Source organism: Ips typographus, linkage group LG6 (assembly GCF_016097725.1).
Source record: "Ips typographus isolate SLU linkage group LG6, UJ_Ityp_2.0, whole genome shotgun sequence".
NCBI classification, from domain to species: domain Eukaryota; kingdom Metazoa; phylum Arthropoda; class Insecta; order Coleoptera; family Curculionidae; genus Ips; species Ips typographus.
The window spans coordinates 4,001,144-4,244,729 of record NC_138427.1 but is presented as its reverse complement, the minus strand read 5'-3'; the positions used below and the strand labels follow the sequence as shown (position 1 = coordinate 4,244,729).

Genomic DNA, 243,586 nt, shown 5'->3' with positions numbered 1-243,586 from the left:
GCTCTAATAAGGAAGACACAGACCTTCGAAGTTCAGTTTTAAAAATCGTTTTTTTTGCTTCAACTGTCAGTCCGTTGGACCAATTTTGATCAAATTTGGAACAAGTACACTGAAAATAGTCAAAAAACAGGATTTTTTGACTGTTTACTGGCCTTCAATTTTTTAGACTATAGGAAGCGTCTAGAAGTCAATTCTGATGATGAGCATATACCAGATCGAATGCTAGAGTTTAGGAGGAATGAAACAGATATCCACAGTCACTTCGAACGGTAAGCAAAATAAGAATCAAAACATACAACTTAGCAGCTGTCTCTGTGTTGACACTAATTTAATGTAATAATCCTTGACTACCAGAACAAACCATCCTCCATGACAGGTTAAGCTTGACCGTAAGTCCGTCCAGAACATGTCTGTGGTTAAGTTAACCTGTTTGATCGAGGAAATTCGCCTAATAAACACTTTTCACGTTACCGCTGTCAACGATAACTACAAACTGCTGCTTTGTTTCTGTAAAAGCGCCTTCTTTAAGATGACAACATTGCCATTGCTAGCTATTGCTATATATTAATTGACAATATAAAAAGCTGTTAAACTTTTCAATTTATAATTGTATTTGTTCCACGACAACCTCGGTTAAGGAATTCTTCCTGGCATTGCCCCGTGTCAGTGTTACTTACTAAAATGCATGTAAAACAATGCAATAAAAATAATTTAATCACTTTTGCTTCAAAAACGGATCTTCAGGGTAAAACAAAAGTTTATTCACATCGTTTTCCACCTCCATCAACTCAAAAATGACCTGCTGTTGGCACTTACTTTAGGCATTTTAAAATTACAATCACAACTACATAAAATAAAAACTAAAACAATAAATTCAAATTACAGCTGGATAAAGTTCAATAAAACAGTCAAAAAATCAGAATGGCACATTGTGAATTTACGAACGTGGAGTTATTTCTAAACGAGGCCCTACTCCAGTTCCGAACCAGCAAGAACATTGACGAATTTAAAAATTCGTAACTAACGTACGTCAAATTTCGTCAAGTTTCGTCTCGCTGAATTCACATGTAATAGAAAAGGAACGACAATTATCACTGCCACTAGCTCTAAGACTGACTTTACTTACCTTGCTACCTATTATTATAAAATTTCTTGAAGCGATTTAGTTTATTTAAATGCAGTGTCCTAAAAAAACTATCAATTTATTTAGAATAAACCGCTAAGTACAAACTAACACAAAACAACTGTATTTAAAATCACAGATTAAAAAAGTAAAATACATTGTTGCTGAAACGTTCAAAAATGATAAACATATTCAGTACCATCGATCTAAAAATGAGAATAATAATATTCTGCTCACCAGACTGATTTTGTTAGGTAAAATTAGTATTTGTGTCATTGACGACAGTTACAAAATGGCGGCTATACAATAAAAATGACTTTTCCGGTTCATTTTATCTCGAACAGTATAAGCAATAAAAAAAAACATTACAAACTAGTGTTAAATAGAAGTAAATCGTATTGAATGGTACAGTTTACAGGAGAAAACAAATAATTCTTCATTATAAATTATTTACTCTAAAGATTTGCTAAAGGCCTACAATCCAGTCATATACGTTTATAATTGCTAGAGGCATTCATTGATTGGTCTCACTTTAAAGAGTTTCAAGCTTGGGAAATCAATAAAAGTCGCATTGAATGTATAAAAAGTAGTTTATTACATTTAACTGCAACGTTTCTGAAATTCTAGTAATTATTACTACTAGAAAAACTAAAAGGAAAATGATACACGAATATTAAGATACGAACTTACTTATAAATTATGAGACCAAACAAGTATGCGAGAAAATGGCACCACTGGAACCGGGACACTAATAATCATAACCATAATGATTAATTTCTGGTAAAAAAATACTCCTGACACGTTACGCCTTAAATGTCAAGTGTCTTACAGAGTTAAATAAAATGTTCTATAAAATTTCTACTTTTATTTCTCAAGAAGACTAACTTAAATTGTGGTGGAAGATTGAAGGATTAAAATTAAAGATATGCTGAGTAAAAAAAATATATAAGTGCACACGTGCGACATTTGAGTAAATCTCAGCACTGTGAGTAGTTTGTGGTTGGTCAAAAAAAGGAACTTCAGCTTGCGTTTTTTTTTTGACCAATCACAAATTACCAACAGTGCTGCGACTTACTCTCAAATAATGTAAAAGTCTTTTTGAACCAATGCCACAATATCCATTTTTTTATTGAAGTTACTATATTTATGTTTTAAGGCAATAAGTTTTAAAATTAATTTCGGACTGTCTAGAAATTAAATCCTAAGTTCTGATTGTCAATAAACACAACCACTAAAACTTGTTGGTTAGTCTGAAAGAACTATTAGGGAAGAAATCCAGTACTGCCACTTTCCACAATGAAAACAACTAATCGAAAGATGCTTGTACATTTTCCGATGATATTTTCCATCAATCACATTTCTCTAATAGTCGGTAGGATTCGTTTGTGGTGTTACGCAACAATGGTTGGCACTAAGGCAATAAACTGGAAGCTGAAGCTTCAAAACGTTTCTGGTATTGTGATCGATGAGTTAAACCTTCAGTTTCTAGTGACAATCAAATTTCAGACGGAAAAAACCAAAATTAACTGCCGATTACCTACAACATAAACACATAGCACAAAACACTCGTGTGAAAATTTATCATCTAAACCACCGGATACCGCTGTTAAATTTTTTTTGGAGTGACAACAAAGATTTGCCTTATAAAGTTGTAAAAAATAAGCTACTTTAAAACACTTGACAGGCAAATCTCCACCAGCACCATGTCATTTTTGTTTTTGTATATGAAACGGGACGAGTTTTACAAAATACTAAAAGAAGCGAATCCATAATATTCCGAAATTCGACGACGATACGAGCGATGAAAAAGGACTAAATACTTCAACTTAACGACGATTGATAGTCATTGAATATGGGCGCGATCGCGGCACACTTGACACTATAGGGAACGAACGAGTGCAGTCAGTTAAAACACGGGGGGAAAACTGAGAAACTGGAGGCTGTAGCTGCCTAGCGACGGTTGTAGTTGTTTGGTCCTCCGCGGTTGACTGGACCTCCTCCACCTCCGCTTCTAAAAGAAAAACTTGAATTTTTTAATACCATGGCGATCACTTGATTAAAAAGTTAATAATAATCCGTGTGAGGGTGAAAATTACCCCAAAATTTAAAATCGTAGTTTTTTATTTTGACCAAGTTTTAAGTGGAATTCAATTTTGATTTACACACAACGAACTATTCGTCTACGTCTTACGTTTCAATATTACATCGCTAGTAATTTTATAAAAAGGAAGTCAAAATGAGCAAGGCACCTCTTATCTGATGTAGTAAGAGACAATTCAATTTTATAACGTACGTGGAAGTGTAAACTCAGAACTTATTCCACAAATATCGGTCTTTCTCATAAAAAATATCTTATTGTAACAACACAACAGAAGATAACTTCCCAAAACACGAATCACATAAAACATAACCTACAATTACAATTCCGTTTTCCTCAACGGTTAACATTTGGTTAAAATTGATGTTAGACCTACGTTCATCCGTTAGTTCATCCACTCCGTCTCACACAACAGAAGAGAGAGAGAGAACACATGTCTTTTTCTGTTACACATAGGGTGTACCAAATAAGTTTAGTTTTCACTGACGTTTTTATGAGCAATAACATCATACTATTAGCTATTGTCAGTGTGACGGTTCAACTAAAGTCAGATTATTTTGATGTTTTTATCAGTGGATCAGTTTTTATCAGAAAAGGAAGAATAGACTATTATCAGAAGTAAAAAGGGACTTAAAAAGAACTTATTTAAATTAACAGAAATCTCTAGGGCCAGTGTCTTAAACTTTCCCAGAATTGTTTTAAATTGCCAGAGGGCTCTAGGATCATTATGAAAATTTCATAGACCTCTAAATGCTATTGACAACCTTATAAAAACTGCCAGAGGTCTAAAAAATACTGCAAATCTTCTAGAAATTGCCAGAGGCTTCTACAAGTATCTTAAACGTTCAAAGAATTACTTGAAACAACTGTATGAATTTGCAGAATAAAAGCCAGGAGACTGTGACCATTGTTAAGCCTCTGAAGATGAGTGTCTGATACACTCGAAACATGTTCGGCAGATAACAGCTATTTAATAAATTTTGAGGAGATCAAATTTGTGTTTTTGCTTTCACTTACACTCACTACTCTACTGTAGGAATATGCTTCTGTGTGTGACTACTTCTTTTCGTTTTAAATTGTCAAAAGCTTCTAGATCCATTAAGAAGTGTCAGTGATCTCTAAATGTTACTGACAACCTTCAAAAAAGTTCCAAGGGCGGTTCGCACTGACATATTTAAAAGCACCCTATGCTAAGCTCTCATTTGACTGTAACTTTTTGCACAGGACCTGTCACAGTCAAAGAAAGCACATTTATTTTGTTTACGACTGTTGTATTAAAACCGCATTCTAAAAGCGATCAGATAGTTCTTGATGATAAAACCTAAGTGTCACAATTTTTATTAGGTAATTACGTGACTCCAGTATTGCCTAACAAAGCTATCATCAGACGTCTAAAAATGGTTAGAACACACACACACACAACAACATATTAAAATGAACTGTCTACTTTAATATTATAACGTTATAGTATTAGATTTTGGTGGCGTTTAATTAAATTTGATAACATAATGTAAAAAAAATAATTTAAATGAAATCTGCCACTCACCTGTTGTATCTGTCTCTGTCTCCTGTTCTGTTTCTATCTCCAGGACCTTGAGGACCTCCGGATCCACCATGAGGGCCTCCAGGTCCCATACGTCTTGGAGCGTCTCCCCTTCCACCAGATCTAAGCCAATAAAATAAATAAGTATCGAGTCACAATTTTATTATCTCAATATTAAAAACAAAAAAAAAAATTCAGGAAACTTAAACTATTAACTTAGTAACTGCTTCTTCTAGGATTTAATTTTTCCATGAAATGCCTTTGAAAAATAAACAGAAAGGCTTACCTATTATTGTCAAGTCCAGGACGTCCACCACTACCACCGTAAGACGGCCGGCCGTCTCTTTCCTTATTTTTCTTCTCCTCCACATTCAGTTGCGTGCCATTATTATCGTTTTTAGGATAGAAGATAGGCTGCAAAAACAAATACACTTTTATGCCAATTCGAGTACAAAGAAATGTATTCTTGGAGCACAAAATGTTACACTAATCTTCAGCTTTTACTTACTTTGGCAGCCAAACACGCCACAACCGATTGCTGGCTCTCAAAGGTAATGAAACCGTAGTTAGGCGGAACCTTGTTGTTTTGGTTGGGCTTGAAACCGACTTGGGGCGGTTTGCTATGCACTCTCAAGTCCATAACCGTGCCGAACTCGGCAAATATTTCCCGCAGTTCGTCTTCGGTAGCTGTGCGTGGCAGATTGCCGAGGAACAACTGGTTGGCATCCAGTTGACCGAAGTTGGACGACTGAGAACGTCTCCTGTCTTCTGAGTTTCGGTTGTAACTGTGTTCTTTTATATAAAAATGATAATAAAATATGAAGAAAAAAGAATAAAACCACACTTCGTAGTATAACTAAACATACGATTCAATAGACTGATTTTATAATATAAAATTACTCACCCTCATCTCCAGGTCGGCCTCTGTTATGTGATGGACCTCCGCCAACTCTAGATGGAGGAGTTCCACCAGGCTGCCTTTGTCCTCCTCCCACCCGATTTCCAATTCCATTCGTTTGAGCGGGTGCCCTGTTGTTCAAATTGGGAGGAGACGACGACCGATAGGAGGAAGGTGGCTGTGATTGGTAAACTGACTGTCCTTGACTCGAGTTGTTTTTCAACAGGTTGGCGTAAGTTTTAGGTTCATTAGAGGCTGTAAAATTAAAAATTAACGGTTAGTAAAACACTTAATGAGTACAATAGAGGTCTTACGTGATTCTTGAGAAATTTCTTGATCAATTTCAGTTTCCGCGACATCCCCATAGCCTCCATTGTCTGGTAAAGGTTCCTCAATAGGTTCTTCAACTTCCTGGGGTTCTTCAATGGGAGAGACTACAGGTGGTGGGGCAACAAGTCCTTTAACAACAAAAAATGTTTGTTAAATACAATTATTACATAGCAACACAAAAAACTAACATTAATAATTTCAAAATCCAAATACAGGGTCCAAATTCATTTCAGAGAAAAATGTTTTCGATCAAAAGTTCATTATTTAGAATGGGGCTTTCAATGACAATTTACTTATATATACAGAGTGAAGCAAAAACGTACTTTTTGTCATAAACTTTTTTTTTAAATGGAATGGTATTTTCATTATACTTCATTAAATACCCAATCAATGATGTAAAGGACTTATAGGAAACTGGGATTATTTTTGGACGTAGAATACGTGGTTAAAATTTGTGTATTAAAACCTGAATCACCCTGTATAAGCAAATGTCATTTAGAGTGATTTAAACATTTTTTGAACCTGTAGTGAATAAAAAATTGTTTAAATCGTTGCTAAGCGTTGAATAATTGACTAATAATAGGACGAAATTTAATGAAAAAAGTTATAATCTCAACCGTTCAAATTAGACGACAAGTTATCCATTTAAATTTGTTGTATAAAAACATTTTTTTTATTTAAAAGTTTAGTCACAAATGGCTCAATAACCCTGTAGAAAGAAAGTCAACTTACCTTGAGTTGGAAGAGCCGATAAAGGAGCGCCAAGTGGTTGAGGAACTGTCTGTGACAAATGGCCTGCAAAGTATCAAACATTACAAAAAATGCCCACAATTAAACTGTAACATTAGTTTTAAAAACCAAAATAAAATCTAAACTGTGTTTGTCGTTTCTCTTCCCACATTTCGGTGGAAAAATGTTAAAATCTTGGTTCCAATTTTCAGTTTTAAACCTCAATCACTTACCAGGCAAAATACCCAAATCATCAGGATGTCCGTTCAAAGTAGCGGTAGGCGGCGGTGGTTGAGTAATTGGAACTTGAGCCGGTAAAATGTGAGGAGCAGGAACCGGAGGTTGAGCACCCAATGCTGGCAAAGGATTAGCCGCGGGAGGCACAGCGTTTCCGTAAAACGGTAAACCCGGAGCTGGAGTAATCTGCTGACCCAAACCTTGCTGAGGATCGGCCAACGTGGGACGCTCAAGGCACTCTTCCTCAACTTCAGGACGAATTTCACCGTCGCAGTCCTCGTCGGTTATAATTTCATCCTAGATTAGCCAACCAATTATAGATTGCCGAACTTTAAACCTTGAATAAAATATACCTGATAACGGAAAATGTCGTTATGCACGTAGTACTTCTTGGGACTTTGCGAAGCCAGAACGAAAGTTTGCGTAAAACGTCTCATGGGTTGACCAGCATTGGACAGTTCCCCAGTGACCTGGACGACTACCCCGCCGCCTAAAGTCGACTGGGAATCCACCTAAAGTATGACAAATAAAAGCAGGATTACATAATCCTTGAACAATTTAAAAAATAATACCTGAGTAATCTTTGCATGACAATCTCTGAAGTCTAGTTGTTGAATTTTTTGATGAATTTGCTTTTGTCCGATCACTGGAATGGTTTCACGGTTGGGGTCAAGCCCGCCGTGAATAAAAGAGGATTGATGGTTGTAAAATCTGCATCAAATGACGATTATTAAACGGAGTGTACTTTAAATATCATTGTATTATATTGAGAACAATAAATTGAGTAGTTGTGTACATAAATTGTGGAGCATTTATGCAAAAGTTATTAAGTCCAAATTAAAGATTTTTAGAGACATTGTTTCACTATCTTGACTCAAGTACAAATAGAGTTTGTTGAGAGTGAGTTTGTTCTTTTCAAGTTTAAGAGCTTTGAACTTAACATACTTTATAAAAAACAAGTAGGAATGCTGAGTAAATAAAACAACAGTTGATATTTCAGTACCAAAACTCAATAAATTCCATAAATACCTTAAAGAGTTTTAATAAAATGTATTCAAAGTACTGATGTCATCTGAATGAAGTAAAATAACTAGAACCTTCAATAAAAAAGGTCCTATTATAATGTGATACTATTTATTCTACTATAGTATTTGACTTGGTATTTGATTTGAAATGTAAACAGCGCGCTCACTGTATATTGTAAAATAATGCTTTTTAAAATTCACCAGAACATTATCCTAGAAGAAAATATTCTACAGATAGGCGGTTTTAACAAACTTAGTGCTTCTTGTCAAAAAAAAAAAAACAAAGATTTCTCACTAAAACTGGAATATGAAAAAGAATGATCTTCAGATCCAAATTTAAACTGGTATAAAGACCTTTAAAAAAAAAACTCAAAATGAATATTATGTTGAGGATTGTATATGTATTTAGCTTAGTTACCTTATTTTACATTTTTATGCATTTTTTTATAAAAATAAAGTCTATCAAAAATGAATATGTTCACTTACGTATTCAGTCAAAACTTGATAAATCCATAGCAACCAAGCAAAACTTGATAATTATTGCAAACATATTTTTTGAGAACATGTTTTAAGGTATACTTGTTTCTGATATTTTATCAAAATGGATTTATCGACTTTTGCGTGAATGCTCTTCAATTGTAAAAATGCACTATTAAAAAAAGGTTTAATTAGAGAAAATGGTACCTATGCAAGTGAGTTGGCGCCTTGTTAAGCAGAGTATAGTATTGCCTGACGAACTCCCGTCCGACGCTCTGGGGAGAAGGTGGTGCCTCCATTACCATTCCTAATGATTTTGGTTAGTTGAAGTGGAGAAATGCTGGTAGAGTCAGAACCGAAAACTGCAAAAAAAAAAAAAAAACAATTATTTATAAATTCTTATCTTTTTAAAATTCTAAACATTTTATTAATAGTTTTGGTTTGTGGATTAACTTACAAGGAGTACAACAAACAAGAAGTAACAAAGAGTATTTATCAAATATAATTTCTCTGTGTATTAAAAAAATATTTATAAGCAAATAATCAAACATCAGACTAATTAAAAACATTTTGAGTCTGATGCAATTCCCACTTTACAAATGATGATCTAATTTTGACTCTTAGTCAAATTTATGAAGTATATGACAGAAATTCAGATAATCATTTAAAATATCATATAATACCAACAAAGTTTTTTATACAATATATTCTATAAAAGTAGTGGAAGTAAGTCAACACTGACTGTTATCAAAACTCCCCAGTCACACATGCCTAAATAATCTTATATTTTACAGATTTTCATACCAGTCACAAAGAAACGAATTTTAGTGCAAAATAATCAAATTGACTCATACATAAAGATAAGCCATAAATGAGAAGCATTATCGATTATCTATAACCTATAATCAATAAACAAGCATAATAATATAACTAGTTCAGTACAACTTATTTTTATTTTACTCTAATATTCAAAAATTATTGAAAAAACCTTTCTCAGAAGACACAGCTTATCAGTACATATTTGCTTTTTTGATAGCCAAATTTCAATTTCAAAAAAAGTACCTACTTAAAAAAGCATTGCATGTACCACCAAGGAATACAACATTTTTGCAGTTACTCACTGTGTTCTTACACAAAAAGACTGTCTAACTCTCATGTATTTTTAGTACAATATGAAGGGTGCACGGGAAAAACAAGCTAAGTCAATTTTTGGCCAAATTGAGAAAACAGCTTCACCTGATAGACATTAGCGATGCTATACAGGGTCCAAACTTAGTCAGAAGAAAATCGAGCTACGTCGTCTAATAGAACATATTTTAGGATAGGCGTACACGGGAATGACCTACTTACCTTTCAATCTTTTTAGTAACTAATTAGTTTAATAATTTTTTATCAATAAAAAACAAACAAGTTTTCAACTAATTATTTTTTGACATACATTTTAATTTATGAATTACCTTGTTTGCTACTTAAGCTTGATGAATTTAATATTTATAATATAAATCTGGTGAAAAACAGGCTAAGTCAAGACCTATTTTTGTATCTTCTTCAACAAAAACCTTGTAATTATTATATTAAATAAAAAAGCATGCTGCTTTATATATAAAAAAATATTTATGTTTCTAATGCCTATAGATGACCAGTTAACAACGATTTTAGAGATAAAACTGCTGTACTCAAAAACTTCAAAATTTGACTTAGCTTGTTTTTCCCGTGCACCCTTCATATAGTTTCATACTTTGCAGAACAGCCTTAAGTCATGCTAAAAAAAGTATTTCCTAAACTACACTACCCATTTTATTTTCTAAAAATGCACAAACTTAATCTACCACTTTTTTATCTTGATATTTTGTAGTAATTTATCAATGTGTTATTAATAGTCAAATAAAATCATGATGGGTAGAAACAATACAAAGTTCAAGCACATATTGTTAATGATCATAGATAATTTTTGGTTCTCTAGAACTTTCTTCAAATAAAAAGCCATCTTGGTTTGATTTTTCTTTCTTATGTAGAATGCTTATTACATTTTTTAGAAAACCAACCTAAAAGCTATTTTCCTGCTAATCCTCTAAAACAACTTATTAGATAAAGATGGGTTTTTACAGCCTGGCTAAAATGTCAATGCAAATTGTGAAATAAAATATTTAGAAACACTGTGCATGGATTCCAAAAACATGCTCTTGTGTTATAGATCAGGAAGTAACATGTGAAGTTGTGGGATAAAACAATAATAGAATCAGTGAGTGGAAAAGGAGAAACAGCATACCTCCAAAATCATGTTCTTAATGCTTCATAACATTATCTTTGACAACTCCTCTGTACATCTATTTATGATAACATGTACACTCTTTCCATAAAACATATTATTTTATAGTTTTTCTCAAAAGTGTGACTTTTAAGATATGCTGTTTTTCCACTCACAGATTCAATAGTTTTATCCCACAAATATTCACAGTTTTTATACCTGTTATTACAAAATATAAGAGGCTCACTGGAGACTCATAAACAGAGGGTAAAACAAAACTAAATTTACCTCAAAAATTAAAGCCCTAAGAGAAATATTATTACGTTTATTATAAGTCATGCTATTAGATACTTGCAGAGCAGCTAAGAAACCCAAAAAACTACATAAACATGGCAAAAATTAAGTTATAATTTTACCTGAAAACTGTAGCTTCAAAAAGAAACAGCTACTAACTATAAACTACACACATTAAGTAGGATTTTCAATTGATAAATATCAGGACAAAAAGCATGATAATGGTGTAGTTAAAGACCCCTAGATAAGACCTAAAAATTAATCATTCACATAGATAAAATTGTGTTATTTCATCACACAAACAAAGGAGATTCCATGAAACTACACGTGCATTTTTGAGACTCAAAAAGTCCAAACCCTAACCAAAAAAAGGCACTCGACCCCAAGTTCACTGCCCTCAACAAGGGGGCGGAGGTTTCCTGAGAAAAATCGGAGCCCCGAAAAGCCAAAGTTTACTTTTCCCGAAAACGTTTTTCGTGCTGCCTATCAAACTGAATTGCGAACACCCGGCATGCAAAGATTGAAGTTTACCTAAAATAACAAAAACAACCTTACCTATTTATGCTGAAATGGCTGTGGTGGACCTTAAAACTTTTACTGAGCGATTGAAATTGTGAGTTTTTGAAAAATATGAAGCAAATTTGGTGTATTTTTGAGGAAAACGCAGACGGTTCCTTGTTGGGGTGTTGGTGTATACTTCAGAAAATTGGCATGATGGCATGTAGGGACGAGGAACAACGTTGCCATGTTGACATGTATCGCAGTTTTTCAAAGATCAAATATGTTTGTTAAGTTTGTTTTATGGATGTTTGGTACAAAATTGGCAACCTATTAAATGCTGCGGCATATGTGGTTACCATTTTGTGCTATAAAGTAAAACAACGTATTGATTACAAATCATTGACACAAGTTTCGAGAATATTTTGTCTGAACTTCATCGATGGTAAACCTGGCAACAGTGCAAGCTAATTCGCAAATTCTCCGCACGGCGCTGTTGTCCAAGCCAAGGCCGTTCAAATTCTCCATGCGCTTTTGGGAAACCAAACAAATACGCTTGCGCAACCGGAAATGACGACACAAACATTTCTACCTGGTGTTATTAAACTAATTGAAAATGAAAATAAATATTAAATTTGTCTTTTTGTTAACTGTATTGTCACTGTAAAATACCTCAATAAAGACATTAAATTAATAGTGAAGAACTTTTACTCGGATTTTGGCTATGCAGCATTATTTGCAAATCAATACTAAACTGGATTAAACAAAGTAACACTCCTTTGAAAGAGTTTGTTTAGCAGTAATTTAGAATTAAAAAGCAAAGTCAAATAATATAGATAGGTTGTTATATTTTGCTGCTTATTTGAGCCCTATTTCATACCCTTAAAATTCAAATCGCCCTCCGTTTGCGGCCACGCCGTCAAACAAGCGTCCTTTTCCGACCAATCAATAAGCAGCTTCAAGACACTTCGATTCGGTGACGCGATTTGTCGATAGTGATCACGTGACTGAGTACGGCGTGCTCATTGGCCAATATTTCTGTTTGGCGGGCTGCAGGCTTGCAACCGTCCATTCATTCCGGTCTCGTCGATAGTAGGTTTTGTCTGGTGTTGTGTGATTTTGTCAACATTATGGTGAGTTTTTGTGCGGAAAAAATCTTTATTTCTTCCTAAATTTTATCTAAAAACAAGCCTAGTACTCTTCCCAATCCACTGACGTGGTCAGGATGTTCTATTAGGTCGGATAATCAACAAAATTCGTGATTTTCAGGCTGGTGGTAAAGCAGGAAAAGACAGCGGCAAAGCCAAAGCGAAGGCAGTTTCCCGCTCGGCCCGTGCTGGATTACAAGTAAGCAAGCTGCCATTTTAAATATAAACCGTCTACCTAGTCGGTAAATAATTAAAACATGCATGTTTCGGCATTATTTTTTTAGGTTAATTAGTGTTATAAATTAAGGTTATGTTTTTTATAGTTTCCAGTGGGAAGAATCCACAGACACTTGAAAAACCGTACCACAAGCCATGGAAGGGTCGGCGCCACCGCTGCTGTATATTCGGCAGCTATTTTGGAATACCTCACTGCTGAAGTAAGGCTTTGTTAATATTTGATAACATTTACATTGTCTGGCTTTTTGTTCTTTTTTCTTTTGTTCAACATGTTTGCAATTATGACCTATACTGGCGGGAAAACAAGTTCCCGCCACTTTTGTTTACAGTACATCAGCTGTTGATTTTTAAACACTTTTCAGTGATTAATCTAAATAATATCATTAGGTGAATTTTCTTGACTAAACCCCTCAAACCAGGTAAAGATTAAACTTAACCACTGAATTTTCCTTGACTTATGGTAAAAAACCATGACGTCAAACTTAACCAGACGACCTAACCTGGTTTTTAGGATAGTTAGGTTAAATTCCTGTCAACAGGAGCTGTAAGAAGAAAAACTGAACCATTTACCAGTTTTGCTTACCTAGTTTCAAGGATTTACAGATTTTCTTACATTGAACTGATTGAACAGTGTTTGCTGTGTGTTGTACTTTCCAGGACAAATGTTCTAATGCAATCAACTAAACAAAATAATTAAAAAAAAAAACATATTTCTAGGCGGTGCCTATTATATTATCATGAAAACGAATGCGGCATTTGATTGTGTTGGTTGACAGTGTTGGACATTTTTAGGAGACAAGAGCATTTAAGTTTTTGTTAACCTTATTTGTTACTTTAAGTAGCCAGAATGAATGAGTAATTGTAATAAAGTTAATTAATAGAATACATGTCTTATTTCAGGTACTTGAATTGGCGGGAAATGCTAGTAAGGATTTGAAAGTGAAGAGAATCACACCCCGCCACTTGCAATTGGCCATCCGAGGTGACGAAGAACTGGACAGTTTGATTAAGGCAACCATTGCGGGTGGTGGTGTCATTCCACATATCCACAAATCTCTGATTGGAAAGAAAGGAGCCGGACACTCGCAGCCAGCATAATTATAAGTAACTTACATCCCAAGTAGTTCGTAAACACCTAGATTTAATAAATGTAACTTTAAGGTACATGACGTATGAATGTTTAAGTGAGTTATCACTCCTGACTGTTAGTGACTATTACAGTAAATTGTTTATAAAATACAGACACATTATGTGGAAACTTTATACTGATTTTAGTGGTATTTTGCTTATAAAAAGAATGTTCAAATTTTCATTTTTTTAAATGTGCCTTGTATCATTTTTTGTTTCAGTTGGTAGATTTAGTATTTTGTTTTTGTCAATGTAAAAATCTGTGTTCATAATTTTTAAATGAATAAAGAGATTTTCTAAATGTCTTTTGTTTTCATACCTACCTTTACAACCACCAGAAAATCTTAGGGAAAAAAAAACTAAAGTCATGAAATAAACCACTTATTTTATAAATTTATTAAAAGTTTCTTGACACTCGGTTCATTTTCACAGCATAATAGGTCAGGTTTTGATCAACTTCTGGTAAACCTGCAAAATTCAAACATTGGTCAATTTACAAGAATTAGCATTATTAAATTTTTACCGTAATTGTAGATGAGAGGAGGGATTATTGGTGCATCAGATAAATCGAGTATTGTCACTTTTGGTCCGCTCTTCAACTGCATAGTCCATCTCGAAGGTTGTCTACAAATGAAGTGTTATTTCAAACAGAGTTGCCCACAATCATTTAAAAAAAATTGCGATTTTAAAACATCTAAAATAACCCAACAAATTTTGTAAAAATAAGACACAAAATTAATCAAAGTCAAAAATGCTGAGAAAAAAGAAATACATATTTTTTTTTTAATTAAGTAATACCTGTGGTAATACCAATAAGTGTTATCCAATAATATATTCACAAGTGACACATCCGGTATAAATGAATATTCAAGTAACTAAATTTATTTCACTAAGGGCCAGTACTTTCACTTCAGAATAATTTTATTCCAATGACAAGTTATACAGAAACCGTAAAATCAAACGTTGCTATTGCTGAATTCTGTCATTTCTATAGAAAAATTATCCTAAGAATAAATTTAACTGAAGGTGAAAGTACTGATCCCAATAATAATACACATTATCAGGTGTATTAATAACCAGGTAAAATAGATAAAAAATTAGACAAAACAAAAAATACAAACAACTGAATAAAAATAGACTCATCACTTACTTTGTGACAAAAGAACAGTCAGTCAGATCCAATTTGACACTGATTTCTTGTAGCCGGCAATCACATAAGTTTTGGAAATGTCCAATTGTTCTCTTATTTTTAACATATTTCTCGACCAGCGCTGTTTCGAGTCTTCTTAAATTCCCTTCATTTAAATTTATCTACAAATTAAAAAGCTATATTAAACATGGTGATTATTAACTGAGAAATGCTCCAAACTAATAAGATAAGGAAATCTTATGAAAATTTGTTTACCTAAGTTAGAATGATATAAAATTAGTAAATCTTTCCGCAAACATGAAATTAATGAAAATATTATTTTTTCATATAAAACCATACAGTTTATGTTTTGTCAAATATATTAAAAGACATGTTCCTTTACCTAAATACAATAATAAACAGGTGTCTCATTTAAAATAACAAAGTTGAAGCCACTTTTTTTTATAAGCGGAAACGTCCCATTACTGAAAATATTTTAGATCACTAGATAATCAGGAGTGTAACCAAATTTTCAAAAAATGTCTAGTTAAATATAATCGTCTACGTCAACAATATACCATCAAACACCCTGTATTATTAAAACTAATTAAATAAAATAACTAGAATAAAAGGTTGACATACCTGATTTTTCACCAACTCGAATAATTCTGCAGCGACATACAACTGAGACACATAAGATAGAATTTCAGGTTTTGCCTTCAAATTCACGTTACCCATCAAATTGGTAATACTTGTAGTTCTCATAGTGCTTCTTTTAGTAACATTATCCTTCATGTAAAATGAGCTGAAGTTGACCAAAATGACAGTTTGGATACATCACTAAATAATTAAAAAAATCGATAACCTACTTCCAAACTGATTCAATGTCATTATCACACTTCAAAAAGTTCATAAAGTCACACTTCAATTTGCGTACACCCATTTCATAAAGCAATTCAATGCTCTCTAGAAAATTGATATTTTTCACTGATATTGTTCCAGTTGATACATCTTTAAACAGTTTACAAATGTTTGAACAGTCATCTTCAATCTAAAATTATAACATTACCAGTAACAAAAAAACTTTACCAAAATACTTACATAATGAACAGGCAAATGAGCATTTGATAAATTTTCAAATAAGAAATTAAAACTATCTCTTAGGGTTGATGTGTCTTCGCAGCCTAAAAAGTTTTTGATTAATACTATGAAATTTATAAAAGCACAAAAATACCTACAAATTAGAATCTCCCACAGTTTATCTATAGTATCCAAATGTCGAATATCCCTTGATTCCTCTTGCATTTCATTGTTAAATAATTCATAAGAACTGAGATCATTAATTTGGTTTAATATTTCATCTGAATTCATGGAAATATCACTTAACTTATATTCAACATTTGTTGGTCTAAAAATAGTACAAGTTACATACATTTATTAGCTAAATTCAAACAAAACACACTTTAAAGATAGATCCAAGATTTTTTGCAGCATTGATAGTTCATTCCAATGAGTATTTAATTTTAATAAGGGATGTCCAGATACTATAATTGCATGCTGAAAAGTAAAAAAAAATTTATAATTTCATAAAATGCTTTTAACGTGAACCATACCAATTCTATATCAGAAACATCAAATGGCTTAATAATAAAATCAGTTTTTGGGGAAGTAATATCAACGTAAATATGTCCATCTATGCTCAATTTCATTAACGATTCCTCTCGAAGTGAACTATTTTTAACGTTTGCACCATACAAACTGTAGGCTGCTTTAACAGAAGAATTCACCTATTAAAAATTTCCAGACCATTAAAGTGTTAGACAACAATTAACCAATTTCTTATTACCGATTGGTTTTCACATCCTCTCTTATGATCAAGGATAACATTTTGTATATATTGATCTACATTTTCGAGTAAAACTGTTCCCAAAACATTAATAGTGGTTGATGTATATCCTTGATTAGTTCTGTGGCTACCCATTAATACTGTTTTTTTGCAGTCATCTCCATTAGAGACCACATAAATTGGATGTTGCTTATTTAATTGTATATCTGTGAATATTTTATTGAGAACCCTCCTGAAATTTACAGATTACAGAGCAAAGAGCAATTAGAATCTTTTTCAATAATCGTCGTGTCGAAATAAAGTAGCAAAATGATTACAACTACTTTTCTATAAATTCACTTAATGTGTGATGTTTTTTTTTTTGAAAGCGCATCCAAATTTTAAAAATATTGTATCTCCGCCATTTTTAAAAGCTCAGAATATTTCTCTTTAACTGCTCTTTTGGAGGGGTAGACCGCCGGTAATTTTTTGTACACCAAAATGTCTTTTTGCATACAAAATACCTTGAAATGCCTTTAAAATACCTCACAATGCTTCTATTATTGCTCCAAATGCCTCATAGTGATAATGCCTTAAAACTGCCTTGAAATACATCAAAATGCCTTTAAATTATTTAAACTGCCTCAGGATACCTTCAAATGTTTACACATTTGTGGCATTCTTAAATTAAGTCCCCTGGTATTGACATAATGATAAATATTGATGTAATACACCCTTGAAATTAATTTTTATTTTCAACCAGGTATGTAATAACGTTATTTCTTATGTGTAAACCAGGTGGAAAGATGAAAATTACCTGCTTTTACTTTCCACCCGGGTAAATGTCACTTTCCACCCGGGTGAATGTCAATATGCGTTTAGTCATATCTGGGCTTACTTTTTATAGTGAAGAGACTGTGCCGCCACCTCTGCAACAGCTCGCAGCTCAGGTGATTATAAGTAACATCTGCCTCTTCAGAAATCTCCATGTTAAAAGAACTTCGATGAGATTTTGATGGTGAATGGTTGAAAATAAAATAGTATACAAACCACGGTAGAAAGTTTAATTTCTGTCTCGATATAAAGTTCGTTGAGACGATGTCGAGATACAGAGGCCATTTTTAACCTATTTTGTAGTATATTTTATGCTTTTTTGAATGGCGTAGGAACGAATTTCCTGCGAATTTAAATAAAAGAGCTATGATTTTTCCAAAAGTCAAAAAATTCAATTTTTGTCAAAAGTGCAATTTTCATCATTAATTAAACAGATAAGGCATATAACAAAAATGCCTTTAAATTTAGAAAAGGCATTTCCACTTCAAGAAATGTAGAATATTTGATAAAACACATTACAATTACAATTGTTTAAACTCTGACAGTTAAACTACAAGTTAATGCTAAACTAACCCATTTACCTTGCTTCCCTGACTGGAAGGGGATAATGTTTTACTTCATCCGGATACCACTTTTGATCAAATTTCTCAACCACAACAAACTGAACAGTATCATTAGCATTGGAACCTAAATCTATTTCGAGAGGGTTGCCAGTTAAATCAGCATTAGTTTCATCCAGACTGTATGTTGGTTCTTCAGCAGTTTTTGGAATGCAGATATCATCTTCAACAGAGTTTTTGCTGACAGGACGCTAAAGAATGTAAATCAAATTGAAATAATGTTATAGCACAAGGAATTATTTGTTGAGAACTTAGATATTAAATCAAACTTAAAACAACAGTTCTCAGAACATTTTTTAATCTATTTGGCTCAGGGAAAGCCCTATAAAAGCATGCACATTACTGACAACTAAAAACTACATAGTTTTGAACAGGTTTTAACTTACTTTTCCGAAAATTAACTGCACACTGCTATCTTCAAAAGGTTTCAAATAAGAAGGACGAATTGGTGGTTGACTTAGTAACTTTGCAAGAAATTCTTGATTCATTTTAAGTGGTTCTTTTATATAGGTATACTATTTAGATACTTGGAAGAAAAATTCCTGCTGCTTGCAGTAGGAAAACTTAACAGAAAAATAAAAAACTGAACAATTCAAAGTTGTTAACAAGATTTTTAAACAAAACGGTCGAATTTGTCATTGGGGACTTAAACAAACTGTCATCATCAGCTGTTTGCTGTTACTTGTTGTTTAAGTAGGACAACGCGTTTTTTCTACTGCATTTTGCTACTAAAATAACCGACTACGACACAGAAAAAGAGTCTTGTCAATTAAACTCTTATATAATCCCGAAATTAACACCTAATAACAATTTTTTTAATCACAAAGCTCTGAAATTAAGTTAAATAATTCTGATTCTAACCTAATTTTGTCCTATATTCTAACTTGCCCTACCTGATAGGCAACCACAGTTACACAGTTTCAATAAAGCGTTGTCTATTAATTATACTGCTAATCTCACCTTTTAAGTACATTTTAGTAACCTACAAAATCTTTGCATATTTGCCTGATAGTTTGATAGCAAAAAAGTTTGAGTAACAAAATTTCCGTCGGTTCCAGTATTATCTATAAGACCCTTATCTTTATGTATGGAAAACGTACATAGCGCATTCACCATTTGTCAAGTTTTGTGGTTGGAAAATTCTTTCAACAGAAAAAAAAACTGAAACCCGGTGTATTTAAAATGAATTTTGAAATAATAATAATAATAATAATACCAACTTTATATTTTTTTATTTTATGGCTCTTAAATTTAACTTTTTTAAAATGCCTTTTAACTGCTTAGAATCATAAATTGGTTATTGGTTCATTAGCTACTGCAGAACCGAGTTTCAGCTTTGTAGGATATTCAGAATAAGGAGGAGGAAAATATTTTGCAAAAATATTAAGAAAGTAGCAGAGAGCACTGTAATTTGAAATGGCTTTTCCAGGTACTCGCTTGGCTGCCACTTACGTACCGGAAAAGTATATTTGTGTTTGATGCTTTTTGTTTTTGAAAAAATTATAAAAAAGACAGTTGTGATATGTACGTATGTGATTTTTTTATTTAAATTATTAATATAGAGCAATTATTTAGGTAGAACTTGACACACTACTGTTTATTGGAAAAACATTTAAATCTACTCATTTCTCTATCATATAAATATCTAATTTTGTTAAATATCTTATAAACGCCTTGTTGAATTTTCCTTGAGAAATTTCTAAAACTTCCTATAATAATGTCTAAATGTAATGTTGCAAGTATTGATATTTTTTTGGACTATGGAAAAAAATACAATTATTAGGAAGCCAGGTATGACAAAACTTTCTAAATAAAAAGCGATTATTAAAAACTAAGCCAGCGTTACGAGTTTTTTCCTTTAGATAAAATTTAAATTAAAGTTTGCATAATAAAAAAACCTTATTACATGCAACGTTGGCTTATCCTAGTGAGTAGAACAAATAAGCCGTTGTATATTCCCGAATAAAAGGTATGTTTATCTTTAATATAAAACTTGAACGCCGTAGTGCACTAACGGGTAAACACATTTATGAAAGTTGACGTATATCCGAACAAACAACTTATAATGGATAGCGTCGTTTCGCAGATGGACAAATCGCTGTCTATATGCTGTAAAGCTGTTTATGAATGTGAAAAACAGAATAAAGAATCAAAAAGCGTTTTGTTTCAGTAACATGAAGCTCAATTGAATTGACTGCTGTAAAAATGCTAAGGGCCGTTTTAATCCTCCGGTTATTGCAATTTTCAGTAATAATGTTACTCTGGTATATAGCACGAACAAACTTTATCAATATTCATTTGAATGCAGGCGAGTAACTGAATTTCAGGCTTTAACTCTTATTAATGAATTCTAAATTTGACCAAAATCCGGTTCAGTCAGCAACTTATATCTATTCTATTGGCCGTAATTGCTTCGTGGCCTATAATTCAGTGCAAAGGGCGGAAATACATTAACCATTAGCTCTTTGTGTTAATTGTTAATGTATTAAACCCGCAATAATTCAATGCTGTACAGGTATACAGCACATAATAAGAACGTTGTAAGGGTAAGTACACTTTATTCGTACGAAGTTAACTAGGGCAAGAGCCTTTTCGTTATTCAAAACATTTGATGTAAGGTTTATCGTCAATGGCACTGCAACGATAATCGAGCTTGTCTTGCTACGTGCTGTTTTAAGATTCCCCTGTCGCAAATTTTCCTCATGGATTCCTCAAGCATAAAAACGTGATGCCATGTAAATTCACGTACTTCTACTTGTTAGGAACTATGTGAATACATCATTTAATAAAGGATTTATGTTACTGGTACTGGAAACATTTTTGTCAACAAACAAATAAAGTTACATTATTTCATAATTGTAAATTTGTTAATTAAAAAGTAGATAATTGGGATTAACAATTTAAACTTTTGTCAAGTTTTAACCATCAAATAATACTCCAAACCTCAGAATAGAAAGTTGCAATGAAAATCGGTCGCATTTGCTTGCTTTTATCTGATTTACCAAAGTTTGTTTCAATAATGCTTTGAAAGTTCTGTAAGCAATTACGACTCTTCGCAAACTGCCTACTCTTAGAAACTGCATGCTGTTCTCGGATATTTGGAGAAAAGTTTAAACAATTAACAGCAAAATAACAAGTTTTGCCCAAAAAGCAATTCTAAACTCTTGCAGGATTGACAAGTTACAAAAACAAAATATTGTCAGTTATCAATGTAAATTCCAAAAAGTCTTTGATAAATATTGAAGATAAAATATACAATATTACACGACTTAACCTTAGTTAAACCTTGATATAAAATATAACCAGACACTTGGTAGAGCAAAACAAGAAACGAGAGCAATAGTTTGTGGTTAGTTTAATGGTCGAGTAAGACAAGACACTTGGCAACACGTTCTTACTAAAGTTTGGTAAGACTGGTACACAAACGCTTATTGAATTTGCGAGAAATTCAACTCTGACAAAGTAACTAAATAGTTGTATTTGACATAAATATATACTCGTATATAATAACATAACAATGTTCCTTAGCAAAGTTTTTTTCATATTCAACGAGAATTCTTCACTAGATAAACAAGTAAATGTGCACCTTCACCTAACTGAAAACAAATTATAATATTTAATATAGTCTGATTATAATTTATTAGAGAGCATCTTATTGATTATTCTGAGGTTTTCTATGATGATCTGAATACAGTTGTGGTAAAAGTTTTTCCTGCAGCAGTTTTGGTATACTTGGACATAGAGTTCATATTTAATGTATAGCATTTTTAAGGGATATTATCTGCACATTTTTATTAGAAGTCACTAATCAGTATTCTGTCTGATGCGATATTTGTTTCCCTCTTGCCTCTTGTTCATTAATTTACATTTCAAAAATGTGCTGTTGTACTTCAATTTGACCGTTGGAAAATATTGAACTTTGCAGTTTACAGCTTCAAGCTAGTTCCAATAAGCATAAGTGAACTTTTTTTATAGTTGATCCGAATTATCTTCATCGCATTTCTGGATTATTTTAATTAAGTCTGTTTTAGATAAAGTTATTGAACTTAATTTCCTCTTTTCTGGACAACTCTAAAGCTGTTTTCTTTGTGTATCTCTTGCTATTTTCGCAACTTTGCAAGTGGAACTGAACACTTACTGACAGAGCCTTAGTTAGAAATTTAAGTGACTTTTTTTATGTTTTAAACACCTTGTATACCAGGTGTCCAATTCAAAAACTTTTGGACACCTTGCACAATTGTTATAGAATTATATTTTTCCTCATTAAGGTTGAAGTCAACATCGTCCACTCACTAATTAGTTAATAATTTAAAAAATAATAACCAGGTAATTCTTAAATCATCACCTAAATCTAGTTAACTATATTATATAACCGGAAAGGTTAGAATCCAGTCCTCATCAAATAACTACTATTTTTGGTACAATCCACAAAAAGTTTCAGTTCTATAGACAAGAGTTTTCTATTTAACGTCCAACTAAGAAGCGCAAACTTTCCTTATTATAAATACTAAGCCTCTTGGCGAAGTTTGAAAAGTTTAAGATCAAATAGAGGATTAATCCTAGAAGGTTTTATTTGCTTTAAGAATGCAATATACATTTAAATTAAATCTCTAAAGTTTTGTTGCTTCAGAACATTGTTTTGGTTGTAAATCATCCCGTTGGCAAAATATTTGAAAGTTTCGGGTAGATTTTTGGAAAGTTGACACCCGTTGCGTATTAAGCGCGCGCCTAAACTTCGGTCATGGAAATGGAAGTTCGGCTTTCACATGGTGCGTTCTTCCTTCTCAGTTTGCCGGCAAACCTGGACGAATTCGGTACTCGCGTTTCTTGGCGGTATCAAAATTTACGATCCGTCTACGAGTTAAAGTAAAAACATTCCAAAATTTCGGTGCAAAGTTCTAGTTTGTAAACAGGAACATTTTTTTACTGTGGTTTCTGGAAAGTTTTATTTCACTCAGGCATGCATTGGACAAGTAGTTAAGAACAGGTAAGTAAATTTTATTAAGTTGGACAACTCCTCACCTTCATCAGTTTGAATTTTACTAGCTGCTGCTTACGGTTGTGCTGTTGTAGTGTAATTGACAGTAGAACCAAGGGGATTGTGAGGAAGAAAGAAATTAATTAAACTTTGGGTACAACTCGTTAGTCTTAATTAACTTCGAAGACCTGCCGAAAATGAAAAAGTAATTGTTTTCGGAAACCCAGTCAGACGCTTTTATTTCTACCAACCTGAAATCGTCATCTTATCCTTCCTAATAGATATTAACATTTATATTTTGATTGGAATTAGCAGTTTTTTTTTTCCGAAATAATCTGTAGTGTGTCCTAATTATATGTTGAGGGCAAATCAATTCTCTATATATCGATAAAAATTTTACAACCATAAACAAATTGGCTTATAAAGATTGTTTTACTTAGTTTAGCAATTTCTAACAATGTAATTCTCAGTTAATACATTGACTGAATTGCAGCTTTTAAATAAATAGGAATGCTGATTGCTCACAAATTACGACTTGTCAAATAATTTTTTAAGATTTGAGAGTTTTTAGTTGATTAGTATTTCTTTGTTAGTACCACACTTTTAAAGAACAGAATTTTTCAAACCCCCCATTGCTGTAAAATTAAGTAGTTCCTTCCTAACTACTAAACCTGACATCAATAATGTAATTATTATACTGTAAATAGTATATGGACAGGATTTTACAATACCATTTTAAAGGTTTTACTTTATTTAAGTTTTACTTGATCTTGTATTATCCATTCTTCAGACTAGGGTCTGAAACAACTTTCCTTCAAATATCTGGGTTTATGTACCAACTTATCAATATAACACGGACTCCATGATTTGGTGACCGATACATTAGTTTGTTTTATTTAAGACCAAATCTCAAACATCATATTGAAGTTTCACTCACAAAATGGTGAAATATGGTGTTGGAACTGAACTGTTCATAAAAGTTCACATTTGTGATGCATTGTATTAAATAAAATAATAGTTTTTGTCAGTTTTTAATTTTTCTTACGTTTAATAAGCAAGAGGTGAAAGAAAGGTTGAGGGAGGGGGAACACTGAACTAGTAAATACTTATATTGTTATAAATTCATACAGACAATTAAAAGCAGTAATAGTTATTTTGAACAAGGTCTATCATACTAATGTAAAACGTTATTAATTTCAAATCTCCGTAAAATAGAATTATTAAATCAATATCCAAGTACACTGAACAATGTTAATTAAGGAGCAAAACACTTTGTTCCCTTAATGCACCTACTCATTCATTAGACCAGTATTAATTACATTTTTAATGGTTTATTTATTAAATTTTTTAATAACATTAGGTTTTTAAATTTTTGCAAATTGTAACGTTGCGTTGGTCTAACTTTTTAAATGAGTGTTATTTTTGCTTAAAAGTCCTTTTCACGCAGAAGATACAAAGGATACCCTTTAGAAAATACAAAAGTTTTAGTTTGAATTGTCATTCACAAGAATCGGATGTTACATTTGTCTAGCAAAATGTTGCATTCATCAATATTTCTTTGTTTGCTTTAATGATTCCTCTAATGATTCTTCAAAGTTCAAGGGTGCAAAAAGCAGTTTACTTCAGAGTGGCGCATTTAATTTTTTCTACGATCAATGTAAATCATGTATGAAAAAAAGCAGCATAAATACATGGCTGAAAAAGAAGGTGTTGTTTCTAAAAATATGTTTGTCAGTTTGTCAAGAAAGTGACAAACTGTCTTTAGCAAGTGTGACTTTTACTGGTGGCACTTCTCCTCCCATGGGAGGAAAATACTTTCAGTCTCTCTGGGTGCATATTCTTCAAACGAGGGAAGGGAATTATCAAGAAAACACACTTGTAGAATGTGACAGAAACACGTTAATGTCAGCTTCTTCTGTCACATTCTATAAACACTTCTCTTGAGATTTCCGTTCCCTGCTTTCAAGAAATAAGCTCCTGGGTCTTAATTCTTGAAATCAGGGAACGGAATTCTTAAGAGAAGTGTTGATAGAATGTGACAGAAGAAACTGACAATGGCGGTTTTCTGTCACATTATTTAGACCTTTCTCTTGGTAACTCACTTCCCTCATTTCAAGAATACGCACTCTGGTGGCACTTTCACTCCCTAGGTAGTGAAAGTGATACTTTCATCTCTCAAATTAGGGAGAAAAATTTAATTTTCTATAGGGGTCGTAGAAAAAGTTGTTTTTTGCTTTTGTATTTATTTGGGAGGTAATAACAACATTGACACGACTTAAAAGAGTTTAAGATCACAATTATGATTTCAACACTCAAGATTAGCAATTTCCGCTCTTGTTTTCCCGTAGTACCGTATTATGGGAAAGGTAACATTCACCAATTTAACATGAAAAAAATGTAACTGTTAGGCAACATGACCTAAATTGTTTCGTAATGGTAAATATTCATACACGTCTATTAACCTCACCAATAACAAACTGGTTCTAAAGTCCATCTGTGCAAAAAGTCTGTCATTGCTTAAACTAAAATCATACTTATATTGAGAATTGTCACATTGTTACAGCCTCCATTTTTCTGGTACCATGATGGAGGTGTCATCCGCATATATAACACACGGTATCCTCAAGCAAAGTTGCGAAATTAGCATTATTCAAAAATAAAAAGAGAAGATGGTTCAGGATTGACCACTGTTTACATCTGCCATTTAATAGAAAACTTATCACCTTATTATTCGATGAACTCATTATAAAACCATTATAATATAAGCGCCCATAAAACTGAAAATTTCCACCTAACTTATTAATTATAAAATCGAGAATTTATGTAATAAGCATATTATTATTAAACAGTCGTACGTTAACTACTGTGGTTTCTAATTTTCCTATTTTCAGCAAACACAAGCTAAACCTATTGCAAAGCAACATACATATAAAATTGAATTAACTAACGTTCACTGTACCCAAACTGTTTTATCCCGGAATTAATGGCATGTTAATATTACTGGATGAATGACGATAAATCTCTTAAAGCTGTTTTGGGGTTTTATTATGTTGTCACGTCAACTGGTTTGTAAAATGCACTGCAAACTAAATAAAGCATTGTTTCTGGTTTGTATTTGTAATAATTGCCAACAATTACAAATTTTATTCAGCTCAATTAAAATGATCATTTAATGAATATTATTCATTTAATCACTTCTGTCGACTTGGTCCCACCCGGATTAGCATTATTCTTAGGCTTATTACGGCATAATAATTAATTATACCGCGGTTGACTGCCATTAAGGAAATTCAGAATTTTCGAAAACAAATGTGCGGCTTAATCAACAGCGTTCGTGTTTTGCCAGCAAGCAATATTCATCTTATTATAAGGCAATATCCCTAAAAGTTAAATTTAACTTTTTTTTCCTTGAATGAAAACGCTGATTTAACTCAAATCCGCTTTAAAGCATTTTTCCTATTCGCCCGTAAAGTATCATTTTTCACCCCCAAAGTCCTTTAGCTGGTAAACATATGAGCGAAATTACTCACGACATATTTTACAATTTATCGTGAATCCATCTCCCCGAATGATGCACGTTGAATGGCCTACGTTTGACACTGTTTTGATTTATATTTACGGCAACTAAGCCGGAAAATATGGGTCGTAAATGTGATCACGCAATATATTTAATAATTTTTTTCTAGCATACGTCGCAATAAATAACTGCAACGTAATAAAGGATTGCTGCCAGACTGCACGACTTTTATGGTCTATCCGCATGCATTGCGGAAAGTTTAGTATGCGAATTTAATTGTCTAATAAAGTCCTGCTTTAATTTACATGGCGTTAGAACTTTTAAAGGCTTTTAGTGCATAAAGACACCCAACTGGATTTAAAGTTGTACGCCCGTCTTTACTACCTAATTCCAATCAAACTGTTGCTCTTTTATTCTTCCATTGTTTTTTACATTATTATCGCAAATAACTATATGTCAAACTATCTAGCTACAAATTGAAAGTAAATATGTACCAAATAATTCAGAAGGTATTTGAAATTGAAAAAGTTTTGCAATTTGCGGATTCCATTTTATCGCTCCTTTACTACTATGGCTATATTGCGATTCAAGAAACTTTTAAGTATGTATTTGATGTGATTTTAAATAGATGGTGTAAATGTAAATGATCTAAAAAGGATCTGGTTGCTCTAATAAAGTTTTTAATAAACGAAATGATGCTTTTCAATGGGGTGTCAGATGTGTTTAGAGATCTCAGACAGTTCTCAAATCTAAAGTGAATCCCCCATGTTTTGAATTTGCTGATTTTCTATAAAGTAATTTGAATTTTTCCAAGAGATTTATTTAACTAGTAATCAGATGACAGTCACAGTCACAAAACAGAAAATAATAGAGTCATGTGAGCATTCAACCAATGAAACCCAACATTTACCTGACTTGGAAACTGTGTTGGATTTTGTTACCAGTAGAACGTGTCTTTTCAAAAATCATCATTCAAAAAATTAATTGACTTTAATCAACTACTTAAAAGAACTATCAACTAATAGAAAGAATTACCAACTACTCTAAAATTTATTATTGTAATTTACTTATTATCAATAGACAAGTTGAATTACCAATTAGGTACTGTTGCAAAGTAGTTGAATTATTAGAAATTATTTGTATATTTATTACAACAATTATCAAGAACATGATTTTCTTTCAGAGTAATTTGTTTGAGATCAATAATACTGTTCGTGATTTACACTATTTTGGTATGACTCCATGTAAATCATCTCAATTATTTACTAAAATAAAAGTATTTTAAAAAATTCTATCAATTCTGTATTTTACTTCCTGTTCAGCGGAACGGTAGGTATATTAGGTACTAACTTCCTGGTTTGTTAACCTTACTAACAAGGAACTCGTCAGGAACTAGTATTTTCTGCTGTAATCACTCCAAACTAGCCAAGTCGTACAAAAACTCAAAATTTTTCAAAATAGCAATTAGTAGGAAATTTGTTTCAAAATGAGTAGGTTTTGGTCGCTATATTCATTTATAGATCTGTTGACATATGCCGTTAGTCACAAGTCAGAAAATGTAAGGCACATGCGGATTGAGAAAGCGAGGAACTTAATAATCTGTACGGGAAACCGGTGTAATATAACCTTTATCAGCAATACACAACTTAGATTATAAGATATACATTTTTATAGGTATAAATAAAGCATTTGAGGAGCAGAACATAAGCATTAAAATTAATGGTGAGAGAGTAAATAACCTTAGATTCGCAGACGACACAGTTATTTTAGCTGTAACACATGAAGATCTAAAGACACTAATTAATAGAATAGTCACAGTTAGTGATGCTGTGGGATATATACTTTGGGATAAAGGGAATTGTCATCAGGAGACTGGAAGCGATTGACATATCGACGAATGCTAGGGATTTCATGGGTGGAATAACTAGGGATTTCCTCTTAGTAGATTTAATGACATATATTTCAAAGTATGAAAACCAAACAGCAATTTAACAGTGGAACCCTCTGAGGAGGTTTAACCTATTTTTAATTTTTACATTATGAACTTACACGAGTTGCACAAATAACATGGCCACCGCAGTGTATTTCCCAGTACGACAATATAAACTTTCTTTATCCGAGTGGAAATTTAATGTTTACTCAAACATTAAAATCCGCACTAGCCAGTGTACGTTGCCAAGCTCAAAATATTTACCAACCCCCCTGTCCAATTTGATAGCAGGTATTATAAATGATTTATATTTATTAAATTAACCTTTTTCGCTTTTTTCCTGAATTGTTTTTTATTATTCTTCCCGACGTCAACGATGATTTTCTGATTTAAGCCCGAAAAAACCAAAATGAGGACCGGAAGACAAAACACAATTAAGCATTTTCCATTTGGCAGTTAATTAAAGATAAAAAGAGGAAAGTGAACTTCTTAAGGCGAGGTGTTTCCGCAGCTATTTTCATTTTGTCAACTCGCAAATTAACGTGTAATTCTAACCACATCGTTTCCAGTCGCGAAAGCAATTATTATTCCGATAATGGAAGCGCTCCTCAGTTCGGGCCTCCATTATTCACCTGCTGCAAAGAAGATTACTCGCTTTCTGTCTGGAATAAGGAACGTAAACGTTGATGCATAGCTATGTACAGTGTTTTAATTTAGTAAGAAGGTTTAAACTTAAATTCATGAATTGCCAGCAATTACGTGTAGTGTACCAAGCTTAAACGTAAACTGAAGCGCACTCTAAATTGCTTCAATGAGTTACACACCACCTAAAATGGTGTCATATTAACATTACCCACGCTGAAAGGTTTCATAATTTCTATTCCTAGACTTGTAATTACTACATCCTGTATAAAGGACTCTGGAATGTGTTTAATTACAGGTTTCTTGTAAAACAACTTAACCGCATCATTAAGCCTTCCTTCATTTTCTGAGTCTAAGAGGAAGCTGGAACGAATTCATATTTAAGCTGTTTAAATAATGCAAACTGTATTATTCTCTAGTTTTTCAGAAGCATTGTTTTGCATCCGTCAAGAAAGACTGGGAATTATTTGCTTTGGTAATGGAATCAGGATCATGTTTCGCCGAGTAGCCTAAGTAAATGAGTGTCTTCTGTCATTTTATTTGATTGATTATCTTTGAGGAAAGCTTCCTCCCATACTACACATAGATCAATACCTATTCATCTTTGGCATTTATGATAAATAAGGGAAAACGAAAAGAGGAAAGACGCGTGTTGTTGTTTAGGGCGGAATAAAAAGGTAGTAAAAGAGAAGCAGCAGGGTTTATTCGGTTTGGAGAAGAGCAAGTTTAAGTCAATAATGTGAATAGTTTATTGATTTTATCCACACTTGTTGTGGATAAATATTCGGAACACACCGGAACCGTGGTTAAAGTCCTGCTTTCAAAACCCAATGTACTTAAATGTACCAACAAACAAATCACCTATCAAGTTTTTATTTCTAGAAATTACAGCATTTACATAGAGTGGCGCCAAAGTCGCCTTCAGGAATTCCTAAAAGATGATTAAACAATAAATCAAAGTGTTTGTTTTGTTAGAAAAAGGTGGCAATTTTCTTTTCTCGACAATAGAAAGGAGAATTCGGAAACTAAATTGAATCATTATTCAAAATCCACCTTCTGAAAAAGGATAAAGCCCCGTACGGTAATTTGCCATTTCCCAATACCCACCTGGTTGACTTCTCTCCTGTACAATATTGCATGTCAATCGCACCAGGCCTTTGAAATTCTCTGCCGATTTTTCACCTCCAGTTCTAGGTTCAAGAGTGGCAGGCAATCTGCATGGTTTGGAATAATAATGCCCTTACCTATCTAATAAGAAACACATCTCGAATAAATTTGACTTCCTTGGAAACTTGAAGATGATTTATGAAAGTATAGTCATTATTTTTGATCATTTCTATAGAAGATCTTTGATCACTCATAAGCCTAGTTGATTACCTGGGAAAACTTTACATCATTTTGCACTACTCTCTTAAATATTTTTTTGCCTTAAATAATAAAAAATTTAAACACGAAACGACTTAAAAAGATTTAGATACATGTGTGACCTGTTAGCTTTCCAATTTCCAGCACACAAACTGGATTCAACTTAATTGAAAGGAATGTAAACTTTATCCAACCGAAATTCCAGTATCGATGACTTCCACCTTGGAAGCCAAGAAAGTGAATCCCTTCTGTCCGGCTATCAAAATATTCCCTCTAGATTGGATTTAAGGAACCGGGCTTTTCAGGAAATAGCCTAAAAGATCCGTTGGGATTTCCTTTCTTCGACTCAATCTTAATTGATGTATTTAAGACAGATTTGTGAAAGCTAAATCAAAACAGGCCTTTAAAATGGCATTAATGCGAGAGCTTTACATTTTTATATGAAATGGAAGTATAATAATATATGGGCAAATAATATGGATCATTTTCTACTAAGTGGATTTCCAAAGCCTCGTTTCAAAGCTATAAATTTTTACATTTATGCTGTAAGACTGCGAGTGACGAGTCTCTCGTAATAAATTACAAGAATTTCAAAGGGATTTGCACCCCGGAGCGAGCGTATAAACAGTGATTTATTATATTTATTTTATTCGGTTGACAGCTGCAATTTATATTACAAAATACATGCTAGTTTTAGTATTATTATACTGAATTATTCAATAACGTGATTCATGTTCTGAAGGAAAAAGTTTCAAAGATATTTATGTTGTACAGTATTTACATCAACGATTTGCATCTTACCACTCTAGTGGAAAAGCTTTTCGGTTAAATTCAGAAAAGTAGAATATTTCATGGCTGACTGCAAAGTAGATTTAAAAATTGAATGTAATTAACTAGAAATAAAATATAGTATATTAGTGGCAAGACTAGAACTTTTAAGAACCGAAGCAAAATTTTTCCACTTTATCCTTTTCCCACTAATGTTTATGTAAAACTACATTAATAGTATATTACATACTTATGTGGAAAGTGTTTGATTTCTGTCGAGAAATTAGGTATTTCCCTATTAGGGAAATTAAATTAAAATTCATTTGTGCTAAATATTTTTGGATCTTTTTATTCGACCGTGAAAAACCAGCTAAATAATCACCCTGTCAACTAGCTTTGATAGCATCCTGCTAACTTTAATCGTCTGTCCCCTTCTTCTTAGTTAACTCTCCGTTTCGAAGATTGGCTATCATCAGGACAATCTTTACTTTTGGAACCGCGGGCTCTAAATAATTCGTTGTTACTGCAACCAAACCACTTTCTATAAGATTCTTCAGCCATAAGTTTCATCTTCCTTGGATTGTTTCCTGCATAATGGTTTGTAATTTTCAATATTTCTTTCCCCTCATGACGTGTCCTATTATTACTCTAGTAGAGAAAGGAGTTCTTCCATGAAGTTTTGCTTTCTACAAAGTACATTATGAAATATCACTTAAAACTATGATGATTTGAATCTTGAAGAGGAAGAAAACAAGGTTGTTGCCACACAGTTATTAAATGCCATAAAGGGTTAAAAACATCATCAGACTTGGAAAGCTAGAGATGTGAGAGAGAGACTAGCATGATTTAGAGAACACAAAAATAGATTCGTTGGACAAAGACCAGAACAACGAAGGAAATGAAATTGCAGATCTTCTGCAATTTCAAGCAGACAACCAAGAGAGTCTGAGAATAATGGATTAAGAAAATAACAGGACTCATACTGGAACTTACACCCTGCCATGGGACAAACCGAATGTTTGTGGGAAGCAGAACCAAAGGAAAAGCACGAGAAATTTTGAATTTGAGTAATAATAAACTGAGGAGGGCAATATGTCTATTCACAGTAGACTGCCAACTCAGAAAACCAAACTAGGGAAGAGACCAATATTTTTTGGTAGAGAAGATAAATTGCCTTTTCATTTTGTTAATGTAGGGAGCCGGATATTTGGAACATAGCACGAATACTCATCAAGAAAATTCTTGAATTCTTCGGGAAAACAGAATTTATGAGTCAAGAAAGTAAAATGAGTGAAAACTTTAGTGCTACAAGCATTGATGTAAAAATTATCTCCTGGACAATTTTCTCAAAAAAAAAAATCAAAATTAACTAGTGACATTTTCAATTAACCTAGATTCTTCAAAGTAAATTTTAACTTTTGAACCGTGAAAGTAAAATGTTTTACTTTTCTCCAAGTTTCCACGGTAAGGATTCATTTTCTGGAAAGCCGTTTCCACGAACAATAGCGGTCTGGCGTTAATTGTTACGAATTTTCGGATGGTCCGGTCTTCATTCACACACTAGTGGCAAAGTCATGTATTTACCATTTACAGTCCTAAACTGACGAGACAAATTACTGTTATATATTTCGCAATTCACGATTATACGGGATTTATGTAGTGTCGGTTGTCCATTCGATTGTCCACAGCAAATTGGATAATTTATCGCTTTAGCGCGGCTTCGAAATATTGACAATGCGTCAGATTTTTTTTTGCCGTTTTCAGTGCGGATTTTATAAACTGAAAACCACAAACCCTATAAAGCTGTTTATAATCCGGTAATGGTTTGATAATGAATTATTTAGTTTTAACATGTACCATCACCATGATGGACCTATATAAGAGGTAAAGAATCCAATTATTTGACAGGAAAATATGACAGTATACCTTAATAGTAGTAATATTACACTTTACATAATGTTTTTTCTACGACTGTAGTATTACTGCTGTTTGCTTGAATTGAGAAAGATTTTAAGCTTATTTAAGAAGTTTTAGGCTATTTTTCAGGGTTTTAGAGTGACTCGATTAACTTTAGGGTAATCCAATTTGTTTCAGTGTGGTTGGTGTGGAGATAAGTTTGACGTTGCACTTTATAGAATTGAAAATCTCACTGCTTATCTGAAACATATTTTGAAACAGAGTTCAGAGCCGTCTTTGCGAGTTTGGATTTATTGACAATAGGATTTACGGTAATTTTGGAGCGATTTAACTTTCGCCCAAGTTCTGTCTTGGAATTCCGCAAAGCGTTAACTCTCTCCATTCTCTACTAGACGGTTTTATGCTCTATTGTATTGAAGATGAGACTATAGTTAAGTACGAGGGTGCGAGAACAGAATAGGTTGTCGTATTTGTGATGGGGTAGGTTAACGTGAGATTAAGCAAATGTTTGTGCTAAAACCCCAAAACATTATTCATTGCGTATATCAGAATTTAACTTCAAAAAGAAACCGACACGATACATGGTAAGATACACATCGAAAGGAAATAATGAGTAAATATAAAATTCAAACATAAAACGAAAATGTTTCTGAACTGGTCCCCTGGAAACGATTATATGCAAATGATCCCCCATAGAGAAGTCCAGATCCGCTTCTTTGCTCGATATCTATTCGTGCAAAGTACTTCCTCGAAACCAAAATTTTTGTTTGGGAAAGCCACCCCGAAGGGTTAAAAAAGGGTTACTCGAGGAAATGAACTTTTCGTCCCTCACAAACTTCAGACAATCGGCAAAGAAGGGAAGGAAAACATTTTTATTCCTTTTATTGGGGGTGTTTTTTTGGTCGATATATTATTCTCGCTTTGGCTAAAATTTGTACTGTCACCATAGTGTTTGCTTTTAAAACATGTCAGATGTTATTAATTATATTCACCTAAAATCATCATGTAAGAAATTGTAGTTCTATAAGTTTATAACGTGGGTAACTAGACACATAACATTGAAGGAATATTCTCAGGAATATGAATATAACCTGATAATACTTCTTGGAATGTTTTTTATTTATGTTTTACTGTTTTTTATGTTTTTATAAAGCTGTGAAATGTATTAATGTAATGAAGAACGATCCTCAGTTGTCTAATAAGATTTATGGGTTTACAGCTTTATGGAGGATAAAAAACAGTTATACATTTACTACTGTCAAAATAGTGCAAACAGAGCTTTAAAAGTGAATGAATGTATTGTACACTGATTAGTTGTCTAGTAACTTATCGCTTTAAGCTCCATAGAGGTGCTTGTAAAAATTACAATGAAAATAAAAAAGTCTATATCCAAAAGAGTTAGTTAGACAGATTCTGTCACTAAACATATCGTAACGAAAGAACGTAGTTATTTCTTGTTACCTCTTAAAAGGAATAGCGATAGAAGGTATCTGATCTTAAACTTCCTAAGCTCTTTTAAAATCGTTAACGAGAAATTGCTAATTTGAAAGTACAACAAAGAATTTGCAAGAAAAACATAGTTTAATAGCACTTTACTTTTAGAGCTTTTTCACCTGGTTTCATTATAATTTGCAAGTAACGAATTAATTATGAAATCCTTCAGAAGAAGACGACAGCGCCACTCGATTAAAAATGTACACTGTCTGGTGGTTGGAAGCACTGAATAACGTTCTACTTGTTAGAGACAAGATAAATTGTGAAGCTTTAACACATGCATATTTCATTCGTCTGCCAGTTCAAAATTTAGACTGTACCATCCGACAAGAAAGTTTCAGAATTGTTCAAAACATAAACAGCTAGGACCGACTGCATTTCTCAAAGTTATACAACTTTAAAAATAATTATGAATATATTAAGCAACTTATAATTACCAGTCAGTTTTGCGTGTGGTTGGGATTACTGAAGTTTGCTGTTTGTTATCTACTAATTAAGATAGTTAGGTGTTGGAATTAAGGGTACCAGACAGCAATTTCCGGAAGAAGTTATGTGCTACTTGGAGTGCAATAAAGAAACACATTCAATATTAAAAACTTGAAACAGATATCTGCAAAGTAAAGAGAAGGACGTTATTATTTTAACATTATGCGGACCTCAAAGGAATGAAACGGGCTCTTCACATAAAGTGGAATAGAGTTTGCAAATATTGTTTCGAAATTTGCATCTACGCTGCAGTGGAATTAACTTAAGGAACACTAATTCTCTGGAGGTCTGTAATTAAATATGAATCATTAATTACTCAAGTTGCAGTCCCCTACTATCTGCTACAAAGAGAATTAAGTTTGTAAGTTGCCGTTCTGCATTTTGTTTACATTGCGGTGGTTATATTTATAAAGGAGACTGAAATTATGAATATTCATCAGCCAGAGATGTACAGCTTTATTAGGTTTTTGAGGAAAATTTAGTTTCTTAATTGACATTTCTGAAGTTGGTAGTTGCTATACTGGGTGGATCCAGGAAAGGAGTAAGGTTTTGAAACTTACTGAAGCAGATCAATAGAGATTTTAATAAAATATAGAAAATAAGGAAAATTAATGTCATGAAAATATTGAATTTAAAATATCAATATAAGTACGTACAGTGTTTCCGCTTTCAACTAGAATAAACACTTTTTATTGGAGATAAAGGCTGGATTCTAAACACAAAATTTTAAAAGAAATTAATGATTTTTTTGTTTATCCTAAACTAGCTATTTGGGTAGTAAGTTAGGAAAAGTACGATTTTGTATACCGAGCAGAATTCACAGAAAGTAATGACTTTCGTAATTATAAAAAAATATAACTAATAAATAAAATTAGAAAATTCCTTGCCCCGGTCTGTCTAAACTATACTATAAAAAATTAATAGAAACACTTTTAGAGGGTTGCTACGTTTAGGATCTATTTATTTTGTTTATAGTTTTAAATTAATTTTTGTAATTAATAGTGAAATTAAGGCACATGACAAGTTATATGACATGGAGAGCAATTTGTCACTGATTATTCACAAACAATTAATAAATTTACTTTAATTGATGCTTATCCGATTCGAAATATACGGTACCACTGACTTAAAGTTAGCATATCATTTTTATAAGATCCTTAAGTGTTTGCAATTAGCGTTATCATGCTAACTGAAGTATAATATTGTTTAGGACGATAAATCTAATGTAATAGAATTTTCGAATCTTCCGTTGGGATTACATTGGACGCTGAATTTGGCTCGTTGGTGATCAATCTGTGCCAAATTGTATTGCTACGTGTCAAAATTGGCAAAAATCGACTCCGGTGTTGTTCTAGCCTACATAAATGACACTTTTCAGCTCAATCCATTCTTTCATCCACATCAACCTATACCTACTATAATTCGACTAATTCAGACATACATATTTCATCTCTAGAGGCCTCTGATATTATTTAGATCTTAGATTATTATTATTTTAGAATAATTCAAGATGTCTTTAATAATTTAAAAAACTCTTGAAACCTTAAGAGAATTTGTAGAGGCTTCTAGCAAATTTTTCTAATGTTTTTACGAGAAAGTTTCTTGGAAAGTTGGCATTGGAAACAAACAAGTGGAACGTAACAAAAACAACCAGTGAAACGTAATAACGGTATCATATGAAAAGCAGTAAATTAGCTAGTAAAAACATTTAAAATACAGAATTAGAAAATTATCACTTAGAAAACTCAAAGTCAAATATGTCAGAAGCAGATAAAGAAGAAATTTGTCTGAATTCTACTCAAGTTAATGATACTGAAATCAATTCTGATCGAGAAAATCATCTCACTTTAAAGTATTGGAGAGAATCATATAAGATATGGTTACCATTTGGATTATACCTTTTTTATTATTAACTAAAATTTGTCAGGCAATTGTTTTGCGAATTAACACCCAAGTACAGAAAAGGCTTAATACTGCCGAGGGAAAACCATCATGGGTTACATTATAACTAACCCATTCCAGCTCTAACTTTATAAGTTTTTAAGCCTATAATTTATAATTTTAAAGATCTTAACTTGATACCGTGTTATACTGTACGTTCCTCCTCATCCTCTTAAAATAAAATCTGGGCTATTAATTTTTAATTCTATCGCGTACATGTGAGATCGTAACTCCTAACTCCAATTTACTCTCCGTATCATTGATGCAGTTGAAATAAAATGTCGTTGATATAGAAGTGGAGAGTTACGGAATAAGGATATATTTTGCTGAAGGTCGTTTGCTTTGAGAATAACAAATAGCCCTTTACAGCTCAATATGGGCGAAGGTCAAGTGTTCATTAAATTATGGAGGGAGCCGACCTTTTCGGTAGGTATTTTTACGATATGAATTTGAAAAGGTTCATATACATAATAATAATACTTTGTAAAATAAAATTCAGGTAGGAATAATCATAAAATAGCTCCTACTAGTATGTATGTAGCTACTATAAATAATAAAGTGAAGTGGAATAACTTTGGCGTGCCACATTCTACAATCAAAGTTGGATTGTTGAAGTCGTGGAAATTGAACCTAGTTTCAGATAGTAACATGAAAGTTATTTTATGCCCGCTAGAGTTGGCAAAAAATAAAAATTGAAATAGATTACTTAAATGCGACACATTTTTAAAAAAATTATTTAAAGTAGTTGTATTTCAATTATCAATTGTTTATGTTTTTAAATTATGATTGAACTACTTAAAATATTGCCAAAATATCTAAATACGTAGAACAAAATACCTAAATATGTGTAACACTTGTTGACAAATACAAGCATATTCAACCTAAATATCTAATGTTTTTTAAACAAGAATCAAAATTCCATCATTCACCCTGTACATAAAAATCCATATTTCTTGGTGAACAGTAGCATGTCAAATCAGTTTTGTATATCTGGTTTCATAATTAATGTGAACAGAAAGTTGTGTCAAACAGTTTGCATCTAGATTCAAAAATTCTTTTAAAGTGATTTTGTGAATCTAACCCTTTGCATTCTACCTGTTTGAGTCCTAAAAGGGACACTTTATAATGCAATTGGACATAAAATGATTTCTAATTAAGTTTGAAATTATCTGATTATCTAATTTAGTCTCAAATTGTAGCAGAACATTTTCACTCCCCGTTGATTTAAACTTTATTAAAGCCCATCTGAAATTAGAATTATAATAGCCATTATTTCCTACAGTAGCGAATGCTAATAATTATAAAATAATAAACTGTTCCGAATAATTACCTTTTAATGTGCCCATGACAAAACTTCAATCTGCAAAACTCAATAAAAGCTAATGAAAAATACTATAAGCTTTCGTTCGAATAATTCCAACTGTAAAACTGAACTGCAAATGCTTGTTTAACTTATTGTTCAGGTGATTAACTTTAGAATCTACTTAGGAGTAAGTGAGAAGAACGCTTTCAAATACAAAACATGTTCACTTTGGTTAAGTTAGCAGATGAAATGATGATGATATGCAACATACTGAACTTTCTTCAAATTGTCCACTAATTGATTTCATGTTACCAAATCTATTTTAGTTCAGCTGCATTTGAATTGCCCACTGCAATCTTAAAGTATTTGAATTTTGCTAAAACTATACATCAGCTTTAGCAGATATTAGTATTTTTGTTATATTCAAGTTTCAATTAGATACGTAATCAACTGTAAATTATTGTCCAGAGTAATAAATAGAACGGGATGTAGTCGGGACAATTGACTGTGGTTAATTTTGTATGTGTCCAGTTAAGCGTATTATATTGCTATTCAAATTGGTGGTTCTTTCTGTGTAAAAAGCTAAATGGTTATTTTAGTAAAGTTATTAATTTTCCTATTGAAAATAATAACTTTCATTTACTAATTTCATTGTATTTTATTTATTTATAATTACATAATAGCCCGAAAAGAGCCCCCATTTGTCCTCTGAATGTTTTGTAAAATAATTACATTATTTTACTGTTTTCAGTGTCAAAATAGCATCTTTACACTCTTTACACGTGATTGACAGAGACATTCAGAAATTCTTTTTTGTTTTCAATTATCAAATTTACCTACAAAGGTCACGTGATCATTTTTACTATTGAAAGCTATTTCTTAAGTGCAAAAAGTATCTTTAAAGCTACCATGAACTGTTACGTGACTGTTTTCAATGTCAAAACAACATTTTTGTCACGTTACCAATTTTACGAGCCTCAAAACGGTCACGTGTTTTCAATTCTCAACCAAATTCAAATCTACAAAGATCAGGTGACGACGATTTCTACTAACTATTGCTTTTTAAGTATGCAAACTTTTAACTAATTAATATTGGTACTGGACAATTATAATCAAATTTAAACGTAAGATTAGATTGCCAATTTAAACTAACACTTGGATAACTGGTAATAACTGTAAGTAAAAGTAAGTCAATCTCACAAAATTAATAAAATTTAAAAAAAAATAAATAAAAAATTTGGAGATCGACTTGGTGTATTTACTTTTACTTACATTCACTACTCCACTGTGGGAATATGGACTACTTCTTTTCAATAAAATTAATTAACGATTTAACAATAAATTGACAATTTAATATTGAAACGAACATTTATGCACATAAATCACAGTAATTTATGTATATTCCATATCGAATTTATCAATTTTGATTATTATATGTTGACGTTGTATCTACGTTGTTTCAATACAATTTAATAAACTGACAAACTGAGTTAAAACTGCAACACTTTCACTGAAATTGAACAGGGTGAATTTTAGTCATATTCTCAGCAACGATATTTGTGGCACAGACTGGAATTCCCATTAAGCATTATTTTTTTGCCATGGCGAAAAAGAACCCTCTTTATAAGATCGTAAGTTACAAAACGTCTAATTAAAATGCCGGTTAAAGTTGAAAACGTTTCTTACAAGGCCACGTTCAAGCAGAAAGCTTTGCTCATTCAAGAACTTTTATTAAAAATTAATGCTCCGCCGTGGGTCGACGATAACTTAATTCAAATTTCAAATACTTGTCAAAAGACTGAAGAAGCCAACTTATTTCCCCCTGTAATGTGCAATTAAGCAAATTCATAACCCAAAGGGCATTTAATTTGAAATTTGTAAGCAAAAGGCCCAGGAAATTGGTGGAAGCTGATGGGACGATTTTCAGTAAACTGGACAGGATAATATTTTCCCAAGGGATCAGGCAATAAATATAAGCTCGACAGTAAAGAGGTAAAAATGCATTATTGAGTAAGCATTAAGGACCTATTAGGATATTGGATAGAATCGGATATAAGGCAGTAATAAGCAGGTTGTCTTTATGTGAAATAAGGGGTAGATGTAGGTTATCCCTTCAGGGTTATTCGTGTCAAATATATAGTGAAACAACATCAAAAATTCAACTGATTTTCAGGGGGATGGATATTGGCTTCCTGAGGTTATAGGAAAAAATAAACTAAAAATTTTTGTAAAAAAAATAAATAATGTAATCCTATTGATTAATGAACATTTAAGGCTCGTGGTGCGCTCTTTTTAAATTGTTGATTAGCTTGAATATTTCACTCCTGTCGATTTTCTCGGACGCTCTATCGTACACTATATCTTCTTTGTTGAAATTTAATGATTCTTGGGCCAAAGCTCCAGCAATGTATGGATTACCATAGAAAGCATCTGATTTTTTTAGTCCTCTTGGCACTGAAGCTTCTTCAGCCGATGTGGTCAATGCAGCTGGATGGGCTGGAAGTTGCCTAAAATCCAAAAATTTCAAAACCTTTCTTTAAATTTTTATCTTAACTTACTCTTGTTGATAAGAATTTGATATTAGACTATTGCTAATAAGTCCATAACCGGTTGGATATGCTTGTGGTTGATGGTAAATTTGTGGACTACTAATTAAGTTGTAAGATGATAGTAGTTGACCAGCTTTTACCCACGAAGCACAGCAAATGATAATCGCCACGTTGATGTATTGCTTCATGTTGGTAAATCTGCAAAAGAACTCACTTAAGAAAAAACTATGTAAATTTACTCTTTAGTATCAGATTGGGTATTCTTTCACTAAATGCCAAGGTAAGGTAATTAATACTTCCTCAATTAAAAATCGCATGAATTATGAATATCAAGCAAATGTTACTTATGATTTTGTTTTTCATTGACATGAATAGGTAGAAGATTTAATCAACCTTCGATCAATTTATTAGCATATTGAAATGGAATGGTAGGATCTGACATTATTGTTGAACTACCTTATTTTTCATATTTCTGTGATTGAATTTTATTATTACTATATTACATTTTCGAAAGGTGAATAAGTAACGGAAAATTCATATAAAATATGTTTTGTTAAACATAAAAAAACCAAAGTTTAAAAGTATAATAAGCACACTTCATAAGTAGTAGAATTGTTTATTTAAAAATAAAATTTTCATAGAAAGACTTTAAATTTTAATTTAATAATAAATCATTATAATGTGCTAATAACTGTCATTAGTATCAAGAAGTGTAGTCTGGAAAACTTAAGGCTTCATCTTATTAGAATTATTATTACGTGAGTTTCAGAATGCAATATTAAGGTTGAAAAATGCTTGTTATCCCGAAGTGAAAGTTTCAAACTTACTAACAAAGTTTGTGAGGACTTGTATAACACTGTACTGAACTCAACAAACTTAAGACATTGATATCTCCAGGGATTTTTCGATACCTGCTACCCTTTTTCCAGTTATTGACCAAAGTATTAAACAAACAACTTAATTTTATCATGTTTGGAAAAATTTAACAATGCTGAAAGCCCCAAAATTTCTTTAGATTATTATTTAATTTAATTAGTCTCATGTAAAACAGTACTCTTTTATTTAGGTAAATTTATTTGGAAGAACATTAAGCTTATGGTAACCGACATGAAATACAATATTTCAGTAAACAACAGGCAATGAAACATCGCTATTCAGTTTCTTGAATGACTTCACATTGTTCACGGGGAAACAACATTCATACTTTATCATTACACAATCTAAAATCCAGTTTTGCCCACAATAAGTGTACCTTGGTTTGTGCACGATCGTGGGAAATGGAAAGGAAAATTATATGCTTTAATGATTTTCATGCAGCTGGGCAATTTGGTTTTTTATGAAAATTTTCCTGAACTTTACAGATAATTACCATCTAAGCGTAATTAATTTCAATGCAGCTAAGCGGTTAGTTCACCCAGTTATTTGTATTTTGTAAAAAAAATTTTTTTAAAGCAGTCAAATTATTCCCTCAGAACGTTTTAATTTTGCCATTTAATCGTTTATACAAGTTAACAACAATTTCTTAATACTTAATTAGTAAAAAAGAGGAATTTTCCAAAACATCTGAATTTAATTAAGATGTTTGAAACCGCAAGCATTAGATCGTTGGCAACTGATTCCGACCCAACCTTTGGGGTTAATCAGTTCGTGGTGCTCCTAATAATTATTTCCAGGCACAAATTGACTTATAACACAGGTCAATGAATCGGTTTAATCCTCGTCAAGACCCAACGAGGTTGAGCTAATTGAAAACGGGGTGTGTGACAATGTCATATCGTTGTTCCCATTCCGGGAAATTAGGATTGTATTATCTGAAACGGAAATCCAACGTCAGGGCATGCTGGATCAAGCTGTTATATCTGCTATTGTTTAAAATAAATAGTTTTGGGTCAATGAAACAGATGATGATATGCAGTTTTAAGTAGATAATCCACTCAGATAAACCCTCTCTTTATGAACGGATATTTAATACTGATGCATGTAAGCAATGCAAGCATTACACTAGAATGCAAAGTAAATAAATATTACAATAATTCGCTCTTTTCTATTCATATACAGATATAGGATTTATGAATAAAATAATTGATTACACGCCATTTGAAAGCTGACGAGTTGTATATAAATTGTATTAATAATTTAACTGTCTGTTCAATATGTATGGGTTGTTTCTAGTTCCCTGAATATGCTGTTAATTTGGGCATTTGCTACAAATGAGGCTATATTCGATTCGACGAGAAGTCTACGTAATATGCAATATTTTCCATTTGGCTCCTGAATTTTCAAACAAGTTTGGTTAGTAAAATTTACATTCAATTTCATTTATAGGACCGCTTAATTGAAACTACAGTGAAATAACTATGAAAAAAATGTTGAAATAGAAATTCTGTATCAACGTAATGGACTAATATCATAACCCTGAAAATGCACTTAGACTCCCTAATTTTATTAAATCAACAAAAGAGCATACAAAAGAAATTCTACCAAGTTGGAAAATTTTAAAAGGCACAGGCAACTCCTTTTATTGTTTTGACTTGAGTTAGATTAATGTTGATTTTTGCAAGAGCGGGTAAGTACAATTTTAATTAAAATATTTAATCCAGAATGGGAATCACAATGAAACATTACAACTGCACTTTTATTAGGAATGAGAATATGGACTAATAATTGTAATCAGCATTACTGAACTTTGTTAATTAAACAATCTAGTGTCAGGGGTGTAATTTTCAACCTAATAAAAGTAGTTTAGAACGAGTAAAATATATAAAACAGTAAGTTAAGTCATTCTAGATTTGCATTGCAAATGCAACTAGATATGTGTAATGCTATCTACGCGGCGTAATAGAATTATATGGTAACATCATCATAACTGAATTTGACGCAATGTCTCGTATATGCAAAATGGCGCAACCAACATTCAGGGTAACAATATACAGTAAAACGAAAGCAATAATTGTCACTGAACCAGATTATAATCAAAATCGTTCTGGCACCAATAGTTGTCAGGATTGTAATTTTGTTTAAATTAGAGAACGAGAAGAAAAGGGTAAAAATTCTGGAAAATTTAGGTAATTAAATTTATTGTATAATTAACTTAATAAAAGAAGACCAAATAATTAACAATGGAAAATTACCCCAAACACAAACTTTGTTGATATGCACTAAATGAATAGTTTTGTATGTTTTAAATATGTTTGTGAAAATAATAAATTGTTTTGAAAGTTAAGAACTATTTCTCTTACCAGACAAAAAAAATCAGACAAATGCAAAAAACCTCTCAATCAACTTGAAGTGTTTTTGAGAAATATTAAGCAGTCAATGCAAGATATTTTTTGATAGGCAGTTTGCGCATATTTTTAAATAAATTTCAGTAAAAAATATGCTCTGATTGATACCATTTCAATTGGCATTTTACCTGTAAAGATATGGTTAAAAAAATATGTATATTGTATGGCGGGTTCGCAACTTTTTATAGTTAAATAGCATTTAATATGCCGAATTCAATGACATAGCTGAGTGTATGTTTCAATTCAGTGGTTTACATAAAAATTCAAAAATGTAACCAGTTTCTAAACAAAGATTTGACAGCAATAGATACTAGTTGGTATTAAATAAGAATTTAAAACCTGGAGAATGAAATATGTAAACAATCCGAAAATTACTTATATCACAATTTTCTGTTGATACTAAATTTAGGACAGTTAGTAACACAAACGATTGTTTTCTTTGTAAAACCACAAAAAACTTGAAAAAATCTTTTCTTTTTTTCAATCATAATGACATTTTAATTGGCAAATATGTTATCATCACTAGTGGTAAACATTGCTTCAAATTTGAGCATGATAAAAGGTGAAGTATGGTTTAATACGTTGTTTTATTACCATCACTTTATATTTACGGAACTTTAAAGCAAGAATTATAGAAAAAAGAGAAAAAAGGAATTTAAAGAAAAAAAAAATTACATTAAATTTAAACGTAAGCTTTTTACTTACGATGTCCTACACCCCTGAAAGTCCCATTTATTAGGATCTGTCACTCCTTTTTGCATGTTTGATGCTTTTTCCGTTTCTCTGTTCTTTATATCTGAGGTATTTCCATTCGCTTTTCTATAGAAATACTGGAAAGAATCGTTAGAGAATTTTAAGCACATTGTATTTTTGTACTTAGAAATACACATACAAATAAACAGGCTTCGTAAAAATTGTGAACGTAATAAAAATACATTTGAAAGTTGCATAATATAACCTTTTTCGACGACTGACTTTGAAAGTACCTCATGTACGCTTCCATTTCAAAGCAGAAAGTGGTCATTCAAAGTGAATCATTTTCTGCTCTAGAGCGTTTTCGCTTTCTACTAACAATCTAGTCACCAACTTTTTTCGGCGTTTCCATAACAACGCTTGACATACCTGTTTGAAATAACCACATTCCGTCAAAGTGATTTATCGGTGACAATGAGTTCGAGCGACGAAAATGATGTGAGTTGTCCTTCTAATCCACCCCACAGCAGTCGTCGAAAAAATATCGTCTATATTTCGAGCCAAAAGTACTTTTGCCGCTTTTACATGATTGCAGCGTTCGGCTTCGCCTCAAGCTGCAAATTTCATGTGCAAGCGGCAAATGTATACTTTCCGCTCTTAATATAGAATATACTATTATCAATTCACTAGGCAAACTACTCGAAATGTCATTAAATTACGTCTTTTGGCTACGCATAACTGTTTAATATAACAAAACTAGCTTATAATTTTGTTAGAACTGAAAAACTACTTTGGCATTTTTCTATTTCCTCAATTAACTTCCTTTTTTCTGTCTGAAATGCCTTTAGCGTCTAACAACAAGCTTAATATTAATGGTTTTATTGAGTGGTCCTAGGGAAATTTTTTTATGTACTGCATTGTACTGTCAAATTGTAAACAGAAAAAAGTGAAAAGAAGATTACCATTTCTAAGATTTAGATATTATATTAGAATCACAAATCAATTCGTGTTTTCCGGAAATCATTAAAGGAGCAAAATTCTCTTTTTTTAATTGAAATGAACGTTATAAGGCTTTAAATCTCAGGATTTTATTGCTGAAAACTTTTAAGAGAAGTACTCATTTATACTGTTTTGTATACTGAAATGTTCCTTTTAAGTGATACGTTTGATTAAATGTGATTAAATTTTATCTATGATGCAGGAATGTTAGTACCTTTTAGTTTTATTTGTACGGTGGGTCTGAAAGGCCATGTACATGTTTCTGGAAATTGTCAGATGGTTTCTGACAATGCCAAATAGCTTCAGACTATTTGGATATATTTGAACCAAAAAAGACTCAAAATTTGGACGTTTTTGAAAGACTTCAGAACAACTAACTTTGTTGATATTATATTATATCCAGATAAAAAAAAATGTACCTGACTTCTCAGAGCCATCCATTATTTGAATGTGTTGAAATATTTTCGAATTTCATTCAAAATTACTTGTTAAGTGAGCAGTTTTGGAAACTGTTAGTTAAAATTGCTGTACAAATTTAATAAGTTTTGAGCAAAACCCCATTTAAACTAATCAGAGATTCAGTCGGGGCAGTGCACTTTGCTGCAAATAACACTCATTAAAGCGTAACAATCTCGGAACTAATTGTTTCATCTCTGCAACATCAAGCACTTACACGTTTAGAGTGATAATCCAAATTCTAATGACGTTAATCCAGTAAGTCACGTAACGATAATATTTGTACCGAACCGCACTTCCTCGTCAGTCGCAACTGAAACCAAACACAATGTGCTAATCGTTTTATATACATGAAGAAGTGATATAATGTATAAAACGTTGAAAAAGCAAGACGGTTTTTAGTCCAGGAGCTACCGCTATTCGCTTTTAATATTTATAAAGACCGCACAATCAAGCAGCTTATCTCCATATTCTACGCATGCATCAGGGGAATTTAAAGAGGAGCAAGGTTGCTTAATTAAGTATTCAATTGACATGTCAACGTAAACTGAATTCAAAGTGGAGTTTTTTACCTTTTTCAGTATGCAGTACCATAAAAAACGTGGTTATTTTCGTTTTAATGGGCTTTTAACATTATTAAAAGCTGACATTGCTGATAATTGCTAAACATTTGTTTTGGGTCGCCTGAACGAACCAAAGGGCGCTAAACCGTTAAGGCGCCATCTGGCATTAATAACGTTCCAGCCCTACTAAGTGCTTTAATTATGGGAAATTGCCTTAAATTAAAAATGAAATTTTGAAACTGGTGAAGTGTGATCCACTTTATTGTTTTAAATGCGCAAATAACTCAGCACAATCTCTCGGACTAAAACAACAACATTCTCTCAGCCAGCATTCTAACCTTGCCTTGGTTTAAGGCTGCTGTATGTAAGCCAAGGTCGCGGATCAGGGATAAGACAGCCCGGAATCATCCTGAATGCGATACCGACATTCATATGCCGGAACTTTACGGAGTATCGATATGGAATGGAAGGCTTATACGATATCGATCTTGTTATTACCCTGACTTTGTTAGAAACTAGTTTTAAAAGGTACGGTTTAGCTTTTTGCCTTGTGTTCTAAGCGATATTGATGTTAGATTATAGTGACTAAAGATCGTGGCTTGAAAGTAAATTATTGACTGAACTAACTTCTAGGGTTTGGGTAGTGGTTAGAAAGAGATATAGTATATTATTTATATGCAATGTTACTTAAAGCATACAGAACATTCAGTCACGCAATCCTATACACAATCTAGTTATTCTGATATTATCATTATTACTGAAATTTAAATTTTTCTTTGGGATCATATAATTATGAAGATAAAGAACAGGGGATGACACAGTTTATTGTTAGCTGTGCATAAAGCAACGCTGTCCAGACATAGCATTTGACCAACCTAATTCTCAAGCCAAGATCGAAATCAGTAATGGTGAGCACCTTTTTGAATTTCATGAACGCACTGCCGGCATTTTCAATCTGGCATCTGATTTCTGTGTCTGTCCAGTTTATTTACTCGCTCTATTGGTTGATTCTCATATGTTAGGCTTGAGTTTTGAAATTCTTGTGGCTTTCGAGTAATTATCATGAATTTAGTCTTCTTGGTGTTGATATTGAGGTCCATGTTCTTACTGCATGTCCCGACAGACCCAAGCATATCCCGCAAATCCTCCATGTTTTCTGCAATTAGAACTGTGTCGTCCGCATAACGAATATTTTTGACCCATACACCTTAACGCCCACGTTGCGTTCTTTTAGGGCATTCTCAAAGATGGCTTCAGAAATAAATTAAAGAGAAGTGGGGAGCACAAAAACACACCCTTGTCCAACCCCTCTACAAATTGGTCTTGCTTCTGTGAGATCGTTACCAACTCTCACTTGAGCCATTTGGTTCCAGCATAGGCTTTGAATGCAGCGGATGTCTTTTTGGTCTATGTCCAATCTATTTAGGATTTGGATCAGTTTATGATGTTGGACTCTGTCGAACGCCTTTTTATAATCGATGAAACACAGCATTATGTCTTTTCTCTGATCGTTGCAGTTCTGAATTAGTAATTGAGACTTTCCCTAATTATCTGTTTGTTAAGTTTCATACGAACACAAAATTGTTCTTGTAAGATGACCAGCATAAGAAAAAATCTTTTGATATTTCATTTCCATTTAATAAAATCTACTTATAACAAGGAAAAAACAAAACTTCTGCTATAAACTATTTGTCATATTGTTACAAGTTTGCGTCTAATATCAACATTTTTATAAAGCTTATGCTGTACCCTTCAGCCAAACCTAAGTAGCTGAAGATGAGAGACATGTAATTTATAAGCATTATCAAGGGTGGGCTGTCACTGAAAGTATCCTAATTTACAAGTATTAGGCTAGGCAGACGGCGAAAAATTGGGCTGTTATTTTGCCTTTAAGGCCGTGTGCATTCTATCCTGATAAAATATTCCATTATTCATGTTAAACTAACGCGGCACGAAGGTATTTTCTACATTCTTACCTTCTCCGAGATTTGCATAACTTTATTTATAGCATATCGTGTATTCGTTTTTCCGACAAAAACCAAATAAAATTGAGCCGCTCTAGGGCTCTAAGTCAGTGGAGCCGTATCACTTTACTTCTAGACGAAGGAAGATGGAAATATGGAGTTGCTACAGCTAGGTGGAAATTTAGACAATATCGTTTGTCTAAGAAAGCGAGCAATACACAAAGCATATTATGTTGCTAAAGTTATTTCTAATTTATCGCCTACGGGTGACAACGTTATTCCCTAAACTTCAAACTTCGCTCCACAAGTTTTGCCGAGGTAAGAAAACAATTCAGAAGTTACCGGTACAAATTCATTATTAAGACCTGTTTACCGGTTTGACAGAATCGTTGTTACTTTCCTCGGATCAAATACTAATAATAATGTACTCGTCACTTCGAGTAAGTGTAGACAATTTCGGGACTAGTTAATTTTCACCCTGGAAACTGAAATTATCCTAGGAATGTCTTTAAAAGCTTTGTAAGACCTTATCTAAGGAATACTGGAAGCCAAATGGGCTTACGCTAAAGGCATTTATTACACTCTTAACAAGATTTTATAGCAGTCTTTGTTAAAACTAATAATATCACTACCTAAACTAAATTTTTGTTTCAAAAAGTGCTCTTATAAAGTTCATCAGTATAATTGTACTCTAGTTACTCTCTGTAGTGTTTTTATATTCTTCAACTAGCGTATAATAATGGCTATTATTCGTGAAGATGAATTGTGAAGTGATATCAACACTTTTGATTATCCTGTTTTTGAGAAAGTGTTTCTAAATATGTAGGTGCAATCGAATCAATCCTCATAGATTGTATTGTTTTATTGTCGTAGAAAAAATAATACATCCCAACTAAGTTTAACAGAAATCAATGTTCTGGAATAAATTTCTCCCCTTTTATAGAAAACTTTATACTTTTATAGTAACAAAATTGAAATCCTACTCTTGTTCTTTCTTCACTTTGTTCGTCGGTAGCTAAAAGAGAACTTTGTAAAAATATTCTTTAATATTTGAACGTTTTCTTTGTGTATTTTGTCCTTTTGGGAAGGATGCTTATTTTAGCATACTTATTGGTTATCCACTAGAGGAAATTTTGCATTTTTGACACCGTAAAAAAACTTTAAACGTTTGTTATTCACCACAAATGAGAGGTTTAACATTCCCTAAATCTAACGTAGCCAGTGTACCTTCAGGCTAACTTCAAGTAGACATAACCGTGCTGGCTACACCCCCAAACTACCCCATAATATTGTAAATGACGCAATTGAATTGCAAAATGTAAAGTAATTACCATTTAACTATAGTTAGCAACTCCCAACTTTGCCATCACATCTAAAATTGCCTCAGGGTGTGTCAAGAACGTCAACCATTGTAGTTTTGGTTTTTTAGCTTTTACCCTGGAAATTCAACAACTTGTCACGGGGTTATTTTTTGGATTTTAGTAATTTTAAACCCCTCAAAACAACCCGTTTGAACCTTCCTTTTACGTGTTTTTTTTAGTTACTAATTTGTAGCTCTGGAAATGGAAACCGGCGGGTGTGTCAAGAATATATACAACGTAGTTTTTGTGAGTAATCTATATACTAGTAGGTAAAGCAAACTGTCAAACTTACATTTCCTGATTTAGATTTTCATTACGAACATTTTTGATTTCATGCAATTTTTTCGTAACTTTTACCGTTTTTGAGATATTTGTCTAAAAACTGACTTGAATTAAATTTGTTTAGTTTTTACCAAAAACACCCTATATCTCAGTAATTTTTTGGAGTTTACAGATTCTAAACCCCTAAAAATAACCCTTGTGAACTCCCCTTTTACCGGGAATGAATTATTAATTTGTAGCCCTGGAAATGAAAACCTCTAAGGTAAACCAACGTAGTTTTGATGAGTACCCTGTAAACTAGCAGCCAAAACAGACTGTCATACTTATTTACCTTTGTTGAGGTTTTATTTGTGAAAACTTTCACCGTTCTCAAGATATTTGCCCAAAAACTCAGTTGGATTTTCTTAAATCTAAAAACTCGAATATTTCGTTTTATTCTCTGGAATATCAACACAATATTTTTGGCCAGTTTAGGCGACTTTAAAAATGAGTTGTTTAGATTGTGTATAAACACAATCACATTATTCAAAGTTTTGATTTTACACCTGCTAATAAACCTCTTAAAGCAAATTTAACATATTTGTTAACATTCACAACATTAGATTTATTAATATGTAATTTTCTGTTACGTTTTATTACGATATAAATAGTCTGAATAATTGATCATAACTTTCAATCATCCAAACACTATAATATTTAGTTTTTCAAGAAACGTAGTGTAATATTTTACACGTAATGACAACCTATTCAAGCAATATAACCGCTTCAAATATGAACGTGGTAAGACGGGTTTAGTTCAAAAGTTAAATCGACAGAATTTATCAAAATTATTTTGAAACGAGAATTTATATTTAAGTGGTCCATTAGTCTTGGCTTTTCAGGGATCTGTTTGTCCATAAATCCTGGATTTCATCTTTTAACTTTTTTACATTTTTGCAGATCCAATACAAACGTAAATTTAGCAATGGGATGTCCCGAAAAAAGCTATTAAGGAATCAAATTTCATCTTCTACAAGACTGTATTAAGGTATTTTTGCATGTAAGAACCTCCTTAACAAGTGACAAGGCAAAAACTGCCAGAGTGCAAACAGGATTTTTTTAAACTTTGACTCCGTTATTGGAGAAGCTACAAAAAATACAAATAATAATATACACAGAAAGAGAGTCCGTGAAAAGTTTTAGCTAAAATTGAAGAGTTATTACAGCACTTTTTCGGTCGGTTTTGATTTTTCGAAAATAACTTAATAACGAAACAACGTTTTAACAATATTGTTGTTCAAAAGGTGTTGGATTTTCTTTATTTTAAAACATTCTCCATTTAACCATTGTAATACGTCGTACAGAAAGCAAAATTACTGTATAGAAAATCAAATCATGGACATACTGTACATAGGAAGAAGTATACAATTTATGGGTTACTAAAAGCATTGTTTCTAGAAACCTTTTACTCATCGATTGAGGAATTTATGGAAAAACTTGTGGATACGTCTCATAATTTCGACCTGTATCAGAAAACCGTTGAAGAAGGTAAAAAATGTGATAACATCGAATACGTATTATACAATTTGTATTGTGAGTGTTGTTTGAACCAAATTGGATAATGTTATCTGTAAAAGAAGGTTTTTGGTAGATTTTAAACTCAACTTTATTGTGTTCTAATCAGAAGTAAGTCTAAGAAAGGAAGACTAGTTGTTTTCTTTTTCAAGTGCAAAGAAAATGCAACGATGTAATGAATTTACATAAGTCTACAGGACACATTATCTTTTTCTATAGTTTTCTACTAAATTTTTATCTTTCATTTTAAATAACGGTACCTACTGCTCTGTGAATTTTCAGGTTTAATAAAACTGAAAACAAAATGAAGAATTATGTTTAAGAGTTTTGTTGAACAAGCAATGTTTAAGAATTGATACAACCAATTTACTCAACACTAGATTTTTAATTCAGTTGCTACTCGTAAATAGCGTTTAGCACCAATAAGTCTAGCCCAAGTAGTAAAAGATGATAATAAATGGAAAGAGTTCTTTTTCTGGATTGCTTATGATCATAAACACTTTGACGACGCTATAATGCGAAACTAAATGGCAAGTTAAGAGTCCTAAATCATACATTTAGATACAACTTCATAGGTCAATAGTGTTCTAAAGTTGATTTTTTTTACATCCTAACGCAAGAAAAATGATTTCTAGCTACCCAACACTTATCACGACTATAACAATCTACAAATTAGAACCCTTCTTAGATTTAAATCTCACTCCAGCATAATTTGTGAGGCAATAATTTTGCATTTGCAATTTTGAGTTAAGTACATGAATGATGAGGAAAATGTCAGTTGTCATTCACAAGAACTACGAGATGGACATAAATGGGAGGGTAGAAAATTAATGCCGCACTAATTGGGATGACTAGAGGCATGAATCAATGATACAACCAAAGTAAATTTAGATCTATTGCCAATTTACGGATGGGTGATTTACAATTTCGTCTTTCTCAACAAAACCCCACAATACACTTTTTACTTCACAAACCTCTAGAAGGTTCTATTGACATGAAGTAAACTAACCCGAGCATGATGAAGACATTAAAAATGAAAAGAAAAAAGAAAAACCCGCTCCAACTTAGTAACGTAGGTTTTTCCATTCATATTTTATGTCGGCGTCCCGCTAACTTTCCCCTCGAAATACCTCGTGGGAAATAATTCTCTTTCGCACATTCCAACATGACAAAGTAAGTGCTTTTGCGAATGTCCCGAACTGATGTCCCCGTTAGGCTTACGTAACGGCGACGTACGCCTCCAGAGGTCGCAGGCGTCGCGTACAGTAATTCGTTTGTTACAGATAAGATTTATATTCGCACACCCGGATAACTGAAAAATTATTAATGGTCTCACGTTTAGGTTTAGGGGAAGAAAGTCTGATCCTATTTGCTTTAATGTTCGTCCCTGTTTCGTTTAGCGGTCTGTAATTTCATTCAGATTTTAATCGTGCTCAATGAACGGTTTTTCCCATTTGGAAGTCAACTGAGATCATTTTAGAATGAAAACCATTCTTCTTGTTAGTCTTTTTGGTTTGCTCGGTTTCGAGCATCGTAAATTAATGTATTGTTTCCTGTGATGGCCATCCATTCCTGTTTATCCTCTGCTATCCTGAATGTTTGAGTGAGGTTTTTGCTGGTTAGACCGGTTATAAGTTCCACGTATCTTGTAGACTACCTTCCTCTTGATATTTTGCCAGGGACTGTCCCCTCCAAAGTGAGTCTTTCAAGACTATATTTCTTCCAACGACATGACCAAAGAATTTAGCTATCTTCTCCGCTTCCACAATTCTCATTCTTTCGTTAATTCTGAGTTGGTCCAGAACGAATTTATTGGTCCAGGACACTCTCAGCATTCTGCGCCAGCAAATCATTTCGAAGGCATATTCCGCTTGCCAGTCATTTTTAAAGTTCAGCGTTCTATCCCATATAGGAAGAGTAAACTCACTTTGGTGTCAAGGGATATGTGATGGCTTATCCAATATTTTCCATACTTTGGTTAGTCTGGTCATGGCCGAAATATCGCAATAGCGAAAGAACTATTGCGCTTCTCCTTTTTATCTCCTTGCTGGATCCGCCCTTGCTCGAGATTCTGGCACCAAGATGTATGTAAGTGTCAACTGGCTCGATGTTGTTTATCTTTTTTACTTTAGGTCTGTTATTATTTTGCAGATCAATTATAGATATTTTGTTCTTTTTTCTTTGACTCTTCAACTCTTCATCGACCGCTTTCCTCATGATCCTATACTCACCATAGATGTTATAGAGCCATATAGCACATGTTAGATCACCATAGATGATGAAGAGTAGCGGACGTACGAGTAATTTGATTGACTTTGTTAAACAGGTTATTTGACTGATTCTTGGGTGCCTACACGCCTTTCTACATAAATTAAAAATTAAATAAAGCAAATTATAACAAAAATACTCAAACAACACTTTTTAACAATAATTATGATCACTAAGACCAAATTTTATTTAATAACCAGCTGTATTAATTTCCCAATAAGACCATAATTAATTCAACCTGGCTCATGACGCAAAATTAATTTGTTTCGGTCGGCTTCCAATCCACTGGTAATTAAAAACAATAAACTAGTTGGGACATTTATAAGGAGCTTGATTGGAGTTTATGTGGTTTCATAAAAGAGCGACTCCGTAATAAACGAGCTTAAATTACGGAGTATCCTTGGTGGTTCGAGTGCAATTTTCTGTTTTATTTCCTAATAATATAACCATTTCGTTCAATTTATATATTTGTTTAGCGCGGTTTATGAGACCACCGAGCTATGGTTATAGGAAGTCGAGAGACGTGTAGGGGTAGGTCGTAAAAGTGACGGTTATGAGAGATTTTCCAGATAGCCTAAGAAGCCATTTTATTTTTACTACAATTAAATAGAAAATTGTTAACTTTTCTACGTTTGTATAAGTTAAAAAGGCAATTTTCTAGCCATCATTATTGATAATAACCTTTACTTCATGGTTGTAAACCACTATTTAATGTGTAACGTGATCTCGTTCCAAAGAAGGTGAATTCTTCGCTTCAAGGCACCATCAAGCAAACACATTGTTTCTTTTCAATGCGGTTCTTACAGTAAACTTCCTGTTTATTGCACAGAAATTCAATGTCAGGAGATTGGCCTGTTACAAATATTGACGAATAGTTGCCCCTAAACATGTTTAACCTTCGTGGTAAAAAAACATAATCGAGTTTTTATTTTACATATACACATGGCATAGTTTAAATAAAAAATGTAACAGAAATGATTTAAAAATATAGACACAAAAAACATTGTGCAGCAGAAAATTAGTAATTACAAAATGAGTTCCGATGAAATTCAGATTCACGAGACGATACTGAAAAGTCTCGTCGAGTATAGTATTATAGTATTTTATTTCCACATATTTTCTATAATATGCAGGAAAGTGCTGACATTACTAGTAGGACAAAACAAGAGACTACAATAAGGCACGTTTTTACCTAGACATGAATTTGTATGAGATAATATGTTCTTGGTTCGTAATTTGTGGTTAAAAACCAAATACTATAATTTTTATGAAGATACTGTATTTTACTCTTCATACAGTCGAAAAATATCTAAAAACTCAAATATCACTTCAGTAATAAATCCAATTACTACTACAAAAAAACCTTTGTAACTGTTCAATTTAGTTTGAAATTTTATATTTACACACTTCCTTGTTGGACGAGAAATTTCCGATTCCAATGCCAATATTAAATCATGGAGATGCAATTAGAAATGATTGATGAAGTTTTATGTTTGTCGATATTTGTACATGTTTAGAGCTGTGAAACAGCGATATCAGAAAATCCTGATTGATTGTTTTTGTCTCAATATTCGTTTTCCGTTATACGTACATGGACAAAGTAGGTTATGAGAGTTTTATGTTTAAACGACGTATTATTAGTACAAAAAAGTGTTAATAATAAAATAGCAGGCTTTACTGACAAAAGTATTTTTATTGTGAGTAATAATACCTAATAATACCTATTGAGTGCTAATAATACCTAATTGATTTTTAGGCACTAGTGTGGTAAAACACCACAAATTTTCAAAACAACAAAATTTCAGTCCTAGTTATCATGACTTTCTGGTTTATGGTAAATTATTAAAAATTAACCACTCTCAAATAAGCAGTGCATTTTCTTCATATCTCTTAGAAATTTCTATTTCTATACACACAATAATTACACAGAGAGGGACCAAAAAAAAGTGCTTCAAGTAGATATAACTCTGTTTTATCCAATAAAACTAAAACATTTTGGCAACAATAACAAATTTTTATCAAATCATATATTCTGAGATTATCAATTGTTGATTGCCGAATTTAATTTTCATTTCAGCTCATTCACGTTTAAAAGCATGACTGTATTCATCACAATCAGAATCTGGGGGATTCTAATTACGATTAATTTATGTCCCTCACAACTCCCGATGTTATCTCATTTCCGTACACCACGTCCTACGCACGTTGGGGCTGCTACGAAATTAGCCCCAGGACTAAGGTTTGTTTGCAGATTAGGGTCCGAAAACCTGTGCAAATTAGCATTGGATTGAAAGTTTACTATTTTGCAGCAAAGGGGCCAGTATGTAACATCACAAAACTGGAAAATGCAATTATTTCACTTGCAACTGGTGCGGTACATCAGTTTATAATGGTAGTCCATCGTCCGGCACAACTACGCTATCTGGGGCAATAAATCGTCAGATGCATTCATTACTTTTGTACGCCGGTTTTCATTGTAAACACAACTTAAACCATTACAGTTTCAAATTCACGTAAAATACTAGCCAAAATTAAATTCTCCACCGCAACAATTTTATAATTTATGCCAGGGCTGTACATCGCGGTTGCGAAGCTAAACGGTAGAAATATTTGGTATAAGGCAAAAGTTTCGAAATTAAACTTTACGTTTAACCAGTTTTTGTTTGTATGTACAGAGTGCTTCAGGTGATTGTCCGAGAAAATTCGTATGAACAACTTTGTAAACAATAATCCATTAAAATTGTCTATATTGAATTTAGGATGATTTCTTTAAGGTCAACAGGACCATTTGGTTGTTGGATGAGAAAAGAAATTCAAGAATTCCTTAATTAAATCAATCTTCTTTACTTTAACTTGAAGTCATACGACTATAGAAGTTTATCACAAAATTTTCATAAAGTACATGAAACATCTAAGTAATACAACCAATCCATGTAAAAGCAGGATAGCCAAACCCATAAATCCGCAAACAACTGGACTTCATCTACCATTGCTATTCATTCGTAATTTAACGAAAATATCACTGAATAAAAGTAAATTAAATGAAAACAAACAAAATGATACGTAGAAAACTGGTTTTGTACGTAACATAATATAGCATTGAAAATATTTTTTTTTAGAATTGTTTTAAAACGACGGTTTTCGTTTACGTTTTAGTTGAATAATTTATTTCGGGAAAATAAAGCAGATATCAAATTAGAGTAAAATAATTTAAAAAGCCGTATTCCAGGCATGCAAAATTCAATTCAAGCCAGAACTCATTACGGATTTGAATTAAAAAGATTATTTCATTTTAACGTTAAATAATAGATAAAAGCTGGAACGGACAATTATTAATGGTGGTGAAAGAAAATGTTTTAAAATTATTATGACAACAGATATTTAATTATAGTTTGTCTGAAAAGTGTCCGGAATTTCGACTTCATTCAACGTTCCTCACTATTTTTTTAGTTCTGTAATCTTCTAGGATACATTGTAATGTATAAGCAAATTGTGTGAATAGTAACCTTTGGTCAAAATTACAACTGTAACTGTCAATTACTGTGTTGATTTGATATTTTTGGAATACTAGTTATTTGATAATAAATAATACAGTGTTTAGGAAATGAAACAAATTAGTTTATAAACTTTTTCAAAAAATTTTAATTAGCTTTTTTTATTTCCAAATAATTCCTTGACAAACTTACTACAAAGATGCACAATACTAAGAGTGTAGAAGAATGATGTCTTTACGCAACAACTATAAGTTTCAATCAGTGTTAACCTGTGCAAAAACTTAGCACTAAACAACATATTTTTGAATTTAAAGCCATTCCTGCATAGGAGAGGTCTTATTTGTGTGTATCACAATTTAAAGAACAACTAACTACTTTCACATGATATTATAAGAATTATTGATTGACACTTTGTAAAAATATCGTAATATAATCGAAATAACGAAAGTAAACCTGCGAAAGTTTTGCCTAATAACTTTCATATTATTGGTCAATGTTCGACAGATGGCAGACGGTTGTTTTTGGTACAAATGAAACCAATAATTGCAGATTACATCGGAGATGAGTCAAAATATTCGAAAGTTACGTAAATTGTATATTTCAGGTTAATAGCTTTACAACGGAGTCAATTACTTGAAGTGTGGTATTAAAAATCTTATAAGGAATATTTATCAGTTATAGTATATTACATACTCAGGTGGAAACTGTTCTGTGGAGAAATTAGGTAGTTGTAACTTTATCTCGAGACAGAAATTAAACTTTTCACAGTAATATGAGAAAAAACATTTTGGGTTTGACTTGAATAATCAATCAGTCACTAAGTTTCTGGGTTCTTCTTTCCATTTTTTAAAAGATTTGTTATGGTGGTTGACCATATAGTTAATTCAGTTTATTAGTTGTCCTTTACAAGTTAATATTATGTTACACTTGAATATAATTTTCTGAGTTTCCCAGTGTAATGCAAGATGACAAAGGACATATTTTAGAAATAACTCGTTTAACAATGCCTCCGTGATATTCATAGTAAATATTGATGATCCGTCTGATTTTCCACTGAAGTGGTGCAGGTTGTCTTTCTTCATTATCACTCAGTCTTCAATATTGCTATAGTACCTCGTTCAAATGTGTTAAAATGTTGATAAACAGTCTTTGAGATTTAGGTAAGGTACTGATTTGAGCTCCAGCTTAGACATCCCGCCAAAAAAGATGCCAAATTGCTCTTCCTTTACTTCAAGTGCCGTGTCTTCTTAGAACATTGGCGATGAGAGTCGCATTATCTTCACTTTGTCCACCGCCGACCTAAAGAGTGTCGCGGTAACTACACTCCATATCATTTGCAAAGATTCCTGAGCCAAGATGTTCTTCGGCAACCAGGACCACGCATTTCCTTTATTTTCCTTCTTCTTCTTACATACCAAAGTACTCTCTTTCTTTAAACATGCAGTGCAGAACCACTTCATTCGTCACATTGTCCATCCATGATATATTTCGAAATCCTCAATCTTCTTGCACATCGTTTCAGTGAGGGTGCACTTCCATCCCATAGAGCAATATGCTAAAACACGTAGCAATGTAATAGGCGTATTCTTAAGGGAATTCTTATAGCTCAGATGGTAAGCACTTATTGAATGTTCTAGTGTTTGTTCTATTCTGCCCTTTTCCCAATTTTCAATCATCCAGCAGTCCAGATATTTGTAATTTGTATTCTCTACAGTATATATGTATTCCATTTATGCTAATATCTGTTAAGTTGTCAGCTATATTTTGATTTATTTGTCAATTATCCTTCGTAGATCGATTTGTTGGCTATGGTCTGTAACCGTTGCTAAGAGTGCCTGTACTTTCTCTTTATCTGTTGCTAGAAAGACGGTTTCGTCCGCGTATCTTAGATTGTTGTTAATTGTTAAACTTTTTGTTCTGTTTTCGACGACTTTTCTGCAAAATTCTTCTGCATCAGAAAAGAAGAGAGCACAGTCTTGTCGGACATCTCTCTTAATAGTAACTTCTTCAGATTTCAGACTTCTTTTTTGTGAATACTCGACTCCTTCAGATGTCTGATCGTTAATTCTTATGTCAGCTGTCTGATTGCAATATACAATCCAATTAGATGGCGATTTTTTTTTATAAGTTAGGTATGTTTTATCAATCTTAAAAGTAAATCAGAGATCGGCGTAAACTCTTAAACTAATATCGACGGCACAGATGCAAACCTGATGGTCTTCCTTCTATTACTCATGTCAGAAACTTGCCAAACGACCTTATAGAAAAGCAAAGTTTTTTTGCAAGATGGAATCCAAAGACGGCGATATATCAAGCACCCAATCCATCAATCCCACATCGAAGCTTAAACTTTTATGCTGTGTTGTGGCCTTATTCAAACACGTTAAGGGCGGTCTAAAATTCCGAATACACCTTTTAAACTGCGGCAGGCTATTTTTAGGGTCAAACATATTTTATCTCGGTTGTTGGATATACAGGGTGTCCCGCGAGGTAAGGGACAAAATTTCACTACGTATTCTTTAGGTAAATTCGAGTCGAAAATGTTCTATGAACATGGGTCCGCAAATGCTTCCTTACCAAGATACGATTTTTTTAAGTTTAATAGTTTTATTGTGTTGAAAAGTACAATAACCTCACAAAAATATTTTTTTACAAAAAAAGTTAATACCTCTTGGAAAATAACTGTTTATAATAATTGTTCAAAGTGTCCATTTTCCCATTGTAAGCATAGTCTAGCCCTTTTAATGATGTGGATGAGAGCCATTGTAGTTTCCGGCACAAAATCACTATTAAATTTAAAAAATCATATCTCGGTAAGGAAGTATTTGCGGACCCATGTTCATAGAACATTTTTGACTCGAATTCACCTAAAGAACACGTAGTGAAGTTTTGTCCCTTACCTCGCGGGACACCCTGTATAAGAAACTTTGTTTGAATCTAATATGATTATAATTAACCACCGTACAAGCAAGCTTTGCTTTTATCCCTTCTTTAAGAAATTCGAGCGGTGATAAACACTCTGTCCGATAGAAACTTTGGCAAAAATTAGCGCAGTTTACTAATCATCCATTTACGTAAAAAATGGCTCCTGTCTGACGACAAAAATGCCACGAGTATCTAAAAGAAAATACTTTTGATAAATCGCGTTTACTCAGAGATTTCCTTCGTCTTGTATGCCTAAAAGCGAAACGCTGCTCTCTCGAGATAATCAAAATTGCTCTCGACGACAACAATGACGTCGCGACGCCTAGCTTCAACGTAAGAAGTTTATTTTGCCACGTCACGACGACAGTCAGTTACCAGATATTTTCGCATTTAGTGTTGTTTTCTTTTCTTTTCTTAATGACCGGCTGCGAAAAACACACCGACTTTCCCATGAAAACGCATTAAAATGTGCGGTTTTACTGCATCGAAATCGATTCCAGTAAATGTAGTTTTGAATGCCCTCAATGAATACTTTAGCAGGAAGAAGAGTGGATTCATGTCAGGTATCGGCTGAATAAATTTTGCTAATGGAAAACAGTTAAAATGCTATTATCGAGAAAAGTTTTCCTGGTGCCTCGAATTTTAATTCTCTAGCAATTTCAAAAGCATAATTTTTCAATTTAGTTACAGACCTTTTTATTTCACTAGGGTTGTAAAAGTTTTCGTTTGGTTGTGTTTTTATTTTCTGGAATAAATAGAGCTCGAGGACGTGTCTCACATAAAACAAGATTCATATTTAATATTAGTTTTTACAACATTCCATTTGCAAAAATATTTTGTCTTTTGTATTACTGGTAATTTTGCCCATAATTAATTTTTTGGAAAATTGATATCCGCAAATAAACTTTATAGTTGTTATACACGTAAATCGTGCATTACAAATAGTATGTAGTAAAACATCTTTATTTTTTTTAATGAAAGGACAACTTACACTGCAAAACAACTTTAACAAATACTGCTAGCACTTGTACATTACGTTATACAACATTTATGCCATTGTTTGATATCTGTACTTACCAAGGAGATACGATTAATGGAAGTTAACTATATTTGCAGTCTTTTCATGAAAATTTGTGTGAACAAATCAAATATGTTCACTGAGCTGGACACATAAATAATGAAATAAGTAGTTGGAGAAATATAAAAATTATCTATTGACCTTTTGTTGAAGCATTGTTGAATGTTATCTGACACAGCACACTTTCTGTCTTTGTTGAGATAAGTTAGAACATTTCTCTGTTCATATTATTAATAAACAATGGATAATATTGAAACTTTCAAACGCATATTTTTTGTTTATTGTAACCATGAATGATAGTTTTTAATAATGGCAGATAATATCGACAAAGGCATAAGAGACACCAACTAGTTTGGTCGCAAAAGGTCCAAAATGTCTTAATAACTCAATTTCACATAAAAATAACAATTTATTTATGCACAAATTTCATATATTTATCCAAGTTTGTCTTTGAGTGAAAGGTCAGCCTAAGTAAGTGATAATGATTTAAGATTCGGCAAGTACACGTAACATTTTTGTTCATGATCAGTTATCGATATATTGACTAGTAAACATTGTAAATTTTCACACAACAAATTTTCATTTACTGGAAGACTAATAGCACCTAATTTTAAATGCAATCGACGTCTTAGCTGATCACCCGGTAATTAGTAATGTTATTGGTGTATGAAATATTTCTAGCAATGCCTGAATTTATTTGGCATTGCCCTTTGCAACTGGCGTTTCAAGAAAATATCCGGCATTGTCAGAAACTATCTGGCATTGCAAAAACTATCTGGCAATGCCCGAAGCTATCTGAAAGTTGGCAAAAACTATCTGGTATAGTTAGAAACTGACTGGTAATGTCATAAACTATCTGACAAATACCAGGAACTAACTGACATTCCAGAAAACTACTTGGCATTACTAAACCAAACATGCCACAATCCATCTGACTATCTGACTGCCCGAATCGTACTACTGCCAGAAACTATCTGGCATTGTTAGAGACTATATGACAATGTCAGAAAATTATCTGGCATCGGTGGAAACTGTCTGGTATTGGTAGAAACTATTTGGCATTTTTAGAACGGTCTGGTATTGCTAAAAACTGTTTGGTAACATTATTAACAACTGACATTGTTAGAAACTATTTGACAATGCTAGATACATTTACATGGCCAATCACAGCCAACGTACATTTTAATTTCATTTAAAAAATCATGTTATTGAAACATATTTGGTAATTAAAAAAGTATCCCAAAAAAGCCCAGTGATATAAACTCCAGGTGGAAAGCGTACTTTCATAAATTGCATACAGGAAACACAATATTTATTTGAGCTTTAAATCCGTTAGGAGTCCCTGACTGGAAACTCGGTGCCCGTATTTTACCCTACTGAATTAAAAAAAACACTTTTAAATGTTTCACTGTAATTCCATTGTCCAGTTCATTCTGCTAAATGAATTATACAATTACGTATTCCGTAAACGAAATGTTATGGGTCCTAAGCAATTGCGTTATAAAGCGCTGTATACGCAGAATGCCAATCCATAAATGTTTGTTTAATTTATGAATTAGTTTTATACGTAAAGCTAAATTTACTGTTAAAATGAATGTGTTGAATTTTTTTTAAATATTTTGATGCAATAAAATGGTACTGAAATAGCTTGCTATTTATTCATCCAGTTACGAAAAGTGAAACCTTTTGTAACTGGTTACACATTCGTTTTTTAACTATATTTAGTTAAAAAAATATAAAAAAACTAGTTAACATTTATATAAATTTTGCATTACAATTTTAAATATTACAGCAAACAGGAAATTGTGTGTTTTACTTTGAAATGTATAACAATCATAAACTCACGGTTAGAAAATTAAGTGAAATTCTTTGCATAACAAACTTTTGTACACGCAGAAAGTTTTCCGCTAACAAACGATCCGTTGTGACAGCTCTATCTAGATACGTTTCGCATTAATCTTCTTGGGGAAAGACGTGGGTAAAACAAGCACTAATATTCCTTTAAGCAACCTGTACAAATTAACACAATATTGCTACGTAAATTGCACAGGATTGTTGTCAAAATTCACCCACTCGTTTCGATTAAAGTCGCTCCACTTTGTCGGGAAAGTAACATGAACGTTTAGATTTTTTGCCCTTAAAGCCACTAACAAAATTAATTTGAAATTCAACAGGGGATCCCAATAAAATCTTTTATTCAACATTATGACCGTATGCCATAAAGTATGGGGGTACTAGCCAAAACCATTTTCACTAACGCGGCCTTTTGTTTCAGCGATGTCGACGCGCCATTTGTCCCCGACATGACCGGACATTTCAGGCATAATGACAGGAAATAATGCGAAGAGATAATGTAATGGAGGTAAGGAAATTGTAAGCCCGGGGCCTTTGTTTTAAAAATCTTGTTATTTCCGGTCGTGGAAGCAGAACAGTTTTAGACCGAATTAAAAGGTAAATCAAGACAATATATTTTAATAAGGTTGGCAGAGAACGTTGGCTCGTTAAGGACAAAGTGGCAGACTCTCAAATTGAAAAACCACCGAAACACCCAAGCGGAACAAAAAAATCTCGACATTCGAAGCAGTCTAGAAATTGCAGTATTATTCTTAAATGAGCTTAATTCTCTCATGCAATTATACGGTATCTTAATACATATACGTACTTGAATATCCGATTTGTCGCGTCAATTTGGAATTATTCAATTCTCAACACTCACTAAATTTGTAAGTTGTACTCGCTTGCTCAAATTCCTAGAATACCTAACCTGCGTAAAGTGTAATATTCGGCGACGTGGAATAAGTTAGTGAAACACGTTGATAGAAAGAAAAACAAGAGGAAGAAGAACGACGACGGCTGAAAAAAGAAGAACAAGAGTGAAGCTACCAACAAGATGATGAGGAATGACGACACAGAAATCAAACTCTGAAAATTATTCGAAACAAGTACCTTGCAACTTGATCATCAAAAAGCAAAGGTGGACCATAAAGTCGAGGAGGTGCAAACTGAATTTGGTAACAAATTTGAACCAGTGGACTAAAAAATTGGAAAGATGTCCAGATCTCAATTCTTCGAAAAAGATTATGAGCCAAAATTTGATGGGGAAACTTCGTGGGAGTTGTATAGAAAACAGTTTTTGGTTGATGGATGGACAACCTCAAAAGGCCACCGAGTTGGTATTGGCATTAAGAGGCAAAACATTAGAAATGCTCCAGAGCATCTCTGATGATACACCAGAAGACAGGACAGGGTAACAAATATCCGGCACAAGTGTACCAGAGCCAACTGAAGAGTAGAACTCAGAAGCAGTCAGAAACACTACGAGAGTTTGGGCTGAAATTGAACATAAGAAGAAAACTGCAAGTGAAATGTAGAAACAAAACAAAACAACATTAAATAGTAACATTTATTTTATTACTACCAATTTTGCTGTTATTTTCGCATAAAACATAAGCATACTCCAACATACCAGGACTATTTGCTACTCTAAACTAGTTTAGGGGTAGTTAGCCTTAATAACTTATATGAACATCACTCCTAGACTGGCTCGAAAAACTAGAAGAGCGAGTTTCATGGTAGTCACCTCCCCGTGATCTGGAGCGGCCGTTGTGGCCTCTGGACTCTCTGGAACGTTCATTGTAGGGATCGCGCTCTCTGGAACGGTCGTCGTTGCGACTGCGCTCTCTGGAGCGGTCGCCGTAGCGACTGCGCTCTCTGAAGCGGTCCTCGTAGCGACGCTCTCTGGAGTAGTCGTTGTAGTCGTAACAACAATAAGAGGGACTAGCAGCTCTAAGTTGTCGTGGTAGTGCTTGTAAAAGTGGCGTTGTTACATTTGCAGGTATTAGAGTTTTCATAAGTTCTGAAGGATTTCCAGGTTTATAATTTTCTAAAGTATCAGCGTCGTGTGCTACAAATAGTTAATATGTTGGGTGAAACAAAAAGTTAATTAAAAATCTAAAACTCACTTGGTTTACACTCTAAATCACTAAGTAAAAGTAAGTGAAATACAAATACTAAATTCATTCTAGTTATTAGTACCATTTTCTCCAAATCTCTAGATAGAACTGGGTTGAACGACGACTGAAAGTAATCTGTGGTAAAGTCCATGAAAAATTGTGTATTATTGATGCAAATTATTAAACGAAACCAAAGACGTCATTAAACGACCACATCGTCAAGCGCTGATAACGTATTAAGTTTTAGGTACCATTTTCTATACAGGTTGTAACATAAGTATTCTATGATAAGAAGAGAGAACTATTGCACATTAAAGTTCTAGACAAAGATGAAGATGAGCTTTGTAAGCGACATATAAAGTGCCAAAACGGCTGTAACGTATTTTGATAGTTGGTCATAAGTTTTTAATCAAACATCCAGTTGAAGTGGTCACGTTACTGTTGAATGACGCTTGATAACATTTTTTGATTAAATTGAAATGACTAATTCCACATTATTTTTAAACACATTTTGAGTCGATTATTTAATCTGATTCAGAAATTCTCTTCATCCTAAAGTAGATTAAAGATGAATAGCAGTTGATTTAGAAGATGAGGAAAGATGCTTTGTAAGGAGAGCAAAAGGTTAACTGGAAATTGTGGGATAGGAAGTGAGTTAAGAGGAGAGTGAAATAATGGGTGATGACACAGTGGCAGAGAGAATGAGAGAACACAGTACAGACTGGTTTAAGTGGATGACAAGTGCGAGTGTGGGCAAAGAATTGAATCGAATGCACATGTTATAGATGGGTATAAGAAGGATGACAGACAGAGTAAGAATGAGGGAATTTATAAATAAATGGTAAAATAGACGGATCTTGAGTTGAGAAGATGAGTGAGAATTGCCAATAAATAGAAGTGAAAAGGAAATAGACATAGTCTTACTCTACTTTGTAAACAAATTAGGTATAAGTATTACGTATAGAATAACCTAAGATAAAATGTTTTAGTTTAAGTATTGTTATATTGTATTATTGTAACTATTAATTTTTCAACCAGATCATATGTGCGTAATATACCATGGGTGGAAAAAAATGACCCTTAACCAAATAAACTCAAACTTGGTGGCGACTATTCTTTTTTTAGCCCTTAATACGTAAACAACTATTGCTACTCTACTATACTACTAACTGATTGTTTGACTAAAAAGCTTGCCTTACTATTAACTATTTTTCTCTATTTGAAATGGGTTACTCTGTATAGCGGCTATATAATCAAATTTAGTTAAATCAAATTTTGATATAGAGGTTATTATTAGATTAATAGTCTTTCGATGCTACGCTAATTAGTCACTTTTGCCATCATATAAAAATTTGCATTATGTACTCAGGTCAGCATCACTATCTAAGATCAATGTGCGTAACGTATGTGTTGTAATTTAAAGTTTAATTCTAAAGTACTATAAAATTCTTTTATAGGCATTATAGACAGCTTAGGAATTTTACTTGGTCTTTGAGAAGGGATAAAAAAGCTTATTTAAATCATAAATTTCAGACTTGTGTTGTGTGAGGTTTTGTTGCAAGTACCATTTTGCAAACTAAATCAAAATCGTTTGGACCATATGGCTTAAAGATCACCTTTACAAACTTCTGTTGTCCCTTCTTAACACACATTGTAAATTATTGTTAAAAGAAAAAAGGCTAAGGCTATTCCTTTGTCAAAGAAAATTAATCCAACAGAAATGAGTGACGTGAGGTCGATATCAATACTACCAGTATTTTCAGTTCAAGTTCTTGAGCTGATATTGTGACAAATTATGGTATAATCTCTTCTAATCAATCTGATTTTCGTAAAGGTTACAGCTGTACTACTGCGTTATCTAACATAGTGGACGACATTACTCAAGATCGGGATACAAATTTAGCTACTGTTCTCATACTGCTTGATTATACTAGGGCATTCGACATGATAGATCACAAAACTATGATTGCAATTTTAAAGCTTATAGGGTTTGAGGAGGGAGCATTATCTCTTCTCGCATCTTTTCTTGCTGATAGACATCAAACAGTTCAAATAGCTGATAAGGCCTCTGAGATTCTTTCAGTTTTGACTGGATTACTACAGAACAGCATTTTGAGACCCCTTTTGTACAGCATTTATACTTTTAATTTTACAAATACCCTTTCTTTCTGTTAATATCATTTGTATGCTAATGATACCCAAATATCTTTTGCCTATGACCAGACTAGGACAGACAGAATCACGATCTTGACGCCTTGTATTAGATAGCTCATAAACACTTGTATAGCACTGTAATAATCAAAATGACGAGTTCTTTCTTTTCCCATAAATATCATATAAACAATAAACATGAACAAACAAAACAAGTTTGCATTATGTTAGGAACACGTTAAGAAGAAGTTAGGTTGAGGAATGACGCAATATACATCAATACAAGTGTTCTTATTCGGTTATCTGAAATCGTCGAATAAAATTATGAGAAGAAATTGATTTGAAATTACACAAGGAGACTAACAACTATTGTTTGTGCCGTCTGTCATAAAAACATTGAACGTTGTTGTTTTTTTAATTGATCTTCCTGTAAATAATTTATGAAACCTAACCTAAATCTTAGGGATTTCATAGTACACACAAATTTGTAAACTACTATTGTATTTGCTGCAAAACTACAAAATTGAAACAATTATAAAAATTTCAGTACAATACCTAACCTATTGTTGGCTCTCACAATGTCCATGAAATCAATCTCCTCAAAACTCTGAATAACTCATTGACTTAGTTTTTCTTTCCTGTTTACATGTGGCAAATTAACTATATCTAAGTTTCTCCTAAATAAAAATCTAATGATATACTACTAAGAACCGGTACTTTCACCTCCGGATACATTTCCAATTCTATTCAAGCCGTTTCTGAAGAAGCATTTATATCGAGCAAATTTGTCTTTAGTGGAAGTATGCACGGACTTTAAGCTATTATATTTAGCAGCAGCAGCACATTAACAGCTAATATGAAGCAAAACATAAAAAAATTACTGCAATTCATAAATCTTCAATAAATCATGATCCAAACAACCTGACTGTATAATATGCTAGGAATGAATCATTTACAATAAATATTTTGGAAATTTCTTAATAATTTTAATCTTTTCTAAGCAGGGTTTGCAATGAAAATCGTTTTCTTTTAACCAAGATACTAGTAGTGGAATCATAAGACAGCAAAGAACGACTATTTAGAGTATGGTGGTGCAGGGTTGGCGGTTTTTGGTGGATCGTTAATTGATACATGAATTTCATTCGATAAATTACTATTCACATTACTTATGTTAACTGATATGCCTCGTCGTGGTGGTGGTCTTGGACGTCGACGCTTTTTTGCTTCTCTAGGTTGACGCAAAAGTGTTTGAGGAGGTTGTTTGTCTATAGTTGAAAATTGTTTCTTCATTAGTTCTGAAGAGTTTAAAACATTCCAAGAAATTTCCAATCTTGCTCTAGAACTGGAATTTTCTAAAGTACTCTCATCGTCTTCTAGAAGTGTGTATCTATAGAGGTTAGTTAAAATAGTACAAATAAAACTTACTTGAACTACACTTTACATCACTAAGTAAAAGTATAAGAAATGTCAAAAATACTAAACAAAAGGCCCATCTACTGGAAAATAGCAGATTACTAAATCTCATCATGTTAACCGAGTTACCAACAAAACACAAGTGAAATATATACAATTGTATTAATTTTTATTAACGTTGACTAGCATTAATTAAAGTCAGTAATGATGTTTTAACATTGATAAGTAAGTTATTTCTGTTGCGATTACGAACTAAATAATTACATACAGGGTGAGGCCAAAAGACTATAAAAATTCTACAGAAAACGATTTAATTAATTCACATTTTTCACGTTTTTGAATATGAACTTGTCACAAAATCACAAACTTTGAAGAACATTTCTAACAATTTATCATCAGTTTATTGCACTTTCATTATCTTAACCACGTATAAACTTAAGGTCAAGTTTGTAACTTTCATAAATAAATTCGCAAAAACTCGTAGAGTGATTTTATACAGGGTGTTCAAGATCTGGTGATTGAGAATCTACAAAACCGGTTAAAAATAGGAATAAGTTGCGTTGCTGGTAACGTTGCTAAAATTTAGCAAGTATTTGGAAACGTATCATTTTGGCAACACAAAGTTTGGTAGGAATAAAAAAATTTCCATTTGGCAACATTGCAAAAGTCGGGTATAAATTAGGGAAAATGTCAGTTTAGCAAATTTGAATTTTTTTTTTTAAAGTGTTAGGAAGTGACAATTTGATAAATCAGTAATAAATTAATAAAAATTTTAGTTTGGCAGCATTGCAAAAATGCAGTAATAAAAAATGTTAAAACACTATTAAATAACAACATTGCTAATTATAATCCAGTTTTGATTTTGTAATGTTGGTTTGATTACCAAGTGCATAAACTTAAATTTTATCTTTCACTCAAAAATGGTGCGTTTTTTTAAAAGACTGCACTTTTGTGCTAAAATGAGGAGAAAGTTCAAAACTGATATTTTAAAAGTTATTTTAAATCATATCAAAAAACTAAAAATGCTGCCTTGAACTTTCTTTTTCTTTTAGTTGAAACACTTTCAAAAGTTTTTGTAAACGTCGTTATATTGTACTACATCCTGTATATCGTTGACAAACAAAATGTATGCACAATCGTTTTTTTGTTATCGTGAAATGTTATTAAATTATCGCTCTAATTACTTTAGTAAAGATATCTCTGTTACATATGATCATTATTATTTTAATGCGTCTCTTGTGCTATTTTAAAGTAAGTATTGTTTTATATATATAAATAATCTTTATTTTCGCAAGGAAAAAAGGCTATCGACTACTTGGTCTTTCTGCCTATTACTTACAGATAATATTTACATTTTTCTTATCTAAATATATACAGGTTACAGAGAAAAAAAAACAAAAAGTCATTCTAATTGAAATGTTCACATCGGGATTGTCTAGTTGGTTTTGTTAAGCAGAGTGAAGTAATAATATTCCAGTTGTATGGATTGTTTTTCCAAGTATTTTTTTTAGTATAATAATGGAAAAAACGTCATAAACCTTTTATTTTAAATCCATTTCTATTAGCTCGTCCAGTTTTTGATTAAGAAGCCCGTTATGTTCCTAATAGCCAATTGCACTAATAGGTTTAAGTTGAAGTTAAGTTATAAATAAGATCTTAAAAATCATTTATTATCGACCATATTAAGGCTCTCAAGACTTTTGTTAACGCAACTTATTAGCTTCACTTATTACTTAACCAAAATACATTTCTTGACCCTTTTAAGGTGGAAAGTTAATCCAGTTCACAAAAATGGGAACATGGGTGGATTCATGCCAGCTACAATAAGCAGATTTACATGCACCAAACCAAAGAAAACATGATGTAATGTACACTGACTGTGCAAAGGCCTTTGATAGGTTTAAGCACTGCTTGCTGCTTAAAAAACTGGACTATTTGAAGTTTTTCAAAAATGCTAATACTTTTGATTCGCTGAGCAATATGGGGTTACTGTGGTTGGGGTCACCATTGCTTTGCTGGAGTCAAATTTGGGATTTTGAGGATTAATTCCTTCTTCTTTACTTCATTTAAGATCTGCTTTTGTCAGTTTATTTAATTCCGTCAATGTTACTGAATTGTGGCTTTCAGCTGTTTTTGTTTTGAGTTTGATTTTAAAAATAACAGTTTTGATGAAGGTATTGCCACTTACTTACTAGTTGGAATTCTGGAAAATTTCATTTTTTCTTATCACGACATTTTGGGCTATTTAATATCCGGAAGCCACTTGGAATTCTCATTTTGGCTAGTGAACTCTGAACAAGTGTTTTAAATTTGTATGCCCCAAAAATAGTATATTATGTTACAAAGAGTAAAACTCTATCTGATCGAAGGAAACCTGAAAAACCATATTTTCAACTTTGAATTCCCCAAAAAACTCGATCAGTAAAAAGTAATCACAACACAAAAGTTACTGCAAGTTATCCACACAAACTGAAATGTGAAAAGAACCTGAATTTCACATACTATACACGAAATTGAGGTCAAGTAGAAAATTTAAACTATAACTATTTTAATAAAGTGTATCCCCCTATAATAAAATTTCACTTCTATGGTTGGTATTTCGGAATTTAAATCGACTTGATATTACAATAATTGAATAAATCCAGCAGTTTTGTCGGTCCAAGTTTCCACAGCTGAATATCAGCGAGTCGAAAACTTATTCAGACGAATACGAAAGTTTACTTCACCGATTCTCCGAAACTTTATAACCTATTGAGTTGGGTTAATTATTATTTATGGAATTTACTTTGTTGCCTTTTAGAATTTTGCCGTATAATATATTATTGAGTTCTGTTATTTTTTGTTGCTTTCCTTGAGAATAATATTAACTGTGTTTGAGAATATAATTAAACTGTATTTTTTATGTTTATATTCGATGAAAAGTAAAAAGGTATGGAAAGTGTTAACAGATAAAATGCAAATTAAATTTAAAGTAAAAAATTATTCAGCTAAAACGAAACTCTTTGGAAATATCGATTGGATACATAACCAAAAACTAAACAACGTTCGTAGAATAAAGAACAACCTGAAACCAGTTTGGCAAATTTTTTAAAACACCTTCGAAAAAATTACATATCATTTAAGGGTTGGCAACACTGTTTACTTAACGCAAATTTTTGCAACAAAGTTGAAGTACAAACGTCACTGAATATAAATTTTGATAAGATCGTAAAACAAACATTATATGAGAAAACTACATAATAGGCTTAACACCTAATATTATGAGCCATCTCTTCCACTTATATGCATGAACGACACGAAAATTCTCCCAACCTTTAATGGAACTACCACGCTAAGGATCTATTAGATGTGTTTGATATCCACTTTTCACTTGATAGCAAAAAGGTATAACCTAAGTATAGTTCCTCCTACATTTGACCCAGATTTTTGCTGAAATCGCGTCAAATGCTTTTCATGCAGCTACGATTAACTTGGCAACTGGTATATGGACGTTGAGCTTAATTTCCTGTTAAAGTGGAACTGCCATATATGTTTTCTTAATATAGATATTATCAACATGCTCCAACCCAGTTTTTTTAGGGTTTGCGTGCCTTTTACGGTTTTGCCTATTAATATTGACAGATTGCTTTGCTTAGATATAACGTGCGATAACCGAAAGCAAAAGAAAGTGTGTTAAAATTGTTTAACCTAATCTAGCAGTGTTACACGTTGTGACAAGTCGCTAGAAAAACCTAGAAAATATCTAACAAATTTTATTGTATACTTTTTATACGGCTATAATATTTTATTTGCTCGTTATGTAGATCAAAAGAGATTCGTTCATACATATTCAGTTACTTTACACCCTTAGTGTCACAAATTCACGACTTTTTCGAGGAAACTTTATAGCATCAAAAATTGGTTGTTTATAGCAAAATAACTATAAAAACAAAGCAAACCATCGTCTTTTGATCTTTGAGAAATTTGATGAGCAGGCGTGGGCAAGTAATGATATCGATGTTAAATTAGAAATTTGATACGTTACAAGTGTAAATTTAGAAAAGATTTTGCTTCTAAATCTCTTATAGGTTAGTGTATAAAACGTATATAGTATATAAACGATGTTAAAATTAAGTTTTTCCTTTATGTAGTCGAAGTGATTTAATAAATGGAGAATCACAATGAGCAATCAAACAAAGTGTAACAAAAGAAAGGAAATGATAAACACTATAAAAAGAAGACAAATACCAGCACCCGAGCCAGCTCTTTAAGGAAATTCTTCAGACAAAGTTTTATGGCACGATAGGACCCGGAAAACGTAGGATATAGTGAAAAACTTAAGAACATGGCTTTCTAAAACAACCACTGAATTCATTCAGAGCAACCGAAAAAAGGTCATCATAGCAGCATGATCAGCAAGAAGAACAGTCAACAAAATTAAATAGGATAACTGTTATCTCTCTGTTATAAATCTTTCTTAAAAAATAATTGTGTATAGCAAACGGCCTTTATCATAGCAAGACTAATAATGTGCAGAAATCCATATCTTAACTTCTCAATCTTCTAAGATTTTTAGAAAGCCTAACAAAAAAAAGTCCAATTAATGGGTTCTCTGGTCGAAAAACTTTATTTCCTGTGACTACCCTAAAATTGTGGGTAGATCAACCATCTTGCTACCATGATAACGATGCTATATGCCAAAAAAAATGTTGCAATGGCAAGTCATTTGCTACAAAGTTCAACTAACTTTCTCGTGTTATGACTGTTATGACCCAATAAAAAAAAAACAAAATGATGTAAAGTCACAATATTCCGCATCATGATTTAATTTAGATTCTAATTAAGTTTTTCTATGAAACTGTTAAAGTGCTTAAATGCAGAATTGTCATTTCAGAGAAGACATTTATGCAACTATCTCGCAAACTATTTGGACAAAGTTAATGCTTAAGTTAAACTGTAAGTAAGCAAATTTTCTAGCTTAATTAGGACAAATTTCTTATTCTACGTTTAACTTTCTCATATGTGAGTTTTGCGGCAGTATGCTCGGCTAGATAACAAAGCAAATTTGAAACGCAGAATGGAAAGGTATTTTAATTACTTGTACCAAACCAGCACAGAAAATAATGTTTCAATATTATTTTTGAGATGTTTAATTACTGAGTACTATTTTGCTCATTACTACAAAAAGTAAAATTACTCAACAACGAAGCAAAAATTTAAAAACATTTCCCTTTTGACACACTGTATAACATTTTTATCTTCTCTTAGCCCTTGATATAGGTATACCTCTAACAAAATTTAATGATCTCGTGATTTTTAAATATCAGTAGTTACTAGAAGTACAGAAATGGAGTACAGAAATAGAAGTGATAGTGAATTAAATTAACTGGAAAATTATAATTTGTGATGATGATAAGAATTGCGTGTGATGGGTGAACACATTTTGTTTATTTTTGTCATCCCTGTTTCATCAAGTAGTAGTTTTTAATCAAGGCATATAAAAAAATACAAAAATCATTTAGCTAAATATTTTACTTTACGTTCAAAATGTTCGCACTTTTCATTGATGCATAATTTAATTATTTTCAAACAATGCACTTTGATCGTCGTGTCAGGTTTGTTTTTAAATGCATATGCAACATTAGAAATTATTATATTATATTTAGATAAAGCAGCAAATTATTTTCACATATTAACACTACATTGTAAAAAAGCGACATCTTTGAAAGCGCACTAGGCCCTAAAGTTGCAAGAGGAAAAGAAAACAAAGAAGTGGAAAAAAAGCAGTAAGACGAAGAAGAAAAAGAAATAATCACTTTCCACACTTATGAAGAAAATAACCATATTATTACATTTTTATTTACCTACATCATTCAAATCTGAAATAATAAACTAATGATTAAAAATGTCTACATCAAAATGCTTTAATATTAAACTCCTTACCGACATTAGCACAACTGAACTATTGCATGTTACCGAGTAATTTAGAGAAATTTTTATACTATACTACAGATAAACATTAAATTAATTAGTTTTTGTATAAAACAAACTGTAATCATTTCCACTGCACGCTATTTGGCTTTAATTACCTGCGTTTGTGATCGCTAGTTTAATTTTGCTGTTTCGTTTATATAGCAAATCAGTAATATTTTGCATACAATATTGGAGCTTATGCAGCAGATTTCTGTCGAATAAACATTTTTTCTTCTAATCGTTGCCAAAGTCAGTTTGTAATTGGTTTAATTGACTCTCCCTCGGTCCACTTTTTTACTTTTGACACGTATCTGTAATTCCGCCAACAAATTTTCGTTCTCGTACACTGCTCATCTCCCCAACAGATCAAAGCGAATGAGTTAAAAACACCGCTAAACATTTACAAACCGCATTAGGGTCGCGTTTGAACTTTTCCTATCTCTTTCACTCATACTTTTAATTTCGCCTTTTGCGGGTTTATTTAGGCCCTAGAGAATTCCAATTTTCACTTTGTTCCACTCTCAAACTAGAGTTAATCTCGTTACCTTAGAAATACAATTAGACGACCAGCGCAGGCAAACTTTGTGTAATTAACTAGTACAGTAGTTGCTGGAAAAGATCTCCAGACTGTGGGTATCGTTTATTCGTTTAGCGGACTTTTTGGTTTGATCGTCTAGATAGATAGAGTTTTCCTAATTTTCTTTGAAATCTTTTATTATATTATTAGACTAGAGAACGTGGAATAATAATGAAAGGTATACTTTAAATTGAATCAGCTGACATTTTACTCAACTACCATCTCAGAATGGAACCAATATGTTTTAAGCAAAGTTGTCTTACCAATGAGCTTTTTCAAGTCACGTCACTTTTACTGATAATTCGGATAGATGTTAATTGACACACCACGTGACTTTCTGCAAAATGCAATCAAAAAACAAAACGACTTACGATCACAGTTTTCACGTCAAAATTTGAAATTAAACTGTATTATCACGCTCTTTTAAACGACACCATTAAATAAATTTGGGGAATTAATTTTGTGAACCCATCATAGCCCATTTCGCACGTTCCCCTCCGCTTACCGCGTCTTACGTTATCCGAATTACCAATACGCTCCCGCCTGTTTGCATACGATGCGGCAAACTTTCCAGATTTATTAATTTTCCGCCGTCTCTCAAAATTCAACACCGAAGCTCAGGTATGTAAATGGCGGCCCTCAAAACCGCGTTGTCGAAATTGTCAAAAGGATTACCGGCTCATTTTCGTCGAACGAGTCGCGAATCTGTTTGCTTAAATGTAGATTTCGTTTTTCCGGTTCTCGGTTTTGGTTGGCTTTTCGTGTAATTGCCCCCGAATCTACATATCACGTAATTTATAATAGAGTTTTCTTAAGCCACCTCTATCATTATGATAACAGGATTCTTATGAGAGTAATTTGTTTCACGTGGATTAAAGTAAAATGATCATGAAAGTAACAAAATAAACTTCTTGTATGACAGCCTTTCCAAGTTATCCTGTCCTGTGTAGTTTGTATCCAATGTCGTTGCCACTTGCCACTCTCTTGATATCTTTTTTCCTCTCTTGGTCTGCATATTGTGATCTTCATTATCCATCTTTCTTTGTCGTCTTCCTATGTGACCCACCCACTGCTATTGCCTATACGTGCGTCTTCTGATATCCGCGTTACGCATTTTATCTCTGAACAAAATTTATAACATGGCACTCTCCTTTGCTCTTTTTAAGTTAACGAGGATGCTTTTATCCTTTAGAATATAATGGAGCTTTCAAATGGCGCCCATGTCCAATGACCATTCTTTCTATGTATTTCTGCAGACTCGTTGACATTTTGCATAATTTGACGTTCTGTAATAATATCTGTTGTTGTGTTGCTTATTTTCTTAAGTTAATCTTTAGTCTCACCTTCTTTGCTGCATTGTTAATCTGTTCCAACATTTCTCCAAGTTCATTTTTAACATCACTCGGAATTAACACTATATCGTCTGCAAAGCGCAGGTTGTTTAGGTAGGATTCGTCAATTTGTGTCATCTTTTTCTTCCATGATAGTTCCTTAAAGTCGTCTTCCAATGATAGGGTAATTTTGATGATATTGGATCTCTTGGATTTTAGAAGCTTCCGACATTTCCAAGATGATCCTAAAAGCAGTTGAGCAAATTTTTGTTCCGTTAATGGTTTTGGGAAATTTTTAGAGATATTTGGCGATTCTAGAAAGGTTTTCAGTAGAATTTTGCAGCCTCTGGCAGTGTCAAGATGATTTTAGAATACTTTTGCAGTTTTTAAAAATGTTTGCCTTAAGACACTTGTCTTGCCTCTGACAATTATTCGGATATATTTAGAGTAGTTAGAATGAATTCTAGAGGTCTCTGGTAAGTAAAAAAAAAGTGTGAAGGCTTTTGGAAATTACTGGGAAGTATGCAGTAGTATTTAGAGGTCTCTGGCATTTCCAAATTAACTTTAGGGGCTCTGGGCTCTAGTTTTAAAATATTCTTCTAATGTTTAGGACACTTGTAGAGGCTTCTGACACTTTTTGAAAGGGGTTCAGTAGGATTTAGAAGGATCACTAGCATTTTTTGCAAGTTTTTCAGTAGGTACTTTGACATTTTTTTTGTGTAGGACACTTATAGATACTTTTGGCTGTCTCAAAAAGTGTTTCGACTCTAAAGGTCTCTAACATTCCCAAATAGATTCTACTCCATTTTCAAAGAACCATAACAATATTTTTTGATTAAAGTTTTTCATTCAGTTCGAGCCAATTCAAAGAACCAATTCCTTTTTTTAAACAAAACAACACAAATGGTGACCAATTTTAAGTAAATTAATGAAAATGAACCAAAAAAAAAAAACTAAATTTTTATTGTTTACTTTATAACTGATGGTAATCTATTACAGTTATTGCCTTTTTAAGAATTGGATTGTAGCCTCTACGGAATAGTAACTTTCTGCGACCTGAAAAAATAATTTCCCGAAAAGTTTAGTTTGCTATGAAACTGGAATCAAGGTGAAGAGCGAATAAGTTTATCGAATAAACGGTATAGGGGATTTTCAATCCGAATTTCTAAAGCTTGCTGAGCTTTATAAGCACTTTAAGGAAACTTTCGGTTGCGTTATCGAATTTACGAATTTGGCAATATTACAGTTTGAGTTATTGTTTATGTATGAGAAGGTAATATGATGGTTTTTTGGTATAGAAAGAGACACATTTTGATTCCTGAGCCACAAAAAACTTGTTTCTGTTATAGAATTTGACTGTATGTATCTTAAGCACCATGGGTCAAAAGTTGCATGATTTTTTAATTTTTTAGTAAATTTTTTTAACATTTTTGTTTTTGGCACTATTGAACTCAAAAAATAAACATAAAACACCAAATACTTTCCACGTTAAAGAATAAGTTATATTCCATCGGGCTGCGTTTTGTGTCTATCCGGCCTGAATTGGATTTAACAGGAAGTTCGTAAAAACCCATACAAAGCATCCATCTATATTCTATACCTATTATTTATATAGCGTTCATCGTTTCTTTCTTATTTCCGTTTAAATCGATATATTTTCTTCTCTTATTTTTTTGTACAAAAAAAATTGTGCTACGCTTGAACAAAGCAGTATTTTCTTTCAAACAAAAATAGGCATTATTTCTGTCCCACTAATATTTATTAGGTGGTTTTTCTGTTTGTAGAAAGTAGATGTATGTAATTGAATGGTTTTCCCTCAGGTTCTCTCGGTTTCTTTGAGATCACCTCAGTAAAAACATTTACAAGTCAATTCTTCAATTAGTTGCTATACATATCACAGAGTACCAGAAGATACGCAAAATATCAAATGGTTATCTAACAAATGACCAATTTTTAATCTGCAAGATTATAATATCCTTGGAAGACCTTAATTCTATTATAATAACATGTAATAAATAACTCAAGCATTCTGTCAAAATTATATTTACTTCTCATGTGTTATAAATTAATTACCTATAATTAAACTATGTTTCACGAATATTTCATCGGAATACAGTGATTGATGAGGTAATTACCAATCCTTCGGCATGTCGCTTGATTTACATCCTACCAACTTAACAAACAGCTCCTGACAACCAACTTTATTAAACAAGTTTATACCAAATGTTGCCCCTAGATTTGAGTAGTTACAGTCTAAATCAAAAAATTCAATTTTAAAATTGGTTTCATTAACTTGAAAACCTTCCGAAACTTGTTCTTTCTATATGCTAAACGACAAACTCACTCTTACGAAGCGATGAATAAGCTAACAAAATGGATTTAAAAGTCGGATTGGATTTTTTATATTAGAATGTTCCAAGACACGGGATTAAATTTGTACTTTTGCATTGTAAAGTTCCCGCTCGCTAGAAGATTTTAATCGAATCCCCGGAAGTGCCTTACTGAAGCTAGCTTTCTTGCAATGTATGTCCTCCAGTAAACTGAAAATGGTGAAATTAGTTTTGCTATTTTCCTTTTGATTTCCTTAATTTGATCACGTGGTTTGACCGAAGGCTGTAATTTAACCCAGACATTATTTAAGGTTGTTGGAAACATCATTTGTTTCACTTCAACTCCAAAAACCGCAAACTTCCAAATTATAGTATGAAAACCAGGAACATCAAAATACAAACTTTTTGGCGCTGACAATGCAAGTTTGTTCCATACGAAGGAACAAAAACCTAATTATTGCGACGTCATATTTCCCATTACGAAAATAAAAGGGTTAAGCCCAGACCTCGCTAGAAAGGATATTACACAAAATTCAGTATTTTAGGCTCATTCAAAGCGTACATATACAAACCGTCATGTTACTGGATAGAATCACAAATGGGACAGTTTAACCCTCCGTAACAGTTTGGGCTTCGAAAAGTAACAGTCAACCGAAAATTAGAAACACGTCATTCCGTGACATGGTGCATTTAGATAAAAAAAGACACTTTATAGAGTGATTTCAGGATGCTAATATAAAGCTCAGTAGTTAGTCAGATAAAAAACTAAACTAGCATAGTTTAATTAAATCAAATTACAATTTCAGAAAATTTGGTAAAGAAAATAAGGGTATTGACCGACAAAAGAATGCCTGAAATACAGCTAGTCCAAGGAAGATTGTTAGAAACATAGTTTTCTAGTAGATGGCTGGCTAAAACACAATTAACTTCAGAAAGAAGAAAGAGATAAATCTTTTCTGCAATTAGACTGAACAAGATTTCTACTAAATGTTACGTCATTCCATATACAGGGTGTCTAAAAAGTCTGGAATATTGCAAATATCTCGAAAACTGCTGATTTTATTTTTCTCAAAATTTGCGTCTTGTTAAAGTAAATAACAGCGCATGACGTGAGGGTGAAATGAGGTTCGCAAGTATACAGGGTCAGTCACAAAGTATACCAACTTTCTTAATTCAAACCTAACACACTGTATATTACTTCAGATTTTAAGAGTACTTATAAAGGGCAATTCAACGATATACGATTTTTTTTTTTTTTGTTTTTTTTTTTTTGTACCTACCTATAACAATGATAGGTGTAACAATGACAGCTAACGTCAATATAATGTTAAATTAATTGGCAAATTTTCCTATTACTTAAAATGGTGTTTTTGAGTGAGAAGGAAAAGACTGACATCTTAAGTATGGTGGGATATGGCGACCGTAAGAGAACGAAAATTTGCCAATTAATTTAACATTATATTGACGTTAGCTGTCATTGTTACACCTATCATTGTTATAGGTAGGTACAAAAAAAAAAAATCGTATATCGTTGAATTGGCCTTTATGAGTACTCTTAAAATCTGAAGTAATATACAGTGTGTTAGGTTTGAATTAAGAAAGTTGGTATACTTTGTGACTGACCCTGTATACTTGCGAACCTCATTTCACCCTCACGTCATGCGCTGTTATTTACTTTAACAAGACGCAAATTTTGAGAAAAATAAAATCAGCAGTTTTCGAGATATTTGCAATATTCCAGACTTTTTAGACACCCTGTATATATATATATAAACAATCTTTATTTTCGATAGAAAAAAGGCTATCGACCACTTGGTCTTTCTGCCTATGTTTACAGTGGGATTTTTTTATGGTTTTAGTATACATGTTAACTTATTTCTAATTATTTACAATTTATTTACAAAAAAAAAAAAAAAAATCTTAGTTAAAGTGTTCTAGTAGGGTGGCAGTGGGAAAGAGGTAACGGGATTGTCTGGTTTGTCTTGTTATGCACAGTGGGTTTATTATTGTCCAGTTGTTTGGATTATTTTTCCATTTGTTCTGTAGTTGTACGTCATTCCATTTTAGTTTGATTTACGCTTTATTTCTGATGGTCTGAGACGTACCCTGGACACGTAGCTCGATGTTTGTAGACACCATCAGCTTTCTTAACTTTTCGATGAACATTAAAGTTATGGTATTTTTGTTAGAGAGTTTCTATCTCTTGACATTCTTTGATAAGCCATACTTTCTTACAGCTTCTCTAATTTTTCTTCCATTTTCTTTTAAAAATCTCTGTATTTGATCTGGTTGACTGTTTTTTGTACTTGTCTTTTCTTCATCATCTGAAGGATCTCCTCTGTCATCCATGATCTCCCTTTTAGTGTTTTTTGCTTTTAGGTATTTTTCACTGATTGTATCACCATGTAGCTCTTTTCATCTGTTAAGCTTTTCTTCTATTGTGTTTGTTATACTTGTGCCTCCGGTTTCAAGAACCGTCTTGGCCAAATCGTGCTCCACTTGTTGTCTCATTGGAGGATCTTTCAATTTTTCATATTTTCATTCCTTTCTTTGTACTGTCTTCCATCTGATTCTATGTCTGCTCCTGGGTAAGTTTTAACAGACGTAAATCAATATGATTTCCGTTTTCCAGGTGTAAATTATTCTTGCAGGGAGATTATAAAAGATGTTGAGGATAACTAGCTGTTCTTCGGTCATTTCTTTCTCCAAGACCATAAAGACCTATAAATTCGTCTGACCGCGTCCTATTTCCGCATTAAAAATACTATGATCCCCTATGCCAAATCGCGTTATAAGGAAAGTCCCAAAAACAACAAATCGTTCCATGTCAAGTTTTGTGGATAAAACCTTTGCGGGATGTTTGTAAGCGTGTACACGCTACTTGACTATGCATTCGTCGAGGTTTTGTCTGTATAATTACATCTGGGATATCTAAGAGCTAATCTCTTCCTATTCTAACGAGGGAAATTTTCAAATAAATTACATGTAAGCATTATAAAGGGATTATGTGCCGGAAACAAATTTATTACCAACTGGAGACACAGTTTCACCGAATGGGTATATGCCCGCTTTGATGATGCTGAGCCTCGGTTAAAATATTTTATATAATCTAATTATATGTACCTTTTGTGGATTTAATGGCTGTTTGGATGAAATTATTTTAACCTTTAATTAGGTTATGTTATTTCAATTGCATCATATATTGATATAATAAATTTGTTTATTTCAGGCACCATTATTTCTTCTGGTTCTGGAAATAACATTCATTGTTGTGGGCAACGCAGTTCATCCTGGTAAGTACACACTTTGTTTAATCAACTTGACTGTTTTTGGAACAATTCCAGAAGGCACGCGTTTAAAAAGAATTAATTTTTGTTGAGACCCTTCGATGAGTGAAAATTATCGCTTTTTCCATTTCAATTCCTTTCAAGCGCGCACTTCCGTTGGCTGTGGCCTTTTCATGTTTGCGTTTTCCATCGCGAAATTGAATTTACACAAATTGCAAAGCAAAGCTTCGATGCCATTTTATTTTTCATTCCGAATCGTAATTTTAAATGTCTGAGTGAAATGTTGACTTTTGGAACGCAAAGTCTCCGCTCGAAACCCCGAAAGCGGGGGGCTCTTTTTGATTTTCCGCATCAAACGTGCTTTCATAAATAATAAGGCCGTTTTCAATTTAATAAACGTTATTGCTCTTGCATTATTTATGCTTAGTTGAGAGTCTCGAAAAGTCAGATAATTAACCCTATTGTTTGTTAACTTAATATTCGATAGTCTTTAGTGATGAAAAAATAAAGATTCAGGACGAATTATGAAAAAAATGTGTCAAGACTATTGCATTTTCTTTTATATTAAGTAATGGGTAGGTTGCCTGTGGTAAATACTGTGTAGATTTTTATTACTTTGATATTTACCTACTTGGAATTATTTAAATGAATGACTACTATACATGAAAGTAATTTATATTTTGACATTTCCCACCTAGTTTATAAGCTATGCCGTATGTTTCTTTATAATATGATTGAAATTAATAGTAGGAAATAGACGGTCTGTGCCTGAAAGGTAATTTAACCGACTAATTTTGCACTTCTGCTTTGTCATGGTTTAGCAGGATATTGATTACATTCCACAAATTTGAGATCAAACCAGAAACTTTTATTATATTTTTTACTAATTATTTATTTCAAGTGTTATGTAGGATGATACATTTTGAGATTTTATCCACAAGCACTGTTAAAATAAACGAGTACTAACATGTTGAATTTAACAACTCCTACTCTCGATCAATGTGTATTTAAAAACACAATGGGGATTATGTTAAATTCTGAACGCGATTTCAGATTAAACCAAATCGCATAACTGGCAGATTTTAAAAAAATTGCCTTCGATTTTCAAAGCTGTCGAATAATTGGCAAAGGACTCATTTAAATCCGCAGTCGACCAGTCATATTCAGGCGAGTCGAACCATTCAAACGCAAGCTGAGCTAATCACTACAAAAATCCAATGCAAAAGAGTCGCTTGTGATTTTCAAATAACGAAATTGTTGAATATTTCAGTTTCAGGGGTTTTCTTTCACCCTGTTTTAAACAAGAGTTTGGTTTTAAGTTGGGGCAAATTCAGTTTATGGCAACGTAACACCAAAATTGTGTATACCTATTCCTATTAGCGTCCACACTCAGGTGCTGAGGTGAATTATAATTCAAACTACTCTAAACATGTTTAGCAGTCGTCATGACATGTTTAGTAGAACAATTAATTTTACTCCAATTTGCGACAACCATTAAATAGGCTCTTTCATATTATAGAAATGTCCGATTTAAATGCTCATTGTCGTTAAATATAAATCATATTAGCATTTCATATAAACTGATAAACGTTAATTTAAACTGAGTATATTTGCCAGGAACTTTACACTATAAAATTAAAATATCAATAAAGTAATAATAATATTTTGAATTAAATGACTCTATATTGCAAAAAATTTGCAAATAAACTGTCAAGTAATAAAGAATTGTCAAATTCTGCTTAAAAGTTTAAAAGATATAATAATAAATATCCTCTTTCTGCTATTTAGTCACTTCTCCCAAGTTGGTTTTATGACTATAAGAAGTTGGTATTATTTAGAATTTTTTTAAGGTAATAGAATAATTTAAATAAATACACTTAAACAAGCGATATAAACACTAATCAGATATTTCACTATGCTCTTTTAAGTAGCAGACACTTTGAATACAGCTTTTCTGGAAGTCTTTTTGATTTTATTTTGTTAGTGCGTTTCTTTCCAAAATTTGACAAAAGAACAGACATCTCAGTAATTTAAAAGATATGTTTTCATAAAACTGTGTTAGTGGATATTTTTTGCAACTTTTTACGATTTTTTCTGAAACTGATTATAAAAATAAATTGACAATTCAAAAGAACACTATACAGAGTGTCCCACGCCAAAAGATATTGATAATAGTAATAAAAAATATGGGTTGCTATTTAAATAATTGAAATTAATCCTCTTTGTAAATGACAATTTTTTTTTGACCACCCTGTATGCAAATGGATTTTTTACAATACTACAAAATTCAGTGCAAAGTAAGTTGCCCTTAAAACCTTAATCAGAAAAATGTTGAGTAATGCCACAGATGGCATTTTATCTTAAAAACTTTAAATATTTCTATACAGAATGGGCCAAATTGGGGATTTTTGACCATAAATCTAAAATTCTACAGGGTGATATTTTATTTATAGTCAGACTCCATGTGACCATGGAAAAGTGTTTTTCACGACCTACTGACTGCTTATTTGCAAACAATCAATTCCATAATTCCGTCTTTTTTTCTAGTTTCCTAGAAATTTTGGTTTTTTCCGTTGAAAGAACATAAGGGTTATCTCACTCACCATGTAGAAAGTCAGTGTATAGCAAAAATCTGGCATTTAACAGTTAATCATTTCAATGTCAGTCATTTTGTAACAAAATTGAAATTTTTTTCATTATCTTTATCAAGTAGATAAACTGACTCACTCTGTATATTGTTGCTCTTAGAATTTATAGTATTTTCTAATGGAACCGTGTATTCAAATTTAATTAAGAAAATTAATTAGTAATATTTTTGTATATTGGCAAACCAAATATTTCAAAATATGAGGTGATGCTTGAGGCACAGTTATTTAATGAACCAAATATATTATAACCTAATATTTTCAATTTTATAAATATTTAGTACTTCTATTCCACAGTTTACATGCCACGCAATTTTTGTCAACTTATGAATATTTACTGAATTTATCCCATTTATTGGTTGGTAAAATGCTGTAATAAAATCACCAACCGAGCTGAAAAAATAAAGTTTAGTGCCAAAACACACAGGCTTTAAAGAAAATTAATAAATTTATTATTACAGCATTATGTTATGGTAAAATCAAAACTTAAAGTAGAAATCTGCAAAACAATAACAGAGATCTAAATTTTGTTACCACAAATCCCAGATAAACTCTCTGCAAAGGGTTGGCTGGTTGTTTGCCGGGCTTTGGGAACTCGCTGCAAATTTGATAAATATTTGTGTTAGTGAGTCCTTTGATAGTTAGTTAGGATGGGAGGCTTAATTGTGTTATTATTGTCTGCTAAATCAGAATTGATGAATGATGTTTTGATGGAACAGTTTTAATGGCTTCAGTGTTGGGTTTGATTACTTCGAACAACAAGATAGTATCCATTTCAGATCGGTTTGTCAGATAACTACAGAGAGTTACATTTTATGTCTATAAGTCTATTAAAGTTTCAGGCTTTAACTGTGTGTTTGTTTTTGCTGGATAGAATTGAAATTGTCTGTCCAAATCGGATTCATCAACAAAACGACAAAAAATTAATTTGTCCCGACAGTGTTACCTCAGCAGTATATTTCCCGTAGGGTTCAAAGTCAATTTGAAATTCCAGTTTTGCATTTTAGCAGATACATTGTGCGAGCTAAAAGACCCGACCATGTATATTAAATAAACTCGGAATTTTTCATTATGTGATGTGTTGCTATAGGATCGAAGAATTCCTTTCACATATTATTTTCAATTCTAAAGACATTGAAATAGAACCAAATTGTGTTGGAAACTTGTGACCGACTTGAAGGAATTTCTTTCATTTTGTTATAAATATTTGATACAAGTAGTTCTGGTGGAGTAGTGATCAATTACTAACTAAGGATTTCTCAATTTACTATTCTCTGTCATTCAATCAATCTAGTAAATTGTGCAGCCGCTGGCTTTGCTCAAGTTCTATTGAACGTGATAATAGATATTAACGCAGCTTAATTTAGTGAAGTTCTCTATGGGTTTGGGAGTCATTATATCATTACTTCAGTGCAATCTGAAGCACTGTTGAAAACCAGAATTAGTTATAGTTTAGCTATGCACCTTGTGTAATCATTCAATTAAAATCCTATCCAATAAATTACTTGATGACTGTGCCGTTCTAAAAATGCACTGTAGAAAATCGCAAACGCCAAAAATTAAATTAATTTTATTCTTTCGCGTTAAACAGCAAACGGGTATAAAAAGCATTCTGAAAAATTACAAGCTATGCACTTTTTCTAGCAACTTGTTAGTGTCTGCACAATTTGTCCGCTTTTATTTTTGTCCCCACGATAGCTGCATAAAAATATCATATTTTAAATTACAGCATATTTGCACTTTGCCCGGAATGGTATTCGCCGGGAATTATAAATTGAGATTTATATGTGAATAACGCAATAGTTGTTGTATTGCAGTTTTCCCGGATAATAATCAAGCTTTTGAATTTTTCAACGAAATAAAGACCACAAGCGTTTTGAATAAAAACATGCGACACGCTAATGATATGAAATTGTGGTTTTGTGTTGTAGGAATATATGGAAAATTACTCTTTTGTTGTTGATTCGAGATATTAACCGCTTTTTTTATTAATTGTGCTTATTTTCTATGCATATCACGATACTTTTTGTTAAAAGTTCACACAAGCGACTATTTAATTAATATCAAAACTCGCAGCCCACGTTCCGTTATAGTAAAAGTTACAAAGACAAGTTAACATCTGGAGACACTGTACAGACTTGTTTAGGTTTCAAAAATATTGAAAAAAAAAGTTTCAAAACACACTTTCTGTGACTAGAATGTGACACTTTTTTGCTTCAGAATAAATGCAAAGGGCGAAAAAACACTTTACCCTTAAGTAGCACATATTGTTTTGTATTATTTTATAACCTATAGCTTAACTATCTGTGCATACGGTAATTACGCAAAAACTAATTTAAACCTAGTTTTTTTAGATTTCTTATTTTAGTTTTCTTACTGTTCTTGATACTTAATACTAGTGATGGGTAAATTACCGGTAAAGTGAGTATTTTACTTTACCAGGAAAATTTGACCGGTAAATTACAAATTTCTGTATCAAAATTTTTCTCCGTGGTTGTACAAAATTTTGTACTGTTTTCTCAGGTTATTGAATAGAAAATTTAATGTGTATTCCTAAAATGTGCTTAACAAAGGCAATTTCTCACTCCAAGTGGGTTTTACTAGCCATTTTGTCCTTTACTGTCCTTTCAAACTGTGTTTCTGTCACTTTAAATTTTGACACCGCTTTTCTTCCTGACTGTGTTAAATTTTATAGTGTTTTTTCAGGTTATTGGATAGGGAAGTTAGCGAAGATTCTAAATATGTGCTTAAAATAGTCATTTTATTACTCCAACTGGATTTTACAGGCGATTTTGTCGCCTTGCTATTGCCCTTTCAAACTGTGTTTCAGTCAGTTCAAAACTTGACTCCATGTTTCTTCCTGATTGGACCAAATTTAATAGTGTTTTCAGGTTATTGGATAGGAAATTTGATGAGGATTTAAAAAATGTGCTTAAAACAGTTATTTTCTCACTCCAATTGGGTTTTACTAGCGATTTTGCCCTTTCAAACTGTGTTTCTGTCAGTTTAAAATTTGACACCGTTTTTCTTCCTAACCATACTAAATTTAATGGTGTTTTTCAGGTTATTGGTTAGAAAATTTGATGAAGATTTAAAAAATGTGCTAAAAACAGTTATTTTATCACTCCAATTGGGTTTTACTAGCGATTTTGTCCTTTCAAACTGTGTTTCTGTCAGTTTAAAATTTGAACCCGTTTTTCTTCCTAACTGTACTAAATTTTGTAGTATTTTTAAGGTTGTTGGACAGAAAATTTAATGAGGAAATCCTCAAGAATATACTTAAAACTGTAATTTTTTCACTCCAAGTGGGTTTGACAAGCAATTTTGTCCCTCACTGTCAAACTGTGCTCAAAAGTTGCAAAAATCAAGGTTTAGAAAAGCTTTCTTGCAGTATTAGATACAAAACGTGTTTTTGAGATCTATGGCAGTTATTTTGACAGTGGTCACTGTCTAGCCAAATTATCCTCCAAAAACTCGTGATATCTGTCACTAATATCAAAACTGTCAACATTTCAATAGAATTTGCAAGAATTACATTTATCACAGTTTTCTTACTGTTTTCGAAACAAGATGTTTTTCTGAGATTTATGACAGTTATTTTGCTAGTTGTCAGTAAATTACTGGTAAATAACAAATTGTTTAAATAATAATATCTTCACATTCGCATTATTTATCTGATCTCAAAAACATATTATTTGTCATAATTTATCACATGAAATAATATAGAACAGTGACAAAAAGCTGAAAACGCTACTTTTTAGAAAAGGCTACGTTTTCGTAAAAAAGTTATAAGATTATTACAGAAAAGTTTTACTTCATTTATTTTATTATGATAAACCAAAATTCCTGAAAGAATAAATTACCAATCAAAACCTTTTATTCAGTCTTTATTTTTCAGGATTGTATTTTGACAATATTGACCGAAAATGACTTTAGTGAAATTAATGACAGCCATGACAGGAAAATGATATCTTTCAAGCAAGTTTTAGTTTAATTGGTCAAATTGGAATTTACTGGAAAAACTGGTAAATGTTACACTGAATTTTACTTTACCTTACCGGTAAATAACTGGTCACGGTAAATTTACTCCCATTTTTACTTAATACTAAATATATCACTATTTCATTTCACTAATAATAGTTTTTAAGAGAAAAAAACATAAAATACATAATAAAATTTGCCTTAGAACTTGGCGAAGTTTGTTATCTATATATTACGATAGTATTTTTTTAAATTAAATTTCCACTAAGGCAGCTAGGGTAGTAAAACTTTAATCTAGGTTTGACGCATTTAAGTTGATTTAGGCAAATGCCCAAGATAAGCTTTTCTATTCTACATATTATGTTAGGTAATGTTGCTACTTGTAAGATATGATATAGCAAACATGACCTACTAATTATCTATAGGGTGGTTTACTTCAAATGTAAACATGCAGGAACGATAAGACATGCACCTTCATGTGTGTTTAACAAAATTGGACTTTAAAATGCATTGACAGGTAGTGTATACAAAGAGCTCAACAGTAACCGTAGCAAAAATAACCTAAAACCCCATTTGTTTAAAAATCTCAACAACCAATTCATCCAAATGTCTAGTTTATTTTCTTATGCCAGTAATTAACTACCCTTTATCTTGTACATACTGTATAACTAGATTTGTTTGGCTGAAATCGTGTTTTCCTCTAACTATATTTAGTTTTAATGTTTTCCGCATCGTTTTTTTCCAGCGAGATTTTCCAATTTACTTTTACGCTTTTTTGTCGTACCGTTCAGGTAATAAAAAACATCTGGTCCTGATGGATTTTCGCTCTAATTTTTCAGACTACGAAAACTTTTACCATAAAATAAATGCTTCAATTTGTCGGCCAAGGTTTTACGATCCAGTTTGCGAGACGTTGCCGCTGATAAAACGTCTTTAATCTAATTATTCCGCAATAAATAACAAAAACTTGATATATAGGGGACGTCGATAATGAATTTAGGAGAGCGCATCGGTAATTCACTATCGTGCGAGTTTTTACCGCCTTCTATTAATTGGAAACGAAAAAAAAGTGCGAAAACGAGCCTTCCTTACGTTTTCCTAACTTTAGCACTTTATCTGGATTACATTTTCGGCAGGCATCATATCTGAGAGTAATTTCGCGTGCAATAAGCGATTATATCGGGAGAATCGATGCATATTTCATTGGGAGATTAGTGTATCTCGGAAACCATAACTCCAAATATATATTGGTTAGCTTGGATTACCTCCAGCTGAATTGGCTGTATGCATTAACAACTTCAATTTTACCCTTGATGGAACTTCTAACGAAGTGCAATTCGAAAAGCAATTAGATAATGGTTGACCACTAATAAACATCAGGCTGCAGATATAGAGACAATTATGCGATTAGCTTGAATATATGTCGTCCGTGTGAAGGTATTTACCATTGAGTGCCATACAGTGGAACTTGATAATTGTTGTAGTATGTACACGTCACATAAACATATATTTTTGAAGGAGTTTTCTTGGAAAAAAAAACAGTAACAAAAGTTGTTCTAATATTGCAACTCAATTGGAATTTTGTTTTTTGAAGAAACAACACTGTAAGTAGTCTTTACAGCTCCATAAAGCCAAACTTAACAGTTTTGACGTTAAATGACACTTTTATACTTTTTTTGTTACGTGACAACTGTCGAAATCCGCTCACCAGTTACCTGAAACTATAAAATAGAAGGATCTTCTAAACTGAGGTAGTATAGACCAAGAAGACAAAAGTTGGCAACAGTTAAAGAAATAGTAACGCATGCAAAGATGAGTTATTAACTAATTTCAACAATTCAAATCGTCATTCCTAGACAAAATCATATCTTGTTAAAAAAAAAAACTGAAAACGTCCTACAGACTTTGTGCCGAACTTGTAACAAGTCTTGTATCTTTCAAAGAACATGTTACAGACAAAAACGACTAAATTCTCTTTTGCTGAAACCACTGGAAAGGCTGGTGGATGGGCATAACTTACAAGTTTTAATTCTGTGACCAATAACATACAAAACAAGTAAAATTGACAGACCTCCGGCTCTAGATGATCTAAAGAACCTGTTTTCAATCTCCATAGAAAACAGGGAGACCGCTATAGCTAATTTTTTGGCCCTCAACAGCTTCTTTCGCAAACTGTTTTATAAAACAGGAGGGTAATAGCAACTTAGAAGAAACGATCATAAAGGCAGTAGTGAGAAGGGAATCCAGCAACTGGGAGGTCCATATGCAGACGATCTAACGATTGTAGTTGGAGGTAGATTTGCCAGAATTTTTTTACAGAGAAACCATTGGGAAGTCACAAAAGTGGAACTCTTGTGCAAATACAAAAAGTTGGCAATTAACCCTAAAAGGACTATGATCGTTTCATTTAGTTAAAAAATGGTTTCAACAGTGCTACAACCATTACTCCTATATAAACAAGAAATACTCTTTTCCAAGTAAGTATCGGAGTTATGTTTGGCAAGAAACCAGGGCTTTACACACCCTCATGATCACAAGTACAAAGATCAAAACATAACTAATCAATAGTGTGGTATCCAAAAAATAACTTCAAAGGTTAAACTTTAAGGGATCCAAACAGGCTAATAAAGAGTTTTTAAAGTGTCTTAACGTTAACTTCCAAAAATTTGCTCAGTTTTCGTTGTTCTGACCAACATTAAATAGAATAAGGTGTTTCTTAAAACTTCAATGTTGCCTTTATCAGTCTAAATATCATTAAGGTTTACTCCTAAAGTCAACCTATACAAAGTTAGCTTTCTTTTCTAGATCTTTTCTATGTCTTGGTAGTAAACAAACATTTTTCATTTGGCAACATTTAAAATAGCGCCTCTCAACTAAATGGCAGGTTGGAAAACGTAACGTAATTTATTTTAATACTAAAATGCAACCTTTTAGCGAAACACCTTTTACATATTAATGCGTATACTAGAAAATTTATCTTAATACGAGATGCAAAGAATGTTCCACAAGCATAAGGAACACTACACACGTACGTTTTACATACGAGTATACATTTCAAGTAGAAGGCAAGAATAAGACATATTTATTTATCGTTCTAATTCGGAGAGTAAATTGGTGTAAGGAGCGTGCTTTTAATGGTTTTTAAATGGGAGCAAATAAAAAGCTCCCAAAAGTGAAATAAACCGTTCGCGAGGTATAAATCAAGTTTACTTTTTAGCTCGCCTTTAGAGTGAAAATTCTCACTCTAAGCAAAATTTTCAGTTTAAAAGAGAAGTGCAATATGTCTCTCTTGGGCTTTGTGTTCCACGATAAGTAGATATTTATTTGATACTGTTGTAGGAAAGTAACAGCTACGTTTATGACATGTTCGGGTATTCATATAAAACCAAAACTTCAAAAAGTATAATAGGGAGAAAAAGTAAAGTTAGGAATAAAATGGGAGGGTAATTGATTAATCCAAAGCCAACTTTTATTTCCGCTATTTGCGCGGATGTCTCGCCTCGGTAAAATTGGGCTTGACATTTTGGTTAAATTGACTAAAACTTGGGGTAGGAAAATAGCGAGCAGGGTTTATTACGGGACACGGAACTAAACTAGAAGAAAAAGCACACGAACGGCACTAATGAACTGCCAATATTGGATTGAATTTTTCTATTTAGGCTCCCGTCGAACAGATCTACTACGCTTCAATTTCCTTTCGACTTCTTTTTTTCCTCTGTCGAAACAATTTGTTAAATGGTTACTTTTCCTGGCAGATTAATTGAAGTCTACTTTACGGCTTTTGAACATAATGACTAATATTAGAGCGGTGAAGAAGATATCTCTGTGATTGATGTTTATTCTTGTACAACTTCAAAATACTTATACCATACAACTTGATTCACTTGTACACCTTGATTGATGTCTGAGATGATGATTAAAGTAGTAAAAACATTCTGAACAAGTTGCGTAAAATGTTGTTTTTGATTAATTCACATTCCTAATCTATAATGCCGACAGCAGATACCCTTTCAGAATCAGGGGGTAATTGTGGTTCAATTAATACTACAATCTACAATCTACCATGCATACAAAGAATACAAGCAAAAAAGCTGATCAGTCTCATCACAATTGATAGAAATGCTATTCGTCGACGTTCTGCATTTGGTAAATATGCTTCTACTATCTATCCTACCCCAAAATTTGCTTATAAACAACAGACATTTCAAACTTTCTAAAATTTTGTAAGTTGTGCAGTTGTGTCAATTTTTTCGCTGTTAGTACAAAATGATCATTATACTTGTCATTGACGTTTTCAGTACAATGCAATAAAAACGTCGTTAGAATAATAGTTTGGGGATATTTTGTATACAATACAAAAGAAATCAGTTTAAAAAATAAAATAAATCAAACAAATTTTCAGCCTATTCATTACAATTTCCATACAAAGAATCGATATTACTTTGATTTAAAACAATACAATATAATATATTTATTTGAAATTACCTAATGTCATCGAGTATCATTGTTTAATAATTTTAGGCGTAGAAAGCTGGCAAATTGTTCCCTAAACAATGAATGTTCCATATACATATTGCGTATTGATTAAAATGTTTGATGAATAAGCCCCGGCTAAACTTTCATCACAGTTATTTGAGGAGTGTGGAACAGAGCAAAACGAACCTGTTTATTATACACGGCAGTGCTAAAATCGAGAAGTAAACAAAAAAATGTAGGGACATCCCAGTTTTGTTTACGTAACGTGAGGTCGTAACAATCCAATTGATTTCCTGGCAGCCAAAGCAATGGAAAACAAATCTCGTTTATGGAATGATAAACTGTCTTTGTCTGATCAATAAATTCCAGGATATTTCTGTTCCGAGTGCGATATGCACTTTTGGTCAGACATTGTTTTTGGTAATTTCTATTTTTTACAGTCTAGATAGAGATGGAAAATTTGTGGAGGAAACGCCAGAGAATTTACAGAATATATTATGAGAGTTGAAGAAAATTATGAAGAAAAGTGGACATCAAAAGCAACAGTTTAGGCAATGGAATTTGGACTGGAAATTGGAACTACTTTACTACAAATGTTGGAAAATACTTTATAACAAATGTCACCTGCCAATAATCCATACTGTAAAGTGTCATAACTCTAAAATTTAACGTCACAAATGACAAATTTACCTCCATACCGTTTCATATAACAATTTGACATTTTACAGTTTTACGACACTGTTTAATAAGTTTTGTCAGCTGTCAGGTGACTACAAGCCTGTCATTAAACATCATAGCTAGTTCAGTTCGTCAAAGTGGTTCACGTTTGAGGAGATAATCACCTTGAGCCATCTGTAGTGCAGTCATAAAACATTCAATATTTCCAGACTTTTTTACTATAAAGACGTCATTTGGTAATAAGAGCCGTAACTTTTCAAATACCAGAGCTTAGGATAAAAGGTCTCGTTACTCATAGCGATGCGGTCAATTAAAAAGAAAATAACGACCGACAGAATTAAAGAGTAGAACGGCTGGATCGTTTAAAGCGCAATTAATATTTGAGGAGATAACGACGATTGAGGTACTCGAGATAGCGAAAATTGCCTGCTAAATTAGAATAATCCAGGTTTACTATTTAATGAGTATCTGGTGGCGGTTAATATTGCAAATTAATATCCTTCGGCAATAGTCTGAGAAAACTAATCAACTCTAAATATGGAAAAATATTTGCGGGTTTTAAGTCTTTTAAGCTTTCGTAAATTTGTTATTCCAGTATCACATTGAAATGATGAGATGAGCGTTTTAATTAGTTTTCTCGAGAATTTTTTTACTAAATAACTAAGAAAATTTTTCTGTAATTTTGTATTCAATTTAGAAGCTTTTCGTCTCTTGTATTTTTTCGTATCTGTCGTCGTTTCTAAGTTAACGACAAAACAAAATTACAAAAACATCTACCTACGAAAATGAGCTTAGTTTTACTGTAAATTTTATTTGACTGGTACAATATATTTTTGAATTTTGTCATGTAAAGTACAACTTTTCAAAACTGATTAAAGTAACGAAACGTTCTAAAAGAACAATAATATATTAAAATCTGTGGACGTTTTTGCTCTACTTTGCAGTTTTATCAAGACACTGTAGTATTAAAAAATTTAGCTACAGTAGATATAATCAGTATACAGAAAGAATTAAATTTATTAGACTGCTCGTTAAAATGTAATGAGTTGCATTTCCATAGTGACATAAATGTAATTTTGACACACTCAGCATTTATACAAACATTTTATTTAAACCTCAACATTTATCAGATTGAGGTACAATAATCCATATTTTTATAGTTCCAGGTGCACAACTTTCAGGTATCTGAACTAAAAACTTTCCAAATTAAATTATGCTAGAGGGTTTAATTCGAAGAAGGTCAATTGTCGGAAGTTACAGTTAACCACCCGTTTAAAAGCTACCCAATATCGCGGAGCACGTGTCTTCTCCGTTTAAAACTGCAGTTTTATCTACAGTATAAACTTGTTCGGAAACTCTAAAATAATAAATTTTAATGGCGCTATCCCACTTTAAAGATAAGCCCAAGTATCCCGTTACTTCTGGTTTCGCCGCGATATAGCTGAACGCAAAAAAGGAGAATCGCGGAGATTAGAAGGGGAATGTCATAGATCGTTCCCGGGGTTAATTAAAATTCTGGAATCATAAAAAGCAGGAGGGCTTCCGGGCGATTTTTTCCTGTCAGAGTCCCCCTCGTAGCTGTTGAAGTTTCGGGAAACTTTTGATAAAAACCAGTGCTGTAAACGACTGTATTAAGTTCATTAAGATTTATTGTTTTAAACTAGTAGAAAGTGACAACTTTGATCACTAGTTTAAATAATTTTACCAGAATTCAGATTGCTTTTACTGAAAAGTTGAGGTATGTACATATAATTCACGGTGTACAAGTATGGAAAAATTAAAATTGCTCTCCAGGGTTCAATGATAGGGAGGAAAAGCAGACCTTCGTTCACTCGACAAGGGCACCAAACTGGACACAAAATCCCCTGTAGATTAACTTATTTTCCTGGTGCTACTCTCCAGATCATTTTGATAAACAGTAAAATATTTTTCTAAATTAAAAAGTAAAAAATGATATTACGTAATGACATGATTTAAAGACTTTTTCCTAATGCGACTTTGTCGGTCTGATAAAATAAATAATGCCTCATATCTATTTCAGGGTGTAAATGTATAGTCTTTTCATCCACTTACGGCAAGGAAAAGGGAATCTTTAAGAGTCCCGATTACCCGACGCCCTATTTGCCGAACATCGATTGCCTTTTATACAGCTTTGTTGCGGGTCCTGAAGAAATCGTCGAGATTACCTTCGAGGATTTCAACGTCTACGCGGACAAATCTGAGTAAGTATTAATAGATTTTTTTTGTTATAAAAAGCTAATGTGGCTGCCGAGAGAAAGGATAATGAAGCTGAAAGGCTATATTGCATTAGCTGATGATAAGGACCGCAATTTGAGTTACCTTGATACAAAGAAACCGGGAAACAAGTTTCCATTTGGCAAATGACGAGAACCCATGATGATTCAGTTTAGAACTTACTAAGTATACAAGGTCTGCAAATTAGTGTGCCAATTGTTAATCATAGATTTTTCAGTTATAAAATGTATTACACGAACAAAATATTCCTCTTGTTCTCCTATTAAATGTCCACTGGACACTTTATTCGTCCGCGTTTGTTCTGAAAGACTACTGGACATTTTCAAGAGTGTCCTAGTAATCTGGTCAAAGGTCAATGCTTCACCGTCCAACTGTCCTAAAAATCACATAAATATTTGAAATTTTGTATTTTTTCTTCGTTGTCCATAAAATGACCCAAAATCATATTTTACATTGGAATTTCTATTTTTTCCTGTTGTGCTTCTATAAATTGTCAACTTTATTCGTCCACGTTTGTTCTGAACGACTATTGGACATTTCCAAGAGGTTTCCTAATAACACTCTTCATTACACATAGTTCATCCCATTATCGTACGTCCCAAAATTACATAAATATTTGAAATTTCTATTTTTCTGTTGCATTCCTATGAAATGTTCACTAGATTCTTTATTCGTCCGCTTTCTTTCTGAATAACTACTGGACATATCCAAGGGGTATCCTAGTAACACCCAACACTCTTCAGTAGTCAAAGTTCAATTCCTCACCGTGCAAGTGTCCCAAAATAACATAAATATTTGTACTTTCTATTTTTTCCTTGTTGTCCTCATATAAAATGACCACTGGACACTTATTTGTTGGCGTTCGTTATGAATGTCTACTGGACATATCCAACGGATGTCCTAGTACTTCCAACACTCTTCAGTAGTCAAAATTTAATGCCTCACCGTCCAACTGTCCCAAAATCACATAATTATTTAAAATTTGTATTTTTTTCTGGTTGTACTCCTATAAAAAGACCACTGGACACTTATTTGTCCGTGTTTGTTCTGAACGACTACTGGACATTTTCAAGAGTGTCCTAGTAACAATCTGGTCAAAGTTCAATGCCTCACCGTCCAACTGTCCCGAAATCACATAAATATTTAAATTTGTATTTTTTCCTCGTTGTCCATAATTATTAAGACACAAAAGGAAGATAAACTACTAGGCTAAAAATATGATATTATTAACATAAAATTGTTTTAATTTTTGAAGTGTGCAGCTTAGCATTCTCGAACAAAGACAATACTGTGGTTAGGCCATTACATAATAGATTTTAAGGTAGGTTATTTGATAATAATTAAAAAATATGTTTTTATAACATTTTTCCTACTTTGAGGTTTTCTAAATAACATTACTGTCATTAAAACAAATAGTCTGACAGAAGACAGCTTATTAAACCTGGGAGAGAAAATTAATTTTCATAAAATTCAATCCTTTTTCTGACCCTCTTTTCAAATAGAATAAATAATCCAGAGATTAAAAGGCATACTCAAGAGATGAAATTCTTCTATCCAGCTTAAAACCTTTCAGTAGCGAGTTCCGTTCTATGTTTCGATCGCAGAAAATATGTTTCTGCGAACCTAAAAGGCTTTAACTCAAAATGCAATTTCTTCAGGTTCTGTAATACAAAATAATTTTGCATCGGTTTTTTTTTTCAGAAGTTTAATCCAATTACTTGCATTTCCTTTCGGCTTTGCTTTCCGGCAAAAAGCTCTAATCTTCCGCTTTTTGTTTAACTTGGATTGAAATGATAATCATCCAAAGGTCTCTCCTAATTATTATGTTGGATTGTGCTTCTAGTCCACCGATTTAGTTTGATTAATCTTTACTATCATTCCCTTTCAGGCACTAAAAATGTTTTATGTCAAACTTAATAGACTTTTGGCGATTGTTCAGATTGAATGAGGGGTTTAATATCGGGTGCAACATATGGATATCATAGCCGTTTTGCGTGCGATTTGGTTGATTTATATTATTAGCTCGCTGAAAAATCGGAGCAATTTTTTTAAATATAATTTTCGTGACAAGTTTGATATAGCTGGCTGTAAAAGAGGGAGCATATACTTCTGACAATCATAGTCATATTTCGTCTCTTTCTTTATTTCGGAGGAGGAGTTCGCATATAAATCGGGCTGTAACAGATCGCTTGAACACTTTCGATCGTTCTTGATTAATAAAGCACAAAAACGTGTTCTGAATTTATCAATTCGCGACTTGATTTTAAAAAACGTCAAGCCAGAAAATTAAATTTCTTTGGATTTATCGCCTCGATGCCGGATGATCTATAAACCGGGAACAATAAAAGTTGATTAAATAATTTTAGCACATTTTTAACAACGACGGTTCGAGTAATTAATAAGTGTTGATTAATTTTTCATGAATTTCAAAGAGAGAAATCAAGTTGATTTACATTGAAAGTGGTTTGGAAAACGTTAACATTAAACTAGTGGAATAAATCATTATGCTAACTAACAACTTAAAAGTAGCGTATAATTAAAATCGCAGTGGTAAAAATGTAAGTTTCTTCAATAAAGACTGTGAAAATCACGTCTTTCCATTTTTCTCGTAACGTTTTTGAATGTACGTCACGCTCTTGCTGCGCTAGAAAATGCGAATCCGGCACTGATGTATAGCTACTGATTGTTTCCTTCGCTATCATATGGCGTAGAGTACAATATGCGAGATTGTCAGTCTTTAAAAAAAGCGCATGAAAAATGTTTGTGATCATTTACACTCATTTATATCCATATACACACTGCCATAGCTGTGTATGCAGCTCTAGAAGCTCTCTTTTGTAACGTAAATATTGTTTGTCACACAATATTAAAAAATATGGTAACAACACTGCAGAGACAAAATATTGACGGAAAAAAATTGTTTTTAGTCTGACGGTTGAGGTAATAAAAAACTAGTCTAACCATTTTCAATTTAAGTAATAAGAAACGAAACATTCTTGTAAGAGAGGATAAGGTAAAAGATCTACACTTGCATAAGCTTTAAAGAGCAAAATGAAACAATTAATAGACATCAGGTGGTTTTTATTTAGTTAGTCCAGCACAATAACAGAATAACTGTACAAAGAAAACGTGTCCAGCAATGTTTAGAAACAACAAAATAATGTGGATCATCCGTTTGTTTCCCAACACACAACAGAGAGTTTATATTTGCTCAGTATATGAAGTTTACTGTGTGTTGTACAGTTGAACCGTAATACGAAGCTTTTAATTAAAATTAAAAAATTACTGAGCTACGCTCCGGATCAAATTACCAGCAAAGACTGTTATTTAGTTAATTATAAAAATATGTAATTTAATTGAATTGATTGGATGGAAAGGGGTGTCAAAGTTTCAGAATTGTCAATTTGTAATATCACACAAACTAAAAAAAACATTAAATGTGTCATGTTTGTAATATTTATTCAATACCACACCGACTGAGGATAGGAGTTTTCTAACTCTATAACCTTTACAATTACTCTACAAAGTGTCTTATCATAGTATCTAAAAAATTTCAAAAATAGCTAAACTGTTAGTAAAGTTAAGAAAATAATCGTGTAATTGTAGTTTTTGAACAGAAAATAGTGCTGCAGAATTAATTTTAATTTAAACTTTTGAAATAGGTATATAATACCATTGTTAAAAGTATAATCATGTATAGCTGTGAAGTTTGGCAACTAAAATAAAATAGTATAAAAGCATTCCAAGCAACGAAGATGAACTTCTGGAGAAGAACCCTCAATGAAAGATTTATGAAAGTGGGAAATACTACCACAGACGAAATACGAGGAAGACTACTTAGATGGTATGGGCATGTCCAGAGAATGGAGGAATGATGGAGAATGAACCCCAGCAAGAAGAAACTTATTTACTTAGAGCAGAATAATAACTGAAATGTTAGATTTAATGCCTTACTAATTCATTCTTTAGATTTCCTCAAATAGGTTAAAGGTAATTAGTAGGTCAAAATATGAATTTTCTTGCATGTTTTCAAGTTAAAAAATACATTAATTTCTATTTAGTCATTGTTACTGTAACTCTCACAGCAATGTCTCGCAATGAAATTTAATTTGAGCCTCTAACTTTCAGCTCTCCTACTGGGTCTCCAAAATTTGGGTCGTAATTTATTAACATGCAGTATTTTAGCACGAAGAACAAACAAGATGTAACGCTGTTTTGTTAAAATGTTCATTAAATATGTATCGTCGGGTTGAGCTGGAGGCATTAAATTTTAATTCAACATGGAAGGTTCATTATAGAATTAGTCTGCCGGAACCAGTTCCAAACGACATCATCCAAATTGTAATTTAAGTCCATTAATCTGTATTATTTCGCTATGAGCTCGTGATTTCTCGTTTTAATCTAATTATATTATAAAGCTCGGATGCTATTAATCTCCCAATTGTTTCTTGACAGCATCGACTGGCCAAAAGGCTGGAAAGTTAAGCAATAATTTAATCTTTGGCGCGAGTGTCAGACTATTGACTAAATAGGCAGCTTTGAAGAATTGATTTATATGGCCGCGGTAAATACCCAAAGTTTTTAAACTTTCCGGCTCATATTTCAATAGAAACTCATGACCTGTAAAATATATAGCTTCATACTTTACTCCTTTATCTTAGGAAATTTGTATTTTTCAAAACCCCCCAGAAAATATTACTTTAAAACATTCATCTCGTTAAATTCAGCTTTAGAACGTCATACACATATAGCGTGAAGATAGAAAACCCAATTGTCAGCGTTTGATAGCCAAACCGCAATAAAATTCTCCCGAATGATACCGATAGTGATTTTACTGTTGCCGATCGGAAACAGCCGGCTTAAGGGAAGGAAACTAAGCATCTTTATTTTAGTTTTGGGAGTTTTGGTAAAGGAAAGCCAATCCAAATTTATTGCTGCTTTCGTTGTTTTATTTTACTGCGTATTACAAGTAAAAGTTTGTGATCACCGGCTAATGTCCGCCCGGAAAGGCAGAGCGTTTTATTTGAGAGGATTCGAATAAATTTCATTTGGCTTTGTGGATAACCCAATATAAATTGTAGTTACAAGACGTTCACTGCCAATACAGTCCTTTACAATGCCCCTGTGGGTCGTTTAATAGACAAAGTGTGCAAAGTGAAAATTTTTATTGTCGGTCAGTGTAACCAACTGATTTATGTAATGTATATTCACAATGTGTGGTTTATATTAATGAAGGAAGGAGAGGGTTAGGAAGAGATCTTTCCAACCATTCTGCGGCAATGAAAACGCATACGTCCAGGAAGAATTTAACAAAAAAGAAATGAGGGCAACGCACTGGCAGAGTCTTTCATGACTGAGGCAGGCCAAAGATCTCTCGGCAATTTTAACCGAGCAATATCGAAGACACTAACCTCAGCAAAATTAGTAGCAATAACGGGATTTCTAACGGGGCATGGTCGACTCAGAGAACACCTAAGGAAGATAGACCTAGAAGAGGACAGAACCTGCAGCTGCTGGAGTGTTATGCTGTACACAACAGAAGATTGATCATACCAGCTAACTGTAGAGAAAAAACATCGAATAGAGCCTCTCAAGATCCTGAAATTCTTAAAGGAACTGAATCATGAAGGGATATATTCTTTAAAAATAAATGAAACAAGTATGTACAAAAGGACATATTTTTTCTAAAGATGAGAAAACTAAGATAGTCGTAAACTAGCTAATAAATGGAATTTGCTAAGCCATCTGTCATTTGACAAATAACCTGTTTTAGTAAAATGTCTTTGATTGTGGTATTCTCTGTTTGGTTACTAGAGGGTGCTACACTAGCGGGTAATTTTGAGTTTCTATGCTATTTGTCAAACTGAAACTGCTATTTTTACCTTGTATGTTGTCACGACAACGCAATTAAACGTAACTACTCTGGTTATATTGAATGGAAATAGTATGGAAATATGTTTTTGAAAACCAGAAATTCCTAAGCAAATTTCGTCAGTAAACCAAACCACTTGAATAGGGAATAAACGTCATCCAGAAAGTTTTCGATCCGTTTTGTTTTAACTGATGAGGTTCACTGGGAATAGTCTATTCGTTACAATCCTCCGACTCCCTGTTAAATGGAAACTTTATGCCAGAGAGTGTTCCTATATTAGAAGTCATAATTTAATGATGCTTCCCGAAACCAGGACTTGGTTTTTTTAATGATCTTCCGCAGAACACAAATTTTCTTATTTGCGGAAAGTTCTATTTTCTAGTATACTTCAGAGCCAGCCTTATACTCTATATTTCACCTTAAATTATAAAACTTTTTAAAGGAGTTCATCAAAGAAAACTCAGGTTGTCGAGCATTCCATTATTTTTCGGATACCTGTAAAACTTTTAAAAAATGAGCGAGGAAATTAAAGCTTTCACAAAAGTTTTTTTTAATTATAAGCCACTATTGGAACATCTTGAAGCATAGTAAAGTAATTAAGAAAAATGGAAAGTTTAGACAGTAATTCTTTCTCGATCCTTCAACTACCTCGTAGCTAATAGAAATTTCCATATTAAACGTCAATACAGCTACAAGGAGTTGAATTGGTCCGTTAAAGTCCTGTCGAGCCAGAATTCTGCTTCATTAATTCCAGTTTGCTGGTCTGCGACGCAATCCACGTCCGAGTGCGAGAAGACATATGCATTAACTAAACTGGGACTTCTAGCAGAATTTCCAGCCGAAATTAAGGTGTCTAATTACTTCTGGTACTCGGCTTTACATGCTTCTTCCGGTTAGAGTTCTATTAACTGGGACATGTTCGTTCTACGCTAAATTAATTTCCACCATTATTCAACATACTATAACGTCTGCCAGTTCACGTTAATGTTAACTAGGATATTTTCAATTCCTGTTATTCATGCGACACTTATTCGCTATAAAAGGTAATATGACGTGTAATAGTCGAAGGCGCCATTCACATTTTCCTTAAAAGCTGTGACAAGCTTCAAGTAATATAAAGGATATTAACGGCTGCAAAAAAAGCACATTTCATAGCGCTATAAATATCTGTCTCCTCGAAATTTGACGAATAGTATCATCAACTTGGGACACGAGAGGTTTATGGAGGTGAAGCGATTTCTGAATTATTCATGAGGCGAATCCTATCTTTGAACATATCCCGTGATGACAATAGGAAAAATAAGAGTTGGTGAAAGTCAGCAGTTTAATTGACAACTTTGTACCACATAAAAATGTGGCGAAATGGTTTGTTGTAATTTTTATGAATGAAGAAATTGAAATGACACAGGGTGTAGTAAGTAGTAGACTTTTAAACTAAAAATTCGCTAACCATTTTGTTAGAATTTATACAAATTAATTGCCTAAATATCTATCGTGGAATAACGCTTCTCAACAGCATCCTCAAACCCTTCACTAGGACGTTGTTAGAGGAAATAAACAAAACTATACAAATTCGCGAAGAAGTAAGGTTTTCGAAATTCGTTCCATTGATGCTATGTCTACCAGCGTATATGTGCTTAGAGATACAGGACATAGGAAGGTGGGTAAGACAGAGAAGAAAATACTGGAATAAATACGTAAACAGAATGGAAGACAACAGACTTGTAAAAATCGCAAAAACAAACCATCCTGTCGGAAAACGAACCCAAGGCAGACCTCCAAAACGCTGGAAAGAGGACATCAACGACCGAAGGCATAAAGGAACAAAACAGGCACTAGCCTACCTATATGGATTGTCTAGAAGTTTAAGATACTTTCATGATGTTCATAATAATAGGTGCTTTGAAACGTTATTCAATATTTGATAGTTTAATAACCCCAATCTAGCTTGTGAATTAATACTGATATCGGCATTCGCAAAATTAACGGAACTATACGCAATACTATCTAATTGAACGTGGCTAGGCATTTAGTTACTGAAACTAATTAGAACCCAGCGATCGCTTGCAATCACAAAGCGGAGGTTCTAAGCCGATCATCTAACAATATACAAATCCAAACACAAATTAGTGTTCCCCAATAAACGCTAATCAGTCTTCGTAGGAGCTCCAAATTAATTCGGAAACCTGCAGCAGACAACGCAACGGGATCCGGTTTGATTTGGCCGAAGTCTTTGTGCTAAAGGCGCCATGATACGCCCCGGATACAACGTAAAGGCTGAGTTCGAACAGATTTGTTCTTACAAGAAACCAGACCCCGTATATCTTTGAAGAAGTTCTGCTTGCTGTACTTATTAGAGAGGTTAATGTTAATATCCTAAATTGATAACAAAATGTTCTCTTCCTGCTCTTCTTTTGCAAAACCCATGTAGAAATCAAATTTGGATTTGTGCTTAAAATTTAGTAAGTACAAACAAAGTGCGGTAACTTGGATATTACTGCAGTTAATTAACATATTTTTTTTTTACTACAAAATGATTTGAAACCGAGAACCACTTTTCTTTAGACACTTTGGCATTTTAAAAACCTTTAAAATCATTTTCAAAACGCATTTCAGATTTTAAAATTGTTTTAGTTTTTTTTGAAAGCTTTAGCAATAATGCAATTTTTGTGGGTATGACTGCATCCTTAATTCGTTTGATTTTTGGTATAAGTATTAAAATCCATCACATATGGTAGTAGGTACACAAAAACTACTTGTAATTAAAAGATAATACCAATTTAGCTGACACTTTCACACCATAAAAAGTATTTTAATTTTTTCTTTTAGCTTCACCATATCAAATAAAAATTAAACAACTCTCTTATTAATTTCAGAAAATATTAAATTTAAATTCTGGTCAAAGTGGTTGTTGCTTTTTTAGTAATAGGGCATGGTTAATATTTAATTGATTTCAGTTTACATTTTTTATATAATTTTAAGTTTCATAGAAGTATACTGAAACATAGAAGCTTTTTAGTAATAATTTCACTAATAAACGAGTTTATTAGTAAAAAGCAACCAATATGCAATATAATGGTAGCCAGATATTAATGATTAGTGGGTTTATAATTTAAAATAAAACCGAAACTAAACAAATACACAAATCAACAAAATATAATAAATGATGTTCAATTCTTCCCCGCCTAAAATAATTATTTGCTTTTCTGGTGGATAATATAGCAAAACTCAAATTTTGCTTTATCATTAATTTTTAAAATAAAACGAAATTAAAAGGAAATTGACAAGCAGTAATTTATAATTTGTGGCCTCTACCGTGACATGGAATTTAATAAATGTGTGCCTATGATTGAAGAGTATATTCCATATTTATTGTATTCTAAATAATAATAAATGATAGTGTAAACTGACGGAAACAGTAACTTCCTTAGTTTCAATTCAATATTTTGAATCCGATCACCACAAAAGAGACAGTACGTAATGTTATTCTCTGTTTTCTGTACATGGATTTTTCCTGAAAACGATTTCTGTGGTTTTTAAAGACGACGGTTTTCGTACGACAATAAAAAGGAGAAAGCAGCTCAAGAAAGTTCGTAAATAAGGCCAAAGTAGTCAAGTGCTCTTCAAGACCGCTCCGCCTTTAAGGTCCTAAAACTATAAAGAGGAGTTTAAAGTGCGAAGAAGTACAATAAAAAAATCGAAAAGAAATATACACCCCTTTAATAAATTTTTGTTTTATCGCTGCTTTGTTGTCTGCGCCATGTAGTACATGCATCATATAGGATTATAGGCTTACCAGATTCGAGAGAAGCTCCACACTATACGACATTAATACGTTTCACCAGGAGTAAAACGCAGACAGGGCAAAAGCTTTTAGATTTTGCAGAGAATCAGTTAAAAAACTACAGATTTGCCACCATGAACAAATTTTAATTAGCATTAAAAGTTTTCTTTTTAAAAATAAGTAGGAAATGTTATTCTTCACTTTTTTTTCTGTTTAAACATTCTTCATAAAATAAAGTTTACAGTCTGCCTTCAGTAAACTTTCCGACTTTTTCCAAGTTTTTTGTAGACATAGCAAACAGAACAAGATAGCCAAGATTCTTTGTGCCTTTTAATTAAATTTAACCGGAGCTTTAGCACAACTCTTTTGAAAAACGTCACAAAAATTTTAAAGTTAATTCTATCATAATTGCACTAATTAGAAGCAGATAAGACGTTTCAGATGAAGAGGTGCTGAGTTATAATTAAAATACGTACTTTTCGAAAATAAGTACAAAATGAATTAAATAAAACAGGAAACTCAGAAGGTCATCCGATAGGTCACATAAAGAGTTTACGACAGGAAAAACTAGCGAATTGTGCTTCAGAAATAATACTCGTATATCTATCGAGTGCCGTAAGATGGTTAAAACGGGTCATAACCGTTTTACGGCCCGTTGCCGGGGATAAAAAGGTTATTGCGGCACGATGAAAATATTAAACGAATAAATATATCGCTTCTGAAAAGTGGAAGACGAGCGAACTTTATGGAGCACAAACATCCGATGTATTGCGTAATACTTGACCCAGTAAACAAAAATGCAATTTAATAAATTACTAGTATCGAATGGAGAATGCAATGTGCAAATGTAATCCCTGAAACACACCCAAATTGCTTTTTTTATCATTCAGATTGGTTTCATTTTTATTTTTGTTTGAATATAGTTTAACTCTCTTGTACAAGAGTTATTTTGACCAATTTAGATTCATTACTTTTTAAAATTTCGTATCTCGGTTTTTTTTCAGCTTTATCAACTCTAAAAATCTAAAATTGTTCGACTTGAACTTCTGAAAATTGCCGCAACTTTAGCCGTTTTCGCAATATTTGACTTTTTTTTTTATTTTTCAGAAATTGAATCCAAGAGTTTTGAAAAATCTCTATTTTCGGTTTCAGGTACCGTAAAAAAATTAAAATATTCGTATTGAACGACTATTTGTTTTGGTCTTGTGCAAAGTTTCCGTGAAATTAAATATAAAAAAAATGGATTTGAATACATATTTTTAAAATTCCGTATCTCGGTTATTTTTTTGAGATTCAAAGATTGTAAAAACATTAAATATTCGTCTTGAACTACTCTTTATTTTGGCTTTATGCAAAACTTCTGTAGTTTGAACCTGTTCTGAGCTGTTCGACTTTTTTAGTAATTGATTTAAAAAATTTAAAATTTTCGAATCTTGGTTATTTTTTGGGTATCGGGGACCATCTCAATCTCAAAATGTTCATCTTAATGTTTGTCTTCAACTGCTCCCTATTTTGGTTTTGTGTAAAATTTCCATAGTTGTAACCGTTTTCGAGATATTCGAATATATTTAGAAATTGAATTAAAAATTTCGTATTTCAGTTATTTTTCGAGTTTTGGGGATTGTAATTTTTTTATCTTAAAACAACACCGTCTTTGAGTTTTTGATTCTTTTCTTAAAAATTGCAACCAAAATTTTCAATATTTTGTAAATCGGTTATTTTTTGGATTTCAGACTAGCGTAAAAAACTCAAAATGTTTGGTTGAATTACTCTATATTTTGAGAATTTTTTTTCAAAATTGAGGTAACTCTGACCACTTCCAGACAACAAAAATTTTCAACAAAAATTTTGAATACTTTTCAGAAAAATTTAAATTGTCCATTTGAAAAGATCACAAAACAATGTGTAAGCAATTTAGCTAAATATCATAATAAAATGGAGTTATTTGGCTGTTTGGTTTCAATAACCAATAATTTTACTTATTGACGTTAATCAATCAATATACACCAATAATTAACAATTTTCACAAATTACGTCCCAAAAATAACGATCTCTACAGTAAAACTGGAAAGTTTTAGCACTTTTTGCGCTTTATTAATAAAATTGAAAAACCTGTTGAAACATATACTTAATAACAGAATCACTCTGTATAAACGGAAAATAAAAAATACTCTTAATAATGTTGATTTTAATTGCCTCCTCAGCCATATCGTGTAAATAAAATGTAATTCTAGTTCATCTCACTTAGATTCGTTCTTACACCGACTAATTAAAGAATTTTAATTACTTCTGAAATAGCGAAAACACTTTGCTTTCTTAGAAAATTTCTACAAATGCACGAGAAATCACAGAAAGGCTGACAAAGAGTAAATTTCCTCTTGAGTGAATTTCCACATTATTTACTTTCTTTAATGAAGTTTTACTGGAGGAAATTTAAATTATTAAGTAATAAATATCCACTCCTGTGCTACGTCTACCTTATTAAATACATTGTAGTTTTAACCCTGAAGTTAATTTATTATAGAATAAAATGTAATTTTCACGAAGGACGTTTTAGTTAGAATATGAAAGTATAATTTTGCAAACTGTATAGTTTACTATACAGAGTGTCTCACAACAAAAAGCATTTAGCAGCAAACACACTGTATATAATTACGCTATTTGTGGAAAGGAAACAGACAAGTTATCTAACGTGCAAAAAGTTAAAGAATTTAGTATCATTTTGTTTGGAACATTTTACGAACATTTTTACGAAAAAATTTTATAATCGAATTTTTTCTGTGGAGGTAAAGAAGCATAAAAGTGATCCAGAAACACGAATCACTATTACAGAACACTGTTAACTCAGATTGGACAGTTTTCAAAGGCATTTGTTAATAATTAATAAGAAACGTTGATTTAAAGGAAACAGTTTTCAAATACCCCGGTATTATGTTTTATGTCTTCAATTTTACTCTCAAGGAATTTCAAGAACTTCTTATACTCCGTCACAATCATACACGTAATGGTTAACAGAGTTTGTACGCAATTCTTTTCAACATTAGCTAACAAACTACAGGCGAGGAAGTTGTATAAAAATATAAGTGATACAACAATACAAACCATTAAATATTTTGAATAGCCTTAAATGGAATTAGAGATGCTCCATTGTCCTTTTCCCCGGTCAAATAGGCAATTAAATTTGCCACAAGGCTTTGGGGAGTGGAATCTGTAATAGTCTTCTACTTCACTTCAACCCAGGTGAATGAGAATGTTTAATGCATCTTTTACAATGAATGTAACATAAGAACCACGTAAAGTTAATTTGTTCAAACCTTATTTATGTTATGATTAGTTGGAATCCATAAGACAAAGCAGCATTTTTATGTGAAATGTTATGACAGCCTTAACACTAAAAGAGTGTTGAAGCCCTTCTCAGTTTTTTAGATACAATGCTACAACAAGTGTGACCCGAAAAATGCTTTTATCATGAGGATATTACAAGGATCTTACTACTATTTTTATGCATACAAATATTAAAACAATATTTTTAGAGTGTACTAATCAGTATAGTCAGTTTTTCACATATGACACTGAAACTTCATTTACTAATGAATAGGCTTTTTCTCCCAAAGACGACTTTTGTTAGGTCAGAACTGCTTCTCTCAAAAACATTTCTGTAAAAACATATTTAAATTTTGACAAAGAAAGTTCTTAATCACTCGAAGGTATTGATCAAATATGGATACCTAAGTGTTTTCGAGTCGCAATTTTTAAAAGCCCTGCAGAAATAACCCCCTGATTGGGTTTTACTGACCCTTCCTAAGCCCTTAATCACTGCTAGGGCTTACGATATTTGTTTTGATTACAGCTGCCTGCGGGGAGATTACGTGAAAGTATTTGTGCACCTCGAGGCTGCAGCCATAAACGAATACACGCCCTGGGAAAGCGTCTACTGTGACGGTATGGTCGATATCCCGACCGTAATTTATTCCTCCGGTCCGGGACTAGTTTTAGAATTTCATTCGGGACCAAGAATCAGAAATTCAACCGGATTCACTGGATATTTCACTTTCGTTGACAAACGTAAGTTACTCGCTTGCATTATATTTCATTTCAATGTTTTTTAATATACAGGTGCGTCAAAAATTCTATTAGGTTATTGATCTACATATTTGACCAAGATTAATTATTTCAATGATTGTGTTTAGTGTTTGGTTATGTATTTTTTAGTAAAATGACTAATTTTGAGCTGTTTAGCATTTGAATTACTGTTGCGTTGCAATAACCTTCTAATGCCTTAATTTTCATCTGTCAAAATAATAAATAATTCCTAAATTCTAACTTCAATGTTTCAAACTCAAACAAAAAAGAAAATCGTAAACAAGGACTGACCAGACTTTTAAGTTTTGAGGAGACCTTTCTGTCCTGTAATGTAAAATTTTGAATGTAACATTTTGGCAGAACAGCAATTTGCGGTATTTACACAGAAACAAGACTAATAATAAACTGCCCCCCATACAGAACAGTTCAAGTTCTTCAGAAATACAAGTTGGTTAAGGAGAGAATGATAGGATTTATAAAAGATCATAGTGTAGTGAGATTTATTAGAGCTGTTGTTATTTTAGGTAGAGTGTCTGTAGTACGAACTCAGTATACTGCAAGTGTGATAGTTAGTTTAAAGCAAGATAGATCACAGACAACTTCTTGCCAACTGGACCATGTTTAAGAAACCAACCAACACAATATTTGACTTCATTTCAAGCTTTTACTCTTGTGAAGATAGAAACTTTGAGTTATTTTTGTTTGCTTTTCAGATTGCTTCACGTTTTGAAAAACTGTTTGAACAAACATCTAGACTAGTGTTTTGCAAGTTTTACAACAGCAGGTCTGTTGATATTCCTTAGATTTTTTTCTTTGTGTAATAATGTGGGATAGGACGCGTTGTCAAAATTCACTTTAGACTGCCATACAATACGGAAAGGACTAGACAAGTTTAGTTATAGAAAACAAGTAGTTTGCCAACTAAACTTGCCAACTAATCCCTCAATTTGTAGTAGAGATCATTGTCCACATTGTTTCGGTTTAATTTCAGTTTAAGCTTTCGACTTATTAAATTGAGAATATAGTCTAAACTTTGTGTTCTGTTTATCTAATTATGCCAAAAATAGAATAGAAAAAAAATAGAGCCCTTATACAATAATAACATCGACTACAAAGCAAATCTTCTTATACCAACTTTTTCCCTTTTTTCTACCAAAGATTCAAAGGTATTCGCAATTAACTTATTCAAAAACTTTCTAAAAATAAGTTGATTCTTTCGCTTTCGCAATTTAGACCTTCGTATTAAGCCAGTTCATTAGTCCAACTCAAAGGTATTTCAACTTGAATTGTTTTACCAAATTTACTTTTATTCTCAGCACTGATTTGATTGAATCTTGTTTGGTTTTAAATTTTTTGAAGATTAACCAACTGATGTGTATTTTTAAATGTTGAAGTCTTGTTTAAGGTAATGAGCAATGCCGGACTTTACCTCCAAAAATGATGATTTAAGATTTAAACACTACAAGAAAGTTAATTATCATTAGAATTAAGAAAAATCGCCATAATTTCATGGTTGATAATATTGAAATAGGTTTTTTGATTATTGAATAGAGTAGAACACAAAACAAAAAGTTCTTTTTGGTTTTCATGTTTGTTCTCTTGCTTATCTAAGAATTCGTACTTACCATTTTCAACATTGATTTAGCTGGTAATTCAATTAGCTGTATTTTCAACCAGCATCTAAATCTTCAGCATATAATACTATCAATCTTTTTGATTAAAGAAAGTAAGCTTGGTCAATAATACATGGAGGTTGAAATTGCAATTCTTTTCCTTTGTTGTCCTGTAATGTGACCACCTCTGTTACTCCTGTATATCTTGCTGTGTCAACCTTTCCTTAGTCTTCCGATAAAGTGGCATATTTATTGCCACCGAGTGAGTAAAACAGAGCGAAATAAAACAGATATAAATCTGAGTTTGAAATATAGCGTATTTTTATTAGATTTTTTTTCCAGCGATTCTCTGATTGAAGAGAAGAGTAAAACAGTTTAAAAACCTAGTTCCTGCTTTACTAAACTGCTTTAAAGGTTCAGGAGTGGTTTTTACCCGGAACTTTCGAGCAGTGCATTTTACATGAAGTATAGCGGTGCAAAAAACTTTGAAAATTCACAGATGTTGTTCACAGCGCAGCAAAAACTAAACCATAAACTTTGAAAATCTCAGGACAGTATTGCGAACGAGTTCGGCGGTTTGGCGTAGTCTCTAGGGCACATTTGCACTTGGCAAGAAAGTTTAAGAAAACTTTTACTTACCAAATTCGAAACAAGATGAATTGAATGCAACTAACTCGGTTTTTATTTCCCATTAGCTAACTGAGCTATTTTTTCACTTTAAAAAGTTGGAGTTTTATTCTAGCTTGTCAGACAGGAAGGAAACGTAGAAAAGCTTTCTCATTTGTACAGATGAAATGCATGGCAAACATCTCGTTTTATTTCTGAGCAAAACAGGATATTTGTGAGGGAAATTCCCGGTCATTTAGATAAATCATTGTATTGCATATTCATGCATACGAACCAACAGGAAATAATTTGCAATTCAAATCGCGCTGAATAGGTAGCTGAACTATTCTTGGGGAAGACAAAAAGTTTTAGGTAAAAATGAAATTTTTATAAGAATTTCATTTCCTGAATTCCACATGCAAAATATCAATTTATATGTTGCCCTGTCTGGTTCTTTGTTAAGGTAAAAATTGTTCCTATACAGGGCGTTACAAGTTTGATGCATTAGCATTGCTCATAAAATGTAGTTGGCTTTAGCTTAATGGGAGAGAAATTCAAAAAGTTGTAGCAAATTTCATGCTCTACACAATTACCTTGTGTGTGTTCTCATCCCTAGGGCCTTCTCAAAGAGTTACAGGGCAAAACGTGACAGAATGCTACAAAGTGCCCTTTTTCAACTATTTAGTTTGATTTTTAAAGCGAGCTTAGCTCACTTATTTAAGGAGCTATTAAAAAGTGTTAATAAATAAAGTTCTAGCAAATTTCATGCTATACAAGACTGCATTTAGGTGCTTTGTCCTTAAGGGCCTCCTCAAGGAGTTACAGGCTAGGAAGCAACATTTTTACATGTGAGCGTAGCTCCGTTATTTAACGAGTTATCAAATAGTGTTATTTAAGAAAGTTTTAGCAAATTTAATGCTCTACAAGACTGCTTTAGGTACTTCGTTCTTAAAGTCCTCCACAAGGAGTTACGGACAAGAAAGTGGCACTTTTTCAAGTGAGCGTAGTTCCGTTATTTAAGGAGTTATCAAAAAGTGTTAGTGGAGAAAGTTGTAGCAAATTTCATGATCTACAAGATTACATAGGTGTTTACAACCATAAAAGTCTCCTCAAAGAGTTACACGGCGAAAGCGACAGAATTCACCAAAGTGCCCTTTTTCAACTAGTTTGATTTTTCAAGTGAACGTAGTTTTGTTATTTAAGGATATATCAAGAAGAGCTAATAAAAAATGCATGCTCTGCAAGATTATATCATCCTGATTCCATAATGACATCCTTAATGCCCTCTTCAAAGAGTTACAGGTCAGAAAGTGACAGAATACACCAAAGTGCCTTTTTTCAACTAGTTTGATTTTTCAAGAGCGCGTAGCTCCTTTATTTAAGAAGTTATCAAAAAGTGGTAAAAATAAAAGTTGCTTTGAATCTACATTTTTTTAGAACGACACTTTTAACATGTGTCGTAAAGTAAAAGCAACATGCTGGGGACTTTTGCATAACTTGGTTTTATTCCAGTGGCCTTTCCCAATCTAATTTGCAAACACATTAAAAAAAGGATTTCGTTAATTAACGATTACAATTTAACGAACCACACTTTGAGTCAGTCTGTAATGAACTAAGTCAACGTTTTACATATTCATGGGACTGACACTTCCAATTCGTATTCGTTAGCTGGGCTGCCTCAAGGTAAATTTAATTATGAAAAAAATCAATATGGCCGAAAGCACCAGGCCAATATTAAACTAACCAACAACTTCTACCAAAGTTGGGAAACTAATATTCGCGCCCGCTCTCTCCGTGTTCGTTTTATTATTCGCTATTGATTCGGGTTCTAAATTTCGGGAACTAAATCCCATATAATAACACCTAAAAATACAAAAGGGTTATGGATGTGGTTAGCTAATTAGATTAATAGCCAAACTTTTAATTGTGCTTTGTATTATTATGTATTAAACTGGGTGATGTAATTTATTGAAAAAACATCATAATTTAATAGAGCCATCCCTGAAAAATTTTCTAAATATTACAAGGCTACACAAAATGCGAGACATGCAGAAAAAACTCGGGAAAGACGGGGTCGGCTTGAAATTCCATTAAGTAAATTCTGAAAATTCCCAAGTTGCTGTCTGAGCAAAGCTGTTACCGCTGTGTGGATCAAATTTGTCCATCAGATTTAATGTATTCCAATTTGAAAATTGTCCTAAATGAATTTAATAGAGTCATGAATTATTATTAACCAAAGTTAGTTCTCATCTATACTGTAAATCAAAGTAAACTGAGATGACTACTGGACTTTTTTAATGCATGTAACTAGAAACTCAGTAAATTGGATTACTTTTGTGTGTTCTACGTTCTACCTCACGTAAAGCGCCAACTTCATAACCAAATGTAATTTTCATATTATTCCCATTATCTAAGCTACTTATATCACCCACTTGCTCCCTAAGCTGGCTTGTTTTGATCCAATTTCACACAAACCACAAAAATATTCCTCCTTTACAAATTTATTATTCCATGACAGGCGGTAATGAGACAATATATCATAAAATTGCCGTTTACCAGTTCTGGTTAAAATCGATTTTATATTTACAAAGCCCATAGCAAATATTCGTTTAATTATTGTGTTCTGTGTTTGGTTCACCATATTTCGGCACACACAGAAATACTCATTAAAAAGAAAACTGCACTAAATTTACTCGCATCCAAGCAGAAAACAATAAAATGCTCAGTTTGAAATTGTACCGTGAAAACTATTCAAATATTATTCTATCCAGTATTTACCGATACCAATTACATGATCAAAGCAATACGGGTAATATTAAACAAAGGGTATTTACGGCAATCAATTGCAGTTTGCAGGTTGTTACTAAAATGTAAGTTTTTACTGAACTCTACCAATTTTATTTAAACGGTTACAACGATGCGAATAACCCGTTTACTATCCTATATAAACATCAAAGGGCAGCAGGCAAATTAATGCAGATGTGAAAACTCTCGTGGCTTACACCTTGCATAGAAAGTTCAAACAGAACTTTCATATTTACATTCCGAATTAGGCGCTGCTCTGGCTACACATGGCACAGGTGCTCAAAAGGTTTAGAGTAGATAGTTGGAAACTGTTAGTAGCTTTCCTCATGCTAGTTGTTTAACTGGATGATTATTTTCTAGTGGCTTGCAATATAAACGCAGCTGTTTTATTAATCAAATTATTGATCTTTATCATCAAAGAATTTAATTTTATTGTTTTCACTATTATAGTTTCTGCAGGAGTTATTAATGATTGCTACTATCGCAAAAATGGACACCATACCTACAATTTGATAGTTTCTCCTGTTTAACGAGGATAATGGAACTATCAAATCTACTGTCATGTCACCCTGCATACAAGGCTGATCGCGTGTAATATCAATGTTTTTGGAAAAATCTGTGACTATAAGAGAACAGAATAAAGATAAAACTCTGCCAGAGAATTGATTTTGTCATTATCAAAGCTCGTTATATTTAGAGCTCTCACAGAAAACTAAGAGATGTATGTATAATAAATATCTTAAATAAATAATGTTAAAAAGAAGAGCAAAAATAAACGTAAAACTTCTGCTACAAGGTTTTGTAAGACTTTCCGAAGGGTTTAGGGTACTTCTTCTTTAGATATACTGTCTTTATCACTTATAGCTGTTCGATATAGTTTTTTACCTCTTTCCACGATTGATTTCATTACTATTATCGTGTAGTCGAGACTGTAGGCTATACAGATTGTTAAATATTTCTTCTGGCAATTTTGGCAATGGAGCTTCTGGCTATTTTTAGGAGGTTTTCAGTAGTAGTTATAGAGCTCTGACATTTCCAGAATGATTCTAGAGGATTCTGACAACTTTAAAACATTCGTGGAAGATATAGGACATTTGTAGGAGCTTCTGGAAATTTTTAAGAAATTTCCAGTAGTAAGTACTTAAAGGCATTTAGCATTTTCAGAATGATTCTAGAGTTTATAGAATTTTTTATGAGATCTTCAGCAGTATTTCGAAGCCTCTAGAGTTTACAAAATGAATCTAGAAGCCTTTTTCAATTTAAAAACATTTCTGCAAGATTTAGGACACTTGCAGACGCTGATGGGCTATTTTTGATAGTAGCTTTTAGAGGCCTTTGTAAATACAAAATGAGTCTAGAAGTCTAAGAACACTTGTAAATACTCTGACAAATGGTTTTTAGTATTAATTATGGGCAACTGGCAGTTCTAAAAAAATCGTTAAAGATTTTGGTCATGTAGAAACTTCTGACAAGTTTCCTATAGTACTTAGTGGCATTTGGAATTTCTAGAATGTTCTAGATGACTTTGGCAATTTTATAAAAATTTTGGATGATTTAGAACCCCTGTAAAGGCCTCTGACCATGTTTGGTAGGTTTTAAATTATAATTATAGGCCTCTGACATTTTTCGAATGATTCTAGATGTGTTCTGACAATTTTAAGACAATTTTGGATTACTCAGAACCTTTGTAGAGGTTTCTGACTATGGTTGGTAGGTTTGCAATAGTAATTATAAGCCTTTGACGGAGGTTTTCAGTAGGATTTAGAGGCCTCTAACATTTCCAGAGTGAATGTGCAAGCTTCTGGAAGTTTAAAAAAAAGTGTTGCATGATTTACAACTTTTGTAGAAGCTTCTGACCAATTATACCAACTATGGTTTCAATAGTACTCATACATATGTCTCTGACATTTCCAGAATGATTCTAAATACCTCTGACAGTTTCAAAATATAGTGGAAGATTTAAGACACTTTTCAATTTTAGAAGGTTTTCAAAACCACTCAAATTTACAAGATGATTCTAGAAACGTTTTTGCAAGATTTAGACCTCTGACAAATAATTTCAGCAGTGGTCATCCTAAATTTACTTGAGTCTTGTTGTAAATGGTAACTACTCAAAATATATATGAGAGAAACCTACTTGTGTAGTAAATCGTTACTACTAAAAGCGAAAATCCACCAAATAGCCATTTACTAAACGGTTTACTGTTTAACCATGCAATATTTCAGCCGAGGTACTTTACTTAAATGGTGGAGCAATTCCTGTGGTTTCAGTCTAGCCGTTTTGCTACAATAGACGCGTATTAGAATATCATCCACGTGAATATTGTCCAGCTCTTTCTCATAAATCCAATAAGCTGCTCAGCTGACCGTGAAAGAGAATAATTTCGAAGTGGCTATTAAAGTTTCGCTAATAGCGACGATGAACATAACTATGCAAAATTGGAGCTGGATCAGCATTTAATTGCTGCTGCGAGTAACAGCAATGCCAGTGTGTTAAAATGCAGCATTAGCTTGCAAAATATTAAAATTTCGATGTACTCTCGTTAAGGAATTATCTAAACGTTTCACAAACCTCTCTGTGCATCAACCCCAATATACTGATTATAACACGCGAGGGTATCGTGAGACAAAACAAGTCGAGACAAGGTCCCCTAGTGGCCAGCTACCAGCAATACAATAAAAGCAATTTGACATTGCTGCGTAAGTTCACTTCACTCTCATCGAGACTTGGAAACATTTATCCCGTAGTTGGGGCACGTTTCTTTGCGAGTATGTTTTTACTGCGGCGGCCGACATAGTAAGCTACCAAAATTTATTAGTCCAAGGTGCGATACGCGAAGGGACTGGCAATTTTATCCTACAAGAAGAGACCTAACCGTACATCACATTGAGATTTATTTCGGACCACGGTTTTTCATTCTTTGAACAGCGATAGTGTCAGTTATAATATGTACTCTAGAGGTTTCGTAGAACAGTTTCAGCTGGGAAGAACTCAATTTTGCTTATTGCACTAGCGTGGAGAATAGTAATATCAAGAGAACATTAATTTTTTACTGTTACGTGAGTTTAGTGCCACTAGATTTCCAATAACTGTATCGTTGTTATGTCATGGAATAATTTGTGAAGACAATGAGAGTAAAGCTTAAAAAGCTAGAATTGGCAGTTCAATCCGAATACTCTAAATATGTTTCTCTTGTCATCTAACCTTAAAAGGACACTAGCAAAATCGTAACTAAAATATGTTGTGGGCAATAGGAATGAATCCACCGAGCTTAGAATAAGGTAAATACGTACAATTTTCCAGGGTACTCCAAAAGTTCTGAAACGGTTTTTCCCACAAAAATGGGAATAAAATCTCTTGATGGTCGATTCGTATTTTTAGGACTTAGGTCTTCGGACCAGCAACATCCACCATATTTTTTTTTTAAATTGATTCACAATTCACAATGGGCAGAATAATGGAGCAAGTGCGCAAGGTATACGAGGAATACAAGATGGGAAACCAGCAACTTAAGATAATATGTTGATCAGGCAGACGACGTTACACTATTTGCGAACACGGAGGACGGGCTGCAATGGTTCTTACAACCATTTAAGAAGGAGACCGAAAACCACCAAAAACCAGAACTAAGCAACAAAACAACTAGGTTTTGGAATTCAATTAAATAAGAATAAGAATATCACCATAGGGTGAACTTAAAAATGACGTACGGCACCAGGTAGGCAAGGCAGCCAGGATAGCAGGAATCTTACAAACCACCCTAGGGAGAAGATACATATCAGTCCAGACGAAAGTTAGAAGTTAGACAGCGGAGACAAAAACGATGGTACGAACCAATGAAATGAGAAGACTAAAAATGATTACAGGGAACACAATTTGGGATCAAACAGCACATTTCCAAGATGGAAAACCGCAGACTGACAAAAATCGCCAGAAATGGAAAACCAGCATTCGGCAGACAACCAGGACGGCCTCCCAAGAGGTGGAAGGACAGCTGATCGTCGGCATCTCAGGAAAATATGGATAAAACAAAGCTTAATGCTTCGGCAAAGAAGAAGACTAATTTACTTTGATTTCTGTCAAAGTTAAAGAATACAGACGGTTGAAATCACAAACATAGTCTCAGTTAAAATAGTCAGAAATAATACCTTTCTAAGAATCATTAAAATCAGTGAAATTTTAAAATTAATTTTCCTATATTTTATTATAAAACAATCTGTGAAAATAATAAGCCAGCAAACCTTTTCTACGGTTTTTTCAGCTAACATTTTTCAATTTGTTTCCCTTGAGAAACGTGTTCTTGACTATCAGTCCCATCGTGCCACGTTTTATTTTCAATTTATACGCACGCGGAATATGTTGGCCCTAAATTGCACCCTTATATTCCTTTCATTTTAAGCTTGTGCAGACACTACCCGACCAGGAAATACGAAAATGCAACGCAAAAGCTCAAAAAACCAATGTAAAAGAGTACATAAAGTAATCGTACAAAGCTTTAAATCTTGAAGGTGCATCAAGGATGTTCTCTGGATGACTGAAAGAAATGGGAAATAGAATTTTCAGCTCCACCAAACCACGAAAACGGTAATTTATATTCTATAAATTTCACTTCTATCCTATTTGGGAGGAATATATACGAGTATAAGAAATAGATTTAAATATAAATCGCCTTGAAAATATTACTTAAAATAGCTGATTTGAATTCAGGCATTTCCCCTAAGGTAAAACATTGATGCTGTGCTTTTTGAATGTAAATTCCTTGTGAATCTTTGAACTTTTATTATAAATAATATAATGTGTAATTTGCTGATACACTATTACAGTAAACTGCTACTAAGCAACACAAGATGTATGACGAGCAATTTTTATTAACAATGGAAGATACTCCAAGTTGAAAGGCAAAGTAGAGGAGTTTGTCGTTTTTATGGGCTCAGTCCCGACGTAGTCTAACGGCCTTTTGCTAATCTTTGTTTTGAAACTCCAGTTACGAGCAACTTTTCTTACAAACGAGAAGTGCACCCATTTTTCTTTCTGTTAGTTTTGTTTTTGAAGTAACGAGTTGCATACATACTAGTAAAATAAGGCAAGCCCGAAAAGTGGTCCATTTAAAAACACAGTTATGACAAACTTTAATGAAGTTTGAATCAAGAATTACTCTGAAGGGAAATCGTTTCTGAAACGTATAAATGTGAAAGTAAGGTGTTCCAAATAAATCATTATCATCATCATCATCATCCAGCTATTACCCTGTCCATTGCTGGACCAATTTCTACGGTCCCTGGCCGTCTGCATCCAATTTGTCTCCACTCGCTTTAAATCGTCCGTCCATCTACCAGTTTACCCTGTATATATCATGTGAATCTCCTTTGTTCAGAATTCTCCTGAACAACTAATTAAAAAAGTTAAATAAAAGAAAACATAGGTACCAATATTGAAGAGTTAAGAAAATGATTCGTACAGTCAATAAAATATATTGGCAAGGCTCTTCTATCAAAAAAAAACCCTTTCAGATACAATTGTAAAGTTTTGCACCAAAACACCAGCAATTACAAAACATCCACATATTCTCTTCATCGCCCAAAGAGATTTCAACTCGCAAGGAAAAATCAATGTAACAGCTCATCGTTTTTATGAACTTAACCTCGTCGGAGTCTAAAGGCTTTTGGCTGATCTTTGTTCAGAAACTCCAGTTACGAGCAGCAGAACTTTTTCCAGTTAGGAAAAGTGCAGCAATTTTTCTTTCTCGTAATCCTGTTTAGAAGTATCGGACTGCATACACAAGGACAATTAGTTCATTTATTATTAGAGTGTGATTTATTTCGTTATACTACTTTGACGTCTTAAAAGCACTTTAGAATAGAAATTGTTTCAAAAAGGGTAAAAATTATAGTCGCGGTTTATTTTTGTTCATTTTGTGGGAGGAACATATATTGTGCCGCTTAAAGGATGTTAAAACAAAACCGAGGTGCGAAGATGACTTAAAGTAGATTGATGGGCGCTATGTTGAAGCAGGACGAACTGACCTTTCGGATCTCCTGTACAGGGTGCTGCATTTTCGATGGTTTTACGGGTACAGAGAAAACGGTAATAGATAGAAAAAAAGTAGCATACGTGTTCCGATCTCATTTTCCGAGCTGAGATGACTGGCGAAGAGTGCGCTGCGCAAACTTCTTTTGTTTCAAAGATACGGGGGGTTTTTGAAAAATGGTCATTTTTCAACCTCCTCTGTATTTCATTTGCTATAAAAGTTATTAAAAAAATAAAAACGGTATCTGGTACAACTTTTCACGTAGAATTCAATGACGTAGCCGGTTTTTTTCTATTACGTTTAGTTTTTGACATATGGCAGTAAGTTACATTTTTTTAAATGGAACACCCTATATATTTGTACGTCATTTAATTCTGTTCATTTTTACCTTTTCAACAGTGTATTACAACATATAAGTTTGTAAAGGTTAATCGTCTTATTTAAAAAAAAAAGTCGTTTGCTGAGTTAAAAAAATGCCAATATCTAAAATACGAAACAAAAACAATCGGAAATCATATAAACTAACACATTATAAAATTCAATATTTTTAATAAATCCTATAATTAAAAAAAATCTAAATTACAAACAGTTCTACCGTCGCTTTAATAAGAAAAGTGGCCATTTCTATTTTCTACTATTTTTAAGGTAGAAGTTAAAAAAACTGTTTATAAACGACATGTAACATGTTAATATGAACATAGCCAGATTTTGTTTTGACTGTGGGTATTTTTATACATATTATTTAGCCCGTTTTTGTTAAAGAAACGCCTTTTTTCTAAATATCAATTTTAACATTTACAAACTTATATGTTTTAATACACCGTTGAAACAGTAAAAATCAACAGAATTAAATGACGTAAAAATATATAGGGTGTTCCATTTAAAAAAATATAACTTACTGTCATATGTCAGAAACTAAACGTAATAGAAAAAAACTGACTACGCCATTGGATTCTACGTCAAAACTTCTACCGGAAACCGTTTTTCCTTTTTTGATAACTTTAATAGCAAATGAAATACAGAGGAGGTTCCAAAATGACCATTTCTCAAAAACCCCCCGTATCTTTGAAACAAAAGAAGTTTGCGCAGCGCACTCTTCGCCAGTCATCTCAGCTCGGAAAATGAGATCGGAACACGTAGGCTACTTTTTTTCTATCTATTACCGTTTTCTCTGTACCCCGTAAAACCATCGAAAATGCAGCACCCTGTACAGCTATGGTGATTTATCTAGTTCTCAATAGTCTATGCGTTTGGCGTAAAAAACTCAACAAACGAGAACCGAACATTACTCTTTTCAAGACAGAATAGGTTTTCATTATTGCGGAATAGGGTATTAACGACAAACAATTCAAATTACCGCCCATGCTGTGGTGAATGCCGCCTGTCGCACAAACGATTATTAATGAATTTTCAGACTGATGTTGTTTCTGTTTTGCCAGAAATTGAGTCGATTCGTTAGTGGTTGGTTCGGCGATTAATGCGCAGCCTTTATTGAAAAATACCACTCGCAATATCGTATTTGTCGCTAAAACTGTATAAAAGCTTCTAGCTTAAAAAGATTAGCATGTGAATCAACCGATCAACTACTCTATCAATCAGGTATTAGCAGTTGAATAATTTGTTTATTTGGATTTTTTGGGATATCTGTTCGAGTCAAGTACAGATGACATAACAAATAAAATGTTCATTAATCCAGAGAGAAGTATTTACAGAAGTTATAAACGCTCTATAACAACCAGTTGGTAGACTGCTCGTCTTATTAGTTTAAGATTGTTTGGCAGTTCTTGGGAACTGATTATGTAACATTATACAACGATAAGATGTATTGATGGTTCGTAATGAGAGAGAAATGAAAGAAACCAAATGTCTTCTTTTAAAGGAGAATATTGAGCATATCGTTAGTATACCCAGTTTTTAAAACTGTGTTCTACAACTATTCCTGGTCTTACCAATACCTACCTCAAGAAGCTTCCTATTCTGTCCACTGCTGAACATAAGCTTCTCTTAGCGTAGACCATCCGGCTCGGTCTCGGGCATCTTGAAGATGGGGAGGATGGTTTCGACTCTGTAGTTTCATTTTGGTCCAGATTGGACAGTTTAAGCATTTATTTGACCTTATTCAGTCATTGCTATTGTGTTCGTCTCCATATTTGTAACAGCAGTCTTCCTTACAGTATTCGGCATGTCCAAGGCTTTCACTCTTAAAGCAATGAGTTAAGCAAGTTTTTGTATACGATCCCCAAATTGATGATTTGGCATTTTTTGGCTCTGGTTGTAGTATTCAATTTACTTTTGCTTTCATCTTTCCAATTATGGTATGCTGTCGAAGTCTATTCCTGTTAACATAAACATTGGATCATAAAGTTATGTCCCTTTTAGCTGTTATGTGATTTTTATCTCCTAACCCAGATTGGAGATTACTTTACTGTTCATTAACATAACCTTTCTACTGTAATTGCTCCATTTTTTGCATGCCGTATATTTGCAAATCCTTTCTTTACGTCTTTACCAAAATTTTGTCTTTTTAGCTTGACTAGGCCTTCTCTCGTGGGTCTCCTGGACAGTTTTTCGCGAACTAGGATTTACCCTTAAATCTCTTGAATTTGCTACACATTTAAAAAAGAAAGTGTTTGATTCCTGGTGTAATGCAGGTACTCACATCTTACCTCGAGACAATGGAAATTATCAGCAAACTTGGCAATAAACTGCAAACCTCCCAACGAGCAATGGAAAAGGCTATAATAGGAATCACTTTAGGGATAGTCTGCCATGTGGCACAACTAAAATGGAGAAGTCATATAGCAAGGCAGGCACATAGGATATTCATTTGGAGAACAAGGGAGACAAAACGCATCATTGGTAGACCGTAGAGACGATATCCAAAATATTGCAGAAAGGATTTGGATCCGAACCACTGTAGATAGAAGAGGGTGGACATTTTTGGAAGGACATTACATCCAGGAGTAGATGGATGAGAAGAATAAGACCAAGAAGCAGCTTTTGTTTTGAGGCTTGTGTATTGTTGTATTGAATGATAGTTTTCTGTCTTTTATTCGACCATGACACTGAATGAGTTGTCCATGTTCTTTTCTCATGTTGATGCTCAGAAAATTGCTCTCTTTGCTCGTGAAAAACATAATCTAATACTCAAAAATTATTTAGTTTTCTTCCAGTTAAAATAAATTCTGCACACCAATAAAAAATATGAGTAATAGAAAGCATGTTCTGCGATAAACGACACCAATTTATGTAAAACTTCTAACATACGAACGCAATAAAGTCGCCTCTGCCATGTTTAACTTTTCCAGAACTTCAGACAAATGGGGTGATCTCACTTTTATTTCTTTATCATATTGGTCTGCCGGAAGCTGATACAGGCTGACGGTATCGTTTTTCACTGACCATCTGCGACAGGGACTTTGGGTTATGTTTTTAACAGGTTATACTACGTGTTGTATAAGCAGGATTAATTTATGTTAAGTCCTTTATTGTTTTTCCTTCAGCCTTTAAATTTTTCAGACTTTCATAACGAAAGCTAATAGCTAGTGACTTTTTAAACGTTATGAACAAAAGATAAGGCATAACTCAACATTCCACTGAACATGGTTTATACTATTTTAACAAAAGCGTTTACTCCTTCAATTTAATGTTTAATCCTACACTGAATTGAAGTTGTTTGTCTCCTAATGCAAGTTAATATTTTAAACCGGATACAATTTAAACTCAGCTAAACTAATAGGAAAATCACCAGAAACTTGAGCAATTACAACTATTTCACTGAAATTTCGTCCTTAATACTGATCGCAGCCCGTGCAAAGGGTTTATTAAAGTTATGCGGAACTATATAATTCCAGGTACAGTTAGGTGCTTAATAATGACAATGAGTTGGTCAGAACTTGTAGCAACTCTCAAAACTGTGTAGAGTTTCGGATATTTCAGATATCCGAAACTCTAGACTCTCTGTTGGAAGTTTGAGTGATTTGAATTACACATTTAGTGAGTTTAATAGAATATGTAGGAGCGTTATGATTAGAATTAGGATTATTTAGACATATTATTCAATTTTAGGTGTATTCCGGACTGACGGAACCCTTCTACACAATACAATGTGTGATTACCAGTTTATGAGCTCTATAGAAGCACCAGCTTATGGGAAATTCTACTCACCTAGATATCCTTCCAGTTACCCTAAAAACATTAGGTGCTCATACAGGTTTAGAGCTAGGTAAGTGATTCTCTCATAATTTACTAAATAAATAGATTTACAACTTTATAAAGGTTTACTACCTATATTATACCAAAGTAATTTTCTCCACGAGAAATATATGAAAAACGGTAAACTAGAGAACTTTATTTTACAAATTTTATGTAGATTAAAAATAAAATGAAAAGTATGGCTTTGCAACAATTCAGGAAGTGAAGAGGCGTTTTAATCTCTCACCAAACCTTCACAAATTGAATTTCCACGTGGAAAAGCTTGAAAATTGCATTCAAATCAACATTGCCCAAGCGAAAACTCGAAAAGTCGAAAAACTTGAGAAACTACTTGTGTGGTTGGAAAAATTTGAAAACTCTATGACCAAATAAACGTACAATGAGGTTTAATGACAGGCTTTTAGACACCTGACAGCTGCCAAAACTTATTAAAAAAGGCTGTGAAAAGTCATCTTTTTGACGTCTCAAATTTTTATTCGTAACTCTGTGGAGGTAAATTTGGCAGTTGTGACGATCAATGATAGGTTTATACGTTAAATTTGACAGAAATGACATTTCACAGTGTGGCAGGTGACACTCGTTGTAACTATTGAAAGTCAATTTAGCAGTAAGAGTGAGATAAAACTATCAAATGCAAAATGGTTAAAAAAATTTAGCATTTGTAAGTCATTTTATATTTTTCTTGTCACTGGTGAGCGAGTTTTGTCAGTTATGACAGCTGTCACGTGACACAAGCAAATTTTAAAGTGTTTCTTAACATTACAACTATAAAATTTATCTCCATGAAGCTGTAAATACAACTTACAGTGCAATTCCTCAAAGGAACACATCTACTTGGCATTTTATAATTTCCGAATTCCATGAACTTGTTGCTTTTGATTAGCCTTTTCTTCATCATTCTCTTAGATTCTCCTAAAATTCCCTAAATTCTCTTTGAGATTTTTAAAGAAATGCATTTGTGAGAATTTCCCATCTCTACCTAGAAACAAGTGGTCTTTTATTAATATACAAGCTGATGCGAATTATCAATAAACCCACCTTTTGAACTGTATGATCTAAATGCATTTCATCATATCTCATTTAATTTATCTCCGTGTTGAATTTTCAGCTTTAAAAGCACTAAAACTCAGACAGTATGAATTTGGTTTTCTACTTTCCAGTTCAAAAACCGGACAGCTTGATTTATTAAGTAGTCAGATCCTAAAGCTCTCTAATAGAATTTTCATTTTTCTCTAATTAGTTGGATAGAAGCTATTCGGTTTTTATTAACTTGGAAATTCTCCGAGGTGGGATAATTAATCCTGTTTAAGTTCTTTTGGATAGGGTTATTAATTCCACGGTGAACGCTTTGAAATATGACCGTTTATTACGTGTTTGGCCCCTTAGCAAATAAATGTCTTGGGTAATTATAGCCGTCAAGTTAAAAAATAAACTCTGACAAGGTGAAATTTAATGATAAAAAAGGTTCATGCTGAACCACTTAGCACTCGTACTATATCCCCATCATTTTAAGCCCGTTTTCATCAAACTAATGTCTCTCATTTCCAGGTACAAGGAGAGAATACGCATTGTGTTTGAGGAACTTTATCTGCAAAAAGGAGATATAAGGTAATCATCACTCACCGAAAAAAATGTTTGGCGTATTTGTTCTAGGCATAAATTAAATGCAACCCTACAAAATAAAATTATTTTGCACAGCCTAAATTAGCTGAGAGAGTTTTTGATCGTATTCACTAAGAAAGTGGCATTACATACTTGGCAAATCTTTTCATAGCGCAGAAGGTGGTAACTATATAGCAAATTAAAATTATATTCATCATTTAGTCTGAAATCTTAAAAAAGCATAACTAATTTAAAATATTTTTGGAATTAGTGGCATTGTAAAGCTGAACTAGTTTTATGCCCAGATTCTCCTGGTGGTATATGGAGAGCTATTGCTATTTATGTTGCTAATATTCAGTTAAAACGAACATAATTCTCTAGCAAATGAAACAAGCAGTAAATTACACAAAAAGTGGTTTTGTTTGGAATTCGAGTTTTAATAATACCTACATACAATTCCAGCCAAATGAGCATAGTTCATCAATGTTAAAGAAGCCGAAATGGCTGAGGCAATTTGGAAAGTGAAATAGTCCAAATTATTAGCAGAATAATTGCAAGCAAAACCATTTCAAAGTAAATAGATCTCCTGAACCGGTGGACAGCCAGTTTCGGTTGATTGATGGGCTGCTAGGGTGTTCGGAATTTTCAAAGCCCAAACGAGCCTTAATTTTAATACGTTCGAAAAAAATAGCAAATATTTACAAAGAATTTAATTTTGTATTTATGTCAGTGACGGTGATTACGGGGCCAGTTTCTACATAGGTGTCAAAGTTGATAAATTCTTTGCGAGCTTTTTGTTGACTTTTCATTATGGCGCACAAATAGTCCTCTCTATAATGGAGCATTGTTTTACAGGTCAGCTTTATTGCAACGTTTTCAAAGCCTGCCTAACGTTTTATGTGAAAACTTCATATTCACTTTAATAGGCGCAGAAATTTAAACGGAACAATTTATTTTTTTGAAAGCCAATTTAGTTGTCTGCCCTACACGGTATTTTGATGCATTTTAAATTGCAACGTTGGCAACAAAATGTGCAAAACAACAAAAAAATGTTCGGATGTCCTGTAATATATGACAAATTTTATATCAGGAAATTTTATTATTACAAAAAAGTGTCATGCATTTTGAGTGCAACAATAACTAATCTAGAAATGTTAAGTAATTTTTTTGAATAATGAGTAAGACATAGACAATATAAATTTTAAAAATTCTATCTTCTACCAATACAGGGACGCTTTGGAGTGAACCGGACTTTAGTAGAGTGAGAAACCGCTTTTACTGGATCAACTGTAGAAAGGACGTCGAGGAATGGTGTAAGCGGTGTAACCTGTGTTGATCAAAGAAAGGTCCAAGAAAACGACCGAAAGAATGATGCAGTATATCTCCGGCAGTCCATGGGAAAGAGTAGCAGTGGACAAAGCAGGTCCATTTCCCCGAATTGAATCCGGAAACAAATATCTGATGGTAGCAATGAACTAAATCAGGAAGCAGTCACCGTAGTGGAAGCGTTGATAACCAACGTAATTGAAAACCATGGGGTACCTTTGGAGATTCACACAGACCAAAGCAGGAACTTTGAATCAGATATTTGAAAGCAATTAATGACTGTTCTGGGAATCAGAAAAACTCGAACGACACCACTGCACCCTCAGTACGATGGAGTGGTCGAGAGACATAACAGGACCATCAATCAGTACCTATCCATGTTTGTGAGCGATATTCAAAGAAATTGGGACAAGCTGATACCGCTATTGTTCTCGACTTATCGGAGTTCACAGCAGGAGTCTACAGGCTATACACCATCTATGCTTTTAATTGGACGAGAAATGAGGCTACCCGTAGATCTCTTGTTTGGCAAACCAGAAGATGATCCAGGCCAGCCAACGGTTCAACTTCCTGACTATGAACGTCAGGAATAAGTTAAAACTGAACAGCGACCGTATGAAGATGGGACTGGACCACATAAGGAAGGGGATGATGTATGGTTGTATCAACCCAGAAGAAAGAAAGGATTGAGCTCAAAATTACAACGACCCTGGGAAGGACCATACACGATAGTGAAGATAATAAACGATCTAATATACCGAATTCAACTTTCAGCAAGATCTAAACCAAAAGTAGTTCATGTGGAGAGACTAAGTCCATACAGAGGAAGGAATCCGCCATCTTGGAACCTTCAGAATGACGATATCCGGGACGAATAGCTTTTAAAGAAGGGGGCAGTGTTAAAAAGACCTCATAACCAGATGGTGACTGGATGTGGTATGGATGGATGGTATATCAGAAGTATCTAGAGAACGACACATTATTTTTCGTTGAAATTTGGAGTGAAGCCTTGGTTGTTTTCAAACTTTATTTCTAAAATATTTGGGACTTTTTCAGTGTTGCCAGATCAGTCGGAATGAACACCAATATATACACCACAATATTTCATAAAAATAGTGGATTTGTCAGCAAAACATTAGTCTGAAATTGTCAAGGTTCGAATAATGGGTCCAATACGATAAAACTTTTATTTTCTGACCACATTTCTGACTGACATACAACTGACAAAACTACTGAACAACAACACATTTCCACCACCTGACAGGTCTACCTTGCTGGCATAACCCAACAATGGTAGTAACTAAAACTTTTCTGCCTAATGCATTATATTATTATGATGGAATATGTTCGTAAAACCACCAATCACAAAACGTAACGTTTATAAATGGTGGTTTTTAGGGACATATTCCATCCATACTATAAATACAATTTCCTCCAACCTACGTGTATTTACAGAGCGGCGTAAATTCCACTCATGTACGAGCGTTGCGGTTCGCTGCGTTTACATGTTCCAACTGGAAAAAAAAGTAAACAGCGTGCTTTGACTGGCATAAATGTAGGAAGGAAAAGATTTCACGTCACAACGAAAGAGGGATGAAAAAGGAAGTCACTTCGCGCATCTTTCCGTGTTGCGGTTGTTAAATCACACGAAGATTCCCCATTTATTTTGGCCACCCCTCGACTTGCCGAGACAGGAAATTATATTCGAGGAACCACAGCAAAAACACGACACAATAGATAAGGAATAAGGAAGGATATCAGAACGGCGACGGCTGGAAATCGATTATAGCCTTCCGTTCAGGTTAATTCTTACTTTTTGCAAAATGAAGCCAATTGATTAGCGCCTCTAATCATTGGTGCCAGGAACTTTTCACTAAATTTTCATGACGGCCCTTAGTCCTTTTGCTGCAACGTATACGTACTTTAACACAAATATCAAAAGATCTTTTGTAACGCCAAAATGCCGAGTCACAACTTTGTTTCTCTTTGCTTTGTGTCGAGTACAAGTTAATAAATCAAACATCGTTTGGTTCGATATAACAAAAATGCGTTTGCCTTTCTGACCCGGCGATTGTCAGATAATAAGTTCATTCTTGGGAGATCATAAAAACAGCCAGAGACAAGAAAAAGGAGGTAGCTCGTTTAACAATGCTATCAAATGTAGAAGGCTGATAGATGTTATAATCCCTTTGCTTTTGTTACATTGAATGATTTGTACAGAATCGAATTTTCTTTAGTTACTACCTTTTCTTTGTTCTTATTTTTTTTTTGATGTGGGTTCTTTGTGAACTCAATTTTAAAAAATTACTTTATTCCGAGTGTAGTTGAAAGTTTCAATTTGAAATATCTTTAAAACATTGCGATCGATTTTCTCCTATAAACTATTAAACCAACTGCTACGTTTTGAAGTGAGAAGTAAATCTAATCGACTGGGAAATGAATCTATCAAACGTGGCCGGCAATTCACCAGAGAGAGATCGAACATGTTAAAAGTATCCACGAACCGAATTTCTCACCGACATCCGCCAAAAAAAAATGTAAATCGAACTAAAGGGGTTCCGTAATGTAGAGCTCGAATCAGCTAAGAAAAGGCCACAGGCGTCATCAAACGATGATGTCACGATCTCTGTACGTCTCGCTTTAAATATTGCTGCTCTCGTTACTTTCCAAGTTGTTGCAGCCAGTCAGTGGCGTGCTATTATTTTATCAGTAAAATGAAACATTTTCGTCGTTTTTAATAAAGAAAATAAAAGACAACAAGTTTTTCAAAGGAATGGAAACTCCTTCTGCTTCTTTCTTCATAAATTGTAAGACGTTACTGACGATTTCACGGCCTTGGCTGTATATGATAACACCTTTCTTTCCAACCTTTTTGAAAGACATTTTGACAAAATAACGTTTTTTATTCATAACACTATGTGAACTTCAACTGCGACCATCAACAATACAACCAAAACACCAGACTAAAACGGAACCTAACCTAACCCCCTAAGTCTCCCTGTCCGCCACTACATTTTTTTAAACTTGGCAACACCGTTTAGAGTGCCGGCTAGTAAAAGCATATAAAAAGGTCCAAATGTACCTGGCCGCTGCCGCATCTGTTTTAATTGTGTCCAAGTAAAAACCGTACTACGTTGCCAAGTGGCTTTTTGACCGCTTAACAATATATTTTCGGGAATATTTTAATAGGACGCCTCTGATTATATCTAATGCGACGGCAACTGTAGAAGGAGAAAGAAATAGTTTTAAAAACTGCGTCATTGATGATGCGGTGGCCTTTTCTCATCTGATTCGAGCTCTATTAAGCTACGCATCATTTATTACATAAAATGTCCTTTTCATGAACTTTGCTATTAGCTCCAACTCGCCAAATGTGCAAAGAATCGTAGACTTTTTAGTATATTTAAAAAGACTCATGCCTTTCAACTTGGAATTGAAGAGGGTCTTTGTCTCTTTGAAAGTGAAGCCACTTTGTCACGGGCTTTAGGACGCCTTTCCGTAACAATTTAGTGTCGCATATAAAATCACAGTCAAATGCACGACGGAAAATGTTTAGTATTTTTTCATGTTAGATGGTTTTAAAAACTATTACTAAAAACAACATTTCCACGCCACGAACAACACTAAGACTAATGAATTATTTCGTCAATTTTAAAAAAAGCACGAAAACGATATTTTTTAGGTCACGTTCTTTTTCTGCTGAAATATGGCCCAAGCCTACGTAAATTCAGTTATACAGAAACCCTCATTAAATTTCTTATTTTTACAGTCGTCAATATTATTTTTGCGTTTTATGAAAGAAATATTAAAACTGCTTTTTTAGGGGCCAAAATGTTTAATTCATTCATGGAATGTTTTATTTTTCCAAAACATTGTTTTTAGGGCGAGACAATGCGAGAATTAAAAATATAATTAAATGACACAGTGGGATCTTCAGGAATACGAAAATTCGCTTTTCAACGTGGTAAATTATATTTACAGTAAGAATACAAGTAGATGGTTTTTAAAGTGTAAATACACTCAAAGCAAACTAAGACCTGACTGAGAAATCTAACTTTTATTTTCTTCTAAAAACAAACGAATTTCAAATATTAACCACCATACCATGCGGACTATCTCCAACTTGCATAAATATTTCATTTTATGTTTATTTTTGTTGTAGTAGTAACAATTTAGTTTTATTTACAAACTTGCATACCTAAGCACGCGATTTCAAATTAATTGAAATTTTTTTCTTATTATTATTGTATATATCATTTATTGATTAATATTATTAGTTTGTATAGTAACTACTAACAGTTGTATAGATAGTATAGTAATCAGTTCAAAAATACACTTCTATAACACTGTGGCATAAGCAACAAAACCAAAAGATTGCATAATTTTAAAATAAAAGATATTTGTGTATAATTGTTAACGTTATTCTGTATTTTAAGTTTTTGATTCATTTTTTGACATTCACTAATGATATTATTATTTTTTAGTTGTCTGAACAGAGCAGATCTAATACGGATTTATGATGGAAAATCCAGTGCAGATCGAGCCATTAGCGTACTGTGCAACGAAGGGAACGAACTGGAAGTACTTTCTACAGGGTCAGAATTATTTATAGAATTTGTGGCTAACTCCGACAGGCCCGGCCAGGGCTTCAAAGGTCGATACCAATTTCAACAAATGGAAGAAACGAACGTAATAGGTAGGTCTAGATACTATCATTGTTTATGTTTTTAAGGTAAGAAAGGTAAGAAATTCAGTATAATCAATCTACTACAGCTGTGATTTTATATAATGATACTAATTTTTTTTTCATACTAAAACGGTTCTCACAGAGGCAGAAAGGAATTACTGATTGGAAAATGATCAATGATGATGATCAAGAATATTGTCGGGGGCAATACCATAAGAGCTCAGATTTAGCCGGATAATTTTTGTGCTTGTCTTAGAACACTTTCTTTTTGGTGTAACTGCATGAGACCTGTTGTAACTAAATCTTTGCTTGATTTTGCCAAACAGGTCGAGTTTTGTACCATAAAGAAAGTATGAGAAGACAAGCGGAAAAATTATCCTGTTCAAAATCTGAGCTCGAATGGTATTTGATAAGACAATTCCATGAATATATTCAATAATATAATAAGACTGCGACTGCCTTGTACTGGCAGAAATACATTTTTCTGGTTCTTTAGATTTTCTGCAGTAGAAGTCTATCCGAAGCGAGCCATAACCAAAACAATACGAACAAAAATCAAAATTGACAGTGCCAGCAAAAATCTCAAGGTGAGACATTGCAACAATAGAAGGGTAGAAAAATCCGTGGAAACGATGAAATCAACAGAAAAATTTATCCGATTTTTTTATCCACTAGCAAACTCTCTTCCTTCCTTATTAGCCGATAGCAAACCGTGTTTTGATGACGTATATATGGCACTTTTTGTACATGAGTGGAATTGTCTCCTTCATTTGGTTGAAAGGTGTTTTCTAGATGTTCAGCATATCTGACCGCCGTCTATTTGTTATTTTTTGCCCAAGTACCGTCGGAGTTTCTAATTGGTGATTCTTGTACCACTGGTCGTATTAACTTTGCTATAGCTCTCCACGGTGAATATTCAGTTTTACCATCATTTGAAATATCATCATTTTTAGATTTTTGAGTTATCGTTACTTAGTCTGAGATTAGGGTTCTTATCTTTTTTGGATATCTTGTGCCCTCAGAACGAGAGGTAGCCTTAGGAGTATTACTCCAGTGCTGAATTATAGGAATAATTCTGCTTCGTTATCCAATTCAGGTTTGCATTGCTAGTCAACGTAGCCTTCTTTTTGCAGGATTCTGTCTCTCAGCGTCACTTAAGAAATATTTTTTTTTCATGTGTGCCTCAGCAACTTTAGCTTCTCTTACAAGTGTTACAACTATCGTGATATACGTGTTTCTTTTTGCTTAGTTTAATACTACGCAAATTTGGGTCAGGTGTCATTATAAAAATATGGGAAATAGTCACTTTAATTTTGAAAGTTTTAGCCATGCAGTACTCGTTCAGACGACTCGATTCCATTACAACAGACGTGCTTTTATTCATATTGCACGCCTTTGGGAAAATTGCCGCTGCGGTGATATCATCTTTATATCGTCGGCAATGCGGAAGTTACAATAAAATAAATATTATAGACGTATGTATATATTATCCATGTTACGTATCATTTGGATTTCATATTTTTGCAACCTAAAAACACGTTGTTTTTTACGTTAAATACGCAAGAATGTTTACACAGACTTTTTCTAAACAGTGCGGAAAACACTAAATTATTCATATACTATATGTAAACTACAAATTAGGTAAAGAATAATTAAAACACTTATTATAGTGGTATTATTGCTGCTATTTGCAATTTGAATACACCAAGAAAACAACAAGACTTTACACGCGAACTTTAATAAGAATGATCATCATATCCCTCTTTCGATCTTAATGATATACTTTTCTACTTATAAGTAGTAATTTTGATTACAGCAATAATCAGTACACTGTAGCCAATTTCTATTTAACCAGATTTCCACCAAACAAAAGAACATCAAGATAAAAAAAGTCAGCCAATTCCGACAAAACAGGAACTTGAGTTTCCTCCAAAAGAAACATTTGAATGACTTGACAAAGTCTCATGGCGTGACGGAAAGATCTAGGAGTTTTCTTGTAGTGTCTTTGTTTTTCTAAATAGAGAAACGACTCGGTGGAAACTATATGAAAGGATCAATAGGAAGTATTTCTTGTTTCGGTTTTTGTATACAGATTGTTTGAAATTGGGAAACAACTATCTTAAAGTTTCTACAATCCTTTTGGTCATATTATTATCAAATATCAAATAATATTATCTAACTTTATACTTAATTTTCTCTGTCTTATTAGCGAGTGATAAAGTTGAGAGAGAGAGGTGAAATGAAGAAAAAACATTTCATTATGATGGACCTCGTGTCATATTGCAAGCAAACTGCCAAAGCAAGGATAAAAACCAATACAACAGACAAGGTTGATATAGAATGAGAGTTGAGAAAGAGTGAGACAAAGATGAATTTGTTATTACTGCTTTTCAATTTTTAAAGTCTCTGGATAACTCAATAAGTATAATTATCAATGGTGAGTGTCTAAAGAATATGCTATTCGCGGATGATACTATGATCATGGAGGAAAGGAATTATTGCAATTGCACTAACTTAAAAAAAAAAACGATTTATTGCTCTATGAACATTGGATTGGCAGTTGTAATGTTACGCAGCGATTCATGTAGAATGTAGTGTAATGTCACGTGAGCACTATCACACACGTCATAACTGTAATCACACGTACCAAACATATATACCACTGGACGCAGAGCTATAAAGAACATTTTGTCAAAATTTAAGACGTAATTTAGTGGCAGGTGACTGAACTGTCAAATCACACTCATTACGACATATGAAGCTATAAAACATTTCGGCTAGTCAAAATAATTAGGTGAAATTGACATTAGTTGTTAAAGTAAGTAGCAGTTTTCCTTCTTTGATCCATATTTTATAATAAGATTTAAAAATTAAATTTCATAGCAACAATTGATTTATGAGTTACCCAGTTAATATTTCTCGGGTCTTGTTTTCGTTTTAGGTCAAAAATGAAGGCAAATAATGTGTTTTGTACGAGGAAGTTCCCAAGACAATTCCAGTAAACAATATTATATTTCACAAGCAAAATCATTATAAAAAAGCTTTTTATTTAAAAAAATGTCTCAACGTGTTATTAGTTTATTAGTTATTACATAAATAACAGTTTCGAGTAACTTATATGAATTAGTTTGCTGGAAGTCGGTATAATAAAAAGGGTAACATGGTTAAATTCATACAACAGTTGTTCAACTCTATTAAAAACTACAAAATTCTCAAAAGTCTGTACTGGAATATTTCCTATAACTTTTACCTTTGCTTAAATTAAAATAGTTAAAAACTAAAATTATTATAAGCTAATTTTTTATAGTACATCAACTTATTTTACTGCAAAATTATAACACACAGCTTTTATCATAGAGACTACTTTTATGGTGTAATAAAATTTTGAATACTTTGGCTACATATCAGTTTTATTATTCGATATTTCCCCAAAAAGTACAGTAAAATCTCGTGTACAAAAAGTCATAAAACACTGGAAAAAGTTTCAGATGTGGTAACAATTATTAAAGTCTGTTCTTGAGCTGTGGATTATTACTTTTCTTTTACCCAATCACGTAAAACACATTGAATGCTGGCAATTTTCTGATAAAATTTCTCCAGTGAGGCGTCCGTTAGAACTCTTTATTACAGTTTGAGATTTGCTAAATTAACACACAAGGTTGATTATATCTACCATGAAAAAATTGCATTAGTTGAGGATTGCCGAATATTACTTCATAATGTGACAAGTTTATTTTTTTTTCGATTCTCAAAATATCATACTTAATTTTAATAAAGTTATATGTTTTCTTGGTATTTTCATTGGTAACGTGTTTTTAGATACAATTTTACCTTCACCATATAATGATATAAATTGGAATTATAACTAAGAAATAAGACCACAAAACACTAGTGGTTCAAACAGTTTTAAATAACTTTCTATATAATAATTAATGCATGCAAAAAATTACCAATTTGAGTAAAAAACTAAATGATCACTTGGACACCATGTTAGTTTTAGTGCTGACATCTGTTTGCGCTATGTTGAACGCCTAAACTCAACTGAGTTTTATCAAAAATCTATATTACCCTCTATCGACCCTGTTTTAGGGCGCCCTCTCTATGAGTATATGTTGAAGCAGGCATTGATTAGAAGTTTCTGTATAAGTTAGTTGAAGAGAAGACTGCTGTAATATAATTATACCTGATAAGTTACAGTTACCCTTCTAAGGGAGAAGTTTTGTAGTTGGAGTTTTTTGCTATATCTGTAATATTTTCATACATCCCATAAGGTGTACTAAAAGTGTTAATTTAACAAGAACGTTAAATAAAAGTACTATTTTTATTTTTTTATTTTAAATAAATGCATAAGTTTGCTGCTATTCATTTAAGTGTCCATCAAATAATGAAAAAGTTCTACAGTTTTGTGACAAAGTTGCTACAAATTGCATTATTTCCAACTATCAAACATTTAAAGTATCTTGTTGAAGAGGAAAAGAAAGAGGCTGATCCAATAAAACTATAAGATTGTTAATCCTTTATTTTTATTTTCTCATCCAAATATCTTTTCTAGTAATAGTTCATATAGCTGTCCGGTTCTTTCTTTCGAATAACATGATTTTTATTTAAGTAGGTACATCAATTCCAGTTCTTTGCTATTGTTCACCGTTTTCAAGTAATTGTACAAAAACAATGAGATAGTTAAAAATCAAAAATAGTGTAGCAAGTACACTGTTACATTTTAGGCTGGTAAAGTTATATGACAAGTTGAATTTTAATTAGAAAGTCTGATAGGTTCTTAAAGCATGATATGATATTATTTTCCATATTGCAACATTGATGTGCATGGCTCCAGACAAAAAACTAATGAAAACTCTGAGTATGTAATATACGATTAAAAACATTTCATTCCCATTACAAGTATGTAATAAAACTTTCTGGGATTAGCAAATAAAGTTTTAATTAACTTTGTAATTGAAAGGAGCCGTTAGGGAGGATATTAAATCTAAATGTGCTTTTGTTTGCCAAATCGATTTGAAAACCCTGTTATGAAAAGTGTAATTTCCTTTTCAGATAACAACAAACCAAACAAGCTTGGTAGTTTCCTGTTTCCCACCGATTTGGAACCGAGCGTCAGCGAAACACGTAAGTTATTTTGCATTTTGCTCATTTCAAATCTACATAAAGTATTATAAATTTTGGTAATGAGTGTCACGTTTATACGAAAAAGTTCGATAAAGATATGGGTGCAAAGTTCACTGTTTCAGGTGCAATTTTCTGGACTCAAGTCAAGAAAAACTCCTTTACTTTATATAGTGCTCATAATCCAGGAAAGCAAAAGGAAAGTTTCCTTGTTCGATAAAGATATAACTTTACTGCTAACACTTAGTAGTAAAATATGGTTCTATTTGTTCGTCTGCAGCTATAAATAACCGGGCGAAAACTATTGATGCGGTAATCATTTAGAGTTATCGTTGAAAAGTTTAGAAGCTACCTCAAAATAGTGCGTTTCAGTTGGATGAGTTTCATGAAACTCCAAATTTGCTTAAAGTGAAAATTAGCAACTTTTTATTTTCAGCTAAAATCATGTTATAAAGCAAAGCTAAATTAGGTTATATACACAAAATTTTTAAAGAGAGAAGCGTTTCATATCATGACAAATTATATGTAGCGACGACAGTATAGAAGTTTTCTATTATCATGTCCCTTTAAAGTAAAAAATGTGAATTTTTATAAATTATCAACGTTCTAGAATGACACCAAAAATGACTGGTAAAAGGAAATTAATTTAGTACTGCGTCTCTATCGTGACAAAGTATCTTTATTATACAAATTCGTTGAGCCTCACTGCTTTAATACCCCCTTAACCAGCACATCAAGAAAACACTTTAAGACATTTGTCGGCGTTAAATTGTTTGTTGTTTTTCCGGCCAAAACCTAAATAACTAGAACGACATTTGTGAAAATCCTACCCTTTTTGATAGTACATCATGGTGGGATCATTAGAGGGTATCAGTAAAAATGTCAGGTCACAATGTCCTTAATAAGCCATTTTTTCTGTCTGGTTTTATTAAAATATTAAAATTTTTTGTGTTGTAGAATATTTAATAATGTAAAATTCATTCAAGCGTGTACTTTAGGTATTACGAAATTAGACAAGAAAAAAAGAAATTTGGAACTTTCCTTCTGACGTGCTCTGAAAACGAATGAAACAATTCTCGTGCAAATTAATTAGTTCAAATTTGTTATGAAAAACATTTCTCATTTCTATTAAAAATTCGTAAATTTCAGTTAAATATATAGCTACATATTAATGATAATTAAAATTAAACACGTTGATGGTCTAGTCACTTGCAATGATTATATTGCAATGATTATATTGCAAGTGACTAGAGATAGCTTGCTAGTAGTAGTTAAGGCTATTTCCTATTTCATATGCATTGAGAACTATGAAAAAGAAATAGTATGATTATATTTTTACATATACCAGCTTGTTTTAAGTGGTATGTTAACAGTAGTATAAGAAAATGAAATGTTTATATCTATAAATGTAAAATAATTACTAAAACCACAAAAATGTTACTTAGAACCTAATAAAACTTTAAAATCTATTTAGAGTAGGTATTATTTGAAAATCATAGAATTTTTATTTTGTTAAGCAAAAACTGTGCTTTAATTAGTGCAAAACAAAACTAAAATTAATCGATCTTCAGAAAATACATCATGGTAAATTGAAGACGTATACTCTTGATACAAACATTTGTAAAAAATATTTTCAAAAGACAATCCAAAGTTCGACTGAAATTATCTGACTTACCAAGTCAATTTTAGGCCTAAAAGTGTTTGAAATTTCAAAAAACTTTAAAGTTTGTTTATTAGTTACATGTTTATGATTGAAAGTCAATTTTCCAAGTTTTTCATTAAAACTGGGACTTTCCAAGTTAGTTTTAGGACTAAAAGTGTCTGTAACACAGCAAAAAACATTAAAATTGGCTAAGTAGTTACTCTTGTATAATTTAAAATTCACTGAAAAACTCTGACTTTCAAAGTCAATTTGAGATTCTTCAAAAACTTAAAAATTCCTCCATTTGTGACATTTCTATAATTTTAAGTCAAATATTCCAGTTTTGTAGTAAAACTGTGAGTTTTCAAGTCAGTTTCACGACTAAAAGTATTTAAATCACAGCTGAAAACTTTAAATTTTGCTTATTAGATACATTTTTATGATTGGAGTCAAATTTCCAAGTTCTACAGTAAAACTGTAAGTTTTCAACTAAATTTTATGACTAAGAGTGTTTGAAATTCAGCAGGAAACTTTAAAATTGGCTAAGTAGTGACATTTCTATCAATTTAAGCCAATTTCCAAACTTCTACTAAAAAAGCATGACGTTTCAAGTTAATTTTAAGACTACTTAAAGACAACACAGCAGAAAACCTTAAATTGTGTAATTAGCCAGATTTCCGTGATTTTAAGGTAATTTAGAACACTTGAATTTTATTTTACATTAAAACTGTGCTTTTTTAAGTCAAATTTAAGATTAAAAATGTTTGAAATGAAGTAAATAAATAAAAAAACTTACTTGATGTTAAAATTTCTGGGTTCTTCACACTTTTGAAAGGAAACTGGAAGTTTTTAACTCAGTTTTAAGATTTACCGGATTTAGAAACTTGTAGATGACATTGAAATTAATTTAATAGTCAAATTTATGGCCTTTCAAGAGAGTTTTCCAAGTTTCCAAGTAAATCAGTTAGTATTCAAGTCAATTTTTCATATTTTAGGGTTTGGAAACGTGTAGATAGCATTGAATCTGTCTTATTAGTCAAGTTTCTGGACCTTCAAGACTATTTTCAAAGTTTCCAAATTGAGATAGGCTTACTAGTGAAATTTATGGACTTTCACGACCGTTTTCAAAGTTTCTAAGTTGTCAAGTATTTTTAGTAATTTAGGGCTGGGTTAGGTTAGGATAGCTTTGAATGTGGCTTAAATAGTCAAACTTATGAACTTTCAAGAGAGTTTTAAAAGTTCCCAAGTAAATCAGTAAATTTCCAAGTCAATTTTAAGTCTTGTAGAATTTGGAAATGCGTATTTAACATCTAAATTGGCTTAATAGTTAAATTTATGGACTTTCAAGACAGTTTTCAAAGTTTCCAAGTAGATCAGTGAGTATACAAGTCAATTTTTAGTCTTGTAGGGTTTGGAAACGTGTAGATAGCATTGAAATTGGTTTAATATAGTCAAATTGATGGCCTTTCAAGAGAGTTTTCAAAGTTTCCAAAACAATTTTTAGGCTTTTAGGGTTTAGAAATGTGCAGATAGCATTGAAATTGACTTAATAGTCAAATATATGAACTTTCAAGATAGTTTTTAAGTTTCCAAGTAAATTAGTGAGTTTCAAAGTCAATTAAGTATTTTAGAGTTTCGAAACGTGTAGATAGTATTTTAGTGGTAAATCCAAATTAACGAAAATAATAGATACAAATCTAGGCTAGAGGAAACTGGAGAAAAGAAAGATAATAGAATACACTGAGCCATTTAGTTCGGTTGTTAATATAGCACCAAAAGTATTGATAGCTTTATAAAACCCATAAAATTGACTACTGAACACCCTGTAGGATTAGCCACACCTAATTTTAACCGATTCCATTTAACACAGTATTATCTAATTAAACGGTTAATGGTAGCTTTACATGTATAAACTGTGAATTAATAACGGTACAAACTCCAATCTGGCATAATCAAGCTATAAAGTGCGAATTATGAATAGTTTATAATCTGGACTCTTACCCCATTTCCTATTACCGTTACTAACCGTAATAGTGTTGGGGTTCCACTAAAAGCCTCTCATTCTGTCGAGAGAGGACACAAATCCAATTTTTCAATTTACTCAATAGAGTTATACCGTTTGAGCAGAGACGTAAACTCTATGAGAGGCAATTTTGTAAAACGCATTATTTTTCTATTTTTTTTTTATTTAGTTAAGACACTTTTACAGCAAAAGCTGGAAATCCTTTAATAGCAAAGCAAAATCTTATTCCAAAACAAACTAATTAGCAAACAATCAGAACTCTAGCTTTATAAGAAATATTCGAGGCTAGCCAATTATTCGGCAAATTAACTTCATCAAGTGTGCCCCATGGCATTCGCATTATTAATTAATAATTCAAAAGTCTCCGGCGACGTTGCCACCTCAAATCGTACATGGAGGGCGTGGAACTAGAAAATACAACCGCGGCTAAATCAAGTTTGCATATTTCAGAAGGGGTTGCAGCTTGGGGGATGCATAATTTAGGTGCACACCGGTAGGGATATGTGTGCTTGAATGTCACGAATGCCTAATGCGTCCTTTTACTCCTGCTAACCAACATTTTTCTGGGTCGTGATTCAGCCCTGTGACAATATACGGCCCATTTAAAATTTGATTCAGGTTGTAATCAGGCATATTGAGTACTATGGAATGAGAACCATATGTTGACTGAAATCGAGCCTAAATTAGAATTCTAATAGAATTTAACGAGTGTTGTGGCCTGGAAAATTCAGGCAGGAGGTGAATGATCCATATATCTTAAATTGATTTTGGTGTATCAATTCACATTACATGGTCAATTTAACGACTGCCATCAATCATATTGATGCAGTCCATAGGGAATGTTTTCTTATTTAAATGGAGAAAAAATAATTTTTTTACCAGTTTAGAACCAAAATTACACATGTTCCTAGTTTAACTTTTAAACAGAGAAGATAATTGCTTTAAATAATCCCGCTCCAGGATTTTCCTATAGAAGAATAATGTTATCTAAGAAGTTCCTGTAATGGACTATTCATGAAAACGCTTTCAATATATTGTCTTGTTCATGAATAAAATAATAGGATACTTCAGGTTGCTGCCACGTGGACGTCAAGTTAGTTAAGTTGACTTTTACGTAGCACCGTCTACTTCTATTTACATTTTTTGTAGTTTAGGGAAGCCAGAGAAATTTGTTGTTTTGCCACAATTGATCGGTTTCAGTTATAGAGGTAATGTCAAAGATTTCATTTTTTAAAGAAGTTAGAGTTGTGAATGACAACGCTGTACACTCGATATCTAGATAATTATAGAAGCAGTTTTAATAGATTTTCTTCTACTACTAACTATTGCTCTTCAACTTTCATTAAAAAGCACCATCTGTGTTTGGTTTGGCTCTATATTAATTTAATATTGACCATTTGAGGACACTTAATAAACCAGTGAAAACACCTCAATATATTTAAGAAATAACTATATTTATAGGTAAAATATTCACAGAGACAAAACTTACCACTGCTACAAGCAATGGTTTCTAGAAGATTTTTCAATTTGAACAGCATTTCAGTCAGTTCAGCTGGTACTATATGTATTATCACAATTACAATATAATCTTATAGTATCCTAAACCTAGGTGATCTTACCTTTAGTACCCCGGTTTTCAATACTTTTCAAATCGATGAAGTGGATTTTGTACCCCATTTTTACCGCTGAAATTCAATCTGAATTCAGTTCAGGTTTTCCTAGCAGGAGTAATGTAGAATGCATTACTCCTTACAGAAAAATTAGCAAGGCATAAGCTTTAGTTCAAGTTTAACAAAACTTATTTTAGGCTCAATTGCATCACAGTGGATCAATCTTTCAACCTAGTTTAAGTCAGTCACTTTGACAGCAATGCATTTCATATGATAAAGTTCAATTACCTACCAGTCAACTGAACCGGTCTTTGTACTGTGATTGTACAACAGCCCCAAATTTAAATTTAATTACCTGTAATGCAATGTTTTGAACGTACTTAAGTAAATTTCAATTTAGTTTCCGTCAAATCTCTCTTTTTAAAGCAAGAATCCACTTCTTATCGAGAAAAATTCTTTAGACGAATCTTGTGCTTGAAATTCAGATCTGTTGGATTTCAAAAAAATCTAGTTGCGATGGGCAGTGTCGGACCATTAAATAACTAAATACTGTTCAACAAATCTTAAAATCAAATCAGTTCCATCAATTTTATGTTAAAGTTCTACTAAAACTGTATCCGGAGGGCGACCAGAAGAGATTAGATTTTGGTTTGTGGGCTCTAATCCAAATTAGGGAGAAGAGAAAGTTTGCTTGGACAATGTTTTCCTACCTTTCATAGAAATTTTACTGTAAATAGGCATAATTTGCCTTACTATGCAAGGGAAAATTGAGTGTCTAGGAAGGCTAAAGAGTAATTGGACTAAACATGATTACATTCTATTATAGTAAAAAAGCAGATTAACAAAATTAAGAGAGTTGGTTCAGAAATTGGTAAAATTGATCAAACATTGGTTTATTCGCGAAAGAATTATTCAGAGTAGTAGTTCTTGTAAGGTGAAGGTCTTGTCAAGAAAAATGTAAACTAAATTTCCTGGCAAACCTAATAAATCCTGCCCCAGGCCACTAAAATCCGGATTGCTGTCAAGGGTCCGCACCAATTTTACATTGGGGCTTTTTTCAAATTTATTTCCAGACCACTGGAGAGGGCCCAAACCGTTTTTTCCTAAATAATAAAAAAATTTGTTATTCAAAACCTTCCAACTTATTATTAATGTATTCAAAAACTTAAACGTGTAGGTAATATTTTATATCCACTAGAACAACTCGCAGTTAAAACTTAACAATGTGTAACTATAAAGTTTCATTTTAACTGAACCAAATCTTCATAGAACCATAGGAAATGCATGAATTTCAAAGCAATTGGAAAGTGGAACGGAAAGTTAGACTATGCGAGGAAATGCTGTTGAATTGTATAGAATTTCGTGGTGCTAACTTGGATTTATACGTACAATTAAAGTAGCACACCTGGAAAATGTTAGATTCTTTCTATTCTTATGGAATATTGAATTTTGCTAGTTAATAACTGATTTACAGCTAAAACTTAAGAAAAAGACATAAGTGTAATTTTACGAAATACTAATGCAGTGTTATCCTACTGACTGCGTCAAATAACTGTAACGCTGCAGAAAAGTGAGTTTAAACTTGTTTTACAAAATTACAATATCTGAATATATCCTAAATAAATAACTAACTACTAGAAACACTGTAGTGTATCAACCATTATTTACACTAGTTGTCAAAAGTTTAGTTAAAGAAAACTGACTTGTTTCATGTGGTTCAGGTAATAATAAAAAGGAAGATTTATTTTAAACTACATCTGCAATTCACTTCAAAGCAAATCCCCTCGTATGAAATGTTCAACATCATCAGTTACATCCCCATTTTCGTGTATTGTCGAGATTCGTGACAGAGCAAGAGACTAGATTTATTTCCAGCTCACATTTTACATCTTTTGATAAATAATTATCTGAATACGCATTGTAACACTGCATTATCCACGGTTCTAACTGAAAACTTTGGTAAAGTTATAACGCAAGCGCAACAGTTCATTTTCAACTACATATGCGAATTTTCCATTTTCTCTCCATTCAATCCAATCCTCTCTTTCTTGGAAGTTCGCTGCAATGCGTTAAGTTTACAAACCGCGCGGGAAAGTTTGTGCCAAAAGAAACTTACGTTGCTCAATTATAATAATACAACATGCTACTTCGTTACAAATTGCTTTATATTCAACTGGAATATTTTTTGATGTGCCACTGCTATGGATATGATTTTGTTAGAGAGCGCACTAAAGGTAGGATTTGATATCTACTTAGAATTGCAAATTTTTGATCAGAAATTTAAATTGTTACTTTAGAATTCTGTAACTAAAAATTTGCCTAAATATGTATGATTTTGATTAGAATGGGATAAACCCACAAAAAGCCATAGCAATAATTAAGCTAGTAGTATAAAAGTACATTTATTTCAATTTAGGTCTAACAGTTTGAAATAGTATATTCTTTATTAAGAGCGGAAAGTACATATTTGCCGCTTGCACATGAAAATTGCAGCTTGAGGCGAAGCCGAATTACCGATATTTCATTAGGGTTTTGTAAGTAAATTTTTCTAGTTATTATAACTAAAAAAGTAGAAATTGGAGACAAATTAGAGCTTATTTCCATTATAACCTTGTGCAACAGTTGACAAGTGGCTAATTCTGACTTTCTCTTCTATCCTTTAATGCTTCAAATTTAAGTAAGTGATAAAAAAGTTGTTGTGGTAAGAGTTGGCTAACAAATTACATAATTCTCTGTCAAAACCTAAAAAAGCTGTTTTAAAATAACCGAAGAAGGCCAACATAATTGTTACGAAAAAGTTTGTTTATTAAGTTGCATAAAGATTCTAATTGTTTATTCATACATTTGCCATTAGGTAAAGTTAAAATTGACAACAATTAATGATCAGGAGACACAAAGATTTAAATGACTGTGTTTGGCATAGCTTTGTAGAAAACAGACTTTATTAAACCGTACTTTTGCTATTTCTACAGATTTCATTTCCACAGTCTACAATGGCTAGTGTTTTGTATTATTAGTTATCTCCAGTTTTAGATAACATTGATGTTATGGAATTCTCCTTTCTAGACCTAAATTAATGGCATAAATTAGCACCGTCCTAGTAAACAACAGTAATTAGTTCAAGCCCAAGACAGATTTATTTCAAACCTAATATATTGTTATTACGTATGGATTTATACGTATTTGAAGTGCGTTACGTTATTTCATTGGTTTCCATTTAGGTCAGAATAAATTATTCCGGAAATCCTCATTCCGGGGTTGTTCGCCCATTATTTTCTGTCACTACCATTTCTCACCCCCTTTTAAGATGTTACGACTAGTGTTGCTGCTTTATATTACATTCGTCTTTTCTATTTGTAACATGCGATTGCTTTGAGACGTTACAAGTTGGTTTAGTTGGTTTAGAAAATTGTTTACATCGTAATAGTAGAAAGCAAACCAAAAACAAAACAGTTATAAAGAATATGTCAGGAATGTCACTTACTTAACCAATGTGATTCTTTGCTTTATTTATTTTATCAACTTTTACATAAGATTTTTCAAATGCAAAGTATCAAATATTGATATCCAGAAATGTTACATAGTAAAATTGTATGGAAATACAACTGATATTTATTCAGGCAGTGCAATTCCACGTCAACAAAGTTTGGCATTATTCGGTGCCAGGAGACTTCAATTCCTTGTAACCTAGAATCCATATGTATTCATTCCGAGTGAGGATCAAATTTTTGAATCACTGTGAATCTCGTTTTACTCATTCTGGACATCTAAACAAAAAGTTAGATTGACCCTTATTCGTGACCCTATATCTTTTCCGGGACACGTCTTTATCTTGCCACAACATCTGGGATGATTTATTGGATACTTTGCCTTGTGTGAGCAAGTAGGAAATTCATTATTTCCTCTATAGACAATCTGCCACAAAGTTTAATGTCATGAAACGTTTTATCGCATTATATTTGGAACTAAAGAAAAGTTTTTATTAGTTATTTTTGGTGATTAGTTTCCACGCTTTTATAAGTAATGATATTTACATAATTTACTTGAACAAAATTGTTTTCTAAAAGTGGCATTGTCTTGTGTGTTGTCTAACTAGAATTATAAGTTAAAAATAAAAAATTGCTTTTGATTGCAACATAAAGCAAATAATTGCTGACCAAATTTTTTCCTCATAGCATAGTGTAGAGTTCATCAGTCAATCTGGATTTAAACCTAATTGTAGCACAAATCCTTTGGCATTGACAGATGTTAGCTACTCAAGCACATTACTTGCTTACAGCAAAACTTTTGGCAACTTGGATTATCATGAGTATTGGAAAAGTTTCAATATTTTTGGCAGCATCAGAAAAACTGCAAACTTCTGTAGGATGCTATTATATAACTGATTAGATTTTCGTATTAGCAATTCGTGGGCTTTAACCACTAATCCAGTGAACATTTTTGGTAATGGTTTACGTAGGAAATATATATTTTTTATTTCACCTACAAACCGAGTTTCATGCATCTGTGTTTTGTTAGAATTCTTTAACAAGTCTAGAGTTGACGCACTAGGGTTGTGTTCCCTTTTTATATGGCACCCAATTTATGATGGTTTTAGCCCTTATGTTCTAGATCAACATTAAATGATTCAAGAAATTATACCATTATACCACAGGTAATTGGCAGGTATTGCACATAATTTGCCTGAGTTACTGATTTAATTGAGGGGAAGAAAATGACACCCTTTGCAAACCGGGTATTAGAACACAATGCAGAGAAGAATTAAGATAAACACAAATACTGTTTTAAAACCAATTATTTAAAGAAACAAAATATTGCAAACACACTACTTTTGTTTTCCTCCCTGACATGCCTCAATGTTGGTTATGATCAAAAATTTGTCAAAAACACACGTGCCAACAGTGCAGGATAACAACAAATAAAAAACTTGAAAATAATATGCTGACAACTAAAAATAACAATAATTATGAAAATGTTAGGTTCACAAATCGTTGAAAAGGTAATTCTAACACATATCTTGTTTTTGCAGAACCTAGAGCATTTACCACTGTGTACCCTTTATAACACCAAAGGAAATTAGAAAATGTCAGCTTGTTCAAATGGTAATATCGAGTTATCTAACCATAAATCGTTATTTAAATAATCGAATCGAATAATTTCGTTTTACCATCAACCAAGTTTAATGTTTTGGGCAGTTAACAGGAATGATGCAAAATTCTTAACTTTAGCAAAGCTAACCCCACAACAAAATGAAGAATCAAATGTGAAGAAGGATAATAAAAATCAATGGCAAATAGATAATAGTCACATGACAAACTTCTAACAAGAAACAAGTATGTTGTTGAGAAAATGTTGCTATATCACTCATAAAGCATACAGTTGAATTTGGTATTAAATTAAGAGTTAGGTTAAAGGTGGCGAAAGGTGAGACTTGCCCTTTTGTTTGTTGCCAACACTTAAAAACGAAACAAAGTAAGTTCACTTTTTTGTTTTGGCGGTTTAAATACTTTATTTTCTATAGGTTCCAAAAAGATTAATTTCATCAGCAACATATTATGGTTAAAATTGGCTTCAAACAAGCTATTATCTTAATGGGTTTTTCCATAAAACTGAAAATAGTTTGGAGCAAAAAAGGGACCAAAAGGACATCTTCTTTATTACTTAATTAATTAATTAAATGTTTCTAATTACTTTGATTTAAAACTTTTCCTGTAAAACCCACTTTAGTTTAGTGTTATTTCTTTGACTGATGTAAGTAAACTTTCTCATTTACATCATTTCTTGAATAACTTTATTTACTATAATATTTATATATTTTATTTATTATTGATGTGTGTAACATGTATTATTATTAGTACCGCGGTTTTATTATTTACATTACAACCCCAATACATTTTCTTATTTATCTACTACAACCAATTCGTATTACTTCAAAAACTGTTTGGAATTCAACGAAATAACAACGAACGTAAACATGGCATTGCAAATATAAATCCTTTTGAAAGTTGAAACGAACGCTAACTCCATCCAATCAAGCTCGAATTGTTGCTACCAGTATTTCAGTATTTTAACAGACAACATCGATTGACTTTTTTAAAAAACAACCTTGTTTTCTTTATACATTTAGGTATCTTGTGGTTCGAGGTTTTTTGATCAGACAATAGATTTCTGACCCAGACAAATGCAACTGCACCCCTATTCTCTATAATGAAAAGTAATTAGTCTCACATCTCTCCTACTTTAAGGTCGTATAAATCAAGGCTTTGTTGGTTATCCAATTATCAGAGTTACACGAGGGGTTTACCAGGTTCATTAAACGAAAAAAAATGCTTTAGCTTTACCTATATTCCTTGTACGATTATTCATTCGTAAGTGCGGTGCTGAATGTTTCATATAAAGAAGACGGTTACCTTAACCTTTCAATAGAATTCGGCAATTAGGTTTTTGATAAATTACCCTATAGAAACGAAATTTCAGGCATCTGACGTCGTCAGCCCGCTTTCTTATTTATCGCAGTTAATTGGGGTTTATAAGGCAATTTTTCAGGGAGGTTTTTTAGTGGAATATTCAGGTAACTTAGTGGTAAAAGCACGTTGCCAGTATTTTATAAGTTGTAGTAAAGAATTTCTACTGATTTTCCTGAAATAGTTTTGAACAATACGAATAAAATGTATAATCTACTATTGCTTGTGTCATTTTAGTTAGCAATTAGTTGAATACATTAAATCGAACAGAATACGTGATAATTGATTGAGCACTTAGTTAAATTATCATCCATAGTAACACACTGGAATTATCTAAAAAAACATCTTCTTCAATAAACTGTTTGATGATCAAAGGATTTTCAGGTAGCTTATCAATTAAACGCCGAAAATTGCGCAACAGGATTTGCCTACAGACATTTTATAATTATTGTCATATGAAACAAACAAAAAACAAGAGCTTCATATAAATTCATCTGACTCAAAAAAGCTCCCAAGGGTAATTTTATTGTTGCATTTTAAACGATATTAATAATGTACACCTGAAGGGATATTTGTATTTTTAATTTATGTAGAGAAACAATAACGGGGCATCCGGGCTTTATATTATTTTACTAATTCATTGAATTTAAATCAGGAAATAGCGGTCATCTATTAGAAAAATTAACTAAGCTTTCATAACTTTACCAAAAGGAAAAAAAGGTAAGATTATGTACCATTACAGTTTAATTCTATGCAAGTTTTAAAACATTAAATTGGTAGCACAGATCTTAAAAGTTATTTTAAATAATTTTTACAGTTGAAGAAGAGTTAATTATAATAGATATTAATGTGATAAACTACGGTAATTCTTAAAACAAAATACTTTGACTTAAAGAAAATCTGGAATTCGATTTGTCTTGTCTTCTGCAAACATCAATTGTATATTAATTTTCAAATTAAATGTGTTTGGAACCAGAATTTTAAATAATCATGCAATATGTTTGTTTGGAAACACTGTGAAGTAATTATTTGTCGAAGTCAAGTGTTTACTTACAGCAAATTATTTACGGTGGAACTTGATGCATGTAATTGTGAATGTAATATGTAGGAAGGATCTGCCAGAAATTGGAATGTTTACTGTTGCGAGTCTCCTGCTAATTTACTTACTCCACATCAGTTAGATTGCAGATTAGTGTAGCACAAAACTACCGATCCTATAGAGCACCCTCACTAGGACAATTATTCATGAAAATCACATTCAATCAGGAAAGAACTGTTTAAGAATAAAGTAATGAAAACATTTGGAAATAGTTGTGTTGAAAATTAGCAATTTCAATAAAAATGTATACTTACTTACAGAGAGTGTATTCTCTTACTGTATTAAAAAAAATTACATTTTGAATAAACTGCATTACAAATTCATTAAATTACAATACTAGTTGGTAATATCTAGTTTCTTTACTTCAAAGCACAGCATGCATGCTCATAAACCTTATTCATGTGCAGATAAAACTTTCTCCATTGTGTAGTGGATAAACTTGTTGATGGAACTCTAGTTAATTAGTTTAGAAGCTAAATGAAGCGCTCTGTTAAATATCGTAAAATTCAAAACTATTCCTACAAATAATACTTTGCATGCAAGCCGCAAGGAGTTAAACTATTTGAGAAATTAGTAAAACTATTCGCTCATTAGCAAGTGATACGCGTAAACTTGTTAGGCTGGAGTTAGAAAATAGGATTACTAAAGCCGGTATGACGCAATTCTCCTAGGTAATATACCGAAAATGTGATTTGCATATGCTTGGACAGTATTAAAATTATTGCTTTAGGGAGTATTTAAAGACACTTTGAACCTTTAAACTAGTTAAATATTCTCGTAAAAGATAATATTGTGATTTAATAAATTCGTATAAAAAGCGTCTCTTTACTTTTTAAAATTGTTGGTAGCGACCACATTTTCAAGAAAATGGAGTTTCTGCTCTCCAAATTAATATTTCCAGAATATCTTCTAACCTAGAAGAGATATGGAAAAAGTGCGTAGGATAAAAATTGCGTAAAAAAGGCCAAGAAAACTAAATCTGGTCTTTATACTGACAAACTCTCACTGCATACAGAGTGACTAAAGTTAAACTACCTTCAATTTTTTCACTCATCTTGTACACAAAAGGCCTGCAAGATGATTTTGGAGTATACCACTTAAAAGAGAAGAGAAAAACGGAATGTTTGAGTGGTTTACCGTTACTGTACATCAAAAACTACCAGAGCTGTAGACAAGCAAATTTTAAAGCCTTTTTTCAGAAAAAATGGTGTTTTTTGAAGAATATTTTCTAAACTAGTAGCAGAGATTTAAAAAAAAATAACTATAATAAATTTAAATTTTAAAGTGAACGAATAAATAATTTTCCTGTTTGCAATCTTTACTTCCAGTTAATAGCTCGCTCAGTGAAGTTTAGAAATCCGGCTGTACCTCGTTAAAAACCTAAAAGGTCGAGTAACACGATTTACGTTCAGAGATGGCGTTTTTCGTGGCCTTTCGTGTTCCGTTTCAATTTAAACCAGGATGCAATTAAGTTTTTGCTAGAATTCAAAAACGTGAAATGAGGCTGGGGGAACCCCCTTTAATGAAGGTAGTTATTAAGACGCAAAAATATTAAAAAAAGTTATTTTTACTTTATCTCTTGAAATAAAACTTACGTAAGAACGTAGAGTGATTAAGGTTTATTCTAAGAAACCAAATTATTTCTTGTAAAATCTAGCATTTCAAAAGTTCTGGTCTTTACGTAGATTAATTTAAACTGCAAGACAAAACTTTCGGAGATTAAGCCAAACCGAGCAGAAAGCAACAAATTAAAACAAATTTCCCTTTGCCTTTTGTACAAAGCTGGCTGAAAATACTTGATTAACGATTTATTTTGTGTTGAAAACTAAGCAATCAATCAGCATTTTGTAAGAAGTGTTAGTTGCTTTTATGTACAAAAACTTTGGAACGCAGGTTATGCAATTAACATAGGAAATAATGATCAATACAGATAAATGATCCAGCGAATAATCACGAATATTTGGGCTATCCAATTTATCGGGCACACATAATTTGCATTTGCAATGCGCTTGTTTAGGACATATTATGAACTTTGTAAAGTCTGCTGAAGCCCGTTAATCACTCGGACGGGTTGACAGAATACGGAATGTTCAGACAATGCTTTCACAAAACAAACCCTTTACACTAAAATAGATCATATTTTTTTAGCGTATTAATTTAAGCAACTCTAGTCTGCACTCTGCAGTACTGTCAAGTGGAATGAAAAGTGTATAGTGAAAAGCCCGTAGAATTTACCTGGTATAGAATCCTGAATAAATGCAACACTAACATGCATTCTTTTAGTATGATTTAGGGAAACAAAACTAAAACGTCTAGTTAATATGGAAACTTTGTTGTAGGATCGAGCTGTGATATGGTCATAAACAGTGACACCAGTAAAAACGGCACTATCATGAGTCCCATGTATCCATCACCATATCCATCCAATAAAACGTGTAGATACGAATTCCAAGGTAGAGGAAAGGAAAGGGTCCAAATCATTTTCCACGATTTTAATTTGTACCATTCAGAAGACAGCTCCAAAGAGTAAGTATTCAAGTTGATCTTTTGGATACAAGCGGTCACGTAGGTTAAATTCGTGATCACCCAAGGCGTTAAAAACAAGTTCTGAAGTTGTGTGAGAGACAGCGTGGATTTAGCTTCTTAAAAGTTATGGACTGACATTCTGAAATATGAGATCGGCATCGGCATCATAAGTGAACGTACCAAAGCGTTTAGCAAAATTGTCTAAGGTAACGGTCACCTTTGATTGAGTTCCATTATAAGATTCCTTGAAATAGCGTGGCAGTTCCAGCTGGCCTTCAAGAAGTGCTTGCTGAATATCGTCTGTGTTTGCCATCGGTTAGGTTCGTGACTGCGCCAAATGATGGGTTTGTTAGTCGATGCTACAGGAATTCAGTTACAACAGTACAGAAGAAAATAGGTAGAACTAAAATACAACTGACTTTTTACTTGACCGCTACACCCGCCAGACAAACTTTTGTAAAGTCTAGTAATGTAGAAGATGAAGCGAAATAGGACTCGAAGGTGACCACTTCTTCATGTGCTGGTGTTGCATTCAAATTTCTCACATAGTCAGCAAATTTTGATTCAGAGTCCTAGCTTTCAGAGTTCTCGCTTATTAAAATGGACTTCTTGTTTTTAACATCATCTTCTTCTTCTTCAGCTTTTATTTGTCCACTACCGGGCGTAGGCCTGTTTCATCCGTTTTCATGCCTTTCTATCCTGTGTCGTTTGGAACCATTTTTTTCCTCAATCTGTTTGACATCGTCGAGTTACCCACGCTTCATTTGGTCTGTCTTGGTTGCCGGTGCGCCACCAGCTCTATCCAAAAGTCTTTGTCGATTTTGAAATTATGTCCAAAATAGACATATTATCGACGTTTTTTAAAGACGTACTATTGTTACAATATCATCCGCCTTCAGTTGGCTTAACATATCTTTAAAGCCATGGATGTCGCTGCCGATGAGGACGATATCATCTGCACATCTTAAATAATTTAGAGGAGTTTCTTTCACATTGATATTTATACTCTCCCGAGACCATGTTTTGAATATGTTCTCTAACGCCATATCTTAGTTTATCTGTTATCAGGTTTTCATTTATTTTGATATGGAAAAGCCCATATTGCAATAGAGCCGAATGTTCTTACAGACAAGAGGTGGTCGACGGTGCTGTACCCCTTTCGAAACCCCGCTTGCTCTACTGGTTGGTTAGCTTCCAACTTGTTAGTGACTCTGTTAGTGATAATCTTGGTAAGAAGTTTGTATAAGTGCGATGAAAGACTGATTGGTCGATAGTTCTCTATGTCGGTGTTATCACCTTTCTTCAAAAGTAGAGCTACTTCCGCCGAGTTCCTTCTTCACTTAGACATTTGTTGAGAAGTACCAGCCATGTACCTTCCACAGAGATTCAGCATTTCGCAGGTGATTCCGTCCTCCCCTAGACTCTTTCTGTTTTTGTTTTAACGTTGTACGTATCTTTTGCTTCGTTATCAGAGATGTCTTCTGACCCAATGTTTGGTGATGCTATTGCTGTATTTGTTGTATAGAATTCCTGGATATTATCATTGATTCCCTTGCTGTCTGATATTAACTTACCCTGGGGGGTTTTATTTTGGTCATTTTTGAACTTTTCTGTTGACATTTTCGATATTACAACTCTGTAAAATTTAGTGTTTTTGCTTCATATGTCTTTCCTTACTTTCATACTAAAGTGGCTTTAGTTGTTTAAGTTTGGGTTTATGTGGTTTAAGCGTGATTTATGATAACTCACTGTTGATATTCTTATAAATTACTGAATTGAATCACTTATTACTGAATAAGTTTATTATTGAGGGATAGCAAAATTTTTATAAAAGTAATCATCATATCTGCTAATTATTTAAACTGCTATTTTTTCATTTTCTGATTAGCAGAACTTAGCTAAATTGCGCTTAATTGTCTCAAATATGATTTATATTTTTCAGATGTGACCATCAAGATTCTTTGATCGCATTTGTACATATCGAGGCACGAATGGAGAAAATAGACTCATTTTGCGGATCAACCTTGCCTAAACCTGTGATGTCGAACGGACCTAGATTAAAATTAGAGTTTCAAAGTGTGCACGCCTCTAGATACTCTAGGGGATTTAACGCCACATACAGTTTTACGGAAGGTAAATTTACTCCGCTTGAAACGTGTATGTAATAATTACTATGAAAAGCTGTTTTGAACTTCCGCAGTTCACGTAGCATTAGCTAAACTCGCGCTTACGTTAACGAACGATGATTAAAACTAACCCGTTGGCTTGTTTACAGATTTTGGAATTAAAATTGCGAAGCAGTTACCCAACTACCCATGTGCCTTTGAATTAAATAGTAACGATTCAAAAACTGGATATATTCACAGTCCCAATTTTCCTGGTTCTTATCCCAGAAGCACTGAGTGCCACTACTTTTTTGAGGGAAACGATAACGAAAAAGTGCATTTGCACTTCAATTATTTTGACGTGGAAGGAGTTTTACCGTAAGTTTTAAATTAAAAATGTAATATGTTGGAATTGTTGGCTAATAACCACTCTATTACTTTGCGGAATTTAATTTACGCTTCGATATTTCCTTCTCGTCGTTATTCAAAACTTTTAGTAAACTTTTAAGAACTGTCGAATTTTCATTATCAGAAAGTTTGTCGGTTGTTTTTCGTACTTATTAAACCCGGGAATATAATTTATTTCACAATAGATGACATTGGAGCAACAGCGAAAAGAAATTGAACTTTCTCAAATGAGATTTCATCAGCCCAAACTTTAGCCATTAAATCGTCAGCGGATTAACATTATTATGATTAATAAAGCAGTTCAAGCTTGTGTTTAAGAAAAGTTTCAGGCCAGCTTCTTCTATACTGGTGTCTAGCAAGTCAGGTGATGATAAAATAAATTGATAATTTCAGATGCGAAGCCACCTCAGCTAGTGACTATCTCGAGTTTTCAAACTTCAAGTCCATAGACCGGAAATATCAAAGGCACTGCGGTCAACTTAAAGAGTTTGACATCGAATCGGATAGAAAAACATTTCGAGTGACCTTTTTGTCAAACGAAAGATTAGATGGAACGGGCTTTAATGCCACTTATCAATTTCTCAACGAAGTTGAAGTTTATAGGCCGATGACTACGACCAGTGGCGGACAAGCTTTTGGTAAGACTTTACACAGCAAATTATTAGAATTATTGCCTGATATAATCGTATCAGAAAGTAAATTTGTTAAATTAGTAAGAAAACAAACAACTTTAACTCGTGAGAGTATTATACTAAACAGAAAGATTTCTAATTTTACTTCTTTCAGCTTAGCCATTTGCGGTTTAACCACAGTTTGTGTATAATGTCCTATGCCTAGATATAATAGTTGTTGAGATATTTGACATTAAAAGAAAACTATGCCTCTTGTAGGACAAATTTTAAAATACCGTATTGCCATAAAAATAATCAATCGTTTCTTCAAATGAACGGTGAACATATTAAACATATTGTATACAAAAATAAACATAAAAAATTCCTGGTCGACCAAGCTTTCAAGTCAGTTTTAATATTTAAAATGTCAATTTTATGAAATTATCTACTTTTCAAAAACTTCTTCAAGTTTCAAATGTCAAAACATGAAAAATATCTGGTTGATCAAGTTTTAAAGTCAATTCTTCAACTCGAAACAAGAAAATGTAAAAATCCTCTATTTGGTCAAATTATCAAGTCAATTTTCAAATCTGAAATGTGAATTCTAACAAATTATCAACTCAAGTCATTCTTCATCGAAACATCAAAAATGCCTTGTTATTCAAGTTTTCAAGTCAATTATTCAGCTTCAGACAAGAAAATCTAAAAATTCTCTATTTGGTAAAATTCATAAGTCAGTCATAAACGTGATATTGTGAATTTTAATTGTTTCATTTTATTTGTCAAAACTGTTAATATGCTTTCTAAAAGATTCGTGAACTTTCAGGTCCGTTTTATTAATAGCTTTATTGCTTTTGGGTTTTCTTTTAATAGTTTTGTCAGTGTAAACTGTAAAGACAGCTTAGACTACTCTTTAAATAAACTGTCAAAATCCTGTCCATAGAGGTGTAAAGTACTTAGTACTGAAGTGAAATATTATTGTATTTTCCGTTTTTACCTCTATTATTATTTTAAACAGACAGCATTATTTATTTTTTTTGAGCATTTAATAACTTGAAACCTGATTTAATTTTCTCCTAAAAGACATAAATTCTTTAAACTTTAATTTTAATTTATGCATCGTTGGTTATGTCCAGCTTTATTATGGTTAGATTCACTCAATTAGCTTATTCTCGTACAGAACTTGACGTTAACTCTAAAGATATAAAATTCGTTAGAAAGGATATTGGTAAAGTTAGCTGAAGATTAAATTTCCGTCTGTTGGCCAATAAAAATGAGAACTAGTTTTATGAGGTACGTCAAAAGTAATGGTCATTTCCTGAAGGACATTTACACAATGCATGTTCATCTCCTGTTGGTCTTGCAATAAGCAGTAAAAATTTTATCGATGATAAAACGTTTATCTTTAGGGCAATAATGGGAGATGACCAAAAGCAAACTGAAAATTGAGATAAAATAACTTAATATGGCTGTTGTAATTGTATTACAATTTAAAAACCTAATTTAATGTTTATAACTGTCCTAAATTTTCCCACTTTTAGTGACTAGTAATTTGTATTTCAAATGGCCTTAACACAAGTAAAACAAAACAAAAACCGAATTAAAAGTTTTTCTACTATCGCACAGTGCCCAGTGACTGATGACACAATTTCCTGATCCCCTAGAGAATTTTTGGCTCTAACAAATAACGCTAAAATGAACTTAAAATCAATCGATCTATTGCGAAGTTTCTTCTGCTGATTTACCAATAAATTTCGGTCTTTCTTCATTAGTATTGTTACGGGACGTTTGTATTTTCTTATTAAGACAATACTGAAACACTTTTCTGAAGTTTAATAAACTGATATTTTTCCAAGAATTAGTCCATCGTTATAGTTAGTAAAGCTTTTAATTGGTAACAAACAACTAAACTAAGTAAATTGGCAAAAAATAACACATAAGACCTATACCTATTTTCTGATTTAACTTCTTGTTTTTCAGGTTTTTCTCTGGTTTGTCTCGCTCTATTCTTGTGCCTCCATGTATTGAAGCCACTTGGAGAGTTCAATTTGTAATTTTTTGTATAAAACTCAGTGTGAAGGAATATACTTGTAGCATTATTTCATGCATTTCAACGAAACATTAAGGGCACCGGCACTGAACAATTTCAAGATAAGAAGATTTAAATAAACAGTGTTAATTGATAAGTTGAAAATTTGTAAACCTACCGTTTTGCTATTGATTAATCAATAATTTTCAGGAGAAAAAAGTTAATATAATTCTTCTTATCTTAAAACAACTGGAATGATTAATAGGAAATTATAAACACAGAGAACCTGTACACATATCCTTAGATTTAGCCTAGTAAATGTTTTATTTATACCTCCTGTTACATGTTGTTCATATAGTAAAATTTTATTATAAAGCAATAAAAGAAGTCAATAACGTTTTGGTGAGGTTTGGACTCATTTTTACAACAGTGGTTTTCTACTATTTTCTACATACAAAACCAATTTATTAGAATTTTTCTAGCCACATAACAACACTTTTTCTAATTTAGTAAGTGCAGGTTTGTAAGAAGAAACTGATTTTGGTTGTATTTTTCACTAGTACATAAATCTGGAAGATAACTGAATTTATTGAGATTCTGGCATGATTTTCCATTAGACTTGTAACTACCATAGTAGATTTTAAAAGAATAATTTGCCAGTGTTTCAATGATTCTACTTTAATAAAATTGTAAATGAATAGGTGTATACTCTAAATACAATAAACCTTTGTAAATTTTGAACTATAGTGCACAATAAACAATAAATACATTTTGTTAATTTGGTGTATTAGTTACTATCCTTTTGACTAAATCCATCGATCAACAAATTATTAAAATTCTAGGTTTTAAGAGGGTAACTATTAAAAACTAAAAATTCCAAAGCACATAAACAAGACCTTTTTTAGTATAAGTGAATTTAAATCTTTGAACAACAGGAAAAAGAAAAGTTTGAACTTGGTTAACGTAATATAATGTTTAAGGCTTTTATCTATCGTTCTCAGTAGGTTTTATTAATTTTTCGTAACTCGTTTTACGCAACATTCAAGAATATACCGTAATCATGACTTAATTCAAAATTCTCTTTTTTACAGATTAATTAGTAATTTAATAGTTCAAAGACAATCAAAGACTTCAAACAGATCCAGAAACTTAATTTGTTTAAGTGTTAAAGATCTGTTAAAAAAAATATGCTAAATATCACAGAAAATTGAAAAGTTATAGCCAAACAACTATTTTCAAGTAATTTGTCACGTTTTTAAATTTGATTGTGATTCATTTCAAGCTAGCAGAACGGTAGATAAATTAAAAACAAATGGATTTTCGACAAAGTCTTATAAATCAATCAGCTTTAATCCCATCAGGCTAGGTTTGCGTAATTATTGATCTAGATAGGGTGATATATGACGTTGGAAAAAGCATGACGGACATAAATTTAAAATTTGCTTTGTGTGCAATCATTTCAGTAAGAGGAAATGTTCTTCATTAGAAATGTTTTTAAGAATTTACATATGCCCGCAGGAAACAAGGACGAAATTTGCTACACATCATTTCTACGTCAATTAATGAGTTTAAGGAATTAATTTGTGATAATAAAGTAAAACACGTTTAATCCTAAGTTAAAATCCGTAGAATTAATTAAGATTTTAGATTAATAAATTGAAAGCAGAATTCCATTTAAACTTACTATTATAAACCAGTAGACATCATGAAGTATTTTACGCTGGTTGCTCTATTGATATCTTCAACTTACGCTTACTCGGTATTTCCGGGTAGCAGAATTGAAGAAGATGCTTTCAAATATTATCTGGATAAAGTCATAAATGGTGAAGAAATATCGGTAGAGGAGTGGAATCATATTAAAGATGTAGTGATTGAAGAAGGCGTAGAAAGGTAAGATTGAAACTAAACTTTGTTTAAAGATAATAACCAGGTGTTTTATGCAGAAATGGTGTGATTGAGTTGGATTTGACCAGAATCACCAACTTAAGTTTGAGAATTCTTCAAACATTGATTGTTAGGGCAGGATTTGACCCATTGTCACTGTTGGATCAAAGCGTTGAGGTAAATGTACCACTGTTGTCTAAATTCCGTACTCAATTCAGTATTTCAAGTTAATAAAAATTTAATTTTAGATTCCTGGATCAAATATGAACTTGCAAAATGGCGCTTTAGAAGGTTTGTCCACTCTTGGAATTTCAGATACTGTTACAGCCAGACTTACCTTAGAAACACGAGTACTGGATATTATTTATCCTTTGGCTTTCGAGAAACTACTGGTAAATGCTAAGTTTCTCATGCAAACTGATTTAACTTTAAAACTATTTTTCAGATAAAATACGATTACAGCACTAGAGTGGGTTTGATTAGTGCTTCAGGAGACATCACTGCAGTAGTAAGAGAATTTCGACTTAATCTACGCTTCGGTTTTGACTTTACCACACTTTACGCATTTGTTGATGAAGCTGATATTCGCGATACTGGGTAAAAATAGTTATTTCACCTATTTCTACTACTGTTACATTATACCAAATTTTTCAGTTCGATTAATGTTGATATAACTGGACTAGGCCACTTGGAACATATTGCAGACTTGATTACTGGTGTGATAGAGACCTACTTCCAGCAAATTATTATTGAGGCTATTAACTTGGTTATTCAAATTCCAATTCAAATAGCAGTCAATTCAATCAACGAGTCTATTGATGCAGCTTTAGGAAGAAATTCTACCGAAACTGAAATCATGTTTTATTAAGTAATAAAACGTAATTATTATTATTAATTAGAGTATTATTGGACAATACTTTGCAGTATTTTTCCTAAATCGTCAGAATCTGCTGTTAAAATTGAGACATTATGTTAATCACTTGTCAAATTTCTGACACATGTTTTGATTTGCAGACTTGCACAATTTGCACCTTTGAATATAGTTACGGACTATATAATATATAAAGGTAGGTATTTCAGCCCTTGGAATTCTTCCTTCCAGTAAAATTGTTTGTTATTACTTCCATGAAATTCAAAAAAGTTAGTTTAAATTACTTTAAAGCAACTTAATCACAATTTTCAGAGTTTGACGAAAAAAACAGTGAAACGCACTATCTCTAATGGCAGTTCAACCATTAAAATTATTATTTTTGTTAAAATTACTTACCATGAAATTCATAAAGAATTAGATCAAATTACTTTAAAGCAATTTAACCTCAACTTGAATTTGACTGCAAAAACAATGAAATAGACTATATACAATGCAAAGCAAACTAAAACATTGATCTTAGAATAGTACAACCATTGCTTCCTGCTAATAAATAGTCGAATAAATACCATAATAACCACCGATAAACTAAACATTAATCGTGTGTTTTGATAGAAAGTTGCCATACCAACATCGATTTCTGTGTTATACAAGTAAAACTATTTCTAAAGCATATCTGAATTCAGTAGATTCGTAACCATAATCAAATTGTGTTTAAAATGGAATTACATTTATCAAGAGTAGATTACTCAGTGATGGGAGTAGCCAACAAGAACTGTCTTAAGCTTTTGCCTCCATCTACACCAAAGGAGCAACAAAAGGTAATACTAATATTATTTTATGAATTATAGTTTAGTGAACCTGAAAAATTAAAAATATCGGATTTTTAGGTGGCTATTGCTGACAGTGATGGAACTTTGCAAGTTTTCTCAGTGAAAAAAGATGACATTCAATTACATTTTAAAACACTACCAGGACCGCCAATTACGTCAGTGAAAATAGCAGGAGCAACAGGTCAGTAATCCTTAAGGTTTGTTTAAACTGTCTTTAATCTTCTTTATAGAATAAGTAAGCTGAATAACTGCTGCTGAATGAATGATTTTAATAGTATATTTCAGGCTATAAACAATTAATCTTATTATTTTTAGGATCTGTAAGTGACAAAGTATTTATTGCAGCTAAAAATGAAGTTAAAGGATACACGAAAAAAGGAAAACTGTTTCTCGTGTTTGATTCTGGAATGACTGAAAACATCAATTCAATGTAAGTATGTTTCCTTTATTAACGTAAATTTAACATCATTTCAATCCGAAAAAGGAACATTAATAGAACAGGAAATAAAATACAAATTGAAAGAGTAAATGATACTACAACTAATGCAGAGTATAAAAACAGCAAAAATTATTGCCACAAAATTTCATGTAGATCTTTGCAAACTTTTATAATTTTTAGTTACAGCTGTCAAAATATCATGTTTTATTTACTCACCTTGTATGGTACAATTCCTTCAGTATATCTACAAGAAAAATCAAAGTAGTTAAGTTTTTGTTTAATTCAAAGTATACTTGCATGCAAACAAAAATTCATATCATTAATTCAGTGTGATTTCAGGTGTGTTTTGGGTAACGAACTTATCCTTTGTGGCAAACACGTTTATAACCATTTTAGAGATTGCAAAGAGGTTGGATCTTATTTATGTGGAGACACTATTGTAGACGTCACTGCTTTTTACTTGTCAAAGGTTAGTGCTTTATTATCTAAAGAAGAAATTTTGATATAAACTTTTTTTAGAACAAAAGATTAATATCTCTTATTGCCTGCGAAGGTCGTATGATTAGAGTTTTGGAGCATGCCAGAGTTACGGCTAGTATGGAAGTTGAAGGATCTCCTACAGTGTTGCATATCTATGAAGATGAGGAGTCCAAAAAGACCGTACTTTTTGGAACTACTGACGGAAAAGTTGGATTTTTAGATGTAGAAAGGTACAATACAATACGTTTTGCGTTAGCTGTGTTACCAATAAGGTAATTCTGTGACTTTACTAGCTTACAAGGGTTTCAACGTTGGATAACATTAAAAGAGAAAGCTGTAAGTCCGGTGCTCTGTATTGACAGCTACGACATGACAGGAAATGGTGGAAAAAACTTAATATTAGGACGACAAGATGGAAATATTGAAATATACTATATTAATCTGCGTGACGAAATGGATGCCACGTCACTAATTTTTGTTGAAGTACAGTTACCACAAACTCGAAGTAACACAAACAATAGTGTTATACTAGTTTATTACAGAACTGCAATGAAAGTATAATGTCTTTGCAATGTGGTGTAGTGGGAGCACGTGGATATGACGAGGTTCTTGCTGTAACTTATAGTGGACGAATATTTGGGCTGACTACTCAAGTAACAGACGCAAATTTTGACGGATCTACTGGAAATTTTATATTTTCCGCCGATACTTCAACGAAAATATCTAAACTTAGGTGGGTTCTATTTTAGTGCATTGACGGAGGGACTGATGGTATTTGATTGCAGGTCTGAAATTGAAGAACTCCAAGCTAAAATTAGTAAAGAACGAGAAGCTTACCAAGAATCTACCTTTAGTAATATGATGGAACTTTCAGCCATATCATTAATTCCAGTAAACAGTACTGTATGTATTTGACAGGGTTATTAATAAGTGTGAAAGCAGTTTAATATTTTTAAATATCTGGCATATACAGTTTGTTCACAAAGAAATCATTTTTCAACAATAGATCAATCCAGAAACAAAATAGTTTTCAATGCAGTATCAGATCTCATCTGTACAATGCCTAAAATTTTCAAAACAGTTCCGTCTTGCACTTGTGAACATGTGTTTGCCAATCCAATATGTTGTACCATGTTTGGATCTTTTCCACAACCTTGCCATGTTTCTCTTTTACCTCTCTTCAGTCAAAGGTACAAAAAGCTCACAGAAATCTTTCAGGAAAAATGATTTTTTATTTGTGTTCAAGTGTTCAAGTCTTGGAAGCTCTCTTGCACTCCTGATTTAGCTTTCTGCATTCCGTGGAAAACATCTTACTTACAAGATGATTTTATTTCATACTCGGATTCTCTGGAATCTAAACTCAATCTTGCGCAGCATTCCATAATTCGACAATATTGTATCGTCTTCGAACGTCTTAATATGCAAGAAGTAGGTAATGTAATTGTTGGGTTGGAGAGCTGTAGAGAAGCATCCGTATATTAAAATACTTATTTTCTCAAGTTTTTGAGATATTAAACTGCTTCCACATTTATTCAGATCTCATGTACAACTTAATTTTTTTTTTGGTAAAACTCCAGTTTGCACTAGACAGCAAATCAGCAACATATATTCTAACCCTTGAAACACCAACAGCTATTGACAATATTCTCATAGAATGCAATGTGGCAATTAATTTATTAGATGTGGAAAAAAATACTGCTGTAATTAGTCACAGTGAAGCTCCCAGCTCTAAAGTAGGCTACATTTTTTGATAGAATTATCCGTTTTAAGGCTATATAATTGCAGAATGACCCTCATCTCTTGGCTACTTACAGGTGTCAAGTAAACACAAACAGAATTGAGCTGAAAATTGAAACCACTGAAGGTGACAAAGGTTTATTACAGGCTTACGTTTCGCCTTTATTACAGCCTAAGTGTAGTCGATTGTTGCAGTTCGATATTAATCCCTTATCTCTCCATTATAGGGTTTACGAGTACAATAATACAAACAGGTAATTACTGAAAAAGTATTATGGAAACTAAATTAATTCAATTAAATGTATAGGCCATTTAGTGAAACAAAACTGAAAGGTTCATTTTCATTAGCTGAAATGCACAACTGGATTAGTAACTGTATACCAGAAGTTCCGGACAAACCTTCATCAAATGAGAGTATCCTGTATTTTCAGTCAAGTGTTTTGGATACTGTGCTTATATGCGTTTATCAGTAAGTACTGCACTTCTTTCAAGATAACCTGGTTTCACAATATTTGATTATTAGAAAAGGAGAGGTTGAATTTAAGTCCGACAACCTTACCACCCTTTGCATATTGAAGGAAATACTAAGTATAGAAGCTACAAAAAAGAAAGTGAAAATTGACATTTCCTTAAGTAAATATAATTGATCAACTTTTCGCTTTCTAATAACAATTTTGCAGACATAAACAATGACTGCATCGGACATGTCTTAAAACTTATCGAACCAAAGTTGCAAGAACACAAACAGTTTGCAGCAGATCAGGCAGTGTATGAAGCTTTAACTGACTTAGAAATAGCCGAAGAAGAAAATGTAAAATATCTCTCCGAAAAGTACAAAAGGATCTTAAAAAAGAAGGACGAACTTCATGATCATTTCCGTAAATACCCAGACTATTTAAACAAATTATATGGTAAGTGTTTTGAAAAGAATATTCTGAGTTTAATCCACTATTTGGCAGGATCTATCATACAGTTGTATGTTAGCTACAACAAACTAAAAGGCAATCAAGTGGGAAAACAAAAACTGGAGGACTTTAAAGTATGTCTGCAAAATTCCTCCTTCAATGATATACTAGAGTATTTTCAAATTGAGTCCACAAAACCAAATTTATAAAACATGTTTTTATTTCTAAACAATGTGAACGTTCCTATGTTATGTTTGTTAGACTTAAAATATAATACAGTTGAGAGTGTGTGGTGTAAAGGCTGTAAGTAAATACATAGTTTGAAGAATTATTTCCATTTGGAGGCATTTCTGTTCGTCCCATTATCGTTGTTGTCATTTAGGTTAACCAGTTCTTCGTCGATTAGAAGTTCAAAGTCTCCGAGAGCTTCAGGTGCAGGAATTTTATTCCATCGAACACTGAAAACAAATCACTTTAGTAACTAAAACCTTATTAAGTTTAATATGCAAAGAAATTATAGTTTTTTAGTACAACAAATTCACTAAATGATGATTAGCATAACCAGTTATGTTAAAACTTTAGTATAAAATACACTTTCTTTTATTTGGTTCAATTGATTAATTACTGTTGAGAAACGGTTCTGCAATTTTTTTTTTTATTTCTGAGAAGGCATAACGAATTAGCAATTAAAGTTTAAACTCAAACCAAGCTCGCCAAAACGACTAATTTCGTGACGTCACGAGGCACGTTTCAGTTTGGCAGCGTTTAGCGTTTAGCGTTTTTGATAGTACTTAGAAGCTTCTGGCCATTTTAAAACGAATTGTATGAGGTTTTAGGACTATTGACGAAGTCTCTGTCAAGTTTTAAGAGGTTTTCGGTAGTATTTAGAGGCCTCTGGCCATAATCAAGGATTTTTCTAAGGGTTAGGACACTTGTAGAGTCTTTTCACAGTTTTGAGAGGTTTTGATAGTATTTAGAAGATTCGTCTATTTATAGGTGTAGGACACTGCTAAAAGGTTAGCCACAACTGGCTTTGTAATGTTTGTTGATATTAACGTGACGGAAACAATAACTTTACGCCCTAGGGAGATCTCTAGGCACAACGGGCGGTAAAGTAAAATTTAAGTTAGTAGCAGTACAGTTTAGTTAGCTCTTGAAAAGAAGGACTACACTCTTAAACGAATTAAAGCCCTCAATCTTCGTTGAAGTAAGTAATCTTCTTCTTTCTGTCCCTATAGGTAAAAAAAAACCAATTACTCACTCTGGGATTCCTGATGGAGGAACCACTATATTAAATATATTATCCAACAGTTTGTGCTTCAGAATCCTGTCATTTGCTGTAGTCGATGTGAGCGATGGTGATGCGTTGACCTACATATCAAAAGTATTAATTTAATATTCTTAAAATAACCTAAAGAGTATGTTTGTAAGTACAAGAAAATTTACCTCAATTAACCATGGTTTAAGTTTATTATCAATGATAATGTCGTAGCCGTAGCATTCAAAACAATGCCGATCCGTAGATATGACTGGAGCTATGGCTTTCAATGAATGTATTATCAACCAACTGATCTCATCAAACAACTTCTCAGTTACTTGCTTTCCTCTCGTACTTTCCAAGTAAAGCCGTAAGTTCTGCACGCTCAATTTCCCACCATGTAATGAATTATATTCACCCTGTAATATCCTGGAGTTTCAGAAAACTGTTATCTCATACGTAATTTTCAACGTACACCATGTTTTTGAACTGAAACGTTGGTTAAATGAACATACATATTATCAAGTTCTGCAACACTAGAGTCATATTTGACAGTGCAAAATCTGCAGAAGCCTAATTTAAACTGATAAGCTTTCAGTGGCCTGAAAGAGGTTACTAAAACGTATAATCGTAAATCAAACTTTTTTCCACCAATCAGCAAAGGATTGTCAATATATCTGTAAAAGAATAATTCCTAAATGCATACAGACAAAGACAGTTCTAAAACATTACTTGGATATAACATAGCTTTCCTTAGTGAGTTGTTGTTGAAAGGGAGTTTTTGACTCCCTCGACCACCGTTTAAGCTTAGACAACTTGTTAATTAGAAAAATTCCAGAACCCTGAGATCTGCCACAAGGTTTCATTATCCAGGTGCTTTGAGGTGCTTTCCTGTACTCTTCCACAAACATATTGTAATCAGCGGGTAGTACAAAAGTTACAGGAATAAAGTCAAGATGGAGATACTTAGAGTCCCCACGTTCTGCCATTATATTACCTTCTTTTTCTAAGTCTCGTCTGTAGCGTTTAATATTCTTAACCAGAAGATCTTTGCGAGAGATTTCGTAGTGATTTGGAAAATGATTTATGATCCTGGAAAAATTCGAGTTTCTCAAAATATGGTTTAATATGTAGTTATTAACATACTGGTTGTCGTTCATACGATATCCACTATCAACACTGAACAAACTGCGACATGTTTGTGTTCCAGCCCAATAAATATTCCAGTCATCTTCAGGACCCACTTGAACCCAGCCTCGTTTCTCGCAATTGGCGACAACCACACTTTTGTCCAAATCGGTGCAAAAACTGATTTTCATTATGAGAGCGTATAAATACTTGACAATTTGTGATACAATTTTCTAACCTAATGAATATCGATCAATCACAAAAGACAGTCGTTATGGCTACACGCTTCAATCTCGTATAGCTTGGGACTAGACTAGCAAGTCTAAACATTGTTCTAAATTTTGTTTAATATTGCCAATTTAAAGTGAAGATACTTTCGACTAAAGATTCAAAAAATAATTCAAAAATACCAAACAAAGTATATCTGCTACCTAAATTCAGAAAAGTATATTAATGAGTGAGTACTTAGTAAGTCTCCAAAATATGCTAAACACACCAAAGAAGTCTTTGCAAAAACTATAAGAATAGGTAGTGAAAGTGATATTTTCATCTCACAAGTGAGGGAAAATTTAAAATGCGATCAGCGGATAAAGTATCATGCCAGGGACATGCATGGTATATGTCAGGCTTGTGTTTTAGGGTATGCTTTGTGATTTCAATATAACAACATTGCAAAACAAGTTTATCAGAATATTCAGGGGCACAGCATTGAAACTGTCATTATACATTTTTTTTAAACTTATATGATTTTTATTTATGTAATAACTTTAAAAAAAAATTAGTTTTATTTGATCAGTTGAGTTAGACAACTTTCGGTTTTAGTAAATTTAATTCCTTTTGCTATTGTTTGAACAGTTCTATTCATAAACATTTATATTATTAATCGTATTCATCATAGTCCTATTTATTTCGAATAGCAAAGGATGATACAAAATACAGATAACTAGCAGCAGAGGAACAATATTGAATTTAACCAGACCAGAGTAGCGACATCTAGAAAAATGATTTGAAAACTAATACTGGACTATAAAATCTTGTTCACACATTCTGTGACATAGGCTACTGTTATTGCTTTAAACTTTTGCAATCAATTGGCTTGCGCTTTCTGCTACGTAGACAGTTTGATGGTAGATGTCGCTAGCGATATGGATGGTGTCTAGAGTACTAAAATTTGAATATTTGTCGAAGATTCAGTGATTAGGTACCATGCATATAGCTAACAATGTGTATTTTATTGTCTATAGACTCTTTCAATAAAAATTTACAAATTTAAATAACTGGAGTTCGTAATAGCAGAGACACTATTGTTCTTACTCTTGTATTTATCATATTTTTTTAAATGAAGTTTGTGAATAAGTAATCCAATGTAAAGCTGCTCAACAGGCAACTTTTGTGGAGTATTTGATATCCCAAAGGATAGACCGTGCTGCTAATGGCCATCAAGGCAAAAATGGCCCCCTGTTGTTCTTCGATTGATTACACCTTTGGGATACAAGTTCGGAAATTCTAAATCTTAACTTTAATTCGCCATCATGATTTGCAAAACCGGGTTGTCTCTAAGGGACCACCCAATCTAGTTTAAAGGACGGGTTTCTTAATATCCTGCTTTAATTAGTGACATACCAGTTGGAACATAACAATTTTATTCAGTAATTATCAGTGAACACATATTTTCAACAAACTTAGTTACTCCCAAAATAAGTTCCTCAAAGGACAGTTAAACCAAACCAGCAAATAAATTCACGTAACAGTTCATCCGTATATTCATTGAAGTAATTAAGTCAAGCGCAGCTACGCTTCTATCCACGTAATATGTGCAGGAAATTTCGTTTTTAAGTAACTCGGTTCTTGCATTATCCGGAAAAGCAATAATAAATAATTAGTGTAATTAGAACTCGCCAACTTTTCCAATTTATTCCGTTTTAACTTTGAAAATTATGAGCTGCATTTACCGTGTCCACCGCAATACACTAAATGTATCCCTGAAAATGCACTCAATAATTAAGATGAAATAGGCACTAGAGTGTAATTTATATTTTGATAATAAAGTTTTCTATTCCGCAGTTTAAGTGCATTAGATTGTCATGTGGACATTCAGTCTGGTTTCTGTGAAATAAATTATTTAGTTTTTAAAGTTATTTATTTGTGTTTTAAAAAATCATAGACGTAGGTTAATCGTGGATGGATTTTCGAACCAAGACCCTGAAGAACTTACCACTTGCCGGAGGCTTGGTCAATCAGTGAGGACAATGAGAAACATGAATCTAAAGAAAAGACCAAAGCGCCGCCAATATTCTTTGGCTGGGAATGCGGCCTCAGATAGATGGGTCAAGCAATACTATTGCTTTTTACCCTCCCATCGCTGTAACCAAAAGGATAGGTCTGGTGATGGAGTCTCTACAAGTCCAAGAATTTTCCCTTTTGGGAAGTTCCCAAGGTTGCATCGACATCCTCTGTCCTGGGAAAACGATGCCCCCGCTGATGGAGGCGCTCTTCTGGCGCTCTTCCGGTCCTTCTTTCTTCGTCAGCTCGTCCATCTCTGGTGGTCCTGGCAAACTATAGGTTGTCCAAACAGCCCGCTTTCGTCCGTCTGTTTTTACATCCTAAAATGTTGGGGATTCATCGAAACGTTCTCCAAATATTTCCGAATATATATTTGGTTTCAAGAACTTTGACCACCAATAGAAGTTGAACCAGACACTTTTTCCTAATAATAATTAGAGAGAGAAGAAGGAACGTCACAGTACCTGGTAGATATGTTTGATATGATTAATACAAAATACTAATATTGTCAAAAGCAAGATCAAAATAGCATTTCTTAGTAAAGTCTATACTAACAATTAATATACCGTATCTCAGTCAAAAATAGATTCAGTTTGTAAATCGCTGGTGGAAATATAATCTGCCCTAGACTATGAAAAGGGCTGGTGCTTACAGGACCGTTGAAAATAAGTGCCATTTCATCCTTGCCAGTCTAGATCTGGCCATGATAGGGGGCACGTGTTGCCACCACTGCGGCTACTGATAGCGACAGGTCACGTGGCCGGTAACCGTCACTTTTCCCAGCCATTTTCCTAATTTCCACATCACATATTTAATCAAATTAGATCAATCCAGTGATGCAAACACAATTTATTTCATTGAAATATTATTTTCAGTATTTTGATTTTATTCTCTATAGAGTTGTTTTCAAAGCTCATTTACCAGCAATGAAAATATCAGCATTGATTTTTTTTATTTTACAAGCTAAAACTGGCTAATTGACTCTGATGGTGAAACTGTAAACTTGCTTCCACAATGACCAAAAACCAATTACTCATAATTGTATAAACCACAGACAGAGTCTCACGCACCACATCAAAATGAGTAACTACCCCTACGTAGCTCGTCAATATAATAATACGTATGCTAATTAGATTTGGTAAAATCGTGCACCGCTATGGGTTCAAGTCACTGTCCGAGACAAATTAGATTAAAAAGCAATTTCTAAGGTATTATTTATCCGGGTGATGCGCATAAAAAGCTTGTAATCGCAACAATACGGCACGTCACACCCCGAAACGCTTCACAATGAAGTGGCGAGTAGCGCATAATGGGGATGGTGGCATCGGAGTCACCCTGGTCTACGTCGTTCCCACGGCATCACCCTATATAGTAAAAGTAAATCCGGATTAGGTAAAGCATTGAAAATGTTATGTTTCGGCTTAGTGGATAATATGTATCGTGTTGGATTATGCAATTCTTGTACAGAAAGAAGTTAAAGTATGTTTGTATCAAGCTTTGGTGGTTATTATCATAGATTGATTAAACTTGGTTACTTAAGTTTTTTTAACTAGTTTAATTCAGGAAATATTGCAACTTTAGGTATTATTAATTTCAACTTGACATTTTATACCAAACCTGCCAAACGAAGAGTATCCATCCCGGTATGAGAAACATGAGCAAATATGTTTTTGTACTTGTGACAGTCATTAGCTTTTTTACATAAAAATTGTGATTCAGATAAAGCCCAAAAAGCAGACATCTATCGTGCATCTACACTGATGAACAAAATTATACCACTTACAAGTTTTTTACTTATTCTGCACCATTTCCATTATTGCATCATTATTTTCAACAACTGTTTTACTTTTCTTGCTTCTTCTTAACTTGTCGTCAGTTTTTTATGTTGTTACGTTCTGTAAGTGCCTAGGATTTGATATGTCTTCAAGATATTTAGGAGACTATGATATGGTCAAAATTAAATCCTTTTTGGGAAAAGGATATTTTTAAGGAGGTTGAGGTTGAGTGTTGCATTGCTTGATCTTGATTTATTTCATTGAAAGAATGATAGAGTACAAAATATCCCGCAAAAAGGATTGTCTTAACCATAGGCTACAAACAAGCTAGGCTTGAGTTTGCTCGAAAACATGTGAATTCGGATTTGGATGAGTGGAGAATTTTCTTTTTTGATGACGTCAGAGTGAGCTAAAATCTTGGGATAATATATACATATCCGGTGTCATAGCGTCCTGCGCCTTCCGGTTCATAGCCTTCAGCCTCTTCTGTCTTCCCAGTCCCCTGGTTGCAGGTTTTGTTCCGACATGGCTTTTTCTTTTCCGCCGGTCCATGTCGTCCTGGGTCTTCTTCTTTTCCTATTTTCTGTCGGCGTCCGTTTGAGGATCTGCTTGGGTATTCTCGTATTTTCCATCCTTTCCACATGTTCATACCATATTAGTTGTCTACGTTGGATCTCTTCTACTATAGTTGTCTCTACCTTCATAATTTCCCTAATTTTGTCAGTCGTTATTTTTTCCAATCTCGACCTGCTGATCTACGCCAAAAGTCCATTTCTAAACATAATAGCCGGCGCTCAAAATTTGTTGTTAATTGCCAGGTTTCACATTTTTTTGGAGTGCCATTTCTTTGGATGGCCATACAGATTTTGCCGTGTGATTCAAGAAACATCTCAGTCTTAGACTTGTGCTATTTGCAAAACTTGTGTTCTTTACAACGAGGCTTCCTCCAGGAACTAGCAGCTGTGCTATGAGATCATCCTTTCCAATGTTTTATGTCTGCCAATTCCTGCTGGTCTTTAACATTCACAATTTTTAAAATAAAATGTTTTCTCTAGTAGAGGAAGTTTGTCCTGTTATTATTTTGTGTAAGTGTCAAATTTTGGTAAAGTTTATCCATCTTCTTCCAATTATTTGATATTTAAATCCCTATCCATTATGTAAGAGATGTTTTTTGCTCTTTAGTTTAATTTTTGAAACAGCCGAAGAAGTGAAGTGTAGAACTGCCTCTCTTACACCTTCAGTAAAGTTTTGGTCAGCAAACTGCTTTAGAAGCTCTTTTGGTGCTTGTGAATATGCTAGTCGAATTAGTAGCTCAATTTCAGTCTCAAACTTTTGTATGGTTTCGGATGGTCTTTGAAATCTACTCTTCTGTTACTTAGTAGTAGTCTCTTTGTTTACTCTCCGGGATGTTTTGAAGTATTTCTACAGCTTCACTTCTTAGCCTCAAGACCTACTTCTTGTTCGTCCTGACTGTTTTCTTCGACTCTTTACGAATATTAAGGATTTCCTTACTTAGAGGTTCCATCTGGCTATCCATTTGGCCACATTAATTTATTATCCATTTGTTTAGATTTAGTGTCCATTTGTCTAAGATTTGTTTTGACTCCAGTTTGGAGCTCCCTGACTTTATTTTGTGTTAGCCTTGCAACTCTGTTTGTTTAATTTCCAGACCTTGAAGAAAAGCCTGTTGTTCTATTTGTTTTCATTCTTTGTTATTTTTATCACAAGCTGTAAACTCAAATTCAGGAACTCACATTTTAAATTTCTTCTAATAAACTATTCTTTCTATTAAATTCTCGTAAACTAAAAAATATTGAGCAAATATTGCGTCAAAACTGTTGTGTCTAACAAAACGTCATCCCCATATCTTAGTGGTGCACCGCATTCGTACAAAATGACCTCGTGAGTCGTAATAAATTTCGTTCGTAACGTCAAACATAATCACTGCATCTATTACTTACAATGTTTGCGTAATGGAGGGTATTTCTGTGTATTTAGGTTTTTAAATTCGGCCCTAAGCGGATAAGTGAAGCTTATGTTAATTTTGTGTTTTGGACAGGGATGGGAAAGAAATGCTATTTCAGGCGCAAACAATATCCGCCAACGGTCTGTTTGAGTTTAAATAGAAATTGTTAATAATTAGTAAGATTTTCAGTTGGTGATCTCTTAAGTTAAGTATTCAGCTTACTAGTTTTAATAGTAGGTTAATATTTTAAGGAAACTTAAAAATTCAATAATTTGTAAGCTATGGAAGCTATGGACATTTCAAATTTAGTTTGCAGCAACATGACAGCACTAACCTATACCTATAGTGCAAGGTTCCTAACCAGGGTTCCTGTACCTTCCTTGATCATTTTCCTGAACTCAAATACACTTTGAAGCTAAAGTTTAGTCAAAGTGGACTTCTTGAAAGCAGGGAACTGAATTTACAAGCGGATTGTCGATAGAATGTGACAGAAGAAGCTGAAAATGGTGGGTTGCTGTCACATTCTACAGGTCTTCCTATTGATTATTCCCTTCCCTCGTTTCAAGAATACGCACCCAGTTAGAGTACAAAATAGATTGTTTTCCTTTTTTGATAAGTTTACAATTCTATGAGGTTTGTGCGAAGTTGAAGTTTATCTCACATTTTCCATCCTGCATGAATTGGATACCATTTAGTCGTCTCCAGAATCTTCAGCAGCAAACAGGAAGAAGGACTGGAATGAACACATAAGCTGGATGGACAACCGCAGATTTGTGAGTACTGCTGGCGACAAGTTCCCAGTGGGACGAAGAGACGTTGGGCGCCCTAGGAAAGAATGGAGCGACAGCGTCACGCAAGTGGACGATAATTGAACAGGCGACTCGCCTAAGATCAAGAATGAAGAAGAAGAAGAAGAAGATAAAAAATGTCCATTAAGAAAAAGATTTTTGTATCTATTGAAGGGAGTAACAAACTGTTTTGCATTTAATTTGAAAGCACACACTGGAAAAGAACAACCGTAATCAAATTGATTGTCCATTGATATATTGAATAAGCTGGCCATTCATGTAATAGCCAAGAACTACTATCCATCTCCCAATGAAAAACCTCTCGAGCTACATCAGTAGTCAAACTGTCAGAAGTCAAAGTACAAAGCTATTCCAATTAGACGAATCGGGATGGTGAGCACGCGGTGTCAATCAAAACCGTTTCTCTCGCTTATTACCCATTTGACATGGAGAGGCGCTCCTGTACCCCCCTTTGAATGGCCATCCCACATTTCACCCCCCCTCCAGGAGGGCTTTTGGCATTCTGCGCGTTTTGTCAAAAGCTCTAAAAGCCTCCGAGAAGGGCTGCCGTTTCACGATCAGACCGAGCGCATTACGAGACTGTCGTTTCGCGATTCAACACGCTGCTCGATCGTCTGGTTGTGACGTATTTCTCGACGTTGTTTCTGCTTTCCTTGGGATAGGTTGTTACTATCTGGTACAGGTTAATAACTGATAACGTAAAGCGGTTGTTGTTGTTATTGTTGATCTGGCCATCATTAGAGACCACTGGGCAGTGATTTATTTTTTTGGTTTGTTTATCATAAGTTGGAGTGCGCGCTCGTTTGTTTTTCTCAATTTTCGCGCCTTTAGTTTTGGACTTCTGGCAGAGACGGTGTTACAGGAAAAGCCTTAAAATTAAAGCGGTAAGTTTCGGCCGGAACTTTTAGCTTGATTAAATTCAACCCGGTTAGCGCTGATTATTTTAATTACGTTTAGTGCTGGCTAAATGTAATTAGAATCTTTTAGTGGAATTACTTCGACAAATTATTCATGGCTGTGACACGCAGAATTCTATTAACAAATAGAATCGAAAATTAACTTTTCTACAGACAGTTATTATTGTTTGCATTAGTCAACCATTTTTCTCATAATGGATTAAATTTCAAGACAATTTATAATCGAATGCTTCTACAGTAACATTCCACACGTGAGTAATCCATCGTATTATTTATTACCATGTCTCTACTAGAATTTCAAACAGTGCAAACTGAAATACTTTTATCTATCGAGTAAAACCTGCTAACCACTTGTCTGACATATGAAATGAATAGGCAACTACAATCGCATTGACAGATTAATCAGAAACTAATGGCAAATGCTAACCTGCTTAATGTACATTCTTTGAAAGGTTTTTCAACTCTCTCAAATCCCCATGAGGATGCAAAGTTATTTACATTATTATTGTACAGGGTGATTGGTTGAATTTTGACCACCCCCTTAACTCTCTCGTAGATAAACAGTTATTATACAGGGTGTCCCAAATTTGAGTAACTAAATTAACCCTTAATCACATCGTCGAGACAACATTATTAAAGTAACAGATGCTGCTGCGGAAACAGTTGATACAGACATTTTACCTCGCATTTTACGTCAATTAGCCCTAGAATTTCACGTAGAAGTTAGTCAGTGTATTTAAAAAAACATTTTGGTTTGTTACTCAAATTTGGGACACCCTGTATAATAACTGTTTATCTAAGTGTAAAGTAGACCTAAATATCTAGTTTTGTGCTAAAATCAAAATTAAGAAAGTTAAGGGGGTGGCCAAAATTCAATAATCACCCTGTACATAACAAACCGCAAAAATGCTACATCAAACATTGATAGTAATAGCATTCATGATTTAGTTTGTTTATTTAGAACTAAGTGTAGTTATAGTATAATTTTCCTTGATTTGATTTGTTGACATTTGCGGATACTCCAATAAAAATTAGTAAATTCATTAGAGAGAATCAGCTGTTGTTTGATTTTACTTAACTATATTTAACCAAGCGTTGATATGTTCAATGTATTAACCTTTAGTGGAAAGTTCAGGGACTGCAAACGCAGCTGATTTTCAAGTAGAACACTGGAAGAGGTGATTTGCTTATTTTACGGCAGATCGTAGAATTACAAATTGTGAACCCCTTTTTTCGGAACTTGACATATTTGTCAAAATAGCAATATAAATAATATCATGTTGCAATAAACGAGGTATTTTAATCCAAAATGACCAAATTGAGGCTCTGACACCTTTACAGCCTAAAGCCTCATTAGTTACATTGCTCAAAAAATTAAGAATAAATTGTCATATTTTTTAAAAAAAGAGGACATTTTGTTACCTATTTGACGTTTAAGTTTACGTTAATCTACTTTTTTGCTAAAGTTTAATAATAAAGTTTACTGTCACCACCTAAGCTTGCCACAACATTTTTATAAATTTAGATTTAGTATCAATTTTTTTAACGTTCTGTATGCATTAGAAAATTCAGTATTCAATTTATGTTTTATCTCGTTTAACTAGGAAAAACACAATAATTATCGATCACAATATCGATTTATTGAGGTTTCTAATTGTATACTGAGTGGCAAAATAAACAGTAAAACTGAAGCTTGTTGTAGTTAAGATAATGACTTCTTTAACAGAGTGTTTTAAACTACTTTTTATAGATAATTTAAGATTTTTTAGTATACACGAAATCCTAAAAAACCGAATAAAAAACTAACAGCACACTCTACAAAAACTCTATAAGCCATATTTTAAAACAACAATTTGGAAAAAAAAACCGTACGTTTAAATTTATTACAGATTTTTAAAACCTCTAGAATTTTCTTTCAAAAATATGAAATGATGTGGTAGCGAAATGTAAATAATTTTTGTTAATTTTCTGCCTACACAACCTACTTAATGACATGTCTTTATTGCTGTTATTAATGATACTTTATTTTAAGTATAATACTGAAAATAGCTTTTTTAACGTTTGTTTTTTGATTTTTGATTCCAGGAACAGCCATAGATGTTTTACAAACTTTACAACCCAAATAACTAATACTAATTCAGCTGGCGAAATCCATTATTATTTGTTCAAAGAATTTAATATTAATCATATAAAATGTTGAAATTGATTCCAAAATTGACACTGAAAACGTTAAAGGAGTCAATATCTGCTATTCAGCAAACAAATCCTTAATTTTCAGTTTCTTTTCATCTTGTCACAGTTTTTTTAGAAAAACTTCGGAAAGTTTTCAGAAGCTTCTTTCCAGAAGTACTAAAAAGGTCCAGTCCAATTTTTTACTGATTTTTACATGACAACTTAAAGCCCATTCTGAGCTTTTGGCGCATTTCTTTTTAAATTATTGTTATTATTTTCTGTGGCAAAGATATGGTTAGGTTAGGTTATAGTGGTCTTCTTCACCTACTATTTTGATTCCAAAATATATTTAAGATTTTGTGCCATTTTTGTAAACAATACACACATTACATTGAGAAGAAAACCGTACTGTACTGCAAAGGTACTAACCTAAACTAACTCAATCTCAACTAACCTAATCCACCATATGTCCTTTTTGAAAAACTGCTTTATTTTGCAGATGATAGATGGTCAAGCTTCCAGCAAAAAAGTTTTGATCATTTCATTTTATTCCTCTTTTGTGTAAGTAATTTAATGATGGTTTGTAGATACACTTGTAGAATGTCAACTGCCAGATTTTAGGATCAAATTTCGTCAATTTACGGTAGCAACAAATTTCAATCCGTTTGGATCAATTTATTGTTCAGTTACCTACTTGTGGCAGGTAACACATACATTACCAAAAAATAACACCTCATTACTAAACCAGGTTTGAATAGGTTTTTAAGGAACTTTAAAGAAAGTCATATTTTCGTTAGTAATTATCACTAGTCCTTAAATTTATTGAAATGAGGCGTAAAAATACACTTTTTAGGTGAGTTTACATTATAATATATGTCAATATTATTGCAAACATAGTGAAGTTGGTAAAGACTTATAAAGGTATACACTTTGAAAAATTGAATTGAAAATTAGAAGCAATTATGTTATGGTTGATTTAGTTCTTCTTCTTATTGTTTTTATACATCAATTTTTTAGCAACATTTCTAACTAAAGACACAACAGAAGAATACAATTAGTTTAGTTATTTTGTAACTCATAGAATTTATTTGATAATATATACAGAGTGTTTCACAAAGACACCAATCGGTATACAAAAGGGTATATAGAAATGTTTTGAAACTTTTGGCAACAAGTTTACTACCAAATAAGTTATGCTTTATGGTTAGGATTTACAGATGCAGAAGTGTGGTGGAAAATGTCCACAAAAATGCTCAATACGGTGATAATATGCTGTAAATCAGGTGATCATCTAATACATTACGAAAACTACCTCATTAATACTATAATCAACTTTCTCTAAATAATATAAAATGTCTTTAAATTCAAATTACCTAGCATTGCCTGGTTTGGTTGACAAAAAATGTTTAATACGACAATCACAAGAGGTCTTTTAAAAAGCCATAATAACCGTTATTCGGCAGTGAAACAAGCTTATAAGAAAATTAGTAATTACATGGATTCTTTACTGACCATTTATAAGCGATTAAGCCCATCCTCTCGATTAAGTTTTAATAAATTCAGCTGTAATATATCTTTTCTAATGCTAATTACTTCTAGAAATTAAGTACGATACAGTGATTTACCAATAAATAAAAATGTTCAGCTTCAGTAGGATACGGGCAGTGTTAACTAGGTTATCAAACGCATATTTAATTCACAATTAAATTAATTTTCTTTACTGCTATGGTCTAAAATCGTTTAACAATTAGTAACTTTCCATTTCCGCCTAAAGGTCCCAAGTCGTTGCGTTGTATCGGAAAAAAAAACCTCATTGTTCAATTCAATCAGAAACTAAATTAGCTTTAATGATCTAATTTGCTTTTATCAAAATATCTAGTTTAAAGCGATAAATCGATTCGGTACTTTTCATTTAATCACTCCCGACTATTGAAGAAATAAAGAAAAGACAAGTCATCCGTTAAATTAAAAGCGATCAGCGATCCCAACAAACTCATAAAGTTCAAATAAATATTGAATTGTTTGGAAATGTCGAGGAAAAGCCTTATTAGCGTTATTGAGAAACGAACTGGGATGAAATGAAGGGTATTGAACGACGTTTAGTTATTTAGAATTAAAGCGTTTTGAGTAAAATTATGTCGGACATTCAGATTAAGATTCTTTTTATGAAACCCGGTTGCGTCATAGAAAACAAATGCAACGAAATTTAATTAAATTCCCTTAATATGAATACATTAAATTTAATAAACGTATTTAAATGTAAATGAAAACGTTCCAAAAATGAGGAAGTACATCTATGATTAAATTTCCTATATTTAAAACGACCCTATATACCATAGGAAATTACTTAATTATCCATCCAGCGTATAGTATTTAACGGAAATCCATTTCCTGTTAAATCTCTAATTAAACAGTAGTCACTCTTCTCTCGGGTTCGGGCTTTGAACGACAATAATTAAGTAGTTCGGTCGAGTCTTGAAAAATAATTAACATTTTTCTTATTAGATCCCACCAGCAAATACTGAGCGGGCTGTAATTTTCGCTCATTACGTCTACCGTGAAACAAACTTGTAAACCAATACTAATTAGCCAAGTTGCAAGTCTTCAGTATAAGAAGGGAAACCTGTACAAAGTTTCAACGACTAATTATGAGCCAGCCTGAAAAACTGCAGCGTTGTTATAATTGGGTTAAGTCTGTGTTATTAAATTCCATGTTCTTATGTTCGACACACAAAGAGACTCGACATAATCTCCGGTAATTATTATACTCCGTAGCTCAATCAACGTTTAACCTTTCCAAAGTGTTGTTTGCTTCTTTAATTAATTCCAAGCAACCAATGAAAGCTAGTTATTACTTAAATAATTGCCAACAAATTGAAATTAAATCTAAATTAGCACAAGAATTTAATACTACAGTCTGTCAGGGATTGTACTTCCGGAAGTAGACATTCAAACACTTTACGCTCACTCATTCCCAAGTAAATATCTTTCTTCTGAGGTCCTTAAAAACTAAATGTCTCTCTAAAGTTTTGATAGAGAATTAAACTAGATACAATTTTTCCTCTTAGACTTTTGCGGCAAACTGTTTTTCAACGACTCACAGATCTTGCCAAAACACTTCCTCCTGACGCTCTTGAGGGCAATATGTCTCTCTCAGGTTTTTGTAGAAAATTAAATTTTTGTCCCTTAACATTTCCCTAAATTTTGTCATTCGAACGAGTTACCAGAGATTGAATTGCCATAAGTAGACATTCAAACAATTTACGCTCAGTAAACATTCCCAAGTAAATATGTCCCTTCTGAGGTTCTTAAGAACTAAATGTCTCTCAAGCAATGTGTCAAGAAAAATGAAACACAGAAGGTTGAAACTGTTTTTCAACGACGCACAGATCTTGACAAAATCACTTCCTCCTGACGTTCTGGAGGGTAAAATGTCACTCCTAGATTTTCGTAGAAAATTAAATTTTCTACAATTTTTGTCCACCACGTCCCAAATTTTAGTCAAACTTTCGTGCACTTTTCCAAAAAATCGTCAATAACCTGCTTATTTGAAAAATTCTGTTTAGACACGCCAAATGACAACAGAAAGGTAATAAATGGAGCTATCACGTGATATTAATGGAGCAGGAATAAGTTGTACCGTTTGGACGCTAGAGGTCGTCAAAGTTGACTTTAGTTTTTTGTTGTTTTTCTTGAATATATCTCAGGAACGCCTCAAGCTAGAGGTCCGATTGTAATTACAATTCATTGTATGCATTTTAGTATTTTTTCTGTGGTACATGAAGTGATACTCTCATTAAGAAGTTATAGGAAAAAACCACATTTTTGCACTAATTATTTTAGACTACAGTTGATGCTGAGATATTAAAGGCAAAAATGGAATAGTTAAGGATTAGTTAACTGACACTATAAGCGTAATATTGACGTTATTAATTAACGCACTACAATATTGAAAGTCAAGGCTCACTACCTAACCTCAAACTTGGTAATTAAATACACAACTTTTTAACAAGCAGGGGTTTTAATTAAGCAGAAGCTCCTATTTTCTGTTATGCTTGTGAACGATAATAATTAAGTAGTTTATTTCTGTCTCAAAAAATAATTATCCTTTTTCTTCTCAGACCCTTAAAGCAAATACGAAGAAGGTTTTAATGATCTCTCATTACAAGTGCGTCATGAAACTTAGTTGTAAACTAACACTAATTAGTTGAGTCGTGGGCAAAGCATTGTGTTAAGTTAGTATCAACATGCTGTAAAACTGATAGGCGGCAATCTTGGCGGTTTGGTAATTGTTACGATAACTCGACTTATATCATAAATTAATTTTAACGTCAAACAGCGCTTTGTTATTAATTTCTAGCCATCAATTATTATTGTGTTTTCCTAAGGAAAACATAAGCGCGGTTGTGTAAAAAGCTCAATTAACTACAACTAACAATTATTATTGTAAATACAAATTATTTTTTTATACAAGGTGATTTATGACAGGTTACTTGAAGATCAAATTTCCGTTTTGATCTCAAGTCATTAAATACTATTGAAAATCAACCATAAATCTCGTTCTACTTCAAGCAAGTAATACTGGGTTAAAGTATGTAATCAATGCAGAAAACTCGAATATTTTTATTTGATCCTGATTTATAAAAATAATTATTACCTTGATTTTAAACTACGTGGTTATGGGTTAGGTTACTTAGTAATTACTGGTAAACCAAATTTTCCACAATTCACCAATAAACACAACTACGTTGAAGAAACGTTGTACTGAAACGCAATATAATATCGATTTTAGGAGCTTGGACAACGTTACAATAACTTAAAAACGGCGATTGAATCAACATTCAATGGACTTGCAACAGTAATGTTTATTTGCAAATGTATTTAAACGTTTGCAAGAAATACTTATCAATGTCTATTTAACCTTATTTTATTACCCAATAAGCTGAACTACGTCAAAGAAACGTTTTAGGTACTGAAACGAAAACTAACGTTGATTTTGTCAGATTGTGAAAATTAGTAAGAAAGAGGAAACTCAGGGCTACAATTTGGTGTAAAAAAGTTCCTTGATACCTCTCAAAATAAGCAAGTTACAAGCTGCCAAATTTGCAAAAATTTAGGTTTCACTGAATTTACTGCAATGATAACTTTGCGATAAGATAACTGTATTGTTTGGAAACTATTCCAGAAACACTGTAGATCATTATAAAGAGGAAACTCAGGGTTACAATTTGGTGTAAAAAAGTTGTTTGATACCTCTCAAAATAACCAAGTTACAAGCTGTCAAAGTTGCAAAAATTTAGGTTTCACTGAATTAAGTGCAATGAGGAATTTGCGATAAAATAACTGTGTTGCTTGGAAACTATTCCAGAAACACTGTAGTCCATTTTAAAGAGGAAACTCAAGGCTACAATATGATGTAAAAAAGTTCCTTGATACCTCTCAAAATAAACAAATTACAAGCTGTCAAAATTGCAAAAATTTAGGTTTCACTGAATTAAGTGCAATGAGGAATTTGCGATAAAATAACTGTGTTGTTTGGAAACTATTCCAGAAACTCTGTAGACCATTTTAAAGAGGAAACTCAGGGCTACAATTTGGTGTAAAAAAGTTCCTTGATACCTCTCAAAATAACCAAATTACAAGCTGTCAAAGTTGCAATAATGTATGTTTGACTGAATTTAGTGCAATTAGGAATTTGCGATAAAATAACTGTGTTGTTTGGAAGCTATTTTAGAAAAACTGTAGATCCTTTTAAAGAGTAAACTCAGGGCTACAATTTGGTGTTAAAAGTTCCTTGATACCTCTCAATTTATAATGAATGATAATTTAATTTGTTCCAAATAAACCTATTAGAAGACGTTGTTTGTTAATACATAACTTTATATATTTTTGATAATTGACATTTGTTATCTGGCTGATTTTATTAAGTTTGACTAGTCATGTATGTGATTAATAAATTTATTTATTAAACTAAGTTTACTTTAATAATGACAAATATTAGGTTGTCGAGGCTGTCTCGATTTCCGGAAACAATTGATAGCACAAAGTAATTTAACTTTTATTACAGCCTTCGGTTATAACAGGGAATATGAAATGTATTTATTGTATCAATTTCCATGAAAACGTATAAACATAAAGCTGTAATAAAATTGCCTTTCAGGTTGGGCTTCCTGGTTATGTAAATTTAAACGTCTTTCGATGTAATAGTTTTAACATTCAACCAAACCGCAACGATATTTTTAATATGCGCATAATCATTGCCGTGGTGATTAACTAAATACATTTTGAAATATCTATCCGTTAATGAATAACGCATAATCTGTATTCATGCAGACTGTTGATGTGTTGATATAGGTGCATTGTAATGCACAATTAAATTATTAAAAGCTATTCGAAATGCCTGGGAGATTTTCCACTCTCCATCTTGATGGCGTAGATATTAAAAACGATCGAATTAAAAACTGCATAATTAACGTATAAAATGTGAACACTCCACTTTTTCACTTCTTTTAGGTCTGATTTTTAACATGATAAAGCTAAATTACTTTTTAATATCAGTATTGTGGCGTGAATGGAGGACGAAAATTGGCAATTTTGCCTTGCACCCGATCCTGGACGCTATGGGCAAAATTAATCAAGTATATTATTACAAAATTCCATCCTCCCACAAAGTAATTTCTTAGTAATAAATTGTATTCCTCCCTGCCTCAATTAGTGAAATTAATATCTCGATTATGAATATTACACAGGAGCACCTAATTACTTTTTTAATAAATTATACACACCCCGGCAAAACACACAACTTCACTTATGTGCTCAACGTTCTTCTAGTAACAAGCCATTTTAATTAAATTTTCCCCATTCAGTAGTTCCCGTTTATGAATATTCCCATTATAATTAAGCCAGACACGCGTCAACCCGCTTGAAGGCAACTATTCCATAAATTTCGCCCAGGTTTCATGCATCACCCTTACAAGGATGATCCATAATAAGGTAACAACTCACTCTTGTTTATAATTACTTTTAGCTATTCGATTAAGGAATATCATGTTTACAAACTATGTCCGACTACACTCTTCTATAACTAAACAAAGCAGTAACAAAAGTAAATTTCTGAAATTTAGAACCAATAATGCAAGATTTAAATCAACAGAGTTGAATTTAATTTATATGCTGCTTTAATGTTAACAACATTGATATAATTTATTTCATCATAGATGATGAATGACGCTATTTCAACTAGAATTCATGAAACAATTTTTAAGCAAATTATTAAAAAAAAATTACAATTTCTATATTTTCTTATGACATTTGCACCAATCTGAATCTAAGCAACAACACAGAAGCCAGTTTATTATTACAAATCTGCCTGCTGAAATGATAACCTTTTTTTGGCTTAATTTGAGAATGTCTATGGAATTGCACTATTTGTTGATGTAATAGAAGTTTCGTTGTACAATAAATTTAAAAGATCTTGACAATGTCCAAGATGATTAGCCAGGTCTTTTTATATTCTCCCTCAACAGCTGCATATGATTTGACCTATTTGACCTATCAAGATACAGAAAGGCACCATAATACTGGAACATCAGTTCTTCAAGAAAATCTAGCTTTAGTGAATTTGGAAGTAAACCTGTCCATATGCTAGAACTTATTCAGATTCCAGAAATTGTAGAAACTCTTCTGCAGAAAGAGGTTGTCAAAATAGCACTTTTAGTCTTTCGCCAATACTTATTTTATATTTAAATTTTGAGGGTATAAATTGTATTATCCAATGTATCACTAAGAAGTCGTGACGTTACCGTGATGTTGGTTTAGTCAAGGTTTGAATTTTTAACCTTTTTTTTTGAGTTTACAGACTTTCCTTCTTGATTTAACAGTAATCATTTACCAATATTGGATAAACTACCAATAACATCTAAAAAACGTGGGATTATCTGATTCTCCCAAACGATTTTTACGGTTATACCTTTAATCCAATTTATAATTTGTGTCTAGAATCTCTTGATCATCATCAAATTCTTCAAAACTATAATAGAGAGATACAAAACTTAGTAGATTATATCAACTTATACTGACATGAGAAATCGGATTAGAGATTTTTGTTAATCTGGATTTAGTTCAACGTTGCAAGTAGCTGTAAATCTTATAATCTTTATGGATGTTGGAAAGCTAGGTAGAATAATTTCTTAGATACATGTAAATTATGTAATGCTAAATCCTTTAAAGGTTTTTTCCACATGATATGTCTTTAGTAGGGATATTAACAAACAACACCTTTTGGTCAACTGTCAACTCTATATTATATAACATTTTTTGTTTACTGTGTTAATGAATTCTTTAGGCTTTAAGCCGCTTAATGTAAAATTATTTTACCAGTACGTCCATTAACTGTCATATAATTTTAATATCCCATATATGATTTAAAATGCGTTACAGTTCATGTAAAGTTAAACCTATTTAATGCGCTTTAAGCCACAACGATCGTATATTTAATTGGATAGTTATGATTTTGGACGCTGTGGTCATTTATACCATTTTACTAACAGTTACGGTTAATATCCATTTTTAGTATTTTATTTACAAGGATTGACCGTTTCTTTTCCGATTTATTAAAAGAACATTACGTCAGCAAACAGTACTTAATCTCTCCGGACTAATGACCATTTAATGATGGGTAGTGTTTTTCTCCATTATCCCTTTTCAAGTGCACGCCAAAAAACAAAGCTTTCTTAGCAGTAACGAAGAGCGACATTTTGAGAAGTTTGGATGGTAATTTTCTTATTCCAGACGCAGCTTAATTACTTCTACAGCCGATTGGTTTTAAAGGCACATTACACTAAAACAAATTGAGTTTCCTGCGCCATGATTATCTTATTAATGCATTTATCGCGTAGAGAAACTTGTTTGAAAATAATGCAAAAGTTTATTGCTACAAGTCCGTAGATACACAGATAATAGGGACGTTTCACACTTTCTTTTAATTTCGGTCATTTGATTAATTATTATTGCTGCTTATGAAAAACGGTTTTGGCAAAGTTTGAATTCGTCGCTTGTTTTGCGATGCGTTTGAATCGAATTGCGCTCCAAAACGACGAAATTCGGTCTAAGTGCCGTGTTACGTCAGGAGGCACGTTTTTAGCGCTTGTGATGTTGTCTGTTTTAGTGCGATAATTATTTCTTCCATTGCTTGTTTCTCAATTAATATATTAAAATCATTGTTCTAGTGGTTAGGACACTTGTAGAGGCTTCTGACCATTTTAAACGACTTTTATAAAGCTACATATTTGTCACTTGTAGGGTACTCTGACAATGTTTAGGAGGTTTTTGATACTATTTAGAGGCTCCTGGTTATTTTAAACGATTTTTGTAAGATTTAGAACATTTGTAAAAACCTCTGACAATTTTTGGGAGGTTTTAGCTAGTATTTAGAGGCCTCTGGTCATCCGGTTTAAGACATTTGTAAATCCCTTTTATTTTAAATAAATTTTAAGAGGTTTACGATAGTATTGAAATGCTTTCTGGCAATGTAAAACGATTTTTCTTATGTTTACTACAACTGAAAAGGCGTCTAACAGTTTTTACAAGAATTTTGGTTTTTCTATCGTTTTGAAGAAGCCTTTGGTTCTAAAGGTTAGGACATTTGTAGAGGCCTTAAAGACACTTGTAAACCGTTCTGACAATTTTTTGGAGGTTATGCGATCCAAATGATTGGTAGTTTTAAAATTGGACTTGTCGCGAATTTACTGAGTAGCCATTTTAGGCGACGAGACGTGCCTCGTGACGTAGAAGCTGTTTTTGCGTGACGTCATTTTTACGTAGAAGGCGATGGGTTATAGTTTTAATACTAAATAATTAATTTTTTGCAAATTTGCTATTGGCACGTTTCTAAACGATCTGTACGCTAATATACAGAAGAGTTTGAACTAAAAATAAATTTGGTGCAAAACCTTTATTAAAATTGCCCACACTTAATTTATTAATGTTCATCAATGATTCACTACGTCGATATTAAAGAAACGACAATGGATTAGAAGTTTCCATGGAAAGTTAATCAGCGTAACACCACCACGAACGCCGGGTGATATATACACAAGGAAAGTAAATTGTATTACGTTTCCCAATCTATTTGAGAGCCCCTGCTCGCAGGCAAGAATCTGATTCGCCATCTATACGAAACAAAGCAATCTCATCAGGCTATACAATCGCACATTATGACGTATTATTAGCGCATTACAGCTATTGGAGAGTGATTCAATTATTGGAATAGCGCTGTTGCGGTAAGCCAGGGAACTACGATCAAACATCGGGCGATTGCAGGAAAAGATTAGAACGTCGGTTCTCCTTATTTTCTAAGTGGAGAGCTGAACACAGAAACTTTATACATACCTTTGATTAAATTTGCTTCCAGTGAAACGGCTCTTATTTCCTATATGGTCGGAATTTCTCACTTGATTGTAATGTCTCGTTTAAAGTTATGTTTAAACTCCCATAAAATTTTTACTACAAAATCGATAGTGTATTTCCGATGATTACCTACACGTTTGATATTCAAGAAAAGATGTGCTGCTTGTAAAATTGCTACTTTAAGAGAAATCATCGTTTTAGGAGGCTCCAATCAACTAGGATCGTCTATAAAATTTATTTTCTGTAACAACATTATTACTTGTATTAGTATCCATAGACCACGTCTACAGAAATGTAGGTTTCACTGTTTTCAGATACTTTTCAATTACCTAACAGTTTCTGTGTTGTCGATGAAGCTGAAAGATGTAGCTATGTGAAAGTAGTAAATCAAGTTTCGGCTCTATACGATACTTATTCAAAAATACTGTGAATTAATTAGAAAAAAGAATACTGACGTTGGTGACAGAAAATGAAATATTGGTTACACCTGGGATAACCCTGGGAAGGGATTAATAAAAAAGGGGGAAGGGAAAATTTAAAAATAATACAAATGTATATGCAAATGATAGATTTGAGACTAAATAATCTAGTTTTGAATTCACCTGTAGTTTAGTTAGCAGCTAGTCAAGTATGCATGTTGCATTAATGAATTACCACTGCCCTTGCTGCTCATTTTGATGAAAATGAGTGAAGACCAAAGGGAATAACAAATAATCTTCAAAAATATCCTGGCTCTTCAATTCGAATTTTAACAGTTCTTCATTTTTCATTCTCCAGTGTTTCAAACTGTCTGCATATCCATCAAGAGTTCTGAAACCTTCTTATAAATTGTCAGAGACATCTCCAAAGGTTTATCATAATTGCCAGAAGCCTCTAGAACTACATTGCAAAACATTTTTAATATTCCTGAAACCGATCAAAATTTGACAACTTTACCTCTAAAGTGTAAACGAAATCAAAATATCTTTGCCGTTTTTGGAACGGTTTCATAACAAAATCGTCCTGGATTTGTTTTGTTTGCCATCAAAGCGATTCCACTCCGGACGTCTGACAATCATATCATGAATCAAGGAACCGCCCCTGTTTTTCCTAAGACTTACCAATTACAGCTGTCAGCTGTCCTATTAACCTCCCCTTCTCACAGTTTATGTTTCGTGATCCATGTAATTTATATAAGTGCAATTAGCTTTTAAAAGATTACACCTGGTATTTCTAAGGGATTTCCTTAGTGCAGAGGCGTCTAAATTCGATATGATTCATTTCCTGAATGGTTTTGTGAAAAGGTAAGCGGCTCTAATATTTTATTACTTATTTGTCAGCCTACGCCTATGACGGCTTCTTATTATGTATATTAAAAGCAGACTTCTAATAGGCGTTGGAGGCCGTTAAGAGACATCTTTGTAAAACGTTAAGTAGATAAGTCGCTCTACAGAATGAACCGTATTTTTATTAAATGGTCACTTAAAATGATTACTGCATTCCGTGATTAGTTCGGTCACCCCGTTGGCCGGAAATTTAACATCGTTAAATGACGTTTCGTTTTAGCAGATTAAAATAATGGAATTGAGGACTGTTGGCTCTTGGTTTTAGTAATGTAACGCTTCATATCCTGTTTCTGCAAGCGCTGCGATTCACAACTAGTATTACTTGCTTTCAGAGTGCATGTGTTTGGATATCAAGTGAAAGATATGATGACCGTAAATGGTTGTGTTAATGACACGTACTCGTACCTGTAATCAGAGGTTTATGTAATCAAATGCACTTTGAAAGCCAACACAGGAAACAGTTTTAACGTATTAACCCATTGATGTCCTGTATTTATCACCATAATGATTTTTGAGACTTATTTGTTATTGTTTTCCAACTGTTTTGCTCATATCATTATATCTAAATACTTATTTGACTTTGATAGAGGATGTCAAATACCGCATTTGGGCTTTTGTTTCTTGAATACATTTTAAAATTGGTTCCGATTGAGTATTATCTTTGTGTGTAAATTTAAAAATACACAGACTTTAAACACAATGTAAAATAAGAAACTGCTTTATAAAGCTAAAACGAATAACATATCAGAAGGTAAACTTTGAGGCTAAGAACAATCATAACAAAATATGGACAAGACAGCTTCATATGAGAACTTAGTTAGTTAGTAGACGGTTTCAGAACAAATGGCCTCGTCAACTTCTTAAGAAATTGTGAATCTATCTAAATGAGTTGATTGAAGATGAAAGAATAAGATACTAAAATTGCAGCACAGCTTAATCATTCAAGTAAGAAGGCAGAAGTAGTTTTTACCAGTATTCTTAACTAAACCAGAGAAGCTCTACAGGAGTGTGTTGGTGGAAGCGTTTAAGAGGTATTGCAAGCCTCTTAGAACAGAATATTTGACTAAAATTATGATACTTGGTGCTGTTTACAAGTTGAAAGATTTATCAGACCCTTTGTAGATAAGAAGATAAAGAAGGCTCTTCCTGGAAGTTCTTGGTCTTGCAATGCTATTAATAGGTGGAGAAGGTATCGAGCGCAATTTACAGAAAAATGATATACCTAACCCAATATAGCTAAATAGTACTCTATCCACTTTATTACTAGAGAATCCAAGAAGAACATGGTAATGAAAATAACGATGAAATAGTACATGAAGGCAATTGAGTTGAGATAAGTGTACAAATGCAGCATTTCCGTAAATTGGAGCACTTTTTGTAAATGATGAATGGAATCAGGATTTTGCTGAGGCCAAGGATGATTAACTGGGCATCTTCAGTCTCGTAAAGGTGGAAGAAAGCAGCAAAGTAGGTTCTGCCAAAAGAAAAGGAAATACTAGTATTTCATGTGTTGTGCCGTTGTGAAAGGCCTGTTGGAAACGCCTTTTCAGCGTCACTAAGATGCTACTGTTAAGGCTATGGAATCTGATCAAAAAGACAAAACTAGATTTAGCAAAGTGCTATAACCTGTAGCTACTGTGATTTGCGATAAGTAAAGCAACAATCCAAGTCTAACTAACAAATCAAACTGTAATTTTTAGAGATCATTAGCTTTGGTGATGAATGTCCATCTAGTGTTTGATGCTGCAACCGAATACTGAAAACAAGTTTGAGCATAGTTGTGACCAAACCAATTAGCGAAATAATTATGTTTTAATTTAGACTAACACAAATTACCCAATATTTAATACAAACACTGGTATATACTGAGATTAACAACGTAATACATCCGTATATATCTCTGCAAATATAGACCCCGTAGACAGCTAAAATATTTTAAATTGGAGTTGCTTCGAACAACGCTGAGTCGATCACAATGTTGACTTAGGATGATTAGGTATTTGAATAAATTTAAAGAAGTAAGGGTCTTGTAAAGCCCAATTGATGCTGTCAATCAGCAGGAGGTCTGTTTACAAAGACTTGACCACACTACGCGTTTCCTCGATGTTACGTCTCTTTATGGGTTTATTTACCTGATACTGTTCATACTTTATTTAACATTGAACAGCTGTGTTTTGCGTGGTTTGGCTAGTTAAGTCTATTTTCTGATACAATAATTGTCGTTTATGGGTTTGTGTGAATTGTCCAATCTGATTCAGCTGTCCACTATTGTTTGCCAATTTTTAATGAAGTTGCAAAAGTAGGAAGTGTACCGTTGTTAAGGACCGTTCGTTGAGAATGGTCGTTTAGTTGTAATTTATCATGACATAAACTGTTTATTTTACAATACGCCTTGCCCATAAATTGCATTATTAATTACCACGGGTCGTTATTATATTAAACATTTATTAATATAAAATAATTGTGTATTGTAAAAAAGTGAGTAAAGCATCAGGCGTGGTAAGCAGAGAGAATTGCTGTGAAATGCCTTTATGTAGGACAGCTCTCTCATTAATATTGCACCGGGTTATTAGGAAATGCTTTTACAGTTACTCCATTAATATTTAGTGTTAAATCTTGAAATTGGTTTCCCAATGATTTCTGAACTGTATACTATAAAGCTAAAAAGCTTTTCAATTTAGGCTCGGTTACAATTTACGCTTTTGCGATTTTTTGATTTAAAATAATACAACTAAGAACAAATTAAAACCGAGGAATTTGTTAATTCACTGCAACCTTTTACATCAATTATGTCGACAATTCAACATCCATTTGTTAAGACTGTGCCCCATTAAGACGGAGACAAGTTATCGAGAAGCATTCTTCTGTTGCTTAATAAGGAAATCCTGAAACGACTTCGTGATACTCAAGAAATAATTGATAATTAAACATTAACAACACAGTATAGCCTTTTACAACGCTTATTAAGCGGAGTTTAATTGGACTGGTTTATAAATTTATAAACCTACTGGAAAAGCTCTCGACTGGTTCTAAATAAGATTTTTGTATGCGCGCCTGCGGTAGTTTATTTTTATTTCCATTGGGCTATAATCGCCTTCTTTGCAGCAGAACTACCATACCTAATTAAACGGAATTAAATGTAAATTACTCAGTCGATTGTTTCCAAACCTCGTAACCCCGTCGTTTTTCTCCCACTTTTTTCAACGGAAACGCATTTAAATAATATCAATCATAATTACCTCTGTCAGTTTTTCCGTACCGATTTCAATGGTAATTACATACACTGCGAGCAAAGTCAACGGATTGAAAGAAGTACCGCATAAGTTGTGTAAATGATATGTTTTGTCGAGGATGTGAATATCATGAATGTAAATAAAATACGCGTATTGAATTACATGCTGCTCATACGTGCTCGCGTTACTTAAGCCCACCACGAAGTGACTTTTCGCATTTATTATTAATATTAATTTCAATTGTTTGCCGCAAACATAATACAAACATTTCAATGCTGATGAGCCAGGTAACTGAATATATCTCAAAATACCTCACTTATATGGTGATAAAGATATCAGGAAACGCTGTTCTCTCATTATATTTTGTTTAAATGTTATCAATAGTCAATACTGATAGGGGATTAAAGATTGAAATTGAAGCTGTGCAATTTTGATGTAGAAATACCTTTTCAAGAAGATTAGCAATTACAGTTGATTATAATATGAGTTCGATTTTGAAAACAGTGAAAAAACATGAATTTAAATCAAAATAAAACAAAAAGACATTTTTACTATCATGAAGAAGATTACACACCACCAACCACTCTAAACGATATCCACCACTTTACCAAAAATTCAAAACGAAACCATAAATATGTAATCTTTTCGTCTAAATGTTTCCTACTTTTTCCTTAAGTTGTCCGACACTCTTCCATAAGCCTTATTCATTTATTACTTCTTCTCTTTACTTATTTCTCAACTTATTCACTATCATCCTTCTTCCAATATCCATTTTTCACACTCCACATTATCCCCATATGGCATCCACGTGCTCTTTCATTTTCTTTCACACATTTCCTTGACATGCTCACTTGTACCATATTCACCATTTTTCTCAGCCAGACTGCATTTCCACAAATACTGTTTGAGTTACCGTTTCCGATGAGCAACTGTTCTGCAACGACCTTATTTTTAACCACCTCTTTGCACAACTGAAACATTTATCTGCCTTCGCTCAACTTGCCCTTCATCTTCTGTCATTGATCGCTATTCTCCTGACCCCTTACTCCCAATCTCCAACTTCGTCATTCTCCCTGTTTACTCATTTTATACGACCCTCTTTAATTTCTATTTGCTACACTCATGTACACTCACACATGTAGATTTTGGACCTGCAGCGTATCCCAAGCCACTTGATTGTCAATGAATATCATATACCACCCTTTCCAATCCTTCATTGTCACCTGCACTTTCTCTCCTTAATCGCCCTCTTCTGCGTCTTTCTCTCGCATCCATATTCACAACTGCTACCCAATTATTAAATCTTGTTTCCTGACCATCAGTCATCTTTCTGCTGTTATCGCTTTACGTTGCCACGGTCAGCAAAAACTTGAGAAAGATAGCCAGGTGCCTCCTCATCCGTCTATAATGCCTTCTAACACTCCAAATCTCGCATCCATACATGATACCAGAGCAGCCCCACCCTCCATAATCATCCTTGCCTTTCCTTTATCCAATCCTCTTCTATTCTGACATGACCCTTCCCGTTTAACTCACTTTTGCTCTCACTCTCTCAACATGTTGCTCTGCATATAATTGTCCCTATACAAGCAGTTCCAACAAATCAGTCTATACGTTACATTCAAACTTTATTCGTTCGTTATCACTCCTTACAAATTTCCCAGACATTCCTCCACTTGCTCTCGATCTCCCGTTTTCAGTACTACTACACTTCTCCTCTTTCATCCTCCAGCTACTCGTTCATACATAAAATCCACAAACTGGGACTGCTATAATCTTTTCGTTATCATTTTCTCTACCTTTCCACTAGTTATATCAAGCAATCTTCCCCATTCTTCAATAATTGCAACGGCTACATTAACTTTAATCTGGAGTTCTTGAAGACAGACATTTGGTTCCTACCAAAATGCTTCTATGTAATCTCTGCTTTCTGTAGGACTATTTATATTTAAAGAAGTATTTTGTAGAGAATTGATAGCCATTGTGTTTACCATTTGTCGCAGTGAATAATAACTAATAAGACATTTCTGAACAAAATGCACACCACCAAGTTCTTTACCAAAAAATCGCTTTTTTGCGACAAGCCCAGGAAATACGAGTCTTGTCACTTTGATCCAACCTGTATATAAGTTTTATGAAGAATTAGCATTTATTATAACTGATACGAATTTACATTAAGTGTGCAAATGCATATAAAGCTACTTTCCTGCACTTCTTGGCAAGTCGACAAAAAGTTCATTTACTGTGCATAACAAAAACTGCATACCTTGTCTTTTCAAATCAAAACAACCCAGAGTAAGCAAATCAAGTTTCATTCAGAGCAAACAAACTGATGCAGTATTTTAATATTCCGTCTCTTTTTGAAAATCTCAATTTAGAGAAGAGTTATTTCCAATGTAATCTGTTAAGTTGCACTCAATTTGCAACACGTAAAACGTTAAATTATTAGAATCAACACAACGGAATGTTTTTTGGCAGCAAAATCAAAATATGAGCCAGTTTCTCTTTGCAAAACAATCTTCACTACCGGTTTTTGTTTGAAATTGTGGAGAATTGAGCGGTAACAAATTGCTCGCAGCACGTACGTCTTGCAACTGAACATTCTAGCATCCTGCAGAACATAAACATGTATCCGAAGCCAACTAAAACATCATTCTCACTTGCTTGAACAATCATAGTTTCGGGTTAACAGATCTTTAATGAGGCTTAAAGTATTTTGAGTCCCTAAAACTGATTCGGAAACAATAATGAGACTGTAAAGAAAACCAGTTTAATAGCGATACTAAATATTGGATTGGTTTTATAAGCTGGTTCATTACAAAAATGTTGTTTACATCGCTCGATTTAACAACCTTAAACCGGATAATAAATCCTCCTTTCTCTGAAAGCTTCCGAATTTAATACTGAATGATTTAAGATCCAGGTGTTTTTATAATCGAGATTAAGTGCTTATACATATTGAATGGACGTTCGTTTAACATGGGATAGGATTTTATTTGAGTCTCTTTTATGAAATGTTCAGCGAACAAATTAAATGAAAACCAGTAGCGTCGACTTCTTAAATTAAAATCCTCCAAATCAAATTTCAAATCATTTTGCCTGTAGCACAATAGCCTACCCCTCGATTTAATTATCATTAAATCAAGCAGCATTGTTGCCTGTTGGCAAGAAGCAATAGTGGTCTATGTGGGTTAAAACAATTTTAGAACGGCTTAGTTAATTTAAAATCACAGACACACTCTTACGCACACGATCCAATTATCCCGATACATTTCCTCTGCAATTTAAATTACTAATTAACTTCTGACATTCCACTTGATGAGAAAATTGAACCCCGCCGCTGATTGCCCACACCGCACATATGTTAATGGCCTAAGAAGACGCTTAATGTGAAAAAAAAAACCAAAACAAAGACGATTAAGACAGGATGCGACAAATAGAAACAAATTTCGTTTACACCTCGGGTCTGTCAGTTAGGTTATGAGAGGTATTCGGGTTTAAAGGCATAACAGGAAATGAGGGGTGTCTTGGTGATAATCGACTGGGCCTGTGAAATATGTGTGGTTTTTTTCTTTTTAATTTATTAATCTCTATAAATACCCGAGTTTTACAGTTGTTTTTTTACGACTAATTGTTTTTACATATAAAATTTTATAGAAATAAACAAATTTGTGAAATATTTTTATGTTTTTGCTACTGTGGGATTTTGGCACTGATTGTCAACTATCATTTTGCAATCAAAATTTTCTAGCATTTTGTTTTGCTCCCATTATAGTTAAATCTTGATGAAGAAAACTTATTTGGGATATTATACGCATTCAACTTCCTTTCCCTTACATTTGGTTGTCTATAGGTACAGAAATCTTCTGAACATTTGTTTGTCTGTTAAGAGATCTGCTTTGGTCTCAGTTTCCAATATTCTAAGCTCTCGTATTAGGATCTCAAATAATCAAAAGTCATTCAAAAAATTTGTTCTCAAAGTTATTACAGCGAAAGCACTTCAAACCTAATTCTTCTTTTGTCACAATCCGTTTATTAGAACGATCATCTGCAGTTTCATTAGAAGAGATTGATTGATCCATGGTCAATCGATTTACTTGTGTGTTCTAGCTGGTTTTACTAGTCTCCCGGTTTTTAGTCAATATTTGCTTCATTTCGAATAAATTACTAAGCTTTTCTTTGTTCACCATAAAGCACCACTTTATTAGAATATCTAGCAGCTATGTTCAATATGTTATAAAACAGATATCAGCATTTATTTGATCTAGTAAATCATTGAATTCTATTGGCAAATTCCTTGATCGTAAGAAATTACTCATTTTGCGGTCTGAAAGCACTGTTTATCTGAGAAGCACATTCTCTTTAAAGAGCTAGCGCCTCCTTTATCTCTGGCCCTGGTCTAAAGCCTGCTAGCAACTCCTTTGCAACAAATGCAAACTAATACTCCATCTGATATCTGAAAACCAAAAAAAAAGAACCAATACCATCAAAGTATTTGATAGAATCTTTAAAGTCATGGAAACTAATGGAAAATTGGCTAGCAACTTTGGCTTCAGGTACAAAAACTAGTTATTCTTTCCATGACTCAGTAGTACAGTAATTTGATTTTTTCATATATTATGTCACTGTTTGAACACTAACTACAACTAAGTATGTTATAAAAAGGAAGAAGGTTCAGATATAATTGTGAAGGAACTAAGAACTGGTTACGTGTTTTTACTTATGGAACGCCCCAGCTATACAATGTGTACTATATCCTTCCTTTTAAGAGAGTAAATGTTATTTTTAAAAAGTTGAACTGTATTAATTACGAAAGATCTTAAGGGTTATTCTTCAATAACAAAAGTAAGACAGAAAGGCATAAGGATAAAAAAACATACATGAAACGATTTATAAACACCTTTAGCGCACTAACAATGACCATTTAAAAATTATAATAAAAACGCATTCAACAATAATTATTGAATAACATTATTCAAATTTCTATTCAAGCAGTACATGTTTTGCTATTATTTATGGCAATTTGAAAAACGTCCGTACTCTTTGAAAATTATAGTGGAAGAAAAAACCTATATCGACTCAACAATGTGGCTATTTTTCCATATATGAAATGTCTGTAATAATTATACCTATTCAAACCAGTTACGAGAAGTTGAACAGTGTAATGGGAATAATAGCAACCGCCGGTAATTGCGGCTTTTGTTCGAGTTTAGTTAGCCTGCATATGTTCCATAATTGATTTCTATTTAACCTGTCCCAGTACGTAACTAGAAGTCATTCAAGCCTTATACACTGAACTTTATTGCGTTTGGAAGGTCAGTATTATAAGCTGGTTTGGTATATAAAAAAAATTGTTGCCAATCCGTCACCTAACCGCTTATTTTACAGTTTGAAAACAATTGTTGGTTTAGTGAACTGAAAAAAGTGGTCAATACACTAGAAAATCAGTCAATGGTCAACCTAAAGCCGTATTTTTGTGTCAGACATTGAGTAACAATGTAGCTAAATTACAGGCTTTCAATTATCTACCCCTGTATACTCAATCTGCTGTATTCCATGCTAACCGAGTTGGCTGATAGAAAAAAACCCGGGGCTTCTTTGGCCATATAAAATGGACTTTTAATTGAATTTGTTTATGTGCGTGCGTGCATCGTTTTTAAATTCAATTTGGAATGGCTTGTGATAGGATAAATGGGGAAATTGTTATTTCTACCCTTCGCAAAACCCCTCCATTTTCTTCGACATAAACCAGCCATTGATATAAAATTGTTTCGGAGCCCTAGACGTGTACGTATTAAATTCGCCTAAAGAAAAACGGAACGCAGTCAATCATGTATTACTTCAATAAATGTTTTTCTGTAAATGTCAACCGCAAACAAGTTATTTTACGCATTAAAACCCTTAACAAACTGCCACTTCTCAATAAATAACACCTTATCAAGACGAAGCGAGAACGAAAAAGCTAAATTTCCTGTAAATTTTCCTCCATATTGACGACATTCTATTCAGTATTTGATTACATGAATTAGGGTGCAAAGTAGGCAAAGAAAAAGCGAAACCCATTTTAATTTTCCGAACAAGATTGTATTCAATTTCCGGGCGGGCGATAGTCAATTTAAAGTAGAACCAGACTAAATCATTTTCAGGGTTAAGTTTTGAAACCAAATATTGATTGTATAATAATGATTTTTGTTTACTATTATATCACCAATGTTTAACACTTCATGCCTGAATGAATTGTGATGATTATTTCAGCTACTAAATATTATAACTTATAGTTATCACAATCACGGGCTGAAAGAAGTTTGAGGTTGTGAATTTTATTCGGTCAAGGGATAAAAATTTTGAACAATTAGTATAGTATTTTGGTAACTTTACCACCCGCTTTCCTTATAAAGGAGCAGTAAAAATGATCCTCTTGGGCGTAAAGGCATTGTTTACGCCTAGGTTTTCATGGCAGAAACATTACAGAACCTATCTGAGGGCTGTACAATATTACTAAATATCTACCCAATTCAAAATTAAAAAACTTTAGAGATATTATAGAACAGGAATATGATCCTTACAAAAGAGAAGAGCAAGCAGAGGATATCGAACCGAACCATGCTGACCATTTAGCCTTATGCAATGAGAGGAAAACTACTACAAATAGAAAAGCTTCTTGTTTTCAAAGGCTTTCGACACGGTTTCTGTTCAAAAAGTTTCATTCAGGCTTCATTCACAAATCAAAATTGAATCTAATTTAAAATGTATTTAACTGAAGCAATGAAGAATGTCATGTAGGTAGCAGTATCTCGGAAGAGAACTCAATGGCAAATAGCTTTATATACCTTACATTTTGCAGATGACCAAGTGGTAATTGTTCTTTATTGCCTACACAATTAAAGTAGTTTGTGTGAGCTATGATATGAAGTTCACATGTGCAGAATTATGTCATACTACTCAACTATATTTTTTTCGGAAATAAACCTCTTTACATATTTGGATAGCTGAGAATACTTGTGTCTTCCATGGATTGGTTACAAATTGTTCTCTTTTCTTAACATGGATATCCATAATGTTTCTTCATTTCTATGGGCAAATTAATGCTTTGGAAAAAGACAAACCCTAATTTGGTCAGTTTCATCTATAGAGTCATTGAACCGTTAGCCACGTGACCACTTTATTAGGATTATTACTGTCATATAACGTCACATGTGTTTTGGTACATGAAGACCATGTCCACCTTTTTCGGGAAGGAAGACAAAACCAATTTGACGGCAAATATCTCCACAATTGCACGTTTTTGAAATGTTTGTGTTGTTGTTTTGAATATGACATTATTATACGTAGGTTCTGGAAAAGAAAATCAAAAAGTCATTACCATACAAGGTGTCTCATAAAAAACATTAGAAATTACTTGCTTTGATAGCAAATGGACCACTGCACGCCAAGTCTATTTACGAAAACAAATTTGACGGCAAATACTTCGGGAATCAAACACTTTTTAAAGCCGAATTGGAAAATGTAGTACCTAATATACAGGGTGATCCATTTGAAATATTATCAGCATCCAGTTTTAAAAACAAATAGAAACAAACGTTACTTTTGAATGAATGTAACTTACTGAACCTCTGTTACTACGAAATTTAATAATTGTTTGGAAAATTAAATTAAAAAGGGCATTACGTTTCGAAAACACCAAAAAGAGTAAAAATCGACCAGATTAAACCAAAAAAAGCCAGTTACATGTTTTGTTTGAAAGAATTGTGTTTTCTGGAAGACATTCTAACAAAAAGGTAAATATTTTGAATGTGTAATGTTGACACTGTTTCTAGTACAGTGTAAGTCATTCTATTTTACTTTAATAATTTATTTGCTAATTAAGAATCAAGTTAAGCTAGGATTACATCACTGTCTGATCAGATACTAGCTTCTACCACATTTATTATCGTTGTAAATAAATATGTTTTAAAACAATAATATTTGCCAACCTACTTATGTATCAGAGTATGCATTCGTTGACAAAATAATCACCAAAGATTATGCATTTATGCACGATTACTATTCCGAAGGTATAATTTATATTTCAAGCAAAGTGTTGCTGTGTTTACAATAATTATTTTCCAAAGCACTTAAAGACGTTAATTGCATTTACATCTTCACAGAGCCTTGTTTGGTGGGTTGTCAAGGCGGGTTAAGGTGAGAAAGTTGTTATTATGAATTATTCAAGACGCCCAGCTCTTATAAGAGCGACGCGACGTCTTCACTTAATTGGATATAAGCCTTGATTGCACGATAGAGATTATTTCAAATTTTCGATCAATAATCATTAACATGCATTGTAAGAAACGGCTTCGGCGAGGTCGCTTTTCTTAACGCGGATTTTAATTGGAAAATACAAGAGATGAAAGTCCCGGCGACATTGCCAGTGAAAAGTTACTTAGCAACTCGATAAATTAATTAGAAATTTAATAGCGTGACCTGCAAATATTTACGCGGGGACTTCGAAATGTGGTGGACTCGTTAACGTTAATATATTTTAAATTAACACAAGACAATTCGGTTTTCGACTTGCCTCAAGCCAAAAGTTAACAAGCTGCCATAACTATAGATATACTCGTTCGAATGTTTATTGTTTCTGCACGTGTTACTTTGCCTTCATTTAAATAGCTTCAAACGGTGAAACTTAATTTGCTAACTGGGTTCAACTTGTATTTATTATTATTCAGATTGAGCTTATTATTGTTCAATGGGAACATTTAATGCAAACCAAAACGTTCTGGAAACAGATGCAGTGTCGACCACAAATTCCTGAAAAATATGAAGATTTAACCAAATTTGTTTTGTTTGTTGTAAAATTTTAAGTGCTCAGCGTAATTCTTGACTTAATATCTCAATTTCGGTTCTTACAAAACTTATTAGTTGAGTATTCGCACCGATGGCGAGGGAGAATCCTATTCAGTACCCAAACTCGATTATCTGGAAGACATCTTTGGCAATGACGAACTCTCGAAGGTTCTTCTACGAAGATCACCAGAGACAGCTTAGCTGATCAAATAGACATATTGGTGGAACTCTATAACACAAAATGCAACACAGGAATCTTTCCCTTAAAGGGCTTAGTCGACCTTTATTTCATTACCGAAAAAGGTTAGCGAGCATCAGTCTAAAGAATCGCCCTCCCAAAATATTCCTACAGGTAATACAACAGAGATTTTTTAGGACATTAGAGCAAGACGTTAGAAAAACCCAATTTCGTTTTAGGGGTACAATAGGAACAAAAGAAGCCTTTAATGTGTTGACTCAAAGATGCATGGACATCAACTAACTACAACAAAAGTTTGCCATATTCATCTTATTCAATTGCTTGAAAGTAAAAATTTACACATGATAGAGATGAAGATATTAGAATAATAACGAATTTATTCTATAACCAGACGGCTAATATCAAACTGGATAATGTACTCTCAGAAGAAGTAAAAATACAACGTGATGTAAGGTAAGGAAGTGCACTAATCTTTATTCGGAAGAAATCATTCAAAGAGCACTGGAGAAAATAACAACGGAAGTAAAGGTAAATAGCAAACCCATTAACAATATTCAATATGCAGATGACACCATACTTATTGCCGCCAGATTTACATTGCTTGATTGATCAAGCAGTGACACACAGCGAGGAGAGCGGGCTTACCTTAAATATCAAAAAGACCAAATTTATGACTATAACAGAATCAGTCCAGCAACAGAAATCAAAGGAGAACTAGTAAAGATAGTCAGTAAGAACAAATACTTAGGAACCACTGTCATTGAGGATAATGAGTACATAATATCATTAGGAATTGGGCAAGCCAGAAACATATTAACAAAATGAGAAATCTGTTATGCAGTAGAATTATTAACAACTTAGAGTCAGCATATTGGAATGCTACCTTTTCTCGGTGTTGCTATATGGGATGGAGTCCCTGGATGTTAAAGAATAAATAAGTACCTAATCGACTGGAAGTATTAGATTTGTGATCGTATAGAAGAATCTTGAAGGAGGAAAGGAAGAATATGTTGGGTAGATATGGTAACCAATGAAGAGGTACTTTGAAGAATGAGAAAGGAAATATTGAACACAATTAAAATAAGGAAGCTGAAAGATCTGAGCCACGTGATGAGGGGAAAGAAATATGTATTGTTGCAGAATATTTGTCAGGGAAAAAGAAGCAGAGGAAGAAGACGCAGTTCCTGGTCAGATAACCTAAAGAAATGGTACAACTGTAGTTCCATTGAGTTGTTTAGAGCTGCAGCATCAAAAGTGAGAAAGCCATGTTAATAACCAACCTTCTGAGAGGAAATAGCACTTGAAGATAAAACTAAGAACGAGTGCAAGCTCTGTAATCTAATATTATCATTATCTGGCAAAGAAACACAGAAATATCATTTTAAACTGTTTCACAGCAAGAACATAGGTAACTGTACAACGTTGGCATTAAGCAGAAGATTTGAAATGTATTCTGCAAGTTACTCACTTGTATGAGAAGAAACATAGTAGAAAGAAAGTAGTATTTCCAAAACATAAATCCACTTAAATGGTAAATAGTGAGTTGGGTTTGATTAGGTGAAGAATGAAAAAATAATTACAATTTCTCATAGTTAATTCCACAACATTGAGGTGGTGCAGAGTGAATAAATGAGTTTTTGGCTTAAGGGATCAAAACAAAATAAGAAACCAAAGCTCAAGATTCTGTAAAAAGATTATTAATGCAGTAAAGATAGTTTCACGGTCACAAAGATATTCTAGTCTTTCATTTCTAGTCATTCTGAGCAAAGTGACAAATATGGATAATGTAACAATCCTTTTCGTAAATTTTTGTAAATACTTTTATCATAATATGCAATCGTACTACGTACTTGAAAAACGTACATCAGACTGGTATTATTCCTAATAAAGTGTTCTCAATTGAGTCTATTAACTATGTCGTCCCCCATAAAAAGCGGTAATAACGGCCTATTCAAAAAAGATTTATTGGGTTCTACCTACGATGATACAATGCAGGTTATTGCTGGCTTGTTAGACGTCTTTGTGTGTAAAAATCTTCATTCAGTTTTGCGTGATTATTTTACTGAACCCTTTGCTTTTGAATAACGCTAATTTTATATTATGTTTGTACTGGTGATTGTTATATTTTATTTCCTTGTTTCAGGTAATTACATTCTAGAATGCATCGAACAACCAATAAAAGCCAAAAAATTGAAGCGGAAAAAGCGTGAGTAGCCGGTACCTATTTTAATTATTATTATGTTTCTAGGCCGTTTAAATTACTTCATTATTTACTAATTAAAACTGACATTTCCCTATACATTTATATTCTTTGTAACTATTATTTTACAATTCACCAAATTTAATTATATTTCGCGATATTGTCAATATGGGAATGCTTTACCCTTTTATGTATATCCTTTTGTAGCCGAAAGCGTAGTGGATAATGAAATATTTTATCAAAAGTCTATTCTCATGTAACACAACATTTATGAAAGCTATAAATATTGTTTTTAATTTAATAACAAAATTATTTGCCTAAATAGGAACTTTATAATTTCATTATTTTTCCAAATAAACACGGTGTTTTTCAAACATTCTTTGGAAAGTAATTTCTGAAGTATTTTCATGAAAAAACAGAAAGTTTTGGTATTCATGAAGTCTGCCTTAAAAAGCAAACTTTTGCAATTTGATGGTACTGGTAGGGTGCGGCAAAGGGGTTCTACGGTACCAGTGGGTTCCAGAAACCCCAGGAATCCTTTTGAGTAAGGGTTAATTTCCTTTACCCTTTAGTATAATCAATAACTGTAAAAATTATTAAACACAAGTTTTAACTTTTGCAATTTAGTAGTACTGGTAGGGTGCGGCACAGAAGTTCTATAGTACCAGGAGATTCTCAAGGTGGAACTAATACTTTTTGTAGCTGTGTTTTTAAGAAAAATTTTACAATAACCGTCAAAAACATAGAAAACTTTAAAAACTTTCTGAGAACTGAGAAAAAGTGTTTCATTGGCTTTTTCTCCTTAAAATACATTTTTATATATACCTACAAACTTTTGAGTGATTTTATGAGTTCCAATTATCTATTTTAATGCAAGTGCAAACAAATCCATCATTGTTCCGTATTACTAATAAGCGCTATAATTTGATTTTGTGTAACTTTATCTCCATTATCATTTCATACCCTAAATGGATTTAAACACTAATTAGATAAAATCCAATGTGCATATTCCAAAAATACGACCTCATACCATTTGCATTTATAAGACCACACCACAGTTGTTATCTGGATTTGCTGATCTCTCAGATTGTACTAATTGGAGTAAATAATTTCCATCCTGGGCACATCCTCATATAATCAATTAATTAACTGGTTTAGACGTTGTTTGCATTGTGCTGAGGCTAATTAGTGGAGTTTTATTGCGTACACTAATTTAATAATTAATGACGGTGTATATCGATATCTCGACAAAAAGTGTATCCCGTTCTGTTCAATCAAATAGTGTTTATGTAATTGAATAGTAATTTGCTTTGCAAATTAATTAACGCCGAACCGTTTTTTTTTGCCACGTACAGCAAATTCACTACATACTTTCATAATTTGTCAATTAATCCGGTGCAACAAACCAAATAAAAGATATAACAGACCTGCATGTGGTAAAAGTTTGTTTACGGCAATTTTCCTAATTAAGGAATGTTGGACTTTCCCAAAAAAAAATCATTTCAATAGCTTTGATCGTTAGCCGGACATACGATATATAATTCTCGCGTTTATATCGTGCTAGTTTAATTAGGCAGCTGCAAGCGACTGTTGATAATTTATGAAGTCTAAATCAGAATATTTACTCCTACGCGCTATACTCGTTAAGAGATACGCCAATTACCGAGACAAAAATGTTAATTGTGCTACCATTTTGTCGCTGATTAACTGGAAAAATACAGTCACACTTGGAGTTAAACTCCTTATATCTCTAAACTTATCTCAACAAACATTTTATTCACATAAACAACCAAATATGCATTGCATTTCGGTATTTATATTGTTTTATAAATGTTTGAAAAGTAATTTTTCGATTCTAAATTGCAATTAGATGCAAAGTGTAATCGCTTATTATGGAAGCTATATTAAAACTGTTTTCGAGATATTGACGGCTAAAAAATTACACTTTTACATAAAAGGGTAAACCACTTTTTTTTGTCCCCCAAAATGCCTTTTTGCAACACTTTAAAACGATTTCAACAATCATGGTAACGTTATGGAGAAAGAAAGTTTTAATAAACGATAATTTCACGTTGTCATGAAATCATAATGACTAATATACTTTAACCTAATAAAAATCGAAACATTTCGAGAAATAATATCACTAAATACTAGAATTGGGTACGCAAAAATTTGGAAACTTTTCCAAATCGGAAACTATCCGGTAAAGAAATAAATATTCCAGGAAAAGTTTCCGTTTATCGTCATTTGTCAAGTGTCAATAGTCATTTTTACTTGACAGTTCAGTCAATACTCTCGTTTTCCACTGGCAGGTCTAAAAACATGTTATCATGAAACTTATAGTAGTCTTGGTAGTACCCCCTAAAATGTTTTAAAAAATCTGAAAATTGCTTCAACTGTTTTACAATAGTTTGATCTATTCGGAAATTCAAAAACAATATACAAAGCTATTCAAATTTGCTATACACCGTTAGTATTTCCTTTTTGAAAAATTTCTGACGATTTTAAAAAATATCCGGAAGAAATCGAACTTTATAAAAAATTATAACCTGATTTGAAAATATATTTTGAATTTGGTTCCAAATTTTTATTCTATATTCCTCTTTCTTCAAATACTAATCACTGACAAAAAATCAACTTTCGTAAGCCTACTTATAAAAATCAAGGTACAATTAGCACAAAACACGCGTATAAAGCAAAATGTTTAAACAATTATTTTAACAGAAAAACAGCACGTCGTATAGCGATACAGAAGTCACAAAGATTTCTGCTAAATCTACCAATTCCAAATCAACTTGAATATTATGCTCTTGATTCAGTCATTTTATCAAGTGTTCCTTAACGTCAGAACTGACAAATTTGTGTTTACAGCTCCATGGAGCTGAAAAACACAACTTACGTGCAACTCCTCAAAAAAACACATCTATGTGGCATTTTATACTTTCAGTACAGTGAGTGAGTTTTGACAATTATGGCAGTTGTCACGTTACGCAATCAAAGTGATAAAGTGTTTCTTCACATCCTAACGGTCAAATTTGACTCCATGGAGCTGTAAAGATACCTCCAAGATACGCATCTACTTACTACAAAAATTCCTTAAATTCACTTGGCATTTTCTTCAAAAATGTCTGACAATTTTCTATCTCTAAGCAAAATGGATACTGAAAATGGCTTTATAAGATCCAAGAAATGAGATCGTAATATCAATTAAAATGGTTAAAGTTATAAATTAGAAGAAAGCAATAAGAAAGTTATTAATATAAGAACCAAAGCTGATAGTAAATTTCGATAAAAGTAATTTATCTGAAAGGGCCTGTTTTGTGTTGTCTGCGTCTAAAGTGCTCCATCGACGCCTTTAACTTATATACGGTTACTTCCAATTTACTTAAAAGGGCTCTGGCCACTTTGTAAGCTCTATTCTTTGCAAAAATCGACACTTATAACAGGCGAATTATTACACTTTATTGCATTAATGTGCAAAGTTATGATCCCATAACCGAAATTAAAAACTGTCAGATTCGCAACATGACTGCCTTTATAATTTCTTTGAAAGCTCGAAATCATTTGGAAAATGGTTTAGAGCGGGCCTGGGCAAACTTGGGAGTGTCGTAAAAATAAAATATTGTTTCCACCAATCTCACTTTAATCCAGTTAATTAATCCTCATAATATCTAACTAATTTTTAGGTTTTAATACAACTAACTATTCATTCACGCCAAAAACTAATTTATAGACACGACCGAAGCATTAGCGGTATTTAAATTAGAACAATAAATGAGAAAATGCCTGGAATTACTGAACAGGTTATATTCATTAAACAAACATCAGTTATACATTTGCTAAACAGGTTTAATTTACTATATAAATGCATCTGGTTTACCTGTATGAATAGTTTAGAATGGGATGTTTTATCTGTTTCAACCCAAACAGTTAAGGAATACGTTTATGTAAACCGGTGCTAAAATATTTATTAGACTAGAATGTACAAATTACGCTATCAAGCAAAATAAACATTAGCTTAGAATTTCTGTTTTCATAACATTATAATTCTTGTGAAACGTTGGGTTATTCCACAGAAATTACGCTTTGTATTCATCACTAAGCACCCTAAATAAAACTTCCTAAAACCCATTTACAATTTACTGGTAAGTAACTCAAGAAATCTAAACTCTTGTAAAGTGTTTAACTCAAAAATGATCGTAAAAGCTTTTTAATCACTTGTGGATTTTCTGGTAGAAAGCACCCTTCTTGGGCTATCAATTGCCCGATTCTTGGTAACAGAAACCACACACACCCTTGGGACAGATTTATGACAAACAAAAATAATCTGTTCACCCGCTATCAAAAACTTTGTTTTCTCAAATAGCGAATTCGTGGTGGTTTGTTTGAAATGTTTTTCTTATTTTCGTATGGTGTTGAACAAGAACTGAACGGCTTGACGGGTACGTAAACACATAACTTTATATAATCTGCGTGAAAACACGGATACAAGATAAAATGCTTTGTTGTTTTAACTACTGTTTTACCGAATAACTGTTTTCCTTTCGTGGATGATTGATTGAAGGATTACATCCTTTTTAAAGGATAAAGTAAAACTATTATAATTTGACACTATATTATTGGACAATGTTATGTTTCCTTATTTTACTTCTGTTTAAAACAAAATAGAATAGATTTGTTAGAGATTATAATTTTTTGTAAAGTTTTATTAAAGATGTTTTGTTGAGTAAATTTGGGCTGTCAGAAAGGAATATTAATTTTACTAAAGAAGTTCGATTACTGCTTAAGATGGCATAGCACAAAAAAATCTGTAATTGAAAAAACTTTCAGGTAAGTCGAATAAACTTAATCTAGGATTTATGGCAATCAAAGATATTCATTTGTAAACAAAAATTATTTAACTTTTTTCTGACGTAGGTGTTGATTTTTTTTACCACGACAAGTTTAAAGAAAAAACAAGTGGCAAGTAAATTAATGAGAGACTTTAAAATCTGTAGACGTATGTAATGTAACATATTAACATTTTTTTTTCCTTTTGGGAAGTTTCCAAAGTTGCAGCAGCAAGGATACCACCGCTGACAGAAGGACTCTTCAGGTGCTCTCTGTCAGCTCGTCCATCTGGTGATTTTGCATCCCAAGGTTTAGGTGAAGTTGGGATTTGGGGATTGATTTCTGGGGAAAAGCCAGGAGTGCAGTCAAATCCCAGTTAGCACCAGGTTAACTACGGAGAGGTTGTGCTCAGATTTTGAGAATAAATTTTTGCCATCCGGGGAGAGTGTCATGTGATTCTTCTAGAGCGGCTGGCTGTTCCGGTTTTGTCGTCGATCTGAAACAGAGAAAAGCGATTAGTAGAGCTTTTGTCTAATAGCTGGTGTCGCAGACGTTTGTGGGGGGCTTCTAGCTTCGGGTGATTTGACTGATTTTTCCTGGTAGATCCTCTCTGGAATATCTTCACTGTGCTCTGCTTGATCCATTGCGGAGATGTACTTCAAGTCTCTCTGAATGTTTCCAGCGCTGTCCTGAACGCAATTTATCAAAGCTTGATGAGCGTCTCTGTGTTTCGAAGTGCCACCTTCGATGTCCTGCTTGTCATGGGGTACTTTTTGGCTCTGGTGGCTCTGGCTCTATGTCTGTTGGATTCTATGTTGCTTCCCCACGTTAGGTTTGTGTCCATCTTGACCCCAAGGTATGTTGCCTCGTTGTCCGTGTCTTCTAACCTCACGTAGCCTTCTATCCTGAAGGAGAGATGTTCTCCGCGTTTAGATCGTTATTTTCCTTCTTGCACCATTTCTGTTACGCGGTTATCTCCTCTTCAAGGTATCAAGAGACGGTCGTTTCTGCTCCGGGTCAAAATTGCAGTGTCGTCCGCGTAGTGGGCTAAGCTAGTTCGCTGAGTTCTAGGTGGATCTTAAACATAAATGTTATAGAGAAATGGCGACAGTACTGCGCCTTGTGGCACTACTGCTTCTATTTCCCTATAACTTGCGTATGAAAGGGAGGAGCTGAAAGAAAATATCTAATGGAACAAACATACATCATGGGGAATGAAATACACAACCATCTCTACAATAAAATTTAAATTAAAAAATAAATGTATTTTCATTGTGGAGAAGGTTGTGTGTTTCATCTCTGATCACTTCTACAGATGTAGTAAATATAATTTTTAGACCAAATTGCTTATGGGGTGTCATACGTTTATCTGTATTGTCACATTTTATTTCTAATAGATGGGCATATCACCTACTAACTTCGTGTTAATGTTTTAAAAATAGGTATTGCATGTAAACGTCACTTAAAACAATTCATGTCTCGTCGATTTTTGTTTGTGTCATTATTTAATAATGTTCATATAACATGATTTGCAACTATAAAAATGCTACCAAAACATAAATTGCTTGGCGGTTAAATTCGATAAACCATAAAAAAGCAACCGCCCAACGAAACTTTAAATCACAGTTGAGTGGAATTTGCGTCCTTAATTGCGCCGCCCATTTTAAATCATACACGGGAATAGATTAACGTTAGCCGTTTTAAATATAAGAGCACGAACACCCCTTTCAGCACTGAGAGGATTTTTTAAACGTCCCGTCCGCAATTATGGCATCAAATTACTAATTACCCTAATGGGATCCTGTAAATAATACAAGGGCTTGTAATAGCACACAGCCTACACTAATTCTCACTTAAGTATAAATGGCCCTATCAGACGCTTTGACGTATGATGAACAGGTTCGTAATGGAAATTCTGCCGTCGCTCTTGGATGTTTAAAGTGGTCTGATATGTGAACGTTTTTACTGTAAACAAGTTCTCAATCTCACCAAAGAAATGCACAATGGTTGAAAATGGCATACAAAGGCCACTGACGTGTAACAATTGTGCGTAAATTTAATGCAAGCAAACTAATTAGCCAATTAAGCTAAAGTTTGTTGCAGCTGAAATGAATTTCTATGTAAATGCTTGACGCTAATACCTCTTATACACGTTAATAAGGCGTGTGAGACCAAATGAATCAACAACAGAAAGATATAAAGATAAAACAAAGTGCCACTTGTGATGCATTTGAAATTATTGAAAGCGGAAATACATTTTGCCTAAACAAAATTAGTTCGCTAAAGAACTAATCAACAGTAACAACGGCCAATTCAAAAATTTGTTTCATTCGCCTAGTGGTCGTTTTGGGTATACATGAGCCAGTAAATGAATTCATTACTTTGAACATGACTATAACAGATAGTTATGTTTTCTGTTAAATGTGCGGCACTCTCAATTGCAAAGGTATCGTTGTACTAATGAATTGACACTATTTCAAAAAAAAAAGTATAGAATAGCTATTCTAAATCAAAGAAAAGCTGTTTAAGATAAAAGAATGTATTGAAAAATGTATTAGTTTACGAACGCCCGGTATATTTAAATGATGCTTATTAGTACCAGTTTTTAAAGCATTTGGTGCGAAGCAAAGGGGGTAGATAGTACTAGTTGGAGTACCAAATTCAGGAAAAACCTTTTGTCATTCTGAAGTTTTCTATCCAGTTTTGGTAATTATATTTTTTATTTGAATTAACTCCCATTTTTCTGAGCTGCGTATTTTACTCCAAATCCTGTTGTAATTTTAATTAAAGGAGAATAAGACTATATTGACTTGTGTCCATTAACTAAATGCTCTTTTTGAAAAACTTTACTTTTCTTAGCAACTGATGCTTGTTTAATTTGCAGTTGATTTAAAATTATATATTTCTTATATTTGTTAAAAATGTCCAGCAAATAGATACAACTAATTACAGAGGCTTACAGATGCAGATAAGAAAATTACTTTTACCAACGTATTGCTTCAATATAGGTTCACCGCTAAGACTTGGATTATCCACTGTTATATTGGTTACTGCACAGATTTTCAGGTGCTTGCAAACCGAAAGAAGAATCTTTAATAAATGTGTATCTACCGAATAGTAGTAGAATGGTTTTTGGCCCTATGAAAGTCCAATTTAAAATTTTGTAATATAAGTTTGTGCCTAAATTGCTGTTAATCCAGTATTCTACACAATTTTATAGAAAATAGAACCTGGGAAACCGAATATCTTAACCGGAAACCAGGATATGGAAGTTCGCAGCAGAATAGAGCAGCCAAAATTGGCACTCCTTAACAAGAAAAATCTCATATGTAATCAAAGCCTCAGATTAAAATTGCGGTATTGTTTCGTAAAAGGCTCGGTTTGGGGTGTGAAAAGCTCAAACTAAGAAATATTCGAAATGTGCCCAAAAATTAAAATGTATTTATCACTTACAGTATGAAATAAAACGTATTACGATACACTCTACCGTGAAATGCAATTAAAGTACTCGTCTAGAAATACTTTAATAAGCCATTTCCCGGACTTGTAACGTAAATTACTATTACAATATCTCATTCTCATATTTAATACTGACTATACTATTAAAAGTTAAAATATTTAGTTGAAAAGTAGTACGCCACTGCGTGCAAAATAAACTGTTGTACACATACGTAGGGAGATAAAGGGCATTTGGTCCCAAAGCGCAGTTTATGTTTCAGAGCGTAGCCGCGTAAAGCTTTGAACGTTTAATGCGGTCTAATGTAAGCGAGTAGTCGTGTTTACTAATAAAACATATTGGTAATTAAGCGTTGCTAATTTGGTAATAAGCATCACAAACACAGAATTCAATTAACGTCAGAGGAGGAAAGCGGAGCCGGACAGAGAGAGCGGAATAACGAGCCCGGTTGAAATGAAGCGGCCGGAATGCAGTGGCACCGCATGTGAAGTGCCACCGTAATGCCCATTTACCCATTTACAGGGTGAGTACGGATCAGTTTACAACGCGGTATTATGTTAGAAACGTTTGTCGAGACTCTTTTACTGCTGTATTTGTTTTGAGTACGTGCTTGATCCTGTACTCGTAACGCAATCTTGGTCCGAGTGTGGGCTTCTCTTTAATATTTTGTACCGCTCTTTGGCAACAAAGTTCATTAGTAACTTGCGTGGCGAATGATGTGGTCACTCACAACAGTGGCGCATCACAGTATCCTGTAGAACATTAGGTTTGTTCCAACCGTTAGTAATATTACAAACAATCAAGTAAAATCACCTTTGAAAACTTTTGAGAAACTAGTCTGAATCAGTTGTTAAACGATATTAGTAAAGTTAGAAACGAAAATTGAAGACACAATGTTCAAAATATCAAAACAGCCTAAAACTATCATTGGTGTTCCTGTGTTACATTTTCATATTTTGTTAATTGGATTGAGCGGAAACTCTGACCCTAACAATTCAATAAATAAACATCAAGTAGTGCAAAGAGCAATGGAAAGATTGATGCTAGGAATAAGTGATCAGAAATCACAACTCATTACAAAATCCAAGTGAAGATGAATGTGCATTAAAGACAACCGATGGACAAAACGAAACCTGGAATGGAGACCCAGAGAAGACAGGAGACGCAGAGGATGACCGCCCACCAGATGGGCGGACGACGTTAAACTTGTAGGGGGAAACTGGATTAGCAAGCAAGACAAAAACAGTGGAAATAAAGTCTATCATCATTTCAAATCTTCTTGATTTTTAATTCATTATGTTTTTTCTAATTTTTGTCTGTCTAGGAATGTTGCAATTGAGATTGCACAGTCATTTGAATTATCTGATTTTCTCTATCGATCACATCAATAATGTATTCATAATCAGCTCATGTGAGACAAACATTTAAGAAATTTCACGTTCAGCATTAATAGTATGGTAAATTACTTTCTACAGTACGAACTCCGATCTTTAATTGTTCATTCAAGTCTATTAATTATTATCTCAAATAAAAAGAAGTAAACACAAAATTGAGGTTAGAAATGAATTATATGAAGCTTTACTAAATCGATCAATAATGCATCTAATTTTTGAGCTCTCGGTTCTTGCTCTTGAGTTGGAATCGTTCAAATGATAGTTTTACTCGCTACAACTCTGCTTGAGACGACAAACCGTCGATAATCGTTGGTTGTAAACCAGTAGGGACTTTGTAAGTATTTTTTGAATCAACCCTGGTTAGAATTGAAAGCTCCTAAAGAACCACGCTGCTCCAATCCTGATGAGCAATTTCCAAAATAAAAATATATCAATATCTCGAGAACTGCTTAAAATCCATATTGTACGCTGAGTATTGAAAAATAGAATAATAGTTATACCGGTGGTTCCTAAAAGCATAATTATTGTTGTACTTTTCGAGATAATGAACGTGATTTGAAAAACAAACCAAAGTAGTGTGGAAATGAGCACACACTAATATAGGGAGTCCAAGGATGCATTCCATGGGAATCTCCAAAAGTGTTGAAGTTAAATTAGAAAAAAGTTGCAAAATTAGGGTGCCTTTTAAGTTTTAAAAGATCAGGTATTTGTTTTAAATCGTTTTTTTCATTTTTTAAATTAATTTTAAGTAATACAAAAAGCAAAAACATACTCTCTACAAACTGGTGTCAATTGTGAACGCATTTACCCGGTTCTAACTAAGTGTAAACCTGGTCCCCTGGATGCAGAAAACGTTCGTAGATCTAACCGTTTTAGAGATATTCGACTTAATTTATTTTTTTTTTGGCGACAGCAAGGTTAAATATATACAAGGTGTCAAAAAAAACCAAAAGAAAAAATGTCAAATTTGAAATTAACGCTCTGCCAGTTGTGACCGCGTTGTTTGTCCACTGCGTGCGGAAAATCTTTCTGAACATTTTTGAATCCTGCCGTAGCTCTAACCGTTTCCGAGGTATTCGACTATTTTACTTATCTAATATTTGAAAATGCTGTATCTGCGCCATTTTTGGGGTTACAGCGACACTCAAAAACGCAAAATGTTCATCTTAAACTGTTCTTTCACCGCGTGCTAGTCGCAACATAGTTGAACATATGTCCAATAAAACAAACAAAAACTGTCAAATTTAAAAAAAAAAACATTGTTTTTCTTACGGCTTCCTAGATATACAATTATAAAGAACACACACACACTTTATTGAGAAATCCATCAGTTTCTCCTATATTTGATTCTATATGATCAAATTTTTTTGTGAGAAGCAATATAGTAAATCAGAGTGTCTTACAATATCATTACAAAATTCAATTAAAAATAAAAATTTTAGCTGTAAAATTAATAATTTTTAATAAACGTTGAACTTTTCCAGAATCAAACCACAACACGTATTACATTTCAGCACGACAATCATCAAGTATTTTATATAATGCGGCATTCACGATCGTGCAATCATAAAAACCTTTGGCATAATGTTAATATCAAAAAAACTAACAAAAACCGCATAACTATTACGTGTAAAGAATTCCAATCTGGTTGTGACCAGTTGCTGAAAATATATTGCCTTATTAATTACCAAGTCGGGAATTCAAAAAAATCTCATACGGCAATATAACATATCGGAATTTATAAAGTTTTAAAACCTGATTAACATTTTCAATGAGGCGCCGAAACATGCAGCTTATTGCACGGCACTGAACCGCTCCGAGTATCGTCCATTTCAAGCCAAAATTATCGTACGTGCCTTGAAATTTAACTGATAAAAATTTTAAATGACACCCTTTATTAACTGACTTTTATATTAACTTGTTCTGGAATCCTTATCCGGCTTTTAATTAATGCTTTTAATTAGCTTTTATTAAGTACCCGTCTCGCAAAAGAAAATAAGAAAGCTTTCAAAATTCTACACGTCACAAACTGTTGTTGTAGTATATACGTGTTGTAGTGCTCTAAGAAGCATTTTACGCACGATATGGAAAAATTTCGTTCGAGGAGTGCGTAAAATGCCTTAGAGCACGTGTGACGAACTATACTTTACCTACGACCAAGTGTAAAGTCCTGGCTTTCGCAACTCATATAATTTAGAATATTTTTAAAAAATTAATATCACATTTGTACTAATCATAGGAATTATGTTCTTCTCTTAAACCTGTGCGCTTTTTTACAGCTCTATAATATATACCTAATAGCAAAAAACAACTGTGCGCAAAGAAGGTCATTATGTAAGAGAAAACTATGCGTAATAAGCTATTTACATTGAGGTCGTAGGTAAAATCAATTATAACGATACTTTATGAAGAATGAGGGCATAGGAGGGCATTTTTGAAGTCAAAAAAACAGTTTTCTGGGTGGTTTGAAAATCCTTGAAACTGGTAAAAATTACTTTCAGAGGTATCAAAACTGTGTAAATCTTCTGAAGAAATGTATTTTGTCTGTTCATTATGGTTTATTTTTGCTTGTTAGTCAAGAAGGTACACATCAAAAACACACTCCATCGAATTTGAATCTACATAATTTAATATCATCAATGGTGTTTTTTCCAGAAATATTTCTGCAGTAAAGAATAACAAACAATCTTGTAAAAGCATTGATATGGAATTACGATTTTAAAGTAATTATTTTCCAAAGTAGGAACTAATCTTCCGGGAACAACATCCCTGACAATCAACTGGATGGAACTATAGAAAAATCATTTCTCCATATTTGTGTGTCGCTTTGTTCCAGATATCCTCCAGGCCTGCGTTGTAGTAAAATTTCGTCGAAACTCTCAACTCGTTAAGTTGATTGCGATAGTCAATTTGTATAATGGGTAGAATTCTTTGATATATGCGCGGCTTTCTAAGTGTATTACTTACAGATATCTAGTGATAGAAGGGACTCAACCACTATTGATGACTACGGGCGAGTCCATTTTGTTATTGCAATCCATGTTATTCTTATTTCTAATATAGCAAATGGCCAATTCTTATTATTTAGAGTTGAGGTTGTTTTCCAAATTAAATAAATCTCGCATGTTTTCATGTTTATTATGCGACTGTTTCGAAAACGCACTTAAAAGATTAAACCAACTTTATTTTCTCGATTTAAAAGGGAGTGAAGTTCCATAAGATACTATGAGAGTTAATTACGTTAATGAAAAGTGCCTGGAGTTTTATTATGGAAAAAACAAAATGGCAATTATAATTTTAACGTTTTGAATTAATCTGGGAAAATCCAGTTTAATTACACTGAAACTGCTTTTTATTGTGTATAATTCAGCTTGATAGGTGGAGTTAAAATTTTTTTGGCTTTCAATTATTCCACAACGAAACGCCTTTAAAATTGCAGTGTTAACAACAATTCTAGTTTAGAAGACCGCAGTCTAGATACGTTTGCACACACCTGCAAATATTTTTGTAATTCCTAATGAAAATTGCTACAAATTTTGTAAAACCCGTTAGTCGGTGCTAAAAATGCACTTTAAAACGCAGTTAAACTACTGGTTTACGTAAAAGGATTAAATGATCGTTTGATCTTCTTGCATGTGTGCTTGATGAGGAATTCTCGGTTTTTATTTTGTGCCATTAAACTGACATTATTATTGTATGCTATTGAGTTACAAACATTTAGAAAAAAATCCCCGTTTCAAAGAACACATCTTGATATGCAACTTGTCGAGTAAATACGTTTTACTACGATAAACTGTAGCCCTATTCTTGTCATAAAACTGTGACGTTGCCACTGTGAGACAGAGGCGGCTCGTCCATTTGAATTTTCTGAGTGTACCGTTGATTGATAAACTATAATTAAACAAAGGTTAAGATGAACTGCAATTTCGTGTCAACTTTGCTAAATATTCCACAAGTTTTGTGTGTTTAATTTTTTTGTGTTTAAACTCCTGAAAACCATATTTCAACGCAAACTTTAGTGAGTCAAATTAGTGATGTTGCACGCCCCGAAAAAGTCGGTATTACAGTCTGCTATAAAATCGTCTATAAAAGAATCGAGTAACCAGATCACATTTTTAAGCACATTTTTGGAATCCTCATTAAATGTTCTAGTTTATAACCTAAAAAAATACAAAAACATTTTGTACAGTCTGGAAGGAAAGCGCTGTCAAACTTTGAACTGTAAAAACTACTTATTGTGACTGAATCATATTTTAAAGCACAGTTTTCGAATCTGTATTAAATTTCCTAACCTATAATAAAAAAAAAACAAAAAAAAAATTTAGTACTGTCTGGAAGGAAAACTTTGATCGGTAAAAATGACGGTTTAAAGCACAAAATGGTCTGCAAAACCTACTTGTATTAACCGGATCACACGTTTAGGCACATTTTTGAAATCTCCATTAAATTTCCTATCAGACAACCATAAAAAATACTAAAAAAATTGCTTTAGTCCGGGAAGAGGGCACTGTCAAAACTTAAACGGTAAAAATGACGGTTTAAAACACATTCTGCGACAAAATTGACTGAGAAACCCACTTGTAGTGACTGGATCACATTTGTAGGCACATTTTTGAAATTCTCATTGAATTTCTTATCCAATAATCGAAAAAATCACAAAAAAATTCGTTACAGTCATGAACAAAAGCGCTGTCAAAAATTTAACTGTAAAAATGACGGTTTAAAGCACAGTCTGCGACAAAATGGTCTGTAAAACCCACTTGTAATGACCGGATGACATGTTTTAAATCTTTACTAAAATTTCTATCTTATAACCTAAAAAAAAACTAAAAAATTTGGTACAGTTCGGCAGGAAAGCGCTGTCAAAATTTGAACTGTAAAAATGACGGTTTTTAAAGCACAGTCTTCGACAAAATTGCATTTAAAAACTACTTATAGTGACCAAATCACATTTTTAACCACATTTTTGGAATCCTTATTAAATTTCCTATTCAATATGAAAAACAAAAAAAAAATTGGTACAGTCTGGAAGGAAAGCTCTGTCAAATTTGAACCGTAAAAATGACGGTTTTTAAAGCACAGTCTTCGACAAAATTGCATGTAAAAACTATTTATAGTGACCAAATCTCATTTTTAAGCACATTTTTGGAATTCTTATTAAATTTCCTATTCAATATGAAAAAACAAAAAAAAAATTGGTACAGTCTGGAAGGAAAGCTCTGTCAAATTTTGAACTGAAAAAATTACGGTTTAACGCACAGTCTGCGACAAAATGGTCCGGAAAACCCACTTAGAGTAACCGGATCACATGTTTAGGTAAATTTTTGGAATCCTCATTAAGTTCCCTATCTGATAACCATAAAAACTACTTAAAAATTTGCTTCAGTCCAGGAATAGGGCACTGTCAAAATTTAAACAGTAAAAATGACGGTTTAAAACACTTTCTGCGACAAAATTGACTGAGAAACCCAACTGTAGTGGATCACATTTTTGAAATTATCATCCAATAATCGAAAAATTTGTTACAGTCATGGACAAAAGCGCTCCCAAAAATTTAACTGTAAAACTGACAGTTTAAAGCATAGCATAGTAATAAATTTCATCAATCATGCTAAACCGTGTTAAGATGATTTGTGAATACAATTATACAGTTCCTGCATATACCTAATCAACATTCTAGCAGCATTATTTCAATAAATATGCTAAATTAATGCAAATAGAAGTCGATGTATTATTAGTCACGCGTTAACTTTATATCGATGCACGGAAAATATTAATAATCACTTAGGTTTGAAAACTAATTAATTACACACACGACCTGCGAATATGACAGTTTTATTAATTTTCCTGATGTAAATGCGATTTAATCAAAAGTTGGTGCACACGCTGTCCATATAACTACGGCACTGGTAAAATAAGAGAAAGAAAAACTTTATACTTGATTAGTAGCGTTAAATTAGGACCGAGGAAACTTAATTAAATTTTATATAATGAACTAACTGAGGAAATGCTGAACAAAAATAATTAAAAACCTAAATTTGCCCCGCCTGGCGAACAGTTAAGTGACAAACTTAATTAACAGGGTTATTCTTCGGATACATTCGAGTGCGTTCCAGCCCTTATCGTCAAAGTTATCGCTTTTTCTTATTAAAAAAGTGGAATACATAAAAGCGGGGCCCATAAAATGCGAATGAGCGACAGAAACAAGCAACAATGTAGATGGTTTTCGCAAATAATTAAAACGCTAAATGGAAAATTTACAGGAGAGGATTTAAATGAACCTGAGCGGCGGATTATTTCATTCATTATTAACTCACGAGGTTTTTGCCAGGACTGAAAATCATCCTGTAAACGCAAAGGTATGAGTTTCAATAAAATACGGTTTTGGGCCCTTTCAATATCAAATATATAGAAAAAGGAGCCAATTTTGAACCGAAAACTTTAAGCTTGATCGACGTACAAATTCATTTTTGGCAACAGAAGGATTTGCTTAACATCGACAGCCCGAAAATAACTCGATGGTCTACTGAAAGGGCGCCCTGATCAATTTCACGCTTATAACGCTCCGTCTGCACTCCGTCTTTTTCTATCTTGTCGCCCTTGATATTGTCTCCCTCTTCCTTGAAGCCCTATCCGTCACTTACTTCGCTTAGTGCCACTTAGTTTGCTTTGTTTCGCCCTTTCTCTCGTTTCCGCTTATTTATTTTAGATTAAAGTCATTCAATTTATCATCTAATTATCTATTTTCTCTTTAAGATGGATACAGTTTGATTAGGGAATTAATTGTTAATTTCTCTTATTGACTCGGTGATTTATTATAGGGGATTACTCGCTAAACCTTATTTTTTAATTTCGTGCTTTGGGCTTTCGTTTTTTCCATTACTGGTAGCGTAATTAAATTTTATTTAGGGTCGTTCAGGCTCTGTCGCCTAGTAACTCTACGTATTTAGTTGACGGTTCTGCGGAAAGCCAAGTTTGCTCTAATATATTTTAGTTGTCGTTATTTCAATGTCGGAAATTCTTATTGGATTGCTAGCCCACTTTAATACAACCTCAACACGATTAAATAATAATTCGTTTGTCAGGTAAAATACACAAATCTACACTAAAGCATACTACGGAAATCATCAATTCACGATTGGTGGTTAGTTTGTGCTTTTGTGTTTGGTGACCATACATTAAGTCTTTTTTTCCACAGTTTATTTAACTGGGAAAAACAGTCCAGGAGAACTATTCTAAGCTGTAAGACAAGAAACAACCCCACAATTATGAATACAATTTTTTAATATTGATATATGGATTTATTATTCAAGGATTTTATGTACTATTATCTTTGTATCATCCTGTATATCTTTCACTGCTTAGAATGCCTGTTTCTGCTCCTTCTCGTTATCAGAATATCAATTACTAGTTTATAAAGTTTTCGGGAATATCAGTATATGAGTTTTGTCTTTTACACCAAAAGGGACAGGACGTGCCCAGAAAATTAAAAAGGAATCACACTACTATGTAGTACAATAAAACTATTTACAGGAATACTAAAGAATAAGCTAGCAAAACACACAGGGGTTTAAGAGAAACAGATCAACCACAGATGCTATATTCATTGTCAAACAAGGAAAAGAAAAGGCAATAGAATTCAACACACCGGCGTATATGTGCTTCATAGGTCTGACCAAGGCGTTTGATGAAGTGCACCTAGACGACATTATCAAGAGCTTAATAGAAAATAATGCACCACCAAATATCAAATAGCATTCCAATACTAGGAGGAATCAGACAGGGGGATAGTCTCAGTCGTTCTCCGTTCAATATCCTCATGGATACAATTATAGATGAAGTACAAAAGAATTAGCATCATATGTTATGCCGACGACGTCGCAATTATAGCGCAAAACCAAAACGACCTCCATCAGGGCACTCTCCTGACGCCATCAGAGCAGCTCAACATGACATGATGAGATGATGAGAGTAGTTGAGATGAAGACTCTAAGAACGATCGTGGAAAAAACCAGAAGGAACAGAGTGATAAACACGGATATCCGGTAACAATGTGGAGTGCAGGACGTGGTGCGATGGGGAAGACAGAGAAAGAGACAGTTTTACAATTACGTAAACAAAATGGACAAAAACTGTCTGACAAGTAGCGTGTTGGAAGGAAAAGTAGCGTGTTGGAAGGAGAATCTCATGTGTGTTCTACCGATATGACATAAAAAGTTGAAAAAATGAAGGAAAGTCAGAAATGCAATTTTTTAAGTATAACCAGTAAATTGTCCTTAAAATCCCGGGACAGAGTGTATTTTTTTCAAAAACAAATCTTACTTTACTGAAACTGTGACCATTACTATCAAAAATAAAAGACTGTCAGTTAAAATGCAATGAAATACAATTTGTCAGTGTTTTCGAAAACCGGGAGTCACGGCCCTGAAATTTGCTATGTATCCAGTAAAGAGAAGAACTCTTCTTCTTCTTCTTATCACGCCTTCTCTTCCCATCCAAATAGCACTTGTAGCTTTGGAAACTGCAGCACGAAAGATTTCTGCAGACGAGCGGTCAAACTATCTCCTTAAATCTTTCAGCCTTCAGAGTTCAGGACCCTAATTCTTGAACTCAGGGAGTAGAATTACCGATAGAAGTGTTGATAGAATGTGACAGAACTGGTTGACAAAAGCAGGTTCCTCTCAAATTATGTGTTCTTTTCTCTTAATAACTCCCTTCCCTCGATTCAAGAATCTAGGGCCTGGCGTCTTCCTACTGATCTTTTCTCCTGCACTTTACCCTCCATTAGGAGGCGTAATATTTCGTATTTATCACCTCTCATCACATGACCTAGGTATTGCATTTTTCTTTCCATGATGGTGTTCACTAGTTCTTTTTGTTTGTGCATGCGCTGGAGTTGGTGATCTTTTGTACCCATGAGATTCGCAGCATTCGTCTATACACATAATATTTCGAAGCCTTCTATTCTCTTCTCGGTTTGTGGATTTAGTGTCCAGCTTTCACATCCATAGAGCAGGACACAAACGACGTAGGATCTGATCATTCGAGTTCTGAGTTCCAAACTAAGGTCTTGTGAAAAATGATTTCATTACTTCACTCAAACTGTGATAAATCCTTTCGAAAATCTCCAGTAATATCTTTCGCATCAAAAAATTGAATTCCTTCAAATCCAGTGCTGAATTTTGACTTGTTCATCAAATTTAAACATAGTGAGACATTTCAAGACAATCTTGCAATTAAATAATCAACAAAACGAGTAAACTGTTAGTTTGAAATCAATTTAAAACTTTCCAAAAGTTTTATACCTTAATTAGGTTATTTCTATTTAAAAAAAAAACAAATTAGTTTGTTAATGGACCCATATAACATTAGGTTCCCGCATCAAGCATTAAGTGAGTATTTATGTAAAAAAATTATAATAGCATGTTACAGTCACTATAGTGGTATTGTGTCATTGATACCAAACTTGTGCGATATGTGGGCGTGTGAAATATTATTCTAAAAGAGTAGAAAATGCATTTTTAGGTGTTTATTAACAGTGTTGTTCGAGGAGCATGTGATTTGTCTGGATGTAACTTTCTGTAAAAGTTCGAATTGCCCGAAAGGCCTTCCAACAAAAACAAAAGCACCGTTCAAAGCGGGTACTGAATTCTCGGTAATTAAAAAAGACAATTATAAATGAAATCCTCTCCTTCGATGTCTTTTTCCACGACGAAAGAGACAATAAAATTAGCAAATTAGCTTTTATCCCCAAGAAAAATCAATGGAAAGAAAACTCCAATTAACTAAAGTAGTTGATTAGGAATTCAATACCGTAACCTTAAGCGTCTGCCTGAGAAGCAAGCGGGAAAAGGATAGACACGACTAAACATGCATTTATGCAGTTGATACTTTTATAATTAGACTGTCATAAAGTGGTATTGTTAAGTGAGATTTTGAATCATAGAATCCACGCTGAACAAGATATGAAATTGGTCATCTGGTATAGAACAAAGGAATTGTTGGTTGGTGGCGTTTTTTAAGTGGCAGTGACGACATTCACTGTGACATCACATTGATGTTTAAGTACTTCAGTCTTAGATTGGTTCTTAAGATTTTCTTAAGAGATTCTTGAGCATTTTTTTCCGGTGATTTAAAAAGCTTTGTTTACTAACAGCGGCCATATTGGATTTTGCTCAATCAAAGTGAAACTAACCTAACCTAAAGATATCTAGGCAGTCAAAAATTATTTTTAAAATTCAAAAATTTTCCGAAAAAATCTATGGGTACTTTGTAAAAAATGTTTTTTTCTAATTTTGGCATATAAAGTGACACTTTTCAAAACTGATTAGAGTGACAAAACGTTTTACTTTATGTAACTAGTTATGAAAAGTTTATTTCATCACTCCCTGTTTTTATGCATTTCCGTAGAAACATATGGGCGACATCCATCATAACATGTCGTTGTCACTGTTTATACAAGGTGCTATGAAAGTGAATATTTGTGTTAAATCACTTTAAAAGATGGTTTTCACAGCTTTTTGGTCAAAATTAGAAAAAATTATGTATGCAACACGTTTCGAAAATGTCTTATTGTCTAACTCATTTAAATTGTAGGACCTCGCTGCGCTCGCCCTACAAACATTCATTCGTTACACAAAATCTATCTTTTCGCAACTGGTTACATAAATAGCTATTTTTTACCTCACTTCACATGTACTATAGTCTATCCGGCGAACCTACGGAGTAATAAAAGCGAAAATTCCATTCCATTAGTATTGGTCTATATCCGGTCCGTTTTACAATATAATATCTTCTTCTCTCTCTAATATAAGGACTTCTCGGGTCTCATGTCTCGATTCACTTTTACGTACCTGTTTTAGAGTGTAATGCGGGTCGACCAAAGTTGCCGCCCATCGAATTTTATTACCCCGTCGGTTCGCCGGATAAACTATAGAAAAGGAATGGCAATTATTACGTCACTGCCACTAGCCGTGGGACAGACTTTACATTCACTACATACATATCAGATGAGGGCCACTATAGGATTTACTGGCAGTAGCAACTTGTGTGTTTTGCTACTTTTGAAGCGGAATGTACCGTACTATTAGTTTAATGAGAATCAATTAAGTTTACAAATCAGTCCGAACGCCTCTGGCGTTAACTAAAGCAAAGTTCATTCTAGTCCGCAAGAAATTCATAATCAATCTTAAACATACAATTATATGAAGAGGGAGCAGATCAAAGACGATTGGGTTGCAATCAACGCTTCCAATTAAGCACTGCTCCCGGCGGCAGCGAAATCAATCAAAAAACTAATTGAAAGCTTGCTATGAGCCCTCTAATCCCGTTTTACCAGTGGCGTACCCACAGCAAACTTTAAAACTGCTTACATTTTTTATATCCACCTATTAAATTTTCTGTTATATTTGGAAAGATAGGAATGTTTGGATTATTGAATAAAAAAACCTATTCTTGATAATGGTCTCTACTAGCAGTTGGAATTGATAACTGCCCTCTGTTCTGTAACATTAATAATATCCTGAATTCAATTCGGTATTTGATTTTATGTGATATTGTCCGTTTATTGGATCATTCGACGCTACTCTAGCCTTTATTGGTATATTCTGTCTATTGGAAATATCTCTGGTTTCCCGATTCTGCTTTATTATCTAATTGTTTTCAAATAATTGTTTTAGGTTGTGGTTTGCTCGCACGACCGAAGCTACATGAACGGTTCCAGGATATAAGAAAGAATTAAAATCGATTTCTGTTCTTTCAGTTATCTTATAATCTTTAAATTAACTTTTTGCAAGGTTGCCAAAAATAATATTGTTTGAAACAACAGGCACATGCGGACCGCCGATTAAAAAGATAAATATGCTTTTTATTTATCGAATAAATTGAAATGTTCGTTTGTATTGGCAGATAAAATAATCAAATTGAGGGCGAATAAATTCATATTGCGAAGAAACTGAAACGTTTCAAAAATAATTTTTCCATCGGTCCATATGTCGCCACATGGAAACTATAAAAAATGCAACATTGAACTTTTACCGACAAGCTTTTTATAATTAGTACTGAATTTTAAATAAAAATTATTTTAAAATGTATTACTTTTTCTAGTGACTGTAAACATATATATCCAACTCGTTTCTTTAAATTAAATGGTTTTATCAGCATTTTTTATAAACTTTTCAGAGCAATAACTATTACAAACCAACCAATTAAGCGTTTGTAAAAAAAAACATTTACTGTAATGTCATGCTCATTAAAAATAATCATAACGAGTGGTTTTTCCAAATATCGATTTAATGTTTATGTCTTTTTTACGGTTTGTAAAAAATTATGAATTACTGCACTTACGTTTATTATGTATTAATTACTGTTGTAATTAAATGAAGGGCAAAATTATGTGAACAACATCATGTGTACTAAGTTTATAAATTATAGCATTAGTAAGGACTATACAGCGTGTGGCACAAAAATTGTGGCGTGGTAAAGTTGTATATTTCAAAATGTACTATTTTGCATATTACTACATATGTCTTGTTAAACAAATAATACCTCTAAAATGCATCGTTTTCGAGAAAATGGAGGCTAAACATTGAACTTTAAAATACCTGCAAAACTCAAAATATTGAACTTTATACAATTTGCACATTGTTATCTGAGATCTTCTTGTACTATTTTAAAAGTTTGTGTTTTTCTTAGGGTGAACAAAAAGTTATAAAATTGTTCACAGAATTGTAAAACATTTGCAAAAAAGTGTCCAGTTTAAATTAAACCGAGGGAAGTAGTATAATAGTCCATGATATAAATAAATGTATTTAATTTAATCAAATTATCAAAGTAAAAAAAACATTTGATTCAAACAAATAGTCCATAGTAAAAATGATTTTTTTTTTTGGTGGTTAAATTTTCGTATTCATTAGACTATTATCTGGTCAGAACAAGGTATAATGTGTACTTTTTTCTGATGTTAAAAGGATGCTCCAACAAGCTGCAATTTGTCCACATCTCCAGATAACTCAAAGAATTGACCAAACAGGCAACTTATGCAACCTTTATACCGTCAATAAATCCTCAAAACTGAGACAGTAATATAATTTTAACACTGGTTTGGAGCGTAAAAGTTTGCCATCTAAAGCAGACATACAATGGCTTCTCCAATATTAACAGCCAAAAGAGACACCGGAAGTGATGAAGAAAGATCGAAAAGTATAGAACTTTTTAGAGGGTTTCAACACGAACTGGTGACAAAATTATCGATTTCATCAAACCAAAATCAGGAAAAGTTATTGCCATTGAAATTAAATTCAAAACAAATCAGATTAGAGCGATAGACTCTCACAGTGATAAAAGCAACAACTCAAAGGTAATAGTTAAAGAAGCCTAACTTACACAACTTTTCAGAAACATAACTACACATTACTTGCTGCCTCACTTATTTTTGGCACAATATACAAGAGTATTTGCATCTGTGTTGCACTTCTCTTATATCAATAAACTTGCAGACGGTCTCAAAAAGACTTAAAAACACTTCAATACAATCAGCTGTTCACTTTTCTCTGTGTAATCATCCGGCCAATCATATTTTACCAGTATTGCCAACCTAATTTGCAATTATTATTCCTAGTTTTTAAATAAATCATAATAAACAAGAAAATACAATTAGTAAAATTCTATCGTTCCCTAAAGTTTCCATTCTGACAACTGAACCACACTTTAAAATTTCAGTTTGGTTCTATCTTATCATAATCCTCTGTAATGCCAATCCTTTGTTAGGTTTTTCTACTCTCTTGGTGATATCTAACCCTTTTGATAACGTGTATAACAAATTGTAATATTGAGACCTTTTTTCTGTACAATTTTTTGGGAGTATCTATAATATTGTCTGATCTTGAGGCCTAAAGGTCCTCTCACTTTATTCGCTAACCTGAATTGATGTAAACAGAATACTTCTGTCTAAAAGAAGTAATATTTTTCATAAAGCACGAAGTTAATATAAGAAGTTTTCCCTTCAAAAGGACCAGCATACGCAAGGAAATAAATAATGCAAGGCAATAACAAAATATTGCCGGACCGTAAACAGGGGCGTAACCAATCCGTTTCTCTACATGTTAAATTTATCAACTGAAAGACGCTATATTGATCTGTAGGCAGTGCTACCATCAAACGCTATTGGATCAGTTTTTTCCAAATTGTTGGAAGTAGAACTTAGACTATCACTTGCATATTATGTCGAATGTACCGTTAAGAACGAGACCTTCTGAAAATTGAAAATTTCAATTCTCGAAGTGATCATTTATTCATCTATGGCCGTGCCGGTATCATCAAAGTTGAATATGACCAACCTCTAGGCAACATTTCCTGATATAAAGCGTTCCCGTCTAATATTACATGAGAGCACGAAAAACATCCAGGCGATTACGATACGTCAATGGCAGGAACGTATGTATCGGCCAAACGGATACCTTGTAGAGTTTAATAAAAATGTCAGAGAAAAGCAACTGGCAGGAGTATTAAGGGGACAGGGGTCTTCCGCCAGTTCTGTTTCGTTCTAATATAATATTAATATACGTATATAACACTGGGGATATTGTTTTATGCAAATGTTTGCCGCAATTGATTGGACAAACCCTCGTACCCTTATTGGAGTTTGGTTGATTTTTTATTGATACATTTTTGAGTGACAGGCAAATCTCTCACACAAAAAGTATCAACAACTTTAATTAACTCTGGCAAACAAACATTAACCTATCTCCTTATTTCTTCTAATTTAAGCTGAAAAAAATCAACTCCTTTAGTCTTTATTTCCTCGAACAGTTGTAAAACAAAGGATACTTTTCAAGTTTTTAATTAAAGTAAATGACTATTTCGCTTTATTACCTCAAAAATTAAAATTTCTTTTTGTGTATTTTTCATTTATTAGCCTTTCTCTCTACGTTATAAAGTTAATTATGTTTTCGCTTACACAATAAAAAGCAAATTTGTACTTTCCTGCACAAATAATTGTTATTCTTGCGCTAATTAAAAAACGCGAATTAGGTCGGGGATCTTTTATTCTCCTCACCCAGGCATTGATTTTGGTATGGTTTCGATTTTTAAATTTACCAGGATGCCTCACGAACGAATAGATATTATTATGAACAGAATCAACTGATAAAGAGGAAAAAAAGCAATAAGGTCTTATAAAAATTGCGACGATTAATAAACTTCATAACATTACACAAATTTACTAATACTCACGTTTTTCTTCTGTTTGGAAACTTATTGGACCTGTAAATTTAGTGTTTATAACTTGGCTGTTAAACATTGCTTCATTAATTTTTCTTCTTTTTTAGATAAAGAGCCGGCCTAACGGCCCCATGATGACGATGGACGTGTCGAAGACGGAGGTTACCAAGCCAACCAGCTCCGGCAGTCCACAAGAATGCGCGGGTTGTTGCAAACCGATTACAGAAAGGTATCTCCTCAAGGCCCTGGAGATGTACTGGCATGAAGACTGCTTAAAGTGCGGTTGCTGTGATTGTAGATTGGGAGAAGTCGGGTCCACTCTGTATACGAAAGCAAATTTAATTCTATGCAAACGGGACTATTTAAGGCTGTTCGGCAATACGGGTTATTGTGCGGCGTGCAGTAAAGTTATACCGGCATTCGAAATGGTGATGAGGGCTAGAAGTAACGTGTATCACTTAGAATGTTTTGCGTGTCAACAGTGCAATCATAGGTAAGTTATCACTGTCTTTAGTTACAAAAAACCAAAGTTTTCATATAATATATCGATATTAAGCTTGAGACTTATTGAGCAGCACCCTGTAGAAGATTGACCGCAAGCTTCAAATTGATCTGCGCAATCTAGTTCAGAATATTTAAAATGACGTCAGCTCTAGAGTAACTCATTATCTAAGACTAGCTTAAGCATAATCGTTTCTTCAGTTTGATTTAACTGAAAAATCGTTATTTTGAATTTTCTTTAGAGTGAGCAGCGCCATCTAGTGCAGAAGATTTCAAACTACGTCAGCCATAGCGTCTTGTCATCTAAGACTAGTTTGAGCCTAAAATAACATGTCGACGCGGTTTGGTCGTGTTTTCCTATCAAATTTACGCTTTATCTTTTTGATTTAACTCAAAAATTTTAAATTTTCTTCAAATTGAGCTGCACCATCTAATTCAAAATATTTAAGATCACGTCAGCCCTAGAGTAATTCATTATCTAAGACTAGCTTAAGCCTAAAGTGATATGGTTGACGTGGTTTGGTCGTTTCTTCCTATCAAATTTACGCTTTTCAATTTGATTTAACTGAAAAGTCATTATTTTGAATTTCTTCAAAGTCAGCAGTTCAGAACATTTGATCAAGTTAGCCCTAGAGTAACTCGTTATCTGTGACTAGTTTGAGCCTAAAATAATATGGCTGGCATGGTTTGATCGTTTCTTCCTATCAAACGTAATTCAGTTTGACTTAACTAAAAAGTTGTTATTTTGAAATTTATTCAAAGTGGGCAGCGCCATCTAATTTAGAATATTTAAAATCACGTCAGCCCTAATGTAACTATGACTAAAATATCATGACAGACGTGGTTTAGTCCGTTCTTCCAATCAAACTTGCGTTTTTCAGTTTGAATTAACTGAAACACAGCTATTTTAATTAAATGTAGTATTCTCGTATATAATGGTTACTACTTACTCCATACAACGTTTATTATGCATTGATGTAAGTTCTACTGTAAAAAGAGGCATATTTTGCCCTGAAAAGCGTCAGAAGGGAGTGATTTTTTGAAAACAAAGACAAGATCTGTAAGTCTTTGAACAACAATTTCAACTTTCTCCACTAAAATCTCTTCTCAATTCTCTACTAAAACCTTAAGGAGACGTTTTATGCTTAAGGACTTCAGAAGAGAGAGCTGCTTAAGTTAAATGGATTCAAAGTGTCCTGAATGTCTACTTACGGAACTTGAGAGAGATGTTAAGAGAGAAAAAATGTAGAGAAATGTTTAATTTTCTAAAAAAATGTAAGATGGACATTTTGACCTCAAGGCTCTCAGAAGGGAGATATTTGCTATGCTAGGAATGATTAATGGCAAAGTGTCCTGAATGTCCATTTACAAAACGACATTTTAGAGTAAATGCGGCAGAATCAGAAATCAATTTTATTTCGATATCAAAAAGATGCCATCGATATTTTAAGAATCTTGCTACTGTTAAACATGTTGGCTACTGCTGTTGTTAACTCACATAAACTTAGCAATAGCGCACATTGAGCAATGTGATTTTCATGTAAATAGCATTTTATTTTCCTGTTTTCAAATGACAATTGGGGAAATACATTAAATATTTTTTACTTTCAAAAATATAATTTCAGAACGTAGTAGGAAATATCAACAGGTTAAAGCTTTAGCTAGTCAGTGGGAAGGGCAGACATGGAGAAGTTTCCTTCACCATCTAATGCAGATCGAGAGGTTTATTCTACATTTTTAGAGACCTTGTAGCTTATATTTTCGCTGTTACATTCACATTAAACAGCTAATAACACATCAAACTAATAAAATAAAATTGTAAAGGACGTAATTCAAAATAGAACGTTAAAACGATTTACAGTTAAAAAGGGAATACGGGGCTCCGTGGGGTGCTTTATATTTCATAAAGGCAATCATTTCATGGACAAATTAACCGAAAAACATATAACAAATATTTGGCCAAAAACAAAACGAAATCTAATATAAAACGCACAATGGCCTAATAAAACACAATCGGAAACAAAAACTGCAATTATATGTATGACAATATATCGTCAGTGGACGCAACGTAATGCAGTTAAATATATTAATAATTGCAAACAATAAAAGTGGATTATTTTGCATGGGTGGCCGCAGTAATATTTCAGGTCCTGGAAAGCCGACATGCTAAACAAAGAGGACACCGATAGGGAAGGACAATAATGGTCCCCGCTCGTTTCGCGTTTCAGCCTGGACAATGTATTTTAATTTAGAAACATTACTTCGAATAGGACATTTACCGAGACATTTACCTACCATTCTGGAGTTTTATTCATATATGCAACTACACAGGACCGTATTACGTTATGGTTGAATAGACTGGTTGCGGCTGGACAAACATGCACAAACGCCGGTTTTTAATTGGTATCACGGTTTATGTAAACTGAGCGAACAATATTTACCACTTTTAACCCTTGCTTTTGTATTGTGTGTATATTCTGATGGCTGACATGCAATTTTTTCAAATTCACTAGCACGCTCTATTAAACTCACACAAAAGAAATTACACTAATAGGATTCAAGAATTTAACACCATTCAACAATAAAACGGAATTTGTTATTCTAAACCAACTAATTTAAATGCGGTTTCATTTATTCAATATAGCTTGAAGAGAAGAAAAGTCATTGGTGCATTATATCAAAAAATTTATGAAATTTCTATAATCGGGTAGGAACAGCTTGAGAACTTTTTTGGATCTAAGAGTATACAATGTTGCCTAAAGGTTTACTGCATCGTCGTACTTTAAGCCAAGCTTATGTTAGTTGTAGTTTAAACTGTGACTTTTGTCTTTTGTAACTCAGCTATTGACCGCTCTTGACAGAAGGGTAGTGATCACATAGACGATTCTGATGGTAATGTAGTGTTGTTGCTTTTCTTACTGCTTCTCCCCACTTATCCTACACAGTGCATTTCGGACAGCTTTTCTAAAACTTATTCCAATGCATTTCTTGGCTTGGTCAAACCATCTTCATGGGGAACGATCTCTCGGTCTAGTTGCTTCCACCTTGCCATAGACGACCAACCCCTCTAAATCATCATTATCGCACTTTGTAACGTGGCCGAAGTATTTTAGTAGACTCAATATCTGGGATGTTAAGCTATGTTAACACAATTACAATTGCTTCCCTCCATGGCGCCCGTCGATCTATTGTAGCTCACATAATGATCTCTTCAATCATAGCTCACTTATCCTCGAATGCACCGTTAGCCTAAACTTTGATTCAACAGTTAGTTGGTTAGTGACATGCAAATATCATAGAGATAATTAGTGATTAGTTGATGACCGGATCACCTTTCTGGACGAGAGGTTGTCCAGTTCCTCTGGACGGAGTGCCTCCTGCCTAAAAGCGTGAAATCTGGATAGCAGGCAGGTGCGCTGCCGAATATTCGTCTTCTATGCAGTAGCGGCATTCAGCATCATCTTCCATTCAAATCCGGTGAATGTAGACTTTTAGACGGATTTTTAGTTTTAATCTTGGACGGACCCTTCATAAAATCCTTGGAATGGACCATTCCCGGCATTCTCAGCCATGAGCCGGAGAGCTCTTTGTTGCACCACTTCGAGATGATACTCTTTGCTTCACTGTGAGCAAGACTGATCACCGGTTTTTGATCCGTAAAGGCTGTCTCACTATATTAGGGATAGTCGCCGTGGTTTCTTAATTTTTCTATGGACAGACTCGTTCGTTCTTCTTGCCGTCCATGGGACTCGAAGCATTCTTCTCCAGCAGGCACTTCCAGGCACTTTATTGCTTCCCTTGCTAATTTCTGTTCTGCATTTTATTTAACCCAGGTAAACGAATTGATGTACTACTTGGCACCGTCCTACTTTTGTTATATCTGGGGTCTGTGAGTGTCTTCAACCATAATTTTTTTTCATGGTTGATATCTAATTTAGACCATATTCATTGCTTGGTGTTTCAAGTCTCCTAATCGGGGTATAGTTCCTCTGGTTCATTTTGGTAGTAGGGCGGTGTCATCTGCGAAACAAAGATTGTTAATTTTGGTTCCGCCAATAGAGACTCCACCGGTCCCGGTTCCAGTGTCTAAAAATAAATATTATTTCATATTAAACAGCAAGGCTGACAAGATACATATCTGATATCTGACGCCTTTTCGTATTGTAAATTTGTCCGATCAATCAATTTGGGGTTAAGCTAAGAAAATCAGCAAGGAAGTTTCTCAGTCTATTCTTCACACAAAGACAGTAAACCTGGTGTTAAAGTAACATTCTTTCTATATAAAAGTCCAACCCTGTAAACGAACGTTTTGCTTAGTTTCTTCCTTGATACAGTTAAGAATAGTGTTGAGTCAACATTGAATGTCAATAACGAATGTTTTCTACATTGAAAACATTTTAAGAGGTATTTGATTATCCTGAATTAACTTTGTGAAGAAGACTACGTGATTATGGTTGGTGCATGAAACCAACAATTTTTCAAGAGAGATTTCCTAGAGAACATGCATTTTTGTCCTAAAAAAAAGCAAATGCTAAACTAACATTAAACTACAGTTAAAAGCTGTATTTTATCAGACTGTTTTATTTTTTTACAGATTTTGAAATATAATTCATCAGCTTAGTTCCGTGCATTACATTTCAAAGAACTTTATGGGTAAAAATTGCCCATAAATAAAACGATATTAACATGTGATTCTAGTATTGAGTTCAGATTGGCCAATACACATTTTTTAATTAACACTAGGGCGTGATTTACGAACAGTTTATCGGCAGTCCGGCATTGTAACAAAAACAAACGGCGATATAATCCATAGAGCGGCGCGTAGGATGACAAACGGCTTCCAATATGCAATTACTCAATACTTACTAGCAATTCTCTCTTCCGCTTATTACGTCCAATTGACGCGTCGCCTCTGTGCTATTAAACTAGTCTAGGAGTCAAATAGGGTTTTTATATACACAGTGGTCCATTATAAGCTATTAACTTGTGTAACGAACTACAAACACTGTGGCGTGAATATGATCTCCAGGTATTTCATTCAATTGGGATTTATAATACAAATAAACGGGTCAAAAAATTAGAGCAATACTCTTGCAATTTATATTCGAACCACATTTTTATTGTGATCAAATATGTATGTTTTCCACTAAGCATACTACAATATATTTGACATTTGATGTCAAATATCCCCACACTCATTTTAGTTTTTGCATATTAGAGAATGTTTTATTCCAGGTTTCTGTGTATTGTCATTCCAAGCAGTGTTTGTTGAATAGCATCTGCAGAAAACCGTCTAGAATATTAGTACTGGATTATAAATGACCTCAAAAATCAAATTGCAGAATAATATTAATTTTGTAAATAAGCATTTTTTCAAAGTATACTGTCTTAACAGATTCATAAAAATATTAAAAAATGTAGCCATTCTGAAATCTTTTTAATAATTAAAATAATATAATAATTATTATAATCTATTGAAACAGTACCACCAAAATTCATCAGGATTTAAATTGATTATATTCAATTAACATATATTTCAATTCTACAGGGATTTCATTTTAAATCTTTTAAAAGTGGAAAAACCTAATTCAATGGAGACAGTAAAATGTAATCCCGATAATGGCGAAAAAGTTATAATTATTTTAATTGGCAATGATTTCAGAATTTTAGTTTTGTTTAGTTTCCCATTAAAATTTTTATTTTGATATGATCATTTTGTTTAAACTCTTTTTATTTTTTTTTTTGATTTACAGTTAGTGTTGTTTCGTTTAAAATGCACGAAAAACCAGACATTTGAAACTTAGTTAGATACAAAGCAAACACAGGCAAGTTTTCACGTACAAAATGAGAAGAAATTAACAAAAACATAATACAGGGTGTAACAATATTGTTAATCGAAAATGATGAACGCATAGCTCACTATTATCAGCGATACACAATTTGGATTCCCCAAAGGTTTATGAACAAGGAAAGCACTGTTTTCGCTCAATGTTTTGTCACATGTTTAGGCGTAAATCAAGATCCACTCATACAATTTATAAAAGTTTAATAAAAGAAATGGATTGACCAAATCAGGCAGTAATACGAATCGAAGAAATAGAAATACGAAAAGGTGTACGTCAAGAATGTATACTTTCAACAATCATCATTAACCTATTCTCAGAAGATATAGTAAATAAAGCACTTGATGAGCAGGATACAGGCATTAAAATTAACGATATGGCAGTAAATCTGAGATACGCGGACGATACAGTATTTTTAGCAAGAACACATAAAGATCTATACTGTAATTATTAGAATAGTGTCAACTTCTTCTCTTTGCATGATTTTTAATATAAAAATTGCAATTTCACGGACATCTGAATTTTTTTGTTGAGTATCGTTATACTTAAATAATGAGGTCCGTCCTTCGGTTGTCATAGGGGAGCGTGCAGATTCCCAGCCTGTTAAAGCTGCCTAACTACCGTGTTGGTCTTGTTAACAATATAAACAGGTAATATTGGCCTCGATGTAATCTAGTATGGTCCTGGAGCGTAATTAAACAAAATCAGAGTTAACTAAAGGAGATGGCAAATTTCCGTTCATAAAGCCAAACAATGGGCACATAAAAATGTGAAATTGCTTTTCAAAGTCCATATAACAAGGCGCAATTGGACAATCCGATAGTTTCATGCGCCGAATTGCCGGCAAACGTTATCAATTTACAGACGTCCCTTTCAATTACGTTAAAATGACGAAACATTGTGGCCCATTAAATCTGCAGAATACAGATATTACTATAATAGTCCGAGCGGACAATGGTCTCGAATAACGCTTCCATATATTTTCGTTTATTAGCGCCGATTTCCACCTAAACTGGCTTTCGTAATGTCAAAATCTGAACATCGCGATAAAGCGGCCATTGTTTGCTTGATTGTCAAATTTATGTTTGTACAAATTAAATCTGGGCGCAGCACAGGCAGGCTATCTAGCGGTAACAAAAGTTGACAATCAGTCGTAATTTGGGGTTGTATTATTGTTAAGCGCCCGGTGAAAATATTTTGCCGAGATAACTCGGAATCGCCGGGGAACAAAGCGTGCATAGGTAGTTAATTAATTTGCATTGTAAACTGTGCATATGTGCTCAACTTTTTTAATAAATGGACGCATTCTTTAGGAAAATTTGATGTATGATCCAAACAGATTAAAATTCGTTCTTACATTCAATTTTAGGTTTTTCAAAAAAAACAGTCGCTGCTGTTGAAATTTACAATATTTTAGTTCAAACTACTTTCTGAATATTTTAAATTCAGCATTAAATGACTTTTTAGTTTTTCGAATCTTAAAGCAGATCAAATAAACTGTTCACGTGAAAGTAAGCGTTAAAGCAAAACAATATTTTGTTTATTATAATTACGAGAGTAAAAAGGTAAATTCTTCACTCAACTTGATGATAATTAACATTTTAACACCTTGTATAATAAACTTCATTAACTCTATGTGCAATAGAACTTTTGCCAAACTGTTATAGGACAATGAAGCGTTTTTAAAAACCTAGACATTTATCACATCTTCTTCTTCTCAGCCCGTATTTATCCAATCCTGGATGTAGGCCTCTTCCAAATCCATCCACGCCTTCCTATTTCTAGCAGTCCGGGTACAATTCCTTCCTGCAACATTCTGGATATCGTACCGGAACCAATGCTCCGTTTGGTCTCTCTTGGCCGCCAAACTATTATCCTATGTACCCATCTCCATTTCAGTTGTGCCACAAGCCTTAGAATATCTGTCACTTTAGTTCTTCTACGAATTTCCTTATTGCGGATTCTATCCCTTAGAGTGATTCCTATCATAGCCCTCTACATTGCTCGTTGGGTGGTTTGCAGTTTATTGGCAAATTTGCGGGTAATTGTCATTGTCTCTAGTCCATATGTGAGAACCGGCATCACGCACTCTCCTTTTCAAATTTATAGGAAATTCACTAGATTTAAGGATAAATCCTAGTCTGCCAAAGGCTGCCCAGGAGAGGCCTATTCTTCTTGTGATTTCAGAAGATTGATTCTTGCCAAATTGAATTTTGTGACCTAAGTAAACATATTCCAAGACAGCCTCCATTTATCACATAGTTTTGGGTAAAACTTATACAAACGTTCACACAATAATACAGTCATTAATTTTGCAATACTATATACTACTACTAATATAGTCAATGCTATTGATATACAGGATGTCGTAGTATAAAACAAAGGGAACAAGAGAACACTCTGGCAACATTGTCACTATTTTGTTGTGATGTAAATTTTGTTTCATTTTTTGTATATTTAGCCATTGCTTTGTTAACTGCTACTATAGGTATGTCATTTTTAAGTCTATCACGTGAAAGAGATCTTGCAAATATTTCTTAAGTACACTGCAGATTTATGTTGTATGTGATCATGTTAAATATTTTATTGGTTTTTCCTATTTTGACATATTAAATACATATTTAAAAATTTGGAATGGAACCAACTGGCTGAAGTCAGAGTTGGTAACGATCTCACGGAAGCGAGACCAATTTGTAGAGGGGTTATACAAGGGTGTGTTCTCTCCCCACTTCTCTTTAATTTATATTCTGAAGCCATTTTTCAGGAAGCCCTAGAAGAACGCAACGTAGGCGTTAAAGTGAATGGTGTATGGATCAACAATATTGGTTATGCGGACGACACAGTTGACTAATTGCAGATAACATGGGCCTCAATATCAACACCAAGAAGACTAAATTCATGATAATTACTCGAAAGCCACAAGAATTTCAAAACTGAAGTCAAGCATATGAGAATCAACCAATAGAGCCAGTAAATAAATTTAAATATCTAGGAACGTGGCTGTGTGAAAACTGGAAATCAGACACAGAAATCAGATGCCGGAATGAAAATACCCGCAGTGCGTTCATAAAATTCAAAAAAGTGCTCACCAATACTGATTTCGATCTTGGCTTGAGAATTAGATTTGTCAAATGCTATGTCTAGACAGTGTTGCTTTATGGCATGAGGGGATGGACACTGAAGGAGAGCATTATGAAAAAGCTGGAAGCATTCGAGATGTGGGTCTATAGGCGTGTACTGAGGATTCCATGGACTGCAAGAAGAACCAACGATGAGGTCTTGAGAATAATCAATAAAGACCATTAATGGACACGCAGCAGCAGAAGAAGATTTCAAAAATTAATACGTTTCATATAAAAGTACGTCTAGAATCTGATATCTTATTAAAGATGATGATAAGCCATAAAAGTGAGAATCACTCATAAGTCATAACAATACTTACTAATACATTTCTTGATGCCCTCTGTAATTCTGATGAAATAAAAGAATCTGAATTTCTCTGAAAGTATTTTTATTATTTGAGTTTTTATTGTCTATTCAAATATACAGTTTTGCTTTGATTCTGTGCTAAACGTGTTACGACCTACACAAAATTCCCATCTCACATTTTTTGGACTACTTGCTTATTCAAGCGTTCTACTGACAACGGATTTTCGACAAATATAAAAGAGTAATATTAAAAGAATCCAAGGGTCCAAAAATCCCGTACATGATAAAGTTTCAATATGCACAAACAAAATTCCGTTCAATATCAACCTAATAGTTCGAGCGGCATAAATTTGGAAAATTGACTAGACAGATCGTGAAAATTTAATTCCGTGTCCGTCCGAAAAGAAAAGAGAAGAAAGATATGAGTGCATTGCCAGGCTTACCTTCCGAGATCGCTGTATTTGAAATAAAGCAGGAAAATCACAAGCGGGACGTCGCAGGACAATCAGGAAATGGGTACGTTGAGACCGTTGGAGAATAGGCCACATGTATATATCTATCACAATTCAAATAGTCCGCGATGTCGAGCACCGGAATGATTTCCCCGATGGCTTATAAAGTCCTTTAAAAGACAACACACGATTGAGACGAGCGGCTCTTTTCTTTTACAATCGAGGAAAATGTAGATTTCTAAGAGCTTTCTCGCCCGCGGTATTTTGTCATTCCGATAATGGCTTTATGTTAATTCAATTCATAATTAAGTTAACATTATTGCTACTAACCACACACATTTATAGCTTTATTAACACTTTTGTTTTTGTTACAGGTTTTGCGTGGGGGATCGATTTTACCTTTGCGAAAACAAAATACTCTGTGAATACGACTATGAAGAAAGACTGGTGTTTGCAAATATGGCTTACAATCCTCCTCCACTTTCTCATCTGAAAAGGCAAACGTCCATACCGCCGGTAAGTGCGTAAGTAGGATTTTATCTTACTTTTTCTATTAATAATTATTAATACAAAAAGCAATAATTGTTGTTACCTTTGCTACAATGATTTATTTTGGTGGTATCTACAAACTCAGAACAATAAGTCAAGGAGCAAAAAGTAAAAACTGTTTTATTTTATTTCAATTGCTAAATAGACGACAGTTCTTAAAATTACTGTATTAATAAATGTGGGCTTTCTTGGATGAAATCTATGTGTTTTTGGTCTGATGATGGCTTAATCAAAATAGGCCTCCAAAATAAATTATTGTGGCAACACCTTTGAGTTTACTGTGTTTCAATCATCAGTAAGTGGTAACACTACATTTGATATTATTTTCAAAACAAACAAATTAAAAAACCAACTGTTTTCGGCAGGTTACAGGCAGTCGTGTCGCAACAAAATGTTTGTAATAAAACGACTTGATTACTATCCATTTATAAAGCCAAACTAAATATCATACTCGCCAAAGCTGCTGTTTGAAATCTATATCAATTGTCCCAGAAATCACAGAAAATAAGGATGACGTAAATGTAATAGCAAGGTAATCTATATGCTTCTTTAACTGTCACCTTCACAACATTTATTCTTCTAAGGTTCCTGCATCTGAAGTGCCTCGGATACTTAAGGAATTTCTTATACTTATCCGATTGAAGTGAAATTTGGGAATATAATAAAGGAACATTTTTAAAATAGTCAGCATGTTAAAACACCATACATGAGTGTAATTTTATTAACTGAAACGGCCAATCAAAAGGAAAATATCATTATATTGCACATATTTTTTTATCGTCAAAATTGACTTGTTGTAAGTTATGTACTAACAGACATAATCATTTTCAGCCTCCGTTGCCGAGCCAAATGATGAACGGTCACCGTCCACCCTTACCGCCCACCAATGGTGATATGAACAACAACATGTCCGCATCGGGACAACAGTCGACCAATCCCAATCAAGGATTTCCAGGATCAGGACACCTGAAAATGGTCCCATGTCTTTGGGGCGCCCAGCTGAAAAATGTAGATAATTGTATGACTGTGATGTTGTCCGTGTAAATAGCTACAGTCGTAAGATGCCAAAGACGTAACGTCTCTGTATCTAGTTATTGTTATAGGTTATGATATGTCCGGATTTTTGGCGAACTCTGTATATGATGTGTTTGCGGTTAGTATTTGGTTTGCCGAAGTTTCAGTTAAAGCACTCGCTGATCTCGATGATTTTGAGTATAAATATCCAGGAAATGTTTCAAGAAATCAGTATCTTCCACAATTTTTAGGAATTCTAGTTAAGAATTATTATAGTCGACAAACGAATAGTCTCAGTTTATCAAATTTGTTTTACTTTGTATACGACGTACGATGTTTATACAGAAATCTCATTTTAGGGCTGATAAAAACAAATCAATTTTAGTAGGTACTACTTTAAATCTGCTAATATGTTTATCTAAGTATTTTGTACATAAATATATAAATACTCTAAAGTGTAAGCTAATACTTGTAAATAATGCTCAATACTGCTAGATAATAAGACATTTTTTTTGTTCTACTTGTGCAATATATTTGTAGAACTTGTTAGGAACAATGATTGTATTAATTAAACCGAACTGATAATTGTTTAGTTTTGTTTTCACCTATTTTGATACTACAAATAGCACTTTTGTAAACTTCATCCGTTCAAATTAACTGGGAAGGCTAATTGATTGACCTGAACACCCTAATGAGATTACTAGTGCCAACAGTACTGATCTCAACTAATTTACATCACATTAACATAAACCAAATTAGACGACAAAGAATCTTGAAGATTTCAGCTATTTTAAGACTTTTCTCCCAAAAAAAGTATTTGGAATGAACTGTTTTGGTTTGTGTTAACGTGACAATCATACAGTGCTATTGTTTTAGTATTTCATTATTTATAGTATTTAAATAACAAAATTTTGGTGGGGTGCAACTCAATACACGTTTTAAGTTGACTGCATATCTAGTTTCAGTATAACTATTAATATGAGTTGTTATATTGTATTAACTGTATATATTAAGTGTAAATAAGTATTACTGTTTTGTTGTTGCCATATACATGTTAATTTTCTGAAAAGGATTTAGCGAATTCGGCAAATGCTAGATTGTAAGAGATAGTTAATGAGGTGCCAATTTGATTTTGTTTGTATGTACAGTACAAAAATTAGCGTATTGCATATTATGCCAATGATTTTACCAAAGAAATAAACTCATTATTATTTCATCTTTGTTTTATTTATTAACTAGTTATCCGATTGTTTAGAAAAACTCAGAAGATTTTGACATGGTTAAGTGTAAAATATGAGACAATTAATAAGTAATCTGAACAACCTGAAACACTCTGTATCTCCAAAATGACTTGACCAAAATTAATAATCAAAAGGGACTTTGTAAGGCTGAAAAGCGAATACTTTATGGTTGTACAGGATATACACAAATGTTTTGCAAATTTGTTGCGTTTCAACCCAGTGCAAATTGGTAGCTGGAATAATTTTAGAACATTTCGCTTTATATCATCTTATCTTGGATGATGTTTTCAAACATGTTTGGCGATTAATCAATACCTGTTACTGATAGAAGTTACGGGGTGTTTTTAAACCATCCGTAAATATTATAGTAATTAGATTTTTTAAATAAGTAGGTTTAATTAATTTTTGGAGGTGAACTTCACTGATTTTACAACCGAGTGTTCAAAATGATCAAAAACACAGAATTAACAACACTTTGGGGCATGAAA

General features: G+C 33.1%; 10 protein-coding genes across 15 annotated transcripts; 5 read left to right on the top strand and 5 right to left on the bottom strand.

The window, feature by feature from the left end:
* Positions 1-1,183: 1,183 nt before the first annotated feature.
* On the bottom strand, positions 1,184-11,718 carry rin (ras GTPase-activating protein-binding protein 2). Of its 3 annotated transcripts, none has more exons than XM_081983017.1 (12): positions 11,558-11,718; positions 8,668-8,822; positions 7,531-7,669; positions 7,312-7,470; positions 6,955-7,255; positions 6,725-6,787; positions 5,977-6,120; positions 5,669-5,917; positions 5,273-5,556; positions 5,051-5,178; positions 4,768-4,887; positions 1,184-3,146 (listed from the first exon to the last, which is right to left on the bottom strand). In XM_081983017.1, exons 2-12 carry the CDS (start codon positions 8,763-8,765, stop codon positions 3,074-3,076), a joined length of 1,758 nt encoding a protein of 585 aa, XP_081839143.1. In that variant the 5' UTR covers positions 8,766-8,822; positions 11,558-11,718; the 3' UTR covers positions 1,184-3,073. The 3 variants fall into 3 exon arrangements, with proteins under 3 accessions (XP_081839143.1, XP_081839145.1, XP_081839144.1); XM_081983019.1 differs by having other exon boundaries at positions 1,184-3,134; XM_081983018.1 differs by lacking the exon at positions 11,558-11,718 and adding an exon at positions 11,125-11,264.
* A 790-nt stretch (positions 11,719-12,508) lies between these two features.
* On the top strand, positions 12,509-14,314 carry His2Av (Histone H2A variant). The gene is made up of 4 exons (XM_081983022.1): positions 12,509-12,633; positions 12,770-12,847; positions 12,972-13,085; positions 13,786-14,314. The coding sequence occupies exons 1-4, from the start codon at positions 12,631-12,633 to the stop codon at positions 13,981-13,983; spliced, it is 393 nt and encodes a 130-aa protein (XP_081839148.1). The 5' UTR covers positions 12,509-12,630; the 3' UTR covers positions 13,984-14,314.
* A 67-nt stretch (positions 14,315-14,381) lies between these two features.
* On the bottom strand, positions 14,382-19,239 carry Zwilch (zwilch kinetochore protein). The gene is made up of 12 exons (XM_081983016.1): positions 18,808-19,239; positions 18,383-18,612; positions 16,989-17,220; positions 16,756-16,929; positions 16,605-16,699; positions 16,381-16,550; positions 16,244-16,326; positions 16,012-16,193; positions 15,785-15,947; positions 15,164-15,324; positions 14,537-14,637; positions 14,382-14,481 (listed from the first exon to the last, which is right to left on the bottom strand). Exons 1-12 carry the CDS (start codon positions 18,907-18,909, stop codon positions 14,411-14,413), a joined length of 1,764 nt encoding a protein of 587 aa, XP_081839142.1. The 5' UTR covers positions 18,910-19,239; the 3' UTR covers positions 14,382-14,410.
* Positions 19,240-23,220: 3,981 nt separating this feature from the next.
* On the top strand, positions 23,221-160,300 carry LOC145731200 (suppressor of lurcher protein 1-like). The gene is made up of 14 exons (XM_081982866.1): positions 23,221-23,408; positions 64,508-64,594; positions 83,169-83,232; positions 97,048-97,228; positions 110,769-110,983; positions 126,123-126,279; positions 127,818-127,877; positions 133,682-133,893; positions 138,937-139,008; positions 154,183-154,369; positions 156,312-156,502; positions 156,645-156,852; positions 157,276-157,520; positions 159,474-160,300. The coding sequence occupies exons 2-14, from the start codon at positions 64,571-64,573 to the stop codon at positions 159,545-159,547; spliced, it is 1,890 nt and encodes a 629-aa protein (XP_081838992.1). The 5' UTR covers positions 23,221-23,408; positions 64,508-64,570; the 3' UTR covers positions 159,548-160,300.
* Positions 40,985-47,116, bottom strand: LOC145730639 (uncharacterized). The gene is made up of 3 exons (XM_081981957.1): positions 46,961-47,116; positions 41,321-41,509; positions 40,985-41,269 (listed from the first exon to the last, which is right to left on the bottom strand). Exons 2-3 carry the CDS (start codon positions 41,497-41,499, stop codon positions 41,032-41,034), a joined length of 417 nt encoding a protein of 138 aa, XP_081838083.1. The 5' UTR covers positions 41,500-41,509; positions 46,961-47,116; the 3' UTR covers positions 40,985-41,031.
* LOC145730596 (uncharacterized) lies at positions 65,622-66,355 on the bottom strand. Its single transcript, XM_081981881.1, has 2 exons — positions 66,195-66,355; positions 65,622-66,136 (listed from the first exon to the last, which is right to left on the bottom strand). Exons 1-2 carry the CDS (start codon positions 66,334-66,336, stop codon positions 65,742-65,744), a joined length of 537 nt encoding a protein of 178 aa, XP_081838007.1. The 5' UTR covers positions 66,337-66,355; the 3' UTR covers positions 65,622-65,741.
* A 911-nt stretch (positions 160,301-161,211) lies between the features above and the next one.
* LOC145730338 (uncharacterized) lies at positions 161,212-162,301 on the top strand. The gene is made up of 5 exons (XM_081981511.1): positions 161,212-161,412; positions 161,466-161,583; positions 161,655-161,798; positions 161,852-162,003; positions 162,061-162,301. The coding sequence occupies exons 1-5, from the start codon at positions 161,228-161,230 to the stop codon at positions 162,272-162,274; spliced, it is 813 nt and encodes a 270-aa protein (XP_081837637.1). The 5' UTR covers positions 161,212-161,227; the 3' UTR covers positions 162,275-162,301.
* Positions 162,302-162,876: 575 nt separating this feature from the next.
* Positions 162,877-166,999, top strand: LOC145730158 (BBSome complex member BBS7-like). The gene is made up of 14 exons (XM_081981200.1): positions 162,877-163,095; positions 163,165-163,288; positions 163,423-163,537; positions 163,886-164,015; positions 164,066-164,256; positions 164,320-164,509; positions 164,569-164,759; positions 164,812-164,929; positions 165,604-165,759; positions 165,812-166,017; positions 166,071-166,232; positions 166,287-166,396; positions 166,444-166,674; positions 166,723-166,999. The coding sequence occupies exons 1-14, from the start codon at positions 162,994-162,996 to the stop codon at positions 166,875-166,877; spliced, it is 2,181 nt and encodes a 726-aa protein (XP_081837326.1). The 5' UTR covers positions 162,877-162,993; the 3' UTR covers positions 166,878-166,999.
* On the bottom strand, positions 166,871-169,314 carry TTLL1B (Tubulin tyrosine ligase-like 1B). Its single transcript, XM_081981201.1, has 6 exons — positions 169,073-169,314; positions 168,659-169,018; positions 168,402-168,603; positions 168,115-168,345; positions 167,930-168,039; positions 166,871-167,126 (listed from the first exon to the last, which is right to left on the bottom strand). Exons 1-6 carry the CDS (start codon positions 169,243-169,245, stop codon positions 166,997-166,999), a joined length of 1,206 nt encoding a protein of 401 aa, XP_081837327.1. The 5' UTR covers positions 169,246-169,314; the 3' UTR covers positions 166,871-166,996.
* A 7,080-nt stretch (positions 169,315-176,394) lies between these two features.
* LOC145730160 (LIM domain only protein 3-like) lies at positions 176,395-243,071 on the top strand. Of its 4 annotated transcripts, XM_081981203.1 has the most exons (5): positions 176,395-176,771; positions 205,113-205,175; positions 230,177-230,562; positions 240,669-240,810; positions 241,675-243,071. In XM_081981203.1, the coding sequence occupies exons 3-5, from the start codon at positions 230,201-230,203 to the stop codon at positions 241,885-241,887; spliced, it is 717 nt and encodes a 238-aa protein (XP_081837329.1). In that variant the 5' UTR covers positions 176,395-176,771; positions 205,113-205,175; positions 230,177-230,200; the 3' UTR covers positions 241,888-243,071. The 4 variants fall into 4 exon arrangements, with proteins under 4 accessions (XP_081837329.1, XP_081837328.1, XP_081837331.1 ...); XM_081981202.1 differs by lacking the exon at positions 205,113-205,175 and having other exon boundaries at positions 176,401-176,771; XM_081981205.1 differs by lacking the exons at positions 176,395-176,771; positions 205,113-205,175 and adding an exon at positions 209,591-209,611.
* The last annotated feature ends 515 nt before the right edge of the window (positions 243,072-243,586 follow it).

What these genes read in the sequence shown, in the direction of transcription:
- rin (XM_081983017.1), bottom strand. Translation starts at nt 8,765, where the DNA reads ATGGTAATGGAGGCACCACCTTCTCCCCAGAGCGTCGGACGGGAGTTC. An exon ending in TGATTTGGGTATTTTGCCTG is followed by an intron (nt 6,788 to 6,954) that starts GTAAGTGATTGA and finishes GATACTTTGCAG; the next exon opens with GCCATTTGTCACAGACAGTT. An exon ending in AGGCCGACCTGGAGATGAGG is followed by an intron (nt 5,557 to 5,668) that starts GTGAGTAATTTT and finishes TTTATATAAAAG; the next exon opens with AACACAGTTACAACCGAAAC.
- His2Av (XM_081983022.1), top strand. An exon ending in CGGCCCGTGCTGGATTACAA is followed by an intron (nt 12,848 to 12,971) that starts GTAAGCAAGCTG and finishes TGTTTTTTATAG; the next exon opens with TTTCCAGTGGGAAGAATCCA. An exon ending in TGGAATACCTCACTGCTGAA is followed by an intron (nt 13,086 to 13,785) that starts GTAAGGCTTTGT and finishes GTCTTATTTCAG; the next exon opens with GTACTTGAATTGGCGGGAAA.
- Zwilch (XM_081983016.1), bottom strand. Translation starts at nt 18,909, where the DNA reads ATGAATCAAGAATTTCTTGCAAAGTTACTAAGTCAACCACCAATTCGT. An exon ending in ATCTTGGATCTATCTTTAAA is followed by an intron (nt 16,551 to 16,604) that starts GTGTGTTTTGTT and finishes TACTATTTTTAG; the next exon opens with ACCAACAAATGTTGAATATA. An exon ending in GACATTGAATCAGTTTGGAA is followed by an intron (nt 15,948 to 16,011) that starts GTAGGTTATCGA and finishes GGTCAACTTCAG; the next exon opens with CTCATTTTACATGAAGGATA.
- LOC145730639 (XM_081981957.1), bottom strand. Translation starts at nt 41,499, where the DNA reads ATGAAGCAATACATCAACGTGGCGATTATCATTTGCTGTGCTTCGTGG. An exon ending in TCAAATTCTTATCAACAAGA is followed by an intron (nt 41,270 to 41,320) that starts GTAAGTTAAGAT and finishes TTTGGATTTTAG; the next exon opens with GCAACTTCCAGCCCATCCAG.
- LOC145731200 (XM_081982866.1), top strand. Translation starts at nt 64,571, where the DNA reads ATGCGAAGAGATAATGTAATGGAG. An exon ending in GTCTACGCGGACAAATCTGA is followed by an intron (nt 97,229 to 110,768) that starts GTAAGTATTAAT and finishes TTTTGATTACAG; the next exon opens with CTGCCTGCGGGGAGATTACG. An exon ending in CTGCAAAAAGGAGATATAAG is followed by an intron (nt 127,878 to 133,681) that starts GTAATCATCACT and finishes ATTATTTTTTAG; the next exon opens with TTGTCTGAACAGAGCAGATC.
- LOC145730596 (XM_081981881.1), bottom strand. Translation starts at nt 66,336, where the DNA reads ATGGACTTTACCACAGATTACTTTCAGTCGTCGTTCAACCCAGTTCTA. An exon ending in TGATTTAGAGTGTAAACCAA is followed by an intron (nt 66,137 to 66,194) that starts GTGAGTTTTAGA and finishes AACTATTTGTAG; the next exon opens with CACACGACGCTGATACTTTA.
- LOC145730338 (XM_081981511.1), top strand. Translation starts at nt 161,228, where the DNA reads ATGAAGTATTTTACGCTGGTTGCTCTATTGATATCTTCAACTTACGCT. An exon ending in TGGCTTTCGAGAAACTACTG is followed by an intron (nt 161,799 to 161,851) that starts GTAAATGCTAAG and finishes ACTATTTTTCAG; the next exon opens with ATAAAATACGATTACAGCAC. An exon ending in GCTGATATTCGCGATACTGG is followed by an intron (nt 162,004 to 162,060) that starts GTAAAAATAGTT and finishes CAAATTTTTCAG; the next exon opens with TTCGATTAATGTTGATATAA.
- LOC145730158 (XM_081981200.1), top strand. Translation starts at nt 162,994, where the DNA reads ATGGAATTACATTTATCAAGAGTAGATTACTCAGTGATGGGAGTAGCC. An exon ending in GAAAATAGCAGGAGCAACAG is followed by an intron (nt 163,289 to 163,422) that starts GTCAGTAATCCT and finishes TATTATTTTTAG; the next exon opens with GATCTGTAAGTGACAAAGTA. An exon ending in CTGCTTTTTACTTGTCAAAG is followed by an intron (nt 164,016 to 164,065) that starts GTTAGTGCTTTA and finishes AACTTTTTTTAG; the next exon opens with AACAAAAGATTAATATCTCT.
- TTLL1B (XM_081981201.1), bottom strand. Translation starts at nt 169,245, where the DNA reads ATGAAAATCAGTTTTTGCACCGATTTGGACAAAAGTGTGGTTGTCGCC. An exon ending in TTTCAGTTCAAAAACATGGT is followed by an intron (nt 168,346 to 168,401) that starts GTACGTTGAAAA and finishes AGGATATTACAG; the next exon opens with GGTGAATATAATTCATTACA. An exon ending in TTAAACCATGGTTAATTGAG is followed by an intron (nt 168,040 to 168,114) that starts GTAAATTTTCTT and finishes TTTGATATGTAG; the next exon opens with GTCAACGCATCACCATCGCT.
- LOC145730160 (XM_081981203.1), top strand. Translation starts at nt 230,201, where the DNA reads ATGATGACGATGGACGTGTCGAAGACGGAGGTTACCAAGCCAACCAGC. An exon ending in TGTCAACAGTGCAATCATAG is followed by an intron (nt 230,563 to 240,668) that starts GTAAGTTATCAC and finishes TTTTTGTTACAG; the next exon opens with GTTTTGCGTGGGGGATCGAT. An exon ending in GGCAAACGTCCATACCGCCG is followed by an intron (nt 240,811 to 241,674) that starts GTAAGTGCGTAA and finishes AATCATTTTCAG; the next exon opens with CCTCCGTTGCCGAGCCAAAT.